Source organism: Emydura macquarii, unplaced genomic scaffold, assembly GCF_026122565.2.
Source record: "Emydura macquarii macquarii isolate MOO-44397 ecotype Brisbane River unplaced genomic scaffold, CSIRO-AGI_Emac_v2 contig_2676, whole genome shotgun sequence".
Classification (NCBI taxonomy): domain Eukaryota; kingdom Metazoa; phylum Chordata; order Testudines; family Chelidae; genus Emydura; species Emydura macquarii.
In genome coordinates, this window is record NW_027132813.1 from 26,476,298 (window position 1) to 26,732,171 (window position 255,874).

The 255,874-nt window shown below is 41.6% G+C and overlaps 3 protein-coding genes and 1 long non-coding RNA gene across 7 annotated transcripts; 2 read left to right on the forward strand and 2 right to left on the reverse strand.

The window, feature by feature from the left end:
* The first annotated feature begins 5,467 nt into the window (after positions 1–5,467).
* EPAS1 (endothelial PAS domain protein 1) lies at positions 5,468–120,866 on the forward strand. The gene is made up of 16 exons (XM_067565082.1): positions 5,468–6,062; positions 66,485–66,675; positions 81,899–82,050; positions 83,699–83,783; positions 85,954–86,072; positions 86,179–86,381; positions 101,021–101,127; positions 107,677–107,824; positions 108,588–108,796; positions 109,134–109,324; positions 110,523–110,633; positions 112,762–113,246; positions 114,589–114,712; positions 114,810–114,933; positions 116,140–116,325; positions 118,266–120,866. The coding sequence occupies exons 1-16, from the start codon at positions 6,037–6,039 to the stop codon at positions 118,415–118,417; spliced, it is 2,613 nt and encodes an 870-aa protein (XP_067421183.1). The 5' UTR covers positions 5,468–6,036; the 3' UTR covers positions 118,418–120,866.
* LOC137164307 (uncharacterized) lies at positions 111,106–178,781 on the reverse strand. Of its 4 annotated transcripts, none has more exons than XR_010922992.1 (4): positions 178,018–178,781; positions 116,988–117,065; positions 112,688–112,864; positions 111,106–112,192 (listed from the first exon to the last, which is right to left on the reverse strand). It is a non-coding gene; the product is annotated as an uncharacterized lncRNA (long non-coding RNA). The 4 variants fall into 4 exon arrangements; XR_010922993.1 differs by lacking the exon at positions 178,018–178,781 and adding an exon at positions 177,880–177,922; XR_010922994.1 differs by lacking the exons at positions 116,988–117,065; positions 178,018–178,781 and adding an exon at positions 177,880–177,985.
* A 4,099-nt stretch (positions 178,782–182,880) lies between these two features.
* Positions 182,881–185,642, reverse strand: LOC137164387 (transmembrane protein 247-like). Its single transcript, XM_067565250.1, has 3 exons — positions 185,565–185,642; positions 184,714–185,049; positions 182,881–183,090 (listed from the first exon to the last, which is right to left on the reverse strand). Exons 1-3 carry the CDS (start codon positions 185,640–185,642, stop codon positions 182,881–182,883), a joined length of 624 nt encoding a protein of 207 aa, XP_067421351.1.
* An 18,820-nt stretch (positions 185,643–204,462) lies between these two features.
* Positions 204,463–207,408, forward strand: LOC137164221 (transmembrane protein 247-like). The gene is made up of 2 exons (XM_067564896.1): positions 204,463–204,753; positions 207,133–207,408. Exons 1-2 carry the CDS (start codon positions 204,463–204,465, stop codon positions 207,406–207,408), a joined length of 567 nt encoding a protein of 188 aa, XP_067420997.1.
* The last annotated feature ends 48,466 nt before the right edge of the window (positions 207,409–255,874 follow it).

Genomic DNA, 255,874 nt, shown 5'->3' on the forward strand with positions numbered 1-255,874 from the left:
TTAATTTCAGGTCCGACTTGCCCAATTTATAAGTAAGATTTTTTTTTTAATTAGCTGCCAACTCCACTAACTAAACATGGGATCTAAAATTCAAGCTTTGCTGTTCCTGTGACATATCATCAGTAATAAATAGTCTGCAGCCATACCTCAGTTAACAATCGTGGCATGACCCAGAAAAGAGTAGAACTTAGATTTTAGAACTCAAAGGGCTTTACAAAAGATATCACTATCATTATTCCCATCTGTAAGATGGGGAGACTGCAGCACAGGGAAGTGAAGTGACATGCCCAGGGTCACCCAGCAGGCCAGTGATAGAACTGCCACTAGAACTCAGGTCTTCTGAATCCCAGTCAGTGTCTGTTTACTATGCCACATTGCCTCTAACTTTTCCTTTCCTAGGATTGACTCTGCAGGGCTAATAGGCAAACCTAATTACAAACTTATCTTTGCCACCTGCAGTAAAAAAAGATCAAAGCTCACTAGGTTAGGTGGCTGTCACTTCAGGTGTCAGAATTATGTTGTGATGCAGTATTGCATTGTCGGGTGGAGATGAGGCGAGAAAAGGAAGAGCATGGGGAAAAAAATAAATGCATCCAAGAGGAATTCATGTCCTCAAGCAGCTCACAACCAGCCATATTTAAAATAAACAAATAAATGCGCATGTGGGAATTGGTGTAGGGGCATTGGGCTGGTGCTCCCTGCAATAAAGTTGTGAATTGCAATTCTTTTCATGGCTGAGAGAAGTTTTTGGAATTTGGCTAACTCAAAAATGGCTGAATTCTTAAAACAACCTTTTCATGGGCTTTGTGAAAAGTGGACAGTGGATATGTTCTAAAAATTATGGTTTAGAACTTTAAAAAGGCAGGGGTTGGGGGGCTCATCCTGCAAGGTGCTGAGTGCCCTCAAATCCCAATGAATTCAATGGGAGTAGCGGGTGCTGAGCACTCCACAGAGGGCACTCAGGCCAAGATTCTCAAAAGTATTTGGGCTCCCAACTTACATTGAATTAGGAGGCCAAATATCTTTGAGGATCTGGGCCACAGCGTTCTGCAGTACTGGCCCAGAATCATTGTTGGAAAATCATTATGTGCATGATTTTCCACTGCATTTTAAGCAAATGTGTTAGCATGTATATATCTCTGGACTACTGTACATACATGTATTTCAGAGACTAATTTGTTTGTCCAAATAAACACATTGCATACATTGATTTGAGTGTTTGGGCTTCATAAAACTGTTTTCTAAGTATATACTGTGCTATGTTGCGACTAAGTATTAACTAATTCTAAGGGAATCCATAGACATTTCAAATTTCTGTTTATTTCATTGCGTATTGTTTAAATTCATGTTAGAGTTCCATGATTTACTTTTATTTCAATATGCAATTGATTTCCTGTGTTCTCCCCTTTTTTTTTAATCTCAGTCAGATTGAAACCCCCCATTGAAGAAAATAGGAGACTGTCTACTGACTGACTTCAGTGGGCTTCGGAACAGGTTGTTAAAGATCTAGGAAATTCATTGCCACCCACTGATCTTAATGAAACATTAAGAATATAAATTTAAATACAGATATTGGGACATGCAAAAATTATTTCCACTCTAATAGAGCTTCGTGCCACTATATAGCCCAAATGGGAGCAACATGGGGCCAGAGACCTCCCTGAGGATATAGAGTGGAAGCAGATCTCTGTCTTCCCTGATTCAGGAGGCCATAGAAGCCCTGTGCAGATGCAGTCTACTGCATATTCCCCTTTGCTCCATACAGATTGGGAACCAGCAGTAACTGACCTCTGTGCCATTAATCCCATTATAGTAAGGAATGAGTCACAGGTGTCAGGAAAAGCCCAAAGGCTACTGGCTTTTAACAACATGCTCCTATAGAACTGTGGTGTCCTGTGTTGTGCAGGGAGACGCTGTCCTTGGGGAGAGCCTGGTTTTCAAGCCTGATCCCCTGCTGCTTTGCACTTTCCTGGTCTTGCTGTCTGTTTAAAGAGTGACCTACAAAGGTCACTTCATGGAGTATCCTCTCTCCTGAGGTTTCCCTGGGAGTTGGTCTTGCCACTCCTAATCTGGTTATATTGCACATATATATGACATAAGAAAAGCATATGCAGTAATACAAATGCCATGTATGCCAAGAGGACAAGTTGGCTGTTATTACTGTGCAAACAAAAACATCAGCTCTTCTGGCTTTTGTGTTTTTAATACTTGGTCATTTTGTTCTACTGCTGTAGTTTGTTGCACGGAATATTACATTTGTTAAAAGTATACTGTTGTTGCTGTTTAAAACAGTCAATGGTACCTGAAATATGGCAGTATTTCCTATTTTAAGTTCAGGGAAATACCATCTTTTGGGTATCACTGTTAGCATATGTGGCCTTTTAAATTCCTTATGGCAAAAATACAAAAGAGTAACAATGCATTTGGGAATAAAATTTTGTTTCTTTATCTGAATACTCGTTTGCAGCAAGGATTCTTCCTGGAGGAAATTTTCTGCTTTTTATATGGATATTGAAGAGTGCCTTGTTTTCATATAGTGAAGCATATAGGCAGTGCTTGCTGAAAAGTATGTTTGACCCCTAGAATAGATGAATTGTTCCAATTTTCAGCAAATCAGAAACATCTTTCCAAATGTGGAGCATCTATTCCCTCTTCCATTGGCCAGGATTGAGAACTAGTTATTTATACCGTCCTTTCTGGCAATCTTAGGACAACTTTACAGAATCTATGCTTGAAATCCTGACCCCTTTGAAATCAGTGGCAAAACTCCCATGATTTCAGCATGGCAAGGATTTCTCCCTTTATTATTCTGAGAATTTATGTATGGCTGACAGAACTTTGAAAATCCTTTATGCTTATTTTCTTTCCTTACCTTTATAACACAGCAGCATCATAACTACCATGTTCCTGGCCAAGGAAAGGATAGGATATATTTTGAAGCCCATCAACTTTCCTCAGTCATGTAGGGCAGTCACTGTTGAGCAGTCTCTTACTGCTCCAGTGGTTTCAGCCCCTGCTGGTCAAAGGAGCAAGAGATGTGGGCTGCAAATCAGCCACAACACGGCCATCTAAAACTAAGTTGCTAGAAGTAGGCCAATGGGCAAGACCTGAAATATTTGAGTTTTACTGTGCATTTTAAACTTAACCAATTTAAATTCTTTGCTTGTCTGACTCTGAAGTCAAGTTGTTTATCCACGTAAAGAATCTTCAGATATCAAGAGAAGCAGTGACATCAGCAAAAATCAGTGAAGGACCAAGAACTCAAGTTAATCTAGGGAATGAATGACTGGTTCTTTGATCCTGCTGCATTCTTTTATCACTTGAAGGCTAAACTTAGCCCTGCACATACAAATTCTGTTTAACCAAGTTTACTTAAGTTTTAAATATTTGCAGTTTTCTTTTGTGTAGGTTCTGTTGTATAAGAAACTGTTGTCACCTAATCAGATTACCCATGCTTGTTTAGCAGCTGCTCTCCTCAGCTGAGAGCAGAATTTATTACTAATATGGAAATACACATGTTGCTTTAAACATGTTACATAAAAAAATACCACTGACCCAACTCACTCTAAGCAGTACAGGAAAGTAGCAGGGGGAAACTGCTAAACTTCAAATAATACAGAAATCTATTACAGGCAAAAATGCCAAATTATTTTCAGTAGTGTGAAATGTAGGAAAACTAGTGACTTTAAGGAAAGGATGTTTTGGATTTGAGATGTCTAATTAAAAACATTAAACGGGAAGAATTTAGATATTATGAATGCAATTAAACTGATTATTAAATAGATTGTGGGGTGAAGATAATTTTGATAGAGTAGAGAGACTTATTTAATTGTACAGTCTGAAAACAAGGTGAAACGTCATAATAGAAGAGGTTTAGTACTTTATTCCCCAGCTGACACTTAATGAAAGCAAGCTTAATTTAAAAATAAATGTATTGCTGGTTTTTACTTGAACAAGAAAACAATGATATAAGGCTTTAAAAAAGAAACCAAGAAATAAAATTGAAAACCTGGAGGGAAGGAAGAACAGTAAGCTGAGGGCCTGTGCAGATTTATGCTCCAGTACTCACTCCTGTGCGCTTCTCTCTAGCTTTGACCTGCAGTAGAGTAATACACTATCACCACACACCCTTTGCCTCCCTCAGTTTGAGCATTCATGTGTGATACTAATATTTAGAAGCTTAATCAAGCAGTGGGAATTGGTGGTTGGGGGGAGGGTATTTTTTAATCAAGGTGTAGCTGGCTAATTTGGGTTTTGCCCTTAAGGAGAGGCTGCTGGATTTGTGGCGATTTGATATGAAAGATACAGTAAGATGGACTAATCTTAATTTTTGTGAAATAGCTCAGAGCACTAGATAGAAGCTTCTTCGTTGAAGTATAAATCCAAGTAGATAAATAATTGGAAATAAGTTGTGAGAACAAGCAGGGGTGAGATTTTTTTATTTTTTTTTTAAAGTCCTGGATTTCAGATGCTGGGGGGGCAGAAACAGGATTCACCTTACCAGGCAGACTTCGGGCTAGAGCTAGCAATCACTTATCTATGACCCCATCACCCTACTATCTGAATGTCTTACTCTTAATTTCAGAGGGCCAGCTCTACAAAGGTAGTGAGGCTCCTCACTGCCAGTGAATGCCTTTGTGGATCTTGGCCAAAGGAGCTATTTCTTAATACATGAGAGGCAGCCCCTCTCTGTCAAGCTCCTGGTAGGAAGTGCCACCTTACCCAACCAGTCACCTCAAGGTGCAGGGAAGGGGGTGGCCTCATCTGCATACACTGAAAAGGCAAGAGCTGGGTGATTGCAGCTTGGTTTTCATGTATGAAAAATGGCATCCCCACACCAAGTGTGTCCAGAACAGAAAAACAGTTCCTATAAAATATGCTCTCTCCTTTTCCCCAAAAAACCCTGGGGTGGGGGGAAGAGGAGGAACACTAAATAACCCCCCAAGCCAATGTTTCCAACTCCAGTCAGGTTCCTGCCTAACCAGCCAGGCCTGGCAGGTGCTCCACGACCCCTGCCCTCGCTGCTCTGGTTGGGAAAGCGCTGCCAAAGGGGAGCAGGCCCCTCAACCTCCGAGGCAGCCCAACGGCGGGGCGAGGTCAGCCAAGCGGCCGGCTCGCTGTAGCAAGTGATAAGGCCAGCAAGCGCGGAGGAGGGGAGGGAAATCCGTTCCTTGGGCGCGGGGGGGGAGGGGTAGGGAATTGCTTACTGCAAAGCAATCAGAGCCCCGCTTCCCCCAGCCCCAGCGAGGGGCTGCCGGTCCTGCAGCAGGAGGAGAGGAGCGGCTCCGGGTAGAACGTGCCCCGCGCAGCCCGGAGACTGGGGCACCAGCGGGCGCCGGCTCCCCGCGCTTTGCGAGGCGCTGCCGCCCGCCACCCTCTCTTGCTCGCTGCCCGGGCGCTCCACCGCCACTCGCGGCGTTGACCTCATCGCAATAAGTCCTGCTGCTGCTCCTGTCGCTGCCGGAGGGAGCCTGGCTGCTGGACGTGGGAGGGAGGGGGCAGAGGGAGGAGGGCCCAGCCAGCTCCTGTCCCCATTGGAGAACGAGCCGCCGACAGCTCCAGCTGGAGCTGGAGCCGGGACTAAAGAGGCTGAGCCTGCCCCCCCGCCGCCCAGGGAAGCCTGAAGTTTTAAAGTGAGAACTTTCTGCTGGCAGGGCTTCAGATTTCAGGGGGAGCCCGGTCTCTCCCCTTCCCCTCCCCCCTGGGCGGGCTGTACAATCCTCGGCAGTGTCCTGAGACTGTATGGTCAGCTCAGGGGCGACCTCGACCTGGCCAGGATTGCTGCAGCCTGTTCACAGAGGACAAGTCGTGCCCACCCGCCTTACGGTCCGCTGCGAGAGCGCGAGTCGGTGCCCAGCCCTCCCTGCGCCCCGCTTCCTCCCTCCAAGCCTCCGATCGCTGGGCTGCCAGGCGGCTTTTTTGGGGGGGCGGAAAGGGAGAGACGGGCGACAAGCAAGACACCCGCAGCCGCGCCTGAGCCGCCCTCGCTCGCAGCCCGCCTTGGTTTAAGCGGCACCGGGGGCAGCCGCTTCAATAATGACAGCTGACAAGGAAAAGAAAAGGTAAGAGAAAGGGGGCAGAGGAGGGTGCGAAGGGGTTCCCCCTCCCGTGCAATTAAAATGGGAACCATGTAATTGCAACAGTGGGGCCTGCCCGGGGCGATGCAGGACTATTGGGAGTCTCCGGAGCTGTGATCCCAAGGACAGGAGCGCGTCTGGGCGCCCGCTGGAGGTTCCATGAGTAGCTGCTGCTGCTGCCGCCTGGGTGACTTCGATTTCTGCCGCAGGTGCAGGTGTGAGGCTGCTGCCTTCACTCCGGGTCCCGCGGCTGCTCCCCGGCTGGGGTTCAGGGCTGGAGCTGCCGCTGCTACTAAAACTACCCGAGCAGGCGCCTTAGTTAGGGATCCGGCGGCAAGACCCTGACGAGCCCCCGAGCCAGCTGCTGTTGAAGTGCATGGTAGTAATCCCCTTGGCTGCAGGGGTGCGGGATCGGGCACCTAGAGGGGTAGCGGCAGGAAAAATGCTTCTTGACAGTGAATTGTCACTTCAGCGGGGCAGCCCGAATACCCTTCCCCACCCAACGCGCCCACCACAAAACAAGCATTTCAAACCAAGTGTGAGTGGAGATCGCAGCCCAACTTCTCCGCGTCTCAGTCTTCAGCGGCTCTGGCGAAACGGAGATGGGTTGGTGCAGCAGGTTACGAAAAGCTAATTCCCCACGGGAGGTGGGGGATTAAAAAACAATACAGCAGGGGGGATTTGAGCTTGTTGCCCTGAATAGGGCGGAAGGGATTTAGCAGCATGCACGATGTCCCGAGCGTGATCTCACAAGCAGGTGGTTTCAAAAGCTCCTCGTGCCCTTGTGCAAATTATAGGGGAACAGCGGTGTAGCGTGTGCAACAGTATAGCTCCAGCCCCCACTTTCACGTGTCGGTTCCGCCGCTGCCCCGGGAGAGCATATGAGCCATACACCCCAGCCCCGTTGCACTTCTTCAGTTGCACTTCCAGCTGGGCTCCCCAGCGTGGTTTTAGGGTGAGGATTGGGATATAAAACTAGGCGGATATCAGTATCCCGAAGGCCCTGCTGGGCACCCAGCAGGCAGGTTCCGCACATGAATCCCTCTCCAGGGTTTATAGGACCCCTTCCCTGACTGCAGAGAGTCTGGCTCAGTGTAAGTACCGTTTGTTATTTGCCCAATGAGACTTCAGCGAGTGTTGGGGGCAGCAGAGAGACACGGGGCCGACGGCTCATCTCAGTTACACTGGGTGTGAATCCAGATTCACTTCCCTTAAGGGGACAGCGTGACTCCGGATTAAGCCGCGTGTAATTGATCATGAGCGTTTAGCCCAAGCGTTGAGTGGTGCGCTGATTGAGCGGATCATTCTCTGCAGCTGCGGCTCGAGGGAGCTCAGCTGAGCTCAGGGACCGTCAGTCCCGTTCTTGTTTTGAGGGTATGCGCTTTGATTGGTTGCATTGGAAGTGAATATCCTGGTAGCGGCGCTCTGATTGGCTTCATTGGGAAACGGCCTGCTCTCTGGTTGGCTGCATCCGAGAATTCCCTGACACCCAAAGGCTAAAGTCTTCGCCCTTAGCGAGCTTCTGTTCTATTCACTCCCACTTTCTTGATCCATCGACGTACTCCCTTTGAAAAAGCTAGCGTCTGCAAAGTGGGAAAGTACCGACCTTTCTGGACAAGAGTGTTCAATATAACTGCAAATACTTAACTGCACCCATAGCTGGTCATTGAAACGAAAGTCATGCACATATACAGTCAACAACAAATAGTGTTGCTAGTTATCCTGTCTTGTTCTCCAGTTCAGGGTTATTTCGTTCGTTAGTTTTTCAGTATTAAGCTAATGCAATTTACAACAAGGTTTATTATCTTTAATATCAATTGTTTAATTTTTCAGTTGAAGATGGTGTTTTAGAAGGAAGGAGTTTAAGGAAACATGCTTCATAATTAGAATTACATGGACATAGTTCACCTAAACATGTATTCATTTTACATGGCTGATAAATCTTAGCATATGATGTAGTGAGGGTGTGTAGATGGCCTCATAATTTTGGCGATCTGATGAAATATCAGAATTTAATATAGGACCTGAGATGCATGGAGTGCTTTAACTGCCAATCATTTCACTTAGAGCTCTGGGAATGTGCTTAGTACAGTTATGGGCTAGGTGTTAATAAGAGTAATGTATAAAGTTTATTTTTGTTGCAAGAAGATGTAAAGTAGGGATGTACAGTAATTGTATCATAGTAAATACATATTTCCAAGGAAAACAGAAATCATGGTAATCAAGCTCTGTAATTACATCCAAGAACAATTTCCCTACTGAATCTTAATAAAAAGTGTGTGGTGCTCTGTGTTATACATGTTACAGGTGGAAACAAAGGGAAAGAAATCCTTAACTATGGTCCAAAACCAGCAGAATTTGACTCGTGAAATCAATGAGAGTACGCACATGAGTAAAGACTATCCAAGTGATTAAAAGTTGCAGGATTGACCCATGTTGAGATATTCAAGCTATTTTATGCTATCCGAGTTTGCAAAAGTGACTTTTGTCATTGAATACAGAAATAAATAAATAAAGGCTGTAATTTATGAAGGAAATACCTTATCTTGCCATTGTTCATATATAGTTGTTTCACTTACTGATATACTAAGCTATTAAAATTGTATTTAATATTTCATTTTAATTTGTGCACTAGATCATTGGCTGAGCCACATTGTTACTGAGCAGTGTGAAAATTATTGTACTGGATAACTTTTTTTCAATTGTATTTTTGGAGCAATCAGCATATCAGACATTCATTAATTAAGGTTATATACTTTGCCTTAACTGCACATTTGTTCTAAATACTAGTTAGCATTCTATTGAAAGAATGAAGTGCTGGATAATATTATGTATCCTCATAATTTCATTTTGAAGAGTGAAAAAATTATGGTACAGTAAGATGTTTTTATAAAAATATGTAGTATGTTTAATAAAGGGATGAAATAATCTTCAGACTGAAAATTCACCATTTTAATGAAAGATAGTTTATTACAGTTTTTAACAAAAAATTCACTCAATCACCCCAAAGTATAAGGGAGTGAGTGCTGTCTAGTGCACAGAGCGCTTTGAAACTAAACTGATCATAGGGTTTGCCTACACTGCAATTAAACACCTGTGGTGGGACTGTAATTGCAGTGTAGTTGTTTGGGCTCCAGCCAACTGGAGATCAAGCCTGCATGTCTACACTGCAATTTTACCGCCCCATAAGCCTCAGTCAGCTGACACGAACCACCACCAGTGTTTTGCAGTGTAGACAGGCACATAGCATAGATGGCAATTGTCCCGAGATGATGGAGTAATTGCCAAAGCAGTTCAGTTACTATGTGTCAGGCTTCAGCACTGTTCAGTTCTCAAGAGTAATCCTTGCCATAGATGGTGCAGGTTTAAGCCTCAGGGCCAGAAGATGAAACCAGTGCACTACTGGTGCTTGAGGCCTGCTGCACTTTGCTCTTTCTTCTCTTTGCTTTTCTCTCTAAAATGCCTTAAAATATACTTTAAATACAGCACATAACTGAAATTTAAGAGATCTGGGTTCTAATCTCCTGGCTCTGTCACCAACTGGAGTGTGGCCTTAAGTAAATCACTTGGCAGTATTGTGCCAATTTCCATATCTCAGAAGTGTGGTAGTAATACTTATCTACCTTATAGGGATGTTTCAATAGAGGTGAGATTTAATGTTTGTAAAGTGCTCTGATATTATCAGATGGGAAAGGTCATGTATCAAATTTAGTATTCTTGCAGGTGTGTGTATGTATTTGTGTATGTGCAGGAATATTCTGCACAGCCAATTGAAACTTAACATATTTTAATCATTTATTACTTTTATATGAATGATTTATTACCTTTAGTTCAGCAGTTGTTACAGTATTATTAGCTTGATTTCGACGCAGATACGCAACTGGAAACTCTAATGTGACACTTTACATTGTGCTCCATTTAAATCAAAGATCATCCTCAGATTCTCACATATATTTCAGTCCAATCAAAGAGACCCGAGTAACATTTTATGTAGAATTTCATATTTTCACACTCTCTTTAGTAGATGTAGCATGCATTTCCTAAAATAAAAATCTGGTCTAACTCTTCTATCACCCGCTTTGATGGAAAATGAATAGATCCATTATTTTAAATTAGCCAGCAGAAACCTTCTTACTTTTCTGTTTAATATAAATACATGTAAGAGTAATCAATATTGTGTACATTTAATCTTCACATTCCAAACATGGCCATGAGCAAAGTGATCATAAATTGTTTTTCATATGATATTTCAGTGTTCTGATAATTTCTTTTCAGATATTTGGAATATCTTGGTTTTTTTATTTAACCATGATTGATTTTTGTTTGTAATTGGTTATAATTTTTTTTATAATTACAATTTTTTTGTTTAAGACACATTGCAGGACCAAATAGATTTTGCTCTGTGTTTATCAGGAATATAGGATAGAGTGTTCAGCATGGAACAGTTTTTAGAGTAAAGAGAATGAGTTCAGGCAATGTCAAAGCTGTTCTTTCATTCAAAGTGAACATTGATGATTCTTGTCTGGTGTTTCCTGACAAATTCATTCAGAACAGATTGGTGGAAAAAATCTACTATGAGATATTTTTCAGTGAAAAAATGAACAATTTTGACTATGAGAAATATGCATGTGTCACTGGTGAGTAAGAATCTGACAGTAGTGGTTTTTAAGTGTACATTTGTATGATTATTTCATGATCCCCTCTCCCCAATGTCTCCAGAAAAGTCTCCTAGTTCGTGATTGTTAATGATTCTATTCTAAGATCAGATAGATTTTTTTTTTTTAAGGTGTGCAAATGTATAGATGCTGTGAGATGCTGAGGGGTGGAGTGGGTGTGTGTGACAAAAAATTGACCAAAAGAAGCAAATATATGATTCCCTAAATATCCTGTTCAACTATGGCTAGATAATTGAATGCTTTTTGTTATTATTTAAAGCTTGATACTGCGAGGTGCTAAGAAACTCTCATGAGATACTTTGTGCCTTCAACTCCCACTGACCTCTGCCTTAAGGAAGTGATTTTGTCTGCACAACTGGGGTCAATGAGAATTTTCCAATTTACTTTCATTGGACAAGGATAAGGTTCTAAGAGCTTTACCTTCAATAGTAGCCTGCAAATCCTTACTCACAAAATAATTAATCCAATTGCCAGAAACCAAGTACCATGGACTTCAGTGGCAGCCAGGTCCTGTTGGAAGGGATGGTTTCAGTTCCCCATCCACTGGTCATTCCACTCACATACAGGCCAAATATTTGGACTTTATAGAGGTTGAATGGATTTCACCCTGATAATTGTGCAGAATGTGGGCATTTGTTGATGTTTGTGAGACTACTAAAATTGTCTTGGCTTCTGCCAATTTATCCATACTTTTGACTTCGCAAACACTGTTTCTGTCAAAGTTCAGAACGCTCACAGGATGAATGCTAAAATCTGGCGTCTTTGATGTTGAGTTCCTCATTTTGACGGCCTGTTTGTCAAATAACATTGCATTTTCTACTAACCTGTTCTCAGCCTCAGTTAGCATATATTCACCCTATTTGGATAGTATGGAAGCCTTCAGTACTGGAATTCTGTTGTTATGGTATCCTGCATAGTTAGGAGCCTTGTCATAAATCTTAAATAATAAATCTCCTCTTACTTTCTGTAGTGCGTGTAATATGGGGAAACATTCTCACATCTGAAAATTTCAATATATAGATTTCAAAACAAGTGCTGTCATGCACTGTGAATACTATAACTGTGTGTTTTAAATACTTTCACTTATTGCCTAAATTTGACCTACCTGAAAATAACTATAAGCTTCCAGGGAACAAAATTTTATTTCCCTACCTTTAAGAGTTTTACAAACTGGGGGGGGGGGGGGATGCCTTTTGAAACCCAGCTTCTGTAGAGCCAGATACTACAACCTTTATTCATGGAAGTGGTTTTTACTGATGTGGGTAGTCCCATTGAAGTCAACAGAATTACATCACTTAAGGATTGGGCTGTTTGTCAACAGCATAATAGTCTGATTTGCAGAGAGTGAAAGGAAGTTGTGTAATGAATTTCAATTCATATTTCAAATGTGAGCGTAGAACTGTATTTTCTTACTCGGTTGTCGTTTTTCCAAATGTAGTAGATGAAATACAATGCTCAGGCTCCAGTCTAGATTGAAACTCACTATAATTGCTTTATTTATATTGTGCATCTTGCTATCTGACATGAAAAACAGCCTTGTAGACAAAAAACATACTTAATTTTGGTACATTTGACACCTCGCGAGTTGTGAATATCAGGGTAAAGGTATTGATGGCTAATGAGGCACAGTAATAAAGGCAGATTATTTTAAATACAGTTAATTCTATAGTGAAAAGGTGGGTGAGGTAATATCTTTTACTGGACCCACTTCTGTTGGTGAAAGAGAAAAGCTTTCCAGCTTGCACAAAGTTCTTCTTCAGGTCTGGGAAAGGTACTTAGAGGGTATGTCTACTGTGGAATAAAACATCCATGGCTGGCCTCTGTGTCCGCTGACTTAGGCTTGCAGGACTTGGGCTGAGGGGCTATAAAACTGCAATGGAATGTGGGTGTTCGGGATGAGGCTGGATCCTGGGCTCTGGGACCCTCCCTGCTTCTTGCGTCCCAGATCCTGGGTTCCCACCCAAGCCGGAATGTCTACACTGCAGTTTTATAGCCCCACAGCCTGAGTTGCTCAGGAGCCTGTGTAGCCTGACATAGTTATGCCACAGGTGTTTTATTGCCATGTAGACATACCCAGAGTTGTCACAGCTAAATAGAAGATGGAACAGATTTTGTTTATAATGGGAGTTAACATGTTGTAAGAGACCCATTCCAGGTAAAGTGGGCAGTTAACACCTCTGAACTCACGGAAGCAAAACCTGTAGACATATCTCTACTGCTATGATGATCAATATGTCTCACCACACACCTTTCAAGATCTATGGGTCCTACACATGCCACTTACAACATGTGGCTACCTTATCCAGTGCACTAAATGCTCTAATAACAACATATGGGTGAAATAAAACAGTCATTATGCTTTTGAATGAACTCACATAGAAAAGACAAAAACACCATATCACCAGTGGGCGAACATTTTTCACAAAATGCTTACTCCATATCTGACCTTTCAATCCTTATCCTCGAAGGAAACCTGCATAACACCTTTAAAAGATGAGCCTGGGAGCTTAAATTCATAACTTCATTAGACACTAAAAATCATGGACTTAATAAAGACACTGGATTTATGTCTTATTACAACAATCTATAACCCACTAACCTTCCTGTGTCCTATGACTGAAGAGGTGTTAACTGCCCACTTCACCTTGAATGGTCTCTTACAACATGTTAACTCCTTATGTTAAACAATCTCTTCCACTTTGTATCTAGCTGTGTCACTGAGTACCTTTCCCAGACCTGAAGAAGAGCTCTGTCAGCTTGAATGCTTGTCTGTTTAACTAAAAGACATTACCCACCTTGTCTCCCTAAAATCCTGAGACCTACACAGTTCCAATAACACTTCAGATAGTAAATTCTATGCACAGAAATGCTTTTTTCATTTAGATCTGTTAATAATGAAGTACAGTGATGATCAGGGTATTCTGTTAAATAGTAGTGTGCTTATACATTGTACATACATGCTGGGAGAAAATTCTGGATGTGCATCTCACTTTATGCCATAGTGTAGGACATGAAGTATATGCTGATAGCCAGGACACACCATTATAGATTAAAACAAAATGCAAATATGGTACACTATATAGGTGCAATTTTTTATGTTACTTCCTTGAGATAACAAGATTTATCTGTCAGTCTTGTGCTATGTTCAGTAGCAGCTTAAACATTAGCTGGAGCAAAGTGTTTAACTAGCTGGTGCTAGGAAGAGCTTAATCACTTAGAGAAGGTATTCACTTTTTAATAGATTTGCAAGATTATTCACAATTACCAAATTTCCTTTCCGTATGAAAGAAAAATGTGTGAAACTGTATAATGCTGCTTTCCAACAGCAGTATAAAATACAGTATTTGTTTTATGACATACAGTAGACCAGTTGGCTGATAATAGCTAATGTCCCAAACTAGCCCATATTTAATTATGCTTTTTAGTACGTTAGCCAAATTTAATTACGATTTTAGCTTTTTTGACTGTATGATTATATTTAGCTCTAGAATTTTTTTTAATTCTTAAGAATTGTACTACAAACAATCCTTTACAAACTCTTTGTGTGCCATTTAAGATATTAAAAAAATTAGACTTGTAACTTAATTTTAGGCTGTTTTTATTTAAAAAAAAAAAAAGTTTGAGGTGGCATAAAATATCCATTATGCTCCACCGTCCATCGCATTACATGACACAGCAAATATTCAATATTCCATTCTATAGATGCTCATTAGATGTTTTGTCTAACAAGAAGCAAAGTTGCTTTAGTTGAATTTTTGTGCCTGATCTTCAGTCAGAGAGATGCCCTGATCTTGACCTTTCCTGTGCATATGATTATGTGGCGTCAGCAGTTTTCTTTGATTAGGGGAATGTTTAGGGTGTTCCTTCCAAAAGATTCAGTCTGAAAAGTTCAGAAAACTTTACAAATGTTCTATTTTAGCCTGTGGGTGTGAGATTAATATTGGATTATTGCAGCTTTATGGACAAGTTCGGCGCATCTGGACAGAAACAGAAGTAGGTTTGGTTTGTATTGTTTTTTAAGGGGGACATTAGATCGTTTCTGTAGTTTTTTTTGTTTGTTTTCTCTGTTTCGTTCTAGCTAAAATTAATGTAGGCAAACATACTCTGTTCTGTATATCAACAATAATAATGACTGGTATCTTGATTCTACACTATATTTACTTATGTTGCCAACCAATTACAAGCAAAGGAGTGATCTCATCATTTTACATTTTCATTCTCAAATTTAATATTTGCCTTTAAACACTTTAAGAATATACATAGCTGAAATGTAACTAAATGCATTCTTTTTTTCTAAAAGTCTTCAGTAAATCACTTGTGCACCAAACAAAATAGATTAGAAGAAAAAGCAAGCTTTTAAAAAAATACTGCTCACCAGCTTGTGTCCCTGTCCATTGTCAAGTAGCAATAAGTGGGAAAAAAAACAGTTGGCATTATTCATTCCCATCTATAAAAATAGTCTGGTTTGTGAGGTTGATATTAGTTGAATAATTCTCCAGGAGGAAAATACCGACATCAAGGGTGTCAAACTCTGTCTCTGTAGCAGGCCAAAGTGCACTTTTCTAATTACGGTCTTTAGGATGAATCTAGAAAATTAAGGCCATTGACTGAATTGTGTACCTAAATGACTTAAAAATCTGGGGCCAGATGCCCAGCCGTTGTAAATTGGTTTAGTTCTGTTGAAGACAATGGAGCAGTATCATTAAGCTTCAGAGTCAACACTCCATTGAGATAACTAGGGGCAATTCACATCTCATAACTGTGTTTTTGAGTGTATGTGCAGTAGTGTGAGGTTGGTATGGCACTTTTCATGAACTTCCTTTACTAAAAAGTGTAATTTGAACTAGTTGCAATAATCACAGACAGGTGGTGGAATAAAGGCTTAGTGAATTGAATCTTTATTACTTCAAGAACATCTGTCTCTAAATTTTAAAATCTTTAGAAAAAATAATTATAGTGTATTAAATCCATAAATGCTAGGAAGCTAATATAAGTGCTTAATGAAAGTGTCTTTGGACTCCAAGATCAATAGAAAGGAAACTGTTTCAATTGATTTCTTATAAACATAGGCGAGAGTGTCAATTTAAATTTCCTTAAGCTTTTGTTTTAATAATCTGAGGAATATAAGTATTGGATTTTATTTCTTGTTGTTGGGGTGTTGCTTTGGTGATCAACCTTCATGTTCTATGAAGACTTGTATGTTATGGGTAGTTCTTCAACTCTTTCAGTGTGTTTTCTCCAACAGCAATCTTGATTTCAAAGGCAGTTGGATGCCTGTTCTCCCAGCTGGACAGGAACACAACTAGATGATCCTTTTGACCAATGAAGTTGTGTGGTTTTTGTTGGTGTAAAATGGTTACCACGATCCACTTCAATCCCTGTGCATGCTATACTTTGTAGTATCCTGATTTTCATGAGAGATGCCATAAAAATATTTTTCTCACTATATGACGGCTGCTGGGTCTTTATTATTGTTTTGTTCTTTTCAGAAAATAAAAAGTCTGCATCAGATACCTAGTAATGTGGAATGTTGTTCCCCTCTCTGAATTGTTGACCACCATCAACTTCCACTGTGACTTTCCTGGCTTTCCATTGACTCCTTTCATGTTCTCTCTTTTCTGTTGTGCAGCATGTGGCCAGATCAGAAACTAGAACATCACTGTGTTCTTCATACATTTAGATATGCAAGTTGCACATATTTAATTGACATTTCTTTTTAAAGCACTTTCTTTGACAGTGGACATTGAATTTTTGGACTATCCCTTTTTGTTTTAGAAAATTAAATTGTATTGTCTAAGGAAAAGCTAAAATAATTTTTTTTATAGAGTAACTGCATTGAATCATGCAGGTATTGCTTAAAGCATCTGTTAGCTAGCAGCCTGAAGGTCTATGTGGTAATACATTAGCAGAATCATTAGATACGCCTTTGCAACCACTAAAATATGAACATTATCTATTGTAAATATTTAAGTACTCCATTATCTTAGTATGAAAACATATTTGGAAACTGAAGGTAGACAAATTCAGACTAGAAATTAGGCACATATTTGTAACAATCATGATGATTAATCATTAGAACAACTAACCCAGGGACTTGGTGGATTCTCCATTACTTGCAGTTTTGAATCAGGACTGGATGTCTTTCTAAAAGAGATGTAGTAGCTCAAACAGAAGATTTGATGCAGAAATTATTGGGTGAGTGTCTTTGGACTGTGTTATGCCAGAGGTCAGTCTAGATGATCATTTTGGTCCACTTGGCCCTTAGAATCTATGAATAATTTCATTGTTATTGTTAAAAGATCAAACCAATATGATTGTACGCATAACATTAAAGATAAATGAACATCATTTGCTGCTGAATAATCTTTCTGAATGCTAAGAGGAATGCAAGCTGAAAAACAGTGGTGCAAAATTAATGAAGAAACATAAAGTTTCTAAATTAATAAAAAGACTAATAATTCTAGATTCAGTTTCTAGGAATGCAAGCAAGCAAGCAAACAAACAAAACTATTTCATACAATACTTGTATTGTGATACTTTTACAAATGACTTCCTTTCCTAGGTAAGTTATTGCTTTAGGAAACCTGATACAATAGTATCCACAAATATACCTAGTACTATACACCTGGTATCCACCTTTATTTAGGAGACCACTTTCTTTAAGTAACCGTTTTTTTTTTTCCAGTCCCCTAAAATAGGTTTCCTTGGACATAGTACACTGTAATTTACAAAACAGCTACTTTCTACTTGAAATAATCTACAGTATTTCAAGAAAACTAATGTGCATTGCTAAACTCATTTTCCTGCAGCACAAAGCTCTTGCTATTTTATATTCTTGGAGCTCTGAGTAGCTTATTTTGTGTTTGTACAGTGAAAAATCACTTGATAGTCATGAGAATTTTGATATGAATACGTTTAATATCACTTCAATAGTTGCTATATTGTATTTCACCTTTAGAACACTTGCACAACAAATGTTTGCCTAGATATTAAGATAGAGAAGTATGAAGGTCACATCTTAGTAGTTATGAAGGAGTTTTTATAAATGTAATGGAACAAGATTCCCTGTATTTTATTTTACCAGAGGTACATAATGGCCACAATAAATGGTGGCATATTAACGGCACTTAATCTCTCTAGATTCATTTTCCCTTGCATTTAACAATGCATTTGTATGATAAACCACAGACCAATCCTTTAAATATCACTCTTGTTATAACACTCCAGATATTATCAGTGAATCTCCAAGGCCTGTGCATTCGCAATTATATTACCCTCTGTATGAGTGAATTCTTGATATTATCAACTCCGCTTATTGTCACAGTACTTTGAAGATCTTTGATGTGACATTAAAATACAGTAATTTGACTGGCTTTATATATAATGGAAAATGTGCTCTTGCCTACAGATCAAACTTAAATAATTGCAATAATTTTAATTCCAGCTGCAACTTGCTACACACTCTAAAGCATTTTCTATCGCACAATATATGAGGCTGATGTGTCTGTCTGGATTTTATATACTATTATTGTACGATAGCATTCTTGATCATTGTCAGTCTTATATAGAGGATATAATTTCATTTATTGGAGCCTACTAGATAACTACATGGAGTACCGACCTACTGCTGCTCCCACTGAATTCAATAGGAGCAAAAATGGCTTTGTAAGTAATACTCTGGTTAGTAAAATGATACCCACGTAAAGCTTTCATTGCCCGAATGAGTTCTGAATCAGGATTTCACCCTACAATTCTGTGTAAGTTCTGCGCAAAGGACTCTGGGATTTGAGTGGAGGGCTATATTGTGCCATACATTTTTAAGCAGTACTTTTATTGGAATGAAAAAATTGATAACCAGTATGGCCAGAGTATTTTAATGACTCATGGATTTTTACTAAGGGCTAGATTGTCCCTCTTGTGGTGGTTGTGGGGGAGAATAATTCTACTAGAATTCTCTTGGAGAGTTTCTTCCACGTTCTTCTGGTGGGAGAGTGAGGTTTCCTCCCCTCTCCTGCTCCCCCTTCCCCCAAAAGGAATGAACTGAAAAGCCTGCCACTAACTAAACTCCACTGATTCCCAGGAGGGGAGAGCTCCCCTCTCAGCATGGAGGCCTGGTATCCCTGATTACCTGTGGTTCTGGCTGCCCTTAGGATCCCCCCTTTTAAAGAGGATACCTGCCATAAAGGAGGATCCATGGAAAAGGTCTTGGGACTGTGCTGCTTTTCTCAGGAAATCTCCAGGTGGCCCTAACCCAGCCACTTCCCACCCTTCTCTTAAGCCAGTTCCAACCAAGAGCAGTCTGAGGAAAATCAGTGAAGGCACCTAACCCTTCCACATAGGATGGGGGAGCTCCATGCATGGAGGAGATCCTCTGTTTGTGGACACTGAAGGCACCATCTGGTTCTTAGTGGGACAGTGTGGTTCCTGAGACTAAGAAAATGTTTGTGTTTGGCTTTGACACAGCATCTTTCTCACCTGACTGTGATCTTGACAACTAAACCCGTACTCTTCACACAATGATTCAGCAGCTTTGGGTCAGTGTTTTTAGTCTGATGGTTAGCAGACCCTTCCTCTGGCAGCTGTGTTCAGCGTCTGATGAACTCTTCAGTGCTACAGCTGTAATAACATCATTATATAATTGAAGACTTTATGTTCTTACAGTTATTGTGTTTTCCTTTCAAAGTGATTTGAAGGATATGTTATTGCCTTTACTAACCAGAGGGATGTTCCTATGAAAAAGTCTTTTCCACTGTCAAGTTGTGTTAACATTGCAGAGGTTTTTACATAAAGGTAGGGCTATATATTCTACAAATGATTAAAAAAAAAGAAAAAGAGAATACCCTATTTACATAGGCATATACTGATCTGAAAGTGGAATATAAGCAGGTGCAGATGTTTGCAGGGAAAATTAATACTGATCTTTAGAAACACTCATTATTACCCATAGAAAAACATTGTTTATTAACGATATAACCAGCCAATATAGAACCTCCTCAAAATGAGGATCTAGTCTGGCACCATAGTGCTACCAAGCTGAGGATGTCATTTTGTGGATTTCATCTCTGAACTCACACTGATACAGGCTCAGTGCTGGAAGCACTATGAAAGGAGTACATCTATGTCTGTTTCTGGATACCCCTTTGATGGATGCAAGATAAACCGTGACAGGTTCCAGAAAGAGCCATATTTACCACAGCCAGAAGGAGGCTCTTCACGAAAGGTCTTTATGATAGGGGTTTGGAGCAAATGGAACGAGGGTGGATCTGCACTTGCTAAGGCAAAATTTGTCCCTTAGCAAGACAATTCATTGAACTTTCTTAAACTACAATCAGGTATTTGGTTATTTTGAATATAATCTGTACAGATAATTAAACACTCAAGGGCCAAGTTCAGAGGTGATGTAACTTCTGGTGGAAGTTGCATGCTGCTAACAAGGGTGTAAGTTACTTGTCGAGGGATGCAAAGGGAGTGTAATGGCAGGCAAAGCAACTAAACTTTTGTGGCGAGAGAGATCCTTGGCTAAGGGTCTGGATTAAGACTCAGGAGATCTGAGTTCAGTTTCTGGTGCTGCCACAAACTTCCTGTGTAAGTTTTAAAAAGTCAGTTAAACGCTCTGTGTCTCAGTTCTCCATCTGTAGAAGGGGGTAGTAATACATCCTCACTTCCACCCTTTGTCTGTCTTGTCTATTTAAATTGTAAATTTTTTAGCGGAGGGACTTTCTCTGCCAAGCGCAATGCAGTCTCAACCTTGGTAGGGTCTTCCATAATAAATGGTGTTCTGCGTTCTCAGTTTGTATTTGTTTTTTTAAAAAAATCTGGGAATTTTTTTTTTTCCCCCCAAAAGTTAAAATTGGGTTTAAAAAATAATAATAAAAAAAAAAAAAAAAAACCCAGGAGAAAAGAAACAAATTTTTTTTTCATAATATACAGATTTTACTACAGTATAATAGAAACTTTTTTTTAATGTACAAAGGAATTTTTTGTCTCTCTCAGAGCTAGTAGTTTTTCCAGAACCCTGGTTTGCATATATTTGCATAATTTTCTTCCAACTGTCCTCACTCATGTTGAGCCTCTTGCTGTCTTGGAGCTAGTCCAACTTTGAAAATAAGCACTCTACATCAGTAGATCCAAAGGGTACACTCAGAGCTTGCTGTGCCACATTGCTGAAGTTGAGAAGTGTGTGGTGATTGTTCCAAAAGCCAGCACATCCAGTTTCACACTGTGAAGGTTAGGCATGTTCATGTAAATAGTAAATTCCCCTTTCAGATTTGAAATGTCATCTTTAGTGGCAAATGGTTGAAACCTTGAGGAAAGGGTGCAACACCTGGTGGACATTCCAAAAAGAATCTTCTGCACCAAACACTTTGGGGTTCAGATTATGGGCCACCGTTGTCTCCCATTTCTTGCTGAGCATTTTGTTGAAGGTTTTGAATGCTTTTTTGGTTTTCTCATGTTCCGGGGTCAGAAGGGTTTCCAGAAAGAGTTGGGTTTTCTCACCATATGTTTCTTCTGTAGCATTTGTACTCCGTTCAGCTGAGATTTTGGTTGTCAGGATCTGGTAAACGTCTCTATTGGCAAATGTGTTGGCAGTAATGGGAGAAAACTCCAGTGTTTTCTGTGTGTCACACAGTGTTTCCAAGTTTTCAACAATGAACATTACCTTGGTACGCAGAATCTGGCAGTCATATTGGTTATTTGCCAGTCTCTTCAGAGTTTCTCCATTAGAGCCAACAAACTCAGGGTGATCTTCGAGACTCATTAGCACAGTCCATGTGTTATTTACATGACAGGCAGCAAAATACAAGCTCATATACTCATGTGGCACAACTGGGGTAGGTAATTGGCAGTCAGCTCTGCCCTCGTCTCACACTATGTACAACGAAGTTTGCAAGTTTGAAAATGGCCCTGAATCCAATGATGCAAGATTTCACATCTCTCATTTCTTCTGTAGCCGTAGCTGCTGACAGTGCAACGTTAATCAGGTGAGCAGGACAGGGAATACATAGCAACTCCAGTTTCTGGTTGAGTTTAATCTCCTGTGAAAAGTTAGCCATGTGGGAAGCAGAATCTGTGTTAGTTGTGGCCGTGTTTTCCCAAGTGGGTTGGCACATCTCAACTCAAACATATCAGTTATTGCTGCGTCGACAAGATGGGTGTCAGCAGAGGGGATGAATGTCACATCAGGACAAAACAGTGCGGGGTTATTTGCTATGAAATCAAAAAACTAAAACAAAAGGCCAAGAATTGGATGGTCGAAAGCATTAGGAGATTTTTCAAAAATCAGACTAGACACCACATTTCCATCAATTCATTCCATCAGTTTACATACTAAAATATCAACATTTTCTTTCAGATACTTATGCAAAAGGATATGATTTAGTTTCGGAGGTCACAGATTCCATGACTTTTCTGAACCTCTGTGACTTCTTTGGGTTCAGCTGTCACTGGCTGCGGCCGGGGCTGTGTGCCCCTTCTCTCCCTGGCCGCTGCTGGAGCTGGGGCTGTGCACCCCCCCGATGGTGGGGTTTGGGCTATCAGTCCCTCCCCATGGGGCTCCAGTTGTCATTCCTGCCCAGCCCTGCTCAGCCCTCCCACCGCTGTTATTTTTAGTAAAAGTCACAGAAATGTGAAAGCTCCTGTGAATTTTTGTTTATTGCCCATGACCTATCCATGACCTTTACTAAAAATAACCGTGACAAAATCTTAATCTTACTTATGAGTAAGGTTGTCTGCATTAGAAAGGGTTTTTGCTTCTGGACAGTATTGTCGCACTAAATCACCAGTAGTACCCTCTGCGGTTAAAAGCGGTTGTCTGGCAAAACAAAGACCATGCACAGATTCATTGACAGAGTCGTGCTGCGTCCTCTCTTTCATTAAAGCCCTGGTGAAAACTCCTGATATTGACTGTTTTTATCCTGAAGTTCACTTTCTTGTGTCGCTTGCTTTTGACATGCTGCTTTATTTGGTCAGCGTGAACCTTGACCTCAATGGTGCAGTACTTGCAGCGCAATGCATCCTCTTCATTCCTGTCTTTACTTTTCTTGAAAATTTCTAAGCATTTTCTCTGATTTTCTTGGTGGTATTCAGGCATAGATTTGCGTTTTCGCCCTGTGTTTACCTTTTTACCTTATCTTTATCTGTGGAGGCCTGATTGTGTCTGTTTAGTGCGGCACTGAATTTAAACAAAGAAATAGGCGGGCAGCGTCTTCTTGTGAGCCAATCATAGCGTAATATTAATGTTGTTTGATTTTCCAACCTTCACTGCATTCATGTTTTGTGTTTTACGTTGAGGAACTGCTTCAATCTTAGAGTTGCAGGATACAAAAAGTGTTAGTGTCTAACAAAAAATAAGTACCCCTCAAAAAATTGAGTAGACAGATAATCAGGTGTAAATCAGTAAAAAACAAACTTTAATTAAAACAACTGGTAATTTATTGGTGGGAATCAGTAAAAACTGAAAACACAGAACACTCTCTATATAAATAAGAATAATTAACAGGAGGGTGTCAAATAAAATAGAAGGGCCTAAGTTACTTTACTGTCTTCTTACACCTTCTTATTAATTGTTTTTCCTGCTTTACCACTTCCTGCTATCCCTCAATGTGTAAATTACACCAATTTATGCATAATTTATACCACCCCTATGGAGGTAAATTATACATACTCCTATGGTTTTGGTCCTTATGCTATAAAATCAATGTACAGATTAGGTACCCTGAGCAATTTAGGAGACATTTGGCAAGGGAAATTGCAAGGGATCAGAAGACAATGAACATATCTTTGAGATGACGAGCCCATTGTTGTTGATTTATAGTATTCCATCACAGGGCAAGTAGATGGGCAGCCCCAAATGTACCTGAGGCAATGAGAAGGATTTGGGTGTTGAACTAAAGCCAGGGCAATATACACGGAAATATCAAGATAGTTTTAAATAGCTGAGCAGGAGATATTATTCTGTTTCAAAGTATTTTAGTTGCCTCTAGGCACAGTGATCAAATTAATAATAATAATAGAACTTTGTGGTAGAGACTTTCTTCCTATGTGTACACAGCACAGCAGTACAAATAACAAATAATAATTACTGATTACTGAAAAACTGATGCAAATCGTTCAACAGAAAAAAGCACTTTCATACCAGGTCTGACACATGGAGCTTTGTATGAAAAGATGTGAGCAAATGTGAAATCAGGATTCTTAACCTTTCTTACTCCATTCACATTAATCCCTTCACCAAAAGGGGGCAAGGAGAACAAGCATGCTTGGGAGCAACTGAGGAGTTAGAGCCGCAGCCTAATCCCTATTTAGGGGTACTGAAAACTACTCCCTTGCTCACGGCAAGACATGTACAACACAAAGAGAGTCCCTGGCCCAAAGAGTTTACAAACTAACCACCCCAATCCTACAAACAGTTACGCATCTACTTAATTTTTAAGCACATGAATATTTCTCCTGCAGTCAACATGAATGCTCACGTGTAAAGTTAAACAGTTGCATAACTGTTTGTAAGACTGGGGTCTAAATAATAGATTCAGTACTAAAGAGAGCCCCTTGTAAATTTAGTTTAAGCATAATTTATCCCTCCCAAATGGTAATTTAGCAATGATTCCACTTGTGTTCAGTCTCCTATATATTGGAGGTTTAAGCAAACAAAATTGTTAGATGCTGTGTAAGGTATGAGGAATGCAGAGCAAAAATCTGTTTTTATATTATTACCTGTGCAGGATGTGGGTTTTTAATTTACTAGAGTTTAAGGAGAAAACATTTTGTGGACAAATCTATTTTAACGCGTTGTGTGTGGCTTTTTAAAAAAAGCATTCAACTTACTCTGGTGCCAAGAATTGCTGCAATATTTAAGGCAAGGCTGTTGAATAAGATATAGAATTTGAGGACAAAACAGAAGGCCGTCTCTTAGTGATATAAATTTGAGAATTTGGGAACAAATAAAATGCATTTTCCCTAAAGAGAAAGTAAAGAATTTTAGTTTTTGGTGGCAGGTGTCTTCTACTTTGTGCCAAATCACAGCTAAATGATAATATATAAAGCATTTTCAGCTGGCTTGACACACAACATTCTTGTTAGTGGTTTAAATAAATACTAATAATTTTAATAGAATTTTAATAGAAGATCAAGCAGCCATCGAGGAGCTTCCATTTTGACCCGTATAGAACATTGATAGTCTGACATCACTCAGTATCATTTTGCACTTGGCACATCTTGCCATTTGGAATCTGCTAGAAGTGGACCTGGATAAAGTGCTTTTCCTTGCTTTGGGCATTTCAGGAGTAACTTGTGTGTGTATTGGAGGCTTGGCCTTTTGAACAAATGGGAGAAGATATTTAAATCTGGAAGCATCCCTACCCTCTTGTCTGATTGGGATGATTTGTTAACCCTTCATTTTGAGTGGAAGCTTATTTCTACTGGGAGAGAATAGCGTAGCCATCATGTATGGATGAAAGCTAATTGGTTTTCTTAGCTGAAGATTGAATTCTGGAATGTGTTTAGCAGTGTGGCCATGATCAAGCACTGCAGTACATGCTTAACTTTTAGGGGTAAGTAGTCCCATCAAAGCTGGGAGTCTTCATTTTGATATGGAATTGTGGTCCTCCCTTGGAATAGGAAATTAACTTCTCAGTAACTAAAGTTGTGGATCCAGAAACTCCAAGAGTGATGGTGGATATGCCATCAGGGGAATCTGATTCCTGACACAAAACAAATCCTTGTTTGGAGAGAGCTATTTTTGGTTGGAGCAGTCCACTTGTATTCATTTGTGATTTGTTGTCATGTTCATGATTCATGTTGGTGATTGTTATACTGGTGTAACAATTAAGGCATTGTAACCAGTGTCATTTTCACTTTCCAGTGTTGCTGCTTTAAATGAGTTTGAAAAAGTGGTAGCTTATGGGAACCTCTTTGCGTGTACTACAGGGAAGATGGCAGTCTATACTTAGGATTTGTGTTTTTGATATTTATTTAAAAAACGGTCATAATGGAAACAGTTTTAATCAACTTAATGCAAGCTTGGCAATCCATATTTACTACTCAAGTAATATATTTCTCAGAATCCTCTTCCCCCTCTTCATGGCAGTGTTATTGTTTATTTGTATTTCATTATGGATTTGCTGGAGGGAGTTGTTTTTTAGAGGGTAGCTGGAAATATAAAATGAAGTCTCTTGAGAATTCCAAGACTGTATGTGTCACAATTGTTTTGTGCTGTGTGACACTTTAGTATGTAGGGGTTTTTATTTGGCCATGTGCATAAATCAAAATAGACCTTTCCATCTCAAACACTTCATCATTAATGTTTAAAGATAAACCAGGAACAAAAAAGAAAGTATCTTCCCTTCATTATACTACCAGGTAATGAACATTTGTAGGATTGGGACCAAATCCTGCAGTCCTTATTCAAGCAAAACTCACATGGACTTCAACTGTTGCTTTTGCTGAGTAAGGGCTGGACGATTTGGTCCTTACAAAGGAAATAATTCATTCTTTCTATTGAGGCACCTGCTCACACAGTATAATTGGGTGAGGCGTCATATTTTCCTCCATGCAACATCCACCTGAAATGGCCTTCCCAAAGTGCTAGAGAAATAAAGACGCTGGGATCTGCAAGTATCGCTTTGGCAGAGACCCTTTAGGTAGAATATACCTCGAGAGAGACGTGGAGGCGAAAAAAGGGAGCTGTTGCCAAAAGGTTTCCTTCGTTGGCCACTTACTGTAGCTAAAATTATAGGGAGCAGAAGTAGTACTGGTCTATTAGGACAGCCATGAAAACAAGCCTTTTGCCATTTCTAACAAATATTGAATGAAAATACTTTCCAAATTTTAAAAATAAGTTAAGACTTGTAAAAAAAAACAAAAAAAAAACACAACCCCAAAACCTGAGTTTATCTGTATCCCTCCAGGTACATGATGTCCTGGAGGCTAGCCTATTGGCAAAAACATGTGGAGTGTTATCCTTTGCAGCACTGGGAATGTTCTCTGCTGAATTTGGCGCCAATGGCCGAGGTTTGCTTGTTAGCTGACGTTCACACAGACTTCTTGCCAGGTCTGCCCAGAATACTGTCTCCTCTAACTTCCTGTGGTCTTGCATAATATTTCCTTGCTTCTTGTGTAACTGTGCACTTGGTCTGGTCACTGCCCAGTTCATTTTAAAGGCCAAAGGAGAGATTAATATGAGGAGAGATTAATAAAACTGGGACTTTTCAGCATGGAAAAGAGATGACTAAGGGGAGGATATGATAGAGGTCTATAAAATCATGACTGGCATGGAGAAAGTAAATAAGGAAATTTATTTACTCTTTCTTCTAACACAAGAACTAGGGGGTCACCAAATGAAATTGATAGACAGCAGATGTAAATGAACAAAAGGAAGTATTTCTTCACACAATGCACAGTCAACCTGTGGAACTCTTTGCCAGAGGATATTGTGAAGTCCAAGATTATACCAGTGCTCAAAAAATAATTAGATTATGTTCATGGAGGTTAGGTCCATCAATGGCTATTAGCCAGGATGGGCAGGGATGCAAAGCCATGCTCTGAAGTGTCCCTAGCCTTCGTTTGCCGAAAGCTGGGAATGGGCGATGGGATGGATCACTTGATGATTACCTGTTCTGTTCATTCTCTCCGAAGCACCAGGCATTGGCCACTGTTGGAAGACAGGATACTGGGCTAAATGCACCATCGGTCTGACCCAGTATGACCGTTCTTATGTTCTTGTTTTCTGATCCTGCCAACATGTATGTGAGTAGTCCCAGGACGTAAATATTTGCAGTTTGGGGTTCTTAGCCAGAAAGTGTTAGCACAGTCTAAACTTGCATGTGCCATTGGGATCACTGGGGTTTAGCCTTACAGAAGGTTGCCTTAAACTAACTTGTCAGTTGGTAATAATTGACTAAGAAAAATATTTGTGCTCACTTCATTAGATGGCTTTAAATCTTCTCATAGTATATCTATGCCTTTCTGGAAGACACACACACACAGGCAAATGTGTAGACTGGAAAATTGGTCCTAATGGTACTAAAACTTACAGTATCATATATTAGAAACAAAATGGTAATTTAAAAAAGGGGACTATTGCCCTTATTTTCTTATCTTCATTTCTACCCTCCTAAATAGGTTTGTGCCTTTATGATCACTTAACGACAATTCATACTGTGGGCAAAATTGGTGAAAACCATTTTTTGTTTCATGGCAACACAAGACTTGTGCACATCAATGGAAACATGAGAGTCAAATGTGGAAAAGTCCCATGGAGTTTAAAGTAATTTTTATAGAAACCACTTACATTTCTGTAGAAACACTGTTAGCTTTCTCTATTAAACACCTACAGAATATTTTAGAGAATACAGAAAGCTACATCAGAGTTTTTGAAGCATTCTATAGAAACATATAGCAGAGAGAGAATTCTTTATTAAATTAGCATGATTCAGAAACTTCTAGAATGGTTACCATTTTTTAAAAAATTCTGTAGGAAATTTAAATAAAGAGGAGCTTACGTATTTTAGAGGCTGTAGAGAAAGTTTTCAAAAAGCATAAATGGTAGTAAAGAGCCTAATTTTGACTGAAATCCCATGCATGTCATGCACTTAACTTGAAAGTCTCCCTCATTTTTTCTAGATTAGACTTTATTTAATGCTTTTGGCAAATTGATTACATGGCAGAATAGTCTCGAGGCTAGCAGAAGAGGAGAGAGAGAAATGGACAGAGTGATTATTTAAATTGGACTGCTTTTAATTCAATATGAGCAAAGAACTTGTTTGTCAAGTGAGAGTGCAATAGTAGAGCAGAGTGGACCCTTCTTCAGTTCTATGTGCTTTTCATATGGAGCTGTATGGGGGAAATATATTACACTGGGATATAACCTGTTACTTTATTACTGAATATTTTTGTGTCTGATTTTTATTTTATTGTTTTTAATTAAAGCTCAGTTTAACAAATATGGAATAGGAGCATCATAACCAAAAAAAACCTAATAGCCCAAAACTCAAGTTGAATGCATCTTGTAGATGTATATTGTTGTTAGTTTGATTTGTATAATAAACATAGATACAAATAAAAAGTTACATTAACAGAAAAAAAAATGTTCTTACAAAAATATTGACCAGTGAATACATTTTCAAAGAACTCTGAAATTTCCATTGGCATTAACAGGAGTCACACAGCTAAATCCCTGTACATTGCTTTCAAAATGTATTCCAGGTATCTTTAAATATTTGCTTTAAAAGAGGATTATATTCCTTTGATTCTACCAGTGTTTAATGCTCTCATATAAGCTCTTTTCCAGAATGTAAATGATTGCCTGTGGATAAAATGTATATGTTGAAGTTATTTAGTTTTGTATTGCAGTTGAAGAAAATTGTTAACATAGAGCTTTGTTTGGTTCTGAGCTGTAGATGAAATTTAGAAAATGTATTCACTTAATGTCTCCCAGTCAGCCTAGCCTGGGTTTATTTCTATCCAACTTTTGGAAATGCATTCTATAGCAGCTTAAATGTCAAACCACAATTTTACACTATTAAAAAAGTTTTTATACATAAATAAAATAAGCTTTGAACATAATTAGTAAACTGTCAGGTAATTTGTGTTAAAAATGGGCATGCATTTGAAATGAATTGTGCTATAATTCCTTTTCTAAAATTCCTTGGCAAAGTGCTATTCACATTCTTGACATCCAAATTCCTGGCGTGATTTTAAAAGGCCAAATAATAAAGGTTATGTTTTAGTATGTTTTAAATGTACCCACTAGATTTACTGGTACATTTTTTTATAGTTTCCAGACTTTACATGATCTTGTATGATCTTTCTGTTACATGTCTGCTGGAATGCCCACTTTATTAGTTTTAAATAATATATATGTTTACAGATTAATATAAGAACAAGGCAGCTCTTCATGAATACCTGTCTAAAGTCATTTAAAAGTGACTAGGATTTCAAACTATAAATCCATGCTATTTTGATTAGAGTCCAGTTGTTATCAGTAATGTTTTGGAAAGTGTCACAAAAATGTAACAAATACTATTCAACTTTTTTGGCCGCATCTGGCATGACATTTTAAAGTGTTTTCAATGCAAATCCATGCTTTGCTATTGACTTTTTGAAATTTTCTGCTCTTTTGGTGGATGGGTGCAGACCAGGGGTTCCAGGGCACTGATCCACTCAGGCAGTGTGTATGACCCATAAACCTGGCTTAACCAGGCGCTTTCTGCAGGTGGAAATTCAGGTCTGGTCTATAATGAAAAGTTATATCAGCATAAAACTGTGTTGTCAGAGGTGTGGAAAAAAACTATGCCAGCCAAACCCTCAGTGTAGATGCATTCATGTCGATGGAAGAATGCTTCTGTCAACATAGCTAACTTCATTCAGGGAGGTGGTGTTCCTACATCAACAGAAAAACCTCTTCTCTTGGTGTAGGCTGCACCTCCACTATGCAGGGCCCCCACATGGGGGAAAAGGATATACTTTACTGGGGCCCGGAGGCCCTGGGGGGTCCGGCCCAGGCTGCAGCACACATTACCACGAAGAAAAAATTTTTCATGGCTCATGAGATTGTATGTATGGGATAAGGGATTGTGTTGTGTGTGTGGGAGGGGACCTGTGTTACAAGTTTGTACAGGGCCTGAAAAAATGCTTGGGCCCTGCCACGGTGGGGTTATGGCACCATAACTATACTGAGGTGTATATGTCAGTATAGTCTCTGTAGAGGAGACATAGCCTTAGCTAATGTAGACACCGCCTCCTCCTGCTGAAGGAGGGAGCAAGGAGATAGCCAAGCTCTCTCGGCACTCACCTGATCACTTACTGCAGCAACGGTTCCTTGGGGCTGTGGGCAAACAGCATAAGATAGACCTTACTGTGGGCAGGGGACTAATGCCAGGAGATCCCTAGTCTCTGGGCACTTGAAGATAGTTTAAAGCCCTTTCCCTCCTCCAGTTTTGGATTGAGCACAGTTCAACCAGACTAGAGAAGGTGGCCCACAATCGATGAAAGCGAAGTCTCTTTTAAATGTAATACAAAGAGAGAGCATATTTTAGAACATAAATATCAACCCTTTTCCTTTTAAAATGTCTTTTTCTACATTGTGAAAGTTGTCAGAGTGGTTATGAAAAGATGAGTCTTCAGAAAAGTGTTCAGAGTGCACTGTGGCTAAATCAAGGGGAAGAGACTAAACAGGTATCAATATGTCAAGCTGAGCTATTGGTTGATGGGCTTTAGTATATGAACCAGAGAGTACAGAGAAATCTATAAACTTGTTTGAATCAAAATGTAATTAAGTAATTGGAAAAAAGTCGAGGGATACACGTCTTCTTCCTTCAGATTTTACTTCTTTACACAAGAATTTAGAATGTGGTTTACCCCTGATTCAGAATATTGAACATTTCAGAGCTTGTTCCTAAACAGCATACCCAGAAAAAAGCGTCTGCTGTCTTCAGTCAGAGTAAAGAGCAACGGATTGGGCTTGTACGCATGTTTACTTGGATAAGTGCCATATTTTGACAAGCACGTAGCTGTACAAAGTAATCTACTTTTGGACATGGGGAAATACCCTTTGTGGCTTATTTAAGTGAGTTTATATACCCACCTTGAATTCTGTGCAGATTCTTGTAAAGGACTGTGATCTCAGATCCACACATGTCTAGTAGCTTAAGTGGAATGATAGATATCTTTGAGGGGTAGCAGCATCCGTCATTCAGCTGTTGGTGTAGTCTGATACTGTTGTCCTCCAAAAGACATGGAAGGGCAGATACGGAATTTTAAGGTGCCTGTGCTCAAAGATAAGAAAAATGGGGAGTAGTCTAAGACAGGATGTGTTTAATCCCACACACTAATTATTCACAATGCTAAGTCCTTACTAACTTTTTAAATCAGCCTTCCTTAGGCAAAACTTCTGTAGAAGCAAATGGGAGTTTTTTCTGAGAAAAGACAGAGTGAAAACTCATTAAGGACTCTAGGATTTGGACCACACTCTGTGATGCATAAAATATTGAAGCATGTTTCATGAGCAAGAATAAACTATTACTTGATGAGCTAAACACCATATTAAAGCCTTTTCAGACACATAGTGAAAACAAAGCTCTCTGCCTACTGCAATTGTGATTTCATATATTTTGTTACACGTGGCATGTACCTAAGTGAAATGAAAAGCATGTCACGTTGTTGGTTTTTCAAATGATGCATGCCACAACCTACAGGGATGTTGCAAATAAAAATTGAGCTTGTGATATACCTTTCATTTCACAGAGAATCATCTTGGGTCACACAGTGTAGGAATAAAATTGTAATTGTAACCCTGTAGCTTAATTCATAGCTTTTAATTGTAATTGTAATCCTGTAGATTAATTCATAGCTTTTAATTCATACCCTTATTTGTGTCAACCTCTATATGGTTATTATTGAAATCATGTAACATTTGAACTTCTCTCAGTCATACTCCATATTGTGAATATAAAACCCCATTTTGACCCTATGTACTCCATCTTGTGTCAAACCCTTTCTAAACCTTTAGATGAATAAGATAGTTATCTGAACAAGGTATGAATGGAGGGTGTATGTGTGTGTGAGTCAGACCCAAACTGCCAGCTTGTCCTGATGAAGTTGTCCTGATGAAGTGTGAAGTCCATCCTAGGCTGAAGAGTGTGAACACAGCCCCAAAAAGCAAAGAAGGTTCCACCCCAGAAAAACTTAATCAAACTTAATCAAAGACATCAAAGAACAAGCTGAAAGTCACGTCTGCTATTGTACCAGCAATCAAGGGTCACAGAGAAGCGACGTGACACAGCAGAACTGAAAAACCTATAAAAGACTGGGTGAGATTTCAAGGCTTTGGGGGAAAAACAGCGTTCTACATATCATCTAAAGAAGAGCATCGGTGCGCGCCCGACAAGGACCCTGCTCTCCTCGTGCCCAGCTTCCCTGGCCAGGTAGCTGCCACGAGCCACGAACTCCAGCAACGAACCCTAGCTACGATCTCAAGCCACGACCAGAACTGGTAGCTATATATAACTATAGAACGCTTTCTGGTGTGTTTGGGCGCGTGTATGTGTGTGTGTGTAGGTTTAAGTTAGTTATTACTTTAGTTTCTGTCAATAAATGCGGCATACTGCCTTTTCCCCTTGAAAAAGTCCCGAGTGCTTAATTTTGCACAACAACAGTACTGCAGCTTATGTAGTGTAATCAGCTAGGGATCCATCAGGATGAAGGGGAATATGTGTGTGTAATTTTTATGAGTGTCAACAATACAGATATAGATAAAGTTTTCCTGCTTGTGCATAATATTTTGAATATGATGTTTGGAGTTGGAAGGTTTTTTAATTTCTCCAGTAAACGTCCAGTTGTGCCCAATGCTGAGCACCTCATGGGAGATGTTGGAACACCCTCCGCTCCTCCTGCGTACAATCGGCGAGAAGGGCACTCAGTACCTTATTGGATAGGGCACATTAATGTCAATGACAGTTACTATGCTGATCTGGGTTGTCTGGTGAAAAATCCTGAAAGCATACCCAAGCAATATGCCCAACTTGAACAACTGGAATGAAGCACACCATTAACGTCATAAGAAGAAGCACATCCATGGTGAGCAAACGTAACACTGACCATAACTGCCAAAGGGGAGATCTGGAAACAGGATCTGTAGACCAGCCAAGCCAAGCAAAAATAGATGGTATATATTCTACTCCTCTCATGCTGCTCTTTTGAGGCATTAGGGGCTGATACTGTAGGTTTTTTTTTCCTATTCTTTTCTTTTTCCTCACAAAGATCCAAATCAAACCCAAAAATGCAAGTGGTTGGGCTCTTGCTAAAACTGCAAACCAAAGAGCAAATAATAGAAACAAAGAAATGGTCACATTTTTGCACAGTTCAGTTTCCCCACCTTAAAGAAACAGCCTTCTTCACTCTTTCCTTTAAACATAATAATTTAAAAAAATAAATAAACGAAGTGGGGTTTTGTAAGAGTAAACCCCAGCGTAAGTTTAACAAAGGAGCAGGAGATATAAATATTTTAAAGCTTGATTCTACTCTCTTCACTCACACTGGGTGAAATTTGCCTGCATAAACAGCTTGCAAGATGTCTATGAATCACTTAGATTCCTTAAAATAGGGCTCACTCAAGTAAAATATAAGTAGGGGATAGACTTTGTGAGCCACACCAGTGCAGAGGGAATTTCACCCAGCGAGACTGTTTGTGGAACAGGTACAACACCACTTGGGTGAGGACTGCAGAACCGAACCCCTAGCAGCTAGAACTGCTAAATAACCATCTCAGATCAGCTGAATCACAGGCTGGCCTGCCAGTGGTTTTAATTTAAAATGGATTTGCTGTCACTTATGCCGGTTCTTTATAGACTTCACTCATGAAGATAACACACAATTGTGCCAGTTGGCATAGCCCTTCTAAAGGGGTCATTGAAGGTTGCACACAGCCCCATGGGGAGCTCTGCTGGCCGGGACACGGGTGGGTGGATCTATGTCCCTTCTTCCTCTTCATTCCTTTCCACCCCTTTGGGGCACTGTGCTTCACCATAGAGAAGGGAGGAAGCAGACTTTGCATTTTTATGGGCTCAGGGTCTGAAATTTCCTTGGTCCTTATGTAGACTATGCAGAGCAGAAGGAAGATCCTAACACTGTTCCTCCACCCCTCCCACAGACTCATTAACAGCCCACAGCCCAGCAGAATCTAGCCCTAAGGCTCTAGTTTCACACAAGTGCATGTACAAGGCCTGCTCGCAATGTAAACCTTTATTGACTCAACTCAGGTCTTAAGTAAGGCAGTGAGCCTTGTGCAGTAGGGTGAATTACACTCTAGGGGCTAAATCTCCTGAAATCAATCACAAAACGCTTGTTGATTTCAGTGGAAGCAAAATTTGGCCCTAAGTACTTCTTGTGCACAACAATCCCACCATTATGCACCTACTATTTATGTGTGTGCAGTTCAGTTCACAGCCTAATGATTATTAAGGGCTCTAAAGCAACAATGATTTTTGTTGCTGCAGCTTTGCTTTAATTGTTTCAAAGGAAAATAAACATTTTCCCATTAGCAAGTGCAATTATTCCTTTTTTTTCCACAAATAACATGTTTCTTCGCAGGAAAGATGTTTTATAACCGCACTAGAACAATTACAACCATAAGATTTCCATCTAACCCCAGAGGATTACAGAGATAAGATACCAGTCAGGGCCAGGATCATCTCATGATAAGCAGGGACAATATTAGGGTGGAATAGACGGAGTTATAGCCTTGGAAAGCCTGAAGAGCCGTAAATGTTTTCTTCTTTCCTCCTGAAATGGGAAAGTTCATCATGGTTGGTGAAAAAAGACCTTGAATGAACAGATGTTTGCAGGTTTGCTGGGTGTCCAGTGTTAACCTTTGTATTCATTTTAAATGCTAGTTTCCTACCTCTTAAGCATCCGCGCACCGAGTTGTTCATTATTGTTGAGACAATTGAATGAAATGTTTATGGGGGAAATTATTTTAGTTCAAACACAGTTTGATAATGGGAACAGTTATATGTAAGATGAGGGTGGAACTCTATGGCTGTTTTACCTGAGTAAAAGCAACAGGATCGAGTACTTTATTTGTAGATTGCATTTGGGCTTGTTTCAGGAAGGTGACTTCTGTGGGAATCGAGGGCATTCAGTACTTTGCAGGATTGAGCCTTTTATGTGTATCAGTTGTTGCTCTCTGTGTGTAAAAGGCATGATGGGGCACACACTCTTGTGTGACCCCATGTTCCTTTCCTGGAATCTGATGGGATATAGGAGAGATTAATAAGGGGTTTGCTCCAGGAGACGTGAGATATTTAATGTGAATCAATGAGAAGTGCTTTCTGTAAGAAATGACAAAACAGCATCTCATTAGAGATTAGAGATGTACTGTATTTAAGAAAGCAACAGTTGAACTAGGCAACTTTTCATCTTGCATGTGAGGCTGTTGGTTTTTAAAAGCTGCAATAGAGGCAAAAAAAGAACCATCAGAAGGTTTTATGGCATCATGTAATAATCAACCTGCAGAGAAAGGCCTCCTCTTCTGTTTTAACAGGAAAATATTGAGAGTTACAGTAAAATCATATGCAAAGTCAATTGTGGTTATCACTGTTTATACTCCCAGTGCTGTTCTTGTTTAGAACAGCATCCTGTGTCAAAAACACAGTGTATTTTGGATAGTGTAGAACACAGTGATATGGAGGACAAAGTGAGTGTGAAATGGATGGATGTAATGTAGCTTTGAAATATTAAAAACCAGGGTCCAGGTTGTGTCTCTGAGATCTTATCCTTCCTGGGCATGTCAGCTACCTCTGCAGCAATCCCTCCCTGAACTGCCCTGTTAGAGCTCTCCACAAGAAGGGGGAGATGGAACAGGAAGAGCATGACCCTGGAGAAGTGTGGGCTGAGCGATGCACCCACATTCTTCAACCCCCTGGAGCTTTCCCCACACAGCTCAGGGTGTGGTGTATGTGCAATGATGTCTGTAAGTCCTCTTTGCACTCCCTTGATACTAAGCCAGTCTGCACCAAGCCAGTCCCCAGCCCACCCAAATTAGAGGATTTAATTGTGCTGGCTGCCAGTGTTTTCATGGGACTCCTCAGGCAGATTTGTCCCAAAGAATCGCCTGGTCCCACACCACTTCTACCTGACTGTGCCCCTTCTGCCTTCCACAGGGAGACAGAGGGATGCAGGGCCACTACAATAGCTCTGCTTCCTTTGAGGAGGCCATGACACAGGGGAAATCCTCTGGTTATGCCGACGTGCTTTGCAGCACAAAGTTGTGCTCATGCAGTCCTGGATCTGGCTTGAAAACTGATGCTGTTTTTTGATTTTTGTGTGGTTTTTAAGATCCCTATAACAATTAAAGCATTCTTAAAAATTACTGTAAAAACAAATGTTTTTGCAATCCCACCTAAAAATACCCCCTGCGCTGTACCTTGTCATTTATCATTGGAGGGACTCCCTCATTGATTCTAAAGCCAGAAGGAACCATATTGATCATCTGGTCTGACCTCTCACATAGTACAGGCCATAAAACCTCATCCAGTTGTTTCTAAAAGAAGCCCATAACTTCTGTTTGAACTATAGCATATCTTTTAGGAGGACATCTAATCATGGTTTAAAGACTTCTGGTGACAGGGAATCCAGCTACATCCCTTGATAAATTGTTCCAATGGTTAATTACCTCTCTGTTAAAATTTTCACCTTACTTCTAGTTCAAATTTGTCTAGCATTCAACCACTGAATCTCATTTCTGCCCTTTTCTGCTCAATTAAAGAGTCATCTACTATCAAAAATCTCTTCCTCATGTTGGTGTTATGATCAATTCGCCTTCATTTGGGTAAACCATAAGGCCTGTTTGTTCTCTTTAGTCTCTTACTAGAAGGCATGTTTTCCAGACCTCAGATCATATTTGTAGCTATTTTCTGAACTCTTTCAACATCCTTTTTGAAGTGTTACATAGTATTCCAGTTATGGTTTCACTAATGCCATATGCAAAGATAATACCACCTTCCTGCTCCTACTTGATAGTCCTCTGCATATACATCCAAGAATCTCATTTGTGTTTTTAACTACAGCATTGTACTTGGAGTTCATGTTCAGTTGGTTATCTACCAAGACCCTCAGGCAGCATGGACTTCATTGCAGGCCAGCAACCAGAATAATCCTTAGTGGGTTTGAACGTGGACCAGAATAGTGCTTAGTGGGCTTGAACTTGGGTTGTTAGCCCGCACTGAAGTCCGTGTTTCCACATCTTCACAATTGTTGTTCCCATGTGAGCTAGATTAAACCTAGCACAGGTACTTTCCTTTGACGTGTAGGCATACCCAGAGAGGTTAAGTAACTCGACAAGGCTGCACAGGAAGGCAGTGAGAGAGAAGGGGTTAGAATTTTGGAGTTTCTGACTGCTGGCCGTATGTTTGATCTATTAAATTACCGTGCCTCACCTGTGTGTATAAGAAAATTGAATAGTGATGTTGCTGCTTTAGATTAATGTTTTGGATTTGGGTTAAGTATATTTTTCTATCCATATAAGCCATCTGCCCTCATCTAAAATGGACAATCCTCCCCCCCCCTACATTTACCCATTCTGTCCCTCAAAAAATCTATCCCAATCGCATGTATTTCAGTAGCACTGAAAAGTGTGTCCTCATTTTTCTTCAACTGTTCCTATATATCTGTATAATAAGATTCCAGAATTGTCACTCTGTGTGTTACTCTGAAGCCTATTATGACTGTAAATCAGTGTGAAGTGACAGAAAGAGCTACAAGCATGGCTGAGTGCTCTTTCTTTTGAGAATATCACCAGGTTGAATCATCACTGGATTTTTGCCGTCTGTTACCGTCCAATTTGTAAATTTTCAGGTATTTTGACTTCGTGCTTTATTCCTGTGAGAGAGCAAGGCATGTGCCTATGCCATGCCAAGAGTTCTAGACCATTGTGATATCAGAGGTGACTCAACCGATCACTACCCTTACTCTGCAGCTAATTTGCACACAGCAATTTCATTGGTTGTATCAGGGAGACTGCAAAGATGCAGGATTATTTGGCCCAACTGCCACATCTGTGTACCTAACTACTGTGCACACAAATCAACACCAGTCTCCTAACACAACCCTCCCCAGACACAAATCAACACAATTACCCACATGATAACCCCAAACGCACACAGCCCCTCATAGCAGCACACACCCCTCATTTGCCCCCTGCAGAAATCCACACAGTTCTCCCAGCACAACGCAACCCACACAACAACACATCCAATACACACACATAACCCTAAACATCACTCTGAAGCGTAAACCATCTGTTGAGTCAGTGTGAAGTGATGGAAACAGCTATAAGAATGCCTGAGAGCTCTTTTTGTTTAGAATATCACTAGATTCAATCATCCTTGGGATTCTCCGTCTGCTACTGTCTGTTTTAAAATTCTCGACCACTTTGGACTTTTTTACACACATGACTTTACAAACTGCACCTGTGCAATAGCTTATTATCTCCCCAGGTATACTTTACTGCATTATTGTGTATCTGTAATGTACTATCCTCAGCTTCCCCAGTCTTGCTTGGGGAACAGATGTCTTCAATTGACACTTGACTTGTAATCAGGACAAAAAGAAAAAACACCCAAGTTACTAGAACATCTGTAGCGAATATGCTTTTAATAACCTACACCCATTAGAAGAAATACGCTTGATATTGTATCAGAAAATGATTAAATATTCACAGTGCAAATATCTTCACATATATATGTATACATATCCATAAATTCACCATTTTAAATGATGAACAGGAAACAATATAATCCCTGCAGATGCAATTAAAAGAACTTTAATTTAAAATGTCAAGATTTTTTTAGCCAAATTCTGCCCTGCTTTATGCCGAGTTCAATCCCAGAAATATGAATGGGCATAGCCTTTGGGGACTTTTCAGTGTACAACATTGGCGCTATGCATAGTCAACCTCTGGGAAAGCTCTAACCTTTAAACTTTGTGGTGGATTATGAAAGCGAAAAAATCATAAGAGCCTGATTTAGACCCTCCTGCTGGTTAAATATATTCAAATAGCATATTCTTTTTCTCTAACAAGGGCCCTCTTAGGAGAGCACTGGCGTACATTCTTGTAATTTCATTATTATTACTTTAGGTGCACTGCGAACCATGCTTGTAAGAAAAAGAAAAGATTAAATGATCATGTTTGCTTTTCAAACTTATTTTGGAGGGGAATCTAAGAAATATTTTTCTTGCTGTTCTAGATTTCTGTTAATTTCCACCCACTTTTAGTATACCAATATATTTCCGCTGACATGACTCCGTCCCAAACAAAAAATCTCCTTATAGATCAGTGTTCTAATAATGATTAGGGAAGTGACTTTAAGGTAAATCACTTAATCTAATGTAAATATTTCACAGTTTTTATTCAGAGAACAATTATCAGTTTCAATTAGAAGATGAAGTGGCACTGGCATTATTTAATTACAATTAATTATTATAATTCAGTATCAATTCATTATTTAAAAATGGTGGTGTCAGCACTCTTTATTTTTCTGGTCATTCTTTGTACAGGTTTTCTCTGTTACATGGGTTTTGTGTTTGAAATACTTCATCACTGACTTTAATTGTGCATTATACAATAGTACAATTTCTGCTTGGGTTGCAGTGGCAATTTCAGATTGTGCCATCAAAATATGTTGGTCAGAGGAATATTTGTTTTACAGTCTTTACATCACAAATAGCAAACTACCCTCAATACTATAATTGAAGAAACAGCCATTTTAGCAACTGCTTAGATGATCTTCAGGGTAACTCAGAACATCTTACTTACTGTCAAATCACAAATCCTTGACATTTTATTCCATTAGAGGGATGGGCTTGTGAAGTATTTGGTCAGAGGAAATTTCATCCAAGAAATGGAAGTGGCTTTGGCACTTCAGAAAATCACTTGTATACATTTTAATTGTGTTCTCAGCACAATATAAATTTGCTTCTTTGGATTTATAGAATGGAGTGGGTGGGAGAGGTTCGGTGACCAGCATTGTGCAAGATGATCATAATGGACCCTTCTGACATTATAGTCTATGAATCTATTACCCTAAAATAATTGCTGGGATTCAAAGGCATTCTGCTGTTTCCTAAAGGGGAATAATAATCTGTTTGAGTAAAACAACTATTTAGTTAATCAGCCATTATTTTCAGAAATGAATTTCTTTCAGACATTATTTACAAAGTAACATATTTCTCCTCTCCATTGAAGAATGTACATTTTAACCTACTCGCATAAAATAGAAAACCCCCTGAGCCAGATTCTGATCTCAGTCACAAATGTAAATCTGGAATAATGCCATTCAACTCAGTTGTGTTACTGTAAATATACATCAGTGGTCACTGAGATCCAAATCTAGCCCTGTATATTTGACAAGCTACAAAAATGTACAGCTGCTGGTTTACAGGTTTAAATCTTTAGAGCAACATAAGTAAGATAAATAGAATGAAAGCAAACCATCCAACCAAACATAGTGTGTGGCCATTTCAAGCTCTATCCTTCTCAAGGTTATTTAAATATATGACTTTTTCACAGGAAATGTTGCCTTACTATGTCTGCATTTGATGCAGTAAACTCTTTTTTTCAATTTATCCTTATGGATTAAGATTTAGAAATCATCTTTCTTAAAACAAGTCTAAAATAAAGTATAAATATAACATAACATCCTTTGAGTTAGGCACTATCTGCACTAGCACTTATGCCAGCAAAACTTTCGTCACTCAGGGATGTGGAACAAGCACTCCCCTGAGCAACATGAATTTTGCCAGCATAAGCACTTATGTGGACAGTGCTTTGTTGGTGGGAGATGCTCTCTGACATAGCTGTTGCCGCTCATTTAGGTGGTTTTATGATGTCACCGCAGCTACACAAGCGCTCTTACAGCGGCAAAGCTGCATTGATACAGCTGTGCCTCTGTAAGGTTTAAGTGTAGACTAGCCCATAGGTTTCTCCATGTAATGACTAATCTTTTAATCAAACCCAACTCCTTCTTTGTGGTTTCATAGAGTTTTAGTTGAGGAAAAAGAAAAAGAAGGCGGGGGAAAAGCAAAGTTTCAATCTTCAGATGACTCATCATCACTAATGATTGTTTCTCACGAGGAATTACAAATATTGGTACTCCCTGCTTATGCGTAGATGATATACAAGTGTTCTCTGTAGGTAGATAAAACTGAAAAATGTGAAAAATTATAAAAGCAGACTCTGTAATGTTTTTTAAAATATGAAAACTTCCATGAAATTCACAGAGAAAAGAAAAGCATTAGCTTGTGGTCCGGTCTCCCTTAGAAACACAGGCTAGTTAGACACAGAGTACTCAGGACACAATGTGTGTTAAAAATGTGGGCTAAGAGCTTTAATTTGCCTTCATCTATCAATGTTAATGGACAGAACAAATGCTGGAGCTGCTGTAAAACAAACCTGTTTTTCCTTTTGTCTGCTGTGCTCGATAATGAAATAAAAAGCTAAATTATCGCTGATAAAAGCAATTTGCAGAAAAGCAATAATATAAATATAACAGCAGAGCTTGCCATTAGCAGTTTAAACAGATAATGTCCCCTGAGTGACTGTAGCTCACTCCTGTTCTGTTTTTACTTGGTATGGGCTTTTTCAGCATAAGCGAAGGGTAGTAAAACATTGTCTATTCTAAAATCTCAAAGCAAACTTCCAGTCTTTTAGTACTATTATTGTCCTTTTGTAGTCCTGTCTTTGTAGCATAATATTCTATTGTCAAAGGGTGTGGACAATTTGAAGTAATACAGTTAGTGTGCCATAAATGGTATTAACACCACCTATCCTACTCAAGGAATGTGTTTGCTATTATGTAAGCAGTTCAAGATGATGATATATTCTGTTGTGGTGACAGCAACTCTTGCAATCTTATCATGAGTGTTACAATATTTAATGTTTTTCTTGAAGCCCTAGCTCCTGGACTCCTGTGATTAAGTGGGAATCTCTGCTTCCATTTTTTGAATGACAGTTTTTAGCACTTGTGATTGCAAAGAAAAGCATTAAAATATGATCTGAATACACCCTGAAGGCTCACAAACCAGAAGGCAAAATAAAAAGAATCCAAATTCCATATGTGTATATATATATATATATATATATATATGTTTAAATCTCATGTTTAATACTAATTTCATGATTTTGGTGAGCCTGACTTATGATTTTTGAATATTTAGGGTTGGCACTATTGCTGTTGTGACAGGAAAATGGGGTCTACCGTATGATTGTTACTTGTGGAGCGTGGCTGTGTGGCTTCGTTCATCTTACAACTGGACAGTCTAATTCCTTGAAATTGTTTGTTTTGTGAAAATATTCTTGTTACTTGCAGCTGTGATAGTCTGCAGAGGGAACAACTGCAAAATGCTGTTTCCAGTACATGGGACTATTTTGAGACAGTGCTTGCCAGTTTGCAAATGTCAAGGACAGCGACACTATCACATTTTTTTATGGTCTGTTTAGGACAGTCCTTTAGAATGACTGTCCTTTCTTAAGTGCTACTTTTTCCAGCTACTGCTGTTATTTATTGCTTAATAATTGTATTGCAGTAGCACCTAAAATTCTCAGTCAGGAGCAGGGCCCCACTGTGCTAGGCATCATACAAAACAAGATGAAGACCGGGTCTCCGACCCAAAGAGCAATAAGGTCTAGTAGATTATGAAAGGTGGGAGAGAGGCATAAATTGACTATGTACAAATGTGCATAGACATCATATGCATGTATTATAACAGCTATTATAAATAGATAAAGGCCCAGATCCTCTATTGTATTTGGGTGCCTAACCTGTCATTGATTTAAAAAAAACACTTTTACGGTTTGGGCCAAATTGTCCGCTATTCCCATCTGCCACACAATCTAGCTATCCCTGGTTACATGGTTTTTCATAGGCACCATGGAATATAGGTGTCAATTTAGACAAAATAGGCATGACTGACTTTCTATCTAATAGCAGAATTCTACTACTATTGTAATGTTTTATTGTAAACAAATACTTTGGTTTCCATGAATGTCACAGGAGAGTTTCAATACCATGAATGCCATAAGAGTGTTTCAAAGTGTAAACATTTTCTATTGTACTTTTATGTGAAAAATACATTCTTGTGTTAAAATCATTTGAGACCGCTTGTCTAAGATTGTTCTGACGTTCATTGCTGTGTATTGTACTTGAATAGTGATTATTATAAATATTAGAGATCTGTATCTTTCTTAGATCATATTTCTGTATCTTGTCTACATCTGCATTCTCTGTGGCATGTGTAACTCCCATTGGAACTGTAAAGTGTTTAGGAAATGTACAAATAAATGCTAGAACAACCATGAGTCAGCTTAGTCTACTGGATCTTGCAGTACAATATATTTAAACAGGGCAAGATTGAAAGTTTTTGGTAGATTTCATTTGGAAATGGTTTTATTTATAGTACTTACTGGTAGCAAAAATAGAATCAGCCTCCTTCAGAAATGCATTTGCAGTGAAATTGTTATTAGATGTAATTACTAAGAATTGTCATGTTGAAGTGTATAATAGCTGAACTGGGAATGATGGGGTACTTGGAGAATAATTTATACCATATGGTACTCTGTTTCAAAGTTGTTGGTGTTTTTTTCATGCACAACATCTTCTTAAAACATTTGGCTCTGTCTAAGTAGAGTACAAATAAGCAATAGCAGATTACCATGAATTATTAGTTGGTATGGTTATTTATTTGTTTAGTACCAACAGTGTGCTTAGTGTTTGGATTTGTTCTTACCAGACTGTTTTGGGTAAGAAAAACCTAAATCTCTTCACAGAGATAAAATGAGCCTGTGAAGACGACCTGAGATCAGGGTGAGAGAAAAACTGGGTTGCCAACATACAGTAGAAACCGTATATTGGCTTCTAATTATAAACAGTCAGGACTGATTTATAAGCTGATTATTCAGGGACAATTTTAAACTGCCATGAAAACAAAACAAAGCTATAAGGCCACTATAACTGGGTAGGAGGGCTGTTGTTCTTTATACACAGACACAGGATTTATATACTTCTATTTAAAAAGAGCGGCGGATGAGACCAAAGACCCAAACAGAGTTAGAAACAAAGGCCACAACATAAAATCCAGATTAGAATGGGTAAGAGTAAATAGCAGCTGTAGAGCGCGCGCGCACGTGTGTGTGTATAAAAATATATATATTAGAGCTGTCTGGAAATTTTTTTTTTCCCCCCCTTGTAGGAAATGTTGATTTGTTGCTGAAAACGTGAAACATTTCAGCCAAAAACTGTTGAAAACTAAAACTTTTTGTTTATCTGATGAAATATTGGAAAACTTTTGAGGAAAGCAGACACTTCAAAAAATTTCATTTTGTTGATAACTTTCTTTCAGTGGAAAACTGGGTTTTCAGTCATCCCTAATGTATACAAAACTTATGGCCAAATACTGAGAGCTGCTGACCATGGGCTAAGCAATTCCATTGCCTCCAATGGGAGTTATGGGTGCTCAGCATCTTCTTTGAATGTGTATCTATGATAGTATGTGCAAAGCTTGAAATGCACTAGAATATCTTCAGTTAAAAGTGACAAGAGCAGAGAGCCTGAGATTTTCAAGTGGCAACAGAGATAGGAAGGCCTAAGCTGTTTGGAGTGGTGGTTAGCAAGATAGCATCCATGCAAGTCATCAATGGATAGAGCACAGGACTGGCTCAGATCCCAAAAAATATTTAGGTGCCTAACTCCCATTGATTGATCTCTGAGGATCTTGTTCTAAGGCCATATCTGCATAACTAGGTGGTGTGAGTAGCATCATTAGAAGTGGTGGCAGTATGCAGAGTTTGGGGCTAACTGGATGTGGTAAACAAAAAGAAATGATCCTTCTTTCCCTCTCACCACCCGAGCATGTTATTTGTCCTTGCAAAAGGAAAAATAAACCTGTCCCAAAAAAAGGTGAGTTAAAACTAGTCACTGGTTTGAGAGCTTCTCCCATCAGCATAGTTAATCCACCTCCCTGAGATGTGGAAGCTGTGTCACTGGGAGAAACTCTCCTGTTGACATAATGCTGTTTACACTAGAGGTTAGGGTGGTATAACTACATCACTCGAGGGTGGATTTTCACACCCTTGAGCGACGTAGTTATACTATTGTCAGTTTGTAGTGTAGACCTGACTTAAGAGTCTAATGGTCAAGACCTTATTCTAGGTCTATTATGTTCTTTTCACATCAAAGGGCTTAGTTTTCAGAAAAACCTAGGAAGTCTATAGTAACTATTCTACATCATTATTAGTCTGGTGGGAGGAAAAAATGTAAACCTTCAGAATGAGGGAAGACATGTCACCATGACTACAAACTTGGTAGGGTGGCTAGCTCCCATAGAGATGCAGACTCCTCTCAAAGTCAAATTAGGGCAGTTCGATCTTTCCCAAAACGAACTGAACAAAACTCAGATGTTCCTCTACTTTAGTCATTAGTGTACGTGTAGGAAATTCTCCTCTTGGTGTGTAGCAAAGGGCTAAGAATTGACAATGCTACCTCTTTCACCCATTTGTCTACTTCAAGATCTGTTCAGAAAATGTCAGTATTTTCAAAACCCTTTAAATGTTCCTAAATAGCTTTTTTTTAATTTTCCAAAAATCTGCTAAAAAATGTTCCCAATAAGCACGCGCTCCCCGTCCCCCATTTTCTGACTAACTTTAGCTATATCCTTCAGAAGGGATTCAATAAGAGTCTCTCCCAGTTCTCCTCAACTCCATGGATAAGTCCTAAGTGTGGTCAAGGGCACAATTTAATATTCATTGTCATACCATGTTACATTGTTTAAAATAGTATCCTTCACAAATCTTCTATTTTGTTTCTGGAATTGAATATAATTGCACCAAGGCTATGTATGCCCCTATAGGAGCAATCAAATCCATCCTCCTTTGTTTATTGGCCTTCAAAGTTCTTTGAAATTGTAATATTTTTCTCTTTTAGTGGGCACCTCCTTGGCTTGCAGAACTAGTTGCTGGTCCTGCAGACCCATATTTGGCGGTGGTTCTTGAAAAGATAGTGCTAAGGACTGTACCCGCTTTCCTTTTTAAACCTTTGTCCTAGTCTTTTGGAAACCAACTTTTAAATAGAATTGATATAGAAACTGCGAAGGTCTGTCAAATCCCAATTAGAGATGGCTTTATTTAGATTCCACTGGGATCTCATATTCTGTTGAGACATGTTATAGGCCATACAATAGACTGATACATTATTTGTTTTATGGGGGGGGGGGGGCACAAGACAGAAAAAGAGACTTATAAAAACACACTAACTTGATAGCTTAGGAGATGATATTTAACATAAAGGGCTTGATTCTAAGCCCATTTACACTTGTGAATCAGGAGTAACTCTGCTGAAGTCAAGGGAATTACACTGGTGTAAAGCCAGTGTAATGAAATCAGAATTAGGCCCAAAGCCTATTCAGTGGAAGGTATTCTATGGCTATCTGGACTATGAGTTCACTCAGCTGGGGCTGTCACATTTTCCTGGATTCCCAGAGGGAAAGCTTCCTTTAAGGACCTTTGTAGGAGAACAGTCTGATCATCCTACATGGGTTCTTTCATGTTTTCTTGCTTTGCCATCAGACAAGAGGCCCCCAGTATTATAATGCCTGCTTAAGTTTCAGATTTGTTCTTGTTCTCTTTTGCTTCTTCTGTTCATTATTTGGGTGTGAGCATGAGTATTCAGTCTGGACTGCTTGCGCTGAACTGGCAACCAGGGGTGCAGGCGTGAACAATACATACCAAGTTTGATTTAAAGAATAAGCTTTCTCCCAGCTTTTCTCTTTTGAGGTACTACTTTTTATAAACTAAGCATGTAAGAAAGAAGACTAAGACTCAAGTGAGAATTATATATCGATAACTGTGGAGACTTTTCCATAGGAAAAGCACAATCTGGGCAGTGGAAATGCTAATTTGCCCTGCTGGTGTGCCTCAAACCTGAACTGTAAGGGACCACTAGTGCATATTCTATGATAATTGAATCTTTGGCCTCTCCAGACAGTGAAAGAAAACACAGAACTCTAAATAGATGTCAGATGATAACAGGCTTTTCAGTCACTATTAACATGGGCTGGATTGATCCATTAGTATCTTTCCTATCCTGAACCACTTGGCTGTAGAAATGTTTTCTAGACAGTTACCATGGCAGGTGGGTATGAGTGAATGGTGTAAATCTGAGGGCACCAAAATTTAAAGCAACATTTGGCGGTTGCTGCCGTATGTGTGGAAGAAGAAGGAAATTCCTTCCATCTTGTTGGACAGTGTGGACACACACACTTTCAGAGAAGAATTGACATTTCTTCTTTCATAGGGTTTCACCATTGTAAGTCACACTGGTTAATCTTTCTTGTGATTCTTTTTTTTTTTTTCCTGTCCTGTTTGGAGTTCAGCTTGCACTCTGATTTGTAATCCTGCAGTCCTTTCTATTTAACATACAGTTTACGCCTATATTTTAACATTTTAAACTGGCCCATTGAAATGATAGTATTCATGTGGAAAGGCCCACAGATTAGGAATCTGTCCAGAATCATAGAATCATAGAAGATTAGGATTGAAAGGGACCTCAGGAGGTCATCAAGTCCAACCCCCTGCTCAAAGCAGGACCAACCCCAACTAAATCATCCCAGCCAGGGGTTTGTCAAGCCTCACCTTAAAATATCTATAAGGATGGAGATTCCACCACCTCCCTAGGTAATCCATTCCAGTGCTTCACCACCCTAAATCTAGGATCTAGTATGGATGCTGAAAGCTGTACAACACTGCGCCATCATATCTTCCTGTCTAATACTTGACTATGTCTCCAAGAAACCTGTGTGGTTTGTTTCATTGAGGAGCATTCAAAAAATGGAAAGCGGTGAATTATAAGTATGCTAAAAATAAGGGGAAATGCAAAATCTTAAGGAATTTAGGCAATGGAAAATTCTGGTTTGGTAAGCAAGAGGAAAAGTAAAGTGTCAGCTAAACAGATCTGACACTGGAAAGACGACTTTGTAAATCATTCTCCTCACAAAGCTGTCATTAGCCCAGGGCTTCAGGGTTAAGGTGTCATTTTAAAAAAAAGTAAAACATGCTGTGGTCATAATGAGTGAAATTCATCCCTGTGCAGAGCCCTAGCAAAAAGCCTGTGCACCACTTAAGTGGTGTTTGTGTGTCTTAAATGAAAATTTAGTAAATACAGTGAGCTTTGGTGTTCTTTTGCACAGGGATGAATTTCACCCAATATGCTTCCCAGAAGAGTTTTTTCCAGCCTTAACGATATTAATCGTTGTTCAGTATTATAAAGCTGAACAGCAAGATTGCTTTTATCTTTATTGCTGTGACTGTTATAAACAGGTTATTGAGATAATCTGTGAATCTCTTCAATATTTAGATACACAACAAAAAGTGCTATATTTGTTACACTTTTGAGAGGCATTATGGAGGTTTGAAAAAGGCTAATAAAATGGGAAAATGGATTTTAAATATTTGACATCTATCAAGTAGATATTGTTGGGGAAAATGTTCAGGGATGTGGACCAGTTCTGCTATCAAATCATCTTTACAATCTCTGGTGATCATCTTCCAATCTTTTTTTTTTTTTTTTTTTTTTTTTTGGTACAATTTCCGTTTGAAAAGCTAGTATGAAAGTGCAACATAAAGAGCCATTATATGAATGAGGAAGTGCTAACAAAAGGTGGAGGAACAGTTACTTGTGCTTTTTATGTATAGTAGGACTTATTTCAATAATGCTGAAAAAATAGGTGAAATGAAAGGATGGAACTTTTAAATATATAATAGTTTGTTTTTCTGAGGTGTTTTATTCATGAAACATTCATTTAGTGAGAACTACATTTTAAACTTCTAAGAAAAGTGGTATTTGTACATACATTAAGTATATTCTACTAACTTTGCCTTTGATCGTTTTCTGAAATTGTTACTGAAACTCATTCAATAATGCAAATTAGCTTTGCAAAAAATGAGAGAGCTCAGAATTCCATCTCTTGCACTCTTGGTGAATGTGCCAGTGTTGAAGGATTTAAACAAACATTTCTTCATTTAAAAAAGAGAGACTTAATTTTGTTTCTGTTTATAAAACTATAAAAATACAGCTTTTTGTCAGTGCAGTCTTCTGTAGCAGCTGCAGCATGTTCTGTGCAGCATAGTTAACTACACCACTATTTGAATATAATTCAATAAGATTACATCAGTACCATCAGTGTTACAAGCTAAATCCAAAAGTATCATCCTATGTACAGTATGCACTTCATATGCCTGGAATTGAAAATTCCTTTGCACTTCCATTTCAAACAGGAGCTGTGGTGCTGTTAGTTCTCAGTATACCCCATCTTAGGCCTCTGCAGTATCCCAGTGCTGTTTCCTCATGACAAAATAATTATTTTTGGCACTGCACGTACTTTCTCCTAACATTATTATTTTTCTTTTTTTCCTTGCTGCTTCTCTTGAGAAGCAGTAGTTTTTGGAACAAGTACTCAGGCCAGATGATTAAATAAATTAATTTAGGAAAGAACAAGAAAAAATAAAATATATATATTTATTTTTCCCACCAAGCCACTGCTGCCAAATTTTCAAGCAAAGGAGTCCCAAGGGATGCATGAAAAACTGCATGTACAGTCTCTGTGACTCCATGTGAATGGGCACATTTGTCCTTTTCTTGGAGCAGCCATCTGTTCTGGACACATAACTGCAGTAACTCTGTGTGTGTGTGTGTGTGTGTGTGTGTGTGTGTGTGTGTGTGTGTGTGTCTCTCTCTCTCTCTCTCTCTCTCTCTCTCTCGGTGTGCAACTGCATGCACATTTCTGTGTGTGGATCTCAGGCTGCCCTCTTTGAAGTATGGCCGTTATACAAATTAGACTGAAATAATCTAAAACCAAAAGAATTATGGCCAGATGCTCACCAAGTGCAAATTAGGGTAACTCAACTGAAGCCAAAGGAGCTATGCTGATTTTCCCCAGCTGAGGATCGAGGCCATTATTTCAACATTTGTGGGGTTTTTTTTCTCTCTTGGTGCTGAATTTTGTACAGCATCTCAAACATGAAATATAGGTTATATTTTAATTAATTAATTTGTCACTCATTGTGGGATCAGGGCCTAATATAGCATTATTCACAACAAGTTAATTTCATGTTTAATTATTGTGTATTTTAAGGAATGGTCTGAATAAAGGCCCCATCCCCACAGAGGAACATAATAAACAAATGTACAGACAGAAGACTTTGCACAAGTCTTATACATACTATGGGCCTAATTGTAATTTACATCAAATCCGAGACCTCTTTAAACTTCCAGAGTGGTGTAAATGGGCCTTCGTGTAAATGAGAGTCAGCAGGGTTACCATCTTTGAAATGCAAAAAAACCCAGCACCCCCACGCTCACAACCCTGACCACAAGGCAACTCTGCAACCCTTCCTTCAATAGCCACTTATCTGGAGAGATAATACATATAGATTAGATTGATAACATCATTGATAACAAAGGAGTGTTTGTTTTATCAGCACCTTTTGCCAGCCAGCCTTTGTAGTCTGTTTTGTTTAGCCAATTGTCATTGAATGTGCAGTTTCTGCTACAAGCTTTTTTTTTGGGGGGTGTAGTAAGATCACTTGCACCATCACTCTGATCTTCCATTACTTAATATGCCTTATCTAATGCCTAATCTTCCGTTATTTAATATGTCTCCTCACTCTCACATGACTCAAATCCTATATGTGCGATGCTTTTACAGCAGTTGTCTGCCTACCAACAGGCATTTTCAATAGTTTTTTTTAATCTGTTATCGCTTAAACTGTGGAAGTGGGAACACTGCAGCGTCTTTAGCTGGACACAGAAACTTTTAACATCAGATATTCCCGTGTACTGTGATGATAATGCAAATCTTTAGACCCCCATGAAAAAAACTCAGGAGATTAAATTATTTTTCTGGCAACTGGCAAGTTCATAAAAAACTGGCCAGGCGGGTTGTATACACGCCAGGTGTTAACCCTAGGTCCTAAATGTAAATATATGCTGTGAGGTTTATTTAGCATTTGCAAATGAAGGCCCGAAATGAAATAGTTGCAAAATATTCATCTTTACTGGCTTTTGCACACAGCTGAAACAAATTAAATAAAACTCTCCCACCTCTGACAAAATGCTATGACAGCCATGCTGCTCTGAGACACCAGAATTCTGGAGTAAAGTCAGGTGTTTGCTTCTGGTACCGATGGAACCTCAGTAATACAGCATGCTTGGTCTCGGGGGGGAAGCGGGGGAGAGAGAGAGAGAGAGCAGGGAGGTGCTAAAGCAAGTGTTATGGCTCCTCAGTCTGTTGGCCACTAGTTGGTTGGAGTGGCTTTAAAAGAGATTGCACAGAATCTTCCATCTGGAAGGCAAATGTTGCAATGGTGTCAGCAGCTGGAGAGGGGGAAAAGTGGCATTCTTAGGGTATGTCTACATTAAAACAGCTACAGAGGCGAAGCTGCAATGCTTTAGTGTAGACAGTACCTACACCAACAGGAGGGGTTCTTCCATTGGCATTGGTAATCCACCTCCCTGAGAGCCAGTAGCCATGCCAACAGAAGAATTCTTCCATCAGCCTAGTGCTGTCTACACTGGGGGATAGGTTGTCTTAGCGACGACTTGCGGGGTGTGGATTTTTCACACCACTGAGAGATGTAGCCGTGCTGATGTAAATTTCCAGTGTAGACCAGCTCCTTAGTCTGTGGTGCCCGAAGGCAAAAACATTACACTTATTTAAAAAAAAACAAAAACAAACTCAATGGCTAGCACTGAAATGTCGGTAGACGTCTATGGAGCCAGTCTGATTTACACCATATGGGGATCAGTGCAAGTATTTATTGACAGTTACTTTACAATGTTATCTGTATTTCCCTACACTCAGAATAGGATGTTTCTCTGGAAATGGGCAAATTTTGAGCCTGTAGCCATTTCTTATTTCAGTTTTGTTGTATCTAAAATGTTTAGCTTCTCCTGTTATTATTTGATCTGTATCATAACTGCATGTGTTTGTATAATACCATTTCTACCTGTGCGTTTATATTGTACTCATCAGTATGGTATTGTTTTCAGTAGGCTTGCATGGATATAAGTGTGGACAGAATTTGGCCCTCTGAATTTAAAAGAGTACAATTAGGAAGGGAGTTTTTTATTTGTTTTTGTTTGTTTGCTTGCTTGTTTTTATATTTGTTTGCTTGCTTGTTTGTGTTTGGCTTTCCCCCTGAAAAGAATTCCTTCAGAGACAGGGACCAGTTTCTAACCTTGCGTCTGAAGGAATAACGTAAACATGTTCCATTGTCAATTTGCTTCCAATTTGTACCAAACATTCATTGACTCTCTACCAGCTAGTACCATTAAGCTGTCTACCCCAAGAAGTGTTGGAAGTACTACTTGTTAAGAATTTTGCACAACAGTCCTAGTTTTTTGAACATTGATGCTGTGCTTACCTTGCAGAATAGGAAATAATGATAAAGGAAGAGAGAGAGACTTACATATTGGAAAAGCCTTTAAATATATCAGACTGAAACACAATTCTCTTTACCTTCCGCATGCTTTTTAGAATTTCAGCTGCTGTCTTTGCTAATCAACAAAACTGTTGTAAAGTATCTGGTGTATGCAGGGGCAGTAGTAGTAAAGTAAATGGAATTGCATCCACCCACACCATTAATGAACTTGGCTCTCAGTATTTAACAAGGCTTCCTCCTCCCCTGCCCCCCTTAGAACACAGTTTCCCCTACTCCTTGATCTTGCAGTAATCATAATGCTGAATATGTCTCATCATAGTCAATCATTGTAACACACTAATGCAATGGCATTAATACATTAGAAGGAGAAGCTGGGCTAACAGTGCAAATGCATGTCTTTGATAATAGCAGAGAACACAGAAAATACAGCTATGTACATTCAGTTTTTATATACACTAAATGTCTCTTTCCCAGATTTGCTCTGTTTAATTTCCCCTTTTACCCTGTTTTACACTATATTAGTTTACTGAAGATGTGCAGAAATTAAAAAAAAAAAATCAAGAAAATGACTCTGCTTGCATTTGTTCACATTGCCTTAAAGTTTAGGCTGCCTTTATACCCTCGGTCCTGTTGAAAGGTTTTGTGTAGCGAATAATTATCCTGTTTTACAAGAGCCAGCGACCCAGCTCAATGAACCAATCCCTAATTTTTAACATATTTGAAATACTGATATTAAGTATATTGAGGACCACAATTGTTTATTCTTTAAGTGATTTCGTTTCCACTTCACTCAAACATTCCACTGCAGTGCCAAATGCTGAGAACATGTCAACAATAAAGAATTGCTTAAATGCTCATCAAATTTTGATGGCAACCAAAATAATCCATCAGTTTTAAGGCATTTTTTGTGTCTTTGCTACTTGACTAAAATTCTCACCAACTTTTCTGTGGCTTCGACTCCACTGTTGTGAATATGAACACTTGTTGACAAATGTATCTCTGTTGTAACTCCTTTGACTTCATTAGTTTACCTCAGGAATGAATTTGGCCCAATCTGACTTGCCTTCAACATAGTGTGTTAAGGTTCATATCAGTCTGAAGGATTCAAAGTGGAGTGGGAATGGAAGGGTGTGTCTTTTGTTTCTCATCAGTTGCCTTTGCACGCAGCACAAGAATGAGGTGAAAATGCTAAAAAGAGGACCATTTTCTGTAGTCATTCTAGCTGGCACAGTGAAGCTGTTGCCTAAAAAGCCAGCTAGCCAGCCAGCCAAAATACTAAACAGCTAGAAAGGAATAATTAGGCCTCTTTAGAATTTGGGGAAAATTCTGATCCAAGCTTTAAATCCAGGGTAACTCTTCTCACTTCAGTGAATTTAGCCTGGGGTTACATCAGGGTAAGTGAGATAAGAATGTGACCCTATGTGCATAGCTTCCCCTCTTGCAGCGGTCATTTCCCCCCAGATGTCCCTTTATAGGGACTATATAGGATGTAATTCTTCTATTGTCTCAACATAAATCAGTGACAGACTTACAGTTTCAATCTCACATTAGTACCTCCTAAAATAAAGGTAGATCAGTAGTGGCTTTTCCCTCAGTTTCCTGATGGTTTCGTTTAGAATGGCATTGACCACTAAAGAAATACATATGTGGCCATAGCCACCTGAAAAAGGAAAACCAGGAATTGATGGGGAGACCCTAGAGACCCTTGTTCCACAGTCCTTACTCAGGCAAAACTTTCATCCTAAAATGTAGAATGATGGGAAGAAATTAAGAACAGAAATTTTTGTCAGGATATACTTCTTGATGGTGGTCCTTAAGGGAAGTGGAGAATACTACATTACTTGGGATATTCAAAGTTAGAATGGATACATCATTATTTTAGAAATTATTTACTCTGACTGGTGTCAGGGAGATAGACTAAATGAATAAGTCTTGCGCATTTCTGACATTGGGATCCTTGGATATTCATGCTCTCATCATTAATAGCTATAAGTGAATGAGAAGAGCATAGAGAAACCACACATTCCTGTGCAATCAGCCAGGCACTAATATAATCAGGGTACAGATATAAAATGAAATTTGACATTATTGCACGAAGATTTTCTGATCAGAGATCTTGTATAAACTTTGTTGTTGTTCAGGGGACTTCACAGGAACAAGAGAAGACAGGCAATTAACACATTGGTTCAAAGTCATTTTATAAGATTTTTCTTATGTATGCGTCTAGGCGGAGTTATTGGGTGAATTTTTATAAGCTGAAAAATAAAGTTATAAATGCATTTACATACATATACTTTCACTATGCACATGGTGTATATAGAGAGAGACCAACAAACACACAGACATCTGAGCTTTGAAACAAAGTGGCCTAATCAGTACAGTGGTTTCTTTCCTTTGTGGAGATATGAGTAAATGGACATGTGTTAAAAAGAAATCCTATTTCCTCTTGAGTTCATCCTGGATTATTCAAACAAGAGGTCTATGTGCAGAAATTATTTGTTTGAAATATGTACCCATGGAAACATAGAACAATACCTACTTGAAGAAATAATCAAAATCATGTTTCTGGAATCAGGCAGCAGCATTGTGTACATTTAGTATTTCATTTTCAATAATTTTACTTTGACGTTGAAGGTTTTACCTGCCGTTGTAACATATACAGAAAACAAACTACAAATCAGGGCTCTAATTCTGCAAAGACCTGCAGATGTGCTTAACATGACACACTCTTGAGTGAGATCTGCACCCCCACTCCAGCCTCTTAACGCCAGGTAAAAGGGGCTGGAATCCTGTAAAGGGGCCCTAAGAGCAACTCTGGTCAGGGGAGGATTTCCCCAGAGCTGGCACTTCAGAAAACGGGCATAAGGCCACTTCTGAAGGAACCTTCTTGCAAGCCTTGGCTCAGGGAGCATGCTGGGGGTAGGGATGGGTGCTGTAGGGGTGTGTTGGGCTGGGAATTCTTAGCAGGGCTGAAGCCCATATGGCAACCCCGGGGAGGCTGTTTTAATATAGTCAGTGCTGTCTAAGTTACTCTGGGGGATGTCTGGCCACTAGAACAGCCCAGGATATAAAATGCCAAAGCCACTTTAGCCTCCCTGCTCCTGGGCTGTGAGTTCTGTTGCACAAAATCTCACCCTGTGAGTAATCCCAATGATTACATGGATTACTCACAGGGTGAAATCCTGGCCCCACTGAAGTCAGTGAGAGTTTTGCCATTGTCTTCAATGGGACCGGTTTCACCCACAGTGAAATGGGGGGTTGAGAGCCCTTGGCACACTGTAGGATTGGCTGTTGATACCATCTTGTTTATGAAATGGCAGTATTATGGTGGAAACAGCAGGATGTGGGGTGTTATAAGTGTTCTTCAAACACTTTCCTTTCAAAGAGGTTTCTCTCGAGTCCTTGGTGGTCCACACCCATTCTGCTGTTCTGCAAGTTGCTCTCTGATTGTTTCTTTCCACAAAGACATCCGGAGTAAAATTTTAACATGACTGTATGCCAGTGGTATCAGATAAGAGCTGGTGTTGTGGGCTGCATGTTTGGGCCTGCTGGAGTACTAGTGATCTTAACCACAGGTCCCACAAACCTCAGTTGGTATTGCCCACATTGTAGGATGTGTATATCTAGGATATGTCACAGATTGAAGCAATACCTTCTTCAGTCATTCATAATTTGGTGGGCTTTAGGGCAAAATTTTGCCCACATGTTTGTGCAGAGAGCTCACATTGAGGTAATCTGATGGCAGAATTTAGCCCTTAGCCTTAAAACAGTGGTCAGAATTAAAAGGATACATGCTGATTTACCTGCAGGCCTGTGTATCCCAACATGAAATGCTCCATCTTGAGCTGAGCAGCCTTCATCTTGGCTCAAGAAGACCTATCACATGCTGGGACACGGTCAGTACCGTCATATAAAAAATGAGGGTGGTTGGGAGCTGCAGAGTACGATTTCTGGGGCCACAAAGGCCTATGGGCTGCACTTTGTTCACCCCTGTCCTTACCTTCTACTAAAGAGATAAACACTTCTTTTGGTATGTGCATTCAGATTAGGTAAATAGTTGACTTATCTGAAAGCAGATCTTAACAATACTTGCTGAGCTTCTGAGTAATGATGTGTACAGACCTTTAGATTAGCTCTCCAGATTGACATATTGCTACAACTGAAAGACTGCTGTGAGATTAGGATCTTTAATCTTTCTGAATACAAATAATTGATAAAGATATAGTATCACATATTGACAAACTATCCTCAGCTTTATGATGTGATTCCAGTTCCTATTTTATTACAATCAACATGGATTTAAAAGTAGAGGCCATGAAGAAAAGCAATAGTATACATTGCCACAGAGAAACATTTTGTTGCTTGGAAAAGTGTATTTACAAAGCGGGTAGTGCAATTGCAGGTTTTCAATGTCAACCTGCATTGAAACTGTCCTTGCTGGAGATGTTTCTCAAGGGCTGTTTTATTTGGTATTACAAACAACCACAAAAGGGTGCTATATGTAATTGTAGCCATGTTGTGCCCAATAGTTTAACTTCAGATTAAAAGAATCTATGATCCAGAACCATAGTTGTGGCTGAGTTCTTGACAGCATCACTCAGGAGGGTAGGGTATAAAAGGTGGCTCTGAGTTGGCTTTGTATTTCCCTGTCCCAAGTTGGCTGTGGGTTAGGCTTGTTTTAACCTTCAACCCTCATAGACATTAGAGAAGTCTGTGGGCTACTCTAAATTACAAAAATTGACAATTGTCCCAAGGGGCCATTACAGCAGTCAGGAGTCATTTTGGTGCAGAGAAGCCCTAGTCATATCACATTTACCAGTAGCCATACCCCTTATTCTGGCCACAGCAAGTGGAGGTGGCATAGGATCCGAGTCTACAATACCGCAATTTGCCCCAATGCTGGAGCGATCCTCCTGAGACCACCCATGTTGGCGTTAAGGTCTCTTTGCATCAGTTGCACACTGCCAGGAATTTTCATTTTAAAAAAATTACAAATCCAATAACACTCAATTATAAGGGTGTATGTATAATGTATTAGTGCTTCATACATGAGAGAGGATCTATCCCTTCTGCAATTTAAAACGGTGCAGAAGATTACAAATCTGTCTTCCCCAAAAAGTTGATTTGTTCATTTTGAAATCTGCACAGCCGCGGAAGAGTCCTTACCCATTGCTGTGCTAGTCTGGGTCATGGAGATTACAATGGTGGCATAGACTTTGTCTACTGTAAAAGTGCTCAGGTTTATTTGGTGTATTGCCAACCACCCCCCATAAATCCTATTTCTCCCATTCCATGAGTCCAAATGCCACTGTTAATGAAGCCCCAATCCATGGTGCTAGGCACCTTTTAGGAAGAACTATGATTACAGATAGAAAGCTGAGAAAAGCCCACAGCATGTTCTGATCTCTGCCCCTTACCCAACATCTTAAGTATATTTCACTTCTGCCAGTTCAAATTCTCTTCCAAGCTTAACCTGCACATAGAGACCTGGGGCCAAATTCAGACCTAGGATAAGCAGGGTCCTCTCCATGAAAATCTTGTTCTAAATTAAACTTTGAGGGTACAAACTGATAAGCAGAACGGGTATAAGCAGTAATGTGATTTAGCTTGCACCAATTTGGGTGTGTAAAACAAGTGTAATTTACCCAAAAGCCAAAATGATGAGGCATAGTAGGAAGAAGCAACCTTAAAGGAAAGAAGGTAACATATACCACTACTTCTTTTGCACCCTCTGTTAGTGGCTTTTCCTGCTATACCCAAACTTCCATTTTCTCAGTATGCAAATTAACGCCTTTTGATGTGGACCTTGCACTTGTTTTGTACACCCACTGGATGCCAAATCAGTGCACGTTACACCACTTTATCACTTACATTGGTATACACTTATTTTAAGGCAGTTAACACCTGCTGTATAATTTAAATTCCCATTTGCGGCTCAGCTCAATTTGGCCACATGCATCTGCTTCAGCCTTTAGAATAATTCATTAGGGAATGCCTTTCACCAGAAACTGTCCCAGACATAACCAAGATGAGACTTTCTTGTCAACTTTAAATGGGTTGGAGTTACACTCCTGACCTCCATATTTTTGGCCTCAGTTCCTGATGAGTGAGTCAACTACTGTTTAACATGCACATTTCATTTACATCCAATTTTATTTATTTAAAGGGGCACTGTCAAAAGGACAGTGTGATGCTCAGAGTGAAGGTTAATTTTGAACCTAAGATAGAGTTGTTACAAAACCACATTATTCAAAATATTTTAATGAAATTTAAAAACAAAATAAAAATGACAACCACTTTTGTACATATGTTAAATATTTGACTATAGACCCAATGTTACAGCACTGAGCTAGTGTAAAACTAGAAAGTGAAAATGACTGTAAACAGAAGAGAAACTGACCCCAGTTTATAGTTTTAGGGCTATATCCTATGCTGATTTACACCAGCTGCGTATCTGGCCCTTATTAACCAAACTGAATGAAATGCAAAATGTAAAAATGTGGTAAGAAGTGCAGCTGATTTTTAATAGTTCATCAATAATGTAAGATGATATTAACCATGTAGGTAATTACTTTTGGATTCAGATGACTTTTATCCTAAAAACAATCCTTTAAATTCTTGTTGTTCTACATGAGGCCTAATCATTTTGGTCAGCCACTCTGTGTACAGTAAATCATGCATATTTTATGTTATCTTTTCATAGCTGTTCTTGTTCTACAAGTTAACATCTGAAGCTTTCACTGTAAACATTGAAGCCAGCATGTATTACTATAGATGTTTTGTGTGACAGTTTAATTAATTGTGGATTCTTGACCTTTAATAGTGTTGGAGCTACAAGTACTTAATAATGAGCCTTACAATGTAAAGTAATATGCCTGTTACTTTATAAGGTTAAGAGGTTTACTTACACAGCGGTTTCAAACAAAGTCCAGAGACACAAAACTAATTAAGTAAAGTGAAGTAAGCCAGTCTGAAGCTATGTAATTCTAAACATTTTTTAAATTGGCAGCAGAGTAGATGTTGTATCAGTAAGAACTACTATAGCGAAATACTAATCTCAGCTCTTTTGGTACTAGCTGCAGAGGCCATGAGGCTTCAGTGGTCTAGAGCCTACAAAGTTTAGTTGTATTTCAAGGTTATAACATTCTTCAGAACTAACCCTGTTTGACCAGGATGCTAGCCCTAAACATGCAGACATGCAAATTCTCTCCTCTCTTGCAGTGTCCACACAGGTGGACTTGTGTAAAGACGGAACATGACCAACTCTGGTAACACCATGTAGAGTCCACTAAACAAGCTTAAGGAGTCCACTGATGTCCATAGCAGAAGGAGCAATCTCTAAAGCTGATTGTCAAGATACTAACTGCTAAACAGCCACCAAGAACTTTCAAGGGTAAATGTTCATAGAAAGGTTAAAGATGAGATATGCTGACTGAATGAGAACAAATATTCCTGGTTGACAAAAAGCCAGTTATTGATGGGGTGGGACAAAAGAACATATATGGATGCACCAAGCTGAAGTTTGTATATCAGTGCTCTAACATCTACAAAGTTTAATTGTATTTCAGGGTTATAACATTCTGCAGAACTAACCCAGCTCAAGAATGGATTTACTTTATTTAAATGTAGAGGGCCAGTCTCTATTCCATGCAACCTCTCCTGAAATCTGAGGGTGTGCATAGGTGTAGTCAAGGGCAGAATTTGTATGTCTAACTCTACTTCAAACTAGTGAACACTTTACACTTGTGACAGACAAGAGTTACTTACCTAGTGCAAATGGATTCTAGTTATCCCATGAATAATTTTTTTTCCCCTGCTGAACTTTTGAGCATACAAGACGATGTTGGAAAGGCATGTTTTCAAACAAAAATGTATCTGTTTTTCTGAAGGTAAGATGCTGTGCACACAATTACAATACTGAAATAAGGGTTACTTCTTAGGGCTAGACTGTGATCCCCTTAACTCATCCTGGCTCTGCAAACACTCCCACTGACTTCAATGTGACTGCTCTGGGGCAAGGGACTAGTCATCCTGAGAAAGACGACTGATTGCAGTCTGGCCCTTAATTCTGTTCAGAGCATAATTAAATCATTGGAGCTCATCTGGCTGGTGGAGTTACGCTCTGCGTTTGTTCTTGTTTGTGTGGTTGTCTTTGGGGCTGATCTATGGTTTGGGTTATTCTTGGGGGTCTGGGGAACTTTTGCTTCTAAAAATTCATGTGATTTCATGAAGAATCCTGAGTAGTTTGTTGTCTTTGCCCCGCATGCAACAGTGTAACTACTGTTCTCAGAATCAGAACTAAACACAATTAAGAGTGACTGGGGAATCATGTAAACAGCCTTTGGGGGACGAAACAAGCTGCTTGTATTCTATAGTCTGAGAATCATCCACACATTCTCAACACTTCTTTTTTCCTATGGGTCAGACCCTGTATTAACTCTGCTCATGCATGGCTAAACACTGCTTCTGAACATCGTCAAACTAGCATGAGAAAATCCTTGCTTGGAAGTGGAACTTTCTCTTTCCCCACCCAAACAACCACCCTACCATCACCCCCTGAAAGGAGGCTGAGGAACTCTGGTGAGGGAGCCAGCCAGTCCTTCTTCCTGAACTGGGTGATTTCACTTTTTTTTCCTGAAGAGGTTTGGGCTTCGACATTCCTTTCTTGTTGTTTTATAGGGAAGAATCATATAGCAATTACAACTTGAGTATGTACGTGGATGGGGAAATAAGGGTCGAATCCTGCAAGGTGCCAGGTCCCCTGGAACCAATGGGGTTTGAGGGAATTCACAGGAAGCACTCAGCCCCTGGTAGGCTCTGTATTTGTGTGTTGCTGGAAACATCATGGAGACACATTGTCCCTTTAAAGTCCCACAGATGTTTGGGTGAGCTAGATCTATGCTTTTGCTTGAGTCACTTTCTCCAGGGGAAGACATGCGTGCGCTGGTGCCAAACAGCTTTCTTTTTCACCACAAAAGCGGGTGATAGCCTGACTAAAATTGGCTGGGAGGGAGTGATTCACGAGTTTGCTAAGTCCTGCCTTCTCCATGTCTGTGCTTTTACCACAATGAGGTGTAAGATTCAGTGAAAACGCTTCTCCATGCCTTAGTACAAACCAGTTGTTGAGTAGGTATGCTTCCACTCTCCTGACATACATGAATCAAGCCATAGACTGGGTAAAATGCTCCCCCACTGAAGTCAACAGGTGTAACTGCAGGCAGGTTTGGCCTCCAGGATGCAAATGAAAACATCGCATGTTACTGAGGTCTCTGTTTGCTTGATTGCAATTGCTTGTACAAGATGTTCCATGAGGAGAAAACAAAACAAAACTACACCAGCAATTTTTGAAGCCTCACAGCCAGGAGTAGCAAGCATTGAGTGACATTCTTTGAAAGAGTTGTACCTGGGAGGCAAATAAACATAGAAGAGTAGATAGAGCTTTGTCATGTTGTTGGGATTCTCTGTGTCACTAGAAATGGCTGGCGTTGCACCTGCATGTGTGTGCATTAAATGTCTGTTTGCGGTAATGATGTAGCTTCAGTGGGCCGTATTTGGGAGAGAAACCAAGAAAACATATATGCATGGGGAGAAACATTTCAAGCAGAAGTGCTTGCATTCAGATAACTTATTTATTTAAAAATATAATGGTTGAGCAAATGAATTCTTTAAAAGGTAGAGAGGCTGCTTTTCTCCTGAATTCTCAGTGTAAAGAAAAGATATGTGAAGTATGTACCTTTACCAACTGTCTACTGCGAAAATAATGACTCTGATCAGAAACATTGTAGGATAGTGTAATGCAGTTTGAAACAATGATTCTCTAAGGACAGAATCGTGGGCAACCATAGTTAATGAAACCAGCTTGCCTCATTAGCCACACTTCTATATTATATTTACAGAGGATGACAAAACTAAATAATTTTCTTTGTGGTTTGAAAGGCATCATGAGGTTGCCAGTCTTACACAACCCATTTTTAATTTGTGAGTTGCGACATGGCAAATGTCTTACCCTGTGTTTGTATTCGGTTTAGAATTGAAATGAAAGAAGATGTTTTGGTGGGGATGCTATTTCTTACCATTTTGGATGTTCTGTCTAATTTAGAACCAATTTGAAAATTGCGGGCTCTAACATGGAACTCAAACATTTGTGGTTTGAGTTACATTTCCAAGATGCAGTTGGAAGTTCTCATAAATATTGCTGCATGGGGATGGGGGTTTTATGTTTTGTTTTTGTTTTGTTTCTAATCTTTATTCCCTTGGTGGACTGGCTCCTAGAGATGAATCATTTTCGGCATAACATAGGCTTTCTTTAGAAAAAAAGAAATTGGGTTTAAAAAACATAGTTTCCCTGAGAAAATCATTAGTGTAAAAAGTTTCTCTTTTTCCTGCAATCAGGAGAAGGAGGACAAGGAAGGTAGCTGACACTCCTGCACGCAAATGCTACAGGAATCTGGGTGGAGGAACTGACTCTGTATGGGCAGATAATCTGACTCTTGTTAGATCATTATTAAATTACCTTTAATCCCATTTTTGTCTTGGATGCCTTCTACTGCACCAGCTCAAAAACTAAAATATTTGCTATGTAGGAAAAATGTTTCTATTATATGGGCTGTTGCCCTAGTTGCTGGGCCAGTCACAAAGACAAGAGAAAAGTATGTGAAAGATAGGTTCCTTATGAACTAAATGAAGACATATATTTCTAACCCTTGTTGTTTTATTTTTGCATTTGGTTTTATAGATTGTGATTTAAAAGTACTTGATTTTGGAAGAAGGGTTGGTTGATGTTATCTTTTGCATCTAAATAATCTGTATTTTATTGAGCTGTGTTGGTTTTAAAATTCTTATATATCTTATATTTATTTCATTATGCACTATGGCCTAAGGCTAAAATGCACTACTAATTAACTTGTGTTTGTTAAATTGCCATTAGTCCCATGAAATGAAAACTCCAACCAGTCACAGTAAAGAATCAGTGTCCCCTTTTAGGCCCTGTTACTCATCTAAGCAGTCCCTTTCAAGTAATTGTTAAATTTCTATGCAACTGCTATTTCCATATTTGCAGTATCTCATGGACACCTTTCATAATAGCCTCTTTCTTCCTCAACATTTTAGAATATTTTCTCCTGTGGAAAAAATAGTTCTGAACTAAGCTGGCTGGAGATCGGTCTCAGGACTTAAGAGACGCATTTCTGAGGCTCCTTACTCTAGTAACATACCCATCAGCACACATCTACAACCTCACCCATAAGCCTTTGAGCCTGTGCCCAAGTTTACGCCTACAAGTAGTCCCACTGAATTTATTGTGACTCTTCATGTCCTTGAGATAGACATGTGCTTAAGTACCATCCTGAATTAGGGTTCTGCTGTCACACTGTGGACTCTACCACCACCTTGCTAGATAAATTTGGGAATACCACACTACTTAGCCCCCTATAGAGACAAGCACCTGAATGTAACAAACTCCTTGTAGTTAACAAGTATATCAATTCTCTTACAAGCTGACAAAGCTGTCTGTGATTTCCCATAGTGACAAGCACTTCTAACCTGTCCAGCCACCCAACTCCTCCCACTCAAAATATGCTATTGTACAATAATCTGTCCAAGTTCACAAACGTCTTACCTCATAGAAAGCCTCATAATGAGAGCCTGCTTAGGTGACACTAGAAATGGGATGCATGCTAAAAAATTACAGCTTCTGAAACTGGTGAGGCTAACCTTACATATCACATCCTGTGCTCATCCAAGCCAGGTCATTTAAAATGACTGCTATGTTATAGTTTTCTGACCAGGAAATGGAGCAGCAGATTCCACTGCACACTGTATAATGACCAAGAAGAGTTAGAGCCAACAGCTGTTGTAAATTGATGAAGTTCTACTGAAGTCAATGGGACTACACTGATTTATACCAGCTGAACATTTTTAAACACCTTTTAATTTGTTTTTATTTTGTTTTGGGGGAGGTACACCCTGTGCGCTGTGGTATAAATACATTTTGTAAATAGGCCTGACAGAATTCAATTTTTTAAAAATAATTTTGACAGATAATATTGGTTTAATTGTAAGCATATTTTTTAGCTCTTTCTTGATTTTGGATGTTCACAGTGGCATAAAATTACTGGGGAAGTCAGACAATTATTTTATTACCGTAGGCATTGATATTCAAAAAGTTTAACTTTATGAACTGTTAAAGCACAAATTGTCAACATCACCTGTCAAAATGTATAAAGTAAATATGCTTAGATCAACAAATCATACCTATATATTTGCTAGTCCATCTGTAACAAGCCTAATTCAAAAGTCTAAATCACTGGATTTTTACTCTAATGAATTCTCAAGCAGTTTTTTTTACTTTGCCTATCTTTAAATTTTGATTATTATAGTGGAAATATTTTTTCATTTGTATATGTACAGTAAAATTGGCATTTACCAACATTTACTGGTAAGAATCTAATCCTTCTAAGGCTATTTATAAACTACTGCATAGGAATTCATGAAGTTTTCCCTGAACAAACTTGCCCACTCCAAACTTGTAATGAATGTGCTTGCGTTTCTTGCTTCTTTAAACTTAGCATTGTGCTTCCTGGTGGACTTATTTTGTCCACTCCCCCTTGTAAAATATCTTCGCCCTTTCTTATTTGTTGTTCTCCTTGGAGTGTGGAGGAGGCTGGCTCTATTGGCTGTATTTATTTCATTGGAGAGATGGACAGGAGAGAGAAGGAGACTTTACTAGAATAGATTTTGCCAAGAATTGGCTTTATTTCATGCTACAGTATTTTTTCTGTTTAATATATTTCAAGGTAAAGAAATGGATGCTTTTTCATATATAACATCAGGTTTAGAACTGGGACATTTGTGTAGACCAACACAGCTTGATAGCCTACTGCTTACTAGTATTGAAATGCAAGGAATGGCCTGTCCAACTCACTATATCTAGGAACGGTGCCACACTCCCTGAAATAGCTCCAGCTCTAAAATAGGTTGCTGTGCACACATCACCCTCTTGCACTGCTCTCTGCACTCAGTACCAGGCAGGATTGGATTCTTTGCGAGTGGTCTATAAACAGTAGTAAAATTCACATTATTAAGGCATTTTTTCTTTAAGATCTGTTCCATATGATGGCACTGTAGAAGTTCCTTGCACTGTAGGCAGAATGATCAGAACAGCTTTCCATGAAAATACTGTATAACTCCATACTTTATTTTCTATAGTTATGCCAACTGAAAGCTTTTGGATATAATCCTTGCCCTTGAAAGACAATGGGAGTTTTGCCATTGACTTAAATGGGGTCAGGATATCACCCAGTTTCTTTATAAGGCATCTTGAAAGATACTTAAGTCTCCAAAGACACTGAAAATAACCTGAATTCAGCTTGTTTGAAAAATCCAAACAATTTTAAAAAACACCTGAAAACAAAGTATTTTAGTGAATCAAATTCATAACAGAATGATGGCAGCACCCATGATTTGCTGTATCTTTTTAAGTCTATCACTAAAGGTCACATTTTGGTCCCATTGAAGGCAGTGAGAATTCAGTTGGACCAAATGTTGACCTGAATAATATTTCAACTTGTTTTTTTTTATTGTGGGGTCACTTTCCAGGGGCTTTTATAAAGACTCAAAATGCTATCACATCTACTGTTTTAAGCCAAATGGCCCAGCTGGCTTACTGCTGATAAGATTTTACTCTTGAATCTTGATATGAATTGCTTCTCAAGAGCTGGTTTTTTTGTTTTTTGTTTTTTGCTTACCTGTAGGAGCAGCTCAGAAAGGAGGAAGGAAAAATCAAGAGATGCAGCAAGATGCAGAAGAAGCAAGGAGACTGAAGTATTCTATGAATTAGCCCATGAACTGCCCCTACCCCACAACATTAGTTCGCATCTGGACAAGGCATCCATAATGCGTCTGGCAATCAGTTTCTTACGCACTCACAAACTGTTGTCCTCAGGTAAGCCCTATGTAAGGTCAATATTAGTTGATATCACAGAGGCCAAGGTATGCTTATTATTTTCCAGCTACAGGAGATTAAGGGCATATTGGGACATCACAGCATGTGTTCTGAGAACTCAGCCTAACATCAGAGCATAGCTTTTCGTCAGGACAATGTGATTTTTTTTAAGGGCTTAGAGAAAATTGAGCAATATCAATCATTCTATCATGCAAGCTATTAATTGTCAAAATAATAACTGAAGCCAAATTGAATGCCATTTCATATAGGTAAGAAATTCATCTAAAATTAGCCTTGAAAATGGTTAATTAAAATCAATTAAAAGATTTTGAGCGTCAGGGGTTTAATTATAATTAATATACCTAGATTATATATTGCAGAAAAATGTTCATGCTGAGATAAGTAAATCCTGATTTGGCATGGGAAACACATTTGCATAAATGCATTTAGAAGGCAGCTCTGACATTTTGAATGTCCAAAAAACGTTGTTTAAAAGGATTAATTGTACTATATGCTAATGGTTGGTAGATAATAGATGGTATTCTGGTGGATCTGAGGCACAATCTGCTAAAATAGTTAAAGCCACAACCTTAAAATACTTGACCTGGATGGAGAGATTCTGTTAAAATCAAAACCACCCACTTTGCTCATATCAGAGTAATATGACCACGTGCATATGGTGAGTGGGATCTCTCAGCATGTGTAAATTGTGAAATATATTTCAAAAGTTTTGAATTACTGCTACCACTTCTGAGTGTATGCTGCTCTGGGCAGTCACTTTGGTGGACATTTGTGGCTCTAGCAATCTGCAAGTTCAATTAAGGCAACTGTTAATAGCAGTTTCCATTCTTCTTTGAGTCTGAATTGCAGCAGGGAATAACACCTGTATTTAGTTTTACGACAGAAAGAATCATGGATGTGGAATGGTAGAGAATTAATCCCTTGATGTTTGGAGGCATGTCACTCACTACTCATTACCTACAATGGGATGTGTAAGGAGTAATTACAGCATCTGAAATCAAAGGGTCACTTAATTCTTTGGATTAAACACTGTAAAATCTAGGGATGTTAAAACAGTTTGGTTAAAATAAAAACAGACCTCAATCTTTGCGTATTCTTCAAAGTTAACCATGTCTTCATGGTTTGCACGTCACTAGTCTTGATTTTTCTGGGATGATTTTCATACGATGACTTCTTAAACACTGAAACTACAACATTAACAATAACTCATACAATGCCTGAGTTAAAAATGAAATAGTATGGGTGAAATCCTGGCCCAGTGGAGTCGATGACAAAACTCCCATGACTTCAATGGAACCAAGATCTCACCCACAGTCTTCAAGAAAGTTGACAAATGGACTATATAGTAATACTGCAAAACAAATGTTATTGGAAATCATCATCTTTTTTTCTGTTACTTGCTGAGGGTCTGTTTTAGCATGTGATTTAGTGATTACACTCCCTGAAAATAGTGATTATTCAGCAGGTCAAGACAGATTAAGTCAAATTCATGCACTTCTGTTTCCAGGTATTTATGGGGTGTCTGTGTTTTTACAGTGGTGCCTTTCTACTTCCTCAGAACTGATTTAAGAGTTTTTATTCTTGGTTCATAGAATTTAATTTTCTCAAAATTATTATCTGCCTATTATAAAGGGAAATAAAATAGAGGGATCCGCAAAAAACTTTATTTACTGAACAGCAGTTGCATGTTTTGTCTGTGGTTTTGTCACCAATATTCCACACACAAGCAAGTTGCATAAAATAAACAAACTTTCTTCCCATTTAAAAACTCCATATGTCATGCCAACTAGTTACCAGTTAACCAGTTTTAAAAACTGAAGATATTTTTACACCTACAGATTGTGAACTATTGATTGGTGTAGAGTAGACTAGATTAATGGGAAAACAAATTTCTTTTTTCCCTAAGGACAACCAGACAGATAATGTTGTTGTTATATTAGAAGGATGTCTTTGACACCAGATTCATCTGGCAATTACTAAGACAAAGTTAACTCTTTCAGAAAGAAAGCAATCTATATTTCTTGGCAGGATAAGAAATGGATGAATAAAACACGTCTTTTAGTGCCTTCTTACATGTCTGGCTTAAGTTTATGTTGTTTGACAGTTACAAGATCTGATACTGGTATGATTTGTCTGTGATATTAAATCAGCTTTTAAAACAACAGTGTGGCGAATACAACTGAATCACTTTGCCTGGAATACCCCAATACCCAGTAGCTAAATGAACCTGGAAATAAGTCATCAGTCACAATTGTGACAGCCTGTGTTTTAATAATTCAACCTTTTATCTTATAAGCCAGATATAAATTTAACTATAAATCCAGCAGCAAGTCAGAGGTTGTTCTTCTGTTTGTACAGCAAAGATAGTTACATCTTCTAACCAAAATCTGAGTTGTTACTATACAGAAAGCATCTTTAGACATCCAAGGCTTTTAGAAGTTACTAGTTATTTTGGGTGTCTGCGCTTTTGAGTGCCCACCATGAACACCTTAAAGAGACCTTATTTTCAGAAAGTGCTGTACACCTGCTCTCCAAAAATCTCTGGTGTCCTAATCTAAGGTGTCCCAAACTGAGCATACAAAATCCTTGGTCACGTCTGAAAATCTTGGCCCATAGCCTTGTTCATCTCAGGTGCAAATCTATTTAAGTTAACAAAGTGATCTACAGAGGAATTTGGCCCTGAATATTTGAAACAAATATTTAAAAAACATTATTGGTTTTAGAACACAACAATGTTAATGACTGCAAAGATTTTTGAAATCCTTTTAGATGAGACAAAACTTTGCTTCCATCAACCTCTTGCTTCCTCATTATTCACGTTATTTCCATTAAGACCAATGAGAAGAATGCATTGCAATAAAAACCTACCAATGAATTCCCAAGGAGGAAACATATCTTTAGGAATTATATATTGAAAGAATTAGTGTAAAGTAAACCTGTACCCATTTGGAAATTATTTCTTGCCCTGAATAAGCGTGATATTTGGAAATCAAGGTTTTTGTAAATAGCAGTTGGCATTTCTGAGCAAACTACTAGCAGTCAAGGTTTTGCTGAAAAAAAAATTGTTTTGTCCCTCCAGACAAAATGGTGGCTGGCTAATAATATGAAGAACTTAACTTTGTTGTCTAGTAGTTATGTAAAACAGTAAATGTATAAAGTGCATAGCTTTTCTGATCAGTTAATGTGAAAGCAGGATGAGAATTAATTTACCATCTTTGATACTGGGTTCTTTTGAAGTAGATACATTTTAGCAGTAAGGCAACTGTCATCAGAAGATGCTGAAATGTCACATTTAATGAAAAGCTTTAGTTTCCAGTACAATTTGTGGTTTATGTATGACCAGGATTGCTGCTCATCATGCAAACGTTCTGAAAGTAATGTGGAACAAAATGGAAGGTGGGTTGTGTGATACTTGACCATATTCTGCTGTCAGTCACACCAGTCTAAATTGAGACTAGCTGCAGTAGCTTGAATAAAGTTACCCTTGATTTATGCTGGTGTTCTCAAGAGCAGAATTGGGCCCTTTTATTACACATGAGGAACCTAATTCCAGTAGGGTAGATTGATAACATGATTGATAAGAGGCACAGAAGTTAATGTGACAGCTGGTCTCTCTGACTGTTGACCTTTGAAATGAGAATTTAAAGGACTGCAGTCTCCATGAAAAGCAGCGGATCACCTCAACCCAGGCTCCCCCTTTTCATTTTATCTTGTGTTTTTAGACACAACTATGATTACATACGCTAGACATTTTATATAAACTGGACTTGAGTATATTTATTTTGTAACTGATAAGAACTGTGAAAATATTTGCTGCATTTATGTACTCACACTGTCAGTAAAACAAGCTGCCAATTCAACTTAAAAAGATACTTTAAAGGGAGTCCAATACAAAATATTGCTTGCTTAGTGTTTTTGTTATTATTCAAGCTTATGATTGTTTTTACCAAAAGCTACAGTCATTTCAGAAAAAAACATTTTGGTATTAAAATATTTGCAACATGTGTTCTATAGGCCTGGTCTTGCCAGGGCCTGACTTCTTTAATTCTCATTTGACATGGGTGAGAATTGAGGCTGCTGAGCACCTCATAGGGCTGGATCCCACATTCATGCTGTAATGGTGATTTTCAAAGGGGCCGAAAGCAGACAGATAGCCAGCTCCTACTGAAAGTCAATGGGCATCTAACTCCATCATTGGCAATAATAAAAATAATTAATAAATGATTAATAATAAACTCAAAGTGCTTTACACTGGAGGTCAGTATCATTATCTCCATTTTACAGATGAGGAATATGAGGCCCAGAGGTGAAGGGACTTGCCTATGGTCACCCAGCAGGGCAGCGGGAGAGCCAGGAATAGAATTTCGGTTTCCTGAGTCTCAGTTGAGCTCTCTGTCCACACCACCTCGTCCATTAAGGCCCTGCCTCTATGTAAGATGTTGCAACTCCACTGAAGGGTCTGAATTTCGCCCTTTGTGTCCTATCACAATAGGAAATAGCTGGCTGAATATCTCAGAGTTCAAAAGGGTAAAAAATACCAGGTTTTGCTTTTATAAAAGTTGTTCTTTACTTAGTAACACATTTCCCTTTGATTTTCACAGTAGGCAATTCTGTGTGGGAATGTTGGAAAGGAAGTCTTTAACATTTAGAAATACAGGCAGTAGGTCTGACAGCCTGACTGAGATCAGTATCACAGGAAGCAAACTAAAACAATAGCTTTATAATTGTTTCCATGTTGTGCACAGAACAGTACACAATATTACTGGAACTTAGTAGAAATTTCATTTAAATATGATCACCTTAAAGATTTTTCAAGATGTCTTCTAATTATATTGACATGAAAAATTTTGTCATCTTTACATTAGCAAATCAGTGGGATTATTTTAGAATATATCTTCTTTATTCCAAATTAGGATCTTGATCCCTGCGTAAATTGATTACTGTGAGTAGCTGAGCTGAAGTCCAAAGAAGTGTAAGAGTTTGCACAATCAGGTTCCTAGGTTGTTTAATACATAGATAAAATGTGATGGGTTGACACTTGCATATATATCCTTTTGGTCTCTAGGAATTGTACAGCACCTACAAAATGTAAGATGGTGTACAAGTCTGAGTTATAATCCTAATACTTCTGTGCATGAATAAATTGTAAAAGAAGCCTGGCTAATGTCTTCTCCCAGGGAATTTGTTTTCATGTCTAATTACTATCATGAGGGATACTGCCAAACCAAAATATTTAAATATATGGAGACACATACATACATACATTGTTTTCCTTAAAGGTGCTGGCTATGCTCTCTAGGGATCTCTAGGGCATCTTCCCAACACTCAGACAGCAGCAGAATAGAGTCCTTTTTAGATGGGCTACTTAAATACCAATTTTGTATATTAATATATGTTGCCAGCAACTAAACTGCAATTGTAACAACATTCATGGAAAAAAGAAGCATCATTGGGGTCAATGCCTCGCACATCCAAACTCTCCTTGACGTTAGTGAGTTATGTGTGTCAGGACTATGTAATATAGCCCACATTATGCCAGACACTTTCATTGGGCTAATCAGGCAAAGATTGTTTTGTCAGCTTTCCCCCTGCTCATTCAAAGTGTACAGGCACCTGGGACGCTTTTCTGTGTAGAAACCCAGCAGTTGGCTGGAGGAAGTTTGCTGTTGGGAGTTGTTTCTATGAGAGAGACAGCAGAAGGAATGGGGAGGGAGCTGGGAAGCAGACGGGGAAGTTGTTTCAGAAAAGGGAGGTAGCAAGGAAGTCGGTATGAAGTTGTTTCAAGGGAGGGAGACAACAGAGCCGGAAAGCCAGCGGGGAGCAGAAGGGAAAAAATAGCTTTTCTGTATGATTTTAAGGGATAGCATAAACCATACAGAGCACTGGTCTGGCTATTGTTTAGTATGTCTGGACAATCTGAGTCCATTGTGACATAAAACACTACTTAAAAAATAGCATGTTTGTTTGCTTTGCTTAATTGGAAAAATAGCTCCCAGTGTCGACCCTAGCCCAATCACTGAGAATGGGAGAGCCTTGTGAATTTTCCATTGCCGGCAATGGAATCTCTCTTGAGAGAACTCATATCTGACTTACTCCAGCTAAGGGCCTGATACTACGTGGTGCTGTGTGCCTCCTGAACATCCCCGGCTGATTGCCATAGGAATTGAAAGTGCTCATTACCTCACAGGACTGGGTGGCCCTGACTGAATATGAACGCTTTGCCATGAGGTTACTAAATAGCAAGAAAGCAAGTATTTTCTACAAGTTGTTGATGTGCTTGTCTGTAAGTGAGTCCTTCAGGAAGCTGGGAGCTTTCCTAATGGCTTTTTGCTGATGCATCTAAATTGCAGCTTTTATTGAACAAATGGATAATATCTTCTCAGACATGAGGATTGTTATGTCAGGACAAAGAACCACAGAAAGAGTCAATTTCCTCTGATACTGAACAAGAAACTTTACTAAAATAAGACAAACAATACTCTTCATAAAAGCCTGTCACCATTTTTGGCGTGGGGAGAGCAGTAATAGTTGTTGGGCAACATGTGATTTCATCTGTTGAGCATGACATCCAAGCCACTTTCCGTGTCCCTGACTGGCCCAGGGGAGGAGTCAAGCCCTGAAGATTGACTCTTAGGTCGTGCCAGTGCAGACAATTTCCAATAGACCATGTGTGCACTTGATACTTTAAATTTTAAAAAGTCACATTTGAGCAAATTAAAAGGTGTCCGAAGGAACACAGGCCCTTCTCTCAGATGGGATATGGCACTTATTTACACCTGAGCTGTTATATCTTTCAAGGGAAATCTGATTTTTAGCATTCAGATTTGTTCCAAGAGGTTGGACTAAAGGAAATGAGCAAGCATCTATGGAAAAAGTGTACTAAAGCTTGGGAACAGTGCACATCCTGACAGTGGGAATTAATCAAAGCTTGTTTACAAGAGCTATTTTTAGCATAAAAGAAGGTTATGATAAATATTACAACAAGCACTTGCCATAACAGTTCTAAGTTACTGGGTGATCAATTGTTTGTACTTTTCTGTGGGCAGAGGAGAATTGATTAAAAAGCTGTAGAAGATTTAAATTTTACCCCAGCTAGGAAGTACTTTCTCAGGAGGCAGCATGATCCAATAGCTAAGGCATTCGACTGGGATTCTGGGAACCTGGGTTCTATTCCTGGCTCTCCCACAGATCTGGTGTATATAACTTTGGGCAGGTCATTTCACTTCTCTGTGCTTCTGCACCCCTTCCCAGCCTTTGTTTTGTCTATTTTAGACTCTAACCTCGTGGAGCAGGGATTCTCTCATAATGGTTTGTACAGTGCCTAGCACAAAGCAGCTCCAATGTTAGTTGGGGTCCCTAGTTACAGCAATAATACAAATAATAAGTTGTTATATAGTATGAATTAATCTAAAATTAAGGAGACAATTAAGGAATTTTTCACTCCAGTCTCAAACTTTTATTATCAAGGCACTGTAACCATGCCACAATCATTATTAAAGGGGAAATGAAAAAGGCTCCATTAAAAATGAAACACTTGTTTGTATGATTCCGCAAAGGGGAAAATACCTGTCATGCTGCTTTCAAAATGTAATTAGCAATTTTTTAACGTAATTTGAGTCAATAATTACCTTCCTAAACCCCTGAAAAAGCTGGAGAGGAGACACCACATTCCCTCTGCCAAAGTAAGTGACATCACAGCTACCGTAAACATAAGTTGAAAAATTCATTCCATTCTAACCCCCTATTTTCATTCCCTCCGAACTTGCTCAAACATTTTCCTTTGGGGCTGAAAGAGCTTATGCTTATGCTCCAGTGCAATCCACTGGTAAATTGTCGAAGAAAAATTTAAAACAAAATTAAAAAATGGAGTCGTTTCTGAGATATGCTTGAATTATGAAATCTCTCTGTTTACCTTCCTATCTGTCTGCCAAATTGTGCTTTCATTGGAGTGAATCAGATTTTTGCCATTGATTTAGGACTTGTCTGTACACAAAAGTTGTATCACTTTAACTATACCAGTGTGGTTGAAGTGATACAACCCCGTAGTATGGACTGGTCACACTGGTATAAAGATGCTTTAGACTGGGATAGTTATTCCCCATCCAGGAAGGGGTATGAGCTATACCTGTATAAGACATCTTTTATATTTGTATAGATGCATCCACACTAGGGGATGTCCTGGTAAAACAGTATAGGTAAGAAATCACACCGCTAATCAATATAGTTATACCAGTACAAAAATATGTGTGGACCAAGATTTGGATGTGAGCAGCAGTGGCAAGCCCTGTAAGGTGTTAAGTGATTACAGCTGAGAATTCCTGTTAACTACTGATGTTGAGGCTGTCCAGTGTCTTGCAGGGTTGGGCCATTCTTTCTGTACTAAAATAACTTGAAAAAAAATTGTTTCTAAGGGTCTGATTCAACGAAGAACTTAAGTGTGTGCTTAAATTTAAGCATATGCTTAAGTGGTCTGCTGAATTGAGGCCTAGGGCTTGATTGTGCAGCTCTTATGTGAGTGCTGCTATGCGTGTGTATGTGACATAATTATAATAATAATAAAGTAACATAATTATCTGATATTACATGGAAAGCATTTGCCTTTCAGTGTTGGTGGTATTGAGTATTTAGGAATACAAAATGTTTTGAAATAGTCTTCCTGCATTTGAATAGTGATGTTTTGCTCACGTAAACGTAATGACCTGAGAAAAAATAGAAGAGCGAGGCTTCAGTTGGAGTTGAAGAGTCAAGAAGGTTAGGTTTGCTGTGAACTCACATGGTTTGTTTTGGGCTACAGCCATGGCCCCTGCTGACTAAACTATTTCCTTCCGAAAGAGGAATCTTGACATTCTGTATGCAGCAGAATTGCACTTGGGAGGGAGATGGCCACTTACATTAATTGATTTTAACTGGGCATTTTGGTCAAAGTGAATATTATTCAGATCTGTTGTATATTTTCTACTGGCCAGTTCCATCCCTGGTGGAACGCCACTGAGATCAGTAGAGATGCACAAGGGAGGAATTAGGCCCTGCATGTTTGTTTTGTCTAAATTATTATGCACAAATGAAATGATATTCACTCTTTAGAGCTCAGGCCTGTCCTGTGCTCGGAGTGGTGGAAAGTGGCTGAATTGTGACTCCACTCCATCGCTTCCCAACACATCAGGGCATGATGCCTAAATGAGCTCTCCAGGGAGCTCTGGAATTCGACCTGAGTCTGTTCCTATTGGGCCCTTTGGATGTGTCGGCTGCTGGCTATAGGGTTTAGTCAATTCCAGCATGTGGGAGGTGCAGTGTATGACCCACTGAAATTTCCCTATCCACACCTCTCAGTATATCCCCATGCCTCACCCAGTGAAGTTGCAGAAAGTATAAGTAGGCATGGCTGGTCAATTGACAGATCAAATAATGTCAATTGGCCTGTCAGTTGACCGCCTATTATTTGACCATAGTCAAATACTCCAACAATACTCCAGTGCTCTGAATTAGGCAGCGGACTACCTTTCTGAATGTATCATGGTGCCATCTGTTAGCAAGCCTACCTAAATATCTTGGTTACTTACATTACTTACTTACTTATTTACATTACTACGCCATGCTAATGCCACCTGTTGGGGGAAAAGGTGAACTAATTAAAAGTTGAGCATTTTGATTTTCTGGAATCTTCCAGAACAAACGTATGTATGTATGTGTATTTGTATACCAGGCCATCAATGTACATGGCAGATTACAAAGCACGTTAAACAAGTTAAGAGGCATTCCCTGCTCCCAAAGCGCTTACAGTCTAAACAAACATACAGAAATTAACTCAGAAGGCAGTGGGGGAGGGAGAGGAGGCTTCAGAGTAATTAAACCTCTTTCCCCAATGCAAAAAGAAAAAAGAGGCAGAGCCATTAATCTGCTCACTGAGTTGGCCTGCTGCCTACCTAGCATAAGTGCATTTTAAAATGACATTTTTCTTTTATAGTTGCTTTGTGTTTTGTTTTATTTCTATTTAATTTAATTTTTTCCCCTTTTGTAACTGTTCTGTCTTGAATGATGTTCACATTTAAATGCTAGCCTGACATTGCTAGAAAAGGTAATAATAACTGTTCTTTCATTTTTTTAGAACTTCATTTCATTGTTTCACATTTTTCTGACTTAAAATATCTCAGTTAAGTTATTTTCTGTTTTGTAATTAGGAATAAGTATGTATCTAAGGCTTAAGCCTACTGGAGACCATAAAGTCTGTCTTTTTTGTTTTTACTGTGGTTACTATTCTAATAAATTAATGCTTTAAATATTTGACCATTCTTGACATTATCTGACAATATTTCACTCGTCTAAGTGGATCGATCAAAGTGCTCAACCCTTTGTATAAGTATGTTTTACCCTTTAATCTTAATAACTCTTTAGGTAGGTTAAAGTAAGAACAACTGAGTTCAGTTTCTTCCCTGCTAAAATATATGAAATAGATAAATATATGTATCTGTAAAGTAATAGCTGCTTCAGTATTCTAGCAGGCTTCCAAAATCAGTGTTTTCAGTAGAAATGTGAAGCAAAAATTCCTGAGGATGAATCCGTCAGTATAAGGGTAGGGGGAAAAGGATAATTTCCGTTTCCATGAATACGTGTTTCTTCTGTAGCAGAATAAGCAAAGGATATAGTGTGCAAGCTGTACAGGAGGCTTCTGTTAGCCAGCCATCTTTTGTCTTAAGAGACTGACCTAAACTAGCGACAAACATATTAAGAGTGATTTTGTTTATTAGATGAACATCTCCTTTAAGCAAATGATTTTTATCTGTCCCTTGACTGGTAGCTTATGACTGGTTTCACTATTTAAATGTAGGGAGAGGGATTCACACAATATAGGCATGCACTAATCTACTTGTACAAATGGGTACTTGGGTGTACAGATCAGGCACATTTGCTTCTGCCACTACCCAGTTTGCATGCAGGTTCAGTAATTGCAGGTGCAAATCAAGTGTCCGCAAATGAAGGCCCTACATTTCCTTAGTATTAATAGGCACTACATGTACTCATTGACTGGAGAATAGATGTGTGTTGAAGTAGTAATATTAAGCAACAATAGAGAAAACAATAAGGGCTCCTTGCTGGCTCCTGTACTTATTGAGTTGAAACAACTGTTCCTAAAGATCCCCCTTGCCTGGTAAAATCTCGGGGGACAAGGGCAAGAAAAAGCAGTCCACAGAGGGAAGAGATCTAGGTCTTCTTCATCAAGTCCTTCCTCGGGAGCCACAAATCCTTTCGAGTCTTAAGTGAAAAGGGGATCACAAGGCACAAAAGGGTACCTCTGGCACCCAATCAGGCACCAGTCAGTGGGCCTCTAGACTGGCTCCTTCGGCACCACTAAAATTACCTTTCAGCACTGAGGCCCCCAGTACTACCTACCCCAGTACTGATGCCATCCTCTCGTCTGTCTTTGGCACCAACATATTCAGTACCAAAGTCTTGTACAGAACACCTGCTAGTCTCTTCAGTACCAGCTTCCCTGCTATCAGCAGTAGTGCAGGTGCTTCCCCTGGTACCAGCCATTGCTTCTACACTGGTACTAGGTACTTAAGCAGTATTGACCAGAGTTCAGTCTGAGGATGCTCCCAGCATATTAGCTGGTACAGTTTCTCCTCTCCAGGATGACTATTCATTCTCCTTCTCAGGGTCTGAGGACAGTAGGGAGGTTTCACTCATTTGTTCCCAGGAGTCTGGGCATTCAGGCCAGTATACACCTGAGAAGGAGTCAAAGACTTAATTTAATTATCTTAGCCCATAGAAGCTCAAAGAGTCATAGTGTTCCCTGGTATCGTCCTCCTTGGCCATCTGCCTCTGGTGCTATCCAGCACCCTTGGCCTTATTATGTTCCATGGGGAATGAGTCATGCTACAAGGCCAACGTCTACATCCCAGTCCAGGGCCAAGTCCCCTTCTCCAACTCATCAAGGGGCTCTTCAACCAGCCCAGTCTGTTCCATTACCAGCTGAACAGACTGGTCAGAGCTCTGGTGAGGAGTCACAGACAGAAGATCAGCTCATCTTAGCACTCATCTCATCCACTCATCTGTAGTGCCTGTGTCATCTACCTTGACCCAGATGACTACAATACATTCAACAAAAAGCAACACCAAAAGACAAGGAACCACCCAAATTAAATTTGTTTGGACAGAAAAAATCTACATCACGACTCCAAATGAGAACTGCTAATACCAGGCTCCGTTGATGAAGCACGGTTATTTGAAGTGAGATTCCATATTTAAATTTGTGGACAAGCTTCTCCAAGGTAATAGGGAGGAATTTAAGTCTTTGATGGCCAAAAGTCAACTTGTGGTGCATACAATCTTCCAAGCAGTCTTTCATCTGCAAATTCAGCTCCTAGACCTATGGCTACCTCAACTTCCAGGAGGAGATCCTCTTGGCTGCAGTCATCTGGGATCCCTAAAGAGGTACAAATTACAACCAAGGATTGTCATTTGAGGGATGTGAAAATGATGAAGCTTTACACTTTCTGAAAGACTCACATGCCACACTGTAGTCCTTAGGAATCTATGCTCCTGCATCTAAGTGGAAGCACTGTAGGCCTCAACCACAAGAGAGGTACCCAATTAAAGGCAACCAGAAACACTTAGAAAGTGCCAAAAAATCCACAAAAGGAAGTTATCTGCATCCTCCTCATCAAGGCAGCAGATTTAACTCCTTGGTCAGGAGCAGTGTACATATTCTTCTGGATCTTCCTGTTATATCACCTCCATTTGAGAATCTTTTATTTCATTTTCATGTGATCTGGAGCACCATCACTATGGATTGCTGAGTCTTGAAAATCATAGAAGTGGCTATTTCATCCAATTCCAGACCACCCCACATCCCAATCCCCAGACTTCTTCTTCATCTGTTTTCAGGGCCCCTCTTATGGGAAGACTACATCAGGATGTGCAGTCACTTCTAGACCTCAAAGTAGTGGAAGAAATACCTCAAGAGTACAGGGGGGAAGGGTTTTACTTTCATTCCTGAAAAGAAAGGGGTCTAGTGACCTATTCTGGACCTGATACAACTGAACATCTTTATTCACAAGCTCCAGATCAGGATGGTGACTCTGGCCTCGATGGTTCTAACCCTAAGTCCATTTGACTTAGCTCTCTACCTCCAGGATACTTATTTCCAAATAGCAGTTTGCCATGTCCACAGAAGGTATGAAAATTCAAGTGGGCAATTCTTACTACTACGGTATAGGTTGCTACCATTTGGCAAAGTCAAGTGTAGTCACAAAAATGGCTAGCAGTAGTGGCAGCTTAGAGCCGGAGATAAGAAGTGCAGGTTTATCTTGTACAGAACATCTACTAGTCTCTTTAGCCTCTTCTAAGAACAGTTGCATCAACAGATAGCTGACTCCATTCAGTGGTCTCTCTTCTCTTTTAGACCGAGAGAGGTGAAAAGGGCAACGAAAAGTCAACACTAATTCCAATTCAAGGGATAATCATCGTATAGCTCCAGCATGGCTAAGGCAGTTTTGGTTCTTGGACCTAAAAAATCTCTCCATCCAACCTCTAATACAATTGCCTCTTTAGCCAGAGGTAATATCTCAAATGGCCTATCTTCCACAAGAGAGACTTCAAGACCTGTGCATCTACTTACAAGTTCATTCCAAGATATTGGTGAGGACTTGTCTCAAACTTTTAGGACACCATGGTTTCCTGCACCTATGTAACACAGCATGCCAGATTTCATCTTCTCTGTGTCAGCTAAGCAGTCATCACCTGTTTTTTTCAGTGCAATTTTCCCCAGAACAATATAGGGTATTCCACATTTTCATGCCCTCCGGTGCTTTGGTTCCTAAAAGACCTTATGAGGGTTTATCTCCCAATCAGAGAATGTCCCACTCCTTGGGATCTAAATACTGAACTAACAGTTAATGGGCCCATCCTTAGAGCCATTAGCTGTGTGATCCCTATTTTAGCTTTCCATAACACAGCCTTTCTGGTAGCAGTAATATCCTACACAAGGCTAAAAGAGATACAAGCACTAATGCAAAGGCCCTCTTGTACAGTTTTTCATAGAAAGCAGGTATCCTTGAGACCTCATGCAAAGTTTTTTACCAAAATAGTCTCTGACTTCTATCTAAAAGGAGTTTTATACACCTACTTACGTTGTCCCCCAAACCTCATTCAAACAAAGGTAAAGCTAAGCTTCATGTCCTCGATGTTCTTAGGCACTCTTTAGTAGACAGAACTAAGCCATTTTGGGTATCCCCCAGATTGTGCCTTGCTTATAGGGACAGAGTGAAAGGTCAGGCCATTTCAACACAGATTTCTACTCATATCCGATTGTGCTATGAGTTAGCAAATATAGACCCACCAATGAGAGTGAAGCACATATAGACCCATCAGGGAGAGTGGCAGCTCAATTTACAAGAAAGCAAGCGGCTTCTGTTGTGGTTTTGAGAAATGTTCCAATACTAGAGAAATGTTGAGCAGCTTGGGGTCCAGTGCGTCTGTTTAACCAGCATTACTCCATAGTGAAAGTGTCAAAATCTGATGCTAATTTTGGTAGGACCCTTTTTTCATTATTTGGTAGACTGCTAGTGCCCTCTGTTATGATCTAGGTCATTGCTAGTGAGTCCCATGAGTGGAATATACATAGGCAAGCACTCAAAGAAGAAGAAATAGTTACTTCCCTTATGGTAACTGTGGTTCTTTGAGATGATGTGTTGCCCATATCTATTCCATGATCCACCCTCTTTCCCCGCTACAACAAAGAGTCTGATAATACCTGGTTTCTGTACTGGTGAAAGAACTGAGGAGTGGTTGGGGTTGCCCCACCCTTTATGTCCTCGGTTGGAGACACAAGCACATTCAAGGTACAGGCGTGACCCCCAAAGAATCTGAACATGAATGCATGGGGTGCATGTGTACCAACGGTGGAATAGATATGGACAACACAACTTGAAGAACTACAGTTACTGTAAGGTAAGTAACTGTTTCTTCACCTTTACAAAAGCTGTCTTTTCTCTTCCTATTGATAAGCATGTTCCCTTCACAACCAATGCAGATGGCCCACTCAATTGCCCTCCTCCTCAAGAGAGTGCACACAGAAGGGTTTTTCTATTGCCAGCCTTCTGGCATCAGAAAAGCATTTTGCTATTGGATGTGATTAGACAGTAAGCAGAAAAATGATGGCTTTGAACACTGATTATTTTTGGCCACTTTCCCTGTATTTCAGTATGTGCTGACAATGAGAGTGACAGTGAGACAGACCAGCAGATAGACAACTTGTACCTGAAAGCTTTGGAGGGATTTATTGCTGTGGTGACGCAGGATGGAGACATGATCTTTTTGTCAGAGAACATCAACAAATACATGGGCCTCACGCAGGTAACCTTTTCCCTACCACTTTCAAACAGCTGCCTTTGAAACGTAATTCCTAGAAACCTTAATACAGTTTCTCTGTCTCCCTGTGCTTCTGTCGAACTCCAAGTTTGCTTAATAAAGCTGCCATCTCATTCACTGAAAGACACAGGGAGCAAATGTAGCCCCTGTGTGACACTGCAGCACTTGGAATCAGCATCTTAGGCTGTGAGCCCTCTGTTTAAAACTGAGGTGCCTGGCTGCAGGGTGTTCTCAGAGAAGGGTTCTCCGCTCTGGAACACCACTTTCCATTGGGCCTGCTAGGACCCAGATTCAGAGGCTACAAGATTGGCCTATGTTCCCAGATTTTGTAGTAGAGAAGAGGGAGGGCATTGATTGTGTGGTGACTGATTTGCTTTAGGACTGGGGGGAATCTATTTAATGTCATAGAGTTTAAGTCCAGAAAGGACCACCAGATCATCTAGTCTGACCTCCTGTTTATCACAGGCCACCAACAGCATCTACGCACCATCCCCAACAGCTGAAACTAGAACAAAATATTGCAGCCTGCAGTACGACCAAACTATTATGTGCGACAGGGAGAGAATAGGAAGGACCAAGGTGCACCAGAGCCTGAGGCCCCTGCAGTGGCAGGGAAAATGTCCTTTTACTGAGTTGTACATTCAAATATCTGTTTTTGCTTTACACTTTGTCTCTGCCTGTGTTAAGATACACCTGTCATGTGGGGGACTATAACTGCTTTAGGCATCAGGGGGTGGAGTGGCTGAGCAGGAGTTGCTCAACACCACATGTGCCACAAGGAAGGGGACTGGCCTTGCAAAGACTGAGAAGATGGACCAGGGCCAAACAAAGCTAAGGGCCGTAGGATCTATCTTTGTTCTAATGCAATGGTCCTGACATACCTTGCAAATGGCATTCAGGAGCTGCAGCTGCAGCATGTGTGGGAGAACTGTGGTGCCATGTTCTACAGGCCACCTTGCCCTACTCCCATCCTCTCCCATGTACAGTCTGATTACTTAGATGTTGTCAGTTGGATCCAAATGCCATTGAAGTCAATGAGGTCTTTTCATTGACTTCAGTAGACTTTGGATCAGGCCCTACGCATGGGTAAAGTGAGTTACCAGTCTCTTTAAAGGTTAAATCAAAATGCATAAATGGATATATACCATATAGAATCCAAATTAGGAGCAGATGCAGGAGATTGGGCTAAAATGATTGCTGATATGATGCACGCCATGACAGTTGCACAAACCAGGGTTGTATTTGGCATGCTGTGTCTTGAATAGGCTGCCCGTCATGTCTGTTTTAATGTTTTAGGGCCAAATCTTCAGTTGGTGTAAACAGACTTAGTTGCACTGACTAGTTAGTTCATTGAGGATATCTGGCTTATAGTTCTAAGCTTAAGAATTATTTTCTTGTTACCCAAAAAAATCCTCAAAAATGCCCCAGAGTAATCCATACCCTAGGGGGGAAACAGGTAAAAGAACATGAAAGACTGAAATGATCATCAAGAAAAGATCAGGCATGTTGTACTGCTTTTGCCCTTTCTCTCATAGTGTTGAATGAATTAGTGTTCCAAAATAGTTTTCTCTGTTATTAAACTTTATTCAGTCTTCTCACTTTTGGCTAAATATATGTACTGTTTTCTGAACAGGTGGAATTAACTGGACACAGCATATTTGATTTCACTCATCCATGTGACCATGAGGAAATTCGAGAGAATCTGAATTTGAAAACTGGTAAGAACAAAGTTAAAGTTTTTTGATGTATTTTTCTTGTTTGCCTTTTAAAAACCCCAATAAAGCAACTGACAGATAGCAGAAGTTTGATAGTGCCCACAGGCAAGTGAGAATGTTAATGCCTGGAATAGTCTTTGGCATCATCAACAACAAAATGTTTTAAAAACGGTGGAAACATTGGTTAAATATAACAGCACTAAGAACTGTGTGTTCTGGTGCTTTTTTGTTACCAGACTAAAAGAGGTGCAACATCTTCACTTGCAATAGTTGGCAAAGATGATGTACCACAAGCTAAAACGCAGGTTACAATGTACAGGGCTCCCATACCATTTAAATCTTTACACTCCAAATCTGTGCAAACTGCTCTGCATGGGTGGACCATTTCTCGAGAAATACAAGATAGATGGAGCTACTATAAGGTGGGTACATAACTGATTGGAAATCCATTCCCAGAGGGTATTATCAGTGGTTCACAGTCAAACTGGAAGAGCATACTGAGTAGGGTCCTGCAGGGATCAGTTCTGGGTCTGGTTCTGTTCAATATCTTCATCAATGATTTAGATAATGGCATAGAGAGTACACTTATAAAGTTTGTGGACAATACAAAGCTGAGAGCGGTTACAAGCGCTTTGGAGGATAGAATTAAAATTCAAAATGATCTGGACAAACTGGAGAAATGGTCTGAAGTAAATAGGATGAAATTCAATAAGGACAAATGCAAAGTATTCCATTTAAGAAGGAACAATCAGCTGCACATGTACAAAATGGGAAATGAGTGCCTAGAAAAGAGTACTGCAGAAAAGGATCTGGGTGTCATGGTAGATGCCAAGCTAAACTGACTCAACAGTGTAACACTGTTGGGAAAAAAAGCAAACATCATTCTGGGATGTATTAGCCTGAGGGTTATAAGCAAGACACAAGAAGTAATTCTTCTGCTCTACTCTGCACTGAATAAGCCTCAACTGGAGTATTGTGTCCAGTTATGGACGCCACATTTCAGGAAAGATGTGGACAAATTGGAGAAAGTCCAGAGAAGAGCAACAAAAATGATTAAAGGCCTAGAAAACATGACCTGTGAGGGAAGATTGAAAAAATTGGGTTTGTTTAGTCTGGAGAAGGTTGAGAGGGGACATAACAGTTTTCAAGTACATAAAAGGTTGTTACAAGGAGGGGGGAGAAGAATTGTTTTCCTTAACCTTTGAGGACAGGACAAGAAACAATGGGCTTAAATTGCAGCAAAGGCGGTTTAGGTTGGACATTTGGGAAAACTTCCTCTCAGGTTAGTTAAGCACTGGAATAAATTGCCTAAGGAGGTTGTGGAATCTCTCATTGGAGTTTTTTAAGAGCAGGTTAGACAGACACCTGTCAGGGATGGTCTAGATCAGTGTTTCTCAATTGGTGTTCCGCGGAACCCTGGGGTTCCGCAGGAACACTGTTAGGCTTCTGCAAGCAGCTGTTCTCCGCGCCGCCGAGAGCAGCTGTTCTCCGCGCCGCCAAAAAAGGGATGATGTCCCGGATTTTTCGGCGGAGAGTATCGAGTATAAGGGTAATTTAATTGAGAAATGCTGACCCAGTTGTTTGAAATTTGTTATATAATTTGCTTATTTCGACTTTTTTTTCACCCCATATGTAAAAATACTGTTAAGAGTTTGGGGGGGTTCCGCAATTATTTATTGAGTTCAAAAGGGTTCCGTGGCCAAATTTAATTGAGAAACACTGGTCTAGATAATACTTAGTCCTGCCATAAGTGCAGGAGACTGGACTAGATGATCTCTTGAGGTTCCTTCCAGTCCTGTGATTCTGTGATTGCACCTGTGCAGAGCATTGCTTAATTCTGTGAAGCTGTGCATGGGCACAGGAATCTGCCCACATGAAGTAGTTTGCAGGATTTGGGCCTTACCATGGGGTTGAAATGGGATTTAAGTGGTGGAAAGGGCTAATAATTCACCCTAAGAGGGGATTTATTTTTCACACTAGTGCTAAATATTACTTAAACAAGAGTGTGCAGGGCACAGGTCTTGATGTGGAAGGTAACAATTTGAGAACCAAACAATGTACAAATATTTTGTGCTTAAAAGCAAAAGAAAGAATTTTTAAAAAGCAACACAAACAACTCTGCCCCTTGCAAAAATATTTATTAGCTAAGAATTTACCTTTTTTCTGACCTTAGGTCCAGGCTTTGGAAAGAAAAGCAAAGACATGTCTACAGAGCGTGACTTCTTCATGAGAATGAAATGCACTGTTACCAACAGGGGCAGAACTGTAAACCTCAAATCTGCCACATGGAAGGTATCACATTTTAGCCATAATAAGTTTTATTGATGAAAATTGGACTAACTTTTCAGACAGCATATTTTAAACTAACGCCTTATTATGAAATCATTATTTGTTTCAGGTCTTGCACTGCACTGGACAAGTTAAGGTGTATAACACTTGTCCTCCTCACACCCTGTGTGGGTATAAGGAGCCTCTCCTCACCTGCCTTATAATAATGTGTGAACCCATTCAGCACCCGTCAAACTTTGATATCCCACTGGACAGCAAGACTTTCTTGAGTCGTCATAGCATGGACATGAAATTTACCTACTGTGATGACAGGTAAAGAGTCTACTGACTGTTCCTTGCCTAGGAGGTTTCTGATTTGTCTTTATTAACAAAACAGCCAATAAACAGGAAACCACAATCTTCCTTCACAATATTCTTTATTTTTAAACAGGTTAAATTACTTCACGCTAACAAGGGTCATATTCTTCCACTGGTTGCTCCAGCAGTTCTGGAGAGGAACCAGCAGGAGTTAATGATGCTTTGAGCAATGTCAATATCCATTTGGATTTCTAACTGGAAATCCCCAGGTTCAGCTGGGTTAATTCCTTTGGTGGGTGGCTAGTTTCCTTCACCATAGTTCTCCAACCCACCCTCAACACTAGGAGAGGAGTTTCTATAAGGTCTCATAGAGTGGGGGGACAGTGCTCTAGAGTCATAGTTGTTCCCTTTCCTTCTTCCCCATGACAACTGCAGTCTCCACCCAACCTTGGAAAACTGTCATTAAAATTTACCAATCTAGACCCAAAGGGCCAAATGAGGAGGTTATGCACAAGGGGGAGATTGTAAAATCCATGTTGTTAAATGTGCGTGAGATTATGGAGGTGAGTCTAAAGTGAATCTAAATTGGTGTAACATGCATGACCAGGAAGGACTGGAAGGAGGTATAATGCACACCAATGATGCCCTCATGATTCACTTATACTCACCTCTGAATTGGGGCCAATATCTATTCCCTGGCTCTTTACCATGATGATTGGTGATAAGAGGGTGGGGAATGAGATTTTACTCTCACATTTAAAATTATTTTCTCTCTTGGTGAGTAGAATATTTCAAGATCACTGGTAGAAGATGAACCAGTTTGGAGCAGTAGCATTAGCCCTTTAGTTCTGAAGAGCTTTAATAGTAACAGAAATCTGTTGTTGTTTTTAAGAAAAGAATTAATATATGGGCTTGCTCTTAGAGCCCTTACTCACATGCTCTTCCCATATTTTGTGGATACAAATTAAGTGCTGTTTTCTGGGTTTCTTGGGTCAGTATGTTACCAGCCCGCTAATCCAATAGGTAAAGCATTCTCCAATGGAGAGTTTATAAGAAGTCTAACAGGTTTGCTGCAGCTATAAAGCAGAGATACGTTTCTTTTGCCAAGTGAAAGGCAATTAATCGTTGATGGTTATTCCTCCCCTTTTAATTTTGCAAGATCATGCATTTAAACTTTTTGGTGATTCCAACTTAATGACCCTAGTGCAAAAGTCTTGTCTCAAACATTCAACTTTTGGGTCAATATTTCTGCTCTCTGCCGACTCTGACACCAGATTATCCTTTACATTTCAGGATTTGATCCATGGCAGTATGTTCTGGTTGACTGTGTAGGCCCCCAATCCTGCAAACTCTTGCATGCATGTATGCAACACAAGAGCATCCCATTGAAGTCAGAGTGGTTGTCACTGGGACTATACACATGCTTAATGTTAAGTACATGCGTAACTGTGTGCAGGTTGGGGATTTAGTTAATTTCTTTGCTGCTCTGAAGACTTTGTGAATGGTTGTGAGTAAGAGTTTTATTACTTTAAATAATGTTATAAAGCAACCACAGAAGTTACTAATTTTGACAGCTTTGAATGTAAAAAGATTAGAAATGTACCAGCTGACTGTGTAAAGGCAACTTGTGACTGAAATCATTGCCTCCTTCGGAACTCAGTAGCAAACATATCATTATTAGAAATGTACTTTGAAGATTGCAACTTGAGTCTGCTCTGCTTGGACGGTAGGCCGCTGCCTAACTTCTTTTTGTTTTAAAAAAAGTATGTTGGAATTCTCAGAGTATGAATGCAAGGGCTGGGGCTAATGATGCCTTGCCTACCAGCAGGGCAGAGCAGACTGAATATGAAGCACACATGCAGGTGAGCACCATGCACATGCATGGATCCAATGGTGGATCCATGGGAAACTCTTAGAATTAACAGAAAGGGCCCGATTTTCAAAAGAGAATTCTACATTTTCTTCAGAGTTTCTACATGCACTTGATTGTGTGCGTGCGCACAACCCCCCCACCCCCATTCTCATGTACACATAAAAGCTGAGCTTCCACAGGGAAATTCCTTGCGTACAACTTATGAGGCACCTTTAAAAATTTGGCTCACGAGGTGTTGTGGGGAGATCACTCCAATATAAAAAATGATTTGAAAACCGGAGGATGTTACAGTATCATTTAAAAACAAGACGTCACTACTGAAAAATGTACAGAATTGACTCATAAAGAGCAACATGTCTCGCAATTACCAAGGTTGTCAATTCATTTTAGTGGCAGGCCTCTGGGGAACAGGAGACTCTCCACTACATTATAGCATCCATCTGTCTCTCCCAGCTTTTATTTTGTGAGTATTTAAGCATGAGGCCTCAGGGTATTGATATTTGCCCTTCAAAGATTCACTGTCTCTAAAACTAGGCTACATAGAGACAAAATTCACCTCTTGACTTGGTGCTTTCAGTCCTGCCTTACATAGCAGGACTTGCTTTACAGGGCAGGTTTTGGTTGCATTGTCTTAGTTATACAATAGCAGGTGCTGAGATCACTGATGTGCTGTCTCTTCCCAGCTGATTTTTCCTTAGAGCATTTCACGAGAGACACTGGTTTCGCTGAAGATTGGGCAGCAAGACTATACATATGTTAGTGGAGGGTTATTTTGTGTGTGGTGTTCCTCTTTTATCAAGGTGATTATAATATAACTTAGAAAGGTGAAATGTCAGCACAGACAAATGATAAGTGAGAAACTTCATGCCCAGCATGTATCAGTTTCTCCTCAGGAAATCCTTGTGGATCAGTTTTCTTGTCCAGCGGTGGGTAAACTTCATTCAACAGAAAACTCCTCAGCAGCCCCAGAAAAAATTAAAAAGAAGCAAGAATCCCTGCCAAGACACATCAAAAGCAACAGCCTAGGCAAACTGCACGGGGAAAAACGCACACAAGGAAGTAAATCCAGTCCAAAAGGAAATTGGAAGAAGAGGCATGTGCCACTCCCAAGCCTAACCATCTCCAAAATATCCAGATCAGGCAGTGAGGCAAAGAGACTGGCCTAGCCCAGTTTGCTAGCAAGCTTTTATGCTTCTAGCCAGGAGATTTCTGCTAGCAGAGGGCTCTCAAATCCAGCAGACAAAGTCATAGCTAGATCCAATGGTTGGGAGCTGAAGGTAGACAAATTCAAACTAGAAATAAGATGCCCATTTTAAGTGAGGGTAATTAACAGTTTACCTAGGGATGTGGTGGATTCCCCATCATTTGGAGTCTTTAAATCAAGATTGGAGGTCTTCATCCTTAAAGAGAAGCTGTAATTCAATGACAAATTATTTAAAATTGATGCAAAAATCATAGGATGAAATTGTATGGCCAGTGCTGTAAAGGAGGACTGATGATTCCTTCTGACCTTAAAATCTGTGAATACATCCGTCTAATTTTATTTTGGGTTTCAGTGGTATTTGCACACCCTACCAATTACATAAAAGACTTCACCAAATTAGTTTTAGTGCCTAATCTTGACTTTTGAGAAATCACTGTATCTTCAACATCTCTTGGAATTACAAACCAAGGAAGAAAAAAGCCTCCTGAAAATGACAGACATTATGAACAAAATTGTTTGTAAGTGGAATGTTCTGTTCTGAGAGGTCTGAATTGGATGCACCATGATAGTTCTAAAAACAAAAAAGTTTGCTCATAATCTAGTTTGGGCAAAAATAATGTAGCCATTCAACTGGTTTTTCAAAAGCTAGTCACAACTTATAAGTCATTAAAAGCATCCCAAACACAAAATATATGAGAGGCTGATGCAACATCAACTTGTCCTGATTTGAATTGCCACATCTTTGTGTGATGATATCAGAACATCAGAAGGTGTCCAACATGAAGGCATGTTGCAACAGTTTTGTCTTGGAGTCTAAACAGAGGCGCATAAATGGAAAATTGGCCTCATCATGTACACTGGGAACTTGGCTCTTTTCTTACAGTAATCTTGTATGTGCAATACAAAAACCAGCTGATACCACTGTGCCTCAAAAGTATGCCATGACTGACTGGTTGGCTGCTGTGAAAATATTCATTAAGCAATTTTCATTTTAAATGGTACTTGAAGTTCTGTTTATGAATCTGGTTTTGATGTTGAAGGATGGTCTCCTGTTATCAGTGGATAAGGGGCAAACTTCTATACTCATCATGCTCTTAGTCTTCTCAGTTATCCTGAAATAGCATTTGACATAGCTAATTATAGGATGTTTCTTTCTGCCTAAGAAATTTGGTACAGTGTCAAAAGGAAGCCCTTGAAACGGTCTGAATTTTTCTTGAGGCCAGTATCCATAGGATGCTGATGGGCAACCACTGCTGTGCCGATAAGACACATCTGGAGTAATGTAAGATTCACTCCTCTCTCCTGACCTATTCAGTATCTACTGACCTACTCAGCTGCTGGGACAAATGTGAGACTTAATGATTTAAATAGCAATTATGAGCAGACAGCAATCAACTCTATTTATCCTTTGCATCATACCCAACTATACCATCACTCAGCTGTCCCAGTATCATCTGGCCAGTATCAGCAAATGGATGAGAAGTTATTGACTGGAACTAATTCCAAACAAGATAAAGGTTACACTGCGAAATTTATAGGGAAACACTTTGAAGAGCTTGTCACCGCTGTTCTATCTCCTTTAATTGAGGATGTTTATCTCTGGATTATTTTAACAATCTACAGTATAGGAGCCCTTCTAGACACCTCACTCACACTGGAATTTCTCATAGCATCAGCCACAAAAAACACTTTTCTGTGGCTTGCTGGGAAACTGTGCCCCATCTGTTTCCAGGATGACCTGGTTTCAATCACATGACCTCATTATCTCCAGATTGGATTATTGCAATCAGTATGCCTTGACTTGAAGGCATAAATCTTGAAAAAGCTTCCAAGGGACACAGAATGTAGCAGCTTGCCTCCTCAGAAATACAGCTACCAAGATCACCGCTATCACTGCTTACTTCATTAAGTTCTCTACTGAACATCACATTTAAAGTCTTAAATTTCAGAGCATTCAATGAGTTCAGTCCAGGATGCCTTCAGGACCACCTCAACCACTTTAGGCAGCTCTGCTCCCCAGGATCAATGGAATTGTTTACCTTAAGGGTGATGCTCGTATATGCAGGAAACAGGGCTGTTTCGGCAGTCAGCTGAGACTGAAATTCACCCCAACACAAAGAATGATCACAGCACTTTCAGCTAAACTCACTCCTTCAGTCTTGCTTTCCTACAAAGCAACACACAACCTACCAATGTTTTGCCTATTAGCACTTGGTAGAATGGAGCAGAAACTATAAGTCATCTTGGTTGTTTTGAATTTTACTCAGGATGGCACAGTGATGGGTGTGGTATAAAACCCCAAGTGCTGTAGACTGGAATAAACTAGACCTGCCTTTTTCTCTCCTGCAATAAAAATTACGATATGCTAGTTTGTAAATTGCTCTTGGGAAGGCACATGTATCTGTGTGTGTGTGTGTGTGAATGAGAGTGAGAGAGCCCCTTGATAATCGCTTCAGTGAAGGTATGGACCTGAAAATAAACGATTGACCTATAAAAATGTGAAAATGAAAACTGGAGTTCAAATTGTATTTCAGTTAAACACCTGATTAAGTCATTTAGCTAAGTAGTTTAGAGGAAGGATTATTTTAGTTGTAATGTAGAAGTGCTGATCAGCTAGACACTTCAATAATTCAAGTAAGGAGTTACTTCATCTGCATAAGGGCAGGTCTCCAGTGGGGGTGTCTTTAATCCAACAAAAGCCAATTTAGGTAATAATTTATTCTACCCCTTGAGTGGAATTATTGATGCTCAGTAGCTTCCTCAGCTGTGGAGCCACTAGGAAGATGTGTAGATAGAAATATCATGATGTGTATGGAAAGGTCCCAATGCAAACGTAAGAGCTTTATCTGGATTTGGGATTAGAATTTCATAACCCCACAAAATTTCTTTAGCAGCTCTGGCATATAAAATTTTGTATCCGTACGTTTTGTGCTAAATAAAAGGAAACCATACTCTGGACCAGTACTCCCAAACATCAGAGGATAATGTGGATGAAGCGTGGCATTATCTTTAGAAACCTCATACTTCTAGGGTGAGGGAGGAAAAAAAGAGAAAGTTTGGTTATAACATTTTTAACTCTATGTGTGATAGGAAGAAAACCTAGCGGAAAGTATTTATTCCAAACAGTGGGAGAGGATCAGGCCTGCATGGCGTGATTTGGAAGGGCAGGTGACATACAGGTTTCCTAGCAGTAACAGGTTTTGGGCATGCCTTCAAAGTAATTGGATAGTCATAACTTCACGATGACAGTAAACTTGATTGGACAGCCTTTGTAGGTTTTTTGGTTTTTTTATTGGAACAGTTTTTTTTGGGGGGGTGGGAAATATGTGGTAGATAAATCTATTTTAGGATACAAATTTTTATTGTTATTTATAAGTCTTTATTCCAAAAGAAACATGAACTTCAGACAATGTTACTCCCAGTTAGGGGACACGCCATGTATATTCCTATTAAGAAATAACTGAGCAGCCCAGCCTGTTTGATAGCCAAGACAAGAAACATTGAGCTGTATTCTGCTCACTTACATTGGTGTAAATCAGAAGTAGCTCCAAGTATGCAAACAACAGAGGATACTAAATAAGGGTTTAAAGTCAATTTTTCATAATTGACAAATTTTGAAGTTCAGATTTTATTTTAGATGAGAATGCAAATAAGCAAATGAAAGGGGTTCCCATACCCTGCCCTTAGATGAGATTGCAATTGTTATACTGTAAATTTTAAAAATATAATATTTAACTAAATAGACTCTAGTTACATGCTCTACTTAATGAGAAACAGGCCTATATGTGGCATGTTTTTTTGTTTTGTAATAAAACAAATTTGGGTTGTCCTACAACTGAAAAACTAGTAGGAAAGGACGTATAGTCCTGGTACATTTTTTAAAAAACTATTTTTAATATACCTCTTTATTTTTCTGTTTGACTAATGTGTGGAATAAATCTTAAATAGGTCTTCACCTCGTCAGAGGAGGCACAAGATAGATGACCAAATTAATCATGTATGAGGTCTTTTTCATCTTTAACATTCATGATTCTGTAATGAGACCAGCAAGGAAAAAAACAACAATAACAAAATTTCCATCAGCTGACTGGCTCAATGCACATTTGTATTATGGGGTAAAAGCGTAACCCTATGGAAGTCGGTCAGTTTTGCCCATTGATTAAACCCAACTTACTTAAGCCCAAATTTTCCAAATATCTCAGTACCCAGAGACCCCTATTGTTCTCATTGGGTCGTGCTGGGGCCAAGCATGTATGAAAATCTGGCCACGTCACTGAAGTGCCTAAATAGGAGCTGAGTGCTTTTTAAAAATCTTGTCCAAATCTTGAGCGTTTCCTTTAATGTTTTCTGTAAGTCTTGAATTTAGTCAAAAATGTCTGTACCAACACTCTTTATTTCCAAGCACTTCTATGGTACTAATGTAGGACAGCCAGATTCTGCCTGTGAAGGAGGGTACTAACCCTTTTACGGGACAGGCTGGAGCTTACAACCAAGACAGCTGGGTGTAATCAAAAAGGCCCCCCATCCCACCCTGGGGCTGGGCTATTTAAACAGGAGTAGGAAGCTGAGCAGGAGAGATGGGACTAGAAGTCTCACAGACTGCAATGGGTCTTGCTTGCTCTCTTAGGCTCCAGGGGACTAGCCTGACCAGGCCCGGAGACTTTGTGTGTGGACTTTTAAGTTTGGGGGCTCTGGACCATGGTCCTGAGGTAAGAGTCTTATGAACTGTGGTTACAGCTATTCCCTCTCCTTTGTAAAAGAGACATACTTATTGTTAGTCTGTTTTGGCTTCCCTTTGACCAGCTCCTTTAACGTGAATTTACTGATGACACAATTGGGTAATTAAGGCAGGGTGCACCTGTAGCATCACACCTTGCCACAAAGGGCACTGAGATATGCCTCTCACACTGCTGAGTAATAGCTTCTTCCATGAGCTGTCCCATTGAAATCAAGGTGTTAAGAACACATATACATCACTTGTATCTAATAACAAGTATAACCAATACTGTGGCCATCCCACACAGTCATATTTTAAATGCTTAATATTTCTAAGGTAAAAATTGGGGGGAAGTATTAAATAAGAAAGCTTTCAGTCTGTCGTTATATATGGTAAAGAAGCAAAACAGGTTGTAAGCCCAATTTAAAAAAACAGCCCTTTACTGTTCACCTTTAATGAACTTAGCCTCACAGCAGCCTTTGAGGTAGGGAATTTTCCATGCATGCATTTTACTAAATTGCAAATAGGTGAAGTGACTTACCTAATGTCACACAGACAGTCTATGACAGATCCGGGGATAGACTCCAGATCATTTGATTTCCAGTCTTGTGCCTTACCCACAAAGCCATCCTTCCTGGCTGTGTGTCACTAACATCCCACAATGTTTTGACTGCAATTAAAAATGGGTGCTCCAAAGGAAAGAGTAGAACAGCTCTCAAAACTACATTGATATATAGCAGTTGGGCCAAATTCTGCTCTGTCGGACCAGTGCATCTCTCTCTGATGTTTTGCTAGATTCTGATATATGTTGTTACCAGAATAACTGAGCAGAGAAACTGGCCCTCTGGATGTAACTGAGAGAAGGATTCAGGTCATAAAACACAAGAGGCAGTCCAGCAAAAGAAAAATTCCATAAATCCTTACATTTTAAAAGAGAAGTAGAAGGGATAGCAAAGTGCTTTCCAACTACTTGTGCCTTCCTCAGCTAAAATTACTACTATTGCTCTAATTAGCAGCCATGTAACCTTGAAAAAGAACATAAATGTTAACTAAGAATGCAAAACAAACATCAGTAGAAGTGCTGTCCAAAATTACACTAAAATAAACTGTGCTATTTAGTCATTCCACAGCTTGACTGAGAAACAATTTTCTGCCCAGTGTTCAAACCCCAAGTACTAAGGACTTCTTAACTCTTGTAATGATTGATTAGTCCCATGGAGAATACATACATATCTTCCCCCTTCTATTTTTCTCTCCTTCCCTTCCCTCCTACATCACACTTCCAGAAAAATGCCCTCCTTATGATTGGTTGGTTCAAGCTAACTGATCGCTACTGTACTATTTACCGTGTTCTGTATGTTCATCTGAGATTCTGTACAATCAGAAGATTCTTGTGGAAGCTATTCAGAGAAACTGGAGGATTTGTCTCAAAAATTAAACTAAAGCAGCTACCAAATAGCGTTTTTGGCACACACATTCCACCTATTTGCTGCATGCTGTGTTCTTTCACAAAATGCCCAGTAACTTAAAATGGAGTTCTGGTCTGGGTGTGATGCAGCACTGGTGGCACATCTGGCGCATAATGTGGCATGGAATTGGCTAATCTAAGTTCCGTCTCTGCAAAGGTTGCAGCCTGTTATCTTTAAGCTTTTGAAAATGATCTGTGCCACTCCTCCACCCCCGCCCCAAAAAGCATGAAATGGTTCTGCAACTTTAAATAAAGTAAAGGTTATTCCTATAATCACTAGTGGATACAAATTTCTGTAGTGCAGAGTATGGTACTTTAAAAATATATATATATATATGCATGAAGCACTTTTAGCATATTTGAGTTTTCTGGGGGGGAGGGGGAGAAAAAGGAACAATTGCTTGCTTCAAATTTTTTTAGTTAAGTACAATCACACTGCACTGGACAGTATTTAAAAAGAAATGTAGTGAAGCCTTGTACTGTTAACAGATTAGTTAACAAGGGTGTACAGTTGATTTAGCCAATTTCAAAAAAGTAGCTATTTTAAAACTTTAATACTTGGATATTATTTCACTGTGATTTGGGATGGGTTTAGGATTTCTCTTTGTTCAATAGTATTTATTTATTTCACAGCATGATTGCAGTTCTTTGACACTCAGCGTCTTGACGGCTTTTTTAAAAAAATATATCGTTTGTACATTTTGGCTGATCTCAGTAAAAGGACATTGACACACCCCTTGCCAGAGACACAACGCTTTAATTCAAAGATTACATATGATCTAATTCAGTTTGACATCCTCACTGGAGGATCATACTACAAGAGGTGGAGCTGTGACATGGAACTACAAGGGTAATTTTGTAATGAGGAAGTTAGCTAGGAACAGATTGAAAGAGGTTTTAGGGGATTAAAATCCACAAAATCATCATGCAGCTGGCTAAAAATGCCATGTTTGAATTGCAGACAAAATTATGCATTACTACAGTGCAGGGGACTCTCATGTCTATTTCATTGGTGTAACTCTAATTCAAGATGATGGAGTAATTTTGGATTTACATTGGTATAATTGAGATCAGAATCTGTCCCTCCCTTTACTTGTAAACTTGATTTCTTTTCCCTCCTGTCTCTAAATCCATATTTCAGAATTAGGGTTAAATCCCAAACTCTCTGAATTTTTAAAAACTTGCCCCAGGTGCTGGGGTTGCAATGCCACCTTAGTTGTTTGCTGATTCTGGGCCATTAACTAAGGCCAGTGGCTCAAATTTTTAAAGATTACACATTCAAATTAGCACAGTTGGCCAAATTCTGTGGCCAGTTACCCCACTTCATCTCCACTGAAGACAGAGCAGACTTTGATTTTTATCTTTATTTATATAACCTATTTGCAGCATTCACAGTTATTTTGTGAGTTTCACAATAGTAGGTGTTCTACTTAAAGCCCTGGGTTCTGGAAGCAACTGATTGTGAGAATTTCAGCTTTCATTAAAAAGTGAACTTCTAGCCCTCATGGTTGCAAAGGAAAGCTTGAAAACACGACCCTAGTACCCCTTAAAGGCTCAGAAACCAGAAGGCAAATAAAAAGAACCCCAAATTTATTATTTTAATGTTATTCTTAAGTCTCATAATTTTGGATGGCCCTAACTCATGATTTTTTAACCTGGGAGTTGTCCGTGCTGTATTTTGTTCACCAATAAGCAAATTAATAGAAAACAGAATGTTTTTCAAACCCACATCACTCTGACATGTCTGAAGAAATGTAATTTACAACAAGCAGAATCAACATATTGGTGGATTCTTGTGTATTCATAGAACAGGATGAATTACTTATCTTGTGTATTGGGTGGCAACTAGCACTCTCCATACGCACTCCACGGGATGTCCATGATTAGCAATGGGAGTGCAGGGGACAAACTATCCACTCCAATCATGGATCCCCCAGAACTGTAGAGAAACAGCTTGGTAGGCTCCCCACAAAGGAGCCAGATCTGATCCCAGTTATACATGTGTAAATCTAGAGTCATACCAACTGAAATCAGAATCTGACACATGGAGTTTTCTGGGGCAAGAACAAGGGGTCACAGGGGATGTGGGCCATATGTTTATGTGTGTAAAGCACCTGATTCAGCAGTGTCAGCTATCAAACCACATGCTAGCGTACATAGGTTTTTTTTGGGCTCCTGGCTTGTGGGAGGCCTTGGAGGTGGCTGCCATGCACATTAACTTGGCTTTTGCAATATTTATGTGCACCTATTTTATGGATGTTTATGGTTTGGGCTGTACTTTTTCCCTAGAGCGCTGGCAAAACACCCAGACCAATAACAACCCTTTCTGTGCACATGTATACAAAACTGAGAGTTTGATTCTGCACCCTGTTGTGCGGCTTGTAGCCCTGTGTAACTCCTCTGTAGGCAGTGGAATTTCACTGGCATTTAATGGGACTAATTGAGAGGAGAATTGGTCCCTTCTAATTTGGCTTATGGGGCACAGCATTTGTGCACATTAATGTTAATGGCAGTTACGTGCAGGAAGAGAGAGGAGACTGAGTATTCATTGAAGTCTGAATTTCCTGGCTTTGTAATGTTTATGACAACCTAGGAGTTAGTCAATTGTTTTTTGTTGTTGTCTGTTAATTTCCCAGTTTTTACTGCAGTTTGTTTAAAGAATAGAAAAAGTCACCCAAGAGTACTGGGTGATACAATAAACTATAATGGTTCCTTGGATTCTCTACAGTAGATGTAGATTCTTTGCTGTTGGATGTATAGAGAAGTTTTCTTATTAACTGAGGTCTACTTTGTTTCCTGTTTTTATTAGAGAAATTTCTGAACGTTTTTCATGTGACTGTTACATGCACTTCAAATTTAATTTGAACACTTATTTAAAGTTAAAAATCCCCTGGCCCGTAAATATTTATTTTGATAGGTCTACTCACTTAGAAGACTTTTTTTTATTTCCCTGATATCACCAGCTAAATCCTTCTTGGCCCTAAATGCTTATTTAGGTCCTTTAAGAAACTTCTGATTTGGGAGATCAGATTTTCACAATTCTATCTGTGTAAATCCTGCTTAGTTTGTGGATTCCTGACCCAAGTAACACAGTCAATATGCAAAAATCCTCATGGAATTCTTGTTGAGAAACATTACTGCATAAGTAGAGCAGCTGATTTCTTTAAAATATTAGTATATTTCTCCTGGCATGAATTTACTGTGTATTTTGTTTTGATAAATGAAATACCAAAAATAATAAGCTAATCCCTTGCTACTATTCAGTTTTTAAAGTCAAAACCATAAGAATTATAGAAGCATTGAAATATATCAGCTCTTTGAAGGGGTCAATGCACATGTGGACAAGGGTGATCCAGTGGATATAGTGTACTTAGATTTTCAGAAAGCCTTTGACAAAGTCTCTCGCCAAAGGCTCTTAATCAAAATAAGCTGCCATGGGATAGGAGGGAAAGTCCTTTCCTGGATCAGTAACTGGTTAAAAGATAGGAAACAAAGGGTAGGAATAAATGATCTGTTTTCAGAATGGAGAGAAGTAAATAGTGGTATCCCCCAGGGGTCTGTCCTGGGACCAGTGTTCAACATATTCATAAATAATCTGGATAAAGGGGTAAATGGTGAGGTGGCAAAATTTGCAGATGTTACAAAACTACTCAAGATAGTTAGGTCCAAAGTAGACTGCAAAGAGTTCCAAAGGGAGTTCACAAAACTGGGTGACTGGACAACTAAATGGCAGATGAAATTCAATGTTCATAAATTCAAAGTAATGTACATTGGAAAACATAATCCCAACTATACATATAAACTAGCCATTAGCACTCAGAGATCTTGGAGTCATTGTGGATAGTTCTCTGAAAACATCCACTCAATGTGCAGCGGCAGTCAAAAAAGCTAACAGAATGTTGAGAATCATCAGCAAAGGGATAGAGAATAAGACAGACAATATCATATTGTCTCTTTATAAATCCATGGTACACCTACATCTTGAATACTGCGTGCAGATCTGGTTGCCCCATCTCAAAAAAGATATATGGGACTTGGAAAAGGTATAGAAAAGGGCAACAAAATGATTAGGGGTATGGAACAGCTTCCATATGAGGAGAGTTTAATAAGACTGGGACTTTTCAGCTTGGAAAAGAAACGACTAAGAGGGGATATGATAGAGATCTATAAAATCATGACTGGTGTGAAGAAAGTAAATAATGTTATTTACTCCTCATAACACAAGAATATGGGGTTGCCATATGAACTTAGTAGACAGCAGGTTTTAAACAAACAAAAGGAAGTATTTCTTCACACAACACACAGTCAACCTGTGGATCTCCTTGCCAGAAGTTGTTGTGAAGGCCAAGACTATAACAGGGTTCAAAAAAGAACTAGATAAGTTCATGGAGGACAGATCCATCAATGGCTATTAGCCAGGATGGGCAGGGATGCAAAATCATGCTCTAAAGCGTCCCTAGCCTGTGTTTGCCAGAAGCTGGGAATGGGCGATGGGGGACGGATCACTCGATGATTACTGTTCTGTTCATTCCCTCTGAAGCACCTGGTATTGGCCACTGTCAGAAGACAGGATACTGGACTAGGTGCCCATTGATCTGATGCAGTGTTGCTGTTCTTATGTTCTTGCAGTAGATAGGCAGAGGGCAGGACTTTCTATTCTTTGCACATGGTGCTCCTGGTGAAATCAGTGGGAATTTTGGGTGCTCAAGGAATGGAGGATCAGGCCCATCTGGAGTAGCAGACAGTGTGGCAACTTATAAGCAGTGATTTGCCTGTCGTGAGTTTTTCCAATGTTGTTAAGCTACTGGGGCCAGGGGAGGGAGAAGTGTTTTTAATGGCTGCCTTAATAATCTTAACTATAAAAATGAATGGTAAGAGTATTCTAAGAGTATGTTCACACTGTGATTAAAAAAAATGCATGGCACCACAATTCAGAGTTGGGGTCAGCTGATTCAGACTTGCAGGGCTCAGGCTTCATGGCTAAAGGTAGCAGTGTAGCTGTTCAGGCTCAGGCTGGAGCCAAGGCTCTGCAACTCCAGGAGGCGGGAGGGTCTCAGAGGCCAGGCCCGAACCTGAACATCTACACTGCAGTTTTATAGCCCTGGCGCCCGAGCCTCACAAGCCCAAGTCAGCTGATCTGGGCCAGCCGAGACTGTGCTGCGGGTCTCTTATTGCAGTGTAGATATACTCAAAGTATGGTAAGAGCAGATCATTATCAAGAATACAGTATTTCCCTGTATGTTCCAAAAAAGAAATCATAGCTTGTATTCTTTGACATCCTGTTTCAGCTCTATTGCCATGATGACTTAAACTAATGGCAGCACTTAAAATATATATAGACATTATGGTGTAGAAAATATCTAATGAAACCTTCTTTTTTTCCTTGGTCAAGGATTACTGAACTGATTGGATATCACCCAGAGGAGCTACTGGGTCGTTCTGCATATGAATTCTATCATGCCTTGGACTCGGAGAATATGACTAAAAGCCATCAGAACTGTAAGTCATGTTGATATGGTCCTTTGCTGTTTGTAAAGCACTGTAGGCATGTACCTGACAAACAAGCTGCAAACATAAATGCACATTTGTGTGTCGTTGAGTCTTGTGTGTGCGTCTTGCACCTGTTCTGTAAGTGAGAAATTCCAAGGGCCAGCACTAGGGCTCCAAAGTGGGTTTTAAGTGCTTCATAGGCCTTTTGCTAAGTCCCGTTAAAGCCCTACGGCTGGCCCTTTAGATTAATTTCACTCTAAATTAGAAAAAAGAACTAGTTTCAATTGCAGGATGTTAATTCTAGGACACACTCTTCTTTTTTCTGAGTTAACTCAAGATACTGGACTCAGCTGAGACACTGAAAAACTGGATAAGAGATGGGAAGCAATAAATAAGAATAAATAGTCCATTTCATTTGAAGCATGGCAAGAAGTGAATAGTGGCATACCACAGCAATCAGTATTAGACACAGGTGTCCAATATAATAGAAATTAGGAATAGAGAAGGCCTATTAAGATATCTTGTTCAGTGTCTTTCTCTCTTTCCTCCTGTCCCCATTACTTGACTTCTTTCACACACCCAAAACAAATAGCTTGAAAAACCCCCCAGAAATATTTAGGTTAACTCCGAGTAGGAAAGATTGTGGGGAAACTTAGATGGGTTCCATATTACTTGTGACAAAAGGTCAGCTAAATGTTGGCATCTGCTCATTAGACAGTGGTGGTCAGAAGGATGGAGAATTATATAGAAAGTATAATGGCATTGTGTAAATCAATGCATCAGAGTGAATATTGTGCTTGCTTATGATCACCTCATTTCATTCCTTATATATTCATTTTGAAATGATCATGAGAGGTCACAGAGTATGATGAAGCAATAACTGGGGGGAAGGGAGTTCCATAGGAGGCGAATTGTTAAAATACCAGAGATCATTTAGTAGGGAAACAAAAGTGAAAGGAGATATGCTAGAGATATGTAAAATAAAAGGAGTAGACAGCCAGTTGACCGCTTTTGTTTGTCCTATCCGATAATACCATAACAAGGGAGCCTTTAATGAACAAGCAAAAAACAAATAGAAAGAATTTTATGTGACCTGAAATTAACCTGTGGAATACACTGATGGAACATACCATTGAGACACATAGCTTAGTAGTAAAATAAAATAAAAATAGTAAAAAAATTAGTAAAAAATGAAATATCTGCATTTTCTCAGCATCGTTTACCTCATCTTCCTTCCTCTTCTCCTTCCTTATTTTTTGTTACTTTTTGCCTTAAATTAGATGGTTAGATCTTCAGATCTTTCTTTTCACTCTGTGTTTGTGCATTGCCTACTACAAAGGGGCCTAAATCCTGACTGTGATCTCTAGTTGCTATTATAATACAAATAATAATGCAGTTATGTTACCTAGGTTAGGGAAGCAAAAAGGTGCCAAATTCTCATGATCCAGGATATAACAGTTTATCACCAGCTGGTAGGCCAGGAAAAAAACCATACCAAGATGATGTAATTGGTCAGGTGCCTCCTGTAAATGGCCTCTCTTGAAAACAGGATACCAGTCTAGCTGGACCATTTGTCTGTTCCCTTGTGTCATCTCCTGTGTGCTCTGTGTAAGTGAGGTGAATTGCTTGGTTTTTACGTCACAGTAATTTTCACAAAGTGACTGTCCAGTTCTATACCAATGTAACAGCAATTCACAAGATCTTATTCAAACTCTTGGGAACTTTACTGAGATTGTCCAACATGCTGCAGCTGATGGCTTCATATAAAAATTAAAAATGACATAATGACCTTTTTGAAGAGTGTTATGTGTAATGTAACCACATGAATGTATTTTGCAACACCACATTCAACTAGAGTTAATAGTTTCCACAAGGAAAATAATATTAATGACCAGAAAGATGTACAGTTATAATCAAATTAGTATATAAAACTCTGAGTTGTCTTTTGGAGGTCTTAATTACTGTGTTTGAAATATAAAACAACCTTTTGGTAAATGAAATTAACTATGTTATTTCTTCTCTAACTCTTTGTACTTACTTTAAATTTCTAATTCTTTTTCCTCCTGTCCAAGGAGACCCTCAACACTAATCTCCCAAAGACTAGACTTTCGACTAACATATAATTGTTTAGATTAATATACAATTTTTGGTGACAGTCTGTGCGTTGGATTAGGCCTTTCATAGCAATATAATGAAGGTCCTGCTTAGTTTATCAAATTCATTTGCAGTGAAAGGCTCAGTCATCTTGTTGTGGCATCCAGGGATAGACCACTATCATCTTATTTCCACATCCCTTTCAGAGTGATTTTAACTTGTCTGAAGAAAATAATAATTAGCGTCAGCAGGCAACTGCATAACCGGAAGAGGGGTTCTTCTTACATTAGCCCTAACAGTAGGGGTTCTAGACCTCGGCATCCCCAATAAGTTAAGTATTCAGATGTTCATTTGACAGAAGAAAGACTCATCTGTGCTGCAGAATGATGTTCGTTTTAATCAGAATGTTTTGAGGAAGCAGTTATATTTGTTCTCCGTTAGCCTGTTGCCATCAGTCCATTCATGTGGCTTTGTGTTTGTTACAAATTTCAAATACCCCAAAGCAATCTGGGTCTTTTACAGGGAAGAGCAATTACTGATATTATCTTTGCTTAAGCAAGGTATGTATTCTGAGATATCTGATTAGGAGGCATCATGAGCAAATGGTGGCTGTGCTACATTAAGTTGTTTTTAAATCCAAGAGATCAACAATATAAACCTTAGTTACTTTTGAAATTGCACCAGCGAGGAAATAAAACGGGCCACCAATGGAAGCTGCTCCTTGCTCTAATGGGGTTAGATCAACTCCATGCACAAGACCAGCACAAAGCCTGTGTGTCACTTAAGTCTTCAATGTAGGGCCTGATCCAGAAGCACATTGAAGTAAATGGGGAGATCCAGAAGTTCATATTAACAAAAAGAAGCCCATTGCAGCCCTATAGGGCTACTCACAGCAGTGAGCACTATATCTGCTAATAAATGTGAAGGATCAGGCTCTATAATACTAAGAGTAGCCCTACAGGCTCTGAGGGGGTGTAGGGAAGTGTTGACACTGTATTTAGTCCCAGGGTCGCATAGATGATGCATTCTGCCCTTTGCAGGCATTGGCCCAAATGCAGTAGTGGTGTAAATTAGTGCAACTCCAATAATCTCAGCCAGAGCTATGTCACTTTAGGTCACCAGAAAGCTAGTCCCATTGCAGCTTGCTGAGGCAAATGCCTCCAGGAACTTCATACAAATCCAAAGAGTGAATAACCTGGGTTGGGGCATATGAATAGCAAGCCATGAATGATCAGCCAGCAAGCCCTCATTGAACATGAACTCTTGTGGCCATTTGAGAAACTGGGTTATGTTCTGTGCTTCCTAACACATGTTGAGTAATCCAGTGTTAATAGATCAGATGTAAGATTACATGTATTTGAATTTTTAAAAAAGGATTGTTAAGTTAAAACAATTAAGATACAATTTCTTCTGGAGAAATCTAGCTGTTGTGATCTGTGCTTCACAACATCCTTGACTTAGGAGAGCTACAATGTAATAATTCAAAATGCAAAACAAAAATAAGACTCCATGCTAAATACATTAGACATCCAATTTTTATTTAACCTAACTATGCTTTCTACAGGAGACAAGTATAATCAAACTATAATATACCCATTGATTCTGAATACAACAATGGCAAACAATAATGTAGCATTACCAAAAAAATAAAATAAGTTAAAATAAAAAAATATCAAGTCCTAGAGCAGCATTTATTTTTCGTTACATGAAGGTAATCCACCATTATAATAAGGAAGGGTGGGGGGGCGGGGGTTTGAAGGTTGAATGAACAGAAATGAGTCTTTAAGATGGAAACGGAAACTACTCCCCTGATTTATTGGTCCAATGAACAACACTGCTCACACACTTGTTACTACTTTACAATACTGTAATGTTGTTTTGAGATGAGGTAACAATCCTCTGCTGCAATAAACCATAATACCGTTTGTGTTCTTGGCTGCAAGTATAGCTTCATATACAGTATGAGACTTAATTGGTTGTCATCAAATGCAAGAGTAGAATTTAATTTGGCAGGGTTTAACATACCCAGTCTTTTACAAGTTATGTGAGGAAGAGATGGAAATCTTTGTCTTTGCACAAAAGATTCACTGCGGAGTTATATTTTCCAACCAAGCAATTAATATTCTATAACTATTTCCATTTAGGGCCTGGTCCTCTTCCCACTAAAGACAATGGGAATTTTGCCATTGATTTTCATGGGGAGCTGGCTCCATCTGTCTGGCACATGTCAATGGGAAGTACATACAATTGGATTGGCTTGTCACACTTCTATCATATTTTGCATCTATTTCAGATGTATGTCAGCAATTTAAAAAAAAAAAAACTTTGTGAACAATTAATGGCAACCAAAAGTAACTTAAGATAATATTTTTTGTTCATTCTTCAGTGTGATGATCTAATTAATGCTGTATGAGATAGAGATGTAATATTTTGGTAATGTATTTAAAATAAGTGTGTGTGAAGGTTTTGACTTTCTAACAACTCAGATGTCAGAGTCTTAAGGCACATGGTTAGATAACAAAGACAAAATTCAAGTGCATTAGTAATTTATAGTTACTCCAAAGAAAGCGTTCTGCCACTCTTTGTATCAGAACATGATGTGCTTTGTGAATAGGAAAAAAAAAAAAAAAAAGATTAAAGCAGTAAAAAGCTTTCCTGTAATATAACAGGTACCCTTATTATGACTCTTATTGAAGAGCTGATGACTAAGAAGCCAATGTAATTATGTTTCACAAGCAGAGCAGAACAGTCACTGAAACATACTAAAGTCAAAACCTTTTGATTTTGTTCCTTACATTTAAAAACATATTTAATTAAAAACAATAATCTTGTATTTTGTCTAAATTAAAAAGTCTAAATAAATTAAATGAAGGATGATGAAATATTCCTAGAAAAAAAAACTTCAGAGATCAGAAAAGAAATGTTACAAATTACCCACCAACACTTAGGGTGGTATTGACAAAGATACAGAGGTGCCTAATCCCCATTGGAATCAGAGGGAGTTAGGCACCTAAGTACCTTTTTTGTATGCCACCCTTATTTTATTTCATACATTTAACACACACAGTTCTGTAGTGGTTGTTCTGGAAGACTTGTGTTTCAGTAGTTTCTACAATGGCCATGTACATGGGATTTTTCCTGTGCAAAGACTGTAGGATCAAGTCCAAATACAATTGGTCTTTAGTACATCAGTTTAATTGTAGTAACATCATGTTACTGCAATTAAAAGCTGTTTAAAGGGGAAATTTTGCCAAAAGAGCTGATTGTGCAAACTTTACTCCCACTGGTGACTGCTTATGTGCTAGGAAGGATTACAGTATTATATTAAGATGAGTAGAAAGGTATTGTCAATTGGGAGAAAATTTGTTACTTGAATGGGCGATACTGTCCATGTTAGCTGCTTTGAGGGAAATGGAAGATTGATACCAAATAAAGTATCCTAAAACCTTAAATTCTCAGATGCCAAGAACTCTACGGTGAAACATCTTGCTAATTTCTGCGTTCTATAGATATCTTAGTTAGGATTTCATCTATAAAGCATCCACATCAAACTCTAAACTTGAACTTAACTTTTTTGTGCAATGTGTTGCTGCACAAGCAAAGCTTGATTCTGTCTTCTGTGTAATCCCAGATGTTACATGAAAGTATTACATTGTCCTGTTAGCATTGTTTGACCTTTCTCTAAGTCTTAGCTGGAGTCTGGCAAGTTAAAAGGAAATATTACAGAGAATTAATGAGAATTGCATAGCCCAAACAGCCAGAAAAGGAGAATAGTTCAACTCTCCACTTTCTCTACTGGATAAAACAGTATCAGTGATAATTTTTCATTTTAATGTCACTTTGTTTTCTTTCCCTTTTGCTTTCAGACCAATGTCAGTATAGTAACACCATGTCCCCTTATTTGCAATGATAACAAAATATGTCCGGAGTTGATGTCATAGATTCATAATTCCAAGGCACCGAGGAAGGAAAATCCATACAATTTAATCTGAGATTTAAAAAAAAAAAAAAAAGGGGGGGGAGGGGGGGAAGAGGCACCTAAAGTTGGCCTCCTAACTTCATAGATACCTAAATAAAAGCAGCTGATGGGTGTTGAGCACTTTTGAAAATCAGTCCACTTTTTTAGATGCCTAAATATGGTCTCAGGAACCTAACTTTAGGCACCTTGGCCTGAGGTTAATCTATATCTACACACATATGCAATCATTAGCCACTGATTTTGGGCACCTAACTTGAACTCTGTCACGTTGAACCTCCAAGAAGTGGTGGCCACTTTTTGAAAATGTTGGCCTTAACATTTATACGTAATCAGATTTTTACCAGCAAATAGCTTTAATTTTAGTGCTGTCATTTTACATGACTAGAACTCAAAAGCAGTTTTACTGGTTTAAGCGGAGTGCTACATTTATATATTGAATTCTTATAAATGCTGCTACATTATTTATATTTTGTCCCATTTGATAGTGTGTGCAAAAGGTCAAGTAATAACTGGCCAGTACCGAATGCTTGCAAAGCATGGTGGATACGTATGGCTGGAGACTCAAGGAACTGTCATTTACAATACACGCAACCTACAACCTCAGTGTATTGTCTGTGTCAACTATGTACTGAGGTAAGTTTTATAGAACCCAGAAAGTGCTTATGAACATCTATGCTATAAACACAGACAACGAGTGTAATTTTTGTTATTTTGTTTTTTACTTTGATATTCTGAAACCAACTTTGCTAAGCAAGATAGATCAAACACCACTGTTGGACATTTTCTTTTAATAATGTCTATCTGATACAAAATCTATTGAAACATGCCTGCAGAAAGCTTTTATTTGCATGCAGTAGACTTTCTACTCTGTTGGCAGGACGAGATATAAAACCTGCATGGAAGATTTGGAGTGTAAAATAGAACAGGCAATAATTGCTTGTTACCAAATGGAGAAAAAAGTTTTAAACACAATCTCTCGTGAATATCACCAGGAAGTAGTAGTTTGCCTCAGCAAAGTCAGGACCACAAAATGATCTGCTTTTGGCAAAAGTAAATATTGTGGTCATAGGCTAGGCCAAAATCTGCAATCCTGTGAAGTGAAATTGGTCTGGGTCACTACTGTATTAATTACAGACCTATAAAACTGGAATAACAATGGTGAATCATCCCCTCAGAATTATTGAGCAACTGCAGGTCCTCTTTGCTTCAAATTAAGTTGTGGATGCTCAGCAACTCTGGAAATCAGGCCCAGTTGTCTCAAATTAGGCACCCAAAATAAGTGGCAGTTTTGAATATGTTAGCCTTTGCCTTTAAAGTTATAACAGTTTGTTAATTGTTCATACACTGACTTTGTTTTAGAGTGCAAAATATCTAACAGATCTAATTGCCTTGTTAGTGAAATTGAGAAGAATGACATTGTGTTCTCAATGGACCAGACAGAATCTCTGTTTAAGCCTCACCTGCTGACAATGAATACCATTTTTGATAACGGAGTCCCAGTGACTGAGAAGAGCGACTTCTTGTTCACAAAACTGAAGGAAGAACCAGAGGAGCTTGCTCAGTTGGCACCCACACCAGGCGATGCCATTATTTCTCTGGATTTTGGTTAGTATTGGAGCATCAAGCAGCATGCAATAAAAATAGCCACAGATTACTTCTTGCTTTAACAAATGTAAAGACTAACAATGGGACTGATCTTGCTCTCCCTTGCACTTGTGCAAATGAGGTGTGACTCCACTGAAGTCACAGGACTCACACCCATGTAACATTTTTGTGAGCCTGACCTATTACTTTTTCTTGCTTTATAATAAAACCTTAAAACATGCATAGCTGTATTGCTATGGCGACTGGGAGGTGCTTTATTTTATTTTCATTTTTTAGTAAATAGCTACTATTGTGTCATATCACAACAGAACAGTCAATCTTGTTAATGTCTATACAGGGTCCCAGAAGTTTGAGGAAGCTTCTATCTATGACAAAGCTGTTGTTTTGACTCTAAACAAACAATGGCCAGTGGAAGTGAAAACCCATACTCCCCAAGGTGAAAAGCTGACTGTGCCATCATTTACAATGCCCCAAGTTGCACCAGGCAGCAGTACTCCGAGTGCAAGTAGCAACAGCAGCTGTTCCACGGTAAGAAAGGCTTTTGAACTGAAAATTAAATTGTATGTAATCTACAAACTGCAATGTAAATAAATGGAGTGAGATGTTTTGAATGCAACTCCCATCAACATCAGTGGGAGGTACATGTGTACAGTAGTGGTCTAATCTTTGTTCTTATGAAGTGACCCAGGCAACTGTGTACACATTGTACTGTATACACATTGAACAAAAATGATGAGGATAATAAATGGGAGCTACATCCCCCCTCCTTAATGTCAATCCTTTATTTTCTCCAAACCACCTTCACAACTAGTCTTCTCTCATTAAAACACCCTATGTATAGCTGCTACACCAAGTCACCACTAATTCTTGGTGGATTAGCCAGTAAAAAGGCTGCTATAAAATGGGTCAGCCATTATCAATATCCCTTTAACAAAAATCCTGGCACGTCACCTTAGTCATTTGTTTATTAGGTAGAAGCTGTAACCTTATTTCAGTGGTTCCCAACTACTGGTGCATAGACCGCCCCTGGCAATCCAGGCTTTTCAAGCTAGTACGAGGGATTTTCTCTCCCTCCTAAAAGATAGAACCTCAGTGAACTGCTGCTGCCTGTCATCCATTCATTTGTGTACTCTCTAACCTGAAAACTTGGTTTGCTCTAAACTAAGCTGGATGGTGCACAACTGAATGAGAGGCAGTAGGCGCTGACTGGAACACGTGGGAGTTTAGTCTGATTAAACTAGCATAATTGCCCCTAGAAGTTGGAAAGTGCTGGCTTAGCATAGCCAGCAGGCTATTCTTGGAGGAGGCCCCTTTAATTCATAAACCAGGAAGGGGAAAGCCTGAGCCCATGTTTACTCCTTTCCTGCTCAGAGAGATTTAACAGGGGATGTCTCACACTGTCAGTTTAAATTTATTTTTACAATATATGTGGACTACTAACTCTATATCCATACGGCAGACCATTTCTATCACTATTGGATGCAACACTGTTCACCATTTGTTAGTGATCAAACTAATGTTCTGTTGGAGAATAGTGTGTGTGTGAGAATTCAATATAGTATTTGGTTTGTGGAAATGCTGTAGACCCAGTCTTGATGTTTGTTTAGCATAGCTGGTGTTCATTATTGTACAGCACTGTGCACGGTGCTCTGACAGCACCGTACCAGCACCAAACACTGTGGTGATCTAGCTGCTTCTTACAGGCTCCTTTTTTATTCCTGTGCAGCCAAGCAGCCCAGGAGACTATTACAGCTCACTAGATGAAGATCTTAAGATTGAGGTGATTGAGAAGCTCTTTGCCATGGACACAGAGTCAAAGAACCAGTGCAAATCCCAGGTGAGAGGACAATAGTATTTTCTTCCCCACAAGCGATGAAGCAATTTCCCCATAACCAGTACTATGGATGACAATTCTATTGTGACAGGGCACTTAATTCTCAGTGCTGCTCACAGTTCCCATTCCTCAAGAAGATCCAGAGAGAGTCAGTTTAGCCCAGAAAGAGTATGGAGATGAATGGAAAGCAGGCAAGCTGCGAAATTTGCTAATTGAGTGCATCTCCCTGAGATCCTGTGCCATCAGGACTCCATCTGGAATTTAACATTGCACCTCCTAGAGGATGCAGGGGCCCAAATAAGATTTAAGTCCTTTCATCTACAGCTTAAAAACTAGGTTAACATTTGAGGATTGATCTGTGCACAGATTGAGACAGGCACAGTGGCAATGACCCAAACTTTTCCACTTGGAGCTGCCACTGCTAGAAGCAGAAATGCCTGCTATGAGGTCAGTTTGCTTTTTGCTGAAATGATTCACACTAAGGGGTAAACCTGGGTGATTATAGGTAAGATTTGCAAAAACACATGCACAAAAAATGCTTATGCACATATGGATGCCTTCAACTTGCTACAGACAGCCCTTGGTTTGCACATGCACATACAGCAGTTGGGGGAGTGTGGAAATGAATTTTAGGATTAACTATGAAGCAAACCTTTTCATTCATATTTCATTTGGCATAGAGCTATATTATTCAATTAAACAATGAAAAATAGCTTTTCAAAACAATGAATACTGATTCAGACTAGATACAGCACCAATAGTAATAAGCAATTCCAGCTGGCCTGATGGTCAACCACAAAACATGCTGTCCAGAACAAGGAAATACACACCGATCACATCCTTCAGTAACAAGGTGGGGACAGGGAACTGCACACATCACGTGTCACACACCCCACCCCAGCAAAATCAGAATCATCACTTTGGACTCTGTCTACTTGCCTTCTCCTTTTCTGGGTTCATAACTGATTTTTTTTAAAAGACATGGAAATGGAGTGAAAACTGCTTCCAAATAAAAGGCCTTGGACCTCTTTTCAGACTACTTCTCCCCAAGCTTCGGTTAGCAACTTTGTGTGCACAGACACTCCTTCTGTGTACACCATAGCAAGGGGATGGATTATTATTTAAAGTGTTCTAGATGAGAAAAGGTACAGTCCCTGTCCTCGGGAGCTTACAGTCTAAGTTTTGACATAACAGAGCAGTGACAGCAACAGAGGATGGGTAGGGAGTGAAGGAGGGTGAAATAAATGCCAGGCAGGCAGGAGGGAGAGAGGTTAAACATGGTGTGAGATCTGGAGCGCAATAGAAAGAACGGTTACCAGAAAAAATTCAACATCAGTTTTATCAGATGACTTCAAGGGTATATGAGACCTTTCTGCCCTGCTTGCAGCTCCTCCTCCTGCTGCCGATAGTCATCTGAATCCTCCCTGGGGCCTTTGAGAACTAGATCTGGGACTGATGTGGTAATGAAAATAGGAGGGTGTTGCTGATCTGGGTGGATGGGAAGCATGCTCTCTTCCTGCCTCTAGGTTCAGACGCTGCATTTCGATGCACTCTGCACCCCCCTGAAAAATATAGAAATGAATGTGTCAGTGTCCTGTGAACTGTGTTTTATAGGCCCTATGTGGGTTTGATACACATTTTCTACGCAATTCGATTTCCATTGTTCAGGAGTGGGGTGTGAGGCTGAACTATGTGCCAGACTTGAGCCTTGGCAGACAAGTTATTCAAAGCCCAGTGGAACAGCTGTTCTAGTTCAACCCATGTTAATGAAACAAACTGCATTTGGGCATCAGCCTTTACCAAGGGCTATGCATATGGGAGCTTGGCCAGTGTGCGTGGCATGACTTTCAGTCCTGCTGCCTGTTTCTCATCTGCCCTGAAACCTTACCTGTGGTGATATCAGAAGCAAGTATACAATTCATGAAAACAGACATTTCATTATGGAATTGACATGCATCTTTAAATAGGTGTCTGCCACTTTCAGTATTTCATTTAAGTAAATTCAGGTGACTCCTAGCTATACAGCAGGTATAATGATTCTTCAGTCTTATACTCACTGAAATTTCATCTTCCACGTACACTAACTGCCATGTGATTAGCATCTTGATGGGCTTCTTTTTTTTTTTTACAGACCGATTTCAATGAGCTAGATCTTGAAACCCTCGCTCCTTACATTCCCATGGATGGAGAAGATTTCCAGCTGAGCCCAATCTGCCAAGAAGAACGCCCTCTCCCTGAAAATGCACAAAATACCCAGCAGAGTTTAAGTAGTATGAGTAGCATTTTCCAGCCCCTTGCTCCTGCTTCTCAGAATCAATTCCTCTTGGAGAAATACTGCCAACAGCTGTCAAATAAAAACATGAACCCTGGTCACGGATCACTGTCATCGGTGTTCTTCAACAACGTGAACAAATCATCACTGCCACCATACCATGTACGAGCCAACACCCCACTGGCTTCAATGATTGGAAGACCAAGCACCCAGTGGCCACCTGATCCACCATTACAATATGTTCCTACTAAGTGGAGACTAATGGATAAATACTGTGGGTCCTTAGCAAATTCCTCATCTGGGCCACCAGTGCACTCTCCCGACATGTCCTTATATAAGAAAAGGTAAATCTGTCCTAATATGAAAGTTGTTAGGTGTATCTCTCCTTGAGACTCTGTGCTGCAAACCTTGAAAAAGTCTACTTGCCCACTCCGCTGGAGTAATTTGTTTCAACCGGTGAATGAAATATTAAGGGCCCAGTTCTGCTCTCCTGGAAGTCAACAGCAATGTCCTTCCATTGACTTGAATGGGAGCAGGATTGGGCTCTTTTTTTACCATCATCATCATCGGTGTATTGATATGTGGATTTATGGAAACTTACATGTCCATTACAAAACCATACAACAGTTTTGCAAAGCTGCTTTACTGTACGCAGTATAAGAAACTGATCTGGGAGGATGGGGAAAAGGATGGCTCTGTGGTTACAGGGTAGCCAGAGAGCTGGGTTCAGTTCCCTGCTCTGCCACAGACTTCCTGTGTGACATCAAGCAAGCATCTGAGCCTCAGTTCCTCATCTGTAAAATGGAGATAATAGCACTTGCCTATCTCATAATGTGTGGGGAGGACAAATACATGAAAGATAGATGTGCTCAGATGCTACAGTGATGGGGCCATATAAATACGTTAGGTAAATAGCTTTACTAATAGTCTTAAACATGTTGTTAAACAGAAATCATCCTTAAATTTCAGATTTCCAGTATAGCTTATTTTCATTTATTACTACTGATGAGCATAGGGTAAGAACCAGGACAGAAACTGATGGTCTGGTTTGAACAGGTCACTTAACTTCTTTGTGCCTCAGATTCCCCCACTATAACATAGAGATAAAAATACCAGCTGATCTTCGTAAAGTTCTTTGGGATGACCTGTGGTCCAAGTGCTTTAGTGTTGTTAATAATTGTAAAGATGTACAAAATGGTGGGTTTCATTTTCTAAAAAAATATTGTAACCATCTATGGGTTGAGTGCATGTACAATTATTTGCAGAATGAATGAATTGTATTCAGTTAGTAGCCTTTTTGCCTGTGTAACCACAGAGCTAGATATTAGTCCACTAACACAAACATGTAGGCCCACAATTGTCCTGCAAAAACAGAGGGCAGGTTAATCCTTGTTAAAAATTTGACCCACTCAGTCATACAATTTTTGTTTACTTATGTTCTGCTTATAGAGATTGTGAGGTACTAAATAACCAGGCTTTCCTTAACACTTGATATTGAAAGTTTCCAAGCATTAAGTGTAGTGACAACTGGGTTAACAGCCCAGGAAAAATTCTGCATTTGCAGTCCAGCCTGTCCCGCTGTCATATGCTAAATGAACCTTAATACAGTACCTCGAAAGATCACTCAGACAAAAATAGTCTTATTTTATCTTACTGCTCACTCAAGGAGAGGTCTTTTCTTGACAGGTCACTGGACAGTTTTGAGCAACAGGGCATCAACATCAACCCTGCAAGAATTGCTCTCGCCAACAGTTTGAAACTGAAGCGACAGATGGAATATGAAGAGCAAGCATTTCAACAGCTGAGTGGGGTAATCTGTTATAAGCAATTCAAGCACTTCAAATTACGACCATTCCAAAAGGTTTTTCATTTTGATTACTTATGTCTGTTTCTGGTTTCTTTATCAGCCACAGGGGGATTTGTCAGCTATTAACCCATCTCATTTAATGTGGAAAAGGATGAAAATTCTCAAAGGTGAAAATTGTTCATTGGTTTCTGAAAAGAAGTCCCTCAGCACAAGTGTCCTTACGGGTAAGACACACATTGATTTTGTAATGTTCCTTTCTATATATAATTTTGGGACAGTTTTACTGGAAACAAAGACTATCTGCAGGCATTATGGTAATGCCTGCCACTTACATACCAACAGCAGAACTACCACCATAAACCAATAGTTTATGTACATGCAGTCATCAATGTTATGAGTTGGATTGTCCTATAAAGGAAGGCAGTCTAAAGCAATAGGCCCGATGCTCCGTTGCCTGGCACCTAGTGTAGTTATTTACATTAGGGCAAAATGGGATCAGAACCCCATCATTCTGATTTGATCATGTTTTAAAAACTCACTTTGACTACACGAGGGGCAGGGCAACAGAGCACTGGGCTCTAAGTACTGCCATTCAGAAACCAGGGAGGGAGGAGCGGGATCAGAGAACCCACAGAGAAATACTTCTATAATATCACTTCCAGTTATTATACGGGGGTAATAGCATCACTATAAGGTCGAGACTAGCTTTTTGTATGTAGTAGTAGTTATTTTAGATGGAACTTGTAATAGCAGATTGAATTTTTTTTTTAACCAATAAGTGTGATTTCTGTGTTAAGACATCAATTTAAGTGTGAAGTATTAAACTCTGGGATCAAATATTCCAATTCTTCTCCTCCCCATTTAGGACAGTCACAATGGAATGGTCTAGTGTGTTATACAAGCGATCCCGTTATATGAAGCATCATTTAGTCGCCAATAGGTTAGCGGTATATTTAGCTAGTCCATGGTTCTGGAGAAAGAACCCTCACGTGTGGTTAATGATGTGTGATCAAAATAAGGTGGTTAGGTAAACCTACTGTAGATTTCTAAATGAATTCTTATTAGGAAGAAACACATCATCTCCGCTGCACCATGTATATAAATAATTCATTGAGCACATTACTCCTTTAAGTGAAAAAGATTGAATCTAATGAAATTAGCCTCTTGGTCCTAAGCTCACTCACAAAATGGCCACACTCATTTGGCACAGTGAGGTAATCTCTGCTCCAGGGAGGCTGTGACTGACTAAAGAGTGAAGGTGGGCTGCCATAGCTTTGAAGCGGTGTAGTAAAGTTTTCCAGTTGTACTTTCATTACTATAGTCAAGGACATCGGGATGCTCAATCCTGGCACTTGTGCTCCCGGAAGATGTGGTGGTACATTGTGACACAGAGGTCATTTTTTAAAACCAATGGTCATTTTTAATTTTAGACGAGTTTATTCGGAACTCACAAAGAGGTCTGAGCCACCCAGTGAATCCAATGAACCAACTGCAGCAGCGACAGCAGCAACCCTCCTGTGGAAGCCCTGGTGATAATCAGAAAGCAGCATTCTCCCCCCAGTTCTACAGTTCCCATTATCAGAACTTTAATGCTCCACCAACTCATAAAAAGTCAGGTAAGAGGCTATCACAAACAAATGAGTTTTGCTCTTTGGTTTCAATACAGATACGAGGACTGATGGCTTATAAAGGGAAGTTAGAGGATAATATGCTTAAAAGCAAATATGTATAGCTTCGTAATATACATACATGCAGAATTTCATCATTCCAGTATAAGTTTATATATGGTTTGTGCATAAAACCCATAAATACATGTATTCATAGGCCATATCTTATGCACAAACTTTCACACTATGTCTAAATTCAATTTAGACTGTTTTGTTTAGTGTCTCTCTCTCTCTGTCGGCAATATATTTGTGTACATTTAATATGAACATATATATTGCACCCCCTATCAATCTTAAGTATTCAATAGCACCCATCAACACAGTTTCAACAGTAAGGCACATGCGTGTATGTACTTATAGAAAATTCTTCCCCCCAGAAAACAAGTTGGACATGATCCAGCCCAACAACTTTGCCCCCTGTGTGAAGCTTAAGTTAAATGGAGCTTGAACCAAGGAACTCTGTATGGACGGGCAGCTCAGAATCCTCCCATCAAATGGTAGCATGGCAGCTGCGAAAGTAGCCACTTGTGGAATGCCATCGCCCAGGCCTGATTTTAGTCAGCGAATGAATCCACATTGTTTCAGACCTGCTCTTCCCTGCTAACCTGTACCTTATTCCTCTTCTGTGCAGCCATGTAAGCCCCGGTGCAGTGGATCCATGGTGCTGCTGCATTAGGAGCATTCCAACCCTAGAGAAGCAGGAGAAAAGGATCTGACCCTTTAAAAGCATTAATTTAAAATATCCAAAGTTGAAAATATTAATGCCCAAGCATTGACACCTGCATCCTTAAGAACCCATGACTGGGTGCTCTTCAAAATAAGTGTCCAAAGGCATGTATGGATACCTATATAAATTTAGGCAAAAAGTAAGCCTCACTCATTCCCTTAAAATTATACAGTAGATTGAGCATACTTATTACAGGAAAAATGGCTCTATGTATAGCGAATCTATTAAAAATGTATCCGCTAAACTAACAGCCTTACACTGCCTTGCTAATGCATTCTTCACTGTTTTTAACAGGCATGATAAATGACAATATAGCGATTTATTTTTCTAACTGTAATGAAAATTTTCCAAAACAAATTTAACAATTAAAAAAAAAAAAAATTCTCAACAGTGAATGGAGAAAAATCTTATCTACTGTTCCCTTTTCCCAGATCGCAGTACTACTGTTGTCCAATTTCTATCAAGTTATATCAAAGTTCTCTCCTTCATTTCTTACTGTATTTTCTTCCATCTACTTGAACTCTGCAATCGCTAAAATAATTAAATTTGATCTCAACAAAATCTAACATCTGCTATCAGTCCTGGTAAATAATGGAATAAAAGTTTAAATGACATAGTGCAGTTCTTTTGCCTAGTTACAGATGTAGCAACTGTGTAACTTGAGTGATTTTATGTACGGCAACTTGTGTGTTGTGGATTTTTTCCTTTAACTGAAAGCATGAACGAACAGCTTTTTACACCACCACCACATCACCGAAGTGATTCACAGTTTAGCAGATGTAGGTTTGACTTCATTTTATGGTCCTTTCAAAAAAAAAAAAAAAAAGAGATGAGAGGTACTTTATTGCAATGGATGTTAATTCAGAAAACTGTGTGGTTTACTACAGGTTTCCTGTTTTGAACTAGAATGATTTCCCTCAATCTAAATGAGAAGGAAAAGAAAATACGTTTCACTTTAAAATTTCAACGTGTGAAATTATTCTCCGTTTTAAATGTTTGGCAGATATAGATTTGAACTGGAAGGTATAATGCTGTTTTCAGGTGCCTGAATATAATAGAATACCAAAGAAACCTAAATGGGGAAAAAATTAACCTTCTCCACTCTGTGGCTAGCTAGGCATCAGTCACGATTTTACACTTTTTCTTTAACATTCTATTTCAGGTGTGACAAGTCGTCTGCTTGGGCAATCTTATGAACCCTATTTGTTGCCTGAATTGACCAGATATGACTGTGAGGTTAACGTCCCTGTTTTGGGCAGTTCTACGCTTCTGCAGGGAAGTGATTTGCTCAGAGCTCTTGACCAGGCAACCTGAGTAATCCTGCAATATTCCTTGGCCTATACTGTTCAAAACAGCTTCAGTTTTTAAATATATTTTTTCAAGTAGACAATTTCTAATACCCAATACACTTTTACAAGATTTTACTTACATATTGAACTTGTCCACGTTACCAAATAGTGGCCTTTTTGAAGTTACTCACTTTATTCTTATTAAAAATATACATCTATTGTATTTTTCTCTATTTCAATAAAAGTGTTTAGAAAATTTATATGATTTCCCCTCCTGCCTCACTTGTAATTTATAGTCTCTGAAATTTTCTTCAGTATCCATGATAATCAAACTGTGGTGTAAATGTGTGTCTAATACTTTGGCTCCTGTACTGCAAAGATTGATTTTTATTGCCAAAGATAAATGAAAAACAAACAAAAAATCTGATCTCCAACCACAGTTTGTGTTGACCTTCTAAATTAAAATTCTCCATGCCCCTCTTGCGTTTGTAGTCTCTATTTCCCAGCACTAATCGTATTGTAAATGTAACGTTTTTTGAAAAAACCCACACCACAATCTTCTGACTTTCTCCCCCTAAATCAGATGCTATTTGCTGAAGGAAATGTGAAAGACGAAGTGCAGAATTTGTGGCTATCTGTGAAAGTTGCAGTTTAGCTTTTTTTCCGAACATGTGAGCTAGATCCTCAGCTGCTGAAACTGGTGTTGCTCTAGAGAGAGCTACATTGACAGATGCTAGCAGAGCCTCTGCACCTATGTCTTCATTTGTGATGAGGTTTCATGGGGTTTTTTATTTTATTTTTTTTACACAAAATGTAACTGAATTTTTGAAATTTCTGTCTGGATTTAATGTTTATTCTGTATTGGTACTTTTGTTATAGATAAGACATAGAACCAGAACCATACTCACTTTTTAAGAACAGTTTTTGGCTAGAGCTGGTAGTGTTACGGTGTGGCCAATATTGCAGGAATGTAAGGATCTGTCCAAAGGCCAGTACTAACACTGCTAATTACCAATTAACATGCAAAAAAGCCAATTTATGTGCTAGATAGCAACATAATCCACACTAGTGAATCATTAAAAATAAAAGTTAATTGTATTTCCCTTTGTTTACTTATTACCGACTTTCCCTGATAAAATAAGATGTTAAAAGTGTTGGGGTAGGAGGGTTTTCTTAATTGTTTTAGCTTTCCTTGTTTTGTTGATAGCCTTTCAAGTGCACATAACCTTACAGTACCTCATTAAAAGGAAATCTGACATTTTCAGAACTACCATAAAAACAACTTCTGTTACCATGAATTTATTTAAAGGGCAAGGATTGAGTTTTGTTCCTGTAACCCCCTTTGCTGGAAAACATGTATAATGTTATTGCTCTGTAAAGCCTAGATGTTCAGTGGAAAACCAAGAAATGAAGGGCAAGGACCAAATGCACCATAGCAGACATGTGCGGATAACATCAAGACAAACTATTCCCTCTTACCCCTAAACTAACATCTTAACTGCTGTAAATCAATGATGGTTTACACCAGCTGAAAATCTGGCCATAAAGTTGTCCCCAAACTCAAAGCCATTCTATTCAGACTTCCAACTCCACTGAAACCTCTGTTCTAGCAAATCCTTTTGTACTATGCATGAACATTTGCAGGTAGGGAGTATTACGTTCACTGAGTACTTGAGTTCATTGGGGTTAAGTGATACTTAACCTTCTGTTTTATACACTGAAAAAATAACTGAAAACCTTTTCTGTAGTTGGTACATTTAAAAAAAGAATTTTACCAAAAATAAGTTAGTTTTAAAAGAACCTATTGCTAAGTGGGAAAAAAAAATACAAAAGTGTAAGCCTCTGATGATACTTAGGAAAGCAGCTTTGACAAATCTGCAGTGGTAATGACTTGAGTGCTTGAAGGGTTAATGACACTTAAATATTGCTCTTTTATTTTCTGTTTGTGTAGTTTCAGCATTAAAGATGTTATACCCTAACAATTTACTAGACACTCAGATATTCCATGCTTAATATTAACCTAACATCATTATTTTATGATCTATATTTCTGAATTCTTATTGACAATATAACTGTATGGGAACTTTAACTTCATAAGGAAATGTATTTTGACACTGATACCTTATTAAAGTATACTGACCTAAATTCCTTGTGACTCTTGTTTGCTATGAATTTGTCACTTGATGTATCATTGTAAAACAAAGTATTTATTAAATTATTTATAGAAAATGAAGGTTTGCATTGATCTTTAAAAGCTTGAAAGAAGAACAAAAGCTACCCGTACTGGAAATGAATATTTGAGCAACATCAACTAAACGCATAAGACTTTAGTGGACTCTGGACCAGGCCCTCAGCCTACAGCAGGTTAAAGATAAATTCCCACACCGTGGAACATTGAATCTTACACTTATTTCAATAGGGACTTCTTTTTTTAAAACTTACAATACACTATGGCCCACTGAATTTAGAGAAAAGCCTTAATCAATAGATATGTGCCAGAGTGGGTACGTGCAATACACGGTGTTTAATTTAACAAATACCACAGATAATGATCGTAGACACTGAACTGCCACTCACTGCACTTTGATTTTGTGGTGTTTGGTAACAGTAATTTAGCCTACCATGGTGCTAGCAACCAGGGTGCCTCTATGAACCATAGTTTACCTAAAGAATTATTTTCTCCCACTGCCCAAGTTTCTGTTTCAAAGGTCAGGCCCATCATTCAACTTCCCTCTTCACCCAGCCTTCAGACTGGAATGCCAACAAACATGTCCACTCTTTTCCTAAGGCTTTTACCAAAGCACATCTGTAGACAGGCCTTTCAAAGAAGGTAATGACTATGGAGGAAAACTGATTACTATGCAGAGCACCTGCAGTTCCATCTGAAGCCAATATGAGCTCCAAGTGCTTAACAGTTCCAATCATGAAGTCTGTACATTAAATATGTACACTAGTACTACTTAACATTACCAAAGCACTGTACAAACATTAACAAACTATCACGGCAGCCTGTAGGATAGGGAGATATTATTGACTCCATTTTACAGATGGGGAACCAGCCTGAGTGGTGTAGTGACTTGTCCTTACATAACCTGTCAGAAACTGTTCTGGCTGAGACATACTCTTTCTTTCTCACCCCATGCTGTCCTCCTAGTCTGAAGAGAGTTTTGACTTTCTCTTACATGACACATCCTTCAGCACCGCATTCAAATACCTGGTCAAAACTTGCTTCCTTTGCCTAGCTTTCTCACCTGTGGTCCATTGTGTCTTGCTATTGTATTGGTATGTATAAGATCCCTCAGACAGATACCTGTCTGGAGGTACATAAGCCTCAGTGAGCATGCAAACCAAATACTCATTTTTTATATATATAAAATAAGGCACTAACATCAACTATGGACCCAAAAGTGAGCCACAACAAGAGAAACTAATGAATTAGGGTATGAAGTGGTAAATTAAAAGAAGATATATGCTGCTCTCAATTTAACGATCAGGGTATTTGTACATGAATAAGGCTTTCCTCACTGACCTCTCTTAGATGTTCAAGAAGCACATTAAGGACCATCATAGTAAGATTTCTTCCTTCTCCACTTAATTGGACTTACTGAAAGCATTGAACAGCCCAAGGCAAGGAGAAGTGATAAAGTAAGTTTAATCAATCAATTAACAAAACCGGGGTGGTGGGAATATTTACAGCTAGCACTGCCAACCAGTTCACGAAATAAACCTTAAAGCCACATAGTAGCATCTCCCTAACCAGTAGCTTGAGAAGACAACTGGGCAAGGGTTGCCAACTTTCTAATTGCTGAAACCCAAACATACCTGCCCCACCTCTTCCCCTGAGGTCCCGCCCCTCCGTCCTGGCGCTTATGCGTCCTCCCCTCAGAGTCGCCTGCCTATCACAGAGCCGGGCTGGGAGAAGCTGATGAGGAGCCTGTCTGCCTGGCCAATTGGAGCACAGCAGGGCAAGTTCCTGGAGCAAGGAGCTGGGACCTGGTGGGGGTTGGTCCCCAGAGTGAGGTGCTGGGGTGGGGAAATTGGCACAACAGGGCAGGGGGGCTGGTCCCTAGAGCAAGAGGCTGGGGTGGGGCAATCAGGGCACAGTGGGGTGGAGGAGGGGGGGTCTGTCCCCGGAGCGAGGGATCAGGGTGGGGAAATCAGGGCACAGAGGGACAGGTCCCAACCGGGCAATGGTGCCGCTGCCTACTTTTTGGAGCCAGGTCCAGGAGCCGGCAGCTCCTCCAGCTGCTCTTCCAGCCCCCTCCCCCGAGTGGCAGAGGCTAGTCACTGCAGGTTACTGGACTTCCAGTGTCCGGTCAGCACCCTCCCTGGGAGCAGCCTCTATGGCTCTAGAAAGGGAAGCTGCAGGAACAAAGCATAGCCTTCCAAACTCCATCTGAAATGGTGGCTAGATGTGGACCCCGCCCATAAAAGCCACCAAAGGCTACTGTGGTGCGTGTGTGCTTGTGGTGGGTACTAACAAACACCAAAAGCTCACTCTCCCATGCCTAGACTCTATTAAACAATGGACTCATTAACTGTCATCACCACACTGAAATATCAGCAGGTGACCACTGCCTTTCCCTGCTGATGCATGTTCCTGAAACAATGGTATTTTGCATAACACAATAAGGCCAGGTCTAGACTACACATTTCTGCCAGCATGGCTATGTCAGCCAAGGCTGTGAAGAGGTATGATTCCCTGACTGACACAACTGTGCTGGCAAAACCCCTAATGTATACGTAGTTCTTATTTATTCCAGGACCCCCCCCACTATCCCAGTGGGGATGCAATTTTGCCCATATGAACTGCATCACCCTAGGAGTGCTTTGCCAGCATCACATACTGGTATAGCTACAGCAGCAGCGTGCTCCTAGGTTGATCCTGGCTTAAGTCAAAAAGATAATTTAACTACATCTCTTCAGCTTGCCAACCACCATTTTTATTTCTTTGGCCAAATGTATCAGTCCCAAGTAGTCGGTCATGCCTCCTGCTGCAGTGTAACTTGCTCAGCGGTTAAGCTAGCACCTGATTCAGTAGAATTAGAAATATATTTTAATATTCTCATACCATTATTTATATTCTGGCATCCCGCCCACTTCCAAATCCTGGTTGAGGCGCCGTTGGACTAGGCACTGCACAAATACATACGTAGACGTAGTCCCAGCCTGGCAGAGTTTTACAGTCTTAAGTAAAGACATGTTGAAACAAGTGAGTGAGAACTAGGGGAAGAGATATCATCATGTGGTTACTCAGCCTAATGATTTGCAGAAACTTGAGAGTTAGAAAACATTTAAAGTTTTCCTCTTTGGTTCCTATCCAGAAGAGGAAAGGCTGAGTGAGCATAAATGGTGTCATATACTGGAAGAAATAGCACGCTCTCTCTCTCTGTTTTTGTACAGCAGTGTCACTACTTCAGAACATACTGGAGAACATGGCACAATAGCTGAGGTAGGCCAGGGCAGGGGCACTCTTAATGAAAGCAAGACCATCAAATTTGTGGGCCTGTTGTATTTCATCATAAAATTAATCACCATTGCGACTGAAGTCTCTCTCTCAGGCTTTGCAAGCATAGAAAACAGACTGCTGCAAGGTCTGCCGTAAAAAACCCATGCCAGACCCAATGTCCAAAAATGTACCTCTAGGAATGACAAATTTGAGTCTTTAGAAGCAAAGCCGTAGAGAAATGAGACCTAGATCCCTGAAGGATGCCTGATTCAGCAGGCTACAGCAACCCCCGGTCACATAGTTTCAATGCCATGGATCAAACCCCTGCCCCACCAGTGGCCTAGGGTTAAAAAAAGAATTGCCCATTATGACACTATACAAACCGTCAATCTGCTAAGTCACCTTACATGGGGATTGAGCGAGGTGGAAAAAGGAGAGTGTCACTCTAGGTCAGTGGTTGCCTCTAAAATTACATTTAAACACCATCACATCCACAAGTGACAGCGCACATGCTTGTGTAATAAGGTTTGTACACACAAGGCCACGCGCCTTTGAGGCTATAGTGCACCTGGTGGAAATATGGTTGTGATTGTTCTATAGCATGGCAGTGGCACAATGTTAGCTTTCTCCAGCGTATGGAATCGAAATAAGCCCATGTGTAAGCAAGCAGCAAAGCACCTTCTGAAATGAGCAAATGGGCCAAGAAAAGATGCTTTCCAGCCCCATCAGGTTAATTCTCTTGATTTGAAGGGGTATCAGGAACAAAGCATTCATGACTAGAACTACAATGAGCATTCAACAGCAACAGCAGGCAGCTCCACCAGATGCCTGGTTTCAGTGCTCTTCTGCATGAGCTGCTCTAGACTCCGCGCTAGGTGGACATTACCTGTGATATGTAGGGATCTGAATTTCAACTTGAATATGAAATGATTGTTCCATAGTCTCAATGCTAACTCTCAGGTTCACACTGCTGGTAGCAATGGCATTTTACTGAAGCAAGGGAAAAAACTAAACATACGAGAGCACGTGAGAGCCAGACAGACACACACAAAAAATGGAAAATAGGAAACATGAAACCCAGGCACAACAATCTAAAACAGAGCAGCATAAAATAAAGAGAAATGTCTTTAGATAAGCCCAGGGGCAACAATGTTTCATTCAAATTCACTAGAGAGAACAAGACCATACTCCGAGAACTAGGACAACCCCTTTGTCTCATGGGACGACCAAATCTGAAACCTTACCTACTATTAGGCAAGTGATCAATATTTTTTACCAGTCTATCATTTCCCTAAATCTTTGAAACAACTGGCTCCAGGCATCTCTTTATTCACAGGTATTCATGGATATGGATTCCCATGTGTCAGGATGGAGCAGGGTTTGGGGAGACAGAGGCTTTGACTTCTAGGTCCCCAGTTCTAAACAGGGTCCCACTGGGAAATAAATCAAGATCATTAACAATGAACGCTGTTTGATGGCCTGTTTTTCAGAGGCTCTAGAGTTTAGATTTAAAAGAAAAATCTAATGAGAGGATTTATTTCTAGGAAAATTATATCTTTTGTTTTTTAGTACCCCTGAAGTCAATGGGACTACTCATGTGCTGGAATGTTTTGTTGGATCAGGGGGCTAAATAAGATGAATCGCAAAAAAGGTGATGTTTTTAATGTTTACCCAGTCTCAGTCTTTTCTCGTCTCTAAATTTAAATAGACAAGATTGTCAAAGCATTCTTGCAACATCATTACAGAACTTTACCAGTCTGGGCAGCAAAGCAACTGATGATCAATTGAGAATGTTCCCCCCCCCCCCCCAAAAAAAAAAAAAAAAAGCCCCGAGCATAAGTTTTACTCAGCCACCAAAAAATAGTTTGATCACCCTGGCAAGCCGGGCTGAGAATTCCAAGGTCATCTTTGCAGTGAGAAATGATAGAAACATCGGGAGAAAATAGTCACTCTGCAGAAAACCAATGGGAAAAAAACAAGTTCTGAATCCACAAAAATTGATAAGCATCTGTTTTATTGTTCGCCTCATTAGAGAAGTGAAAATATGCTTATGGTGAGAAAAAAAATCACTAAATATAGTATCTTGTTATTCCTTTTGTGTATATTCTAAGTCACAACTTCCTTGTTTTCTGCCAAAAACCAGTGTTTATTACAGCATTAATAAAGCTACAGAAGACCAGAGCATACAGATGCTTGTGTCAGAATAAACCAAAAGCAGCTACATTCTGATTATAGAGGCTGTGTTGTCAGTGATGATTGATGATATTGCACATCTCTATCACACACACATGCAAATAAATTAAGGTTGCAAAGTTAAGCACTCAAAAGTTCAGAAATGCTAGAATTAAGGTTCCTGTGCCCAGGATGGAGCTGGTAATGATGTCCATAGGTTAGGTAGTCTGAAATTTTCACGATAAGCCCATTTTCAGTTATTCATAACTTTGCCAAACTGTTATCATTTGGGCTGGAAATTTTACATGCCAGGTGTCTGCCTCAGACTGAATTTTTTAAAAGTTTCAGCTAAAACAGTTTAGCCATTTCCAAGAAAGAGATTAGGAAAAATACATTGTTTTGCCCATTTGAAAAAAAATGTGTACATGTTTTAAATCTGACATTTCCTAAATTATGAGTGCTTATCCTAGAAACCTTAACATTCACCTAACATCTTTTTTTAAGCTGTCACGCACACAGCTCAATCCATCCCTGAAAAGAAAAACAGCTCTATGTCCGGAGAGCGGGAGGAATTGTAGCGTTGGCCGTTAAAAACCCCTTGCTGTCTTAACATGTAAACTTAGCAAATTTGATATGAAAAGTCATTTGGCAAAATTTTGCTTGTTGGCATACCACTGTGAGCCCTTTAATATCGATAGATTTGCACCAATATAACTGAAAGCAGAACGTGACCTCCAGATGGAAAACACTGAGCAGCAAGATGTCATTTACATGGTCAGTTTTCAGAGCTGAACCTCACTGTAAGGCTTCAGAGCACTCTACATCTGGGGGAATGAGATGAGCAATCAGCATTTACACAGAGAATAGTCTAGGAGCAATCATTTAAACCCTGGATGTACAGTATTGGGCTTCTCTATGTAACTGAGCATATTTATTTCTTGCTTCCAGTTTGGGTGAATTTTCAGAAGGTTGAAGAAACAACGTAAGTTTTCCTTTTGTTGCATAGCAATGAATCTAGTAGGTCCTTTGATAGCTTTAGGTTTCCATAGCAAAAGCTACTTAGAGCATGCACAGCACTAATTCAATAAGCTCATTTACCACACTGAAAAAAATATCAGGAGTGCAGGATTCCTCCAAAACTCCTAGAGAAAGTTCATTTGATTTTGAAATAGTTCTTATTTTTCTGCGTAGCGACAACCACCAAAGCCAAGTGATGTCACTGGGAGCTTTTCCATGTATTCAGCCATTAGATAGAGGAGATGGAAACAGTGGTCCACACTGCTTGTAAACTCCATGATCTTTTTCTCAGCTTTGGAAGTTAACCCAAGGATGCTGGACAAATTCAAACCTGGATGCTTACTTTCTCCCTACTTAAATCCTCCCTACAGCATCAATGGGATACAATATTCCTCTGCGCTTCCTATTTTAAATGATCAGTTAGCATTGCTGTGTTCCAGCACCCGGTCTTTCCACATCTTGCCCCCAGAGGAGGTTACATTTCAGGGACAGATAATGTAATTACAACCTGGATATAAAGTACCTAGGGACTGTTCTGGAAGAAAAGTGCTTTAAAAATCATGGAAGGTGGTGCTGGCTCTCCACAACCAGCTCCATTTGACACTACAAGGATTACTGAGGTTTCTAAGGAGTTACGATACCTATTAGGCACAGCCCTGAGTAGTGGGTGAGGAGGAGTTGCCCTAGGAGGAATTCAAGGGCATATGAACACCCTCCACACTCCTTGATGCCAGGAGGAGAGGTGTCAAATGTACCTTTCTTTATGGCAGCATGCTTACCCAGCACACCCTGCCCACTTCATGGGATGGGACCACAATCCCTCCCCCCTGGAGGTGATTTGCAAAGACCAGGACATACAAAGAAACTGTCCTTACACTGCCTTGAGTGCAGTGGATGCAATGGTCTTTGGCCTTTGCATGGGGTGCACATGGAAGGAGGAAGGCTTTTTGCATTATCTTGCCTCCATTTGTGCAAAGGGCCAAAGGCAATCTAAGTCTAGCCTTGCTTCCCTCCCTTCCATCCACCCCCAGCCCCATACTTTTCACCAGACTGCACAATAGATCTCTCCTTTTTCACATGTGAATGGTTATCCAGGTAATATCCTTTCTGTTTTGTTGTTATTATGCATGTGAATGCAGCTATCAGAAACATAATGACAAATACATGTGGAAAACTACACTAAAACTATTGTGGGGATTCTGGCTTAAATCACCCAACAAACAGGAAATATAGGGCAAAGACTTAATCCAGCTCCATTGTTCTTAAGCACCACTGAGGTCTGAACAGTAGGTAATTTGACAGTTATTTGCTAAAATGCACAAGAGAACAGCTGAAAGCATGGAAAGCCTCATGTCCAACCCTTCTTGCATATGGTGGTTTAGGTCAGATCTTGACTGTTCCTCTAAGGGCTTTTTAAAGGTGTATGGGGGGGAAATGTTAATTTCATACATGGCCAATATTGGATATACAAGATGCAGATTTATTTACCTTTATTAAAAATAATTCCATTTCTTAATATTTTTGGGAACTTCTTATTGTTTAAAAACTTCCCAAAGAAAAGGAAATTATTTCCAAGTGGGAAAGCGCCAAGATTTTTTTAAAATGGAAATAAAATTCACCATGCTCCTGAGATTCTTCTCCTTTTGCAGAAGCCAATGTGCTAGACAACAGCTGCCTTTTGCTTACTTCTGTGTTTGTATGTTGGCATTGTGACATCATCCATGTGAGCAGGGGTCTGCTGATTCCGAGGGAATACAGTCATGGATTTCAGCTACCCTGTGCTCTGTTCATTGTTCCTCCTTTCTGTAAAAAGGCACTGTTTCTTAGTCAGTTGCAGCTACAAAGCACCACGGGAAGCCTTAGCCACTGGCACACACCCCATTTTGGTGTGATCACATCAAAATGGCTTTATTTTAAAAAGAAAAATAACTCTTAGCAATACAGTAGGGTTTGGGGGGGAACCCACAGATTTTTTAAAAGTCCTGAAGCACACGTGCCGTTTTAGCAGATATGAGTCTCACGCTATTTAGTGCTTTTTTCATAAAGCCCCAGCTCCTAGAGTCAAGTCATTACATGAGACTGCGCTTCCTTTTTAAAAAAGAATGAGTTTCTAGTTCTCATGGTTGTAGAGAAGAGTTTGGAAATGACCCTAAAGGGACCAAGAGAAGAAGGCAAATAAAAAGAGAACGTATTACTTCAGGAATCTCATGATTTTTTGAGACTTGACTGTTGATTTTTGAATGTTTGATGTTGGCCACATCAGACATGGGACGTGCCAGAGCGACAGCCTTGTGATTTAAATTCTCTGCTTCTCCACAGAACAGGTGCAGTGTGGGTAAGGAGCACGAGGTCACTACCCCATCATTGTGCTTCAGTCAGGTTCTAGAGAAGGATCATGTCTAATGATGAGAAGGCAAGTTCAGTGCTCCCTGATGACTGGTCTTAGTCTATTGTCAGTGACGAGTGGTGAGGTTTGAGCTGTGGACACCTGTTCACTGAGAAGCGGAATGACAATCACCAATTCATTTCCAATATGCCATCTATAGCCATCAGATGGAAGCTACTTACAGTCACTGCCGATCTGAGCCAGATAGGACCAGGGGGAAATCTAGATACGAAAGGTTCTGTAGCTCTAACTCTTATCATCCAAACTCCTGACATTTAGGTCCATGCAGAAACTATACTAATTTCAGAAGCACATAGGGTCCTTTTTTCCCCCTTCAGCTCAACATTTGACAAATCTCTTGAATGAATGACTTGTTCACGTTAACATCACTATTTAACATCAGACTCTAGGATTTATTACATCTCAGCGGTTCTCAACTGGGGCTCCAAGGTCCTTTTGGGAGCCATGAGCAGGTTTCAGGGAGTCCGCCAAAATAAACTAGAGAGCAACACCAGCCTCAGGCTTGCTGGGACCAGGCTAGAAAGCTGAAGCCCGAACCTCGCCATGTGGGGCTGAAGCCAAAGTCCAAGCAACCTAGCTTTGTGGGCCCCCACCCCACTGTGACTTGGGGCCCCAGGCAATTGCCTTGCTTGCTACCCACTATCTCCAGCCCCTGTTGTATCACACTGCATAATCTTTGGCCATTCAGCCCCCAATACTCTCACCTTTACACAAAACTGGGGTTGTTTGTAGCTTGTATCTCAAATCACTGGCATCATTGACTATCAACAAAATGCAAAGTTCTCACTCATAAAATATTTTACACAGATGTCCTTGAGGGAGAACTTCAGTGGCATTCCAGTGAGGGGCTCAACCAGGGCCTCATGAAACACTTCTCACGGCTGAGTGAAAATGATGGTGTCAAACAAGACCAAAAGCAGTGCTGATAGGTCACCTCATGGTAATGAAACAAAACATGTTGATGTTTTCTCCCCCCTATTTATCTCCCAGATCAGTCCGTTTCATCTGCTAATTTGTTGTAACTAGATTTGCACATATTTTAGTGCCACACTGGTTACACTGTATCTTGCACATAAGAAGTTTAATGTCTAGAAGCTTAGTTGTTGTGGGGGTTTTTTAAGAAGGGATACATTTTGGTGACAGGTGCCCAATTCTGCTGCCAGTCACTGGGGTGTAATTTCTCACGATGGCTGTGATTTCAGAAGCCATTAAACAGGTTTATGACATCAAAGTGACTTTGTAAAAATGGCAACTTCTTACTCACCAGCCTTGCTCCCTGGGTATATTCCATGGTAGCTACTTGTGTTAATGGCAGCAATAAAACTTGAGTACTTTTACTCCTGTTGGCACTGCAGAGCCAATACAGCAGTGGAAGAGAGAGATGAATTCTTTTCTGGCACTCACATCAACAGCAGAATTGTGAACTAAATTCCATATGTAGGACCAAATTCAGTCTTCAGCTACGTGGATGTGTAACCCACTGAACGTTACAGGTCCCTACCTGTTTCTGATCCACACAGGATATGATCCTGTTACAGCTTCAGCTATTAACCGATGGCTCTGTAGCTCATGCTCTTAGCTCTGGAGATCCTTGGTTCAATCACCAATATGTCAGCCAAGGTGTCAGCCACCACAGATACAATGCCATTAAAGATTCTGGGGAAAATGGGCAAAATCTGACCTGTGGAATCTCTCTTTTTTTGTCTGGTAAGAGTTATAAGCCAGAAAAACAAAACACGTGGCTCAGACCTGAGAGTCCAACCTTAGGTCAGACTGTCAGAAAACAGGGCAGATACCCCAAACTGCTGGTACATTCTAGAATTAGATTTCACCAAGCCAATAACAAATGTGTGCTCCTGGATTACTGTATTAGTCTCACCAGGGAACCATGGGCAGTTCCATTAGGCACACCAGCCAAACTCACTACCCAGGCAAACTGGACTTAATGATTAAAGATTATTAAAAACAATATTCATCACATATTTAGTTCTTCCAGCCCCAAAAAGGCCAGTCACTTATCCCAGGTCAAGGTATACTTCACCAAAGACAATGCTAAAGCCAATATCTCTAGTAAACTAACTGAAAATGTATTAGCTAAGAAAAAGAAATGAGAGTATTGAGAGTTTAAAGCTTAAAGATGAAATACATTACAGATGAATCAGAGCTTGTAGTCCAAATGATGCAGAGATGTAATGTCTGCTAGTTTTCCATAAGTCCCTTAGGGTTTCCAAAATGACTTTGGATACCTCTGTCCAACCACTTAGGGTTCCCCCTGTCAGAATCCAAGCAGTTCAGATGAAAGAATCACTCCCAGGATTCCTTATTATAGTTGAAAACAGTCTAACAAGTGTTTTCAGCACAGCATGGGTCCATAGACTTCCCATTGTGGAACACACAACGACCTACTCTTTGAAGTTAACATTCTCCTACCTACACATAGACAAGTAATCCAGTTCCAGTGATTTACTTAATACAATTGCTGGCCATTCATTACAATAGGGATGGATAAGTGGAAACTTACAGATATCATTCATTAGTATTCATGAAGTTTGGCACACTAAGTAAATTCTCATCTCTATATTGAGAGGTTAATTAAGTACAAGAATAGCAATCACAGGAAACAGATAAGCGGATACAATAACATTAGCAATCATCAGATCTATAGGCAAATGGATATGATAATGATAGTATTTCCTTTTGATCTATACTAACAAGTGAATTGGCTTGAACACACACTGATCTTTAAGCATTTCTTTGGCATTCACACACAAGTGAATTGCCCCATTGCTCTAATTGGAGTTGGTCAGCCAGCATCAGAGTGCTAGTAACCTGTCAGCATAACTAAAAAAAAAAACCAAAAAAACCCAAGCAAACTTCACTTCTAAATCAAGCCCAGTTGGTGTGCAAGTCAGATAGACATAATAAACAGGAAAAACAACAAGAGTCCTGTAGCACCTTAAAGACTAACAAATTTCTGCGGGCATACGCTTTCATGAGCTGCAACCTACTTAGTCAGATACATTAAGTGGAAACCACAGATAGGAGGTATATCATATATATATATATATATATATATATATATATACATACACATCCAAGGGTGAGAAACTTAACAATGGGGATGGCAAGTGCTAACAAAGTCAAAACAGTTAAGGATAAACAGGGAGCCCCCACAATCTCCTTTCAGAGCATAAAGCCACATTTCAAAAGATGCTGGGCCAAATTCTGTTCCCAGTTGCCCTGGTTGACTTAATTGGGGATATACCAGTGAGCAGAAGACAGCCTACTATATGAAAGCCCTGTCCTTGGTTTCTGTAGATGTTCATACAAGACAAGTTATATTCAGTTTGGTCAAATGCAAATTCAAACCACTGCAAGTGCCAAAACACAAATCAAAGGCACCAGTTCACTGGCCTCTATCTAAGCCTGAACCCATTTGTCAGTTAGATGTTTCTATCATTTGTGAATTAAGTTGCATCATATGATGTGGCTGGCACATAATTCTTAAAAAACAAAATCAACACAACACTCATTATACTCAATTCAATGAGGCTTAAAATAATGGATACAGTCGCTGTTCATTTTGGGATATGTCACATGAGTCATCCACCAGAAGAACAAAGAAGACGAATTGTATCACCTTACTACTAATGTTGATCGCCACTGATTGCAGTCTTTGAGTTCTATCAGATACATTAAAAATAATATCAACAGGAAGCAAAACAACAAAAAGCAAAGAAATGCAGAGTTAATCAGAAAAGAGATCACACATCTCTAAGTATTTTAGGTGCAATGGTGAGTGTTAAGATGAAGCCCTGCTCTGCCTAGCCATAGTACAGTGCATTTCCTGCTTAACCACACTGACTTGTTAGCTAGGACAACACGCACATTTATGTCATGCACATTTATGTCATGCACTTTGTTGTGTCTGATTTCTTTTTAATAGTTATTGAAGAGCTTTGGGTAAAATTGTGTCTGCATTTTAGGGCCAGTCTGATCATGATAGCATCTGCAGGAAACCTGGGTAAGTTAAAAGGAGACACTGACGCCAAATTCACAATCTACTGCAGTAAACAACACAAAAAAAACCCAAACAACAAACCTCCCCCTCCAGCCTCCGCCTGAAAATTCTGTTATTTGTACCATAGTAACATCTAAGATTACTATAACTGTTTGTTTACTTTGGGCCAGATACTGCCCTCCTGATTTACACTGCATAGTACCTTACTCTTCAATGTACCACTCAGTGTGAGAAAGGCAGTCAGAATCTGGTCCCATGCATATAGTCAGTTTCATTGTTGTCCCTCTATAAGCAGCTAAGTCAGTTTCCCTCATTTTGAGGGCCACTTTCTCCTCCTCACCTCCCACACCCACAAAAGGAAAAGGAACATTTTTGTAAAAATAGGAAAATGTGACTGTAAAATCTCAAGTAATTGGCAGGGGACTCCAGAACAAATGAAACACCTGAAACACCTTTAAAGTCATTGTTTGAATCTGAATGGATGTTCAAGTCAATGGTGTCTTGAATCTTCCTGTTAGATAGAGATGGGTGAAATTTTTCAGCTGAAAATTGCAGATTCAGAACCATCAAAAAGCAGCGAAAGTTCATGCTGATGTTGCCAACTTGTTCATTTCAGGGGGAAAAAAACCTGAAAAACAAATTGAAATGTTTCTGCCTCACTTTTTCAAAATGTTTCAATTTTTCACTTTGAAGCAAATTTCATTTAAAAATTCCTTTAATTTTATTTTAAAAATGCAAAAATGTTTAACCAATTTTGAAAAAAACCAACATTTAAGTTTTGTTTGATCCAAAACAATTTTCCCTATGTTTTCAATTTGCTGAAAATTTTCATTTTTAGTCAGATCCAAAATGAGGTGTTTGTTTTTGTTTTTTTTAAAACCACACCCTCCCTCTTTTGAAAATTGCCAAATGAACCAAAAGATTCATTATTCACTCAGCTTTCCCCTTGGGGCATAGTTCCTCTAGGGCAGAGTTTCTTTTTACCAAAGATTTGTATTGGAAAAAGTTTTCAACTATGGATTAAAAAAAATGACTTTCACCCAGAATGTTTTCTGTCCTACTGTGTTGCATACATTCCACAGTTTGGTGCTATAAAATAAAAAGGCCCATCTAGTGGATGATACAGTGGACAATCTGCAGCATTCCGGGTCTGAGAGCTGGTACAGGTGCCACTTTGAACAATATATTGCATCGGTCTGTACTGCTCCATCGAACACAGAGGTCTGTCTGTGTAAAAAGCCCCTTTGAGTTCCCTTGGGCTCCAGGTGTGCACAGAAGCCTGCCCCCAGGGAACAGCTTGCAGGATCAGAGCCATAGCAATGGATCACAAGTGCACCATGCCCTGATTAAGAGAAGGGAAGGCATTTTCAAGACAGCAGAAAAATGAACAGTGAGAAGTACTTTCCCATGAGAATCTGTCAAGCAATATTTTTGAGCCCTATGGGCAAAATCCTGTCTTCCTTCCTGCCAAGTAAATAAATCCTGCAGGCCTACAAAGGCAGAACAGCCGCAAATCCACTTCTGTGGAGACAACATTCAGGGAAGCTTTACAAGCCCCTGGGGCATGGCTCTTCTTCAGCAGTTCACCCCAGCAGTATGGAAAGTCTATGGGCTGTTCAAGGGTCGGATAGCAGTGTGTCTAGAGCAGTGGTTCCCAACCCGTGGCCCACACAGGCTTTCAAAGTGGCCCGCCCCTCCCTTCCCGCTGGCTGCAGAAGGGAGCCACTGCCTAAGGACCCAGGCAGAGCGCGTTGCTATGGGACTAAAAGACCGGTGCAGGCTCCTTGCTTCAGCCAAGGGGACGGGAGATCAGCAAGAAGGGAGGCTGCAGTTGGGGGGGTGGTTCTGGTGGAGATTGGTGACCTTCAGGATTGTAAAAATGGTATCTGTGGCCCTCTAGCCAAAAATGTTGGGAACCCCTGGTCCAGAGTGTGGCTTCTGGTGCTACCAAATATGTCCATTCACTGGCCACAAACCCCACTTTAGGGGGTTCCATAGGTTGTAGGAGCAGCTGTGCACTGGCAGTGCTGCTCTCAGCCCCCCCCCCCCCCCCCAGGGCCTGGGTGTCCGGAGAAAGATTCTATCCCTAATATAGGTCATATGAAGTCCCTATTTATTCAGGCTTTGCATTTGCGATGTGAATTTCGCTCTACACACAAGGGGAGGAAGCATGGCAAAGCATTCCTTCCACAGGTCACTGACATAATCTTGGAGGTGTACATTACACATCTACTTTATACAGTGAAATGGTTATCTTACTGTAAGCTGCCCTGAGAAACGTTATGAAGCTGCACATCCGTTGGAAGTGCATTTTCCTGTCACATTCTCTCACTATCCAAATGCACTTAGACTGCTATATTTTTCAGCACATCTCACACTGCATTTAAACTGAAGTTACTGAGATCTTTTTACAGTCACATTTTCCTATTGTTACAAATATTTTTTCTTCCCTTTCTTGTTGTGTGACGTTCATAGGATAGCATTTCAATATCTTTTTTGTATTTTAAAACCTCTATCCTGGTCTCCTTCTAAGTTATTAGGAAGTTTGATTCAGTATCATGCTGTATATTGCCAGCTTGTTTTTCCTGAACGTTCAATAGTGTTTAGAAATCATTTTCAAGCTGCTTTTAAAAGAGAAAATGTTGATTAAGCAACCGGAACAGTCACAGTTGAGTTCCAATTTTATTTATACTTGTCCTTCCTCATCTTTGAAACCGACTGTGCTTCTGCATCGAAAGATAAATTCAAATTCTCAATTCAGTTTCAAAAGTTAGCTACAGAATAAAAAGACTTTGAAAATCCCCCCTTGGAAAGACTGCTCAAGCAAAGCACAAAACAAAAGTTTTGACAGCCATAGTTTTGGTAGGGAAAGGTAACATATATATAAAAGAGGTTTAGTGCAATTCAAGGAGATTAGTGCTCAAAGAAATAAAGCTTCATTACACAGCACTTTATCAAGAAAGCTAGACACTAAAAAAAAACAACTTGTAGGAGATCTAAAAAACACAGTGTGGCCAATGCACCATAAAGAGTCAATGAGTAAAGAAATAGTCAAGATCTCTAATCAAGAGGCAAATTTCAGGCCTTTTCAAAATCAGTTAAAAATGGTATTTTTGTAATAAGCAAGAAAATATAATAAAGTGCAGCTGTAGACATAGGGGGCAAGACGCTAAAAGGGTTTGCTTCAGAATAATGAACTAAGCTCTGACTGCACAAAATTATTTTCTTCTTTTTTATGTTCGGTTTAATCAGTACAGATTTTCATCCATTATTCCATCACGTTCTCTGTTCAATGTTCTTAAGACAGTAACATCTTGTATTAATGTATTTTGTATTAAACTTAGTGGAGTTACAGACTCATATCATCTCCCTTTAATGCATTGGAGCAGGACTGTTTATAGGCCATAAAACTGGGCTACATCTAAATCTTAATTTAAACTGCTTGGGAAATACTGTTATCAAAGTTTTCCACTTTAAAGCAACACAGTTTAGACATTTAGTACAATCAATTCATGTCAATGTCATGTTTCATTTTCATGCTTCATTTTACCAACCCATTAATCAGACTAATGAGGCTCAGGGTGAAGAAATCCTTTTGTTTCAAGCTAAACTGTCCATGAAACTAGATTTCTAATGGTCTTCCTTTACTTATTCAGTTTATTATTTATTAGAAATAGCAAAGCTGTTGCAAATGTCATCTCCGAAACTTTAAAGAAAGAAGCTATATATATATAGCTTATATATTACAAATATTAGATTGAATTTTGCAAGCTCTGTGATAGTATGTTAACACAGGAGTGTATTAACCATTCATTAGAGGATATTAAAAATAAAGACAGACATTTGTAATCATATCTAAGTAGATAAGAAATATGAATTTGTAGCATAAGATGAATGAAAATATTGGCAAGCAATCTATTGATTATGATTTAATGAACAACTCTTCAGCTAGCCCATAGGAAACCAATTTTTCCATAGATATAAACAGTTTTGCCAGGCTTGAGTAGTTAGCTTTCTGACTCTCTCTCTCTCTCTCTCACTCACACACACACACACTCAATCATCATATTCTCAGCTATGAAGTCATTCCAAAACTATATTTCAAGTCTGTGACATAACAGGGCCTGATCCTTCAAGCGGTACACACATGGACCTCCCACTGCCTATAATGAGTTTTGCAGGTGGCATATTTGCAGCATCGTAAGAATTGCCATACCAAACAGAGACCAGTGCTCTGTGTAGTCTAGAACTTTGTCTTTAACAGTGGCCAACTCCCAAATGCTTCGCAGGAAGTTGGAAGAGACCCCGTAATGGGCAGCCATGGAATAACTTGTCTATAGTGAATGTTTCTTCTTCACCCCTCAGTTTGTGGTTGACTTATGCCCCAAAATCCAAGGGTGTGGGTTTTTTAAAAAAAATGTGTATCTTACTTTTGTGCGTGTGCATGTTCTCATTAACTAGGTAGGTATCCAATCCCTCTTTTGAATCCTACTATGTTCCTGGCCTCAGTGATAGATCTTGTGGCATTAAATTCCACAAGTTAACTATGCATTTGATCAACTATTTCCTTGAATCAATGTTAAGTACGTCACCTTTCAATCTCATTGACCTGAATGTCCAAAAGCTTCATTAATGCAGTATTAAGGTTGCCCAGCAGGGCCTTGAGCCCTTCCAGAATGTGAAGAGTGACTTAAATCCCCGAAAAACAGGAAATGAACAACTAAGGTACACACCACTCTGCAACGCAGCCTTAGCTCCTCCCCCTGGAGTTGGCATTAGCCAATAGGAATGATTTAGTAAGGGGGATTCCAGAATAAGTAGTAAAAGTGAACATGTTTATACAGTGCATTAGTCAGCACCAGACAAGTGTAAATTCTAGTGCACACTAATGCACTGCACTCTAAAAATTCCCTAGCATGTTTTAATCTCCCCACGTTTCTACATTAACATGCATTAGACCAGCCCTAAGAGAACATGCCATTGTTTGCATTGTGTTCCACAGATTTGAATTCCAGTATTTATCTGCATACATCCCAGCTCTGTCCACAGCATTTGGTGTAGTCAAACTGAATGGTGGAGATGTTAACTGGAGCAGGACAGAAGAAGTGTCGCTGGGACACCAGAGGAGGCCCATGTGTACCCCGAGGGATCAATCATGCCTCCTTTCAGTGCTGGGGTTTGTAAGCTGTGCCTGCAGAGGTGCGCATTAGTGGTTTTTTTTGCCATGGGGATTGCCAGCAGTCTGGTGACGTAGACGACCACGGTCTTTAGAGCTTAGTGCGGAGTAAGTAAAGGCAACAAGAAATCCCCTAGGCAAGGGTGGTAACGTGGTATTAGTCTGGGGTGGCTTGTGTGGAACAGGTTTAGTTCTGAACCACTTCATCCCTCCTCAAACTCTCCTTCAGTGTGCTGACCTCCCCTTTTTCCCTAGCAGCAGCAGCGGGAAAGGTGAACCTGCAGCCTCTCCCCCACTACTGGGACAGCATGGGGGCAGGAAGGGTGTTCCAGGTTCTTTCATCTATTGGGGAGCAGTGGAGCCCACCTCCCTCGGTTTTTTGGTGGAGCCGGTCGGGGGAGGAATTGTGGGGCATGGCAGGTATTTGTAGGGAAGGATTGGGAGGGCACAGATATCCCCTCTTTCCTTCTCCTCTACTTACGTCACTGGAGAGGAAGGTGCCCAGTTTTCCCCTCTTCTGCTCTGTCAGCACTTCTGAGTTCCCAGAAATCAAAGGCCCCTTAGTCACAGAGGGATCATAGAAAAGTTACATTTTGAAAACCTAATTCTTTGTCAAAGCCCTAGCCATTAAACTGGTTCACCAAAGCCATATTGTTTGAACAATCCCTTTCATTAATAATTGCCCTTGTTTTGGGGTGTGCTGGTCCTTCAGTAGCTGTGCCAGAGAATACCCTCAATGAGTTAAAGTTGACAAAGAGGAAGAGTCTGCACCCTCCCAATCTCCACATTGCTCCAATATCCCTTCTCTCCCCCGGCCCACTTCTTCTTACTATTCCATCACCCCCTATTCCTTAACAGCAGTGAAAAAAGTTGTAAGAATCTGAAAATGTTGTATGCAGCTCACATTAGCGGTCTCTGTGTATCAAGAACTCTTTGAGCTGATGACCAAGCAACTAGCTTTCCTTTGATCACACTCAGTCTCTTTATTCAGGAAAATGAGATGACCCTAACTGCTTCTTAGAGTTTTTTATCTTCCCTCTATTTAATTAAAGTTAGTTTCTGTGACAATACTTCTAAAGTAAAATCTGGACCAGCATGTGGATTTTAGAGCACTTTAAACTAGAAATTTTAGTCTCAGGGGAAAACCTTTCAATCCAAAAAGAGCCCCACAGTATGTGGGCAGAGAGCAAGGATCACACACAAGATGTGTTCTCTGAAAGCTGCAAAGGGTAGGGGTCAAACTCTCAGCGCATAGGTGTTGTTCAGATTCAGTGACCATAGCACATCACTTTGAATGTTATTGTGACAACAGACTGCTTGGAAACCCAACAGCTGTTAAAAGATCCCTAGTCTTGCTGCACATTTTCTTTTCTTTTGTTTGAACTGCTGATGCTCTGACCTGGAGTTCTAAACTTAATCCTGAATAACAGCTCCATGCTTCCCCAAAGGGATATTATGGTGCCTTGCACTAGCTGAGATAAGTCCTGAGCCACAGAGATGAGTTTGAGCAGGATCAGAACTATAGGCAGCCCAAGTGCAAAAAAAGTTAGAAAAACCAAGTGATTTTGCAAAATGCATTTTCCTCAGTTAGAGCCCTGTAAAGTATGCGAGTAGTTCAAATTATTCCTTCCAACAAATATCGTGAAATTTTCAATAGCAAGTATTGTGTACCATCACGTTATCCAACTATCTTACTTCCTTAAGTCCCTCTGAAGTTCCTCCGAGCCTTCTCTAATCTTTACTAATCAGTATGTGTTATCTGCAAGTGTTGCCATCTTACAGTTCACCCTCCTTTCCAAATCACTGGTTTATCTGTCCCAGTACAGAACTCTGTGGTACCCCACCATTAATCTTTTGCAATACAGCAAATTAACCATTTGTTCTTACTTCGTTTTCTGTCTCTTATTCAGTTCCTAATCTATGACAGTACTTTTTATCTCACTCCAGCACTATTGAGCTTCCTTAAGAGCCTCTTGTGAGTGACTTTATCAAAAGATTTTTGAAAATCCCAGGTAAGCTTTAATTAACCAGTTCTCTATTCAGTACTTTAGAGACACATTCAAAAAATTCTATTAGATTCAGTTGTCCTTTACAAAAGTCCTTAGAAAATACAACTTTTTGAAAGTAGCAAGAAAACCCCAAATCAAATTAAAAAACCAAACTATTACAACATTTTAACCCATGGGATCAAAGCATACAAATGAACTCTCTGGTCAGGCTGACCATGCCACAGCTCAGCTATACATTTGAACTCAAAGATTAAAAGCATTTAAAAGATCATTTGTGCACATCTGGCTCACCCATAGTTTAAAACATCCTCTGCCTTAAATTACCAACTCTCTAAAAAAAAAAAAATCAATCAATTTTGGTTGTAGAGTATGTTGCAAAGCAGGACAGTAGTTGGTACATAATGATCATTAGAGGAAGGTTTTCTAAAAAAATCTTTGTGATCCTCTACATACATAAAATGCAGTGCACGAGAACTGTGGGAAAGGCTACTGGCACATGATAGGGCTCTGAGGAAGTCATAAAGCACTCCCCTTTCACACAGTTACCATGGATGTCATTAAAACTCCCCAAAGCGCAGGGATAGGCTTGTCCTTGTAGCGTACAGTTACCTATGAGATATTGGATAAACCTTTGGAAGGACACGGAGCCTGGGGGAGAGCATCTTCGTTACGCTGGCTGATTTCAGAATGAACACGTTGCAGAAGTCAGAGGCAACATCTGCAGAGAGGTGGGGATGAACATTCTACCACCTAGGGCCTAAGAATCCCAAAGAGTCTAGACCATTTTGGATGTGGTGAATGACCATGATTTGTATTTATATTTTTTGAATAGGAACTTAAATCTGAGAGCTGGGGGGGGGAAGGGAGGTGGGAGGCTCTGTTTCACAACAGAGCATGGAAAAGCTAGATAATGCACCAAGGAAACAAAGCTGCAGCCAGGTGTCAATTTTCTTTCTAACACTGAGGTGCCTTTGGCAAGAAGTGCTAAACCCAGAGGCAGTCAGTAAGCGTAAGTGAGATGTGTGACTAATGACAGAATAAAAGCCTCGTGGATTTCCCAGAAAACAGCCCCCTCAAAGACACAGGTGTTGTTTAAAAATCAACTTCTAACTTTACTGAAGTCTTCAAACATGGAGGTGCCATCCATATGCTGGAGAAAGCTAAACACTGCCTGGCCAAATTGTTTCTGGCATAGAGAAAGAGTTAATTATGGAGTCGGGTTATTGCCTAAGCCCCATTATACCTGCTGCACAATAGCTGGAATCCATTTTCTTTCAGCAGTGCTTGTGTAAGATGCTAAGTCATGAGTGTGCCTGGCTTAACAAGTCCTCCCCTAAATCAGACCATCACCTAACAATTGGCAGCACTGGAGCTACCATGATGGGGGTTTTGCAACCCACAGCGCCTCAGCAGAGGGCCTTTTGCAAAGCACTGTACATACAGAAAGCAAGGTGAGCTTAAAGCAAGGGTATAAAGTGGCACTTGGGTTTAGCACAGACAGTGAAGAGCAGTGGGGAGGAGTGGTTGCATTACCCGAACAGACAGCATTTGCCATCATCACTACTCCCCTTTTCCATAGCACACTCCCAGATGCCTCCCCTTTGCCAGGCCCACAACCCCCAACGGGCTCACTTGTCACAGCACCACACCCAGCGCTCCCCTCATTTGATTTATTTTTCTGCCCCTCCAAAGTCATGTGACCTGACCCCCAAAATGCCTCCTCCGGCATACGGCACACCCTGAATTCAATGAGAATTCAGAACATTCACCACCTCACAAACATCTTCCCCAGTGACACGACAGTGAGCTGGAACGCAGGGCCACATGACATTTCCACGGCTGCAAGAGAAACAGTCAGCTACAAGGGGTACATCGGCAGATGGCTCGGCTGCCTGTGATGTGAGGTAACAGCGCAGAGAAAGGAAAGATCGGCTCCCCCACCAGAACAGTTAGAACTCCTCTGAGGCAGCTAGCACCGAGAGTCCTTCTGGAACTGGCATTTGCAGTAGACCAATGCCTGTTGGACTTTGGCAGGCTTTCAACTCAAGTGTGGTGGAAGCCGCTCCTGAAAGAACATTTCGGTCAAACCCCGAATGATGAGCATTTTATTGGCACTGCTGGAGGAGAAGATGAGTGGCCAGCACTGGAGGAAACCCTTGCCCTCTGCATCTGTACCATCGGCATTTCTCCCAGATGTGTCTCTGCAGTGCTGCCACTCAGGCAGGGCTGGTTGTAGGGGGGAGAAGAGGAGACCGGATATTGGCCTTCTTGATACATGGAAGGAAAAAAAAAAAAAGGAGAAAGAGGAAGGGGGGAGGGGGATGTATGAAGAGAGTGAGGAGACAGGCGGATTTGCATGCAGAGGATGCTATGATAATATTCTCTTTATCCCATCCTTTGCTTGTCTTGTCTATTTGGAGTGTAAACTCTTTGGGTAGGGATTCTCTCCTATTTTGTGTCTGGAGAGTGCCCAGCAGCATGGAGCCCTGGTCTCAGTAGGTGCTACCATAAATATGAATAATAAAGTGAGGAGGAAGAAGTGCAAGATGTTAATAAGAAGGAGGGGTGAGGATTATTGTGCCACAGCTTAAATCAGACTGTCTGATTTTCAAAAGTAAAAAGCATGTGCAGGTTTCTGTGTCTTTCATCTACAACGCTTTTGGTTTTGTGCCTTGCAGGTCAGAGTTAGCACTGCATTGCATAGACAGTTCAGCAGAATCTTCTATGTGCTTTATTATTTTTATTTCAACATTTTGCCTGTTCCAAGTCTGAGCACTGTGCACCCAACTAAGCAGTGTTTCATACAAAAGAATTCATAACTGGCAGACAACACACGTAATGGACCATACCTAGGCAAAGGGGAAAATACCTGGGGGGGAGGGGGGAAATCAACAGAAGCACCAGAAGCCCATATCATCAGCCTGGCTTCTTCCTTAAATGCTTGAGAAAACATCTGTATGTCCACAGGGAACAATGACTCAGACTTAAGTAAACATTAAGGGTCTGTCCCCTGTCCCCCTACGCATGCTGAATAGCAGCGCCTTACTCCATGAGTGGCCCCACCTGAAGCCAGTTTAGAAACAATAACTTAAACCACCTGGACGTATAAATGTTCTCTTGGGCATTTGGAGAGGTAGGCAAGATGATGGCGTGGGGTTGTGGTGGTTCTATTGATAGGTTCCTTGTTAAGGGGGTTGGGTTTTTTGTTCTCTGCTTAAGCACAGTTCATAAAATTTGTTTGCTGACCACTTACAAACCTGGGCTCTAAGTGTGTAATTCAGCTTTAATTCTGTGGATGAAATGCTGTTGAATTGCGGAAAGCAATGGGAAACTTGCATTGTAAGGTGCTATACAAAAAGTATAGCAGAGTCTGGCTCTGAATCCAATGACTTAGAGCCATTTAGAGATGTTGTTACCAAACCTTCCAGTGTAATTTTTAAATATTACTCAGCTCCATACATTAGGTTCATAGTTGGCATCAAAAATGCCATTATAGACACTAGCAGCAGGAGGGGTTTTATTTTCTTAAGTTTTATTACAGATGAGTGGGTGAGGCCCATATTTTTTTTCTAAAAATTATTACTTGTGTGGCAGTGTCTGGTCTTGTAGGAGGTGAACTTCAGTTCTATTGCACACATATTCCTTACCCTAGGCTAAAATCCTCCAACTTCTGGGAAGCCTGAAAGACGAGACAGACAATGTAGTTCTGCTGCATGGGGAAGTCCAGCTGCAAAGAGGTTGGGCAGGGACACTTGGAAACCCCGATGTGGCATACAGCTTTGACTTCTGACAGCATCCTCATGACAATGGGGAAGCCACGGAAGCACAGGTGTAAATCGAAAGCCTCAGCTTAGAAATATTGGTAGCGTCTAATGGTTATCCTGAATTAAAATCTTGGCTCTGCACTCCATGCTCAGCTGGGGACAATCAGAGGGGGATCTGAAGGTGGATCTATAGTTTTTGTCTGGCTGGCACAAAATCCTGTATACAAATGTCTCAAATTCTGGTGAAACTTTCCTGCTGTCCCATCTGCAGTCGTGGCACCCTGAGCTGGGCTAGTCATTGCGTTTATAGCTGTAACATTCTCTAGACGCTATTGCCTCCCTAAATAGAATCATTTTTAAGGAAGCTTGTAAACGCAATTATACTTATCCCCTTGTATGACCTCAGTGGCAAAATAGAGGCAAGATACATTCAGTTCAGAAGCAGAGAAAATAGATTCCCTGTTTTTGAAGCACCATGGAAACATTAAAAAGGACAAGAAAAATGCAGCATAAATCTGAGTGTCTGCCCCTGAATGTTTTGAAACCATAGCTGTATATTTGTACTCTCAGACGTGCAGTTTTTGGGACTCAATCCTAATTGACGCTGAGCTCTCTGGCTCCAGTTCAGTAAAGCCTTTAGACAGGTGCTTAACTTTATGACAACATCAATAGGGCTGCTCACCTACTCTGAATTAAATACCTTCTTAAGTGCTTTCCTGGATCAGGGCCAGAGTGCTCAGTACCTTGCAGGATCGAGCCCCTAGTTTGCTGACAGAGAGAAGTCTAAATCAGTTTATCCTGCATTAGAGTTTTGGCTTTGCTACAGCTCCCATTTGGGTGTGTGCTGAAAATGACCAGATACCAGCTCCTGAGTCATCAGGTTCCATAGAAAACGGTTCTGAACTAATTGAATTGTTCTTGACAGAACACTTCACAACAGGTAATCACTTGAATATCTCCAGGTTGAAATGTGATTTACTGGTTCAATAACTCCCCAAAGTGAGGTTAGATTGATTAACCAGTTACTTAGTTGCCTGTAGTGATGTGTAGGTGTGTTTCTGACTACCTGAGGTGGCACTTTCACCTCAGAGCCAGGAAAACAACATAAGCTAGTAAACTTAACAAACTTGACCATGCTCCATTTCAGAGCTACTAAGCAGGACACTGGGGGGTGCTGTGCTGGACAGGGAAAACCTTTCACCCGTAGGGAGTCTCACTGACTTCAATAAGATTGTGTGGGAGTAAGAGCCCACTGCACTGATCTGAATCGCCAGCGGCAACAATCCCTCGATTCAAGGATGATCTCTACCATGGATTTATATATGAGTCCTGAGATGACTCAGCAGTCGAATCCTGGAACCTAGATCCGTCCACAATAGGTACAGACATTTCCTAGTAGGTCAGCTGCCTGCTGGTAAAAAGTTTTCTTTTTTCTTCGTTCTCTCTCTCTTTTCAGCTTCAAGGGCAAAATGCTTCTCCTCAAAGCGGGCCACTGCCTGATGGAGGATATGGCACCATTGAGATCTGTTGGTGGATTGCTTCTTCCCACTTATGATGTCCACATCAGTTTTCTTAAGATATACTTTCAGTATATCTTTGTAGCGTTTCCTCTGATCACCACAAGATCTCCAACCATAGGCAAGCTGAGAGTAGAGAACTTCTTTTGGGAGGTGAAAATTTGGCATCTGCATACAATGTCCAGCCCAGTGTAGTTGGTGCATAAAGATCATTGCGTCAATGCTGGTGACATTAGATGCTGGTATTAGTGAGGCGATCTTCCCATGTGATGTGAAGGATCTTTGGGAGGCATCGTGGGTGATACCTGTCCAAACTCTTACGGTGTTGTTGGTAGGTCACCCAGGTTTTGCATCCATAATGGAGTGTAGGGATGGCAACTGTTTTATAGAACCTGGATCTTGATGTCCTTCCATAGGTCACAATCCATGAAAATGCAATTGGAGTAACTTCCCAAAGGAAGCACTTGTGCACTGAATTCTGTGCTAAATCTCACAGTCTCCCCCTGTATTCCTCTATTTACAGCAAGGTAAGCCAGCCTAAAAGATTAATTAAAGGCTTTCAGAAATAGAAATACTTTTTTCCCGTTAAACAAAACATTTCAATTACTATATCCTTAGTTACGATGATTGACACTAGCATGAGAATCTGATCCAAGGTTTATTACATGACTAAATATTTGTCCTCATTTTAAAAAAAATTGAGGCTATAAGAACATAATGAAGTTATGGTAGCATCTCCATCACTAAGGCTATAACTAGGACTTGCTGAGAATTTTCTGTCAACATTTTTTGATGACAAATGCAGTTTCTGTAAAAAAATCAAAGCTCTCCATCAGAAAAAATTAAGCACAATATTTTGTTTTTGGACAATTCAATGCAAATCAAGACATTTTGGTTTGTTGAATAAACTGAACCATTTCATTTTGAGCCAGTTCAATATTAAATTGTATCTGCCTAAGGTGCTATGGTATCTCTTAGGAGTTATAGTTCGGGCGCTTCATGCGCCCTTTCTTTCCTATAAGCATAGCAATCTCCACTTTGAACAAATTGCATGGTGCACCATGGGAAACATAGGACTGTACTGCGTTAGAGAGCCCAGTCCACACGTGTGAATGAGGACATGAGGGACCCAAACTACAACTCCCAGGAGGCACTGCAGAACCTTTGGCCGATGTAGTTTAATGTCAGACTGACTTGAAACAGAACATTACAATTTGATTCAGCAAATGGAAACTAAATATTTCTGTATTTAAATACTTCAGGAATTTTTTGTTCCAGAAAAAAAAAAAGTTTCAGCATTTTAATATTTCATCCCAATTTGGGACAAAAAGCAAGAGTCAAAATATCAGAAACTCTCACAGGACAGAAATTCTGGTTTCTCTCAGCGCTAGTTATAACTTTTCATTAGTGCAAAAATAATTGCCCCAGAGCGAAGAAGTCATTAAATTATTAATAATACTGTGTTAACACCCAGAGGCCTTCATCTGTGATCAAGCACCCAGTGTGCTAGGCACTGCACACACTTACATGATATGAAGACTGTCCTTGCCCCAGAAAGCTTTTAATCTAAACAAAACAAATAGATAAGCGTCTAGACAAACCCCTGATGCCATACATTTCTCTATTAAAACAAGCACGAGATGATAAATCTAGAACATTAATTTTCTTTATTCTCCTCCTCTGGTAAGAATAAGGTAAAATGTCCTCATCCTTTTAGACAGATATCAGCTGGAAATATTCAGGTGAAGGACAATAAACCAGAGGCAAATGTACTCTTCATTCTCCTCCACCACAACTAAAATAGACCAGCTCTGGGACTCACCTTGAGTGTGCTTATGTATTCAGAAGCATTTGCCTATGAAAAAGGAGATACGGCATGTAAATACTTATTGATATAGGCAAATTCCTGTGCAAACAGGGACACGCACAACAGAGGAATGGACTCTGAATCTGGTTTGAAAGTAATTTCAATGAAAATGTGAAGACTTGGTAGAAATGAGACCATGAACGGAATAACCAGAGGTGCTGGAATTTACAGTGCTCTTATGATGATCAGCTGATTGTGGGTTTATATCGGACATGTGATTTCTGAATGCACATGCATGGTGCTATGTATGAAGAGTCAAGTGTCTTGCATGTATTTTTGTGAACTGGCTTATGGTGTGTTTTAATGACAGACATATGAGAGACTAAAATGTGTTCACTTTAAGTATCACTTGGGTGGGAGGAGAGGCACAAAACACAGATTAGTAATTTCCTTTTTCCTGCACCACACAACTTCTGCACCCAATGCACACCAGATACACATCTCTGTTCAATGGAGGGTTTTCCAAGCATGGCAGGAAAAATGTCCCATCAACTCTTCCTATCTTCTCTTGCCAAATTTTCAACAATGCCTTCTGAACTCATGCCTGCTCTTTTGGTGTGCAGATAAGGGTAGTTAAAATACAGCATTAGAATCTCTCTGGAAAATGTTCCCCATGAGATACATTGTAATTTATGGGGAAACTTGCAAAATCTATACTGCCAAAGCTAGCTGCACCCCAATCCCTGAGTTGTCCCAGTCAGGGCATATATTTACCCAAAATGATTCAAAGTACCAGGGGCTCAAGAAATCATTGACTCCGGTGAGTTTCCTGTGCTCTGTCCTACATTCTGATCTCCTCCTCTTTACTTCTGCATCCTCACTGCAGAAGGTCACAAGTGCTCCCCTGACCCCAAAGTTGTTAGCAAGCAGATCCAATCTGCTCATAATCTGAGTGTCAATGATGAGGAGAAAACCTTCTCAAAGTCCCACAATCCAGAGCAAGGCTATCTGGAAGCAGATCCAGCTGGCACTCCTAATGACCTTTGCTGCCAAGCATGAATCACTTTGTGAAGTTACCCAAGAGGTGTTTTTCTACCCACTTCAGAACCTTCTTAGCTTCTGAAGACAACCTCCTGCTTCTCTGATGATAGATGCATGTTACTGTCAGAATGATATAGATGTATCTTATTTTGACATGATTCACTGCTCACCAAAAAAAGATGACAAGGATCTTTGGGTAATTATGTAAAACAGCTATCTTTGCCAATAGGTTGATAGAAGCTACTTCTTGAACATCTGTCTTGAGCTATTGCTAAAGGCACAATTATTCCCCTTTCATATAGATGGTATTCACAACTATCTAGGACGTTGGCATGAATTCACTTCCTGCTATGTTCTTTCATTTCCAGCATACTGTACATGCATAGAATCATAGAGTTGGAAGGGATCTCAGGAGGTCATCTAGTCCAACCCCCTGCTCAAAGCAGGACTAACCTCAGCTAAATAATCCCAGTGAGGGTTTTGTCAAGCGGCAGCTTAAAAACCTCTAAAGATGGAGATTCCACCACCTCCCTAGGTAACCCATTCCAGTGCTTCACCATCCTCCTAATGAAAAACTTTTTCCTAATGGCCAACCTAGACCTCCCCCTCTGCAACTTGAGACCGTTGCTCCTTGTTCTGTCATCTGCCACCACCGAGAACAGCCTAGCTCCATCCTCCCTGGAACCCCCTTTCAGGCTGCTATCAAATTCCCCCTCATTCTTCTCTTCTGCAGGCTAAACAAGCCTAGTTCCCTCAGCCTCTCCTCATACATCTGTGCTCCAGCCCCCTAATCATTTTTGTTGCCCTCCACTGGACTCTTTCCAACTTCTCCACATCCTTTTTGTAGTGGGGGGCCCAAAACTGGACACAATGCTCCAAATGCAGCCTCACCAATGCTGAATAGAGGGGAATGATCACTTCCCGCGATCTGCTGGCAATGCCCCTCCTAAGGCAGCCCAATATGCTATTAGCCTTCTTGGCAACTAGGGCACACTGCTGGCTCATATCCAGCTTCTTATCCACTGTTACCCCCAGGTCCTTTTCGGCAGAACTGCTGCCTAGCTCATCGGTCCCCAGTCTGTAGCTGTGCATCGGATTCTTCCGTCCTAAGTGCAGGACTCTGCACTTGTCCTTGTTGAACCTCATCAGATTTCTTTTGGCCCAATCCTCCACTTTGTTTAGGTCCTTCTGTATCCTATCCCTACCTTCCATGGTATCTACCACTCCCCCCATCTTAGTGTCATCTGCAAACTTGCTGAGGGTGCAATCTACCCAATCTTCCTAGTTGCATCCCTAGTTGCAAACCAGAACTGTAAGTAGAAAAGACCTAAATTGTAACAGCTGTGAAACCTCTTTGGAGAGGGTGTGCATCAGACTCCTGGTACCAAATACAACCACCATGAGCCACTGAAGTTAGTCTATTAGCAGGCACTCGTTTAGTTTCTCCTGTGAGCCTTCACCTACAGGACAGAATCTCTAGTTGGGTTAGACATGTTGGAGAAAATCCTGACTTCAGTGAAGTTGCAACAACATAGAATTTGGTCCAGCGTTGCAAGCCCTACCCACACGTACCACCTTCTAGCAGCCCTTAAGTATTCCCCCTCTTCCACAGTTGATTATACCAATCTTTCAGCATCACACTGAGGGTATGTCTACACTGTTGAGTGAAGTCAACTTAATTAAAGTTAACTTTCAGCAGCCGATTTTTAGAAGTCGCTACAGCGTGTACACACCACGCTGTTTGCGCAGGTCTCGTGCGTCCACACTCACCATGCTTATTTCAACTTTCAAAGCAGTGCACTTTGGGTTGCTATCCCACAGTGCAACTAACCGCGGTGGCTGTTGGGACGAGCTTCATCGTCCCATGATGCAATGCTGCTTCCCCCTCCCTTCTTTTCCCAAACAACCAGGACAAATATTTTCGTGCCGTTTTTTTACTCCGCACGCTCGCCATTGCTGTGGAGACATGGAGCCAGCTCAACTCTGCACTATTATTGTAAGCGTCACAAATGCATCATGGCTTATAATCGAGTATTTTCGAAGTAGAGCAAGAAGCTGAAGCACAGGCAACAGCGATGCCACTGAGGCTACCTTGCTACAAGCCATCGAGCTGAACAATTCACAACTGCTGCAGGCTGTAACGCACCATCTGCAGTCCGAGAAGCGCCAGTTCTGGCCCAGGGAAACAAGCACAGACTGGTGGGAACGCATCGTTATGCAGCTGTGGAATGATGATCAGTGGCTGCAAAACTTTCATATGTGAAAGGCAGCTTTCCTAGAACTGTGCTCGGAGCTGGCCCCATCCCTGAAGCGCGTGAATACTCATTTGAGACAAGCTCTGACAGTGGAGAAAAGAGTCGCCATTGCTCTGTGGCAGCTGGCAACCCCCGACTGTTACCGCTCAGTTGGGAATCAATTCAGAGTCGGTAGATCTACAGCGGGCACCATTGTGATTCAAGTGTGAGAGCCATCAAGACTTCTGCTACGAAGGATAGTGACTTTAGGAAATGTGCAGGACATAGTGGAGGGGTTTGCCACGATGGGCTTCGAAAACTGTGGGGAGGCCATTGATGGGACGCACATCCCCATCTTAGCGCCTGCACACCTGGCAACCGAGTCCATAAGCCACAAGGGGTACTTTTCCATGGTCCTGCAGGGCCTCATGGATCACCGGGATTGTTTCACTGACATCTATGTGCGGTGGTCTGGGAAGCTGCATGATGCACACATATTTCATAATTTGGGGCTGTTCTCTAATATGCAGGTGGACACTTTTTCCCTGACCAAAAAATTCACATCGGGGGTGTGGAAATACCCATAGTGATCCTGGGGGATCCTGCTTACTCCTTGCTCCCTTGGCTAATGAAGCCATACACCGGGCACCTTGACAGTGACAAGGAGTGTTTTAATAAGAGGTTAAGCAGTTGCAGAATGGTTGTAGAATGTGCCTTTGGGCGTTTAAAGGGCAGATGGAGAAGTCTCCTCATTAGGCTGGATATGAGTGAAAAGAACCTCCCTTCGGTGATATCTGAGTGCTGTGTTCTTCATGCTGTGTGTGAAGCAGAGGGTGAGAGGTTCCCCCAAGACTGAGCTGTGGAGGCAGAAAGACTGGCCACCAATTATGAACAGCCAGATGCCAGCACTACGCTGAGAGCGAACCGCGGAGTGCTTTGCATTAGGGAAGCTTTGAAAACCAGGTTCTGCAATTAGATGCAGGATTGATTTCTGTTCCTGTATGTTGTTTGCCTTTGGTGAAACCACACCCCCGCCCCCAATCGATATCTGTACCCGCCAAATCCCTCCAGAACAAGATATAATTTAATAAAGAAACATGTTGAAATGATGCAAATTTTTATTTATGAACATTCAGTCATGGGTGAAGGGGGGGGGGGGAGTGTTCATTCACTGTCTCAAGGGGTAGTGTGATAGCTTGCTGGCCAGCTGTCAGCATGTCGGCCACTGCTTTGGGTGGAGGCGAGCCCGTAGTGCAGCCTGGCTAGTCTCCTCTGAAACCTCTTGGGGGCGGGGGAGTGACAGGGCAGCAAAGCCCTCCATTGAGGAGCATTATGGAGGGGCTGCAGCGGGACTCTGTCCTGCCGCCGCTCCTCTTGAAGCTCCTCGAGCTGCCGGAGCATGTCTGCCTGGTCCTGTATGATTCGCAGCATCTCCTGCGTGGTACTGCAATCATGCTCCTGCATTTCTCGGCGACTCTCCCTGTCCATGTCCATATTCCGGGACAAGGTCAGCCACCATGCTCTGAGCTCTGCCTCTGCGGCCGCCAAACATGTCATCTCTTGGTTTTTTTTCCCCCCTCTTTCTAATCTGCGATAGTCTTTTCGCAACATTTCTTGAGGGTGGGGCCAAGGCCAAGATGTCTTACAGAAGGAAAAAAAATTCACAAGGTAGCCATTGTTAGCAGAGTGAAGAAAATGATACAATTGCAACAATGTAGACAATACTCCCCATGCAGTGCACAGGGCAAACACAGACCCTCATTCCATTCCTGACATCCCAGAAGGGTCTGCTCGCTGTGCCCTTACAGAGATGGGAAGCCAGGGGATCTGCTGACAGCGCGGAGGGGAGGGGTATATAGTCTCTGCTTAAACCAAATAAAAGTAATCAATGTGACTTGGTAGGACACTGCAACGGGGAATACAAAGGTACAGGGCATCTGCTGTATAGCTCTGGTATTTTAAACATGCGCCGTCTACCCTAGTGACCATGAGCGATATCAGTCTTCTGAGGGTCACGCAGGAGGAAAGGGAAGATCTGCTGCACGCAGCGGGGTACCAGCCTGGCCCTTATGCCGCTATGCTGTGTTCTGCCATGATGCCAGCTCCCTTGATTGCAGCGTGGTGCAGCAAAGTATCCTACTGTGGAGGGAGGAACAATGCAGCACTCCCCAGAAAACTTTTGCAAAGGATAACAGATTACCTACATGAAAGTTTCCGTGAGATATCAACTGATGATTATCGGAGCATATCTCATCACAAAAATAATCGGTTCCCTTCGTAACCCCCCACTACAGTCAGCGAAATGCCTGAAATCCCCTTCCTGCCCGTCCCCCCTCCCCACCATGTAAAAGGACAGAACTGCTAAGGAGGAGAAAAAAAAAAACCCTCACCAGATGTGCCTTCCTCGGGATCATTAGTGCTGTCCTGTGTGCTGCTGGACTGCTCTGAGGTCAGGAATAGTTCCTGACTTTCTGGGAGAATGGACACCCCGCTCTCCTGCACCCTGCTCTCCTCAGCCTCCTCCTCCTCCTCCTCGTCCACAGAGTCCTCATCATTGTCCAGGGACTGTGACCTAGTCGAGGTATCGATGCTGCGGGGCGGCACCGTGGTGGGATCGCCACTGAGAACTGCATGCATCTCATCGTGGAAGCGGAATGTTTTGGGCGAGGAGCCAGAACGGCTGTTAGCTTCCCTGGCTTTGATATGACTGATGCAGCTCCTTGATCTTCACGTGGCACTGCTGCGCGTCCCTCTTGTGTCCCCTCTCCAGCATGCGCTGGGATATCTTCCCATAAATGTCCAGATTCCTTTTGCTGGCTCTGAGCTGAGCCAGAACGGACTTCTCTTCCCACAGACCAATGAGATCTAAGACCTCTGGTCGACTCCATGCTGGAACATTTTCGGGCTTTGCAGTAGCCATGCGGAGAACAGTGACAAAGCTCTGTCCATGCTGGCTGCACAGGATATGAACATTCAAATCTTCCCGGGGCTTGAAGGGAGGGGACATTTCCGGGTAGCGTGACCACAGAACAGCACAGCGCAACTGTCCAGAGTGGTCACAAGGGGGCATTGTGAGATATCTCCCGGAGGACAATAAAGTTGATTTAAGTGAAGTTGTGTCTACATTGACAGTAAGTCAAACCAATACATTCGAATTAGGCGCTACACCACTTGCAGAGGTGGTTTTATTAAGTCGACTTTTGCCGCGACTTAATTCGACTAACTGTAGTGCCAGTGTAGGCGCAGGTGTTCGGAGATCGACGTAAGTGACTTTACGTCGACTTCCATCGCCTGTGTAGACCAGGCCTAGGACTGACCCTTCAGTTCTCAAGTTTTTGGTAGCACACAAGCTTTTACTTTCTCTGAAGTCAGTGTGCAGGTTTCTCCCCCTCAGGTGTGCCAGTGTGTAGATTATTCCACACATAATATTTGCACAATCTAGATCAGCTTGACCTGATTAAAAGCAACTTTATCAGAATCAAGAGAAATCACCATAAAATAAAAAGGTGAACCCAACAAACATGCTTCAGACTGATATTATTAAAATATTGCTGGGTGGGCAAGAATCTTGTGTTATGCAGTTGAATAGCACTACAAGCAGGCTGGAGGATTTCTTTCACCAGCTTCCTGCTCAGAAAATGGGTCTCTATCTAGGCTCCTTGTATCTTTTTTAAGACTGAGCATTTCTTTGTCAACTGTGGCTAGGATGACCAAATGTTCCAATTGTATATGGACAGTCCTGATATTTGGAGCTTTTTCTTATATAGCCGCCTTTTACTCTCCATCCTCTGTCCCAAGTTTTCACACTTGCTATCTGGTCATCTAAGTGTGGCCATATGTCCAATCCAGGATGTCCATCACCAATTGTGTCTCTGCAGCTTTTGTTCAAGGGAGCGCCTGACTTTTATAGTAAAGGAACCCCCCTGGGCATCCCTTAGATCATCTGCCCAATCCAGTTTTTTAAGTGACTCAGCTTTCACGCAGCACCTCTCCCCTCAACTAGGAAGAGTAAATCATTTCCTCATTGGTGGAGGGGAAGCACACCAATCACTGCAGGAGATGATAAACTACACAAAAATAAGGTCATTCTTACACCTGCAAAAGGAGAACATTTTTTTTCATTGAAGGAAGGCACAGAAAGAGCATGTCTATGCTTAAGAGAATAACAATGTTCATCGGCTGCTTCTCCTGTTTGTGTTTCATGTGACCCTTGAGGTTGGATTCCCAAACTTCAACAGTAGCTGTTGAGGGAGTCCAGTGCAGATTCCATCATATTAGGAGGTTTTCATCCCTATTGATTTCCATTTCACTAGGAGGTGCAGCTCAGAATCAGGCTCGTCTGTTATTTAGAGCTTATGAGATGAGGTTTTGTTTGCTAATGGCTTGAATGAAGTATACTGAAGTCATATAAATGGGTATTGCCATTATATAATTGCATACCACAATACAATTACAAACAAAAGAATGGAAGTTACGTAGATTAAAAATAAAAAGATGAACAAATATCAATAGAGTCACACATTCAATTTTAAATGTTAGTGAAAAGAAATTGTTATCATTGTGCTTTCTCCCTCATTGTTCCATCAGGTCTCATTGGGCTTGTGATCACTCTGAGGTTCACAAACACAACTCCCATTTTCTTTAATTGGGTGGGAGGATAGAATTAGGTTTTATTCCTGACTCTGACATGAACTTGCTGGGGAATCCTGGGAGGAAACCACTTAATCGCTTTATGCCTCAGTTTCTCCAATTGTACAATGGAAATAATATTTACTTGTCATACATGGTCATTATTTAACGTGTACGAAGTACTTTGAGACCCTTGGATGAAACGCTCTGTCTGTAAGTATTATTGTTATTGATGTTAACATGTACAGGTGCTTTCACTTAGTTTATTATTCACAGTAAGTCTTCATAACTTCTAAAGGCATTACACTTTTCAAGTCTGTAATTGTTAATTCCTGCCCCTGCTATGCAACTGTCAGACTAGAAGACAAAAGAGTACTTCTGAAGCTATTTTCTGATGATACACATCTACATTACATAAACAGTGCCAATGCCTTTTGGTATAAATATTAAAGAAACACAATGGAGTAGAAACAGTGAGTTCATAGTCACACCCACATTTTTACTTCTAAAAAACCCCATGTGACCTCTTAATAAGAATAACATTTCAAAACGTTCTGTCCCTTACGGCAGTCTCCTCTTTGCCTGCTTATTGCTTTTACTAATTACTTCAGACATACCGCCCACATATAGAAGTCAGGCATTTTTGTTGTAACAAAACTAAAAGTTCTTTTCTCTGGAACAGAAGTGTGCTTCATAATCACACTGTAACAGAGTAGCCATTCAGTAGGCACCATCTAGAGGAGGTCACACATGGTCTCCTCAAGGAAACTTGATCTTTCCCTTCTCCCCCACTTGCGTCTAGTTGTGGAATGACACTTAGGCTCTGATTCAGCAAGGTACTGAAGCATGTACTCAGTGTTAGAACCACACGTGGTTAAAGTAAGGCACGTGCTTAAATCTTTTTTTAAAAAATTGCTATTTTAAAAGATACCATTTGCTCCCTCAGCCACAGAGAGAGAGAACTGGCAGAAAGATGATCTAGATGATCAACTGTAATAGGTCTTTTCCATCTCCAGATTCCCTCATTAAGCAAACCATTCTCAGGGAAGCTACAAGAGAAGGTTAAAATGCAGTGGCAGATGAAACTTTGTCACAGTCATTCAGAGCAGCCAAAATCCTGAGTCATTGTCTAGGGAAGTTGGTTTCCTATCCACTGGGAACAGGTACTTTGTCTTTGCTTCTGCTATTGCTTTATTGAATGTTATATTGAATGCTAGAAAGTCTTGGAATCCTTCCGCAATGCAAATTATTTTCCTCCCACCAATTATTTGCTTTCGTCTGTATTATTTTCACATCTAGAATACTGCCAGAATCTGTTGATCCTTTGGTTCAGTTTCAGGACTCCGATAAAATGGGGCTGATCAAACACAAAATATGGGCAAGAACACCCTGACATCCTCAGAGTTGATGAACCTCACAATGCATCTTCTTCCTGCCTTTAGTTACAACTGAAAACTGTAGTGTCTCCTCAAGGATATTTTCAAGTAGGGCACCCAACTGGTTCAAATGTGATCAGAAGACTTGTGCTATGGAGCTAGATAGAGTGTTCTGACTGTTAGGTCTTCTCTAGGCTATAATGATCCCTCCTAGAACCATATAACAAAAAAAATTAGGGGAAGTGACAAGATCTTTTGTGGTTTCAAGCAAAGAAAGATATGGAACTAAATACTTTGCATCCATTTTCATGGAGGATTCTGGAGAGATTCCTACCTTGGATCTACTTTTTTTCAAATGCACCTGCCAGAAATTAAGGAGGCGTTTGAATAAATTGAAAAACTGATAACATCAAGTCAGCACTAGACTCAGATGATGCACACCCAAGAGTTTTTAAGGGACATAAAAATGGAATAGCTGAGCTGCTAACAAAAATATGCAATTGCTCATCAAAATCAGCTAATATACTGGAGAACTACAGGGTAGCAGTTTTTCATACATTCCAAAACCAGAAGGGACCATTATAATCATCTAGTCAGACCTCCTGCATACCACAGGTCATAGAACTTCCCCAAAATAATGTCTAGAGCAGATCTTTTAGAAAAACATCCAGTCTTGATTTAAAAGTATTCAGTGATGGAACATTTTACCTCAGATGTGACTTGAGTCCACAATTCCTGGCTTAGGACACCAATGCCTTACCCATTAGGCCAATGGACCTAGTTGCTATGACTTTCTTTAAGAAGGATATTAGCACTGATCCTAGGAATTTCAGATCCGTAAGCCTTATTCAGTATTGGAAGGTTTGCTAAAACAGAGTTATGAAACTGCCAGAGGAACATAATAAGGTAGGGACAAAGAACATGGCTTTTATAAAGGGAAATGAAGCTTTCATCTATTAGAATTCTTTGAGGCACAAAAAAGACCCCACAAAGAGATTGAAAAAAAAGACTTACATTGATCAGTTTAGAGAGGAGACAACGAACTTGTGTCATGGTAGAGGCATATAAAATAATGGATGACAGAGGGAAGGTACATAGGGTAAAAAAAGGAGCACCACTCGATACAAGGGAATGAGGGGATTCAATGAAGTCAAAAAGTCACAAAAATGTAAAACCGATCAAAGGAAAGACTTTTTCATTTTGTTAAAAAACAGAAAAAAAAGGGAACTTACAGAACTTGCTGCACTAACACATATCACTAACTATGGTATTTATAAGGCCCCCATTACCATAGTATGGGAGCACTTCACAATCATTAATATATTTCTCCTCACTATGCCCCTTTGAGTTAGGGAAGTACAATCATTCCCATTTTACGAATGGGGGAACAGAGGCAGAGAGAGAGAGGGAATAAATTATTTGATCAAAGTAACATAAGAACCCTGTGGTGGAACAAAGAATAGAACCCCAATCTTTTGAGTCCCAGATTAGCACCCTAACCAGAGGAACATTCTTCCCCACTGAGGCCAAGAGCATAAGATTCAAAAACAGCATTAGGACGTTTATTCACCATTTTATCAGGTCTGATTTAAAAAAAATATTAGAGCTATAAGTCCTGTTAACACACTAATACAAGGCTGTTGTTTTGGGGTCTCCAATGCTGCAGAATAAGATTTACATTCTGAAGATTAAAAGAAAAATTTCACTTGTCAATGGCAGTTCTGTATCTCGGATGTACCATTACGGGACTGCTGGGTCAGGCTGTCTTCCTGCTTAGCAGTCTGGAACAGTAGGTGGAGATTTTGTTCTGCTGTCTGCCTGCAATGGGGTGGGAAGATGGGGGGAAAGGTTCTAGCTCCAAGCAAGCCAGGACTTTTACAGGTGTCAGATGTCCTGAATGACAGACTAATGGCTCCAAAAAGATGCCATTCTGTTTATGTACTGACATGCTTCCAAGCTGCTTAATTCATAGAAGTCAGGCTAGATTTAAGCAAAGTTTGGACGCTTTGACCTAAAACCAGCAAACGCATAGAAATTCAGATTTAATGCTGACAACCCCTTAACCTCACACCACTGTTTCAGTTCCCATTAAAGCTCGTCAAGGGTCGACCTGAATCTCATTGCTTTGTGTCACCACCTTTCTGTCACCTAAATTATACACACAACACAATCTAGAGGTTAAGGATAGAAAGGTTTTCTTTACAGCCATTCAAGTACAAGATACAGCAACATTTCTAAGATAACAATACCAGAAAGTTAAATTATCTGTGTGACCTCTCTCTAACCTGAACACTATGGTTAATAGGTTTCCTGTAGCCATCATGTGATTAGCCAGCTCTTGCACCTGTGAACATATTTAAGCATATATTTTTGTGTTAACGGCCACTGCTTCTTTCTAAATAAACCACTGCTTCATCTTAAATTGCTAAAGTCAACTTCCTCAAGCAACCACAAAATGAGAGGTTCTCGTGGGAAAAAAAAAAAAAAAAAAGTACCAAACTTCAACTTTCAATTTAGACAATCACAATGAAATTTACAAGTTAATTCACTGGAGAGAAAGTTTAAAAAAAAAAAAAAAAAATCAAGCAGATCAAAAGTTCACAATAAAATTAGATACAGCAAATATTGAGGGGGTAGGGTAGAGGGATGTGAAGAGATGTTAAAGACTTGTCTATACTTAAAAACTTTGCCGCTTTAACTATTCCAGTATAGTTAAAGTGGAAAATGCAATAATGTGTAAGTAGTTACATCAGTATAAAAGTGCTTATTCTATCATAGATTATTCCAGTTTGGCGAAGGGAAAGAGCTATAATGGTATAAACCACCTTATATCAGTACAACTGCATCTACACTAGGGCTTTCACAGACACAACTATGTCAGTAAAATAAAATCACACCCCTTACCAACATAGTTATGCAGATAAAACTTTTAAATTTAGTTAAACCCTTAGCTATGTTCCTCCCTTCTCTCACATATCTCATAATAAAACAAGAGTCTTCATTCAATTTCTTCTTCCAAATTATAGTTCAGGGCCATATTCTGATCCCAGCATAAGTAAGGGTAAGTGACTTACTCCATAAGAAACCCATTTGAATCTGATTTTCATTTATACTAAGGTTGCCTTACATCTCTCTGACAGGGAAGAGAGACCTTGAAGTGAGTGTCATTTAGGGTGACAGCCTTTCCCCAACTGGGTGAGACAGTCCCAAAATATACATTTCAAGTCCTGGTCCCAGGCTGAATGACTCTGGGACAGCCTTTGTCCCGGATTCCCTGCCCGAGGCTCAGGGGCGGTGCCAGACACTTTCCGGTGGTGGGGGCTGAAGTGGGCCTTAGCCCCCCTTGCCACGAGGCCCTGCCCCTCTGCTCCTCCTCTTCCCCCTGAAGCCCCATCCCTGGTCAGGCCAGAAGACGGAGCCAGGCAGTAGTAAGTGCCGCCCAGGGAGCCCAGGCTGCCATAGGAATCCCCAGACCCTTCATCTGTTCTGGGTGCTGCAACCCAGGGGGTGGGGGACACCTTGCTCTCCTGCCCACAGCCAGTGGTGTATCTGGGGCTCCCCATAGTAGCTCAGGCTCCCTGGATGGCTCTTACCTCTGCCTCGCTCTGGCTTCCAGCCATGGGGTGGGACCTCAGGGGCAAGAGGAGGAGCAGAGGCGGGTCTTGTTTTTGTAGTTTGGAAAGATGGTCACCCTAATGTAAATGTACCTTCTTCTTACTTTTCACCACTCCTGCTGTCAAGGGACCCTTAAACTGGCCTTAGTGTGACTGAGAATCAGGACCATTGACTTCAGCGAGAATACTCAGATGGCATAAGGCATGTCAATAACTATTTTGGTTAGAATTTTGATATTTTACTGAAATAGTCACAACTCCCAGTGTGGATGCAGTTATGCCAGAATAAAGGGGTCTTACTCCATGATAGCTTATTCTTCTTCCTGCACAGGAATTGCTATGCTGGTGTAAAGCACCTTTGCGCAGTACGACTGAGCCCATACCAGTGGGTTGTACCAGTATAGTTAAAGCAGTACAACTGCCTACTTCAGACAAGGCCTTGAGTACGATACTATCAGAATATCAGAATCTGGCCCCTAGTAAACTGATCCTCTCTATGGCCATGATCCCTACATGAAGTCCAGCTCAATGCAGGGCCTCACCATCCATTGTAAAAGGCTACTCTATGCTAAATAGCATGCACAGAAAAGGTCACAAAGACCCACCACATGCACGTTGCCCCTCCCAAATCAATCACTTATGTTGAAAAGAAAATGTCTGCAAATTCCAGAAAGTGAGGCAAATTAACTCGCTTTGAAGTGTGGTGTTCATCTAGCCTGCCAGACAAGTGTGGTAGCTTGCAGCAAAATTTGATAGCCAGACAGTAGGAAAGAAAGGGGGAGGGAAAGAGAGAGAGAGAGACCGCTGACCTTTTGCCTTAATTATTTAGTTGGTTTATGTTAGTAGCCAATACATATGTGGCCTGATCTTGCACCACAGAAGTCAATTGCAAAACTCTCATTGTCTTCAATAAGCACAGGATCAAGCCCTCGGCTTTTTGAATGGATTTCATGGTAACCTTCACAAATGCCGTCTATCTCCCCTTCACATGAACTCGTTCTTTTTGAAGCTCCAAGAATCAATTTCAGTATAATCATTATTACTTACATAATACCACATGCTGATTACTGCTCCGGTTAGGTTGCCTTGGGGTTTTTTGTTTTGTTTTTGAAGTTACTGTATCTGAAATATTCTACTAATTTTTTCATACTTATGATTTTGAACAATGACTTAAAAAAAGGAATGGTACAATGAGCTGCTCATTTGTATTGATAGCAACACTGGTACTCCTTGCATTAGACTATCGCCCCTTTGACATAATAGATATACACCAATCTTGGATGCAGACATGTTGGGTGGCCTCAAGATTAGTTAGCCAGAGAGCTGGTTTTTGCTGCTTACTCAGTTCTTCCTAACTATTTATGTAATGTAGCAAAATGCTCTGGAATGTTCCTTCCTTAAATGTTGCTTGCCTACAAACTGTTGGCAATACTCCATGCCACTCAGCTGATCCTATACTTTATTTTCGAGGAGAGTCTATACAAAAAGATAATTATCATGTCTCTGTGGACACCATCCTGTACCTAGTGCTACACTTTTTTAAAAATTACAATTCAGTGGATCTTTCTAGAATCAGGTATTTGTATATTTTGACAACTATGTTAATAGGTCTCTGGAACTACATTCATGAAGACTTGGCTAGTGAAAGCAACTTGAAGATTCTGGCAAAATATTGCTTTTATAGAGAACATGTGTCTGCTATTCATGGGCATTTGGTTAGCTTGCCAGCAACTTCTAGATGACCATCATCATCAGTAACCGAGGTGGACTCCCCACAGCCCCAGTCTCCTTCTAAAGTTGTATATGGGAATGCCAGTCAAGATCAGGGCCCCGTTGAGCTAGACACTCATGTGTACACACACATAGCAAGACAGAATCCTTGCCTGAACAGCTTGCAGTCTTCATGGACAGGAAAGGAAAGGAAACAGAGACACAGCGAAAACAACGAGAGTTCTGTGGCACTTTAAAGACTAACAAATTTAATTTTTGTAGGTATAATCTTTCGTGAGACTCAGCTCACTTCGTCAGATGCAGAGGTAGAATGATACCGTAAATCAGAAACATAGATATACAAGTGCATAGAGAACAATGGGGGAGATGGATGAAAGCCGGGTACTTGAGGGCTAATGACAGTCATTGAGTAGGAGGTGAGAATGGGTGAGCAAAGCAATTACCTGTTGTAATGAGAGAGCCATTCCAAATCTCTGTTTAAACCCAGTTTGAATGTGTCAAGTTTGCAGATCATTTCTATCAGCAGTTTCTCTTTGAAGTTTGTTTTTGGAGAAGTACGACAACTTTCAGGTTAGTGACAGTGTGCCCTGGGAGATTGACGTGTTCTCCCACTGGTTTATGGATGTTATTATTTTTTATGTCTGATTTGTGTCCATTTATCCTTTTGCGTAGTGATAGTCCAGTTTGGCCAATGTACATGGCAGAGGGGCATTGCTGGCACATGATGGCATATATAACATTAGTGGATGTACAGGTGAATGAGCCCCTTATAGTGTGATTGATGTGGTTAGGACCAGTGATGGTGTCACTAGAATCGATGTGTGGACAGAGCTGACAACGGAGTTTGTTGCAGGGATAGGTTCCTGGGTTGGACTTTTTGTATGGTGTATGGTTGCTGGTGAGTATTTGCTTCAGGTTGGGGGGCTGTCTGTAAGCCAGGATGGGTCTGCCGCCCACTGCCTGAGCGAGAGACGGATCATCTGCTAGGATAGGTTGTAGATATTTAATGATGTGTTGGAGAGGTTTTAGTTGGGGACTGTAGGTGATGACCAGTGGGGTTTTGTTGTTTTCTTTGTTGGGTCTGTCCTCTAGCAGGTAACTTCTGGGTACCCGTCTGGCTCTGTCAATGTGTTTCTTTACTTCTCTAGGTGGGTATTGTAGTTTTAGGAATGTTTCATAGAGCTCCTGTAGGTGTAGACACAGAGAGGTGAAGTGATGCTTCCCAAACGCACTACAGGTCCATGGACAGAGCCAGGAATACAATCCAAATTTCCTGACTCCCGCTCTGGTGCCCAGCCCACCAGACTGTCTCCCATCTCTATCAGACATGGACATGGCTTCAGTCATCAATGTCATTTTCACCTCAAAAATCAGTCTGTTGTAACATGCCCTACAAGAGTGTTTCATCTTTCATGTGCTCAGCAACTGAAGCTAAAGAAAAAAGCAGCTGCTTACGGAGGTACCACATCACCACAATATACTAGTATTCTGTGATCTGCATTGACTGTCCATTTTCTGGGTGGGCTTTAGGGTCTTGATTTTGACTTATGAACCATCAGGCAACCTGCCTATTTAAGTGACTGCTTCTCTGCCGGTGTGATACCACCACAGTTGCGATCAGCAGATACACACAAGCTGCAACTGTCCGGCAATCATTCCCAGCAGCACAAGTAAACAGAGCTTCATTTCATAGTAATGCAGAATAGGTTTAAGGACAACGCTGTGGCAGGAAGCAGATCACGTTGGCTCTCTCATCTCTGCTTCAGCACAAGGATTCTGAGAGGGTTTTGAACTGAACTGTCACCCAAGGAAACCACACATGCAGCTTGTTTTCAAGCACCCGAGTTTTTGCTTAGCTCAGGTATGCTGGAACCATGCACGGCTTTCCATCAGATTGTGCTATCTGAAAAAAAATCTAGTTTATTCAGAGATTATCAGATTACACAGATCCTCCCCCGACTCCCAATATGAAGCTGGGTTGCGTGGCCACTGTATAATCCCTTATCTGAGCAGAACATATGCTTCTCTCTGCAGTCAGGCAAGTCACTTCTGCTGGTTGCCATGGAGAGGAGATGGGGACAGGCAATGACCAACCTCCTCCCCAGGCCTCCTTCTAGCTTTGTCCTGTCCTCGGGAGAGAGCAAGGACTCTAAGTGTAATGGGAGGCTTTTCATTCTCCCCCTGCCTGTGGCCCAGGCTTGCCAACCAGCTGTAAATTTACAGTCAGTAAAAAAAAAAATATATATACACACAATTTTAATACTGTCCGTAAACCCATAAATAAATGAAAATGTCCATGAAATTGGGTAGAAATAAAACAGTGTATTTTGACAATGATTGCCATTCAGAATCTCTTCTTGTATCATAAAACTACTCTGACCATGACTTTATCAATTTCCTGTTTTCTATTATTGCACATGTCCAAAGAACCTGATAGATCAATTGACTGCAGCTAAAACAATTGCGTAATTCCAAATGTCTGTGTACAGAATATCATGAGTGAGTACACACTTTTGTGACAGTATTGTATTGCTTATGGTATTTTTAGTAATGTCAGTAAAAGTTTACCGTGTCAGTAAAAAAAAAAAAAAAAAAAAAATCAACTTCAGATCTTCACGTCAGTAAAAACTAAAATGCAAGATTGGCAACCCTGCTGTTGCCCCCAGTTAGGGGAGGGCAGTTTATTTGCTTCTTTGAGGGAAAAACAAAACAAAAAAAAACCATTAATTTTTCAAAGTATTCCTCTTAAAGTGTGCTAATGGTTTTTCACTACCGTAAGCAAACACTTTGTGATTATTCCCCTCAAACATGACCTTGCACCTGGGCTGAGAAAAGAAGGATTGCATGGTCTTTTTTAACTGTATACGTGAATTTTCCATCACTACAAGAAGACAGGCCAGGGTAGGTCAAGGTCTAATGAGGATATACCTGGGCAGTCAGCTGCTCATAGTCACCGGGTATATGGAAGCGAGGGCCAGGGGCCATTAACCTCCAAGACATGTCATTATTAGACCACAGCACACAACCTGTCATGTCTCATTGCTTCATTACCATGTTACTGGAGAACCTCTGATAATGGCAGTGAGGCTCTTGCCTCCAAATTAGCAGGGACTAGAAGGTGTGATTTTCCCATATGTAGAATGAGGAAAGGAAGATGCATTATCATATTGCCTGGGTGTGTTGTGGGTGGGTGGGGGGGAAGATTACTGTGTATTTTGGGCCTGATCCAAAGCCCATTGAAGTCAGTAGAAAGACTTCCACTGACTTGTATGGGTTTTGGATCAGACGCTTTGTGAACTAGTAATTGGGTTTCTCATAAAAATATTAAAATCACGATTTCCCCCTCGCCCCCCTTTATTAAATTAAATTAGTTGTTTCCCAACCCTGGGAGAAAACTTGTAATGCACGTACCTAGATATTTGTATGGCTGATGAGGTCTGTCTTTGAATCTTTGTGAGTGGCATATAATTATATTTAATACAATTTATTTCTCATTAGCAGGAGAAGCTTTGATCCAACATCTTTGTGACAGAGATTCAAAGCAAATAAAACTCCAGGTCTATTTCAAAACTGTTTGTATAATGTTTTACATTCCGTTACTTACCTTGCTTATCTTCTCTGTTTAAAGCATTTATTTACAAATGGATAGTTTCAGATTTTATTATGTTTACAATCTTTTATGTCACGTTTCTGATGTTTAGTAATTCTCAGTTGGGCTACACTTTGGATTCGTGTGTATATATAAAAGGGACTTTGTCAGGTTTTTTAGTCCCAAAATCCTTGGGGGCAGGGACGGACTTTTCGTTCTGTGTTTGTACAGTGCCTGCCTAGGTCAGTGGGATCCTGGTTACTGACTGGAGCTACCAGGTACTACCAACCAGAATACAAACAACAACATTTAGTTTAAGTAAGTAAATAAATAAATAAATAAATAAAAGGAAACATTTCTATTCACTTTTATAATGTGTCTGAAATGTCTGAAATGCCAGTGAAAACAGTTTGTTTGCATTTAAACATTCCCCTTTAGAGTTTGCAATCCAAACACTGGAGCATTAGGCTCCTATGAAAGAAAGTGAAACTGACATGTCAATTTTTAGTCCGAGCAACAGGAGAGCAAAACATGAATTTTCCAGAGTAGGTTTGACTTTTTTTTTTTTTTTAAATCAATTTTTAAAGCAGAACTTTGAAACACAGGGGAGATTATTTTTCCCTGCCAAGTGCGTCCTGAGATAGCTGGGGAAACTCGACGTCTCCCGGGAACATCATGGGAAGCTACCTTATACCAAAGCCTGCAGGAATGGGGAAAGAGTGAGAACTGCATCATTTCACAAACAATTCAGATAATGTATCCAATTCATGTTTATGCCCTTTTCCTTTAAATAAAAAAAAGTCATTCACAAACCAGGACTGTCTTAAAAGGCCTTGGGAATTATGCTGATTGACTAACATATCAAACTGGTCCTATATTCTGAGTCCCTTTGAAATGCAGTTATTTTAACTGGAACAGTTTGAAACAGAACATACACCTTGTCCATCTCTGTCCTGCTGGCTTCCCTGTGGTTTGTCTCCTAATGCAAGTCCTCCCCAATGCTGACCACATTGGAACAGAGCATGAATTTGTGGCCTTTCTGCAGAAAAATATGCTCTGTTCTTCCAAACTGAAGTTCTGAATTAAAACAGCTGAAGCTTCGAGCCTTCCATCTGCAGATTAATGCTCTGGGGCTTTATTGATCTGTAGGTAGTTTGAAACACCACCACCATGTGATTCAGCTGCTAACAGTATTAGACATGGACAAAAACCAAAAATCTAGCTTTCAACTTTGAGTCAAAGATGTGGACCCAGCAAGTCATATCATATGCAAGGCTGGATCCTGAGCTCAGTTATGGCAGCGTCAAATAAAAAAAAATCACTCCAAAAACCAAAAGCAACGGAGTGACATCAACATGAGATAAATTGTTTCTTGGTGACTCCACTGAAAAATTAAAAAAAGTTTTCAGACACAAATTGTTACTTTCAAAGAGCGAAACCATAGAAAGTCTCTTTTAAGGCTCCTAGTTTTTGGAACAATCTATTAAGAAATTAATTTTTTTTTTTTTAAAACAAAATAAGTGCAGCCCTGAAACAGAAATAGCAACATAAGCACTTCTGCTCTGTTAAAAGCAGTTTTCCAACGGCTTCAAACCAATCTGAAATTTTATTCATTAAGGTCCTTTTACACCATCCAGATAGCATAAAGGGACTTTAAAGTGGGCATAAATTATATTTACAACTACTGTAAGTCCCTTTCAGTGTCAAGGGACCTCATAGTGTAAATGAGAAACAGGCCCAATGTATTTATTATATTTTCTCTTTTATTTATATGGTTATATATATTTAGGTTTCCTTTGTCAGCCTAACTAAGCAGACACATTGCCCTGTCTTGGAAACAGACCCTCATTGTAAACTAGCAGACCCCAGCTCCATAAGGTCTGTCCTAAATAAAGGTTTTAATAATAGCCAGCCCGTGCCCTGGAGAGCTATGCAAGGAGGAGGTGTACCATGCACAGATCTCTTCTTTCCCCCATGGAAAGTTGGCTCACTACAATCCTCTACCCCATTCCCTGGACCCCGCAGGGGACTGAGCTGGAGGAAAGCCAGGTGTGGCAGCACTACGCACACGGTGTCCCCACTGTGCCCTTGTAGCTATTCTGGCTTTGATTCTATAAGGGGCTGAGGGGCTCTTAGAAGCGCTGAGTGCCATCACCTCCCAGTGAATGCTTAGCATCTCCAAGAATTGCACAGTGCTTTGGAGGATTGAGTTTCGGGTAGGGAAGGAAATCTACATTAGTAAAGAGGGGGTGCCAAGGCCTCAGAGCCTGCTCCAAGACACAAGGATACCCTTCACTCCTGTAGATCCCCTCTCTAAGGCCCATGCGGTTTGGGAAGTTAATGGCAGTTCTGCCTGTTTAAGGAGAGCCAGATTGGGCCCTTGATAGCAATTTTGAAGAGTGCTGATAAAGAGAACATGCAGCTATGCTATCCCAGCCCCAGTTGTGGAGGTGAAGCATTTAGAGCGTACACTTTAATATCTTCTGTTTATACAGGTTTTGTATACAAAAATAGTAACTAACCCCAGTTCTTTTGGGGCTGGGAATCTGCTCCCGTTTTGACTCAAAGGTCATTTTGGAGTCTGTATGAGTTTACAGTACTGTACAAATATTTGTCAAACACACAGGCTGCTGGTCTTTTCTGAAAGATAAAGATTATGAGGAAAAACTCCACAACTATATGATGAACTTAAAAACAAAGAATGCACATCTGCTGGAGAACAACCGTTTCCTGCTTGCAGAGACTGCCACCTCCTGGAGCACGGAGTTGGAGAGCTCTGATCACAAACGTTTCACCTTCCCTGTAAATTTCCAGTCATAGGCAGCTGAGCTGCAAAGCAACCATAAGACACCTTAGAATTGTTCTATTCTGCTACTTCTGGTAGGTAGAGACACACACTGTTTGCAAAAACATCCCTCCCCAACTGATCTTCTCAGCTTTATAGCAGTACAGAGCTGGATTCCACAGTGACAAATTTTCAAAAGAGCTAAATAAGTTACCAGGTTTCAATATATTGAGTGCTGAATGCCTTTAAAAACCTGCCCGAAGCATCACAATGAGAGCGGCTGGGTGCTAAACATTTTGGACTTTGCTTAGCTAACAACATTGGTGATGAGCTCTTTTGAAAATCTGGCTCCAGTTGCTGGTGCTGAACATTTGGAAATCTGACCTAATGCTGATGTCCCCTGTCCCTCCATTTTCCTTTTATTTACTAAATTGCAGCCTTGTTTGTTGCTCTGTTTTGGATTTTTAAGGTTCCATGTTATTTTTTGTATTTGTTTGGTTCAGTTGTGCAGTGACCCAAGAACTTTGGCAGAGGTGAAGCACTATATATTTAAAAATCTGTTATTTGTACAGCCCTTATCACCAAAGTGTACCAACACCCCACAAACATTAATAATTTATCCCCACAACACCCGGGTGTGTGTGTAGGTGGGGGAGGGGGATGAATTATTTTCCCATCTGTAAAATAAGGATACAAACACTAAGTGATTTGACAGGAATTGAACCCAAGCACCTGAGTGCTAGTTCAGTGCTTTAACCACACAGCCCTCCTTTCCTCTCTTCTGCCCTCGTCCCTGTGATTTATCTGGTACAGGCACCCCTCGCATCCATCACTCTGGGGTGATGGATTGTTCTTTCACTCTCAGATTAACAGGCAGCAAAGGAAATTAGTGGCAGTGCTGGCTAAGTGGGCACCTTGTCTCCTGATGCAGACTCTAGCACCATTACATCAGTCTCATTTTGCCTCACATGGTGTGGGCTACACAAGAGCACTCGCTCTTCATTTCTTATGCTCTTTTGTGAAGATCTTCGTCGTCTTCATTCTGACAGAGGATTTTCTTCACTTGTTTTTCCTGGTAAAAGAAGGTACTCATCCTTTATGTCACCTTTGCAGTCAGCTCTAGGCAGCTGTGACTGATTCTGCTGTGCCACAGTCAGCGAACAGCTTGGCGCCAGCCCATGAGAGAAGCCTCCTATGTGACTGCCCAGAGAAATTATGTCAAGGTTCCCCTCTTCACACTGACCTAGGCTGTCATTTGTCAGACAAACTGTCTTGCAAACCTGACAGACAGGTAGATTCTTCAGAGACTATCTTGACCAGCCCCAGGTGAGTTTTAAGAACACCCTTCTGTGGCTGCAGAAGACCACCTAGCCGTCATCTTCTTCCAGCTGCTATTCCCACCATCAAAATACCTCCAGATGTCTTCTCTGCAGTGAAAGAACAGCAAGAGAAAATACCAGTTCTCAGTCCCTCTCCTGGTGTTTGAGAATTGCAAGGATTATACAAAGGCTTCCAGTGGATCTCTCTGCCTCTTGCTCTGTGTCCAGCGACTGACAGGAAGATATTGAACTTTACAAACCAGGGGTCACTGATCAGTTGGTGACATGCATTGTCTGCACACCAGGAATATCAGGAGAATGAGATTTGGATTCAAACCCCAGCCCCAAACCTTTTCTTGCACTTTTACCTCGAGGCTGGATCCACATCAAAAGAAACCACTATTACAGGTCCAATGTGACAAAGGTCAGGAGAACAAATAATCTTGCTAGATTTCTTCCATCTTGGGTTGAGACCTGAGAGAGAGTCTTAGGGAAACTTTGTGCTTTTCAATCCTAATCGAAGCACTAACCCTGAACATCCACCTTCACCTAATCATAGCCTGAACCCCAGCCTTCTTAACCCCTCTCTGCTACAGTGGCTATCAAATAACATTTAGACAATTCGTTACAGCAGCTCTCCTCCACACTTTTGGCAGAATAAACATTTACCACATTACATGTAATGATACAAAATCTTGAGCCGATAAGCAAAAAGGACAAAGGCTTGTCACGTCCAGCCCCAACTCCAAGTCTTCATTTATGCTATTCTGACACCAGCAAGGCTGAGTGTTCACCATCCAGGAAAAATTCAGAAGATAACCTCTGTCACCAGTGACTTGATACAGAAGTTCTGCATCTCCTTGGTCTTCTTTGTCTGGATGCTGTCCTTACAGCATGGTCAGGTCCAGCATGGAACACGCTGGTTAGAGAGCTTCTTCACTGCATTTATTTGTTGCCCTGGGATAATGAACTTTTTCTTAAGTGTGGACTCTTCTTAGGCATAGTCTGCAGGAACCACAGGAGAAGGCTGACAATGGATATCAGCTGACTGAGCTGGGCAATAACCTTTGGAACACTGGATGGTAAAAACTTCTTTAATCTTCACTTGCCCCAGAGACAGCTGCCACAGTAGGACCAAGATGGGGGTAACAAGAAGCTCTGGTGCTCTTTTAAGCAGAACGCAATCAGAAACAGGCCACGACATGATCCTACGCAGGGCAACATACAGCTGCAGCATCGTCAGATTCAACTGATCCCAAATTCTCGCTGTGGCTTGGCAGGCTCAACCTGAACAACATACCCATGAAGACTGGTCCTTAGTTTATTGTGACCTCGGGGAGTCACTGCATCTCTGTTCTGGATTGTTGCACCGGGCTAGGGAGTCTCATAATACCCCACTATGAGAGGCTGGAAGATAGAAGTACTTGATCAAATTGTTGCTAAACTAGAAGAAAGGACTCCCACGAGATACGGACTGAGTTCCAGGTTTGGGGCAGGAGAATGAGCAGGCAGGCAGGAGAAAGAGAACCTCAGAGTTAGGAACTGACCGATCAACCACACCCCTCATTTGGAACCAGAAGTGCGCAATCAGGCAGCAGCAGAGACCAAAGAAAAATACAGCACAGTGCTGTGTTACATGTAAACTACTAAAAAAAATAAGGGGACTGTTAAAAAAAAAAAAAAAAAAAAAAAGATTTGACAAGGTAAGGAAACTGTTTCTGTGCTTGCTTCATTTAAATTAAAATGATTAAAGCAGCATTTTTCTTCTGCATAGTGAAGTTTCAAAGCTGTATTAAGTCAACCTTCAGCTGTTAACGTCTGAAAAAACAACCAGAACATTTTGTCCATAGTTACCGACATTTCAGAGTTACGAACAACCTACACTCCCGAGGTGTTCATAACTCTGAAGTTCTACTGTGGTGCAGCGGGCCAACAAAGATCAAGCAGAACAGACACTTTATTTTAAACAGAGGAGTGACTCTTCTCCTTCCACTGCCTTTGATGCCTTGGTATTGTCATTGGCGCTCTTCCTCCTCTAGGTGCATTCCACTGACCCTACATAGGCCCTGCTTAAAATGGTTAGCTGATCCCAGGAACGCAGGTGTTTGAGAGGAACCTTCAGTTCCAAATCCAGGAAGTCTCATGGAATCAAGCAGAGTGAGGATGCCTGAGAACATTCCGGTGAATAAAAGAAAGGACTCTAGACAATAGAAATAAAGTGAAACAACTTCTCTAGGCTGGTAGAAATGTACAGCTATCTTCCTTCGTCTCCAACAGATAATGGGCTGTCCCCTGAACCCTCCCAAGGCAGGCTTCAAGCTTACTCGAGGCCAGACAAAAGAATGTTTCTTTAACCCTGTATGACTGGAGCCATTGGTTAAGCCAACCTCACAAATTTCTAATCACCCTCATGCCTAGCCAAGGACAAGTTATTTATTTTGAGGGCTAAGAAAAAGCATCCTATCCTCTCCTAACTCCATCAGGCTAAGCAAGCAATTTGTGTGTCTCAGCTGGTAAGTTTCCATAACAATTTTGCAGCTTTGGTTTAAGCCAGAGACAAATTGTTGCCTGGACTCCACCCTGCTCTCTGCTCCTATTAGATAATATAGCATCTGAAACCATCTTTTAAATGATCTGCTTTAGATAACGTACCATCTTATTTTTAGAGACCTTTGGTTAGAGAGCCAGCCAGGAGACAAAATTCACTCTCTACTGTCAAAGGGTGAGATTTTCAAAGTGTCAAAGGAAGTGAGATGCCCATATCTCACTGAAATGTAATGAGATTTGAGCACCAGCCTTCCTTCGGATCCTCTGGAAATCCCAGTCTATGTGCCTTTTTATATCAAGAGAGAGCCTGTTTTACCACATCTGACCTCTACACGTAATTGGCCATCAGCTTTACACCACTCCTACTTGATTTCTCATTGGAAGCCGCACAGGGTTGAGGAGTAGGGTGAGCGCTGGAGTAAACCCCCGAAGTCAGATTAAACTTTCTGATTTTACATGTAATTGCTATAAAAGGACCCCTGACATTTTTTTAAAGCATACCTAAAACCAAAGCCCCTAGTGACAGAGGGCAGATGTTAGGTAGCGGAGAGAAGACTGTTGAAGATACATCTGAACCCAGTGCAGTGATTCAGAAGCTCCAAAAGAGGGCGCCCTGAGACAAGTCAAATGTTAGCAATGCCCTCTGCCTTTGAATCATTTTTGCGCCCCCCACCCCTTCCACTTTGTACATCTTGGCACTGGACTAGCATCTTTCAGCAGAGCATCCCAGCATAGTTTATCAACACTAATGAATTAACCTTTACCATGCTTGTGAGGTAGGGAAGTATTAGCCCCATTTTACACATGATAAAACATGAGGACAGAGTTCATCAGAGTAGGCCACGGGACTCACATAGACCTCAAGCCAGCAGAGCAGTTCAGCACATGTTTAAGTATGCAAGTGGACCCATAGACCTCAATGGGATTACTCTTAGCTTTAAAGTTAAGCACGTGCTTAAGTCCTTTGCAGAATAAGGGTCAAAGGCAACTACTCAGGTTCTGTGAGACCAAAAGTCAGAGCACTGATAAAGAGAATAGTTACTTTTGTTATACTTTTCTAGACTCTACATAGGTTTCTAAATTAAGCCAGTTAGACCTTAGCAACCCTGCTTTCTCTTTTTCTATCCAAGAATATAAACAACAGGATGGAATAAACCACACTGATTTCCAAACGCCTTGTCTTGTTCATCCTGATACAAATGTTTCCCTAAGACCCATGATAAAATTTGGGCCAAAGTTCAGTCCAAGCTACTCTCTTCTCTGGCCAGTGAATGGGGTAAATGCTAAAAAGTAGCAAGATCTCCCACTAACGCACACCCTGTGCACCCCAAGGTCAATATTTGGATAGCAAACCTCCAGGCTAAACAGCATCTGGCCTGGTATCTGTCTGGATGGGAGTCCTCAATGCTAAGCAGTGCTGAGAAGTCGGTCAGGAGCTCTTTGAGCTAAGCAGTATTGGGCACGGTCTCTGTTTTGACAGGTGAGCAAGGCAGAGCTACAGGGGAGAGTGAAGTGCGCCGGCTCTTCAACATGAGAACATGAAAGGTGAACGTGGTGCTCAGTGCAGCAAGGAGCCACAACAGGGATTCAGAGACAGTGATGGGATATCACAAACATACATTTAAAAAAAAAAAAAAAAAAAAAAAAGCACACAGCCCTCCACGAGCACTGGAGCAATGCATATGAAACCAGTGAAAACCAAGACATATGGGATTATTTCAAACAGGCATCTGAGCAATTGGATGCTTATCCACAGGTATAAGCAACCCCGCCTCTCCCCCAGGCTCCTTGATCCATCCACCGACAGTCATGGCTTTGCCCCTGCAAGGCCTGACTCCCTCTCCACCTTGTTATCTTCTTGGTGGAGAAGCCTGATGGCCTATTATCCAAATCTCGTGGGGCTAGGATGTATGGTAATCCCACTCCCCCATGAGGGGCTGCTCCTCCAGCATCTTTGTGAGGCACCTCATCCTTTTTCTTCTCTCCTACCCCCTTCCAAGAATGGCCTTTTCTTTCCCAGTCCTCTGTAGAGCATCGCCATGGCATCCCATCTTCCCCCACCTCACTCTGGAATGTGCCTCTCGGCTGGGGAGTGGTCCTCAGGGGTCCTTTTACCCCTGCTGTCAGGGGGTGCCCTCTTTTCTGCTCCCCTGGTCTCACCAAGGCCTGTCCACTCACTCCCTTTTAAATTTAAAAATCCCATGCTATATCTCAAGCCCACATAAACCTATGTCCACCGAATATTTTAGCACTTTCCAAACCCCAGGCAAACAGCTACCTCTCTCCCTGCCAATCCCACCAATTTCACTTAAGTTTTTAAAGACATCAGTTAAAAAAAAAAACAAAAAAAACAACACACATTTGAAGGAAGACTAAGAGTGCAAGCATGAGAATGTGTGTCCTACAAGCAGTTAAAAGGAGTGTACTCATTTCTGCCTCATACCAGTAGGGCAGCGGATCTCAAACTTCATTGCAGCGCAACCCCTCTCAGACAACAAAAATTACTACACGACCCCAGGAGGAGGGACTGAGCCCCAGCCTGGGGTGGGGAGACTGAAGTCAAAGCCCGAGGGCTTTGGCTTCAGCCCCAAGTGGTGGGGCTCAGGCTTCCGCATCAGCTCTGGGCCCCAGCAAGTCTGACGCCAGCCCTGGCAACCCCATTACAATGGGGTCCTGACCCACAATTTGAGAACTGCTGCAGTAGGGCCATGAAATAACCCCTCCTTGTTAGCCTAACGGACGATGTAGTTCACATATTTTAAGGCGCTAGCACATGCACTTACTGTTGATACACAGCAGAGAGCAGAGTTGTTATGTTCATAAAGAAAGCGATGAATGCGGGCAAACAAATCAAAAGTCATCACCTCATGCTCAGCTCAAATGGCCAGCTGCATGCAGCTGGAATAGCCCACAGAAGAAAGCAGTCCGAGTCCCAAATATGATATTTGTCTTGAGTTTGCAGCTGCCCCATGACTCCAGGTCATACTGAGCAGAAGACGCAGCGCTTCATCTTGCAAACACTAGAAACATGAGTAACATCACTCCCAGGGATCATCTCAGTGATTTAAATGGACTATTCTCAACATTAGCTACATGGTTGGGTCCCAAAGCAGCACACTCATTGCTACTAATTAGAGATCACCTGATCCCTACACATGCAAACAGTTCCATTGATTTCAGTGGGAGAGAGTTACAAGCTGAGGCCAAAGGGCTGATGAACAGCCACGCAAAACTTTGAAAACCAGGACATCTGAGATTTGTGTGTTTCACTGCAATTCCCAAAACTGGTCAAATGTTGCCATTTTAATTGCAGGGATGGGACCTCTTCTCCTTTCCTCCCCCCCTCCCCACTTTAAACAGGTCCATCTTTAATCTAAAATAATCACATCCATTTTGTGATTATTTACAATGGCAATAACAAAGTAACCTCCCCCACAATGCCCTGCTGCTAAGCAATATTACACTGTACAACTTGGGTCAAAATGCTTTGCTAATTGCATCTTTGTCCAGTGGAATACTGCATTAACAAAGCATGGTGTGAACATCTAGGAGGCGTACAGCTGCAGGAGGTTGATGTAGAAGTGATGTTTGTTTCTGTTCACGCTGCTATAGTATTGAAACAAACTTGATTCTGACACCTAGCATGTACTCTGCCGGATACAGAGGGGCTGATGCAGCCCTGACTGAGATCGGTAGAAAGATTCTCATTTACTTCAGTGCAACTTGGGTCAGGCCCTGGGAGAAGTGCCAGGTGTGTTATGCACTTCAGAAGAATGGGCCAAATCCCAGTCATTGAAAAGCACATTGATACCTCCTCAAGAAGACCAGGGGTTTAAGAAATGGAATGACCATTTTGGCTTGCTCACCTGCACATATGATGCATCGCTTGGTGCACAGAGCTGATGAGCAATGAGCAATCAGCAATCCCCAGGTGTGAAGTGAGAAGGAATGAAAGGAGCTAGCAGTTACAAAAAGGTATTTCTGGCACAGATTAGACTTAACAGGGACACTGTGCACATTTTCACCTTGTTAATGGTTTGAGTTTGTTTTTTTTTTTTTAAAAGAAAAGCCATGCAGACAGCAATTGCCTTTGCAGAGTTATTACCAAATGGGGGGTTTGTTTGTTTAATATTCCTCTCTCCCCCTCCTCCAATAAATAAATATATAAACAGTCTGTGTCAAAAACCTTAACATTAGACAGACAAGCAGCACATCAAAAATGGTCATTCAAAAGCATGTCTATAAACTTCAGTTTCATGATTTGACACATTGGTTACAAACTATTTATGATCAAAATACACACTCACACTCCGGAATTGGGGAAGAAAATTAGCTACCTTGGGATTTAATTGGCAGGGCATCCTCACAATGAGCCTAAGTCCATTGGTTGGCTCACTACTCATGAGAGTGAAGTGATTCACATGTGCAAGTATCTGCAGCATCAGGCCCTAATATTTCTAGCATTGTCTAGGATTGTCTACATTGTGAGAGAGATGCTACCAGACAAATGCTGCTCTCAGTTACCTGAGTGTAAATCAGGAGTAACTCCTGTAGCTTCAATTACACCACTGCAAATGAGAGCACAATCTGGTTCCACATGAGCCACAAATCATAGTGGCATCAGATGAAGTTTAAGCTTGAAGGCAGGATCTAGAACCGTTATGCTCTCTCACAACTACATTTAATTATTTTTAAAAATCCAATTGGTTTAATAACTCTCCTCCCCATCACCCAAATGAGAATGGTTACTTGGAACTTGGGAAAGTTCTTATGCTATGAACAACCACTATCAGTCAGTCATCCACCCCACCCCCACAAGAGCTTGAGGAAGTTCCTATATGATGAGCAAACCATGTTACACACACATCTGCTAAAGAGAGCAGTATTGGCACTTGCACTGTTAACCAGGAGACAGAGAGAAAGCATCCAATCAGGAATAATAAGAACAATAATTTTAGTACTCCCTGCAGTTAAGCAGAGAAATTGCACCTGATCATTCCCTTCAAGCTGTCTGCAAGCAAAGGTTGCTTGCTAAAATATTAGGGAGTAAGAACAAGAAGAGCAGAAGATTGGTCATCTCTATTCTGTTGCCCTCTAAACAAGCCCACAGATCTACTGGGCAGAGAGAGAGATTAGTAGTAGCTGCTAACCAGACTAAAATGAAAAACAATCAAGTGTCACATACATCCCACCAATAGAGACAGGCAAACAGCTTCCTACAACCTATTGCTCCTATAAATCACTTAACTTACAGGGTACAGGAGGTAAACAGGTCACTCTTACCTGTTCTGTACAGAATATACACCACCAGTTAGGAGCCCTGGATCCCTGACTGCACTCAGTCAATCAGTCCTCTCAAAGCTACTAAGTTAAGTGCTTTCCCTCTTTCTCCCCTTGCCTTCCCACGTACGGAACACCTACCTTTGCAGCTTGTTGAAGCCTCCCAAGATAGAGGTAGTAGCAGGTATGCCCTTCTTACCCCTAACAGAGACAGGCTGCAACTGCCTTTCAGCTGTTATTCCTCAGCCAGTTTACATGTCCAATTACTTCTCCTCTATCTTCCCCTAAAAGCTGCTACTGCTAAGGGGTGGAGCTCCTTGTCAGATATATGCTATTTTCAAATGATGCAGACCTCGGAGATGTTCACTGGGTGAGAGGATTACACATGATCTTGCTGAGGTATAGCTATGTCTAGCAGAAGCCTGGTGTCTTTTCAAACCCATGGAATAGACCAGCTAGAAAATGAAACTACTTAAAGAGACACTGTCAGATTAAAACCAGGTGTTTTTTAAAATTAAAATTCCTTGCCTGAGTAATAATAGTTTACATTATTTAAAGGGCAAGATTTTTAAAAATCTGATTTTCTTTCCTCTAATAATGCTGATTGCTTACTTTTGTATTTCACCCCACTGGGACAAATAAAACAGAGAAGTTTCATTTTTGTTCTTAGCTAAACATTCATTCTGGGGTTTACTTGTCCTGGCATGATACTGTGGTGTTTGTGTTGCAAATACTGGAATGTCTACAGCCAGCCACCACCCCTTCAAAAAAAATAAAATAAATAAATTCTGCTACCAGAATTAAGATTACAAAATGGGAACATTTTGACTGGGTTTTGCAAAACTTTGTACATACAAAAGTTCATCTTAAGTTCAAAATGTTTCTTAGGGGACTTGGATTTTCTGCTGTGATGGAGATTGCTCAGACAAACTCCTTGTTAACAGAGCTGGTATTTGAGCCTCATGAAACAGCTCAGCTTTAATTAATAATAATTGAAAACAAACAAAAAAAAAACCTTTCCAGACCATTTTTGGCAAAGAGTGACTTGAAAATGAAATGTTATGTAAATTGATTGCTAAGGTTGAAGTGATCAAGCAGCTGGGCTTCATTACTACAGCAGAAGGCTGGGGAGATGTAAAATCCCTCCCCCCCCACACACAAGCCCATGGTTTCTGAAGCTTCCTGGTTATCACATTTGCCTCTGTGGTGAAAGGTCCCCTGTCCAAAGCTGGCCAGAAAGAGTCACATGCAATCACCTACACACGTTTTAATCCTTAATTAGGCACCTAATTTAGGTCATTTTTTGTGCTTTGCTTCACTATACAGCTTCTGCCTAGAGTAATAATTAAATAGTAAATGATAATAACCTGCCCTATTCCCCTCCTGTCTAGATTCCTGCTACAGATTTAAAGAAATAGCACATATATCCTCACCCCTGAGCCTAGGGCCCAAGCATAATTTTTTCAGGCCCAGTACAAACTTGTAACACGGGCCCCCTCCCGCAATCCCTCATCCCAGACATACAATCTCATGAGCCATAAAAAAAGTTTGAATTCTGAAATTACTGTTACATATTCTACATTTCGGAACAATGACCCCCCCCCCCCCCCTTTGCTATTTTTGTTTAACATAACACCCAGCTTGAGACTCCTACAAGTTTGCTGATTAGTTTGTAACTTTTTGGTCATTATAAAGTTGTTATGTCCTGGCAATGTCTTGATTTTTTATTTTAATGGACCAATGTGACTGCAAACATTTTATAAAGAGGCCAATTAACTGTACAGCTTTATTTTTCTGGCCTTTTTCATTGCAAAATCATGAATTAGCCCCCCAAAGGTATACTCTCAAGAGTTCCAAGAAAGTTACCATGGTGTGGGTCACCAATCAGGTTATCATCTCCTTGGAATGCTGAACTTTGTGAAGCAAGAAATAAGGTAACAGCCAACAATCTTTCCAATATTTCTTTCCATCTAGTAGCTTCTGTTAACATTTGTTTTTGGAATCTCACTGTCCACTCCATGTCCAACTGACAGTGACTGCTGTAATTGCTTCCACTGGCAATAGCAAGTTTTATGTTCAATGTTCTTTTCATGTTCAGGAAGTTTAGTTTATAGTTTATGCCATTTTTTCACAATTGGTGAATACCCTTCATTTTTGCCAGCATACTGCGTTGTTTAAGCCTCCCTTCAGGAAACAGCCAACATGGAAAACAATACAGTGGCTGGTTGGTAGCACAAGGAACTCTGGGGCTGGTAGTTCTTGATCTTGATATGGTAGACCATGTCACAGGGAGAAGCACAAATCTCTCTGTGTCTCAGTCTCAAACTACAAGTCCTAGTTTAACTGCACAAGCACACACTCTCTCTTCTAGAGACGGGCCTGGGCTAGGGATATTGGCTGGTAGAGCTGCCACCGAAAGAGCAGTCGGCGTGCGCAATTTCTTGGCAGATGGCAATAGACAGCAAGCTGCCGCTGAAAGTTAAGTAGCCACACGATGTTGCGGGGGAGGGAAGCACGCCGCGATCTGCCACCGAAATCCCGTTCATTGCGAGATTTCTCGGCGGAGATTAGGACACGGCGGGAAATTCAAATATGGTGGAATAGTCTGACACGCCTGCCCCTGATAAAGATCCTGGGTGCACACCCTAATGAAAATACCGTGGGTGCACACCCTAATGAAATGTGCTGTGGACGCCTATGGATTCAAATTGTGAAATTCTGCCTATTCTTATGCTAAAATAGTGTGAAACCACCAAGGTTCCTGTGGCTTTACCTCAAACCACAAATGCCTGCCCTTGTGTTGGGTACTTGCTGTTGTTAGTGAAGGGGATAGGGTGCTGTGAAGAATTCAAAGACTTAAGTCTATTCTTAGCTGAAGCAGACAGCTATCTCTTCTGATCAGCTTTCTAGCTGCAAGGGACAGAGCAGTCTACATAAGTATGGTTAACCCAGGCAGAGGCACACAAAACAGCATCCTGACAGATATCGAGTATTGGCGAAGCGCAATGATGTGTGCCCATATTATCCAACAAACCTTTTACTCCACAGATGGTGGTTTGGCTATTGCATACAAGACAGTCAGATGCTTGGAGGATTGGTTTCCCCAGCATCAATATAGTGAAAGTGTGCAAAGGAAAGCATGCAAATGATACCGGAAGGCTTTAATGAAGTAGATTATGGTAACAGCGATGCAGAACAAAAGATACCTCATAACGAAAGAGCTCAGTTCCCTCATAATGTGTATGAAGAAGAAGTAATACAGGACAATGCAAGTTGGCTATAGACAGGCAAAGGCCCTGGAGCTCTTCGTCAAACTGTAGGGGAAAACTGTGTGTGACCTTGCATGATTTTGTCCTTGATGCTCTCAGTCACAGACACCTCTGCTCAGCACATCCTAGTCCTTTTTGCCTATCCCACTATATAAGCACCAGCACTGTGACCCACCTTGAGCTGGGGCAGGGACTGTCAATTATGTGTGTTGAGCTAGTTGTGGCCTTTAGGTGCTACCGCAGTATACGTGTGAAATAATAATAAATGCCACTAATTCCTGTTGTTTTATTTTTTATTTGCATTGTGGTAGTGTTTAAGAGACACAGTCATGAACCAGGTGTGTGTCCCGGCACAAACGCAAAACAAAGATGCAGTGCAATTGTCATGTAACCAGACAAATCAATTAGGCATTGCTAGTGTCTCTATTGATGGCAGGGCAGCGCACTGCGGCCTGTGCTTGTTGGTACCCCTCTGATGTTCTTTTCTTCTGGTAAAAGGCCTTATTGCTGCTTCACCCACCCTTATTGCTGCTTCAGATTTCCCCACACTCTGATATTGCCTGGCAACATTCGGACTCAAAGAAGTAACAGGCACCCTAGCTTCACTTTCACCTGCACTTACCTCGCTGAATGGGTCCTGCTGCCACATCTGCTCCATCTTCTCCTGCTGCCACTCTCTTTACTTCTCTTTACGGTTGGTCAACTCTACCTCCCCACTCAATATCAGTTGGTCACACTGGATCCTTGTTTGGCTGCTGGATCTTCCCATTTGCTGAACTCTCCCCCACTGATGTCTAGTCCTGCTCCCAAAAGCCCATTTATAATAGTCATCTGAACCCTCAGATAATTTACAGAATAAAGCCTATGAAGGAAAACTGGAGGGTTAATATAGCTCTCATCACACAAGATTTAGGCACAGAGAATGAAAGAAACTTTGTGATGTTGACGGGTTCCAGAGGGATAGCCGTGTTAGTCTGTTTTCAGCAAAACAACATGAGTTCTGTGGCACCTTAAAGACTAATAAATTGATTTGGGCATAAGCTCTCGTGGGCAGAAACCCACTTTGTCAGATGCAGATGCATGATGGCAGGAGTGTCCTTATGATGCATGATAAAGGTAGTGTAAAAGGAACATACCCAAATTCTGACTAAATGTGTCTGATCTTTCTGTTGGGACTATCTCCTAAATCCTCCCTTATAGATGCTGAGTCTATAGCAATCTCAGCAGTCACCAGACCTTGGCTGCTTATTAGTGAAAATGAGCTACCCATCCTCAAAAGCAACTGCGTGGAACTACAGAGCTTGGCGCATCCCAGCTAGGAACAAGCAAACCCTTTCACTGAGCAAACACCAAGAGTAAATAACCATGTGGGCCCCCTTCCACTCAGCCTCACAGACACAAGGCCCGGAGCTAAGCCACTATCTTCCACCAAGGAGGTGAGACTCAATGCACAAAGACATCTTCCAAAGTGATTTCTTATTACATGTAACTTTATTAGGATAGGTGAATGTGACAGAATTATGCTGAATATGTTAATGGGAGAACATGTAAGTGAACAACGATATTCAGCTACAATATTCAAAAGGAGTAAGTTAAACTTGCATAAGTTAGATGACTGTGTATATGATGATAGTGGAAATGCTTGGTGAAGTGCAGGTGGGATAATGAAAGTGGAGAGCAGGAAAAGCGAGGACAGATCAGCATCTGTTTCAGCTGTAGTGAATATGCTGTTGCTTTAGCAACATTTTTTCTTATTTTTGTAATCCAGGAAAATCTTCTTGAAAATGAAACAGAGCACAATGGCAAAGCAGAACAGGTAGTGCTTTATAACAAAATAGAAAGCCAGTTCCCTGACTGTGTAAATGAGGTGTATAAAGATGAAACAGTACAGAAACAAGGTGTATTGGTTCTGGGGCCGGAGTAGGTCATGGAGTCCTTGGCCAAACTGTGGGAAAAGGAAGAGAGATGCATGACATTGCAAGACCGCATTCTGCACACTACTCTGTACAGATGCCTCTACTCAGCACACCCACTCCTTTTGGTCTGTACTGGATGCTACCATCAGTGTAGCCCATGCTCTGTGTGAGCTCATAGTCACATATTAATTCCTCTTTCAAGAACAAAAAGTTCAATCATCTCCAGATCTGCACGTACACAACCTTTGTATGGGAATGGTGGGGCCTTATGTTAACAAAGGAATTGGCAGTTTCTTCCTTTGATAGAGCCTGGAACAGTGCCAATATACACAGGGCCTGATTCTGATCTCATTTACACTGGTAACTCCATTGGCACTACTGGTGTAAGTGAGATCACGTCGCTCCTACAGTCCTTGTTTCCAAACAATATACACAGAATGAAGGTGCAACAAGTAAATTTAAAATCTCTCTGTGCACCTCACCCAGTGGGGTCCTCGACCATGACGGGGGTTCCTAAGTCTACTGCAGTATAAATAATAAAGCAAACACTTCTATCTATCTTGTGCTAACTAACAGCACAAAGCCTGCAAGAAAAGCTAAAGATACACATACATCTTTCCATAGATGACATAGGAACAGACTGTCTGATACTCCTCTTGCTCGCACCAGTAACCAACTGTTGAAAGTGAGAGGAGAATCAGCACCAGAGACAACAATATTGATCAGGAAAACCCACTCAACTGAGATTTGCAGGTGGTACATCTTCTAAACTTTTCTGCCTCTGTCAAAAAATGATCTCCTTTAGACTGGACACCTATTAACGATGAATCAAATCCTACAAAAGCTGGACTGTGTGATTTCAACAGGGTTACTTCTGTGAGCAAGGGGTTGCAAAATCTGCCCCATCCTCCACATCTTTCTGGGCTTGGTGGCTAGATATCTACCTCCCTTCATAACTGTTTGCTGTGATATACTTGGTTTGGTCATCAAACTGTGCCTCAGGAAATCTCTCAGAAACTATTCTAGCAATAAGTCCTCTTTGACCTGTTCTATTATGGAGGCAGGTAACCCAAGGTGGGCCCTCATCATTTTGATGTTCAGGGTGACAAATATTTTCAGTGCCCCTTGAGTGGCTGAGTAAACACAAACACTAAACAACAACAGCTGAGAGATATGGCATGCCCCCATGTAGATTTGGTGCCCTTTAGTCACTGTCACCCAGGGCAACCATTCTGATCATTTCCCCCTAATGCTGGCCCTGAGATAATTGGTAAAACCATCAGTAAGATCCATTACTCTGTTGTACTCATCATTTGGAAAACATTCCTTCTATGCTTTTCTTAAGCCCATTGAACTTTACCCTATAAACTTAATTTGCGAGTTAAAAGTACTGTAATAGCTCATTTTAATTTTATCACAGTCAGTGCTATCTTGGTTCTTCTTATGGGAGGCAGTATCTTGACATCTCTGTGAGCAACAGTGTGAGCTGTAGGGATCACATTTCTGAGTTTAATGTAAAAACAGGATGAAAATGTTTTTGAATACTCAAAGGAATGAGACTTTATGGAAGTGCGGAAATAGTTCATCATTGAATCTGGGCCCTGAGTTTCCCTCTCTGTCATGCCCAACCCTTTTTTCCCATTCCCACTTACTGATCTGGGAGTTGCCTGTTGGCGTATCTGCTCCATATTCTTCTCATGCTGTCGCTGCTTTTCATTGTCTTCATGTTTGTGTTTCAGCCTAGTCAGTGCAGAATCCCACCTCATCTTCTCCAACTCGAGATCAGAGGTTGTGATGCGCCTGCCGCATGGCTGTTCCAGCTCCTCCAAATTGCTGATCTCACCCACACTGGTGAATCCTTCTGGCTGCAAAGCATCAGATTCTCTCTTTGCCCTGTTCTCCAAATGGACTGCTTGTCTCTTATCATCCAGGCCCTCTGTCATATCATCTGGGATGTATGATGATGTTGGGGTACCTCTGGAAGCATCCTGGTACAATTTGGGAGTAGGTATAAATTTATATTTAAGCTGATATAAGAGATCTGATCAGGCTTTGACGGAACAGATTTGGCCTCATGTACTTAAAACTTTGGACAATGAAATATTCACATACTGACTGACTTGTCCTGTAATATTCACCAGTTTCCTCTAAAAAGGTATTTTGTTGAGCTGGTTGGAAATTTTCTGTTGAATTTTTTTTTTTCAGCAGAAAATACAATTTCTGTAAAATCAACATTTTTCTACAGGTAAATCTAAATGAAGTATTTTGTTGAGGTCAGATGGACCCAAATCAAAACATTTTGGCTCATTGAACCAAATTAAAATGTTTCATTTCACATCAGTTCAATATTAATCTGTGTCAGTCCAAGCTGCTGCCTCGTGGGAGTGGTAGCTCAGACATCCCATGCTCCCATTCTCCTTTAGGGGCTGAGCTCCTTGACTGGGTGACATCTCCCATTATACACCCTGATCTTCCCTCTAGCTGAATTTTCACTTCCACTTACCATCTTCTCATTCTGCTGCTGCTTCTTGTTGTCTTTATACTGTGCTATCTGCACAGTTAGTTCAAACCCTGTTGGCATCTCCTTTAATGCTGTACCAGCTTGATCCGAATACTCCGACCCCTCCAGATTGCTGAGTCGCTCCAAATCAGCTTGTGTCTCCTGGTCTTTAACATGCAGAGACTCCATCTCAACATGGGAGACATCTGATGATGTCAAGGTATCTCTGGGGATGTCCTGGCACAGATTGGAGAAAAGCATAGATGCACTTTTAAGCAAGTGACCCATCAGCAGCCAAGGGATGGATTTTGAAAGGTATGTAAGCACCTACAAATGCAGATACGTGCCTAGTGGGGTTTTCAGAAGAACCTTAGTGCCTAACTCCCACAGAAACCACTGGGAATTAGGCACCTAGGTAATTCTGAAAATCCCACTAGGCACCTATCTGCATCTTTAAGCACCTAATACCTTTAAAAATCTGGCCCCAAATGACTTGCAGGAATGAGGTGGAAATATGACATCATCCTCTTCTACACCAACCAAGAGATTTGGCTGGGCCCCGAAAGGGGATATGCCATTCATCATATGGCATAGCATAAATAACACACTCCCTGGAGCGCTGGGAGGGTAGCTTCTTTTTTCTGGGGATACAATCTCTCCTGGAGACCCCAGAGAATGAAGCAGCCCCTCACTGCCTTCAACAGAGAACAATTGGTCACTAATCAGGGTCACCAGCATCCTTTCAACTGACTCGTTTGAAATAAGAGTTCAACCTGTCTCTTATCCCAAGCCGCACAGGATTTATTTAGACATTTTATTAAGGAGGCATGAGCCACAGGCGTCATCTTTAAAAGACAATTGAGACAGGAACCAAAACTCAGTCTCTAGTGCCCACAGCTGATGAAGAAGATAAGGAAAGTTGAAGAATTACCATAGATGATTCAGGCACAAAAGCGGTGGAGGAGAATAGACAAGACATTAGAGACCCAGGCAGCAGCCCCTCTTTCACAAGTCCCCCATGCAGAAAATTCAACACCAGCTGCTCCGACAGACACACACCATTCAAACCCAAACCAAGCTACTTTTTCTAACTGTCACAGTGATGTCATGAAATGCCACACTCGGCTGACATCATAATTACCCCGTTGCCACAACGTATTACACGCTTGCTGTTGCTAAGGGTCTGAACTGTCACATTACCTGTCCTCCCATGTCCTCATATTATCACTGGTACAAATCTTTGGGTTTGGAGAGCAAGGAAAAGTCCAGGGGTTAAGGCATTAGCCTGGGTCTTGGGACACCCAGGTTCTCTCCCTGCTCTACCACAGACTTGCCTGTGTAACCTTGCACAAGTCACTTACTTTTGCCATGCCTTCGTTCCCCATCTATAAAGTAGGGATGATAGCACTTCACATATTGTGGGCACAAATGCCTTAAAAGAGTGTGAGGTGCTCAGATACTATGATGATGGGAGCCTCATAATTACTTTAAATAAAACACAATTTGTATTCTGTTTTTACTAGCGCATGGGCGAAAGGAGCCTCAGAATTTGGCATGTTTATTATTATTAGCATTTATAAGGCACCTGGCAGCATGGTATCTGTCACTTTTGTGCCATGAAAATAAACTGTGGGCTTGATTCTTCATAGCCCTGTGCCTTGTGTAGTCATTTATACCAAGGCAATGAGAATGTGTCTCATTGGTAGGTGATGTGTGGAGAGCAGGATCATAGAAAGACTTATTAAATTATTGAGACCATCCCTGATGTATCACCTATCCAGTCTATTGTCTGTTTATATCTGGATTTTCAAATCCCAGGCCAGCTGCACCCACCCTGATAGATAGGGTGCATAGAATCCCATCTTTAGTTTTGATTGAGAATTTTCAGCACTGTTTTTAGGTCCTTATTCTGAAGATCTTATTACTGAGGCAGGTGCACAGGCGCTAGGAATTTGGATACTCAGAAGCTGTGCAAATGGAGAAATAGGGAGGAGAGGGGCATGCAGCTAACTGCCAGCTCCAGAAGGTTTATGGAAGTAGCGGGTGCCTTCTCAGTCAATGGTAGAGTGGAATTGTGACATTCCTTGTGCTTTCTGCAGGGAAGTTTCTTGCATCCCTGATGGCCACTGCAGAAATAGCAATACCTTAAATGCTTAATAAGGATACGTTTACTAAAATTCTCAAGATCTCCTCCTACAAAGATCTTCCTATAACTCTTATGGAGGAGTTGACATCTCTCCTCTTCAGGGACCAAGTGCTGTGGTGAACTGGGGGAGAAATCCATTTAATATTATATGTCTATTTTTGCTGAATGGTTGCATTGGCAGATAGGAGACCTGGGATGCTGTTTGCTTGGCAGGCATTACAGTGACACACATGTAGTAAACCTCTCCTCAGCTACTTGCCAAACTGCAACCTCCCTGGCTTACATTTTTGTGGCCAGAGCAAGCGAGGTGCTTAGTAGCCTCAACTCCCAATGGTTTCAGAGGCATCTTGAGTGTGCTCAGCACCTCACTGGATCTTATCCTAGATTTTTTTTTTTATATTGCCTTCCAAACCAGAGAGGAAGCTAAAGTCATTTTCTTCCACCCCCCAAAGTGGAGGTTGCTATTTTCTTCGTCTATTGATCTCTTTTGCTTTGCTTTTCTCTTCTCTTATCTTTCCAAGCCTGCTGTCAGTTTGCCTGCCGCACTGTTAGCATTTAGCTCTGAAGTTATTGACACAGCTTCCAAGAAGATGCTTTCTTTCATTTCCTTCCTTGCTGTAGTTTTTTTCCCCACAGTAGCAAGTGCGCACCGTGGTCTGTACTATTCAGGAGAGCTGCTTACACTGCTGTTTGGGGGTTTTGAGGTTTCACTTTTGACTGCAAAGACTCTCTTTTAAGAGGTGCTTCAAACTGGTGTTTGAGTTTTCTACAGGAGTGTGAGGCTTGTGAATCAGGTGCTGTGTAGCTTTATTTCTCTCTCTGGCCTTGTGCCTAAGTCGTCTAGGTAAAAATTATTCTTCACTTTTCTTCACTTTACTCTCTCTCAGATGTTAAATTGTAAATTACCTCAGGGGAACTAAGATGAGTTTTTTCCATCTAAATCCTTTTTAAAAAAATGAAACCTGTAGCACATGCTTCCTGTGTAATAATTTGTAAATAAATATTGGGTGAACTTCCGACCCCCATTGGAGTCAGTAGGAATTTTGCCATTGACTTCCACAGGGGCCAGGATTTTGTGACAGATGTGGGTTTTTGTATATTTCAAGTATTTTATTATATAGTCTTGTGTTTTAATTTTTGTGCAAACACCCAGAGTAATACTTGGGGGTTTGATAAGAAATCTAAACAAATTAATAAAATGGCAGAGATAGTGACAAACTGGGACAGAGCTCAGAGAAGACCATTAAAAATGGCAGTATTGAGGGGCTGACTTATGGAGAAAGATCTAAATATTTATAGCTTGGCTAAGCAACATGTAAGAGAAGACTGAAAAGTGTGACCATCAAGAGGAAGATGAATTATTTAGGATGGCTCATTGGGGCACAAGTACCTGTGATGCGGGACGACCAGTGTCCCAAATAAAGTGGTGAGAAACTTGGAGCTTTAAGAAGTTGGCTTCACAAAGCAGTAGAAAATTTACTGCAGGGGACTGTTGTGCCCAGGTAGGAGGGATAAACTGGATTCCCTCTTGTCCTTTGCAAATTCTAATTTCTATAATTTTATATCATTCCTATGGGTGCTCAGTTATGCTACACTTTTTTGTTAGTGCTGCATGTTAATAATATCGAATGACAGCTGTCTGTGTATAGTAGGGCCTTTTGGACTCATTTCACTTAAGGTGTATGAAAAAATAATTTACTTATGCTAGAAGTAACTTTGTAGCTTTTTGCTGCTTAGAAATGAATATATATTTTCTCCCAGTCTGTACCAGGATGCTGTTGATGATACCCCAACATTACTACATATTCCCTCTGTCATGACATAAGCCCTGGCCAGTAATGATCAGGAGGCACAACTGAAGACTGTGCCAGAGACAGAGATCATGAATGGTCTTTCACAACCAGAAGTGGTCCTCAAAGGGGGCAAGATCAGCCACCACGAGGAGCAGGAGCTGGCTATTGTCAGACAGGCCCAAGAAGATGATACTTAGTTGGAAAAGATGCAGATAGACTTTGAGTTGACTATACTGAAATACCAACATGTGGAAAATGAAAAGCAATGACAGCATGAGAAAGAGATGGAGCAAGATTGCATCTACAGGCACAATCCAAAGCAGTAGACTGGAGGGAATGGGAGCTGCCCAGTAGCAAATTAGACCAATAACTGAAACTGAATTGGAGAACATATGTCTGGAGTTTGAACTGACCAAGATGAAATATATCGATGAGATACTCTTGGGGGGATTCTGCGCCACTGTGCACATGCAGAATTCATGTCCCACACAGATTTCTTTGCTTCCCCGGCTCCATGCCATGGCTCCTGCATGGCAGTGGGGAAAACGCCTGGCTAAAACACAGCTCAGCGCCAGAGGGGAAAAAGGAGGGGTTCAGGAAATCTGATGAACAGACCCCACCTCCAGAGAAGAGAGCTGGGGAGACTCCTAGTTAAAGATAAAGTGAGGGGATAAGTCATACAGCCTAGTTACAGACAGGAGAGCTAGAGATTGCTGCTTATGGAAGGACTGAAAGGAGTAACCCAGAGTAGGAAGTGGGAAAGCTTCCAGGAAAGAAGAGTCTCCTACATTTGTTTATGGCTCTTGTTACTAAATGAGATCCTTGGAAAATGGGTGCTATTTGATTAAATAAGGACTGTCTGGACTTTTTATACCCTAAGTGAAGGGATGTGAGGCAGGGGTCACCAAAGTGGGGGACACACCACGGTGATCACCATCACAGAGCCCAGCATATAGTTTAAAAAAGGCACAGCTGTCAACATGTCCCTTATAATATAAGGCAAGAGGGTGTCCCAAACTGGGAGTATTCAGATGGACTGAAGGCTTGTAAGGCTTTTCAGGGAGAATGGTCTATTCTACTACAGCATGTGTCCCAGAAAGATAGGAAGAATTAGAAAGTTAACGAATACCTAGTAGTAAAAAGTAACTGTAATTGCTAGAAGTGCTCTTGATATTAAATTAGCTGGCCATGGAGAGAATAAAATAATCTGTTATTCTAGCATCAAACATAATTAGTTTTGCCTTGGTGTTTACAGACATGTAGCTAAATGGCACCAGATGTCTCTGCACTGCCAAGGGCTTGAAAAGTCAGGTTAGAGCAAGATTGCAAGGGAACCCTTAGCCCTTAGAAGAACCTAGGTATTAGAAGGCTCAAAAGGCTACCATAAATCCACTGATGACAGTAGCACATTATTTTACAAGACTGTGACTTTATACTGTGCACTAGCAGAAAAGGAGCCATTTACACTATTTTTATTGGCTAGGTTTTCCTAACCTCTCTTGACTCTGTTCCTAAATCTTCCTTAATAAGTATCATACTGATACTTTAGATTGTTTTATTGTGTCCATATATTTTTGTGGATACCTATGTACTGAGAGTTAGCACCGGGTAATGAGTGTGATTTTTATGACCACAAAAAGGAGTTAGGTATGTAGGCAGAGGCATACCTTGTGGTGTGTCTCGTGCTGGCCAGGGTGCCTTGGGGGTGCATGCTAGGTCCACATTGCTGTTGCTTTGAAGAAGAGCGACAGGCATTTCTGCTTAGCATATGGCAGCCAGGCACATCCCTTTGATTATACCATGCTCTCTTGGGGATGTGGCACGTAGCCTTCCTAGGCTAGGTCTAACACTCAGAGTTTTGTCACAGCTATGCTGGTCACAGGTATGAAAAAAAATCACACATCTCATCGTCATAGCTATACCAGCAAACTCCCCTCATGTAGAAGCAGCTTATACCAGCAAGAGAGTTCATTGTCAGTATAGTGTGCTGTTAAGGGAAGTGGTTTAACTGTGTTGGCAACTCTTGCTGGTCTAAGCTGTGTCTCTCCTAGGGAACTTTGTCAGTTTAGCTATACTGGCAAAGCCTTTGTAATGTTGAGTAGCTTCCTGGGTCCTCTTGAAATCGAAGGTGAGAAACTGTCTTGTTGTTTATGCACAAAAGAAGTTCCCTGTGTTTATTGGGGTACTTATATGGTCCTCATCTCCATAGGTTGTGAGGCACTCAAATACATGAATGATTATCTTCACAACACACCTGGGAGGTATTATCCCCATTTTATAGTTGGGGAACTGAGGCACAGGATGGAATAAATGACTTACCCAAGTCTGCAGTTGAGCCAAGAATTGAAGCCAGGTCTTTTGAGGCCTACTCCTGTGCCCTATCCACTAAGCCATCCTTCTACCCCTAGGTGGCCATGTGCCGAACACTGCAGCAGACAGCAAGGTCTATCTTTAAAAAATAACCCAAAACCTGTATTGTCTCTCTCCTGTATATGCAATACTTTGTAAATAAAGCTTGTGGGCTCAACTCAGTAAACGTTGCTGATGGCAAGGAGATGAACACTTCAAGAGCACACATGAGCAGTGACTAAGCATGCACAGTGCCCAAAGCCAATATTCCCTGCTTCGCCACCCCATTAATGGTAGCACTGCCTCTCTTATTTTCCAGCTCTTCAGTAGAGCTAAAGAATATTTTAAAGTCTCTCAGCATATTCCTAGCAATTTGTGCTGCATTGTTCCTTTCTATACTTTGATGAGTGCACTGGGCATGCATGTGAATTTCCTGAAACTAAGCACAAGTCTCATGAGTGCACATTATGGCGACAGACAAGAATGACTGGGGTGTGCTGAGAAGAGGTGGCTGAATGTTGCAATGTAACTCCACAGTTAGCTTGAGGAACCTAGGACTTACTTCTGCCTCAGCATTTGGGAGCCTCCTTTCTACATTGTGGTTTATCAATGTCCATATTCTTTACACAGCAGGAGAACAGCTCTTCCATTTTTTTATGACATTTTGCTCTGCATTGTTATTAGCATATTTATTTAATTGCCACATTCTGGTGTCTATATGTCCTATGTTTTCCTTTGAGAGGTCTGCATCTGTCATGATGCACAGAATGGGGAATCAAACTATGAATATTTCTGGGACCCAAGAGCTAAACTAAGGTTTCAGGAGTAAAGGCTTGGTGGGAATGATATGGGTATCATTTGACCTCGCTGTACCAGGAGACACAAAAGACCTCGGAGAGCCAGATCTGCAACTCATGTAAGTCGGCATAGCTATGTTGACTTCAAGTGAGTCACACCAGTTTACGCCAGCTAAGGATCTAGCCCAGAATCATGGGCAGCTCGTATAAGAGGCTAAGCCTCCGCAAATAGCCACGGCTGGAAGCTCCCATTTGGCCCCTGCCCCAATGGCCCCACCCGCGCTGCTCCTCTTCCTGCCCCCACTCCGCCATGTCTCCCTAAGGCCCTGCCCTCCTTCCGTCTCTTCCCACCTCTGCTTGTGCCTCTCGGCCCCCCTGCCCATCACTCATGCCTGTCGGCCTTGTCCCCTGAGATCCCCCCTCCCGCCGCTGATGCCTGTCGGTCCCCTCCTCCCTCTGTTGGTGGCCCTAGCTGAGTTGCTCCAGGATTAGCAGCAGGCACAGCAGCAGGAGAAATCCCACAGCTGGGCCAGCCAGGGCAAGACAGAAGTTCAGAACCACTTTCAAAAGTGATGGGTGCGGGCTCAACATCCTATAATGCAGTGATTTCCGTCCCGTCATTCAATGGATTTCCAACAGTGTTTTCCAGCATTTTTCAATGGCCCCAGTTTCCTGTGCACCTGCCATCTCTATCTGAGAGGATGGATCCTGCACTGCTCTCCACCGTTGTCAATATGCTGAACACATTGTGGCGGCTCGCAGTATATCATGAACTCCCAATCGGAACAGGAATCCGAAGCACCTGACCTGCTGTGTGCCATGCACACGGACAAAGTTAGATTCCTGTTTGCATTCACGAAGCATCTTCACATGGCGCACTGCCGTTTTTGGACATATGAAACAAGCACTGACTATAGTGGGATCGCATTGTTAGGCAGGTCTGTTAGGCAGTGCCTGCTGACCTTTTGAATGCACAAAGCCACCTTCATGGAACTTTGTGTGGAGCAACTCCCTGCCCTGCAGCTCAAGGACACCAGAATGAGAGCTGCCCTCTCGGTGGAGAAGTGCAGGTGATTGCTGTGTGGAAGCTGCCAACTCAAGACTGCTACCAGTCAGTTGCTAATCAGTTTGGAGTCATGAAGTCCACCATTGGTGCTGTGTTATCGCACATGTTCACAGCCATTAATCGCGTTCGGCTATGAAGGACTGTGACTCTTGGCAATGTGTGTGAAATAGTGGATGGCTTCACAGTGATGGGATTCCTTAACTGTGTCAGGGCAATAGATGGCACACACATCCCAATTTTGGCCCCGGACCATCTTGTGACAGAGTACATCAATAGAAAGGGATGCTTCTCTATGGGACTGCAGGTGCTTGTGGATCACCATGAGTATTTCACTGACATCAGTGTGGCTTGGTCAGAGAAGGTGCATAACACATGCATCTTCAGGAACACTGGCCTGTATAGAAAGTTGCAAGCAGGGACTTTCTTTCCAGACCAAAAGATTCCAATGGGGGATGATTAAAAGCCCATAGTGATCCTGGGAGACCGAGCCTCCCCCTTACTGCCATGGCTCATGAAGCCTTATACAGGTAACCAATAATAGGTTGAGCAGGTGCTGAATGACCATGGAATGTGCATTTGGTAGATTAAAAGCTCGCTGGTGATGCCTTTATGGCAGGTTAGATCTAAATGAGAAAAATATTCCCATGTTTATAGGTGCCTGCTGTGTGCTCCATGATATTTGTAAAGCTAAGGGTGAAAGTTTCCCCCGGGTGGAGTGCAGAGGTGGATCGCCTTGTGGCTGATTATGAACAGCCAGATGTCAGGGATATTAGAGGGACACAACAGGGGGCATTTGATTCAGGGAGGCCTTGAGGAACCATTTTGACGATGAGCACTAATAAGGTGTCTTTGTAAACAGCCCTGTGTCATGCTATGACTACTAGCCAGCTTGCACTGTGTATCAATGAAAGCTGCAATCACTGTATGCAAGAGACAAATAAAGACTGCTTATCCTTCACATAGTATGTCTTTATTATATAACAGTTATTTACAACTGAAAAACTGAGAAAGCAGTGAGGGGCAGTGTGGGCTATGACAGCTGGATGAAGTCCAGCTATCATTCTGGAAGCTGTGTGAAGGGGTGTAGTGAATGGGGAGGCCATGGAAAGCAGTTCTGTATTGGTTGCGGGGCATGAGCATGCATGAATTCAGTTTGTAGCATTATCAGTGACTTTAGCAGCCATTTGCTCCTCCATGGTTTTTATCATGCGCTTGTGCCCTGCTATCACTTGCCCCTGGTTTTCCCTCCTCTGCTGCCTGTCAATTTTTTTTATTTTTGGTCACACTGTCTCCATGCCTTTTTTTCTTTTCCTGGCCTCAAAGAACTGGAAGAATGGTGAGTGCAATAATGGTGAGTGCAATAATACACTATACACGTGTTCCAAAATTACAAGTCAGTCTCCTTAAAATCATGAGATTTTTAAACCAATCTCCTAATTAACCCCCCACCCATACACCCAATGTATCTGTTTTTCTAGTCTTTAGGCTTGATGTTTTCAGGCTACACTTTGCAACCATGAGGGCTAGACATTTTTTTTCTTTTAAGGCAGCGATTCTCACCTGATCATGATCACATGACACCAGGAGCTGGGGCTTTAAGAAAAACGCACCAAACATCGTAAGACTCTTAAAATAGTAAGTTGCCAACACTGTACACAAGTATGAGGTCATAGAGTATAGACTCACACTGGTGGCAGCATCTGACAACAGAAAAAACCTGAGAAGTAAAAATGTGGTTATACGTCAGGCATCCTTTTTCCCTTCCATGGACCTACTCCATGACCTACTCCAGCCCCAGAACCAGTAAGCTTAGTTTTTATACTGCTTCAACTTTATGCATGTTGTTTGCACAGGGAGGGAGCTGGTTTTATATTTTGTTATAAAGCACTACCTGGTTTTCTTTGCCATTGTGATCTATTTCATTTTCAAGAAGAATTTCCTGACTTACAAAAATAAGAAATAATGTTCCTAAAGCAAAATAAAGCAACAGCATATTCACTACAGCTGAAACAGATGCTGATCTATCCACATTTTCACCACTCCCATCTTTGCTATCCCAGCTATGCTGCACCTAGCATTTTTACTATCATTATAGCCAAAATGATCTAACTTGAGCAAGTTTAACTTACTCCTTTTGAATATTGTAGCTGAATATCATTGTTCAATTCCCTGTTCTCCCATTAACATATTCAGCATAATTCTGTCACTTTCGCCTATACTTATAAAGTGAGGTGTACTAAATCACTTTAGAATGTGTCTTCATCCATTTATTCTCAACCCCTTGGCAGAACTATGTGGTCATTTAGTCTTGGTGTTTGCTCAGTGAGAGGGTTGACTTGTTGCTGCCTGGGCTGTGTCACAGGTGTTCCACACAGTTTCTGTTGAACAGTTTCATTTTCACTAACAAGCACTCATTACTTGCAGCCAAAGTCTGGTGACTGCTGCGGTCATTATAGATTCAGCATCCATACAAGGGGACTTAGGATGTAGTCCCAGCAGAAGAGGCAGAAGCATTAAGTTTAGTTAGAGCTTAGTTAAGTCCCTTTCACCCTATTTCTCATGCCGCAAAATTTGGCATTTCCATCACATGTGCTCAAGGGTAACACGCTTTCTATCAAACAAGATATCGGGTGAGGAGCATGTGTAACCACATTGATTCTAACATGTTTGAATAGGCCATAATTCAGCTATGAGTCCTCATAGAATTTTATTACAGTTACTTAAATCAGAAGGTGTGGCTTCTAGATCTATGTGGTCTGCAGCAAGCTGCTGGCTTTTCTCATTTCCAGTTAATAAACTGCATTAAAAGATGAATCAAATTAGAGGAAGTGTGTCTAGCACTCACAGTAGGGGTCTAAGGTCCATTCCTTGTTTTGCGACTGACCTGCTGTGTGGCCTTTGGCACAAGAGGTGAGTAAAGTGAGCCATGTGCCTCACTTTCCCCATCTTCAAAGAGGGGATAAGAATGCTTATCTACCTCATAAGGGGCCATTGATTTAAACCTTATCCTGTGCCCTCAATTTAAGTGGGGAGTTCTGCTTGTATGTTGTAGTACAATATGACCGAACAGTATTATGGGGAATATTGTTTGTGTTATGGTAGCATCTAGAGGCCACAGGAAAGATCGGATTCCATTGTAGTAGGTGTTGATACTGGACACTTTGTGATCAGTGTGGATACCAGTGAGACACGATACGCCCAATTTGCAGATCAATAAAATTTAACGGGCAAGGTTTTCTATAAATATACTAGCTAAATACAAAGCCTAAAATTAACTACAATAGGTCATACTGACTAAGCCTGGAGAGTTAAGCCGTCACTCAGAAGGCTGTATAAGGAATGGCTTTCTTCAGGGGCCCCACCAGGGAATCAGTGGATCCTCTGGTCCAACCGGCAGCTTCTCCCATGGAGTCAGGTGTTGATGGAGCACCCCCTCTTTGTCTAAGTGGTGACTTCTTATACCCTTCCATAAACAGCCTTCACCTAATTATCTCTCTCATCATATATGCTAATTACCTACATTGGGTTTCACCCTTAACTGCATTCCATTCCCACCATGATAATTGGGGTTGTCAAAAGAACATCTAGTGATAGGAGGAGCAGAGTAAAAGTATGCCCCTTGGCAATGAAAGTGTACCCCTAGACATTCAAGGATAACTTGTTGTTCCCATCACCGTTATCTAAGTGCAGCTGAAAGCATACAGTATCTGTATTTTGTCTTATGTGCCATGGTGTGCAGAAACTGAGACATCTATAAAGGTTACTCAGTAGTCCTGTTCATCTCTGCCAATTGGAAGATGTCATGCTACAGAAGTCAGAATAGCAAAGCAAGCAATTGAAGCTATGCTAGGCCTGTAGGACAGTGGTCAAGCAACTCAAATTGTACTGGGCCTCCAACAGTAGGCACTGTATATACCTGCCTCAAGCACTTAAATACCTTTGAAAATCTGGCCCTTAGTGTCTAAATAGACAAGACAAAGGAAGTATTCAGACAAAGGGAGGTTCAGACCCACGCCCTGATTATTGGAGCCCTGGTCACTTGGGATCCCTGCAACGTGTGGGCACGGCCGGCCTGCGGTGTCAGTTCACGCTATGCCCGGCTGATGCAGCGCCTCATGGTGTCCGACACCATCAGGTGGTCAAGAGATATTTATATCGAACACATCACCGGGCACAGACAGTACCAGGACGAGTAAGCCGGTGTGCCACCATGAATCGGCGTCAGGAAACCCCAAAGACCTTCCTTTCCACCAACAGGAATTTATAGATTAAAGGACAATCTACACCACACCACTGACTAAGTGAGGGACAACCACTATTATGGACATATCTACTCCCCATTAAACTGCATCCTATGTAACCCCTGCAATAAGTGATGTTCCCGAATTACCGCTTCCTTTTCTTTTCAAATCAAACCCTCGACCCCTGTATCCGGGTTACTGCAGATTATGTATTCCTTGCACTTGTTAAAACTTCTAACCAAACTCTGCTCGTCAGTAATCTGTACACTATACCTGGATGTCCAGCAACTCTTTGTGTAAACTCTGAATTGTTTGTACTTTTAAACATTACCTTTAATAAAATTTATTAACTTTTTTTTTTTTTTAATTAGAGGAGGAGTTAGGGCACAGAGAAGTTAAGGATTTGATCCAAAGCCCATTGAAGTCAGTGGGAGTCTCACCATTGACTTTAATAGGCATTGGATTTGGCCTTAAGTGATTTGCCCAAGGTCACACAGGAAGTTAATGGGAGAGCTGGGAACTGAACCCATATCTCCTGACTCCAAGTTTTTGCTTTAACCACAAGGTTATTTAGTGTGAGTATAGCACTTTAAGAACCTCAGGTGATCTAACACACAGCACTATACAAAAGTGGTTTTAAAAAACCCACTACCGTATTTTGCAGGTCTAACTAATCTGTCAGTCAAGAGACGAATACACAGCGCAGAGAGGAGTGTAAGATTTTTAAAGCCTTAAGAGAGCTATTCAGTCACAGTAGTTCATCCTAAATGAAAAAAGCCTTGTTCTTCTTTCACCATGGTGCATTTTGTATATACCTATTTAGGAGAAGTGTTGCCATTCAGTTTATTAGATTCTCTGATGCTCTTTTACCACAGGGAATGAAAGTTATCAGGCATAATCTCCTTCCGGTGGTGTGGTGTGGTGTTAAGAATTTTTGTATGTGAACACTGAGATTTTATTGAAGCCTTTCCTCTTTGTTTACGGCATTTTAATATTCACAGCTCTGAACACAGTAGTTAAAAAGGCAATCTCTTTTCTAGCCCTTGTTTTCATTACTTCAGGCATGAAAGGCAATGGAAATTTCCTTTACGGAAATAAAATTCTCTGCCTAGAATCAACCCACGAATGAATCCTTTTGACATTCTGAAGCTGCATCCTTTATTTTCATGTTCTCTTGACATAGGGGGATATTCCTCAGCCCGCACATACATATTTAAAAAAAAAAAAAAAAAAAAAAAAGATTTTTTGCACAACAAAGTAACTAAAAAAGGGTAACAAATAGCTTTGAACTTGGCAGGATTGTAATATAGTCTTCAGTCAGGAAAGAAAATCAAGCCCAGTTTGAAGTGGGGGAGGAATAGAAAGGGAAGTACTGCAGATGTTACAAAGGTTAAAAATGCAAAATAAAAATCTTTCCATTTAGTTTTAGAGTGTGTGCAAATGAAAATCAGGGAGTCAAGGGCTGCTAGGACTCCCAACCCTGGCCTCAATGGAGGCATCAGGGGCGATCTCATCCCTATTCTGGGAGCCATACGCCAGGCCCAAAGGAAGAGGAGCCATTTCCCACTATGATGGGAGAGAAGAGCTGATCCAATCTGCAGAGAGGAAGAGGAGAAGCAAGATTGTATTAGGCAAGGGGAACTAACAGGACATCTGGGCATTTTAGCTGCTCTAAACCAGCTATTGTACCAAAATTGAGTTGCTTGCCTTAGCAATGTAACCAGTGGTTACATTTCCTCTTGCACCAGTCTGGGATGCTTGGCTAGGTCAGGAAAAGGGGAAGAAGGAAATTCCGTGCACAAACATATACTTAGGGCCTGATCCAATACCCGCGGAAGTCAATGGAAAGGTTCCCACTGACTTCAGTGGATTGTGGATTAGATCCTGGATACATATGGATGAAAGGGCAGAGTTAAAGTTGATCAGGCAGCCTGAATTTCCTGCTTTTCAATTTCTCTCTATCTGACCTCCATCTTCATCCTTAAAGGGAAACCTGCACAACACATTCAAAAGACAAGCCTGGAAGCTTAAATTCATAACTTTGCTAGACATTAAAAGTCATGGACTCAATACGAACACTGGATTTAAGGCCCATTGCAACAATCTAACCCACTAACCCCTCCTTTATTCTGACTGGAGGGGTATTAACTGCCCACGTCACATTGAATGGTCTCTTGCAACATGTGGTAATTCCTTATGCTTAACAATCTGTTCCCTCTATTTAGCTGTGACATTCTGAGTACCTTTCCCAGACCTGAAGAAGAGCTGTGTAAGTTTGAAAGTTTTTCTGTTTCACCAACAGAAGTTGATCCAGTAAAAGATATTACTTCACCCACCTAGTCTGTGTAATATCCTGGGACCAACATGGATACACCAACATTGACTGAGGGCGACAATTTGGTTCTTACTAAACTGTTCAGAGTTTGGTCTTAATTAAACCCCTAAGTGATGACTGAATAAACAACCTGGCTCAAACTCTGCACTTAAGGACAAATCAAAGCTCCAGGACCTTCAAGTAGCTAAACTGGGTGACTGGAAGAAATACAGGAGAAGAATGCATGTATGAACTTTTATCTTTGCCAGAATATAGGAAAACCACATGTTCAGCTCATTCCAAGTCCTTCCTCAGGGTTTCTGACTGCAAAATTACTTCATAAATCACTTGTAAGATGGGTTGCATTTAAAGATACCTTGGAGTTTTTTCTGTCCCTCAGCATTTAATGTTGACTTTTTTTTTTTTTTAAAGACTTGCACTGGTTTCTCTGTGGTGTAAGCCCAGTAACACATTTGCTTTTTATCTAGGTTATAATTGCTCCTTTGGGATTGTTAGAAGGGCTATAAAATAGTATTTTTTTTAAATGTTTCCCTGAGGGAAACAAAGTCCAGCATTTAAAAATATTGCCAGATCTGACTCAGTAATTCAAGTCATTTATGTACTGGAGTTCACTGAATCAAAATTCACTTCTGGTGTGTAAAATAACTGCAGGCAATGCAGTAACACCAGCAATTAATTTGACTCAACTGTGTTCCTGGTATGAACATTCTTAGAAGCTATTTTCATACAACCTTGCAGAGAATATTTTGGGATTTGGAGGAGGAGAAGATAGTGGCTTTGTGCGTTTTAATGAAAAGTTTATCTCACGCCGAAGGGCAACATGAAAGAATACAATGAGATGCTTGAAATTAGAGCACTAGAAACCTTTTGAACTTGAGAGATCTCTAGGGCTTTGACGACTTTTTGGAAAAATATTCACCCAATATATGTAATTGACCTGGGGGTAAAGCACCAGATTAGATAGCTGAGTTCAGTTCCCAGCCACAGACTTGCAGTGTCACTGCAGGTAAGTCCCCGAGACCCTGATCTGGAGAATATTTATCTTCATTCTTAGCTTTACAGAGCCCATGGCACTATGCAGAATGTCTAAAGCTCAGCATGGGTATGTGGTTTTTTTTTAAAAAAACACAAAAAAACCCTTTTTAAAAAAAAAAATTTGAAAACTGAGTTTTTTGTTTTAGGTAGAAATTAGCTACTCCATCTCTATGTATTTCACATCTGTAAAATGGGGATAATACTTCCTTTCTACCACCTTTAGGCTGCCTTTTCGATTTAGACTGCAAGCTCCTCACACTAGATGATGTCTCTCACAAAATGTGGCCTTGATCTTGGTGGGGGCCATCAAGTACTACTGTAATATGAATGCATTATTATTTGGTTGAAAATGTACTCAAGCTGGCCGAGGCACACGGTGTACATTGCATTCCAGATACATTGCATTCACACTGATTTTTGTTTCTTTTGGGTACATATTTCACCACTGTATTAACACACAATTTAAAATGTCCACTCCATGCTGTGATTTTAATCGCCTGTCAGCTAGAAAACTTAATTTATGGGCCAAGCTGTAGACAAGATCCAGAGCATAACAGCCTAAAGGTAACACTATGAAAAAAATACAGGGCAAGGGGTTATTTAAGGGATAATAGTTTATGTAAGGTACAAAAATCATACCTTTGTACTAGTGCATAACCTGTTGCATACACAGTCCTTGCACACTTATCCACCTTTTGGCCTAATTTTGGTCTCATTTATAATGATTTAACTCCATTGACTTCAATTACACTTGTGTTACTGATAGCAGAATTTGGGTTCTCCTCTCTGAAACTTCTCTGTGGGGATATCCAGCTGTTAAACCGAATAAGACCAAAACTGAGCTTTTGATCCCTCCCTCTAACCACCATGGATAACACCACCATCCTCCCAGTCCCTCACACCTATAATTTCAGCAGCATCTTTGACCTGCCCCTCTTCCTAGGCCCGTACCGCCTTGTTGTGTCACCACTTCCTACCGAATAGTCCAGAGACCCAGCATTTTCTGTCTGTCCAGACTGCCAAAGTTTCTGTTCCAGACCTTTATCATGTTGTACCTTGAGTACTGTAATCTACCTCTCTCTAGTTTACCTTGTCCCTCTTTAAATCTAATCAAAACCTTGCTGCCAGCATTATCTTCCTAGTCCGCTCATGTATCCCACCCCACTTTGCATCCCTCCATTGGCTTTCCACCACAAACTTCTTGTATGTTCCTTTATAGCCCTTCACCATTTAGCACCAATCAGATCTGTCTTATCACATTGCTGACCCCTGCCTTCACTCTTCCATTGATGCCACTCAATTCCTGCTAGTCTGCTTCTCCTAAAAGCCTTCTCCTCAGCACTGCCTCTTCCATGCCATTCCTTAGCTGGAGGGAAACACTCCCCATCAAAATCCATAGTGTCATCATATTATCCTACTTCAAATCCTTACTTAAAACTTTCCACTCCCATGCAGCCTACAGATCACTGCTGGCTGAGCATGACCAGGCAGTTGGTGAGCCACGCTAGTGCCTACTATCATGCTGTAGCTGTGTGAAGGAACACACGACCTCATTCACTGAAGAAGCTGGAAAGTGCAGTGAGGGTGGAAGGAGGCTAAAGAAGAGCTGATCAAGTGGTTGAGGCCCTAGATAGGCAGGTTTATCCCTGGCTCTGCTGCAGATTCCCCATGTGCTATTGGGGACTTCACTTACACCAGAACTTTCAGACACGAGAGTCAAAGGCCCTTAGCAACAGAGCATTTAGGATGTTATAGCAACAGGTGGATTATGATGACATCATAGTGCAGAATCTGTGACATCAGCATGGCAGTTTGTACAAGTCTGGTTTGACGTTGGGAAGCTGGTGTTGAGTTTTCTGCATGGGACAGTGAAAGACTTATAAAACCGTGGCTACTGCCTGTGAATCCAGCATTGTCCAGCCTCCTTTCTGTCTCTCTTGGCTTTGTACCTAAACCCTCTATGGTAAGAGTAATAGTAATTCTTCAATTTCTTATTTTCTCATCCTCTGGCATAGGCTTTAGACTATAGGTCAAGATAGAAAATGTGAAACTCTTGCCCTGACAATCTACATCCATGTAAATAAATACCATTGGCCAAATCTCCAATTGATGTAAATTGGCATTGTTCCACTGACATCAGTGTAAATGGACATGGCTACATTGATATCAATAGAGCGATGTCAATTTATACCACCTGAGGACATGGTTTACAAGTTTATTAGGCTGAGTAACTGATTTAACTTCTCTGAAGTATGGTGCAATACCTGTTTGGTTTTGGTCAGTCTGAATAATTTCACTCGTCAAAAGTGAACTTGCATGGACTTTGGATGGCAACAGAGCATGGGTCACATTGGTGGTAAGATATGGAGACAGACAGAAAGGGCTGAGGTGAGCTGAGAAGAGGAATCCATGCACGACATTCTGGTTCTGAGAAGTGGGAATGATGTGACACGTAAGGGCTAAGAAATACCTCAGTTACAAAGCAAAGTATACAGAAAAGTGGTTTAGCTTTCACTAGCTCTTTAATGTGTCGAGTGTGAGTTTCATCTCATCCAAAGAAAGTTAACAATCCTGAAAGATCAGCTTAGGAGGGGATGAGCCAAAAGTAGCTGAAAGGCTGTCACAGGGTTAGTCCACCACAACCTTCCAAATCCATTCTTCAGCTGTGCCCAGCATCTCTAACTACTCAAATCATACATGCTTTCTTCTGATTACTAATCACTTGAGAACCTCTGTAGAAATATGTGTAAGATAAACAGTATAAACATAAGGTACATAATATTCTTTCCTTTGATCCAGGTTTAACTATAAAGGTGGATTCTTAAAGTTACCAAAAAAAAAATACCAAGGTTTCCATAAGCCTAGAGTGCAGACCTATCAGTGGCATGATCTCTACATAACTCTTGGGTCTGCTGTAAACCATCCAACCCATTCCGTGCCTGCTATTTGGCCTATTACCAATCCCAAGACACGGAGGCATCTCACCTTCATAGGCTGCATCTGCCCCTGCTGAGCTAGTTGAAAAACATTTTTTAGCAGAAGATCGTTTAAAGAGCTTGTATCAGTTAAATAGGAGTGGATGATTTTCCCTGGTCTATACTAGGACACTCCTGAAAATACCCCAGATGTTCCTGATGACATGACAGAGCCACCAGACATTAGAGACCAGGACCTGCATTTGGAGACCAATTCACAGGCCGAATTTGATTCTCTGCAACCAGAACATGTTACCAATGAGGGAGAAATCAACACCTGGATGGAGATGGAGCAGCCAAACTTCAGGCTGGCCCGAGCAGCTGAGACTGAGCTGGAGAAGATGCGGCTGGATATGGAGCTGACTGTGCTGAAATACCACTACGAGGAGAAGGAAAAGCAGCGGCAGCACAAAGAAAAGATGGAGCAGATGCGTCTGCAGGCACCCACTGGACATGTGAGTACAGGTGAAAGCATAGAGAGTGGGGGAGGAATGACCCAGACATGTGCTCTCCACATGATCCCAATCTCAATTTTAAAAAGTTTTCAAATCTCCATGAAGGAGAATTTCTTTGAGAAAACTTCCATTCAGTCCCAGTCAAACTCAAAAAATGTGAGCTCATAGCATGATCTTACAGATTAACTCCAGAGACTTGAAAAAAAGACAATGGCAGAATAACTTTTCTCCATTACTTGTACCCGTGTTACTGGTTAGCACAGGGTAGTGGTTAGAGAGGGGTAAAAGTGGCTTCCCTTTCATCCATGCAAATGCATTGCTGCCTTAGTTTCCCCTCATTGGTTAAGTAGTTTAGCTCTCCAATTAAACCAAAATATTTCTCCCCTTCAAGAGGAATGCAAGATCAAAACAAAACACCACAGAAGAGAAGTCCAGCAGGATCCCACTCCTCCTCTCAGGCCTCCTTTCTACTGAGGGGCCAGACACTTTTTCGCCTGTCAAACCAGGGGAATGGAGGAGAGCTTCTTCTCACCTTGTGCCAAAAGCTCAGACACTGAGACCTGGAAATAAAGGAAGCAAATCCTATCATATAAGCCCCTCTTCACACCCCTCCCCCCAACTCCTCCTGTACTGGTGAAAGGTAGCTTCAGCAGCCAGCCCTTTCCCATAATTCCTCACCAGAATCTAACTCCCATGGTCCCTCTGGACTACAAGTCCCAGAATTTCTATGGTTTGATCAGGAACACAAATTAGGCAGAATTTGGAATCTGCCTTAATGGATCATACTCTACAGCAAGAGGATATAAATTTCTGCAATGGAGCTGGTCAAAGAGGTCCTGTGGCTAGAACAGATTTTGAGGGTGTGTTCTAAAGAATTAAAGGGGTGGTTACAGTACCAAGCCTCAGCTGTAGCAAAGCAAACAGGCATGATGATTGATTTGAACAGCAGGTGCTATGCCTATAGAAAAATAATGAGAAACATAGCAGAGTCTAAAAGAGCCAGCCAGATAGTAGTTCACATGTATGGAAACCCAGTTAGCTCTGAACTTAAGACTCCAGGCAGCCAAATAAATGACTGCAAATAGGGAAAGAAGATGCTGGGTGGTGCTTAAAACTGCCTAACCAATAGGAAAAATGGAGCAAGCATTGCTAGGAGATGTGCTACGACAGCTCTGATGGACAACCATTCAATAGGTATACTGCCCCTCTCTCTTGCAGTAGCACATTGAACAGGTATTGGTGAATGGAAAGATACATCTGAAGGGGCAGCAGATCTAACAACTTTATGCTGTACGAAGATTCATCAGTTAACATTCACTTCCACATGAAGGTGTTCGAGATCATGAAATAGCTCTCCTGGTGGGTCAAATATTTCTCAGGTGGGAAGAAGGAAAATGAGTTCAGGATAGGAGTGTGGCAAAGAAGTAATCTGTATGTGTGTTCCTGGGAATTATGTTGACACTATTTACACTACTAGCATATAAAGTCTCTCAAAGTGAAGTCAGGAATTGATCAGTGGCAGGGACTGAATGGAAAAGGCTTGACCTAATTCAGCCTTCAAGTAAGCAAGAGTAACTCCTGAGATTCACCTGCTTATACCAAGGCTGAATGTGACCATGTCCTCAGTATAAAACAATTCTAGAAACAGAAGTGACTGAGGGAACTCCTGTGCTAGCACATAAAGCAGTGGTCAGGTGTTTAATGGACTTGAAGTCTATCTTGGATGAAAGAAATAGAATTAAGTGGGTAGGTATCCTGTACCTGGAGCATTTTGCTTACAGGAAGGTGGGGAAGGCTGTTCTGGGAGACTAGGCTCTTGGAACACCAAGAATATGTTCCTGGAGAAGAGCATGGGAATTGGGTAACAGTTCGCATTTAAGTGAGTTTGCACACAAATTGCTAGCAATTGCTTGTTTTCTTTTAACTGGTTATCCAGGCTTTAAAAGAAAAATCCATAGGATAACAGAATTTTTTGCACCCTGCTGTTTAAAAAGAAAGGTCAGAGCATTACTGAACCTGTCTGAGATGCCCAAAGCAGAGAGATAGCACGAGATACAAGTACAACGACTATGGAGCCCAGCCCCACAGTAGAACAACCTTTCCAGAGAGCAATGATAGGTAAGTATGGTAGGCCTGAATGTATGCCAGTCAGACCAGGGCCAAGTGGTCCGCAGCTCAGTGGTATCAGACTCATTCATCTGGCTGTTCAAACATAATTGCACTGGGTCTCAGCTTAAGAGGGTGGCCATGGATCCTGGGTCATATTAGTGACAGTGTATGGTCTACAAAGGCAAAGGGCATGCTGAGCAGAGGAGATTTTGACAAGGCATATATAGAACACGGCCCTGCAATATCACATTCATGCCCCTTTGTCCACAGCCTGCTGAAGGATGCCAGGACCTCCTCATGCCCCAGAACCAGTTTGCTTTGTTCCTGTATTGCTTCATCTTCATACATGTTATCTACACAGCAAGGGAACTGCTGCTCTTCTTTGTTAAGAAGCATCACCTATTCATCATTGCCGTTACCTTGTTGTATTTAATTAAAAAACTCTGGGATTATTTGTGTGCTCTTTGTTCTTCCTCTGCAAAGTCTATGTTGGTTGAAACCTCTTGTCAAAACATTTTGATTCGACCCAACTCAAAATTTTTTTGATTCACCAAAAATTGATGAATTTCATTTTCAATTCACCACAAAACAATCCCCCCCACCCCTCCACTCCATGTTTTCAGACTTGCCGGTGAACTAAAAACCTGTTATTCACCCATTCTAGTGCAGAATGTGCTCCACCCACACTTGGCCAGCTCTGGTCCGACCCTCTTCCTGCTCCCTTTATGAGCTTAGTGCCAGCAGTCGTGCTATCATGGAGTAATGTTAACACTCTGAATCCAGATTATGCCTCATATCTGTCAGTAGGACAAGGCTCCTCGTGCATCTGCTCAGGGCCTGGCTCAATCTATCCCTTAAAAGAGAGTCATAGAATCAGACAATTTCTGATAGTTTTCTACAACATCTATTGTTCTCCTTCATTGGGACACAAATTAAGACGTGGTGTGATGGCTTCTATCAGGGCCACCACACCAGGGATCAAACTAGGGACTGCTAGAGGAAAAAGCATCAATCTCTAGAGCCCAAGCTCTCAGATTGAGAATTAGAACACACACTCACATTCTCTGTGGGTCAAGCATGAAGGGTGATTCATAATCACACCCACTCACTTACACTATACACTTCCTTGGGGCAGAGGGAACTCAACCTCCATGTCCAAGGCCCATTGCTTTTTGAAGCCCAACAAGTCCCTACTTATGGAACATCTGCTCTATCAGCCAACCTGGGGCATTGAACAAGGAATTTACAGCATTGAACACATGCATTGCTACAGGCTGAGCTAAAGACCCTATGTTTGAAGCGAGGGGTTATAGCAGAGTCACATCCTCTGTGGAGGTTGTACCAAGGGGGACACTACGAATACTCTCCGGGGTGTTAGGCACGCTCATAACATCAGCGTGATTGGACTTGCCCTCTCTTGCTCTCCTGCCAGTCCCATGCAGACTTTCCCTCGAAAAGCAAGGCACAGCATCTCTCCAACTTCTTCATACTGTCAGTGACTTTCAGCATGTTGCTGTGTGCCCTCCCCACTCGTAACCTCCCAACCCCAGTCCCAGACCTTTCCTGTAACTGTACTGTAGGAGCTGAAGGGAAGTAGACTACTATGTCAGCCATGAGGAGACAAGGAAAAAATAAATGGGCTTTGATACAGTGAGTGCAAAGACTTGGATACATCACCTGCCCCCATTACATTTTTTAGCACCAAGTCTTCCACTGAGGGTCCACTGGTCTAATCGCCCTAGTCCTTTTGTTATCTGCATCTATCCTCATGTGTTTGCCACCCTTCCAGTTTAACTCCTGTCTTCAATTCTGATCACCTGATTTTACAGGCACTGCACACCTGACAAAAGACAGCCCTGCAGCAATCCTACTTGGGTCTGGGATGGCATAGAGATACCTGGGGTGGAGGGTTGTTCATTTGTTTGAATTTAGTTTGACAAAAAATTCCCCCAGAAATCCTATGAGAGCCCTGTGCTAGGCCACAGCTAGCAAGGAGCATCTCTGCTTGAAGCCTGGCTGATGCTTCAGCTTTGTGGTGGATGCAGCTCTGTGGATCATCTGGAAATGCCCTACAAACCATCAGTAGTCCACAGACCACAGTGTAAGAACCAATGTCATAGCAATCACCCTCAGAGTGAACAAAACCACAAACCTAAGCTCTTGGGAGGCCAGCTTAGCACCTTGGCTTTCACAGTGGTGCAGGTAGGAAATTGATTGACTTGAAATAGTTCTCTCAGGCTGCAATTCTCACTTAACCTTGTGAATGCTTAAAGGTAAATGTGCGAGCTATGTTTCAATGGAAGGGAAAGGAACAGGCACTGGGAAGTCCTGTGGGGTCCTAAAGGAGGTGGCAGTGTAATGTATCTGACAATAGAAGAACCTCAAATATAACAGCCCTTGTGGTTTCCATTTACCACAGCACAATAGAAGTAAAGAGCATGTGCACACACACACTCAGCCCTAGAAAGTTACAAATGCTTGCTGTCATGGGGTCTACTCACCACAAGTGGAGCCTCCTCCTAGCTACTCCAGAGATTAGCTTTTTCCCAGTACAAGGCCCACTTCCACTGCTTGCAGCACACCCTGCTGTCACTCTCTCCACAACTCAGGGTGCTCTCTCTTCAGGACTTGGCCCTCTGCTCAGGCCACTTAGCATGTTTCCCCCTTTCAGGGTATCAAAGTCTTCCCTTACCAGATGTCTTAGCCAGTCTTTCCATTCGCACCCCTATGGTACCACTTCCCCAATGGCTGGGAGGGAAACCCAGGCCCACCCTCTACTCTGGGTTCCAGCTCACAGACCCGCTAATCAGCAGCAAGCTTTATTCCATTCTGGACTTTTCTATCTTTTCCCTGAGCCTTTCCATACCTTCGGTCTTTCCCCCATCTCTGGGTTTGCCAGCCCCAGCATGCCACCTGCCTCACAGAAAGCAATTGTAAAGTACTTGCCTCTGTAGTACTAAACCTATCTTCCAGGAAATAACAGCAGACTACTTCCCTGCAGCTCATCTCTGCTATCAGCTCCCTGCCTTTATAGAAGCCTTGCCTGTTGGTGCACAAGTGTGCTTCCTCTAATTAGGGCTTTCCTCTCAGACTTAATTCTCCCAGCTTGCAGCCTAATAGATTAACTGGCCCATCTGTCCTCTATTAACTACTTTGGGAAGCGTGTGGAGTGAACACCCCATCACACTTGCATACATACATATGATTCTTAATAGGGGTTAGTGACATCCTACCATTATATACAATATATATAGAATTCCTTTAGAGCCCATAAGACCCTTAAACACTTTGCAACTTCTATGCACACAGCTCTGCTGAAATGCAGCCATGTCTGGAGTGCTGGCTAACCAACCAGCAAAGAGCACTCTGCACAACAGTGGTTATTCCAAATATTACCTCACTTGTAAGATCTCTGGGACAGGAGCTATTTTTGTCTTGTATCTGTACAGTGCCTAGCACAAAAGATCCCAGACTGAGACACTACGCAGTACAAACAGTAAGAAGACAAATTTGAGCTGAGGGCAAACCCCTTACCAAATAAATGCCAAGGACCTTGAACTAGCAGGGAGAGCAGATGGGACCTTGGTTTTATAGGAATCCCCACATTGTTAGCTGTATGGAACTCAGTTTCTCTCTCTCAGAAGGATAAATGATTATGGTGACCTTGCTTGGATTTGAACCAGTGGATTTGTATAAACGTATAAAAAACTCAGTCAAGGACAAGAGGATTGTTAAATGTTTGAAAGCAAGAGGAAGCTGGAACAGGAAATGTAATTACTTAAAGAAAATAGCAGAACATCTGTCACGCTGGCTGGATGGGAAGGGGAGGGGGGAGGCATTTAGTATATTATTTGACATCAGTATGTCAAAATCATAATAATTCATGTGAGATATGCCATGTCAGGTACTGTTAGAAAGACTATAATGTGCTAAATAGGATGATAATGTTTATGTTCATGTGTTATATTTGTAATGGAAGTTATGGATATGTTTGATATATCTGTATTTCAAATTATGCTATCTGGGTCATACCCCAGACAGGATGGCTGCAGAAAAAAAGCCTGCTTAATGGCCCATTAAGAAATTCCCAGGTGCAAGAGGCCCAGGGGGAGAAGCCAAGGATATACCTGATGAGTCACCAGGACTTACTTACTCATGTGACTCTGGACTCCATTTTGGTTCCTGTGAAATTCCACAAACAGCTTGGAAAGGGCCAGAGGACATAAAAGGCAGAAGCCTGGGAGCCATTTTGTCTTCAATCCTGTTCAACTTCAGCCACCTATCTTCTTCTGAATCAAGTCATCTGCAACTGAAGCTGTGAAACAAAGGACTGAGACCTATCCAGGAACTGGATGTACATCAAAGGGACTATACAAGCCTGCAAACTCCGCAATTCTTCTAGAATCTTAATATATATGGATGTTCAAATCATTTTTATGTGTCTGATTGCTTTAATCCTTTAACATTTCTCTTATTGTTTGTTCCTTTCTTTTTATAATAAACCTTTAGTTTTAGTTACTAAAGGATTGGCTGGTAGCATGGTATTTTGGGTAAGATCTAAACTTATATTGATCTGGTACTGTGGCTGAGCCTTTGGGGTCAGGAGGAACCTTTTTGGTAAAGAGCATAGAGTTTTAAATAACTGATCTCTTTAGTGGACCTAATGGCTGATGGGGGACCGGAGACTGAAATGCAGTAAAGGGGGCTGTGTATATTTGTGTACTGGTTTCTTGATAACCAGTGTGGGGAATCAGAAGCACTGTTTGTGGCTGGTTGGGAAGCCTGACTTCAGTGTCACCCACCAGTGCTGGGCGAATCTGCTCTGCTTTTACAGCCTGCCCTGCCCTTGGTATTATCAGGTGGCTACCCTAGGCATCGACGGGTCACAACATCAACCAATCCAAATTTTATCTAATAAACCTGCCCAGAGTAGCTTGTCACCATGAGGCTGCAGGGCATGAGTGCATTGCTCCATTTCCTACGTATCTGATGAGAAAAGTAATTCAATTCCATAACTTCTCCGTCTTTGCCAGACAAAGGCAAGTTATCAGTCTGTCTAGCCATTCACTCACATTCCTAACCTGCACCTCGCCACACTATGTATGGACTATGGATTAGAACACCAGATATGGCCAAGATACATTTGAGGCAGGTCTACACTTAAAATGCCACAGCGGCACGGCTGCACTGGTGAAGCTGCGCTGCTATAGTGATTCAGTGAAGATGCTACTACAGTGACACGAGAGCTTCTTCCAGTGGCATAGTTAGTCCATCTGCCCGAGATGCAGTAGCTATGTTGACAGGAGAAGCCAGGATGTGGGGTGTCTCCCCGCCACGTAGGGTTCCCTTTTCACCTCTGAGAGCCGATAATGGCTGCAGTGTGATGCCAGATTAGTGCCAAACTGCTGGAGCAGTCCCAAGAATCAGGTCCTACACACATAATTAAAGATTCCTCTCAGAGCAAAGAACCTTTTCTCTAATCCTACCTTGTTAATTCACTTCCCAAGTAAGATCTCTCAGAGCTGGTGTAACAAAACAGAGAAAAGAGGGAGGATACAAGTGAGCTAAATGGGAGGGGTCCTCATGGATGGTTAGCAGAGAAGCTGTATGGGAGCAACTACAATAAAATAGTGCAAGACAGAAAGGGAGCCATGCCCAAAGAGTTAAACATGTTTTGAGGTAAGCAGCGAAAAGAGGAAGCAATGCATTTTGGCTACAAAAGAGTGAAGCAGAGGGAGAATTGAGGGGGAGGGGGAAATGTGTGTTGGTTCTCTGGCAAGTCTGAAAAATCAGAAAAAAACCCATTGTTTTGGGTCAACACAGAACTGAATTGTCAAATGTAAAAGTAAAAATAAAAATTTGGGTCAAACAATTTTGGATCTCATTTATAGTTAAACTATTTTTAAACATTTTTTATTTAAAAAAAAGTTGGATTAAAGGAAATTTCTAAATGAAAAGTCATTTGAACCAAAAAATCAAAATGATTCTTTTGAAAATGTCGAAACAAAATATTTCAACTTTTTTAGAACTCCCCCCTGACATGATGAGGTTGGCAAAACTGATACCAATTTATGAAAGGTTTTGATGTCACCAAATCTACATTTTTCACCAAGATATAGTTTTGGCCAAAAAATTCCACCCAGCACTAAGCAGAGAAAATTTGAAGAGTGGAAGCAGCCTTCATTAGAAGGTGGCACAAGGGACAAAACTAAGGAAAAAAAAATAGGGATTGATTTTTGCTAACGTTTTCATGATTTTGTCTCAGGTGATTTTGCATCTGCAAAACCATCACTTGAAGTTGCATGACATGCAGATGTATGAAAATAGGCACCAAAGGCTAAGTGTATTTGCTGCAAACTCACTTGTGTTAGAAAATGGCCTAATTTTTCTCAAAACACCACCTGTTTTTAAGCAAAATTCTGTCTTTTCTGGCTCAAGGATGGGTCCATCACCCCTGAAAATAGCCTGTTTTCAAGTGAAAATTTACCAAAAAAATCACCAAAAATATGGAAAAAGCAAAAAGAGGGTAATTTTGATGTGAATTCCAGTTTCACAATGAAATGTGAGAACACCATGTCATGAACAGTTCTGCTGGATACAAGAGTTCAGCAGCTACCATGCTACAGAGCAGACAAGAGAACGATGTACTCTTTATAGTTAGGTGTTAAAGACAGGGGTAGGAGTGGGAAGCAGCCACAATGAAAGCAGGGCACTAATGGGGGAGTTTTCAGAGAGGACGTTGGGGAAAGAGACACTCCCACAGTGAGACACAGAGGGCCAGATTCTTTTCTCCCTCTCACCTGTAACTCCATTGACTTCAGTGGAGCTGCCCTGAGTCCTGAATTCAGGGTGGGTGTAAGAGGAAGATTGAGGAAGCAGGGAAGCACTGAAAAACAACAGAGCGAGAGCAACACAAGTTGGATATGGAGGAGTTAAACAGAGGCAGGCGTGTGTGTGTGGAAGGGTGAAAGCAGCTCTCTCTAACATGGCTTTTTATAATAAGCCCTCTTGCAGCAGGTGGAATAAGGCCTCTTGTTTCTTTGTTACTGTGCTGAGCAGGCCTCTCTATACAATGAGAGCCTCTGCGAGCCCCTTGGAGACGTGACACGAGCCGCGGTTGGGCTCCGAAATCTCCGCCTGTACGTGCAGCCTCAGCGTTCCACTTCCTGAGGCCCCACTCGCTCCTCCAAGTCCTACGTGAGCAAAGGCAGCCACTCAAGCTGCGCCACCACAGATGAATTATTAATCGGTTTAATGGGCCCTGACCACAAAGCGCTAGGGTTTTTTTCCTTTTCCCTCTGCTTGTGCTGTGTGTTGGACTCAGCTTCATTATTTTTTCATTTCTTGAAAGCATTTCCTCTTCCCGCACATAAATAAGAGATTGTTTCTCTTTGCTCCTCCGGCTGCACACAGACAGCAGCTTCACATCCCCCTATGCCCGCCCTGCACAGGCCGCCTGCTGCTGCTGCTGCTGCTGCTGCTGCTATGATAAGACAGAAGCTCTCTAACTCTGCAGGGGAAGCATGTGATGTCTCCCTGTGTAAGTGCAGGAGGAAGTCAGGGGGACAAGTTCTGCCTTCAGTTCAACATGGGTGCAGCCCAAGGCAGAACATGGCCCAGGATCATTTAGATACCAAAGCAGTGCACTAGTTCAATAATTATTATAATGCTATGTATAAATAACAATGGCATTCCAAGGTATTCAGCCTCCAAGGACCCTAAGCATTGCATAAATGTTAATGCATCCCCAAATTACTCATGAAAGGTGAGCAAATAATATTAGCCCATTTATATCTGGGGAAACTGAGGCACGGACTGATTAAGTGACTTGCCTAACTCCACACAGTGGACCTAATCCTCAGGGTATGTCCACCTTACAGTGGCCTGGCTAGAGCACTGCAGCTGTGCTGCTGTAACTCTGTAATGTAGACACTTCCTACTGCAATGGAAAGGGTTTTTCCCTCGATGTAGTTAATCCACCTCTCCCAGAAGCAGTACCTAGGCTGATGGAAGACTTCTTCTGTTGACCTAGCTGTGTCTAACCAGGCATTAAGTCAACATAATTATGTCTCACAGGGCACACAATTTTTTACATCCTTGAACGACGTAATTGGTTGATCTAATTTTTTAAGTATAGACCTAGTCTTAGTTACACTAAGGCTCCTTTACATTAAACTGGCAGCATGAAAGGGCCTTAAATTTCAAATGAAGAATAACCATGAGAATAATTCCGGTATAGGGGCCTCCCCAGATGGTACAGAAATGGGATAAGGGCTGTCCACTGGCCCTCTCTCTGCACCTGGCTTAAAGGATGGCTAAGGGGCATGTCAGGAATGTGTTGGGGGTGTGGTCAGAGTGCACTGGTACTACAGTTATTCTCTGGGCCCACAGAGTGCTATAGGAAGCAGAGCATAAATTAGAGCAACCATGGGTCTGCTCTAAATTTCACTGGAGAGGACCTAAAATAATGGGAGCATGTCCTGCTTTAAGCAAAAAAATGGAGTAACTGAGAACCAGGCCTAGTGAGTCAGTTGCAGCAGTGGGAAGAGAACCCAGGAAGCCTAAGTCCTAGTCTCACTTTCTATTTTTACTGAGCTAAAGTCCATATTCAAACCCAGCAAATGACAAAGATTAAAAATCATGCTACCATACATCAGCTATCTTTCATCGGCCAACCTTTCCTGACCTCTTGACAACATTACCACCACAAGTCTGTAAATATAAGCAATCTAGTGAGAAACCAGCTTCTTTCCCCAGCTGAACATTGCCAAGGAAAGCCAACATAATGCTACGATGGGCTTTTAAGTGTCTGTCAAGGGAAAGAGAGACAAGGTGGGAGAGGTAACATCTTTTATTGCACCAGCTTCTGTTGGTGGTCTCTCTAATACTCTGTGACTGACACGGCTACAACATTATCAAGGAAAAGAAAGATTTGGCCTATCTGTCAGGGTATGTGCCTAATGCATCTCTGTCACTTTTCAAATAGAAAAAAAGAGCAGTAACCCTTATTCTCAGTGAATAGGGGGCAAGGACTGGACATGAGGTGTCACTCACTCATCTGGCCCCTTATTCTCATCCAAAGACAGCATATGATTTTGAGAATTTTATTTTTTTGCTAGAAACCCTCCCTCCCCCCCCCCCCCGTTAAATCATAGTATTGTAGGTTGAAAACCCGGTATAAAGCAAATAAACATCTAATCTCTCTTTAATACACCCATTGCCTTATTTCCTTTGTCTCTTCCAATTCTCTGCTTTTCATTTATACAGTGAGGTGTCTTTCCTTCAGTGCCTCTCAGTGCTTTTGTTTTCTATCACTGGAAACGCTGCAGTTACAGATGGGCTGGACCTCATATCACACTGGCCCAGGTGACCTTGGTTCTATTCTCAGCTCTCCCACTGACCTGCTGCATGACCTTCAACAAGATAGTTTCTTAGTTCAGTTTTCCCATTTGAAAAATCTTATCTCCTTCCCTTTGGAAAGTGCTTTGAGGTCTATAGATGAACAACATTGCATAGCGCTCCATAAATAAAACCCTGGCTCTGAACTTTAGGGAACTTTATAACCTTGCCCTAGCTCTAGGCTGGGTTCACCCCTCTCCCCCTCTCTCTAAATCCATCTCTCTGGTACATTTTTTATTTCTTGTTTGTCCATTTTCCAGATATTTTTACTTACAGGGCCCAAGTCTGATCTCAAGCTGGCCTGAACATTTTTTGTTTTAATTTTTGTCTCCTCCCTTTTGAAAATTTAGAGGAGAAAAAATTCACTTTGAAGGAAATATTTAGCAGAAAATTTTGACTTTCCATTAAAAACCCCAACTGCTCCCCCCAATTTTCAGTTTTTGGTAACTGAAAAAACAAAATGTTGCAGCCGAAAACAAAAACAAACAAATTTTGGTTTTTGACCAAAAATGTTCACTTTTGGGATTTTTGGATTCAAGAAAAGACACTTTCCATGAAAAAGTTAATTAAACCCAATTTTCCATTAAAAAAGTATTGATGGAAATTTTCAGTCATCTCTAGTCAACATATACAGCAGCAAATCAAGATTAACTCTTTTGATAGGATCTCAGAATCAGGCCTTAGTGGTTTCTCTGCCCCCTTTCCTTAACCACAGCCCCTACCAACACCACCAATCCACTCTCCTCACCATTCTTTTCTCTTCCACGCATTTCAGCACACCTTGGTCCTGTCTCCCCACCTTTCTACCCTCCCTTCCCCCGACCCCCGTTCCTCTTGGATGAAGGCTGGAACCTTGATTTGGTTTGCTAAATGTGGGTGTCGAGCATCTCAACCATTAAGAAGATGATGGTAAATTTGTTGGTGTCACCAACCAAATGCAGGTGAGTCGGCAGCTCTGCTAATGAGCCCTGCTCTGGAGAAAATTTGCATCTAGATCCATCTGCTTGAAGCCGGTGGTAGCATCCCATGCACTGGAACCTCAACAGGTGTGTGTAGACAGTTCCCAGCAGAACTGCAGTTGCTAGCAGTTCCCAGGAGAAACACTAGTTTATTTTTATCCCATGTTTTAACAGATCTGTGGGGCGAGTGGAGGGAGAATACTCCATAGGATTGTAAGGAAAGAGTTATTTTTGTGCCGTTTTGTAGCCATGCAAGCCATTGTATAGCTTCACCGTATAGCTTCACCTCAACATTTTTGCTGGTGGTTGTGAAAGAAAAAAGAGTTTCCAAAAAGCAAAAATAAAACAAAACCACCCACCATTTCTGGTGAAAATGAAGAAATGAAACAGCTGGTATGCTGTGGATAAAGTTTGATGAAAAACGTTAGCATTTTGTTCTGGGATGTTTTAAAAAAAATCACTTTTGCTCTTCAGTGAAATATTGTCCCATTTGCTGTGAAAAACAGCACTCATGAGCAGAAATGGACACACTGGGCCAGATTCTCCACTACATTATACCTTGGGTAATCAGTTACATCAGTGCCAAATGGGTGTAAAATGCAACCAGGTCCACATCCTGGCATTTAACCCCCACTTTGGACCAGTGTAAATGACTATGCCAGGTGTGAGACAGTGGGGAGACAGACCTGTTGCCCCCCAGAACAATTCAACCAATTTTTGTAATTACGCCAATCTCAGGCCTGAGCATGCAGAATGCAGTTTTCCATAGTTAAGAAATATGTTCATTCCTGGTGCTGTGTCAAACAACTCCATAGGTCCTGTGAGGTCGGAGATTGTCCTCAGCTGCTATGTGTGACAGTTTGGGAAATTTGACTATGTGAAACTTGTGAATTGTGGCTGATGTTATGAAACTGCTGTATCATTGCCTTGGTGTATATTGAATCAGCCATATGCTACTAGTTCTGGTGTCACGTATCTCCCAGACTAGGAACAACTGAGAGCTGTTAATCTGAATAGGCTTCCATTCTGACTGGAACACTTCAGAACAACGTGACCTAAGGGAAAACTAATTCTAGGCAAGTTATCTGCAGGAGGAAGGGGTTTAGAAGTGGAAAATCCCCAGTAGAAAAAGAAGAGGCAAAAACAAAGTGTTAAAGTGGTTTTAAAAAAAAATCCCCAAAACCAAAAACACAGACTGCGAGATTCAGGAAACACAAAGGGCCATCCTCTGTGAGCTGGGGATACTTTTGGCCACCAGACCTGAACAAGCTGCAGGAGTCAAAGCAGACTCCATGACCAGGCCGAAAAGACTGAACTGGGGAGGGCACCTGAAGGCACTGACCAAGACTTAAAGAACTCTGAGGGAGGGAAATGTGTACAGATGTTTCTTGGGTGCCTAAGTGCTATGCGTCTCCTGGGCTTCCTCTGAGTGAAGAGTGATTGGTTTGGGAATTCCTCTGCAAAGTCTCTGTATTACTTGCTTCAACTGTCGCATGTCCCTGAAGGATTAAATTATAAATTGAAGTACCCATGAGGGTGGAAGGTGTACATGAGCAACAGGAGTGCCAGTACTGGTCCTGGAGCATGGGCATCCCATTCCCTCAAAGTGATAGCTGAGAGAATTTGTGCCCAAGAGGCCAGAGACTGGTTGGAGCCTGCCCAGCCCCAAGGGAGCTGAGAAGTACACTGATCCAGTGTGTGAGTCCAACCATAGCTGCCTGGTGAGCATCTACAAAGGAAAGCTCAACCAGATCTGTGACACTAAGGTGCCCCATTTTCTGGAGAGGTACAACAATGCCAAGGACATGTGTACTCTGTAATGGCAATGCGAGTTCATCTACAAGTACTGAACCGCAAGATCTCTGGATCTACAAATATGCCATTCTGCTGCCAGAGCCCAAGGACTGGCTTCATTTGGTTAGAAGCAGTAGCCAGCCGCTATTCTCTGTAGCCCAGCAACCAAAGCAGGACGAAGACACACTTGGCCAGCATGTTACATGCATTTGGTACATTTTTGTAGTCTCTGAGACATGTAGTCAGGTAGGCCAATCGTCAGAACAGGAGGCTGAAGGTTACAACTGAGTTCTAGTCCCAACTCTGCCGCTGGCTTGCTGGATGACCTTGGGCAAATCGCATACCCTCTCTGTGCCCCCATCAGCTGAAAAATGGCATAACAACATTTGTGGACTTGTGTAAAGTGCTTTGAAGTCTTTGCATGAAAGTGAATGTACCCCTACAGATAAACTGGAAGTGTTTGTGGGGCTTTATGTGCAACTTGATAGCAGTTCTCGGTCTGTAATGCAGTAACTTTTGAACGCTGCAGCCGATTAATTCCAAAATTTCTGGGAATGTTCTGGGCACCAATAGGCAGAGCCATGGGCAGTGGGTATAACAGGCCATGGGACGCTAGGCCTCCCCTGGTGCAGCCCCCACCGACCCACCGCCAGGCACCTGGGCCATGGTGGCCCTGCCTCTTCCTCTCCCCGCTGGAAATTTTTGCTTATTTATTACATGCCACGCAGGTTCCCGGGTGGCTGAGGAGGTGATATCTGCTACTCAGCTTCCCAGGTCCCTTGGGCTCCACCAGGGAGATTACTGATGAATCCGGGAAGCTGAGTAGCGGATACCAACTCCTCAAGCACCTGGGCAGGAACCTGCATGGCGCCTAGTAAATAAGCTCGGCTTGGGAGAGCTGGAGAGCGCAAGCGGTTGGGACCTCAGAGGGCAGGGGAATGTGGGGGTGGGGAGCCGAGCAGTAAGGGCAGGAAGAGGGATGTGGCGAGCTGGGGGGAAGAGGAAGGATGCATGTAGTGAGTGGTGGGGGGCTGAGTGGGGAGGGGAGGGGAGGAGAGAAGAGATGCATGTAGCAAGCGGGGAGGAGTGGGGGTGGGACCTGGAGCAGAGCTGGGATGGAATGTGGGCCAGGCCCTGGGTGGAAGAGGCAGCGTGGGGCGCTAGCCTCCCCGCAGGAAAGCTTCACTTGCTTTCCATGGGCAGAACCCTGTTGATTTCTGTGAAAATCAGAAAGGAGAAATGGGGGACACACAGAGCCCCTTGCATCCAGTCTGCAGAGCCAGCAACTTCTATAGATTGCCTTCAGATCAAAGAACCAACTGATGGCAGGCATTAACACCTTCCATTATAACACTACCCCCCATATCAGCTCTGCTAATCCTCCCCATGAGTTTGAAAACAATGACACCAAGAAAGGAAAAGAAGAATGGTGGGGGGACTGGGGAGGCATATGCAGAGCCCCTGGCATCATGGGGAGAAAGGGGGACCCTGGAACAGGGCCACACAGATTCCCTGGCATGAAGGAGGTGGTGGGGGTTGCATCAAGTCCCTGAAAGAGAAGAGGATGGGTGAGGTGGCCACAGGAGGCTTGCAGGGAAGAACGGAGGGATTCCAGGAGCCTCTGGTATGTACAGTGAGTTCAGCCCACATAAGTCGTGTGTGACCCCCAAGTTGTTCCAATTGTTGTATCTCTTGGGAACCCAACTAGTTGGGGATTCTTGTTTTCTTTTATATTTTTTCTCCTGCAGCACAAGCAGCAAAGCATCCAGCAGGGAATTTTCTGATCACCAGAGGATACATCTCTGAAGAAGATGCTATAGACTAACCAGCTACCTCCCTCCGGTGAATGAGAAGCCCTGAAAACCTGCATCATTTCCACAGAGCAAGCAGAATCAGCACTGGGCCACGATGATCCTGAGTAGATTTGGCAGGGTGAAGAAAACAATAGGGCAGGGAGCTGCTTCCCATCGGTCTCTTGCAGAGGATAGGTTCCTGGCTTGATGGGTCTGAGGGGGAGGGCATCTGTGTAAGAGCAAACAAGAGCACAGTTTATCAGAACATTTAGTTTATTCTCTGCTGCAGTGGGTTGGAAATTAATCCAGCTGTTCCAATTTAACAATGGCAAGTTCAATTTCATCTTCATCCTACGAGAATAGCATTGTGACCAGCACAATTAATGTCAGCACCTGGGGGAATAGTGTTTGCTAGTGGAGAGCCAGCAGAGGGAGCAAAGATGCACTGCTGCCGCGTTTCCAAGCAGCCTTCAGACTCCTGGGATATGCCTGATGATGGCTGAAGTCATTTGACTGCAGAAAGAACTAAAGGGCACTGACACAGCTGGCTGGGGTTCTAAAACAAAACCAACACTCCCCCTCCCCCGGTAGGTTACTTAAGATGATTGTAAAGCACTACGGGCCACATTCCCCAGCATTCTCAATGGGAGAAACTGGGTGATGAGCCCATTTGAAAATCTAGTCTATTGTTTAGGTGTCTAAGTGGGAGCTCAGGTCTTCTGAAAATCCAACACTTATTCGATGCTGAAATGGGGGCTGTTGGGTGCTGAAACTTTTGAAAATCTGGCCCTATTTCTTCAAGCAGATACTAGGGGTCAATCAACTGGTTTATGAAAAGGCTGAATTTGAAAGGGGGGCTGAAAGTCAAGCAGTCTGAGTTTTAATCCAAGCACTGTCACTAACATAGGGCAATTCTTCCGTTGACCAAGCACTGTCTATACAGGGATTTACATCAGTTTAATGACTTTGCTGTGCGGTGTGGCTCGATCCAATTTTCTAGTATTTTCACTGTGCAAACTTTTTCACTGTGCAAACACAATTTTCACTGTGCAAACTTGTTCAAGTTTCAACCTCTGTGCCTTTGTTTCCCCATCTGAAAGATTTTATTTATTTTGGTTTCTCTGGTGCCTACAGGGCTCTAGGAATCTATCAAGATATAAACACAGTTAGGAAACCTAAAGAATTACAATAATAAGACATTGCTTCATCAAATCTCCCATTTGAAAAGGTGCTGTGAGGCTTAATTAACAAATATCTATACTGTGCTTTGAACTCTTCTGGTGAAAGGACCTTTTATTTGCCTCTCCAACAGTAGCAAGGAAATTTAAAAGGCGATAATATTTGAAGGCTCACAGTATAACCTATCTTAAAATTATTGAAGGCTGAATACAATCTTTTGAACTCTAAGGGCTAGAGGAAAAATGTTCAGAAGCACCTAAGTGATTTAGGCTCCTAATTGTTTTCAAAAGGGCTCGATACCCAAGAACTTGAGTCTCATTGACTTTCCATGGGACTTGGGCTCCTAAGTCATTTAGGTGTGGTATATACTTAAAAAAAAAAAAAAAAAATCACATCAACATAGTTATGGTGCTCAAAGGTGTGAAAAAGTAGACGAAGCTAGGTTGACAGAAGAATGCTTCCATCAACCTCAACTCCATCACTTGGAGAGATGGAGTTCTTACAGATGGAAAAACCCCTTCAATCATTGTAGGAAGCTTCTACGCTCCCTAATGTAGATGTGGCCTTAGACTCTTTGGAAAATGTTACCCTAGAGTGGGGTGGCCAACCAGTCAGAGACGAAGAGCCACATTTACCTTATCTCCGCTGGAAATTCGCTCTGATCCGTCAATTTCGGCGGCAGCTTGTCAATTTCAAAGAGCCGCAAAAAGCTGCATGCAAAGAGCCACAAGTGACATTTGTATCAGCAAAGAGCCGCATGCTCTTTTGGACTTTGGTCTAGGGCCTAGACTTTTAATCAGTGGTTTCTCTTTTTGAACCTATGATAATTGACAAGCATGCTTATGTTGAGTGAAACATCTTTGCTCCTGCAAATTAAGCACTTAGACATCAAAATGACCTAGTTTGTACCCATACAAAACAGTGTAAAATTGCATGCATAATTTAGCACCTGCAATTAAACGTGGCTCCGAATGCTCCTATTTAGTCATCTCAATCCCGGATTTGTGAATGTAGTGAAGTATGTCTATTTCTAAATAATTGTGGGCACAGTTATTTGCAGGTGCAAGTAGATTGTTGCTGTTATTTGTATAGGCACTAAGTACCTAGGCTGGGATTTTTCCAAGATGCCTAAGGGAGTTAGGTAACCAAATCAAACTTATTTTTCAGTGGGCATTGGACACCTTATTCACTTTTAGGCCCCCTTGAAAATGCCACGTCTGGAAAGAATTAAAAAGCCCAGATGTACCACTTTTTCCTCAGATGTGTGTGAGCCTCTGAAGTACTCTCTTCCTAAAGCTTTGAGCTGCTCTGCTCTCCACAACCACGGACTGAAGGCTGGACACTGCTCCTGCCAAAGTCCACAGAAACTGCTCACTGCAGATGGCAAAGGCTCCTTAGAATGATGGGTCCTCAGAATTCTGGGCAGGCCCCCTCGCAAATCCATTGTAGCCCCCGACCTTTGGGTATTTTTGAGCATACAGCATGCTAACCACTGCTAGCTGTTACAGACTTGTTTGAGAGGGAGAAAGTTATGTTTTGCTTTTTTTACTGTTAGAATGCAGATTCTAGAATACGGCTTCCTACATGCCTTGAGGAAACCCAGTGCCTGATGCTGCATACTGTAGCTATGCAGTCAGAAGATCAGAATTAATCTGCACTTCAAGTTCTCAAGCTCGTGTGGTTTTACTGATGCAAGGTGCAGATCTGTGGCCAGAGAGATCTGCAGAACTCAGGCTGCTCAGACAGCAGCAACAACTAGTTAACTAAAAGAAAAAACCTAGGGGAACTTTGTGTGTCATTATTTATTAGATTAATGAGAGACTTTCATGGGTGATCACGAGTTGGCTAACAATTTCCTCTGCATGGATATTGTTACCTGTCAGCTCTGTGCTCTTGGGGAACCAGGACACAGTACCCTTCTGTCTGACTCATGAAGGACCTCCCCCCTCTCTCAGCCTCTGCTTGAATCAGAAGATACTTACAAAAAGCAATAAAAAGGTAGTGGGAGACACACCTAAACCCCTCCCAACAAGGGTGGCAGGATTAAGGTAACTCCCCTAGCCTCATGTACATCAAAGATGGAATAAGGAATTAGCATACCGAATGGAGAACCAAGCTTCAAGGCAGGGACCGCATTTAACTCTGGGATCAGCGAAGCAGGAAAGCACAGCGTGATTGGAGATTTCTATTCCAGATGGTAATGAACCCATGCCTGCACACGCCCAGCTCTGCAGTTATTAGACCAATTCTAGACATAGATCCTTATTAATATCCAAAACACTAAATCTGATTGCATTGCAAGCTCCCTCCAAGGAACATTGCCCATAGCCAGAAATGATCAGTTCTTATTGTCCAGCCTAAACAAAACAACTCTGGTATACTCCCTTGAGTCATCGTTTACCCATAAACAAACCTAGTGTTCTCCCTTGAACCATTGTTTCTTCCCTACAAAAACCCCTACCCAAGTTCAAACCTCTCTTCTGATGCCTGGATCCAAAAGCTGCATCAGTTTCACTGGAACTTCACCTTTTTCTGACTGATCGTGTTGGGGGCTCTGCCTGTCTCAAGCACTCTGGACCCTGAGCTGAACAGCCCATCTCCTGGAAACCTTTGACCGGTTCAAACTGCGCTGAGTGGTGAGACCCCAACTCTCTCTCGCTCTTCTCTGGTTAAGACCACTTTTTCCCTCAGACCTAATTTGATCTCTCTCTCTCTCACTCACTCACGGTATAACTTTCTAAACCTGACTTGTAATCAAACTTGATCTAGATTTCCTCATTACTCTATATACCTGGCAATAAAATAACTTTTATAATCAAGCTGGTTGCCAGACTCTCTCCAAACTTCATTTACTCCTTCGTGTTCTCGGCTTCCCTATCTTGCTCTGCAGCAATGCTTCTATTACCTAAGCCAAAGATTCCTTTAATGCCCAAAAATCCCTGTGGGGTTTGCTCATTAAGGGGGTTACTACCAGAATAATTGTCAAGTGAAAGTGCAAATAGCGATGTGCTGAACTGGGGGCATATAAAGGTGGCAGCTTGAAAGTGATGCTCTGCCCAGCCTGTGGAGTCCAGGGCCATATAAAGGTGGCATCTGGAAAGTGCTGTTTGACCCAACCTGTTGTGTCCAGGGGCATATAAGGGTGTCAGCTTAAAAGTGCTGTTTTGACTCAGTCCACTCAGATACTCTCAGATTAATGTGTGTGTGAGAATGTGGGTGTTTATTTGAGTCTGGGGCTGGAGGAACCCAGCCCTGGTCAAATTAGATCCTGCAGGGTAGCTCCACTGGGAGGGAACTTGCAGAAGGGAGAAGTAAAGCTCCATATGAAAACACAAGTGACACAAGCAGTACATTAATAGAATTACAACCCTCCCTCCAAGGAAAGTAACCCTAATTAATGAGCATCCCCCAAGTTGACGGGCAAATCTGGTAACAATATCACAGTAGCTGTTAAATGCAATGCCTCAGAAAAAAAAACAAAGACTTTTAGACATAAGAGATATAAAAATTTGATAAGAGCTGATCATGGAAGCCAAGGACCTGATCTTGCTCCTCCTGGAAGAGGGATGCGGGCATAAGTAATAGCAAATATCATTTTAATTCATCACTAGACATATTAAGATATAAGGTTAGCATAATCCAGCCTACGCCCGACAGCGTAGGTTTAGGAGCGTATCACTATCCCAGTGAGTAGATACAAGAAGCATAATTCGTTATAAATTATTTGGAATTTTATGATTCTACTAACCCTAATGCTCTATGTGGCATGTTTCTCTTACAGGTAGGGTTGCCAATTTTGCTTGGACGTAATCCTGGAGGTTTCAACACATGACATAATCCTGGGAACTCCAGGACAATCCTGGAAGGTTGGCAACCCTACTTACAGGCAGTGGGATTTACCATGAGTATAGTACTGTGAGATTATGTTGCTTGAGACAGCTTCTCCCCTTACTCCCCTCGGTGTCTTTTCTACACCTCTGAGTGGGCTGCATGTGGAAGGACCTGGGTTTATGAGGAGGTGGGGAGGCTGGGTTCTTTCCACAGAAGGCCAGTGATCCATGGCTTTGTTTCCTGCCAGTTCCAACCTCCATGATTTTGGAAAGCCAACCTTCTTTCTGGCTTTGCTTTAGGCCCAGAGACAGCAGCCTAACAACCAGGAAACTGTCCTTCTCTGCACTTTAAAGCCATAAAGGAGTAGATCTGGCCCCCAGCCAGCCAACATTGGTCTACATGGGATGGGAAGACAAAGGCTAAAGCTCTGATTCTCCACTGCATAGTCATTCAGAATAGCAGTGTGTTGCATGGCCTTTACACAGGTTTAAATGACAGTACAAGATGCAAGTTGCGGAGAATCATGTCATAGGCACATTTATAAGTTAAAATGTGTACAGGACATAAAGGGTAAGTGATGGAAGCATGTGAAGCAAATAAGGTGAAAGACTAAATAATAATCTTGCTTTTGGCCTTGCTTTTAACCCAAACAGTGTTAGGAGGAAAACAGAAAAGCATGTGAGTGAAAGCACAAGGTTAAACTCACCCCCAAACAGAGTAAAAGTTTTGCCTCTATGTAATGGGAGAAGATAAAGGAACAGATTCGAGGAGGAGTCGCTATAGTAACCCAGCAGCTGGGAGGAAGAGAGAGGGAGAAAAGTGCTGACATTACAGGAAGGCAACCAGATGTAACCCCACTGCCCAGCACCTCCCATGTGATACAAAGGAGATGGTGTCAAAGACCCCAGACTTACGAACCCCCAAAACCCGCAAAACAGAACATGACCATATGTTGAGGGGGTGGTATCAGGGGAGGGCCCTACAGGTATAATTAAGCCTACCAAGAAGAAGAAGGGGGAAGAAGGGGCTCCGTCGGCATATGGAGCCATAATTAGGGGCAGAAAGGGAGTTCTGTCGGCATACAAAACTATGGTTGGGGGAGTAGGGAGTTCTCTGGACACACAGAACTACAGTCCTGGGAAGAGAAACCCAACTGGTGTGAAGGGCTGTGATTTACGCTTGCCAGTTTTGACCCCAATAAACCCACCGTATTGCCTGCAGACTGGACTCTGGACTGTTACTTTCCGGTGAACTGCGTCTGGGAACTGAGAGGGAAGGGATGGGGAAAAGCTCTGACATCTCGATGCCATGACTTGGATACAGTTTGCTGGATAGGTAAGTAGCAGCCAGGCAAGTCCCCCTCATTGAGTGTCTGCACAGCTGCTCAACATGGGCATGGTAGGCTCTCATGAAGGGAGTTGTGGGTTCTTGCAAGTTGGAATAATGGATTTTTTAAATAGGTGGATATGGAAGAATCAGGGCCCATGCTAGGTACAGGGCTTAACCTGGGATGAGATTGAGAAGGAGGTGGGTGACGTGTTAGGGGACTCCAAGGGAAACAAATATGGGGAAAAAGGGGTGTCCTTACAGGGACTGTCCGCTGGGATAGCATACTGGGTAAAACAGAAGCTAAGCTTCTCTAGCATATTAAATCTCTGGAGGAGATAGCGGATCTGCAAAGAATTTTGACAGATCACATAAAGGCATGGGCACGGGGTTGGCCAGACCTCCTAGACGACTCATGAGCAATGCCCCAGGAGGGGAGGCTAGGACCTGGCGTGGGTGTAAAGTTGCTTGAAAAGTGACTGGAGCTAAGCAAGCCGCAGTTTGTAGAACACTTGCGGCCACAGCATCCTGAGCCCATTCCCAACCAACTGCCTCAGTTTTTGGAGCAGGCAGATGTGTGGAGGCAAGTGCACCAGAAGGAGGAGCCGATCCATGTGATTGCCCTTTGGTGTCAGTACTGGGTGGAAAAGGGTGGGTCAGTTCCCAGTGGGGGAGATTTAAAGGAAGAGGCTGTGGTTTCGGGGGAACAGCGAGAGATGAACGGGCAGTAATAGAGCAACAGATACAGAAGTCTCAGGCTAAACCCGCTGCCCAGGATATTACCAGGTCAGAAGGGGAGTGGACCCGGAGGCCCGGGGACTGGGATTGCCCACAGTGTCAGGCACACAATTTTGCTAGGAGACAGGAATGTTATTGGTGTCAGAGCGACAGGTCCCTTGCGGAAAAGATAGAGGAGGATACCACGGTGTAGGGGTGCCCTGGTAAGCACCCCGTCTATGTCCTTTGCTTAGAACAGGATGCATGCGGTTGCCCTATGCTCCAGGGGGCAATAGAGGGGGGACCCATGAAGGATTTTTTGGTAGACACTGGTGTAGCAATTAACTTAACTACATGGGGGCAGGGGAGACCCACAGAAGGAAGGGAGACAATTGGCATTGACATGGGGAGATTTAAGGAGACTGGAGAGAAGGGGAGATTGTGTGGGGTTGTAATGAGAAGCTCAGTTTGCTAGGGGTACGGGATTTACACAAGATGGGACTTATACTGGACTCAGCCAATTGGGCACGTCTGCGGGGACAAACACAGGATGGACAGGGCTACACCATCCCCATAGAGGTAGCCACTATGATAATTAGAGTGGCATATGCCCCTTCAGGGATGGGAACACACTCCTTTGTGGACTAGGGATAATCCGGATTGTGGACAAGGTTGTATGGAGGTGCTGCTTGAGGGAGGGGACCCTCCCCCACAGAAGCAGTATCCTATTCCCTGTGAGGCACTAGCAAAAAATAGGGGCAACTATTGTGGAGCTGAAACAAAGGGGACTGATGAGAGTAGTTGCACCCACTTGAAATGCTGCTGCGTGGTCAGTAAAAAGGCCAAACGCTACATGGCGCCTTATTATGGATTACAGGACGCTAAATGCTCGTCACTGGCCTCTGGTAGCAGCATACCCTGAAATGCTGGCCCGCACTGGACCCCAGTTTCAGTTTTTTCCTGTTTTGGACATAGCAAATGGATTTTGGTCCCTACCACTGGCTACCTTGTGCCAGTACAAAAGTGCATTCACATGGGAGGGCAAACAATACTGCTGGACAGTCTTACTCCCAAGGGCATCAAGACTCCCCTGCTATCTTCCATCTGTACACGAAGCGGGCCCTGGAGGAGGTGGACCCAGCACGGCGCATACAGTATGCTGATGACTTGTTGCTAATGTCAGGCACAGAGGAGGAAGACAGGGAATTACCTTACCAGGTCCTGAGAGCTTTGGCAAAGGTGGGGTTAAAGACAAATAGGAAAAAGTCCCAAATGGGACAGAGAAGGGTAACGTACCTGGGAGTGGAAGTGCTGTGGAAAGTAAGTATGGATGGTGTGAAAAGATGCTATTGTGTACCTACTGGAGAGTGTGGAAGTTTAAATACCTTACAGATATGCAGGAGGTAATCATCCAGTCCCACCATGAGTGGCTATTAAATATGCGTACTATTTTACAGGACAAGTGAATGGACAGTGTATTGCAAAGTGGCTGCTAGTTTTACAAGCTGATCACATCAAAGCACAGATGCTAAAGGAACGCATGGTCTGGGTAGCTCGACTGGATCTGGTTGGCACCCCACACTAGTGCGAAGCCCACCTGGGTAAAACCCAACACCAGGTGTTTCGGGTGGCTAATCCCAACTAGGAATGAAATGAAAAAAGAAAAAAAATGGTGAGATGGAGAGAAATCAACAATGCTGAAGTGTGAAAAGGGAAATGGTATCCATGGGTGTGGATGGGTTTATGTTTAATAAGCCAGGGGAAAGGTGAAACCGCTCACCAAATACCCACCTGTGAATTAAAGGGGACAGAAGAATGGGAACCAATTCCAGTCATATGGACAGACGGACTAAGAGAGAATGTAGAGGGGGAATGGAAATGTCATTGGATAGGATATGGAGTGGACCAAGAGCCCTTACCCTGACGAACTGGGAATTGATCAGGAAACATTACAAGGTGGGCAGAAGGTGGTGGTGCAATAAATGGAAGTGCCATAGAAATATCATGGTACTTGAGAAACAAGGGGGTGAAATATTGAGCTAAGCCACTGTATTCCTTACAGCGGTATCAATTAAAGGGGAAGCAAAATTGGACTTTTTGGACACCTGGGATGTTGGATCCAAGAGATGTTCCCTGTTTAAATGTGATTTGTCTACCTGCAATAACGAGAGTACCATGGATCAATATGGGTGGAAGTGCTGGTGTGTGGCCAAAATTATTCTGGGAGCAAGTACTGGAAGCACAGGGAGATTTAGTTTAACCGGATTTCAGAATGTCACCCTAGAGATGGTGTGGATGCCAAGCTGGAAGAATCCAGACCTGAAATGGCCACAGCTTGGAATCAAAAACATGCCCCGATGAGCAAATGCGTGGAAGCCTCTGTGGGAAGAAGTGCAATCAACACTCTTTAACGTGTCCTTTCATTTGAGTATATGGGTAGTCTGCCCCAGTGAGTGGTGGGTGTAACAGCTATATTCCAACTACAGCATATTCATAGAGGTGTTAAAACAACAATTTAATCGGTGGATGAGAGGACAAACATGAAGATGTTGCCAGAGAAGGGGATTATGGTCAACAATAAGCACAGGAGTAGGAGCATGGAGTTGGAGGGATAATTGGGCAACTAAGCATTTGATGAGCCTGAATGTGGAATTATAAGAGATTAATGAATTGATGGTATAGCGGGTCACAGATGGGTGAGGGGAAGTCGCAAATGAATGGGGCGTGGAGTAGCGAAAGTGAACCTACGGGTTGCTGAGTGGCCAGGACAATTGGTGAGGTGAGCGGAAAATAGATTTAGAAATTTAATGTGGGGAGAGGTGTACGGACGCAGAATGCTCAATTAATGATGTTAATGAATGTTATGAGGGATGCATGGTTGGGACAGTGGCCATCTGTTTTAAATCATGGAGCTAGCCCATACCTATCAATGCTTGGAAAAACATACCCGTCCACATGGAAAACAATATCACCAACCTGTGAAGCTGGCACATGTACACTAGTTATTGTAATACCCTGGGAGGGAAATGTAACCAAGGTAGTCCCCATGAGCCCGATGGGAGTGCAACGAAAGGGAGGGATTAGATGGGAATCCTTGGGAGATCGATGGGGAGGATAGAATGGTATAAATTGGACCATAATTGAGGTAAACAACTATATATCCAGCGGGAAAATATGGCTATGCCCCACCCCAATGATTCTAGACAAATAAAATGAGTGGTCTGTTGCAAAGGGAGGACATTTAAATATAATGTATATGGGGTTTGGAGTGTTTTGCTGGAAATGCATACAATCCTGTAATATAACATTAGTGAGCAGAATTGCACCAGCACATAACCAAACTGTTACTAGAACCATGATGCACAAAATGATTCAATGAGACTATGTAGGCTGGTGACACGGCCCAGCAGGGGCGTTGCAGTGTTCCTTGGACCCAGGCTCCAAGGAAGGCCACAGTGTCTTGCTTTAAGGGGAAAAAGCTAGCAGGTTAGGAGTCTTTAGCCCACAGGAAGGGCAGGCTATCCACGCAGTCTGGTGCCCCTGGCCCTCAGGCAGGGCGGGTCAGGCAAAGTAGTCTGTAGCCCCTGGCCCTCCAGGTGGAGCAGGGCTGATAAGGAGTCTGCAGCACCCGGCCATCAAGCAGCACAGGGCTGTTGAGCAGTCTGGTGCCCCTGGCCCTCAGGTAAGGCGGGGCAGGCAAGTAGTCTACCACCCACTGCGGGGTGGGGCAGTTAAGCTCGGTATCCTCTGGCAGGCAGGTTCAGAGGAGCCAAGTGCTCCTGGGATGACTAGGGAACGGGGGAGGGGGACGCAGGCCCACCTGACTCCACTGCATCCAAGACCAGGGCCCTAGCAGTGGCAAAGAGGCTCTGCCACTTAGTCAGCGGGGCTCCAGCTGCAACACGCTGACTGGTTCGACCACAGACTCAGCCAAACTATAGTCAGCTGTCCCTGGGCTACTTCCTCCCACCCTGCACCTGGGTACCAGCAGCCAGGGGTCTTTCTCCAAGTCACTGGGGTAGACAGCAAGCGGGCATCCTACTAGTCCCTCATCATCAGCCGGTGGCAGGTCCGGGAACACCTCGGGGTCATCAACAGATGGCAGCTCCTCCAGGTCACAGGGTCCTCTGGAACACCGGTCTCAGGCAATTCGAGTGGGTTCCTGGCAATGGGCAGCTCCTCTAGGTCAGGGCCGGCCTTAGGGGGTTTCTCCCTGTTGGCTGTCTCTGGTAGCTCTTCCCAGCTACTAGGACCTGGCAGCCCTTCCCAGTCATGAAAGCCCGGCAGCCTGATCCAGTCAGTAGGGGCCAGTAGCCCTGGCAGGCCTTGGAGGCTCCGATCAGTCTGCACTGCCGCGGAGCCTGGGTCAGGCCTAGGTCACAGCTTCAGGGAAGGCACATCCTTCTCCAGCAGCAGCTTTCCCCTGACTCAGCTGCTAGGCCAGCCTTTTATACCTCCTCTTCCTGTCCTGGCCCCACCCCTCAGCTCCCAGGGTATTTGGTTTGCAAAGCCTCGATCTGCCCAGCAGGGGGGTTGCAGATTTTCCTCGGGCCCAGGCTCCAAGGAAGGCCACAGAGCCTTGCTACTATTCCACATTGACCCCACGGCCAGCTGGGGATATCAGTTGGTGGCTCCTTCACGGAGCCGTGAGCACGGGCGTGTACTTGGCACGGTTCACCCCTCTCCCCAACACCTGCCTCTTCTGTGGTGTGCGGGAGACCCTGGAGTGTGCTAGGCTGCAGCCCCTGTTCCAGCTCCTCTGAGGTTCTGGCTGCACTTCTCCCTGCACCTGTTCATCTATGCACACCCCATCCATGGCCCCAGAAAGTCACGGGACCTCCTTGTCAACCTCCTCCTAGCCCTGGCCAAAGTGGCCATCTACAAGACCAGGGAGAGGAGGTTGGCTGGGGGGGCGCTCTGCGACTGTGGGGCCTACTTCCATTCCTCCGTCCATTCACGCATCCGGTCAGAGTTCCTCTGAGCAGCATCCGCTGGCTCCCTTGACACCTTCTGGGAGCAGTGGGCACTGTCCAAGGTTCTCTGCTCAGTGTCCCATTCTGGTTCCCTTCGTTTAAACCTGTGACCCCCACACCCGCTCCTTTTTTCATTAGTTGGCCCACGCACTTAGTTGTTTCCTGGGTCCAGTGACTCCTCCCCACCCACTTCCTGGGTTACAGATAGTATAAACTACTTATGAGCAAGTATTATGAGTCCACTGGATATTAATGGCAAATTATAACAACTTTACCAGTACATACTACCCTATTCCATACCAAGTGGTCGAACTGGTGTGGACAATGCCCCATTTCCCTGTGGACATTATTGACAAATTATTGACAATGAACTCATAATATGGACAAAAGCACCCAAATATTGCAGGAGCAACTCACCACAGCAGCTGACAATTGAACACACTTACAACGTACACTCCTGGACAATGCTGAAAGAATCCTAACCCTATTGAAGAAGAAGAAGCAGTGTCAGTGATGGTGGCTAAGATGCTGGACTACACTTCATTGAACAGGACATTCAATATTGCTATGGATTATTATGGCACTTGGCCTACTATTAAATGTTGTTTTTGTAAAATGTGTGTTGTAGTGGGCAAAAGGAACAAAAAGGGAGCAAAATCAAAAACAACCATCAGTTGTAATATATGTATAAATAAGGTAGTAAACCCATCCCATAGTGCACCAGACAACCTGGACCCAACCTTCCTGGGCCCACTATAATGGGAAGTCTGAAACACTGATGGGAATAGTGCAAAATGCCCGTAGAAAGGAAGGTGCAGGGCACTGATTAGCACTGAGGGCAATGGGGCAAATGGATTAATGGCACATTCCATCTTGATACCTGGCTCTATCAGGAAACGTGTCACCCTATGTCCTATGCTTTTCCTGGGATGCCTGGGCAGGGGGATCCCAAAAGAAAAGAAAAGAAAAAGAAAAGGGGTGGAATGTTGGAAGAATGTGAAGCAAATAAGGTGAAAGACTAAATAACAATCTTGCTTTTGGCCTTGCTTTTAACCCAAATTGTGTTAGGAGGCAAACAGAAAGGCATGTGAGTGAAAGCACAAGGTTAAACTTGCCCCCAAACAGAGTAAAAGCTTTGCCTCTCTGCAATGAGAGAAGGTAAGGGAACAGATTCCAGCAGGAGTCGCTATAGTAACCCAGCAGCTGGGAGGAAGAGAGAGGGAGAAAAGTGCTGATATTATGGGAAGGAGACCAGATGTAACCCCACTCCCCAGTCCCCCATCCCATGAGGTACAAAGGAAATGGTGTCAAAGACCCCAGACTTACGAACCCCCAAAACGGAACATGACCATATAGTGAAGGGGGTGGTATCAGGGGAGGGCCCTACAGGTATAATTAAGCCTACCAAGAAGAAAGAGGGGGAAGAGGGAGTTCTGTCGGCATACAGAGCCATAATTAGGGGCAGAAAGGGAGTTCCGTCAGCATACGAAACTATGGTTGGGGGAGTAAGGAATTCTCTGGGCACACAGAACTGATGTGAAGGGCTGTGATTTAAGCTTGCCTGTTTTGACCCCAATAAACCCATCGTATTGCCTGCAGACTGGACTCTGGACTATTGCTTTCTGGAGAACTGTGTCTGGGAACCGAGAGGGAAGGGGTGGGGGAAAGTCCTAATAGTAAGTAACTTATCAGCTAAATTATTGCTGTTTAAGACTTGATTAGATGCCTTATCATCACAAGGTTCCCTTGTTTGTGTGAACCAGAACTAAAATAATAGTGCAGACCCTATGACACAGTGAACTTTTCCCTTGTTTTATGCTCACACTTAGCAACAGTATTGTAGTTACGGCTCTAAGATTTAGGGGAAACTCACTATTTACTTTTGTACAGAAGATGGGTCAGAAGCTAGTTAATAACTTGTGTAGTCAAAGTTATACTGGGTGCCAATGAAATGTTAAGATCTCTTCCCAGCAGTTTTCTCTGTGTTTAGAATGGAGAATACTTCACAGATCACAGCAAGTGTAACTACTGCAAGTGGTAGGTTTTTAAAGGCACCCTCTGCAGCATTCAGAGAACACTGCGGGGATACTGGGCTTTTCTGTATTTACATGTGATTAAGTGGGTACATGCTCAGTGGGTTTAAGGGTGCATAGGTTACTCAGATCTTCTTGCATTTGGAATGGTAAGATGTGTGTCAGTTTAAATCTACATTACAAGATCTTAGTATAAGGGCTCATTTGATTACAGAACCCATACTGGATTAAATACCAACTTTTCTCCTTAGACAGAGAGGGTGAAAAAAATCAATCCTGTATCAAGGATCCTGTATCAAGGGCCACTCAAGACTTATGCACCCTCTAAGTTCTGTTTTGATGGCTTAAGTGGGCTACAGGTTTTGTGCTTGCTCTCTGCACAGAGGTGAATTTTGCCCTGGGCTGCTTATTTTGCCCATCAAGACAATGCCAGATTCTGTTAGCTGCTTCTAGGCTGGATCCTCAAGCAGAGAAAAATCAAGATGAGAAATGCATCCACAAAAGCTTCATTTCCATGATGTTTTTCTGAGCAACACTGTATTAAATATCCTCTTTTATCCTCTTTTCTCTATCTAACTGCTTCCGGGGCGGGGGTGGGGGGGGTGGTATGTCTTTGTCAGCCTACTCACATGATAAACATGTTTTTGCTCTTGTTAGCATCCAAGCCAAGGGAGAGCAAGCTGGAATCTATTCTGCACTGTGAAGGCAGTATCCATACCAGAGGCAGAAAAGAGCCCAGTTTGAATTTTAGATTGTGGCAGTATTGTCTGTTAGCAGAATCATTGGTTGACTGGGCAAATGTCAGCTGGATGTTGAGAAAATAAAAATGGACACTCCCTCTCCCCCTTCCCCCCCAAAAAAAAGAAAAAGAAAAAAGACAATGGAATTTAAAGTGTTTCTAGCAGAGTTGCAAAGATTATTTTAGACAAGAAGCAGTAAACTGATTAAATTAGATTTTCCTGCGGGGAAATCCTGAGTCCAATCATTTTATTTAAATATTTTGTAAACCATGGCACTGTGTTTTATAAAAGGTATCTGTATTATTTCAATAGTCCCCCACTCCCAACACTTGGCCATTTGTAAATCTTGCTTCTAATCTAACCCCTTTAATCAAGGTCTCTATTTTTTAAATTAAACTCTGTTAGGGTTATACATTTTATTACTGATTTTATATCCTGAAGTATTGATTTCATATAATCCTCCAGAATGCATCCCATATCCACAAGATAATCTTGTGTAGTGGAGTTTGCACTGGACCCGTACACTAGCATATGGGCAGTAAAATCAGTTCTTCCCTCTGACCTGTAGTCCACTTATATGTAGATTGATCTCAGTGCAACTTTCAACTCCCATTGATTTCCTTCCTCATAAAACACAGCTTCAACTCCCAACAAAGCCAATGGAAATTGTACCCATTACAATTAGGTATTATACAAACGCATAACAAGACGGAATCACTGCCTGAAAGAGATGAGTTTAGATTAATACATTTTAAGGCTAGGAAGGACCAAAATGATTATGGCGTCTGACCTTCCACATAACATAGGCCATAGAATCTCACCCAGAAATGTATGCATCAAGCCCCTCACTGCTGCACGCATCTCTTTTAGAAAGATATCCCATCTTGACTAAAAGACTGAGTGCTGAAGAATCCAGCACAGCCTTTGGTATGTTGTTCTAATGGTTCATTACCCTCACCCTTACAAATTTGCATTTATGGCTCCCATTCAGCAAATCATTCAGGCACATGCTGAAGTCTCATTGACTTCAGTGGAGATACTGGTGTAACACAGTGAAAAATCAGGCCCTAGGTAACCAGCCCTCTATAGTTCCTACTTAAACAACTTCTTTAGAGATGCTGTTACAAGATGATAACACCTGGCATGCTTAAACTGTGTTTTAACCTGGTCTCCAACTGGTACTGCAGCTTTGGATTTTAAAGGGCTATAGTATGACTTGGGAATGCAGTTAAAAAATTGTCTTGTCTACACTGCACCAACGAATTCTGTTTTAATAGTGTCCAAGTGCTAAAAACTTGTCACTATTGTAGGGAGGTGTGCAATCTGGGTCTCCAGCTGCCAGCCTAGAGCAACATGGGGTAGGTTGTGCTTCTCTGCTTAAAGGAGCAGCCTGCTTTGTGTCTGTGTTTTGTCCTTGTGTGTTAGGGTTCTGGATTCTAAGAAATAAAGTAGTGTTACGTGGCGACCTTTCAGCAAGAGTATTTTATATTTTTATATCATTTCTCTGTGTGGATGCTATGAGCATAGCTATGGTAGGGTATAATACAGAGAGAAGAAGGCAGTCATTCTATACTAGAAATTAGTCCCCTATATTTATGAACATTACAATCTTGTACAAAAGATGTATTTTTCCACCCTAAGGAGTTAGTTTTCATTTAAAAATAGTTATAATGGAAGAATTCACCAAGACACTTAGAAGCACTGTTACTTTGCAATAAATATGACTAATCTGGTTTCTTTCAAAGATAGCAAAATGATACAAGAGGCATCTAACCCTATAACATGTTTATCTAGTCCTTAAAACACATCTTAAACATTTTAAATATTTTAATGCTATTCAGCCTCTGAAAGTCTCATTTCAGCTATTTCATATGGGGACAGATAGTACATTAGGCCCCAATCTGGGATTCCCAATGCATCTAGAACTCCCAGTGTGATGTGCACCAGGCAGAATTCACTTACTCAGTAATCCCATAAGGTGCATGCTTGTCTAGGGCTTTACCATGGCATGGCATTGTGCAGAGCCGCACAGCCCCAGCGGGAGCACGGGCAGCCCAATGCCACTTGGGATGACCCTGTGAGCAGAGGGAGTGCATCCACTGCCATGAACCATATGGGGTGCAGAGTACACTTCCTTGCATGGTTGCCCTTGACCTTGCCTCACCCCTGTTCCTTTTGGGGTGATTAGTGACCTCGGGAAGCTTCCTGTGTACTCATGAGGGTGCGGGGACTGTGAGTGAGACGGCTCCTGCGTGGGAGAGACAAGTGGAGGAGAAGACTTCTTGCCTCGTCAGCCTGCTTTGTGTGGCTGCACAGAGACCAGCCACAATCTGGCCCTTAGCTGGGGCAAGTGAGCCGATTCAATGCAGTGCAGTGAATGTAAATGGAGGACAAATGCTACCCCTAGGGCTTGGTTACACACAGGAGTTGCACTGATTTAGCTAAAGGTGTGATGTTGACTGGTTTAGTTCAACCGGTACAACTGTGTGTATGGACACTACACTACTTTGGGGCAAACTAAACCGATGTAAGGCAGGTTTAAACTGACATACGAGTGTCCGTGCACAAAGTTAACACAATCAGTGCAATACCACCCATACGGACAAACCAGTGCAACACCTGTGCTCAGGGCAGAGCCTAGGGGGCCAGAGCCACCACTGTCTTGCTGCTTGCGTCGCCATTCACGCCAGTGTGAAGCAAGTACCACACACTACCACAGTATGCAGCAGGGATTTCTGTTTGAAAGCTCAATTTCCAGCTATCGCTGGCCTGTGTATTGTCGTGTCCAATGTTTGAATGTCTTTCCCCACACACTGCTTATTTTTAAAGTAATCCAGGAAACAAAGGTGACATATTCCCATGAGCCTCTAATTATCTATTTGACAGATTTCTTTTTCCGCCAGGGTGTTGTTATCTGAGCAGATTCCTCTGTATAAACAAATGTTTCAACATATGATGTAGGGCCAAATCCTGGTCCAGCCCATATTCACTGCACACGGTCTCAGCAGCTCTATGGTGCTGTCAAGATATGAACCCATGGATCCCGCAGCAGTAGATGTTCGTCCAAAAGGTTTGTGTGACCACTATCCTCTTCCTAAGTGCAGCCCATGACCTTCTGGCTATTTATGGCAGTCAGAGTACTGAGGAATGGCACCAGAGGAGACCAGGCTGCCCGAATGTCCCAGGTGGGAAGGGGCTCAGTAGATGACATAACTCATGGACAGCCATCAGCCTGGGAGAGACGGACATCCTCTCCCTCCACAGAACACCCAATGGAACATAGTGTTTCACTGGCTCCCTCCCCCTGAACACACCACAGGGAGCCAGGTCTAGACCCTCTCTTCCACTCCTGCAAGATCTCCAGTCTGTGGCACACAGGGGAGGGAAGAATTTGGGTTTCAAGAAGGGTGAATAGATGGGGAGCTCATTTTCCTGAGCAGCTCCACATAGGCTTCCCCCAGAGCAAGAACAGATGCCCTCCTCCCCCATTCCCAGGAACAGGCAGTCCGGCCCCCCATCCCTCACATTATGAGGCAATCAGAGGCTACTGTCCCCCTTCCTGACACAAGACAGATGCCCAGGATTTGTCCCAAACATAGGCCTGGCTTGACATGATTAATTGGACATGGGTGAGGTCTCATTTCTTGGGACACAGGATTAGGAAGGTAGATGGATCAGCAGGCTGGAAACAGAATGTCTGTGCTAGGTAAAATAAGGGGGAACACTCAGGGCACCATTTACAATGGCTAAGATGACAATGGATAAAATATGCCTGGAACACAAGAGTAAATTGTGCATGGACAGAGCAGGCTGTACAGTGATTAGTTCCTACACAGTGACCAAGCCAGTCCCCAGATGCCATGTATAGTAAATGCAATGTAATGTAATGTGTAAATGCACATAAAGGCAGAGGTTTGCTGTGTAGTTTTGAATGCATGGTATGCTATACACCCACCCCCTATGCTTGAGTCTGATCAACTCAGCATAGCTTTGCTGTGTGCTAAATAAAGGAACCCGAGTGATGAGACTGGAGTCAAACTAAGTTCTTGGAAAATTGAATAGCAGAGGTCTCAGGAGAACCACAACACAATGGTACTGTGACTCGAATCCATTCATCTGGAGCAGGCAATGTACACACCCCTTAGTGTAAGTGTTGCAGCCTAGTATTAAGAGAAATAGTATTGGAAGGAATTAAGGGTTTAAATATGAGGACGTTAGTACCACACTGGAGAAGTGGGTTAAATCGAAGGGCCTACCCTATGCACTCCCCAGAGAAGTATTAGGGGGAGACTGGGACTAAGTGAAAAAGGAACTTCGGAGCATGGTATTGGATTTAAAAAAAAAAAAAAAAAAGAGTGCTTGGCAGAGCCTGGCAAAGTTCCAGTGAATGTGATAAATAAAGTATTGGCAGAGCACAGCAAAGGTCTGTTAAATGCCACTGAAAATTTCAAAAAATAGAACCCATTGGCAGCCACGAAGAAAATAGCATCTGGTTTTTGGGGTTTTTTTAATCTTAAGGCAAAAAAAGCCCAGATCAAAGCGGCAGTTTTACACTAATTATTTCTGGTGGCTAAAACTTTGAAATGTGCCATCTTGGGGAAGAAACACAAAAAGCATAAAAAGCAAATCAAAATTTTACAAAAGAAAACAAACCAAATGGAAAAGATTCCTGAATGGGCAAGGAGAAAATAATGTCTGGTATCTATTTGCATAAATCCAAAGTAAACAGCAGCTATCCTTCAAGGACTGCATTTAGTAAGCATAGCTTTGTAGGCAAAGCCTACTCAGTTAAAAAATAAGTGCTAAAAACATAAAAAAATAAGCTTAAAGCAGCTGAGAAAAAGTCAGCTGAGAAATGTGTTAACCTGAAAAATAAAATAGAATAGTTACAGTCCCAAAATTTAGTAGCTAGTAAAGTCCTGAAAATGAAGAAGTGAAGTAATTTTTAAAAGGAATGGGCAGCTAAAAGGAACTTTTGCACAAATTAACACTGCAGAGCTCAGAGGGGGACTAAATAGTCAGGGGAAGTGGAAGAAATAAAATGTTAAAGAGGACATTAAAGTGTTAAAAAATAGAATGTTTGGCTTAATAATACAGCCCAGTTATGGCAGTATAACTTGGTGCATTCATGCCTGATGAAATCCTTCACAATCCAACAAATTGTGCAAAGGAGAGGTCAGGTGGTGACAACTACTACCACAGTGCTTTTTTCCCCGAGAAGCCTTTACAGCCATTGTGATGGAAAAGGGCCTTTACCAAGAAATGGGTCTGTAAATAATTAATTGTGCTGGCTGCTGCAGGTACAAAAACAATCTAATTTAAATGATTTGACTACAGACAATTTATTTAAAATCAGTCAAGGAAGTAGGGATTTCTATATGGTTTACCTGGTTCCATATATACCAGTAATGATGTAACTGGAGCACAAAAACCAAAGTAATGAATTGTATTACTAAGAGTTCTGTAAAGCTTGTCTTTCTCTCTCACCACAGAAGTTGATCCAATAAAAGATATTACATCACTCATCTTGTCTCTCTCAAATTGATAGGGGGGAACAAGAGCAAGCAAGTGGGTGGGGCATTAGGGGAGAGGCGCGGCCCTGGAGGGAAGGGCTGGGGCAGGGGCGCCGGGTTTTCAGCATTTAGAAAGTTGGCAACCCTAGAACTCAGACAAACCCCCAACTACCGTCTGTCTCCATATCCCATGAGCCTACTTCCTCTTAGATACCTGCAAGATCCACAAGATGGCACTGTGCTACAGTATGTATGCACACAGGCTTACAAGCACTTGACATTTTATATGTTTATAATCGCCAAACAGGTGAAAGTGGGCAGAGCTAATACTATTGTGGTGCATGTACAATTCTCCATAGATAGGTGTGCAGACAACTTCCATTCTGCCTGAGAAAACATTTCTGACTGAAAGAAATGACAATTTGGATAGCAGACAGCAGTATCTGTGGAAGCAGAAAAGCTTCTTGTCATTCCTTCTAGTGCTAAAACACCTTTGGGCAGTTGGGTTGGCAGGAGAACCCTCGGCAAGATCAGAACATAGCATCACGTAGCACTGATTGCGCGGTGGGGAGCAGATGGGACAACACCTAAGAACAGAGGAGCAGCTCATTTTTGAAACTTGGAAAAGAATGTCCTAGATATATAGGCCCCTTTTCTTCTCTAATGAGACCTGAAAATGAACACAGTGGGGAATCACTGACTTGTCACCGATTTGGACAATCCAGGAGTTTCCAGTTTTGTAAGGTTGATATCTGTGGTGGTTGTGCAAAGGCTGGTGCCTGGAGAAAGTTTGCACAGCTGCCAGAGGGTCAAGGGACTGGCCACTGGTTTTGGATTGGAGGGTTTAAGGGACGGGGGGCAGGAGACAGAGGTCTATTATTGTTTCAGAGGTTTATGAAGCTGGAAGAGAGGGACTGCAAGCTTGTCATCTGATGTGTAGCAGGTGGGAAAATTTTGCACCTTGGAAGGTGCAAGAGGTGGTGCATGAGTGTGATCCGAAAGGATTTCTACAGCTGGGCCAGCTTTGTGTTGAGGTGAGTTGGGAAGGCTTAAAACAGCTAAAACAGGGATTATGAGCATGTTGCCGGGGACATCCAAGGCTCTTTCAATACCTGCTGTTATGATACTGTTGTGTTAACAGGACTGGCTTGAGAAGGCTTGGTGCACTGAGATATATGCCTCAGTATGCCACTGAAACCCTTTTCAAAAGCAAAGAACCCCAATTTTGTTTTATTGTGATGATGACTTAAGCAAGTGTGGGTGGGATTTTGTTGCTCTCAAACACCACTGTAACTTTTAGATTAATAAGCATCATAAATGTCAGTACAAAGGAAAATTTGTTGAGAAAAGGATATTCAGCAGAAAACAGGGGTTGGAACAAAAAAAACATACAGAAAAAAATCTCAAATCTTAGCTACCTAATAAGGTTGGAACAGTGCTGGAAGATTGTCTTAAGAATAGCCATATATTGGAAGTGTGGAAAGACTGGAGACTTGTTAGCAGAATAGTCAAGTAAGAAATACAATAAAGCAGTGGTTTTCAACTTTTTTTCATTTGTGGCCCCCTAAAAGATTTTGAATGGAGGTGTGAACCCCTTTGGAAATTTTAGACATGGTCTGCGGACCGCCAGTTGAAAACCAGTGGTCTATGGTAATGACAACCTTGAGGTCCGTCAGGCTCACAGTCAGGCTCACTGATGGGGGAGGGCAAAGATGGCAATTGCCCAAGGGCCCGGCGATTTTAAGAGGGTATGGGGGATTTTAAAAGGGGCCCCGGCCATGGGCAGTGGGACAAAAGCTTCCTCTTGGGGTTGGGGAGGCTAGCTCCCTATCCTGCCTCTTCCATCTGTGGCCTCAACAACAATCCACCCCTGCTCTGCCCCTGCCCCTGCCCCGCTTGCCTCTGTGTCCCTTCCCACCAACCCACCTTCCTGCTTGGCCCCCCTCCTTGCTGCCCCACCCCCGTTTCCCCACTTGGCCTCCCCGCAGCCGCATCCCCCCTTCCTGTCGTGCGTCCCTCCTTTCCTCCCTGGCTTGCCCCCGCCTGCTGCTTTGTGCCGAGTCCCTTCCCGCTCAGGCCCTCCAGGTATCGCTCATCCCTTAAGGGAAGGGGGAGTGTGGAAGGGAAGAGGGGGACCAAGCAATGGGGGAGGAGGGATGCAGCAGTGAGCAGACTGAGCAGGGAGGGGGCAAGGCCACAGGCGGAAGGGGCGGGGCAGGATTGTTCTGCCCTAGGACCTGGAATTCCTGTCAGCAGGCCTGCCACAGGCTGAAAACCGCTGTAATAAAGTAATCTTTGCATTTACTAGCTCTTTTCATCTGTAGATGTCAGAGAGCATCACGATCATTCCACACATGGGGTAACAGGTTAAGAGGTTTGCCCAAGGTCACCCAGTAGCAAAACTGGAACTTTCACCCAGACAGCCCTATGCTTTGTCCGTAAGGCCACAGCTGCACCTACTGTAAAAACTAGTATGCTAGAAAAGTGCTCTCTCAATTGTATGTACCCTTAGGATTACGCACGGAGGGGCCCCTCCCACACTGAAATGAGGCTCAAATACGGAACACCATCTCTCCTTCTCTTCCCCAGAACCTGGCACAGGGCTGGCTTTTCCACACAGTCCAAAGTCTGTGCAGGGGAATGGCTGGGCTAAGGAGATGCACATTGTCTCCATTCGACTCCCATGGACAATCAACAGAGAGAAAAAACACAGCCCCCAGCAGTATTATCCTTCTGTGAAGCTCGTGGTGTCCTCCCATGACTCAGGGGCCACTGTAGAAAGGCAGAGGTTTGGATCATGTGGTACCAATGGAGTTATCCTAACAGACAGACAATGGGGGGCTGTCTGGGGCCAGCACCAATGCAGAGGCACCCGATCTCCATGTGGATGGCTCTGCCCCTCCCCAGATCTGATGGAAGGACACATGGAAAACTTGGTGAGATGATTGTCATAAGGCTTCCTCCCCCTGAGATCTCTCCCACCAGCTTTTCCTGAGGAAGGGTGACCAAGGCCAAGTGATTTAGGACTTTAACATTTCCATTACATTAGTCAGTGACTGCAATATGTTCCCCGAGTGAAAAGGAGTTTTGTTTAATTGCCACTGCTGAGAAAGCTGCTGCCTGGTCTGACCTTTCCATACAAAGTACATCTGTGTCTTCCAAATTAACACTTCTCCTTTAAGCAACTTACAAACTTGTGTTGTGAAAATGCCTTCTACTTATTTAGGTCCCAGCTCTGCCCTCATCATGGGGGGAAGGGAGAGGGAGAACTATGAGGTCATGTCCTAGTCACATGACTGCTGCCGCATCTGTCAACTGTGATACAATTACTAAGACATAACTGTGTATTTATGACATTCAAACCTGCTAAGCAAAGCCTCTCCTCCTTTGGTGTATTAGCCAGTTCCATACTTAGGGATCATCTTAAAAGTTGTCTAAGCTAACCAAGGATATGAACTATAATGCATCTGTTTACTCCAGAAGTTACTTCTTACACTAAGTACCTCATTGTAAACTGAAAACCACCCACTGATACTTGTGCTAGTTAAATCCTTTCCTGTGAAATACATCAGGACAGTCTCTTCCATGTGTTTGCTTTGGTGCGGGAAGTTTGATTTATCAGCTTAAGCAGAATTCAATCTGTCAGTCTTAACAGAAATGAACATACACTTCAATGGCGATGCTATGTTAGGGATGAGATTTTGAGTACAAAAAGGCAGTATGTTAAAATGTATGATTCTCAGATCAGCTGTTGCTCATCCTCATAGCAAATATGATCCCGGTATAGGTATAGATATGTAGGTATAGGTATACGATCCCTGTATATGGTAAGTTTTATTTATACAGTTAGAGAGAGAAAAAGAAGAACCAGTTCTACTGCAAGGTGTCTCTGGGCATGATAGTAGTGCCTCTCTGATGTTTAATAGCATACTCTGTGCCTACTATAAACTCAGAGGCGCTCCAAGCACTAAGGTCTATGGACTCTAGCCCTAGGTGAGTTCCCATTAAACACTCACATGCTTTTAGTAAGGGAAGGATTTTTCTTTACTGAAGCTGGCAGAAAGGAAAGGGTGCAAATGGTGTAGTGCAGGAGTAGTCAGTTATGTATTGTCAAGGTTCAGATTTCGTGGTCAAGGTATGGTCATGGTCTAGACTCCAGAGAAACATTTTCCACATCGCAAGTGCCCCTGTTTAATGAGGATATGCAATGCTGGGTAATATGCCCAGGGCCTATTGCAAGGTTAGTCAATTGGCAGACTGTAGGCCAAATCCAAACCTCTAGAAGCTTTTGACCAGACCATGAAATTCTGGCGGGGGGGCGAAGCCCCAAGCCCTGGCACATCCCCTGGGGCTGAAGCCCTGAGCCCTTGTGCCTCCTGCGGAGCTGAAGTCCTGAGCCCAGCGTGCCTCACAGCCCAGTGAAAAACTCTGCCAGTACGGATTTGGACTGTGGGCCACCAATTGACTCCCCTGGTGTAGTGGGTTAACTCTTGAAGGTTGCAATAGAAGATCATACCGCATGCATGGTAGAGTGCTATAAAGGTTTCATTGGCTTGAGTTTGGGATGACCCTGTTACTCACTAGTAGCAAATCCACAAGTGAACTTTGCAGCTCATTCCATCTGTGTGCCAACACGCCCTTTCTAACAGTATGTCATCACATATTCTCCTTCTGCCACAGAGCTTACAGAAAAGTTATTTGGCAAATGCAGTGTGCTAGACAGATGGATAAATGCAACATGTCCAAATCTGGGAGCTTAACTTTCACGTTAGCTTGTGTATATCTTAAGTCTCAGCCCTCAGGTTGCAGTAGCCCATCTTCTCATCCTCTCAATTATAAATTGATGGTTATACATTGAGTGAACTTGACTCTTCTCTCCCCTCCCCTCTGTACATGATCCCTTCTGTCTCTTGACTGAGGCCCCCCCAACCCACCTTACCCTTCCTGTGCCCATCCATTTCCCTCATGGAACACTTTAAGGGTATGTCTACCCTGCAATTAAAAACCCCTGACTGGCCCGTGCCAGCTGACTCAGGCTCACAGGGCTCAGGCTAAGGGGCTGTTTAATTGAAGTGTCAACATTCAGGCTTGGTCTGGAGCCTGGGCTCTAGGACCCTTCGAGATGGGAGGGTCCCAGAGCTCAGGTTGCAGCCCAAGCTGGAATGTCTACACTGCAATTAAACAGCCCCTTAGCCTGAGCCCCGGGAGCTCCAGTCAGCTGGCATAGGCTAGTCACGGGTGTCTAATGCAATATAACATACCCAAGAGGCCTGGCCCCATCTTCAACAGGCCAATAAGTTCATGCTGCAGGTCTGCTTCTTAACAGTGTCTCTCAGGGTCCTGGGCCAATTCCTCCCTGTCTCTGGCCTACTCTCAATCTGTGCTGACTCTTCTCTGCTGAGGCCTGGGGGGACAATCAGGGATAGGAAGTAGGGGAGGTGCAGTGCAGCTGGATGGCAAGCTGGGGAGAGGTCTGGAGGTTTCCAAGATGCAGGAAATTGGATTGGGGAGGATGGGCTCTACCCCGACCTGCTTAACCTCAGGCCCTCAGGATTGCTTGTAAAATCTCAGAACTTCACCTGTGGCAGCAGCTGTCAGTGTCACAAGTACCATGGCTGTATGTAGCTGTCACAACTGTGAAAGTGGCATCAAATAGATTAGAGGAGAAATGGTGGATCTGGCCAAGACAGCCTACAAAGAAGAGAACTCTTGAATCCTTGAGCCCCATTCTGGTTAGAATTCACATAAATTGGGGGATAGATTATTTCTCCATGTTAAAACTTTAAAATTACAATTGTTACAAGTCTATTTTCTTTTCAAATGGGAGAGAGAAAAAGGGTGTAGGGAAGATGTAGGGAAGGGGGTACCTAAGAAGAAAATCTTGGGATTTTCAGATTCCCACTTTCTTTTTTTTATTGCCTTACATTTAGAAATAAAAAGCTCCCAGGTACAGGCTTTGAGAACCCTGCCAGGTATTTAAAATGAGGTACAATCAGCTCACTTCTTCTACCAAACAGCCACACCTAATCACATGTTAACACCCGTAACCTCCTCCACCAGCCTGGATCTCAGTTCCTCAACATCTCTCCAAAAAAGATCAGGTGAAACAGTGGCCCAGGAGCACTATAGGCAGATGTGCTTCCCCATGGAATTTGATCTGGCCCTGTCCTCCAGCTGTAAGGAAAATCTTACTTCTCTTGGCAACACACCACCAAGTGGCCTTCCCAAAAGGCAAGGAACCTAGCCAATCCCCAATGTGCCTAGCACAATAGGGCCCAATCTGGTTGAGGCCTGTAGGCACTATGGCAGTACATGTTAATTACTACTATATCATAAGATGGCAAACAATGATGGATTAACTTGATTTCCTAATGGTTAATGTCATTTTCACCTCTAATTTCCTATGTTTGTTTAGAAAAAGAAAGAGGAAAACAAAGAAACCTGCCTGACTATGCTTTGCAATAGACACCTATAACAATGTGCACCTCAACCTACCCAAATCTAGGTGTATGCAGAGACAAGATGCTCAGTTCTACATATGTTGAATGTGAACTGCAATATGGCAGTTAAAAGATAACAGAAGACAGTATACATTGCGTCTGCAGCATGTAATTCTCCAGTGCCCTTAGCTTTTGTTAATTGTCCACCAGGTTAGGTCAGACATAACCAAGATCCTGTCTACAGTGGAACAGAATCCTGGTAACTACAGGTGTTTATGCAAGGGTGTTGCTAGCAGGTCTCTAGAATAGCCTTCTTGGCCAGTGTAGACATGGATTTTTTGCCAGTAAACTATGTCATGGAACACATACCATAAAGGCTTTCTAGAGGTGTAGGGCCAGATTTTGCTTCCACTGATCTCAAAGGGGAGTTTACTGGCAGCAGGGGTAGCAGGGTCCAGCGAGCAGTCATACATTGCATCCCCAAGGCTAGCCACATGGCTACACCACCTCAGAGAGGCAGCAGGCAAAGAGAGGCTGGAGAGCCCCAGGACTCCTGTAACTGCTGATAAGGGAGGGGGTAGACAATGGAGTCAATCTCCTAGCAGCTCCCTCCCAAAGTTCTGGGTGGTTCCCACTCCCCTGTACGTCATGAAGAGGGAGCGGAGATCCCCAGGCTCATGGCTTGCAAGTACTTTCCCATCCCTCGCAGGAGGGGGTAAGTAAAGACCAATCCCACCCGTTGGCTCCTGCTAGTAAGTCTCCAGCCCCTCACTCCATTAGGTGGGAGGGAGCAGAATGGTTAGTGAGGTAGAGTGGTCAGTCACACGCGAGTATAGTGGTGGGGTAGGAGGTGTGAGGCAGAATCTGGGAATCAAACAGAGGGGAACTGGTATCCCCTAAGCAATGCTAACACACCATACACAAATGTTCAGGGCCAGCTCTAACAAGCAACGCTAGTTCTCAGAAGAGAACTACCACCCGGACAGGCGTCTATAGCACAAAAACCACTCTTATGCCTGGCAGACTGAACTATGGTCCCTTCTATTCCTAGAGAAAGGCCCAGTGCTGGTGTTTATATCATATCACTAGAGCTGGTCAAAAATTTTCAACTGAAACTTCTTTTTCTGATGAAAAATTGGTTTTGTTGACAGGAAAACATCTATTGGGCTTTTTTTTAATTAATTTCTTAACAGAGAACCAAAGCCCACAAACTGCGCAAATTTTGTTGTTGTTGTTTTCAGCTAGAAAACTTTGGTTTTGGCGAGTTTTCAGTGAAAAGTTTTGTTTTTTTAACAAAAAGTCAAAATTTTTCATGGGCAAAGACCAGTTCCTAAGTAGCTGTATATCCTAGCTCTGTGGAATCTGTAGGACTGTCTCTTCAGCACCTGTTAAAAGGGTTAAAAATGTCACATAAAAATGGGGCGGGGAGGAGTCTTTATAATTGTAGAGGTGACTAACCTGAATTCCTCTTCCTGGGAGAGAATGTTATGTGCACTAGGAATACTACACACAAAAGGAAATGACTAATGAAACAATACTCAGGGTTCTAAATTCACTGCTCTATGCCTACATATTTCATATATGGAAAGTACAATGCCACATGTAGGATATAATCGCCCACAATCATGGGGAGTGACTGTAGCTCATGTAGACATCCCCAAACTAATTTTCATCTAGCTAGCTCAGGTACTCGGACAAGGAGGCCACCTAGCAGCCCAAGTGTTCACCCAGGAGTCCGGGCAGGCTTGGACAACCTGTGCTGAAGCCCACGCAGCTGCAGCTTCACTAGGTCAAAGCTAGTTTGAATATGTCTACATATGCCATAGTCACGCCACATGTAGTGTAGACATACCCTATGTGTTTGTACAGCACCTATAGGCCCCAACCACAGTTCAGGCCTCTGGACACTAGCATTATACTACTAATTAATATATTTGTTTGCACAGATCATGCTTTGTATTGGATAAGTGAGTTGTACTATGCAGGCATTTGCAGATGTCAAAAATTCTCCGAGATCTCGCTTAACAGAAAAAAGCATGAGAAATTAAAAGAGTGTAATAACAAATTAGCACCACAGCTAATTCTCTTCTGACAGTTTCAGTCACACTCTCTCACCAAGTGCAGATTAATCCAGAATGGGAAATTCTGAGGATTTGAAGAGATGTATGTAATTTAGAACTAAACAATGAGGCTCTGGGTTAAAAGAAGAACCCTATTCACAACAATGAAATTCACCCCTTTGTGTTGAGTCTTACCCTCTCTCTCTCTCATATGTCACTTTAAGCCAATATTTCCCAGTCTCTTGGGTTCGAATCTAGTAATACTGCCAGCCCCAAAAACTCAAAATCATGTGTTGGGCTCTAAAACAGCATGAGACTAGTTTAAAATGATATTTTTGGGGTTCTTTTTATTTGTCTTCCGATTTTTGAGCCTTTGGGTTCATAATTTCAATCTTTTCTCCCCAACCACGAGGGTTAGAAACTTTCATTAAAAAAAGGAAGCTGAGATTCTTTGAAATCATATGGCTCCAGGAGCGGGTGCTTTAAGGAAAACAACTAGCATGAAACTCATGATAGAACAAGGAGGGTTGGCAATACTGGACTAGCTGAGGGAAGGGGAGGGACAGAAGGGTAGATTAGCATGGATGTGGAAAGCTGTGGGACCTAAAGTTGCCCACAGAGATAGGAAGCATGGTCTACTGGACAGGGAACTAGAAAGGGACTCTGAAGACCTGAGTGCTGTTCCTTGCTCTTGTGTGTCCATGGGGAAATCATTTCACCTCTCTCTATACCTCCAATTTGTCCCTGCCCTGACTGTCTCCTAATATATTTATATAGTTTCTGGTACAATGGTGCCTCAATTGCAGTTGGGGCCTCTAGGCCTTATTGTAATAAAAAACAACATTCTCCCTCTGCTGCTACCTCACCCCTCAAACATGTTGTTGCCTGAACACCCCCTGTTCCCTCCCTTTTCCAGTGTGATCCCTAACCCAGCTTGGCTGTGAGAGTAGCTCACATGTATGCATCTCAATTCTCAGCCAATCAAAGGTTCTCTTCTGCACTCATGTGGCCCTCAGTTTAGCATTGAGTGGCACCTCTGGATGCATCCACTCTTAGCAGCATGGAGCTATCTGATGGGTGGGTAAAATGGACGGGGAGGGGGGAAGCAAATTTTTTTTTTAAATGCGTAAAACACAAACGTTCCAGAAGAAAATGCAACAGCAGGCCAAAGTGAGAGAACAAAGGGAGATGGTGGTAACTATACCAGGACATGATGTGAGGGGGTGCTGGGGAGCCATCCATCAAGGAAGTGCTTCAAAATTGGAATCATAGACTTATATTCTGCAGAGGGGAATGGAATGCACCCTCGTGGAGTCTTTGCACTGGCCCCACATAGACTAATAGAGGGTAGTGGTGGGCCAGGTCAGAGATCATACTATACCCAAAGGCCCCATTATCCCACACAGTGGTGCAGAGAGACTTCAGCAGACGTTCTATCCTATAGTCAGGAGTATTGTCCACAGAGGGGGACCTAGGCTACAACTCTGTGTCATATGTTGGTCCCAAGATGGAGGGTGGATTTCTCCTGCTCAACTCTCCTACCCTGCCCCTATGTAAAGCCAAGTTACTCTGGCTTTCTATCAGGGAAACAACTTTCACCCAAACGTGGATGGATGAATGATAGAGCTGAGCAAACAACTCATGGCACATATCTCAGGCAATGAATTCTGTGAGTTGTCCAACAAGCAGTTTACGATTTTCACTCATTTAGTTGTTCTTTAAAATGATTCGCTCAATACCTTCAGCAAATAACCCTTGTTTAGAAGGCTGTACAGAAGCAAGTATGTAGGCATCACTGGAATTCACTATTTGAAAGCCAAGGTGTGTGGGTTTGTTTTGCTGGGGGCACATAGTCACTGGATACACCTCCATTCTTTGAGAAAATGGACACTACTGTCCAAATCAGGGTTTAGCATAAATATTTAGGATTATCATTAGTAGGGTCTAGGAGCCCCAGTCACGGATCAAGGCCCCATTGTGTTAGGTGCTGTACAAACACAGAACAAAAAGACTGCCCTTGATCCAAAGAGCTTACAAACTAAGGTTGTGACAAGTTATAGACAGATGAGGGGGGTACAAATTCTTAATTCACTTTACTCGAATATTCACCGATATCTGTTTAATAGAAATGGTTAAAAATTTTTGGACAAATTTTTTTCATCAAAATAGGGTTTTTTATAAAATGAAGATGCCATTGAAAGTGTTCACAGGTGCATTCTGTCACCGGCAGCCAGAGGCTGACATTGCGTAGATGGTAACGCTGGTCCGGGTACCAATGTGGAGGTGGTAGCTGACACAGGCAACCCTCCTCTACTGCATTGGTTTGTTCATCTAATCCTACTACTTACTGTTTCTTTCACTCAGAGAGTATCTTCTCATCCTACACTCTGTGAGGATGCATTAAACTCCGAAGATGGAGCCAGTCAGGGAGGCACAGAGTTTTGGGTAGCCGACACAAATGACATTGAGACCATTATCAGTTACTGTAGTGATGGTGGGCCACCCTGCAGGTATGCACAGAATACCTGAGGTATTACTGATGCACTTGGTTACAAGAGAAATAATAAAAAAAGCCTTGCAAATCTCAGCATGAACATAACCCAGCTACATGTAAATACATAAAACTAGCCTCAGCATAGCCAAACTACATGGAACTCTACTGATAGAAGAACAGTGAAAGGGTCTAAGTCTGGATGTCTTTCCAAGTTATCCAAAACTCTGGAGGACCTGACAGGCCATGGCCCTTAAAATCCAATCGGGTGTTGTCTTCTTCTAGGGAAAGATTGGTAGCCTACCACCTCTCTCTAACATCTTTGCTGAATGGACTGTTCTCCCTTCCAGTGTCAGTGTGGGGCTAGCTCCTATGTTCTTGTAGGGATCTTCTAGAGGTACAGGTGATCATTAAATGACTGGCCCACACCCAGTGAGAAGCAACCTATTTTTTTTCCTCACTCTGTGACAACACACAAAATGCAGCTCCTTCCTCTGAGAAAGTAGATAAAAAAATAGCTTCTGCTGACCTTCCGGATATATAGAACAGGCTGGCCAATCATGTAAGCAGAATCAGTACTGTGTGACTTAGGTGACCAGTAAAAAACAAACAAATGTGAAATTCAAAAAGCAACAATCATTTACCCAATATTTCTGCATTCCATTGGAAATGTTTATAAAATGTCAGCCAGTTTCATCTAAGGTTTTGTGAACTCAGAAAAGTTGCAAATATTTTTCCAGTTCTAATAACCTAGCATTTACCCAGGGATTTTTGTGTAACTAGTTCAGTGTGGCTATTTGATGTGTCTCTTCCTAAAGATGCAGTAGAAGATATCTGCCATCATGACAAATGGAACTATTCATATGTAAAGATAGCCACATATATAAGTGCTTGCAGGACCATGGCTCTACTGTCTGTTAACATCAGGCATGAATATAATTTCTTCCCACCTAATTCTATTTGTTTGTGCTCACATAGATCCCCATTATTTGATTCTATGCTATTCAGGTTCTTATACCACCTGTATTATCATGGTATCTGAGCACTTTCTGGTGCGTTATACATGGCTAACATCTGCCCTGTGTGGTTTGTTCTTTCTCCCGTTCTCTCCCCCATAAGGAGAATTGTGTTTGCAGTGCAGTGTTTCATTTTAGTAGGGTTTGGAGCTTTTTTAATATGTACACACTGCTCCGTGTTTACATTAGTGAAGGCAAGGTTGAATAAGTGTGCTGTACCCTTGGTTTGGGAAGTGTTGAGCTTGTGTATGCCTGGACACCTTTTGTGCTCTCCTACAGTGCTCTACAGAAATACGGCCATACAAGAATCTTTTTCTAAACCAAAGTGTTTCTTCTGGATCCCTCTTAAAGGGCCAAATTCAAGCTTGGTGTAAGCAGGTGCAACTCCACTGACTTACACCAGGGCTGAATTTGGTCCAATGCTCTATTACCATAAAGCAAGCATAGTAAAAGTGTTTAGTGATTCCTAGCATAGCGTTTTTATCTCCTTGAGCTCTTGCTGTTCCTGCTGTATGAGGAGCTGTAGATTGCCACTTTCTGATGATGTTGCAAGTGACACCAGCAACAGTGGATTTGGAAGCAGTACGTCTTTGGACACACAACTGCATTTGAAACAATTGAATTCTTGTGGAAGCAAGGTCTGAGTGGCCCTCACCTGCTCAGGCACCTGATTTGGGCACTTTATTTGCATAGGCTCTGGATTTGCATGAGTACAACTAGGTGCTCAGCATAACTGCACTGTATCTGCATAAGCACACCTAGGTGCTGAGCATGATGGGAAATGGTCAGTCTGACTGGTACTGGGTTACAAATCACTTCAGTGTTAATTGCAGGAGTAATGAAATGTTGTCCCCCTATTGTGTGAACAAATGGCCGAGAACTGTGCTTAGTCTGATCTGATGAAAGATTCACTCTCAGCCACACAGAACTCAACAAACGAGGTGTGCAGATGCCAGAGCCTTGTAAGAGAAGTAGGGAGGGGATGGGGATCTTCCTGCTGTGGTGGCACCAGCTCTGATCAAGGGCTGCCCTCAGACATGGATTGAAACTATCTCCTCCCACTATTAAAGGGTAGAATTAATTATTCCTCTTGGAGTCTTTTGTTTTGTTAAAAAGCAGGGGCAGTGCTCCTGTGCCAGCAGAGGGTTTTCCTGTGAACTGAGAGCTGAAATCACTGGAAGCTGAACCTCAGTAGAGCTGAAGTTGCTAAAGGACCTGTGAAACCTGGAGAGCCTGACAGCCAGCAGAGGGGGCCGGTCAAACCCCGGGTCCGAGAGGTGGCCAGTGCAACTATGACAGTCGGTAGGGCAGGGGAAAGTTTGGTGTTGTATCATTGACAGGAACTCGTAGATATAGAACCCGGCCCTTGCTGCTGCCAACTCTGTCAGGCAGAAGGGTTACACTTGAATACCTCAACTATTGAGGTATTTCATCATTAATCCAAATATGTCATGATATTGATAGTTGACTCAACAATAACTGTTTGTGTATGTTGTAGCTGTAAGAATTTCCTTTTAAAATGAATGAATAGCTTCAGAGGCCTTTCTACGAGCTCACCACTGTAGTATCTCATTGCCACCCAAATGCTAACGTACCTTGTCTCTCCCTGAGATGTTCAAATATATTATCCTCATCCTACAGATGAAAAACTGAGGAATTAAGGGTATATCTACACTTGCAATTAAACACCCGTGGGCTGGCCCGTGTCAGCTGACTCAGGCTAAGGAGCTGCTTAACTGGGGTGTAGCTGTTTGGGCTAAGGTTTAGGACTCTGTGAGGAGGAATTCAAAAGGGGTAGCCGTGTTAGTTAAATTTGTTAGTCTTTAAAGTGCTACAGAACTCTCATTGTGAGGAGGAAGGGTCACAGAGTTCAAGCACCAGCCCAAGTCCAAACGTTTACACTGCAGTTAAACAGCCCTGCAGTCCCAGCCTGAGTCAGCTGACACAGGCCAACCACAGGGTTTAATTGCAGTGCAAACACACCCTAAGTGACAAGCTTAAATATGAGCTTGTGACAGAGATAGACATAGAACTTAGACCCCCTGACTGCCAAACCAATGGCCAAGCCACAAGACCATCCTCCCTCTATATACAATGGGGGCCAGATTGTCAAAAAAGCTCAGTTCCCCTTTAAGCACAAAATAAGGGGCTAGTTTGTCAGAGAAACCCATCTGAGTTTTTTTGACAATCTGCTGAGTGGTACCTTGTTAGGTTCCTGAAAGGGAGCTGGGATCTGTTGAAAATCTAGTCTTTGGTTTGAGGCTTCACACAATTACTTATGTGTTCAAAAACAGTGGATTGCCTCTGCCTATATTTATTTGTTCCATGAATTTAAATGTTTATGCCTGGCACTGAGCTCCCTGACAGCCATTAAAAATAGAATCCATAACAATAAAGATAATAGCAAAACAGCAGCAAATTCCACCCAACATTAAACAGCCAGTCAGCAAGAAAACAGAACAAAATGCCATCTCCTCACCCATCAGATTCTCACAAACAGTTTCAGGACTCCAACAACCTCAGCACTCCTCAGTCTCCTGCCCAGAATCATGGGCTATGCAGGGCCAAAACACTCAGGCCATTTTGAACCATGAGGAGGAAGAGCAGAATGAATTCTAGAGTCCTTGGGCCCTCGCAGACAACGCCTTGCTGGCAGATACCTCTCTCAGGATACGTCTACACCATAGAAAATTCCTGTGGCAGTGTGTCTCAGAGCCTGGGTCTGCAGACTCAGGCTAGCACTATGGC

Excerpts from the sequence above, each read along its gene's own strand:
- LOC137164387 (XM_067565250.1), bottom strand. The coding sequence starts at position 185,642 with ATGCCAACAGGGTTTGAACTAACTGTGCAGATAGCACAGTATAAAGAC. Across the intron at positions 185,050-185,564 it reads AGCAGCAGAATGAGAAGATG|GATGCTTCCAGAGGTACCCC; the intron begins GTAAGTGGAAGT and ends AAATTGTACCAG. Across the intron at positions 183,091-184,713 it reads AACAGGCAACTCCCAGATCA|TTTGGCCAAGGACTCCATGA; the intron begins GTAAGTGGGAAT and ends CTTTTCCCACAG.
- LOC137164221 (XM_067564896.1), top strand. The coding sequence starts at position 204,463 with ATGACAGAGCCACCAGACATTAGAGACCAGGACCTGCATTTGGAGACC. Across the intron at positions 204,754-207,132 it reads TGCAGGCACCCACTGGACAT|CCTGCTGAAGGATGCCAGGA; the intron begins GTGAGTACAGGT and ends CTTTGTCCACAG.
- EPAS1 (XM_067565082.1), top strand. The coding sequence starts at position 6,037 with ATGACAGCTGACAAGGAAAAGAAAAG. Across the intron at positions 6,063-66,484 it reads GCTGACAAGGAAAAGAAAAG|GAGCAGCTCAGAAAGGAGGA; the intron begins GTAAGAGAAAGG and ends GCTTACCTGTAG. Across the intron at positions 114,934-116,139 it reads CAGCACAAGTGTCCTTACGG|ACGAGTTTATTCGGAACTCA; the intron begins GTAAGACACACA and ends TTTTAATTTTAG.